The sequence below is a fragment of the Bufo bufo genome, chromosome 1, assembly GCF_905171765.1.
Source record: "Bufo bufo chromosome 1, aBufBuf1.1, whole genome shotgun sequence".
In the NCBI taxonomy this organism is placed as follows: domain Eukaryota; kingdom Metazoa; phylum Chordata; class Amphibia; order Anura; family Bufonidae; genus Bufo; species Bufo bufo.
Window position 1 is genome coordinate 472,939,380 of NC_053389.1, and position 288,358 is coordinate 473,227,737.

A 288,358-nucleotide genomic window follows, 5' to 3' on the forward strand; every position below is an offset into this window, starting at 1 on the left:
TTCGCGTAGTTCTCCCGGTCTTTAGTTCTTTAAAAAGATGAACTATGGGCTAAAGGACCTTTGATGACGTAAGATCACATGCTCCAATCACATGGTCCATCACCGCGGTGATGGACCATGTGATTGGAGCATGTGATCTTACGTCATCAAAGGTCCTTTAGCCCATAGTTCATCTTTTGAGAAGTAAAGAAGAGACCGGGACTTACGCGAACAAACGGAGAAGGTGAGTTAATTTTTTTTATTTTTTTTAACCCTCAACTGATCACCTACTATGCATTCTGTTTTCAGAATGCTATTATTTTCCCTTATAACCATGTTATAAGGGAAAATAATAACATCTACACAACACCGAACCCAAACCTGAACTTCTGTGAAGAAGTTCGGGTCTGGGTACCACAGTCGGTTTTTTATCACGCGCGTGCAAAACACATTGCACACGCACGATAAAAACTGAACAACGGAACGCAATCGCAGTCAAAACTGACTGCAATTGCATTCCTACTCGCGCGGGTTTGCCGCAACACACCGGGACGCATCCGGAACTAATCCGGACACGCTCGTGTGAACCCAGCCTAAGGTCTGCATTCTCTCCCCTACATTTTGGGCACTTATCTGAAGTTCTCACACCCATTCTCTTTAACATCCAAGGAGATCGGTGTAATCTATGCACTATAAAAAACTGTGATATCTTATGTGAACCCCTATCCGACACCATAGTATAACTTCTGAGAGCATCTTTCCATTTCTCTTCCGTAAAAGACTGAAGTTCTTTTTCCCATTTTCCTCTGGCAAGTATTATAATCCGTTTTTTTTTTTCCTTCCATCAAAATCCCATATCTTTTTGCGGTTATTCCTCTTTTTTCTATTCCGTTGGTAAATTTATCTATTCTATCTCATTGTTCCTTTCTATATTTATCTACATGCACCGCTGTCGTCAAAGCATTCTTAAGCTGGAAAAATTTATAGATATCCTTTTGGGGGATCCCAAACTCCCTAACCAATGTATTGAAATACTTCAGTTTATCTTCCTCAAATACTTGACCTAAATATTTCATCCCCTTTTTTCCCCAGTCTATATAAATACTAATCGTTTGCAATTCCTTTAAATTAAAATTTTTTCAAATAGGTGTATACTGCAAAAAACCTTTTAATCTCTAATTTTTTTTAACTTCCACCCATATGTACTCCAGTGAATTCAGTATTCTATTTCCTATATTTTCCCCTAGTGTGCCTGATTCCAATACATCTAAGTGATTACATTCCACTCTCCAACCCAATTTATTTAATTCCTGCCTTCCCACTAAACCGTTCAAACTACCTTTTATCTGACTATATTGTGTTATTAAATAATTTAAAAAAAACTGTTAGGAACAGCTAATCCACCCTCTCTTACTGGGAGCTGAAGCACTTCTTTTTTTTATCCTAGGGATAGCACCTTTCCAAATAAAATCCCCCATTAGACTATCTAATAACCTAAAAATATTCTGCGGCAACCTCAATGGGGCATTTTGTAAGACATAGAGTATTTTTGGAAGAAAAATCATTTTTATTAGGTTTACCCGACCCTGAATTGACAGCGGTAATCTTTTCTAAATATGTATTTTAGTTCTAAGTTTAGTTCTATCGTCAGCATACATTAATAATTTTTCATCTCCTTCCACATATTGAAAACCTTTACACTCCCTATCATTTCTTATTATGCTTGCCAAGGGCTCAATCGCAATAGCAAATAGTAATGGGGAGAGAGGGCATCCCTGCCTAGTTCCCCGACAGAGGGCAAGAGGCAGGGACAAGCTCCCATCCACCATCACCCTAGCCCTCGGGTTGGAATATATAAGTTGAATCGATCTTATAAATCCCTCCCCTATGCCAACCCTTTTCAAGACTGCCCATAAATACTCCCACTCAATACAATCAAATGCCTTTTGGGCATCCAATGAAAGTATAGCTTTCTCACCAATTTCTGTTCTATTAGCCTCAATATTAAGGTACAACCTTCTTATATTTGAATATATCGTTCTTCCGGGTATAAAACCTGTCTGATCTTCATGAATTATACCTTTGATCACCTTAGAAAGCCTGCCTGCCAAGACCTTTGCCAGAATTTTAACGTCCGTATTTAACAAAGATAGGAACGTTAAAACGTTAAATTATCCTTGTCCGTAATGCGGACTATAATAGGACATGTTCTTTTTTTTTTGCGGAACAGACATACAGAAACGGAATGCACAAGGAGTAACTTTCGTTTGTTTTTTTGCAGACCTATTGAAATGAATTAGGAGAAACAAAATGGCTAATGTACTATTAGTACACACAAAACCTGTCCTAATCACACAGGAGGACAAGTTACTTCACATCACTGAGCTAAAAAGCTGCCTCATCCTCCTCTCTGCTCTGCTTGTCAGGGATTATGATCCTGAATACAGATGATAAGATCTTTAGCTGGATCTCTGTAGAAATGGAGTTCATGAGCAGATGTGGCTAATGAGTAGCAGCACTTGTATGAAGTCTCCATTACCACAGCCCCACATTACTACAGTCTGTCCTGTCCAAAGATTCAGCTAAATATCATATTAAACTGTATTCAGGATCATAATCCCTGACAAGCAGAGCAGAGAGGAGGATAGGACAGCTTTTTACCCCAGTGTTGAGAAGTAACTCGTCCTCATGTGTGATTAGGACAGGTTTTGTGTGTACTAATAGGACAGCGGCCATTTTGTTTCTCCTAATCATTGCTCCCTAAACAAAGCGAGCCATTATAACTAATGAAAGGTATTTGGGGATATATTAATAGTAAAGTAATATTTCCGTATTTTCATTTTCTTAATTGTCTGAGAACCCCTTTAAGGTGTATTAAAATGTAGCGGCTGTGGTTCTTTGCAAATAAAAATAAAAAGTGTGTGTCGTTACCAGATTGCAGTAAACCGGTGAAACCTTATAACTGCAGACGTGCACCAAGCCCACAAAATCTGAATACACCCCTAGAATGGTTAAGAAATCTTAAGAGGTGATTTACAAAAAAAAAGTATTACAGCCATATTAAAGTGCTAATACATATCAATATAAGGTACATCCGTAGCCTAACTTGTCAGCACATGGGCTCAAGCACACCGTCACACTATACAAGATCTGAACAATACAGGGAGTGCAGAATTATTAGGCAAGTTGTATTTTTGAGGATTAATTTTATTATTAAACAACCATGTTCTCAATGAACCCAAAAAACTCATTAATATCAAAGCTGAATATTTTTGGAAGTAGTTTTTAGTTTTAGCTATTTTAGGGGGATATCTGTGTGTGCAGGTGACTATTACTGTGCATAATTATTAGGCAACTTAACAAAAAACAAATATATACCCATTTCAATTATTTATTTTTACCAGTGAAACCAATATAACATCTCAACATTCACAAATATACATTTCTGACATTCAAAAACAAAACAAAAACAAATCAGTGACCAATATAGCCACCTTTCTTTGCAAGGACACTCAAAAGCCTGCCATCCATGGATTCTGTCAGTGTTTTGATCTGTTCACCATCAACATTGCGTGCAGCAGCAACCACAGCCTCCCAGACACTGTTCAGAGAGGTGTACTGTTTTCCCTCCTTGTAAATCTCACATTTGATGATGGACCACAGGTTCTCAATGGGGTTCAGATCAGGTGAACAAGGAGGCCATGTCATTAGATTTTCTTCTTTTATACCCTTTCTTGCCAGCCACGCTGTGGAGTACTTGGACGCGTGTGATGGAGCATTGTCCTGCATGAAAATCATGTTTTTCTTGAAGGATGCAGACTTCTTCCTGTACCACTGCTTGAAGAAGGTGTCTTCCAGAAACTGGCAGTAGGACTGGGAGTTGAGCTTGACTCCATCCTCAACCCGAAAAGGCCCCACAAGCTCATCTTTGATGATACCAGCCCAAACCAGTACTCCACCTCCACCTTGCTGGCGTCTGAGTCGGACTGGAGCTCTCTGCCCTTTACCAATCCAGCCACGGGCCCATCCATCTGGCCCATCAAGACTCGCTCTCATTTCATCAGTCCATAAAACCTTAGAAAAATCAGTCTTGAGATATTTCTTGGCCCAGTCTTGACGTTTCAGCTTGTGTGTCTTGTTCAGTGGTGGTCGTCTTTCAGCCTTTCTTACCTTGGCCATGTCTCTGAGTATTGCACACCTTGTGCTTTTGGGCACTCCAGTGATGTTGCAGCTCTGAAATATGGCCAAACTGGTGGCAAGTGGCATCTTGGCAGCTGCACGCTTGACTTTTCTCAGTTCATGGGCAGTTATTTTGCGCCTTGGTTTTTCCACACGCTTCTTGCGACCCTGTTGACTATTTTGAATGAAACGCTTGATTGTTCGATGATCACGCTTCAGAAGCTTTGCAATTTTAAGAGTGCTGCATCCCTCTGCAAGATATCTCACTATTTTTGACTTTTCTGAGCCTGTCAAGTCCTTCTTTTGACCCATTTTGCCGAAGGAAAGGAAGTTGCCTAATAATTATGCACACCTAATATAGGGTGTTGATGTCATTAGACCACACCCCTTCTCATTACAGAGATGCACATCACCTAATATGCTTAATTGGTAGTAGGCTTTCGAGCCTATACAGCTTGGAGTAAGACAACATGCATAAAGAGGATGATGTGGTCAAAATACTCATTTGCCTAATAATTCTGCACGCAGTGTAGTAAGTACTATACAAGCTTCAAACTGAAATGACCTGTAATTAGGCACCAATAGGAGTCCACAGACCTTACTGTACCTCTTTATATAGGAGTGGTTTTCTAATTCCTTATGGATCTGACAGAAAACAGAAGAAGTACTGCTATGAAAGAATATATCTATAGTAAGCACCATATGGCGGCACACAGAATGGACTTGGGCTGCCAGCTCTGCCGATAACAGGCAACAGTCCAATCTATTTCTGGCATGTTGTGCTCCAGATCAGGAAGTGGAGAGGAGTGGGGATCAGAGCAGCAACCAAACTGCGGTGGGAATCAGTGAGGTGAGTACTGATGATTTGTTACTTTAACTCACTCCAACCTTGGTTTTAATTTAAATTATCCCGCTGGAATTTCCGCTTTAAGGAGTTAATGCAAGGTCATAATCAAGTCCTCATAATGCAAATTTTAAAGGGGTTGTCTATCTTTTATTAAGCAGTGGTCCATTATTAACATAGTCCATCTATAGCTGATTGATGGACGTCCCACACCCCGCACCCCCACAATCAGCTATTTGGCAATAGCTCTGAAAGCAGGCAGCTTTGTCTACTTTGTAGGGGACTAAGCTGTCTGATTCCGGCACCTGAGCTATTGCCGAACAGCTGATCAGCAGGGGTGGGGAGTGTCAGACCCCAGAAATCAGCTATTGATGGCCTATCCTGATAATGGGCTATGGGTTCCCCGAGTCTTCTCCTTGACTTAAGTGGCAGCATGCTTTTCCATCCACTGCTCTGTTCACTTCTATGGCAACTGACAGAGTGCTGTCTATGCCAGCCTAATAGAGGTGAATAAGGTGGTAAACTGACATACGCACTGTCATTCCATTCAGAGAGGAACTCGTGGACCCCCTATTCTTGGGGTTCCAGCGGTCAGACTGCCCCCACAATTTGATATTTATCACCTATTCTGTTAATGCTGGCCAGGGATCTAATCTGGGACTGTGATCCTGTAATGCCTTATGGTAGTATTATACACTGCTCAAAAAAATAAAGGGAACACTTAATCAACACAATGTAACTCCAAGTCAATCACACTTCTGTGAAATCAAACTGTCCACTTAGGAAGCAACACTGAGTGACAATCAATTTCACATGCTGTTGTGCAAATGGGATAGACAACAGGTTGTAATTATGGGCAATTAGCAAGACACCCCCAATAAAGGAATGGTTCTGCAGGTGGTGACCACAGACCACTTCTCAGTTCCTATGCTTCCTGGCTGATGTTTTGGTCACTTTTGAATGCTGGCGGTGGAAGCTAGTGGAAGCATGAGACGGAGTCTACAACCCACACAAGTGGCTCAGGTAGTGCAGCTTATCCAGGATGGCACATCAATGCGAGCTGTGGCAAGAAGGTTTGCTGTGTCTGTCAACGTAGTGTCCAGAGCATGGAGGCGCTACCAGGAGACAGGCGAGTATATCAGGAGACGTGGAGGAGGCCGTAGGAGGGCAACAACCCAGCAGCAGGACCGCTACCTCCGCCTTTGTGCAAGGAGGAACAGGAGCACTGCCAGAGCCCTGCAAAATGACCTCCGGCAGGCCACAAATGTGCATGTGTCTGCTCAAACGGTCAGAAACAGACTCCATGAGGGTGATATGAGGGCCCGACATCCACAGGTGGGGGTTGTGCTTACAGCCCAACACCGTGCAGGACGTTTGGCATTTGCCAGAGAACACCAAGATTGGCAAATTCGCCACTGGCGCCCTGTGCTCTTCACAGATGAAAGCAGGTTCACACTGAGCACATGTGACAGAGTCTGGAGACGCCGTGGAGAACGTTCTGCTGCCTGCAACATCCTCCAGCATGACCGGTTTGGCATTGGGTCAGTAATGGTGTGGGGTGGCATTTCTTTGGAGGGCCGCACAGCCCTCCATGTGCTCGCCAGAGGTAGGCTGACTGCCATTAGGTACCGAGAGGAGATCCTCAGACCCCTTGTGAGACCATATGCTGGTGCGGTTGGCCCTGGGTTCCTCCTAATGCAAGACAATGCTAGACCTCATGTGGCTGGAGTGTGTCAGCAGTTCCTGCAAGACGAAGGCATTGATGCTATGGACTGGCCCGCCCGTTCCCCAGACCTGAATCCAATTGAGCACATCTGGGACATCATGTCTCGCTCTATCCACCAATGTCACGTTGCACCACAGACTGTCCAGGAGTTGGCAGATGCTTTAGTCCAGGTCTGGGAGGAGATCCCTCAGGAGACCGTCCGCCACCTCATCAGGAGCATGCACAGGCGTTGTAGGGAGGTCATACAGGCACGTGGAGGCCGAACACACTACTGAGCCTCATTTTGACTTGTTTTAAGGACATTACATCAAAGTTGGATCAGCCTGTAGTGTGTTTTTCCACTTTAATTTTGAGTGTGACTCCAAATCCAGACCTCCATGGGTTGAAAAATTTGATTTCCATTTTTTTATTTTTGTGTGATTTTGTTGTCAGCACATTCAACTATGTAAAGAACAAAGTATTTCAGAAGAATATTTAATTAACTCAGATCTAGGATGTGTTATTTTTGTGTTCCCTTTATTTTTTTGAGCAGTGTATATAACATAGTGGATGCTGCCAAATGTTTTGGGAAGTATGGGGGAAGTGGTGTAATCCACCTTTCAGTATTCTGGTCCTGTACTGGGAAACTGTCCCCCCTACGTAGGTTCACTGTTAGCAACTGGCTAGGCTGGCATATGCTGGTGCCACTGCACATTTCTTTGAGCATCTTGTCAAGATGATACTGTGCACTAAATAGAGTCTGATAGGTCCAAGTCACAAAGAAAAAAAAAAAGTAACGGAGGCAGTTGTTTCCTTACCCAGTACCACCTACCTCCCATCTAGGATGCACCGTGTGCTAAGATACAGTTGATCGGTACTACCCATCCCCTGATCCCTGAAACCCAGTTCCATCTTTTTTAAGCCTTTATTAACAAGTCAGTGTTTGGTCAGTGATTTCCATCAGTGATTGTAAGCCAAAACCAGGACTGGAGCCTCCACAGACATTAGGTGTAAGGTAAAGATCTGCACCTGTTCTGTGTTTAGAGCAGCACCTGGTTTTGGCTCATAATCACTGATAGAAATCACTGACCGAACACTGACGTGTAAATAAGGCAATAATAGGCATGTTTCGGCAAGCACATGGATTTCTGCAAGCCCCATTCACATGAATGGGGCAGTCGGAGACAATTTGTTAACTAGGTCTGCCACCCTTACAACTGCTAGAACCAGATGAAAAATGATTGGGCACCACTGCTTTACACCATTCTGGAGCTTATGTGAATTATTTATTTTATCTCAGACAACCCATTGAAGCAAAAGTGTTGCTCATTCCAGCTTTTCGTTCTTCCTGGGAGGCTCTGAACATGAAATAAACGGCCCGGTTAGCAGATTTCAGGCCTGCGCCCCCTGTAGCCGGGAGCCTGCAGTGCACACCTCTTACAACGCGTTTCCGCCCTGCTCATGGCGGCGCATCAAAGGAGCGCGCAGAAAAGTCACGTGACAGCATGTTAGCACGTGACCCCCTCTGTCATTCTACCCCCGTCCGTGTGCGTGTGCGATGCAGGGCAGGCTGGAAACACCACCGGGGTCAGTATGACGTAGTGACGCTTGGGCCATCGTCACAAGTGTGCTTTTTGTGACGTCATTGTTAGTAGAACAGCTGCAGTAGTCATTGTAGTGCCCGGCTGCAGCTTCTGCACTCCGTATAGTAACCGTGAGGTTTTACCTTTCAGCCTGCAGCATGTTCCCCACTCCCGTGTACTCCCATGTCGGCCGAGGAGCCTTCACTGACGTGTACGACCCAGCCGAGGACACCTTTCTTTTAATTGATGCCTTGGAAAGGGAGGCAGAGCTGCTGAAATCCGGGTAATTGTGGTAGGGATGGCATGGAGTGCTAGGAGTATGATGCCCACTGCTGAACACTGTGCTGTACCTGCCAATGGTCACGCTCACTTTTCAGTGACTTGGTGCCACCCCCGCTTTCGGATCTCACACTTTAGCAGTATTTGTCATCTGTCTTTTTTTCAAAATGTGGTTGTGATAAGCCTGACCCTCGGAGGAGAAGGGGGTCCGTCTCTAAAATGCCTGTATGAGATGGGGAGCGTCTTACAAGCACTTTTAGCCAAAACCAGGAATGTGTCCTAAATGCAGAAGGTGCATAATGGAAATATTTAGGGGGACATTTATCATCTCCTCTGCACCAGAAAAGTGGCACAAAAAATAAATAAAAAATAGCAGAATGTTGCAACTTTTTGTACTCGCCACTTTTCAAAATGGAGAGCGGCTGATGTAGGCAGGCCATCACATGTATTACAATCGACGCCAGGAAAATGGCCTCAATTATAGCGGGGATGTAGACTAGCTCACTTGCTGGTCTAGTTCTCCACTCTGTCACACAGACCTGCAAAGATGCGCCACAAATATTGAGAGGTATGCGCCTCTTAGTAACTGCAGTGCATCTAAAGCAGGCGTGCTCAACCTGCGGCCCTCCAGCTGTTGTAAAACTACAACTCCCATCATTCCCGGACAGCCTACAGAAGGCCATACAGAAGTTGTACAACTGCTGGAGGGCCGCAGGTTGAGCATCCATGATCTAAAGCAAGCGTGGGGTGGGGGATTAAAGGGGTTATCCCATCTTAGACAATGGGGGCATATGATATGCCCCCATTGTCTGATAGGTGCATGTCCCGGCCACCATTGTCTAAGATTCAGGTCCCGGCCACCGCTCCCATTCATTTCTATGGGGCCGACGGAAGTAGCCGAGCCAGCGCTCGGCTATTTTCGGCGGCTCCATAGAAATTAATGGATGGCGGCTGTGCATGTGCGGTGCGCCGTTCTCCTTGTATCGGACAATGGGGGCATATCCTAGCGATATGCCCCCATTGTCTAAGATTGGATAACCCCTTTAAAGGGGTTGTACCAAGTTTATAAGTTATCTCCTATCCACAGGATAGTGGATAAGTAGCTTATTGCTGGGGGTTTGACCGCTGGGACCCCCACGATAATGAGAACAGGGGTTCTGTTCCTCCGTTTTGATGGAGCGGCAGGGTCATGCAAGTGCACTGCCACTCCATTCATTCTCTATGGGAGCGCCAGAGATAGCCGAGCTCCATCAGAACAGGGGATTGGACCATTGTTCTTGTGATCTCTGGGTCAGCTATGTATCCCCTATCCTGTGGATAGGGAATAACTTAAAAGCTTGGCACAACCACTGGCATGTAAAACACCAGTCTTGACAAATGTCCTGCTTAGAGTTTATGCACATGGACATATCAAGGCTCCCTATAAGCAGAGCCATGATGTTCTACTCAAACTTGTGTATGTGCCGTTACTGTGCCACTAATGTCATCGTTTTTTGGATTTTGTAGAAAATAGCATGACAGTCTCCATTTGTCTAGAACAGGGATGCTCAACCTGCGGCCCAGCTGTTGTAAAACTACAACTCCCACCATGCCCTGCTGTAGGCTGATAGCAGTAGGCTGTCCAGGCATGCTGGGAGTTGTAGTTTTGCAACAGCTGGAGGGCCGCAGGTTGGGCATCCCTGGTCTAGAACAATTTTTTCAAGGGCTGATCATGTGCACGAGTCCCCAGGCTACCTGCACACATTGCAGGTTACACGTGTTTTTTTGTGTCGATTCTCAGATGGAAAGCCCCAGAGTAAGGCTACACGCACATGACTGCGCCGTGTTTTGTGGTCCGCAAATTGCATATCCACAAAACACGGATACTGGCCATGTGCGTTCCTAATACAGTACCAGCGAAGTGTATGAGATTAGACAGATCTCATTTACGCTTTGCTTTTTTTTCCCTTCTGTCTGGAAATTTTCCTGCTGTATGGATTTTGAGTTCTGCAACATGTCAATTGTTATTTTTATTTAAATTTTTTTATTTTTGTGCGGATTTTACCCATACAAAGGTGACATCTGCAGAAAATCCACATCAAAAACTGCTAGTAACACATGTGGTTTTTGGTGCGGAAACACACAGAAATCCGCACGAAAAGCCGGCAGAAAATTCTGTTCCATAATCTGCTCCCATGTGCAGGTATCCTTATAGTTCTAATGACCAAATACACGAGTGTAAATAAGGCCTAAAGGTGCATGCTAAAAAGGGTAATAGTGTGACAGACTACCAGGCCATTAAGGTACTGCAAAAACCTCACGTCAACATTTATTTTACAATTCCCAAAAAGTAGGTAGTGGAAAAACTATGTGTGTTTTAGTGTAATGACATTAATAACTATTTTTTTCTGTTTGTATACCTATCCCTAAAATGTAATGTGTAAAACCAGCCTTTTCATCTTCTTTGCTTCCCCTACAGAGTTGAGATCTGCCTAGAAATAGGCTGTGGGTCTGGTGTGGTGTCAGCATTTGTAGCTTCACTTATCGGACCTAAAGCTTGGTATCTGTAAGTGTCATTTTCCTCTTTTGAATAAGGCCTCATGCACACGACTGTTGTTTTGGTCCGCATCCGAGCCGCAGTTTAGGCGGCTCGGATGCGGCACCATTCACTTCAATGGGGCTGCAAAAGATGCGGACAGCACTCCGTGTGCTGTCCGCATCCGTTGCTCCGTTCCGTGACCCTGCAAAAAAAATATAGCATGTCCTATTCTTGTCCGCGCTTTGTGGACAAGAATAGGCAGTTATATTAAAGGCTGTCCGTGCCGTTCCGCAAATTGCAGAACGCGCACGGACGCCATCCGTGTTTTGCAGACCCGCGATTTGCGGACCGCAAAACACACCACGGTCGTGTGCATGTAGCCTAAGTGTCGTTGTTGTGAACAGAGGTACAGGTCTGTGGCCTGTTCTGCAGTTGTCGACTTGGAACGAAAAATTTGATGTTTTTTTTTATTCTACTGGGAGCACAATAGGTAGGGCTGGCCTGGTGTTGTGGCTGCATCTCACCTCTGAAACCCGTTGCTCCATATCTTAATTACAGACAGTTGGAGGAAGAGAAGGACAGAACATGGCAACTGCCGAGGAACAGCTTCTGGGGTAGTATTCACACAGGTCGAGAATCCTCCAGATAATCGCTAACAAGCATTCATAAGAACGCTCATTAGCGATTATTTGGTGGTGTAAAGGTGCTGCCGATTACCCGATGAACGGGCGAAACGCTTGTTCATCGGCTAAGTTATCATTTGTGCAGACACAAAAATTATTGTTTGCCCGCAGCAGATCATGGTGTGTAAACACGATCTTCTGCCAGCAAACAACTAGTCAATAGGGAGACGAACAATGGTATTAGTAATCCTTCGTCCCCATACTGTGGAAGAGATCACTGCATGCAGAGGTCACAATAACGCCTGTACAAGCGGCATTGATGCCTGTTCAGGCCATATTACTCCCTGGAAAAAGTCTAAGGCGTACCAATACACCTTAGACTTCTCCCCCACATTCATCAGTGCAGGGCACGCTGTGAACGGCACAGGCAGCGCAGCGATGCTGCCTTTGCCTGAAATGACCAATAGCAAAGCTCCATACAGTAAAGAGCTTTGCTATTGGTTGGTTTGGGCGGGCACCGGAACGATACAGCGCCGAGCAGCAGGGGAAGCCGGCGGAAGGGGCCGGCTCCCCGGAGTTTCTAAAGTAAGGAGAGCTGGCGCGCTGGACAAGGACCCCGGCAAGCATGGTGGCAGAGGATCTGAAGAGGACTCCTCAGAGGTGACAAACAGCCCTGGACATCAAGGTGACAGCAGTGTGTGATCATCATACATTGCACTACATGCATCATACACTGCACCGCACACACATCACACACCGATGCGTGTAGTGTGTAGTGAATGCAGGCCGGCTATTATAGCCAAGTGATAAAGTACAGGGTTAAGTCCACTATATTGGACTGGACTTATCACTTGGCTATAATTGCCTGATGGTATTTAGATTAGTAATGGTTTACCATCATAAATATCCACCTCTTGGGCCACGTTCACACCAGCGCTATTTATTTCTGTTGCTCTGCTCCGTTAGATGAGCAAAGCAACAAAAATAACAGAAGTGCTGGCTCGGGCACCTAAAGATGACACCGGAAAGACGGATCCGGCATTTCAATGCATTTGTAAGACGGATCAGGATCCTGATCCGTCTGACAAATGCCATCAGTTTGCATACGTTTTGATAGTTCCGGCGATGGGACTGCCTGCCGGAATCCTCTGCCGCAAGTGTGAAAGCACCCCTAGTAGTGTTTTTGATAAATGTAATGCTGTTTGCCTGCTGGACTTCTATCAGTTTTAGAAAATCCTTTTAGTTTTTCTGATTCTTGTATTCATTTTGTTTCAGATGTACAGATATTAATCCGACTGCTGCATTCTGCACAATGGAGACTGCACTAGCCAACACTGTGCTCATTGACCCTGTTGTTACTGACATGGTAGTTCTCCACATTATTACTAGATGCTTCTGGTTTTGTTCCTTTATTCTAGGATTACTTTTTTTTTTTTTTTTTTTTTTTTTTTTTTTTTTTTGTATTTACCCTGTGTGTTACTTGGACAGCTTGAAGTTTATCAGCTTTTTGTAAGTAATGTTAAAGTAGGTGAGAGAAGAGCAACACTCATGCAATTCCTCGTTAGTATAGTGGTAAGTATCCCCGCCTGTCACGCGGGAGACCGGGGTTCGATTCCCCGACGGGGAGGCAAATATTTTTTTTATATCATTATTATTATTTTTTTTAAATCAATATTTTAAACGTCTCATATGCATTGTAGCACTTTAGAAATTACAAAACGGTATACTGCAAGCTTGTATGCACAGGAGAAGCCATTGTTTTCTCAGGAAAAGAGCTTTCCTAGTATGTGCTGTTCAGTTGAAGAGCTTTCTACATCTAAAGAAAAAGTGTGATCAGGTGATCTTATTAATCATTCAAATAATAGTGTAAGTCGCTCTACATAGAAAATGCATATTTTCGGGGCTGCGTACGAATGTAAAATAGACCCCGAGAGTCCTACTCCATAGACTCCTATTAAACAGTGCCCCCAAGTGGTCACTCGCAGAACAACACGTAAGATCCTGTAGCCTTCCATAGTAGTAACTCAGTAGTGTTCTTTTTCAGTGATTGAAACAGGCAACAAGTATGTATTTTGCTAAAATGAAAACTGTTGGAAATTTTTTCCATTGACCTATAAAGGGAAATGTAATTGCTGCTATGGACAGATTATTTTTTCCTGAGCCATAGAATAGTTTTCCATCAGTAGCAATAATTACATTTTATATGGCAACTAGTATTAGCAAACAGGCCCATTGTAGTCTTATGGCACAGTTATGCTGGCAGTTCTTAATATATGTTGGCCATTTCTTCTTGTTGCAGGTAAGCGGATTACTGCCCCGGTTACAAGGACTAATTGACCTTCTTCTCTTTAACCCCCCTTATGTGGTGACCCCTTCTGAAGAGGTGTGTTTGAGCCAAAGATGCTAATAGATTGGGCAATGTTCACATTTGTTAGGAGCTGAGTGGGCTAGGTGATTCCGTAACTCTCATAGATGTGAATGTGAGTAACTAAAAATATTCATTTTTTTTCCCACTTGATTTTCTAGGTAGGAGGTAAAGGAATAGAGGCAGCCTGGGCTGGAGGTAAAAATGGTCGTGAAGTTATAGACAGGTTTCTACCTCTGGTTCCTAAACTCCTGTCTTCAAAAGGATTATTGTACTTACTGGTTCTAAAAGAGAACAACCCTGGTGAGATGTTTTATGTATTCTGTAGGCAATTCTTTAAATGGGTTCTCTGGGCTACAGATATTGCTGACCTACCCTCAAGATAGGTCATTAATATCAGATGGGTGGGGATCAGGCACCCCTGCTGATCTGAAGTCAGACCCTCCCCCCGATCAGATAAGTGATCAGTATCTGCAGCTCCGTCCACCTTTAATTTGTGTGTCATAAACATACCGCAGTAATGTTTTGTGAATCTGTCAGATAATTCTGTGGAAATACAGCATATACTCCAGATTGGTCAGAATTACCTGATAATGTGGTCATTTTGGTGGCCATCAAGCAAGTGGTAGAAGAAGTATAACTGTGCTGTGTTGCCACAGGGCCCAGTGTGACTTTCTATACATACATGTATCCTATGCCAGGGTGTCCACATAGGCCACATATATGGCCACAGAACATATAGGCACATCACATGCGTTTCCCATGGATCTTTAGGCTCATAAAAGTAATATAGACCTTTGCATGGAGCCTACAAATTGAGATTTAAAGGAGTTGTCAGGGGTAGTGCAGTCGACAACCCCTGAGGTCCTTCCCTGAACATATCAAAGCCCACTCAACTGCTCACGGGCCCACATCTGCTCATTTCCTGCCTCCTCCAGTTCTTGCAGGATCAGAAGGCAGCGTGGTCCTATGACCATTATGGCCAGTCACGGGACCAAGCTGCTTCCTGGTTCTGCAGGGAAGTAAGCAGCAGCTGGATCGGTAGGTAGGGTTTGTTATTTTCAGGAGCACAGGTTAGGACCTCAAAAGTTGTCAGCTCCAAGATCGGACAACACCTTTCACCTATATTATACATTTGTTATATAGGAGAATTTTGCTTTGGGCCTTTAGAAGACTTAGGATAAATGTGTTCTGTGGAGCTGTCTCCCTTCAGATGACACCACACATGCTGTCAACACGCTAGGTGTTATAATATCTGTCTATTAAAAGAGATCAAATTTCTGGTAGTCTGCTACCTCGGCTGTCCCGAAAATGGCAGATTTGGCAGATTATTTGACTTTGCAGATACATATGTATATTTGTTTGGCAGACTGGTCACCATAATGTAATATTTATATAGTTTGTTTCTACTTTCAGATGAGATCTTGGAAAAAATGGATTCCTATGGATTACAAGGATCCAAGGTGCTGTCTAGACAGGCAGGAAGAGAACATCTAACGATATTAAAATTTAGGAAAACTACAGATTGACATTGAACATAGTGACATGCTGCTGAGTATCCTCTAAAAGGAATATATCAGGTGATCCACTTTGTGGACATAGTTTACATATCACACGCACAAAAGATGGGATGGACTGAGGTCCATGAGGTGCAGCTTGTTCATTCCTGGAAGCTGGTGACATCGCATTGTGATCTCAATGTGAGTTGAACATGGAGGATCTGAAGAGTATAGAGCGGTGCAATGTGGAGAACAGCAGTCTCCAGGACCAGGATTATGCAGAACTATTATTCCGCCTCCTAGATGTATGTTGTCATCTGGGGTCGTAGCCATGAGTAAGGACATAGTCTGAAATGTGTAAGCAGGTTCTATTTTCCAATATGTGGTTTATAACTGTGATTAATGTACCGCAATAAAAGTCAAATTTGAACTACCTGAGTGGATTTGTGCAGCTGCATCTCTGTCCCAGTTGTCTAATCATACTGTACATACATAATACATACCGTTTATGGTTATGGCCCCGTGATATACTGGAAATATAAACATTTAAAGAGAAGCTGTTAGGGCTCTTTCACACGATCGGATGCCGTGCGGGTAATCTGCTGCGTATAAAAAGATCCAAGCCCCGTTCCGGACAGCAGAGACACGGAGGATTAACATGACTGATAATGCTCCGTGCCTCTCTGTGATCTCTTTACTACGAAATCACAGTGAGATAAAGTTGTCACTGATTTTGTAGTAAAAAGATCACAGAGAGGCAAAGAGCATCATCAGTCATGTTAATGCTCTGTGTCTCTGCTGTCCGGAACAGGGCTACGGGATCCGCTCGTGTGAAAGAGCCCTTACCACTCCTGATATGTCTGTTTTAGTAAATGTATTCCCCAATTCTGCAACACCATTTTGAAGAACTTTCTTGTTCTGTTTCCCTGTTATTCCTACTGGAAACCTATGAAGAAATTGGCAACTGGGTGTTATCAGTGCTGCCAGTCGTCCTTAATCATGAAATTGTTCTTTTTTCTATCACCCCCTAAAAAGTAAATAAAATCAATAAAAATGAAATACCATATTCTATGTACCCTTCATTCATTTCCGAGACAGAACGTTTGCAACCTTAAAGGGGTATTTCCATCTCAGACAATGGGGGCATAGTGATATGCCCCCATTGTCTGATAGGTGTGGGTCCCACCTCTGGGACCCGCACCTACAATGAGACCGGAGCGGAGAAAGTTATGGAGGGCGCACTGCGCATGCACAACTGCCCACCATTCGTTTCTATGAGGCCGACGAAAATAGCCGAGCACTAGCAGTGGTAGCGGTGCACTCCTGTTCAGTACTATGGGGAGAGCGCTTGGTGGTGGCTGGACCCAGGGAAACCCGGGGTCCTCCAGCCACCACCTTCCCTGTTCTGTTCTTGGACCCGTACCTATCAGACAATGGGGGCATATCCTAGCGATATACCCCCATTGTCTCATATGGGAATATCCCTTTAAAGTGGTTATTTTGGATTTACATATTGATAACCTGCCCTCAGAATAGGTCATCAATATGAGATCAGTGGAGGTCCGACTCCTGGCACCCTCACCTATCAGCTGTTTCAGGAGGTCACAGCGCTCCTGTGAGCCCCACAGCCTCCTTGCAGCTTACCAAGCACAGCGCCATAGATCGGAAAGTTGCTGTTCTTGCTATTACAACTCCGCCCCATTCACTTAAATGGGGCAGAACTGCACCATGTGACTGAATGTGACGTCACATGGTTTAGGGCTCATTCACATGAACGTACGGGCTCCTTGGACGTGCTGCGGACCGCAAATAGCGTTCCGCAATCTATGGGCACCGGCCGTGTGAATCCCATATTACAATTCCGACCCATTGACTTGAATGGGTCTGCAATCCGCAAAAAATAGGACATGTCCACAGAAGCGCTTCAGAGTATTTCCGTGGGCTTCCAATCCGTGCCTCCGCTCCCCAAAACATAGGACATGTCCTATGGTTTGCCGTATTTTTCGGACCCATTCAAATCAATAGGTCCGCATCCGCAGCATGGATTGCACACGCCCAGTGCCCGTATATTGCGGACCGCAATATGGGCACGGAGCCCTTACGGTCTTGTGAATGGACCCTCAGGAAGAGATCTAAGTGCTCAAAGATTGCTGCAGCCTCTCCCTACAGCTGATCGGCAGGGGTCCCGGGAGTCAGACCCCCACAAATCTCTTATTAATCGCCTATCCCGACGATAGAAAATCTATATTTAAATCCAAGAGAACCCCTTTAATTGCAAAAGTGAGGTCCTCCCTTACATATAAAAATGAAAAATGACACCTATTATTTATATTTTTTGTTTAAGTTGAAGGGGAGCATTACATTGGCTTCATGTGGAAATTACATTAATGTTACAAGAAAGGAACATGCAGGATCCTATTATAAGGAACAGTTAGCTTCAGGGACTCTTCCACATGAGGTTATGTTTCTTCCAGTCAAGCACTGTCCTATGTACAGCAGAGTGGCGCAGCGGAAGCGTGCTGGGCCCATAACCCAGAGGTCGATGGATCGAAACCATCCTCTGCTAGTTATTTTTTTTTATTCCTGTTTTTATTATTTTGTTTTAAATATTTTATTTAATAACTTTTTAACTCTGTTTCGGTTTCTATTTTTATTTATTAAAATGATTCCTGCAATCAGTTGATCGTAATGCAGCTATCACTCTCTACAGTTACATCAAGTCTTATTTTCATATGATATTTGTTACATAGGTCGAGGTACACTAAGCCGCAAGCACCGCTCGTGAACATAACGGGAATCTACAGGGTCCCCGCCGATGAAACGATAGCACTGTAGTGGCGCTATACTGAAGACAGGTGGCGCTGTTGTCGCGGGCAGAAGCCTGGGTCCACACCGCAGCCTTGAGGAGGCTGCGAACGTCACTTCCGGGTTAGTGAAGCGACTGTTTGGAAGGTGGAGTTACCACCAGTGCGATGGACAGTGTGAGGTACAGCAGTGATAGTAACAGTTTCGGTGCTCTGCAAAGTGGTGCTGATTTTTTTAACTGCTTCAGCGTTTTTTTTGTCTAGACCCTTTACTGCCTACAACCGGTGCTGATCTACTTCAGCAAACCATCCATCAACCTGCTGCCTGAGATACAATAGTACTGCAGCAGAGTTACTAACGTGGCTGATCACGTGATCTCGGGGGTGCATGTGATCTTATTGCATCCTATGCTCCACAGGTTCTGCCCACTCAATTGCCATAAGATCCTGGAGCTTGTGAGGGGGATCATCAGCCTGTGCCTCCTAATATGTCATCTCTGCCCTAAACCCCTAACAGGTTTAAAAAATTATATATATAAAAAAAACTATATTCTTATAAAAAAAAAAAAAAAAAAAAAAGTGATAAACGGTTCTTGTTGGGACCTGAGGACAGTGATACAGGTTGAATTCAGGAGGGCACCTGCAACTGGCAGTCAAGTGCATTCATTCATAGGGTATTCCTATCTCAGACAATGGGGGCATATTGTCTGATAGATGCGGGTCCCACCGCTTGGACTTGTATCTATATCGTAAACTGAGCCTGCAAAGTGAAGGAGGGCACACTGTGCATTTGCGGCTGCCCTCCATTCATTTCTATGGGGCCTCCGAAAATAGCCAAGCCAGGACTTGTCTATTTTCAGTGGCCCCAGAGAAAAGAAGGGAGGGTGGCCACGCATGCGCCCTCCTTCACTTTTGATGGCTCCGTTTACGAGATAGGGACCCCTGGGACCCATACCCAACAATATGCCCCTATTGTCTAAGATGGGTATATCCCTTTAATTAATGCTGAGAGCATCATTTCATTATGTATCTATCTGGAACCCATGAGGAGGACACAAGTGGCCCCCTGGGCATCGTCCCACCTTTGAAATTTCCCTGTAGGGTCTATGGCTAATCTGCCCCCTCGCCACTACTGACAATGGCATCTGAGGGGTTAAGTGTCTGTGATCAGCATTAGTTCCCATCACAGATACTGCCTGCGGATGTCAGGGTGAAATCTTTATTAAAGCCACAATTACACGAAGGTCAGGTTCCAGGAACATAATACGGGCACATAATGCGCCTATCTTACAGATGAGAGCCCCAGCCCTACTATGGGTCTTCCAATCCGAACTCAGAGCATTATACATTCATATGACGTCCACAACGCACTTGTGTGAAACTAGCCTCCAAGGTTATCATCGGCGACATCTTAGACAATCATGTCCTTTATAAAGCTGATGGAAAGGGCGGAATGTGCCCATGGTGGTTGCTGGTCCTGATCAAGCTCAGTCAGATGCTATATGTACATCATCTGATTGAGGCTTCTCAATATTGCTCCACTGGGGCCTCATCAGCCAGAACATTCAGGGCTGGAGCCCCAGATGCTTATACTAGTGGGATTATTTATTTATTTTATTAGGCTATTCCTAGCCGTCTGGGCAATCCCACAGATAATATCCCAACCCCCCTTGTACTTGTTCTGCTACTTGCAGGCTGCGCGGGCATAAGTTCAGAACTTCAGTCCGCAATTCTGTTCTGCGGCGCGTGATCCCACGAGACCCGCCGTGGGCGGTTACGAGCCTCGCGGGTTCACGCGCCGCATAACAGAATTGCGGACTGAAGTTCTGAACTCATGCCCGTGCAGCCTGCAAGTAGTGGAACAAGTACAAGGGGGGGGGGGGGGTTGATAGGTTGCAATTTATGGGATTAGTTTATAGTTGGGGGGTTTGCTTAATTTTAAATTAGGCACTGACCATAGGTTAGGATGATCTGTGGGGTTGCCCAGACGGCTAGGTCCTTCACAGTAGTTATTAACCCCTTTCAGCAGTCCTCTATTCACTGAAGGGGGGACTGCTGAAAGTGGTTAATAACTACTGTGAAGGTTTCCCCCCCCCCCCCGGCGATGAGAGCGTGGCTTCACGTGGGCTTGTGCCCTGGATGTCTTCAGACCCTAGCAACGCCCCTGGCCGGGACCATACCATTGATTTTATTCTGATTTATACGGAATACATATGCTGCCATCTGAAAAGCATTTATTGGACAGAAAATGGATTCCAAATTTCTGCATCCAAGTAGCTGGAGCAATTTCAATGCTAGACCCTTACTCCTACTCATTGACTATCACCCCAAAACTTTTGTTTCTTCACGGATCAAGCTTGACAATCATTCCATGTGAAGTTTGCTGTAGGCCTTGTTCACATTTCCATTTTTCACTGTTAGGCCTCATGCACACGGCCATTGTTTTGGTCCACATCCAAGACGCAGTTTTGGCGGCTCTGATGCGGACAGCACTCAGTGTGCTGTCCGCAGCCATTGCTCCGTTCCGTGGCCCTGCAAAAAAACATCCTATTCTTGTCCGCGCTTTTCAGACAAGAATAGGCAGTTATATTAAAGGCAGTCCACGCACGGACACCATCCGTGTTTTGCGGCCAGCAAAACACACCACGGTCATGTGCATGTAGCCTTATATTCACATTTTCCACATACGGTACATGTATCCATTTATTGTGTCTGGTCTGTGTGTCATCCGTGTTCCACTTTATTTATTTTTTTGCTGATTTGTGAACAAACACTGATGCCTCACGGATTGATTTTTTTTTGTTTTCACTGATGTGAAACAGACATGGATATGTGAAGGGGCCTTACCGGTGAAGCCATCCATTACCAATTATTGCATAGTAGCATAACAAGGAGCAGCCATTTCTGTGCTAATTGTTGGCCAAGCTACTCACTGTCAACCGGAGGACCAACAGATCTCAATCCGCTGCCAAAATTCAAAGAGCCTGCGCAGGCTTACTAATAGCCAGGATCTTCCCCGTAAGGAAGCTCACACACTGGGGCTTTTGTTGCAGAACTTTCCACAACTGAAAATCCGTTCTATTCATCTGAATGGGGCTTACAGAAATCCATGTTCTTGCCTCCACATTTAACTGAATGGAACTGATTTTCTGTAGAGGAAAGCTCTGCAACAAAATCTGCATCATGTGAAGGCACCCTTACGCTGTATCAGTGCACCAGCGCAGACACCGATACCAACACAGGACAGTGAGTAAAGTGACATAAATAATTAGGCCTCCTGCATACGATCATGGGGCTGCAGTACCCATGTTGCGGACCGCAACATGGGCATGGCAGCCCCATGATCGTGTGCAGGAGGCCTTCTAAATTGGCCAAAACCAGCTGTAGTGCAGAACACAGTTCATGGAATCTCATATCAAAAGTCCAAAACTGCGAGTTTAATTTGCAAGAATTGTGACCGAATCATAGCCCACTTACAGCAGTGCATATATGTGACTATTATTTACCACCACTATTATTATTTCCATTCAAGTGTGGATTTATCTAACTAGGCTATTCAGCCATTTTTATTGACCTCTGGGGTGTTTGGTCAAATATTCTTGCACATATGCATTATGTTTTTGATGTTAGCATTTTAACTGGCATTCTGTTTTATTTTACGATTGGTATTTTTATTACCCTTCTCACCTTGAGTGCCAACCTCATTCTATTATTAAAGAGCAACTACATTTTTGATTACATTTTTGTTAAAATGTCCGTAATGCCATAATAAAAGTATACTCCAAAGACATACTGATAGGGACCTTAGATTGTGAGCCCCATTGGGGACAGTAGGATGCTAATGTCTGTAAAGCGCTGCGGAATATAGTAGCGCTATATAAGTGCATAAAATAAAAATTTACCCCCTCCTAAAGAGCACCTTTCCCTGTGCGCTTAACGCTACTTTCACACTGGCGTTTCGGCTTTCCGTTTGAGATCCGTTCAAGGCTCTCACAAGCGGTCCAAAACGGATCAGTTTTGCCCTAATGCATTCTGAATGGAAAAGGATCCGCTCAGAATGCATCAGTTTGGCGCCGATCAGTCTCCATTCCGCTCTGGAGGCGGACACCAAAATGCTGCTTGCAGCGTTTTGGTGTCCGTCTGATGAAACTGAGCCAAACGGAGCCGTCCTGGCACACAATGTAAGTCAATGGGGACGGATCCGATTTCTATGACACAATCTGGCACAAAATAGAAAACGGATCCGTCCCCCGTTGATTTTCAATAGTGTTTAAGACTGATCCGTTTTGGCTATGTTAAAGATAATACAAACAGATCCGTTCTGAACGGATGTAGACGGTTGTATTATCTGAACGGATCCGTCGGTGCAGATCCATGATGGATCCGCACCAAATGTGAGTGTGAAAGTAGCCTAAAACCCACTTTTCTGTACACCGCTGACTTCTCAGCAGTATACAGAGAACACACTTTATAAATGGGGCCGCAGCACAGGGAGTACCGGCAAGAGCACACATTGCTGCTTCTGTCCGCCGGAGGTTTACAACTCCTGGCATAGCACATTGGTACCCTGTAACCATGTGCTATGCCAGGATTAGCTGAGCGGAGCAGGCTCCTGCCTTTGCCAGCTTCGCTAAGCTAAGAGCTGACATGCAGGAATTTTAGCTCAGCGAAGCAAGCACAGGCAGGAGCCCGCTCCGCTCATCCTGGCATAACACATGGTTACAGGGTACCCATGTGCTATGCCATGAGTTAGTAATCCTCCAGTGAGCACAGGCAGGACAGCAATGTGTGCTCCTTCCCGTACTCACAGCGCTGCTGCCCCATTGATAAAAATTTGTTTTCTGTACAGTTTACAGAAAAGTGGATTTTAAAGAGGACCTTTCACCTGGAAAAAAATTGTGAACTAAGTGTCATGATATATACAGCGGTGCCCCGGGATCTCACTGCACTTACTATTATCCCTGGGCGCCGCTCCGTTCTCCTGCTATGCCCTCCGGTATGTTCGGTCACTTGGTTATAGTAGGCGGTGACTTAGGGGACTTGGTTATAGTAGGCGGAGTCTGCCCTTGTTCTCCTGGGCGTCTCCTCCCAGGCTGTAGCGCTGGCCAATCGCAGTGCAGAGCTCACAGCCTGGGAGGTTTTTCTCTCCCAGGCTGTGAGCTCTGCGCTGCGATTGGCTAGTTCTACAGCCTAGGAGAAGGAGACACCCAGGAGAACAAGGGCAGTCTCCTCCTACTATAACCAAGTGACCGAACATACCGGAGGACATGGCAGGAGAACGGAGCGGTGCCCAGGGATAATAGTAAGTGGAGTGAGATCCCTGGGCGCCGCTGTACATATCATGATACTTAGTTCACAATGTTTTGCCCGATGAAAGGTCCTCTAAGCGCACAGAGAAAGGTGAGCTTTGGGGGGGGGGGGATATCTCTATTAAAAATACATTAACAAAGTAAATTACAAAAAGTATTAAGGATGAGCGAATTTCATATTTTGAAATTTGTTTTTTGGTTCGTGTTACCACGGACCGTAACGCAATTCCATGACGGAATCCCTTTAGAGGCATTCCGTCATAATAGAAGTCTATGGCCTGCATAACGGATCTGTCCAGTTTCCGTTACGCAGGGGAGGACTCCAGCATAACAGAAACCAGACGGATCAGTTATGCAGCCCATAGATTTCTATTATGATGGAATGAATAACGGAATGCCTCTAAAGGCATTCCGCTATGCATTCCGTCATAGAATTGCGTTATGGTCCGTAATACAGTAAATACCACAACACGAACCGAAAACAAATTTCAAAATATGAAATTCGCTCATCTCTATTAGGGATATTTTACCAAAAAGTTAAAAGATTTTCAAGCTGAGAAAAATGAACTTTTCATGTATGCAAATTAGCCTCTAGGAGCAATGGGGGCGTTGCCATCACCCAGAGGCTCAGCTCTGCAACTGCTGTGTTCTCCGCACTTTGACAGGAGCAGGCAGTGTAAACCTCATCATCCATGGCCCTGTCAAAGTTGAGAGGTGCGGCTGCTGCAGAGAGAACTGAGCGGGTCATTTATTAAGACCGGCGTTTTAGACGTCAGTCTTAATACCAGTCGCTGGATGCGCCTAAATTATGTAGAGGTGCTGGCCTCTATCTAATTCCAGTGTATCCACCGCCGCTTCCTTGCTGGTGTAGATTTAGAACATTTTCTACGCCTAAAACAGGCGTAGAAAATGATAAATGAAACGGGCGTACTGGCCAACTACCTTTTTTAGACCTGTTATGAGTAGGAAAAGTCACAGATTCGCAGCAAATAACTTTTGCCCTTGTTGCTCCTAGAGGCTCATTTCCATATATTAAAACTTCATTTTTCTCAGCAATGCGGGCACATATGAACATGGGACCAACACAGATGCCTTCAGTTGCCAAGTGCACATGTAACAGATCAGCCAGTGTCATAAGGACAAATCTGCTGACAGATTTCCTTTAAAGTGAGTTTGTCATCAGTCCTGACATGTTCCTCGATTGTTGCTACTAGAGGTTTATGAATACATGTACAACTGGGTGTTACCAGTTAGGGGTGTACCCCTGCACAGTCTGATACTGGCAGTACTTATTGGAGTATCAGACTGTGCAGAACACACACCAACTGGTAGCACCCAGATGGACCTTTATTAATTAACTTCTAATAGCAAAAACAACGTAGAGCTATAAAGAAAAGATGCTCCAAAATAGTTATTACATGGGGAATAAACTTATTTAGTAACACATACAATTTCAGGAGTGGCGACAAATCCTCTAACTTCAAATACCCCCCAAGAGAATAGGTTTTACCTACTAAACAGTAGGTACAGATGCGAAAATGTGGGGTCTTTATTATCGTTTTACCCTGGTATCAATTCCTTTCTAGGTATACTTCCTAGGCATGTACACTTATGGGTCATGCACTTAGTGATGCAACATAAAAAATAAAAATAAAATCAGCTTAGATAGGAAGCAGCCAATGGGTTCCCATGAGGGAGGGAAGGGTGTAGGATCAGGCAGTTTGCTATCAACATGCTTGATTCTTTGTTCTCAGGGAAAACGCACCCTTGCCAGTGGTGTCTGGTGGTGGCGTTCTTCCTATTCAAATCACAAGTATGTTCAGCTTATGTGTTCAGTAAGAAAATGTATAGCCAGCATAAGGGATGATTCACACAACTGTGCTTGGTCCAGGAAATACAGTCCACGTGTCAACCGCATCTCCAGAACTGACCACTGCTCCCCTGACCCAAACTGACTGCATCATAGTGATTTCTGATAGTCAGTTCATATCCAATTGCGGATCTAATGTACGGTGTTGTAATTTTTAAAGGCTTTAGTTAAGGGAGGCAGTTCTGCTGCTCCATTGAGCTGCAGCCCTAATGTAAGGTCTTGGCTAGAGAGGTGATGTCCAGAATACCACTGCAGCTAATTACTGGCTTCAGCAGTGTATAGCATGATGCCAATGAGGATAGTGACTGGCTGAAAGATGTCACCACTGCAGCCAAAACATTACAGCATAGCGTCAGCGCTGGATCGGAGGGCCTCTATAAGGACAGAGTTCTTTAACTGCCTCCCTGCAGTTTGGCTCGTACAACCCATTCAAAGGGCTAATTCTATTCATACAACTTATTATCAAGTGCTTTATTGCAGCTTTAAAAGAGTTAAAAGCCATGTACACCTTCGGATGCAATTTTTTTTTTATGATTGCACATTACTCATTTCTGGCTAAATTGTTTTTTCAATTGGCCTTTATTAAAAAATATTGAGCCGTTCTGTCACAAAGGGTTTACTGTTTTTCTAGCTGTGTGACTGGTACATTCACTTTCAGACGGTCATCTAATAAACCTTATCTCTAAACTACTGAGAGGTCATAAACACTTATTTAAGCCACATTCTAAATCAGTAAGATAACTACTGAGCTGTAATGAGTGTTTATAAGAGCAGGGATAAGGAGTCCCTCTGCTCCTGGTCCGACTGAAAATCCAAAGGGTTCTACTAGAGCATGTCAGCTCTGTACAGAAAAAATGATGCCTTATTTTTTTTAGTAAAGTCCAATTAAAAAAAATATTTTAGCTCAAAAGGAGTACAATGCAATAATAAAAAAATTGCCCCCAAACACGTACATAGCCTTTAAAATCACATATTAGTAGCGTAGCAGCATAGCAATGGTCTCCAAGGTATATTTTGATGAAATACAATTAGAACAATTCCAGGAGAAAAACAAAACTAGATTTGACTACATAAAATTTATTGTGTTTCCTTTTATAAAAAGTTCATAGATTCAGCTCCTATAAATTCTGACATTCCAAGAAGCAATGCATCTCTAAGTAATTCATAAATACTGGTGTGGATTGCATTTCAGGGTTGTTTCCATTGTGGGAACACTCATGTCATCACAATTTGAGACTGTATTGTGGCAGGTTATACACGGACAAATACAGATTAATGGGTTTAAAAAAAAAATTAAAAATTGTGACCATCTACAAACTTGACTATTTTTTTTTTCTTTATTACTCCACAATACACATCAGGAGATTAGAACTTATAAGATTAACGCCTTCACTTGAAGCAATTAAAAAAATAAAAATGTACATAGCGATCCTCTTGACTAGTTTTTTTTACAGCTCTGGTTTTGAAATTCCAAAATGTTACACTGAATATAAAATCAGACTAAGTTCACACTTGCTCTTTTTGCAGTTAAAAATAAGAAACGAAAAACCTTACAAAATCAGTTAATAGGTCCTATTAGGGTTGTCCCACAAAAAATATTCTACACTTGTCAAACCAACACCTGGATCTGAATACTTTAATTGCATGCAATTAAAATGTAAACATAGAATGTGTCGGCAGATAAGAACCATTTGGCCCATCTAGTCTGCCCAATAGTAGTATAGCCAGTGAGCTATTCAATGAAATCTGTTTAGCGCCACCTGCTGTTTGCCCTTTTTCTAAATTCTCTGTCCAGCTCACTTAGGTTGACTTACATGCTCAGTTCCATTCTTCAACTGCCACCAGCTGAAGCAGAAAGGACACCTCCAGAGAAAGTGCACATCCCCTAAGCTGCCAGCTTGAAATAAATTTTGCAAAGCAATTGCAGCAGTAGATGGGGAGAACTCCGGATCCATGTGAGGTACAGGGCTGGTTCTACGTTTGTTAGAGACTGTAATTCACTATATAATATCTAATATTTTTTTTTTACATTACTCATGGGATAACCCTTTAAATACATGCCGAAATGCATCAGTTTTATGTATTTTACGGCTGCATAACAATTTTTTTTATTTTTTTTTTATTATTTACACTTCAGTGATTCACTTCTGTGCACGATCAGTGTTCTTTACAGACAAACAGATCCAGTGAATGGTATACGTGTATTCAGACACAAGTGTATGGTCAGCAGGAAATGCACCGGGCCATTCTATTCAATGGGTCAGTGAAAATGGCAGTGCATGTGGCTGCCATCCGTATGTGGTCCTTTTACACTGATGCATTGTATAGAAAAGTGATAAAAAGACAAGTTGACATGAGGTTCCATTAAATTAGTTTAGATCAGTTACAGGAAAAAAGCAAGTGTTAACACAATCTTATTTCAATTACAGTAAGCATGAAGCATGGTAAAAAAATTGATTTTATGCTCTTCGTTGAAGTCCCCACCACATGTGTATCATGGATGGCCACACGGATAAGATGTGTCTATAGCTCCTAAAACCATAAATTCATTTTATATGGTCAGAAGAAGCTTCTGTATAGAACACCAGTTTATAGGCATGTACAAAATTAGCAATCTACATAAATTAATAACTGGAGTTCCTGAGTATGGCATCAGGTGCAAGACAATTCCAGTCTATTCCTCAGGGCTTTGCTCTTTGAAAAAAAACCTGAAATGAAAAAAAAAAAAAAGTCAGTCCAAAGAAATGAAATGCTCTTGTCTCCAGATTTATCAGTTGTATTAAGAGACAAAGCATACCTTTAGATAATTCTTAAATACTTTAACATCGGGTTGTTGAAGTGCTTGACAAAATTCCTGGAAAACAAAAACACTGAAATAAGAGATCATCTTAGGGTACTTTCACACTTGCGTTGTTTGATTCCAGCAGGCAGTTCCGTTGCCTGAACTGCCTGCCTGATCAGGCAAACTGTATGCAAACGCATGTCATTTTTCAGACTGATCAGACATTTTTCAGACTGATCAGGATCCTGATCAGTCTGAAAAATGCCTGGTCAGAAAAATGCATTGCAATACCGGATCCGTTTTTCCGGTGTCATCAGGCAAAAAGGATCCGGTATTTATTTTTTTCTCATTTTGAAAGGTCTGCGCATGCACAGACCGGAAGGACGGATCCGGCATTTTGAATGCCGGATCCGGCACTAATACATTCCTATGGAAAAAAATGCCGGATCCGGCATACAGACAAGTCTTCAGTTTTTTTCGCCGGAGATAAAACCGTAGCATGCTACAGTTCTCTCTTTTGCCTGATCAGTCAAAACGACTGAACTGAAGACATCCTGAACGGATTACTCTCCATTCAGAATGCATGGGGATATGCCTGATCAGTTCTTTTCCGGTATAGAGCCCCTGTGATGGAACTCTATGCCGGAAAAGAAAAACGCTAGTGTGAAAGTAGCCTTAGGGTACTTTCACACTTACGGCAGACTATTCGGGCAGGCAGTTCTGTCGCAGAAACTGCCTGCCAAATCCGGCCGCAAACTGATGGCATTTGTCAGACGGATCCGGATTTGTTTGCATTTTTAAAAGGTCTGCGCATACGCAGATCGGAAAGCCGGATCCGTTTTGCCGGAACACTTAATGCCGGATCCAGCACTAATACACTTCAATGTAAATTAATGCTAGATCCGGCATTCCGGCAAGTGTTCAGGATTTTTGGCCGGAGAGAAAACTGCAGCATGCTGCGGTATTTTCTCCATCCAAAAAATGTAAGAGGGACTGAACTGAAGACATCCTGAACAGAATGCTCTCCATTCAGAATGCATTAGGATAAAACACAGTTTTTTCCGGTATTGAGCTCCTGTGACGGAACTCAATACCGGAAAACAAAAACGCTAGTGTGAAAGTACCCTAACTCACAACAGTCTCTGGAATGAGTGGGTGACACAATCTACGATTTGTTTCCTCCCAGATACATAGGTATGTGTACAATACGGGCCCATAGTCTGTAGGCACTTATGTACCTGTACGGTACTAATACAGCCGTGTGCATGGGTCCTAACATGAAGTAAATTAGTGAAGCTAATAAATAAGGAAATGACACTCACAGGTTTTATTACAGGATTTAGGGCTCTTTCACACCTGCGTTCTTGTCTTCCGGCATAGAGTTCCGTCGTCGGGGCTCTATGCCGGAAGAATCCTGATCAGGATTATCCTAATGCATTCTGAATGGAGAGTAATCCGTTCAGGATGCATCAGGATGTCTTCAGTTCCGGTACGGAACGTTTGTTGGCCGGAGAAAATACCGCAGCATGCTGCGCTTTTTGCTCCGGCCAAAAATCCGGAACACTTGCTGCAAGGCCGGATCCGGAATTAATGCCCATTGGAAGGCATTGATCTGGATCCGGCCTTAAGCTAAACGTCGTTTCGGCGCATTGCCGGAGCCGACATTTAGCTTTTTCAGAGTGGTTACCATGGCTGCCGGGACGCTAAAGTCCTGACAGCCATGGTAAGTGTAGTGGGGAGCGGGGGAGAAGTGTACTTACCGTCCGTGCGGCTCCCCGGGCGCTCCAGAGTGACGTCAGGGCGCCCCAAGCGCATGGATCACGTGATCGCATGGATCACGTCATCCATGCGCATGGGGCGCTCTGACGTCATTCTGGAGCGCCCCGGGAGCCGCACGGACTGTAAGTATACCGCTCCCCCGCTCCTACTATGGCAACCAGGACTTTAATAGCGTCCTGGGTGCCATAGTAACACTGAAAGCATTTGGAAGACGGTTCCGTCTTCAAATGCTTTCAGTACACTTGCGTTTTTCCGGATCCGGCAGGCACCTCCGGCAACGGAAGTGCATGCCGGATCCCAACAACGCAAGTGTGAAAGAGGCCTAAGTATGACACGGTAATGACGGTCTAGTCGAAACTTGTTTTCAATATGACTATTCTTAAAGTGTAACTGCCATTCGATTTTTATTTTTGTAATATAATTACTGAAATCATACATTTCTATTAGTAAAAAAGCTATCAAGTGGCCCATTTTGAGCCTTAGCAACGCTCCTCTGTTTACATAACACAGTGTTAGTAAGTCTCCACAGTTATGTAAACAGAAGACAGAGGAGCGTTTTTATGGCTCAAAATGGGCTACTTTACAGCTATTTTTCTAATAGAAATCTATGATTTCAGTAATTAAAGGAAACCTATCATCACTTTCTAAGCCTATGTATCTACTCACTTTTCTAAAAATACTTTTTAATACATTAATAATGATATTAAAATAAATTCTGAACGAACTAGCAGTTCAGAGAAAAACCTAAAATAAATGTTCCCGCCATATATGTAAATAAACCTTAGAAGAGTCCTGTCTCCTTCATGCTTCAGAGATGAGTCCAGCGTTCTCTGACTGAGCCCAGCCACGCCCACTGTGAAGGAGCCCAGCACCGGGAAGGAACACTATGCCGACACTGCGCATGCGCTAGCTCGCGCATCGCGAGATTACGGCGCTCTAGCTTTGTGACGTCGGGGAGCAAGGAGGAGATTCGGAGGATGCGGGGCGGTGCTGGGCTCCTTCACAGTGGGCGTGGCTGGGCTCTGGAAATGTTATTAAGAGCTCCTTGGGCTTCTTACTTGCCTCATTTACATATATAGAACATCGTTTTTTGGACAATAGAGCTATGGGGCATGCATATTGCGGATGTACTAGCGGCAATCTAGCAGCTCATGTCTTCAGCTCTATACCCAAAATACAGGTGACAGGTTTCCTTTAAAGTATATTACAAAAATTGTTAACATCACTGCCCCTACACATTACACAAATAAAAATAAGTTACACTTTAATCCCACTGCAAAAAGTATTAGAATTTTTTGTTTTGACTGCAGGTCCGTGGGGGTCCAACTCCTGGCTCTCCCTGATTAGCTGTTTGAAAGGGCCGTGATGCTGGGTCTTCTTCAATGTTTACCTGCACATCTAGCTCATAGCGGAGGTGCAGTGTAATTACTACTTTCTCTCCCATTCACTTCCATGAGCACTATCAAGTCTGTGGTTACACATAGGCAGTAATTCAATTACTCAGAGAAGATGCCATGGATTAGAACTGGCATTCAGCATTAACACACACAACAGTGTGATACTACACCAGCACAATCTAGCAGCGAGAAGTCACCCAACGGTGCCAACCATCTAATGTGTATGGTCCTCCTGACTGCTGTTGGGGGAGACAAATATTGGGCATGTTGTAATGAGTCGTAGCAGCTTTCTCCCCTCTCCCCACATGCATACAGTTAGGTCCATATATATTTGGACAGAGACAACATTTATCTAATTTTTGTTCTGTACATTACCACAATGGATTTTGAACAAAACAATTCAGATGCAGTTGAAGTTCAGACTTTCAGCTTTAATTCAGTCGGTTGAACAAAATGATTGCATAAAAATGTGAGGAACTAAAGCATTTTTTTAAACTCAATTCCTTCATTTCAGGGACTCAAAAGTAATTGGACAAATTCAATAATTGTAAATAAAATTTTAAAACTCTTTGTTGGCAATGACTGCCTGAAGTCTTGAACTCATGTACATCACCAGACGCTGTGTTTCCTCCTTTTTAATGCTTTGCCAGGCCTTACTGCAGCGGTTTTCAGTGTCTGTGGGCCTTTCTGTCTGAAGTTTAGTCTTTAACAAGTGAAATGCTCTATTGGGTTCAGATCATGTGACTGACTCGGCCAATCAAGAATATTCCACTGCTTTGCTTTAATAAACTCCTGGGTTGCTTTGGCTTTATGTTTTGGGTCATTGTCCATCTGTATTATGAAACGCCAACCAATCAGTTTGGCAGCATTTGAGCACACAGTATGTCTCTGAAAAGCCCAGAATTATTCTCTCTGTCCTGTGTCACATCAATAAACACTAGGGACCCAGTGCCACTGGCAGCCATGCATGCCCAAGCCATCACACTGCCTCCGCCGTGTTTTACAAATGATGTGATATGCTTTGGATCATGAGCTGTACCATGCCTTCACCATACTTTTTTCTTTCCATCATTCTGGTAGAGGTTGATCTTGGTTTCATCTGTCCAAAGAATGTTCTTCCAGAAGTGTGCTGGTTTCTTAAGATGTTTCTTTTAGCAAAGTCCAATCTAGCCTTCTGAGGCCTATGAGTGGCTTGCACCGTGCAGTGAACCCTCTGTATTTACTTTCATGCAGTCTTCTCTTTATGATAGATTTGGATATTGATTCGCCTATATCCTGGAGAGTGTTGTTCACTTGGTTGGCTGTTGTGAAGGGGTTTCTCTTCACCATGGTATTTATTCTGCGATCATCCACCACTGTTGTCTTCTGTGGGCGTCTAGGTCTTTTTGCATTGTTGAGGTCACCAGTGCTTTTTCTTTCCCAGGATGTACCAAACTGTAGATTTTTTTCCCTAATAGTGTAGCAATTTCTCTGATGTTTTTTTTCTGTTTTCACAGATGGATGGCTTGTTTCATTTGCATGGAGAGCTCCTTTGACCGCATGCTTACTTCTCAGCAAAATCTTCAAAATGCAAGCACCACACCTCAAATCAACTCCTTTTATGTGCTTAATTGAGAATGGAATAATGAAGGAATTGCCCACACCTGCCCTTGAAACAGCCTTTGAGTCAATTGTCCAATTACTTTTGGTCCCTTTAAAAACAGGGTGCAACATGTAAAGGAGCTGAACCTCCTAAACCCTTCATCCAATTTTAATGTGGATACCCTCAAATGAAAGCTAAAAGTCTGGACTTTATGTTCATGTCCATTATATAACTATAACTTGAATATGTTTTAGTAAACCGGTAAAAAAATAAAATAAAATTGTGTCAGTGTCCAAATATATATGGACCTAACTATGTATGAGAGGAGAGACAGCTGTCTCCAGTGTATGACAAAATTAATGGTCTTTTTTTGCCGGCAGGCATCTTGTCTGGTAAGGATAACCATAAAGTATGTCAATCAGCACTTGTTACCGGCATGTCCATGTAGCAATCATTTTACGGTACAGGGACAAACAATCGTTAATATGATCGTTCCACCCAATACGGCTTATTTGTTGTTACACAGCACAAATATTAGGAACAAGCTTAGGCCGGTTTCACATCTGCATTGTGAAATCCGGTACCCTGTTCCGGCCACTGTATCCAATGTATATGCCGGAAAGCAGCGGTATCCCATTACAGTAAACAGTGATATGGCACTGCGCCTTGGTATCTGCTGTAAAATGGTCTGTTCCTCTGACGGAAGTGACTGCTGTAATTTAAAAAGCAGATGTGAACGCAGCCTTTGCTCATTGCCAAGGACCCATGTAAAAGGCCCCTAAGTTTGACCAAACAGACAGTTTCAAACAAAACAATCATTCACTGGATGAAATTTAACAACTGGTCATTTTAGCCGTCCAATTACAGACAGTCATAATCTGTAAAGAGCTTGGCTTAAATATTTTCATCTGATCATCACTAGTACTTTATTTTGGCCATTAAATGAACTATCATGCAGTGAAACAGTCCACAGTGAATCATAGTCCTGCACACAGTGGTATTAGATGAAATGGTTAGTGTATGGTCAGAGTCTGTATCACTGCAGCAGCCTAGGGTCGTCGGTTGGTGAAAAAGGAGATTTTTTTTTGTGAAACTCACCTGAAAAATCTTTTTCTCGTCTTTTCCATTGGGTGGACACAGACCATGGGTATAGCTTAGGCCATCACTAGGAGGAGACACTATGCAAATAACAAAAAACAGCTCCTCCTCCACTGGCCATACCCCCATGCTCCAACAGGAGGACCTCAGTGCGTGCAAAAGCAGTAGGAGAAGGATATCAGAGACCAAATATGAACAAAGAAAAGCAGAACCAAGGAACACCGCCATCGGGCCGTTAACCATAAGGTCCCACTAGAATAGAACCAACCCCTCCTGCAACAGACAAGAATGGGTGGGAGCTGTGTCCCCCAATGGAAAAAACGAGAAAAAGATTTTACAGGTGAGTTTCACAAAAAATCTCCTTTTCTCGCCCATTCCATTGGGGGACACAGATCATGGGACGTCCTAGAGCAGTCCATGGGGTGGGAAGACCAGCACCTCCAGAGGGAAAACGTCCAACGGTTAAACAGGAACCACAGCCTGCAATACCTTGCGCCCTAGGGCAGCATCAGCCGACGCCAAAGAGTGCAGCTGGTAGAACTTTGTAAAGGTATGCAAGGACGACCAGGTGGCCGCCTTACAAAGTTGTGATGTAGAAGCTCGATTGCGCCTGGCCCAGGAAGCCCCCACCTCCCTGGTGGAGTGCGCGGTAACCCCCGCTGGGGGAACCCTACCCCGAGATCGATAGGCCATGGCAATAGTCGACAGAATCCACCGAGCCACTGTGACCTTGGAGGCCGCCAGACCCTTACGAGGCCCCTCAGAAACCACAAAAAGGGAGTCCGAGCGGCGAAAAGGGGCAGTAACCAACAGGTACACCCGTAAAGCACGGACAACATCCAGAGAATGGAGAGCGTGCTCCTTGGGGTTCGCCGGAGCGGGGCAAAAGGATGGCAGGACTATGTCCTCATTAAGGTGGAAGGTGGAGACCACCTTGGGCAAAAAGAAAGGGACAGGGCGCAGTACCACCTTGTCCTTGTGGAAGTGAGATTCTGCGATAGGGACATGCAGATAGGCGTCCCGGATGTCCACCGACGCGAGGAACTCCCCTGGAAGAAGAGAAGCAATAACGGAGCGGAAGGATTCCATACGGAACCTCCGCACCCGCAGGGACTTGTTTAACAGCTTCAGGTCTAGGACCGGACGCACTGATCCCTCCTTCTTTGACACTACAAAGAGATTTGAGTAGAAACCTGCCCCCTGTTCCTCCAGCGGAACTGGGACAACTACTCCCCTGACCAGAAGGGAAGAAACCGCTTGTAAAAGGGCTGAGGCTCGGGCCGGATCCCCCAGAACCCGAGACTGAAAGAAACGTTCCGGAGGTCTGGAAACGAATTCTATCTTGTAACCTGAAGTTACAATTTCCAGGGCCCAGGCGTCTTGAACGTGAGCTCTCCAGACATGCTGAAAGGAGAGCAGACGGCCCCCCACCGCAAGCGGTGGGGGCGCCCCTTCAGGCGGAGGACTGCTTGGGAACCGCGGGGCGGGCAGAACTCCCCTGGAACTGTGCCCGCGGGCGCCAGGAAGGTTGAGGCTTAAAGGAAGGCTTCTTGCGGAAGTCTTTAGAGTCCCGCAGTCTTCACCCTCTGTTCCGGACCAGCATGGGGTCACCTCTTCAAGGAGTGGCAGTGCACTGGATAGAGGGCAGGACTAGGTGACCCTGGTTCCACTTATCTTCTGGGGGGGAAAAGGAGGTAGCCGGGGACGGCCATTGGACCCCGGCGCTCGCTCCACTGAGAGACCAGGGACGCACCATGCGACCCTGCGTCCTCTGTTTAGAAAAAACAAACAGGAGAAGAAAAAACTACAGGGACAACCCTGCAGGAGCAGGAGTGTCACCTCCTTATCCGACACCAAGCTAAAACTGAGGTCCTCCTGTTGGAGCATGGGGGTATGGACAGTGGAGGAGGAGCTGTTTTTTGTTATTTGCATAGTGTCTCCTCCTAGTGATGGCCTAAGCTATACCCATGGTCTGTGTCCCCCAATGGAATGGGCGAGAAAAGTTTGTTAAAAAATTCACCCAGTGAACAACTGCTTTGGTTGAGATAGTGTTTTGTTCACCTTTACAATGAAGAGTATGGCCACTTTTAAGTGGAAGGAAACACTGACGACAGCAGGAAGAGGGTGAAGAAAAGAGTCAGTGAAATTGACAATGCATCATGGTAAATGTAGTCTGCAGCTACCAAACTGCTGTCACATGTGCTGCATCCTCCAACCCACCAGAGGATAAAAAGGTATATAGAAAGGTTTAAATGGAATCTGTCGTCAAGATCTTTGACTATTATCCGCATTACTACTTGACTTGATAAAGAGTCTAGATGACTATTCTTTACTTGCTTACTGTTCTCCAGCAACTCTCAAAGCTGCACTGAAATACATTGTGCCTGCACATGCGTTACAGGGAAACCAACTTTTATCACTTATGTGCCGTATTGATCAGTGGGCATACTATACCTATCAAACTGATAAAATATTAAAACCAAACAAAAAAATAAAATATTACCTGGATAATTTCTGGCGCTACCTGCAAAGAAGGCAGATATTCTTGCTGCAGATATTGAATGCACTCCGGCCCCTAAAAGATTAATATTACAGATTAGAGTTAAAGGGGATGTACAGGGGTTTTATATTGATGACCTATCCTCAGGATAGATTATCAATATCTGCCCGGCACCTTGCCTATCAGTTGTATGAAGATGAGGCAGAGCTCCATGCGAACGCTGCTTCCTCTTCATTACACTATGTGTTGTCCTCCTTGCGGCCGCGCAGTGTAATGACAAGTATTTGCCCCAGTCAAGTGAACACAGAGTACTTGTCATTACACTCTCTTCTGAGATGAAATACTGTTATGTAGCTGACTGACATTAGCGATGCTAACAGTATGTTTCTTACATTTGTCCCTGCAGCCGTTTTTGTAAAAAAAAAAGCACTTTTATTATATGCTAATGAGTCTCTAGGTGCTATGTGGGCGTAAAATCAGCACCTAGAGGCTCCGTCTACTCACGCTATATCCCGCCCAGGTCCCCTGTTCTGCCTGCCCCGCTCCTCTTGATTGATGGCACGGTCCACCGCATCGTTGCCGAAATCCCGTGCCTGCGCCGTTCACTTCTGTCTTCGGCGCAGTGAGTGAATGATGCGCTCCTGGTGCCGGATTCCTCACTGCGCCGGCTACGTCACAGTGAGGAAGCCGGCATCAGGAGAGCGGCCTTCACTCACTGCGCGGAAGACAGAAGTGAACGGCGCAGGTGCGGGATTTCGTCAACGATGCAGTGGATCATGCCATCAATCAAGAGGAGCGGGGCGGGCAGAACAGGGGACCTGGGCGGGATAAAGCGTGAGTAGACGGAGCCTCTAGGTGCTGACTTTACACCCACATAGCACCTAGAGGCTCATTAGCGTATAATAAAAGTGCTTTTTTTTACAAAAACGGCAGCAGGGACTAATGTTAGAAACATACTGTTATGTAGTGCTGACATTAGCGCATCGATAATGTAAGTCAGCAACATAACAGTATTTCTGGTGGTAGAAACCCTTTAAACAGCGGATCTGCGGGGGTGCCGGGTATCAGAGCTCCACTGATCGGATATTGATGACCGATCCAGAGGTTAGGTCATCAATATAAAACGAAAAAGACACAAATGCAATAGCACTCTGCAACCAGCATTCTGCCCTGCCTCTATGCTGGATGAGGCATTGGTGTACATTTTGGCCAAAGCGTAATAAGCCACTCACCACGTCAAGGTCGCCTCTATGGAGTGGTCCCTAACACTAGTTCCTACCTGTTTGTGGGCCAAGACAGCCACACAAAGTCCAAGGAATGCAGGTGCAGCATGCACGCCAAGCACACTCTGCTTTTAACCCCGTCCAATGCCATTACAGCTTTCATCGGATCCAGGGATGCAGGTACCTGGACTTTGTGTGGCTGTCATGGCCCACAAACAGGTAGGAACTAGTGTTAGGGACCACTCCATAGAGGCGACCTTGACGTGGTGAATGGCTTATTACGCTTTGGCCAAAATGTACACCAATGCCTCATCCAGCATAGAGGCAGGGCAGAATGCTGGTTGCAGAGTGCTATTGCATTTGTGTCTTTCTTTGTATATGTATTTCGCTATAGCAATGTGCACCTACATATAGGGTTGTGCTGATTGAATCCCCCACATCAATATAAAACCCCTGCACAACCCATTTAAGAAGCGATCACATTATTACATTACACACAGAATATATATATATATTCATAATAAAATCTGATCTTATAGGAAGTAGCTTTTTATTTGTGGCTCCTTACTGATGAATGGAAAAGTGGCCAAGCTGTTTTTGTAATGCTAATTGGAGTGAGAGGAGAGAGTTCAAATGTACAGTCACCGCTCCATGCATTCTACTGCTGGTTGTAGTGACCAGCAGACACCTCTCCAGGAGGGGCAGTGGTTCCAGATTCTCAATAAAGGGGAGTTCCAGAGGGACCTACCTCTATCTGACATAGGATTATATAGCATACATCAAACTGTGTGTATGTAATGAAGACATCTCAAAACCTCACCCTTTTCAGATATATGGTTTTCATCGTAACCGCGCATTCCGACAAAGCCTGAAAGAAAAAAAAAGTGATCCTTGAGCATGCAGGAATAAGGCTTTGTTAGAAGTGGTTTATGGTGAGCACTGAAGAATACTACACAAAAGATGTAATTAACTGCAGATTACATGATAATAGAGGTAGCTGAATAATCTAAAGCTGCAGAGAGAAGGTCCCTTTCTGCCACTATAACAGGTTATCCCACAAAAATATTACTATGCAATGAACAGGGCATTTAAAATGAAGCTGGTCCACCATCTCCTGTATTTCAAGGTGAACTAACATTCTCAGCAGCTTTCTTGTTCTCTTCCCATCCGTGCTGGCTAATCATCTCAAAGTGAAGCAGAAGAAGTGGTCCAGACACACTTCATTCACTCTTCTGTATGTCTAAATTCATAGAAATATATATCTATAATAGACATCTAGACAAGAAAACTGTGGGAGAATTACATACCATATGTATCTCTGGGGCTATATGTGATGGACTATTTTCCGTGCAGACGAGGAAGGGGTTAACAAGAGCTAACTACACGCATCCTTGGAGATGCAGGTCCTTGACTATTTGCTGCCCACCCACAGAAATAGAAGAAAATCCTCCAAATGTGAGTAAAACAGTTTTAAATATGTGTGATAACTACTTTAACCTTCGGCGTTTCCTAGACACGATGTGACAGAATTTAGTGCATCGAAAAGAATGTTTTTGCATTTCTAGGTTACAATTCCTTTCACTTATTATCTGCCGACACATTCTATGTTTCTATAGTTTTAAATTAGAGGGGCAAAGGTTTAAAAGTAATATCAGGAAGTATTACTTTACTGAGAGAGTAGTGGATGCATGGAATAGCCTTCCTGCAGAAGTGGTAGCTGCAAATACATACAGTGAAGGAGTTTAAGCATGCATGGGATAGGCATAAGGCCATCCTTCATATAAGATAGGGCCGGGGGCTATCCATAGTATTCAGTATATTGGGCAGACTAGATGGGACAAATGGTTCTTATCTGCCGACACATTCTATGTTTCTAAGGAACATCCAGTGGTTTAGATATATTATCTATATGTAAAACTGGCAACTTGCATTAGAAAATAACGTACCAAAATGGTCTGTGCATCTGCAAGGTCAAATGTAGGTTTCATTGGGGCAAGGAAGCAAGCGGGGACAATGTGTTTGTAGACAAAATCGGCAAAGCCAACCAGTCCATCTTTGCCGCCTGTAAAATAAATAATTGAGGTTATTTTAAATACAAAAAGATACAGATCAATAGTCTTAAAGAGAACCTGTCGCCTGTACTATGAGGGCCTCAATGAGGGCAGCATAGTGTAGTGACCGACCCTTTGATTTCAGCGGTCTGTCACTTCTGAGATGTCAGTACTTTTAGAGTACAGTCCTGCTAGGGAGAAGAGTCCGATGAGGCTCGCTATGCTCACTTTGGGATGACTGGAAGGATTTTTTCCTGTTATGCATAGAAAAGAAACCTGTTAGGGCTCATGCACACAAATGTATTTTCTTTCCGTGTCCGTTCCCTTTTTTGAGCTGACTGTATGCGAATCCATTCATTTCAACGGGTCCACAAAAAAACTGAAATTATGCCTTGTGCATTCCATTTCCGTATGTCCATTCCGCAAAAAAATAGAATATGTCCTATTTTTTCCGTTTTGCGGACAAGGACAGGCATTGTTACACATACAAAAAAAAAACCAAACATGAAGCAAAACAGGTGTCTTTTTTTGCACATTGCTAAATACATACGGTAATATGCATGAGTCCAGAGGTGTGGGAGAGCGAGTCTTAGACTCATCTCCCTAGCAGCGCTGGCACAAGCAGAAAGTACGGACTCTCAGAAAGGGCAACATAGTACATGCGACAGGTTGCCTTTAAACCAAAGTCCTTACCCCAAAGTTCAACCAGCTTGGAAAGGATGATGAAACAGGTTTTCTGAGCAATAGGATCTGGGTATTCTACAGCCCCTTGAATGATCGTGAATAAAACACGTTCCACGTTCTGAGCACCTGGACACAAAGAAGGAAAGGATTGCACTTAAATGATTGTGTTCTTTATTCAACTGATTTAAATAGATCACAGCTATTCAGAACAGCCACACACACACACAACATATAAATATAGCTGGTTCACTTTGCTTAGGAGTCACAAACGCCATACACAGACATGGGCTGGCATAAACACTAAAAAGTTTCAGGGGTTATGTCTAAGCCTGCACGGTGAAACCTCCACCCCATGTCCAGGAATAATGCGTATAAACAAACCGTGGCATCCAAAACTTCTCAAGATAGTGAAGGCCATGTCCTCTACTACACAGGCAAGTGCAGTCAAAGGAGACTCTGCTGCTTGTATCTGCACTAAAAGCTTTCAACATCTAGACCAGGGATCTACAACTCCAGAGCACTCCAGCTGCTGGGAAACTACAATTCCCAGCATGCAAACTTACTCGGCTGTCCTTGTTACTCCCATGGACGTGAAAGGAGGATTCTGGGAGTTGTAGTTTCAGAACAGCTGGAGTGCCGGAGGTTGCTGATCTATACAGTAAAGGATGCAGCTGCCATCTTGGGATGCTATGGATGCCATGATATGTTTACATGGCTTACCTATGGACACCAAAAGAGCTTCACTGTGCAGGTTAAAGCATTTAACCGTTCCGTTAACTCTTCCCAACAGTCTCTTCCCAGTAATTGCCAATAGACTGGTTTGTTTGCCGTCTGTTTTCATGAAGACAGTTTTGAAGGGGATTTCCAGGACTTTAGCACTGATGACATATATCAGATTAGTGCAGGTCCCATCCCAACACTCCCACTGATCAGGTGACTGAGGTGGCTGTGGGCACTCCAGTGATGGGGCCTCTTCACAGTTTACCAGGCAGTTTTGTACAGTCCTGATCAAAAGTTTAAGACCACTTGAAAAATTGCAAAAAATCATATTTAGCATGGCTGGATCTTAACAAGGTTCCAAGTAGAGCTTCAACATGCAACAAGAAGAAATGGGAGTGAGACAAAACATTTTTTGAGCATTCAATTTAATGAAAACAAATAAACTGAAACAGGCCGTTTTTCAGCTGATCAAAAGTTTAGGACCACATGCCTTTAAAAGGCCAAATCTGTGCAAAGATGTGGATTCATTGTCATTTTCTGTCAGGTAGTCACACGTTGTGATGGCAAAGGCAAAAAAACTCTCCCTTTTTGAACGTGGTCGGGTTGTTGAACTGCATAAGCAGGGTCTCTCACAGCGCACCATCGCTGCTGAGGTGGGACGCAGTAAGACAGTCATTTGGAATTTCTTAAATGATCCTGAGGGTTATGGAACAAAAAAGTCAAGTGGAAGACCCAAAAAAATTTCATCAGCACTGAGCCGGAGGATCCAATTGGCTGTCCGTCAAGACACTGGACGATCCTCGACCCAAATTAAGGCCCTTACTCGTGCTGACTGCAGCCCCATAACCATCAGACGGCATCTGAGACTGAAGGGCTTCAAAAACAAAAAACGTCTTCAAAGACCTCATCTCCTTGAACGCCACAGAACTGCTCGTTTGGACTTTGCAAGAGAGCACCAAACATGGGACATTCAAAAGGTGGAAGAAAGTTTTATTCTCTGATTAGAAAAAAAATGTAACCTTGATGGTCCTGATGGTTTCCAACGTTACTGGCATGACAAGCAGATCCCATCTGAGATGTTTTCTACGTGCCACAGTGGAGGGGGCGCCATAATGGTCTGGGGTGCTTTTTCCATCAGTGGAACAATGGAGCTTCAGGAAGTGCAGGGGCGTCAAACGGCAGCTGGCTATGTCCAGATGTTGCAGAGAGCATTCCTCATGATTGAGGGCCCTCGTCTGTGTGGTAACGACTGGGTTTTTCAACAGGACAACACTACAGTACACAATGCCCGCAGGACAAGGGACTTTTTCCAGGAGAATAACATCACTCTTTCCCATCCTGTGTGTTCCCCTGATCTAAATCCAATTGAGAACCTTTGGGGATGGATGGCAAGGGAAGTTTACAAAAATGGACAACAGTTCCAGACATTAGATGGCCTTCTTGCGGCCGTTTTCACCACTTGGAGAAATGTTCCCACTCACCTCATGGAAACGCTTGCATCAAGCATGCCGAAAGGAGGAGTGGGTAACAGGGTAGTCCGAGTAGGACCGCTCAAAGGCAGAACACCCGATACTCTGTGTCGCCCGGCTCACCGCCTTGCAGAAGGCGAACACCCTAAAGAACTCAAGGTGGAGTTCCCCCGGACCTGCCATAACCGAAGCACCCAAGAGAAGTTGGGTGACCCTCCAAAGGAGAGCGGCCCGAACCTGGCAGCAGAGCGGCACTAAAGTGCAGAGGGCGCCCATAGGAAGGACTCATACCACACCACATCCAAAAAGGAGGGAATGGTAGTAGGTGAGAGAACCGTAGTCCCGCCAGAGCCAAAGTAGAATTCGAAGGGCGCTGCAGACAGCCCTCTCGTCCGTGAGACCGCTTGCGCAGGGACGCAAAGCAGCAGGACGACGAAATGGGTACGCATCCAGGAGCCATGAACACTCCACGGGTTGAAGGGCCAACGAGCATGGTGGATACTGCCACAAGCGGAACCGCAAAATACTCTCCAAACCCGAGAATGAGCACCGCCTAGCTCGGTGCAGGCAAAGAGCAAGTAGACCACGTCCGGACCAGGTGGAAGCAGAATAATCTCTTCGGAGAAGAGTAAGGCGTGCTGCTAGCATCGTATCCCAAGAGAAACACGTATGTCGCGGGAGGAAGGGGGACATACGTATGGTCAGCCCCGTAAGCAGTGAGAATGCCAACCCACCTACGGGAGGAGAAGGCATATACGGCCCATACAATGCACAGAGCGAGCATGAATGTTCGCCCTCTGTAAATATTCACTCTGGTGAGGGGTCCATCGACAGAGCCCCATAGTGTCTACAGAAGTGCAATATGCTGCCTGGAAGGGAGTCATGCACAAGACTAGTACAGTATGCGATGGAACGCAAGCAGTCCACCTAGAGAAGGGGGATATGCACCTGGCAAACACTGCATTCGGCAAGAGTGTAAAGGCCCGCCTAAGAAGGGGGTGATGCCCAAGACTAGTACCGACTTCAGAGAAGTAGGCATACCATATTCCGCCCAGAAGGGGGTCACGCACATGGCCGCACTGAATCCAGTAGGAACGCAGGAAGTCCGCCTAGGGAAGGGGGACATGCACATGTATACCATCGCATTAAGTGATAGTGCAATAATCCACCTAACACCGTATCCCGTGAGTGCAACTACCCCACCAATGAAGGGGGACATGCACGAGGCCAGCACAGCATGTACAAGGTCAGCCTTGAGTCCCGTGAGTTTGCACGGAGAAGCCACTCTCTCACCATCCGCCGTCTTCACCCTCGGTCCGTTCCAGCAGGATCGCCCCTTCAGCTACTGGCACCGTAGTGGCAGGATGCTGGATCAGCGACCCTTACGCTGGCGGGATGCAGGGGAGCTGCGCTGCCCTGGTCCACCTTGCCTTCTGTGGGGGAGGCAGCAGTGCGGGAGACCGACACTGGTGCAGCTCGACCCCGGGAGAAACCGAGAGGTCTAGTGCGTCTCTGTTGTCCCTGAAGAGAAAAAGAAATCCAGAGAAAAAAAGAAAATAGCGGAGCAGGGAGTGTTTTGCCTCCTTGGACACTAAGCAAAAACTGGCAGTCCCTCTCTCCAGGCTGAGGGTATAGCTGTGGAGGAGGGGCTTAACAGTTTTCACTTAGTGTCACGCCTCCTATGGAGCTGAGCTATACCCAAGGTCTCCTGTGTCCCCCAAGGAAAATGGGCGAGAAAGAAAAGATTTCCCACTGGAGAACCCTTGAGGGAAGCTGTGCCCATCTTACAGCCGGAATACATGACGTGAGGGATCCCGAGATAGACATTCCTTTCCTCATAGAAACTACTGGGTTTCTGGTCAGATCTCGGATTCTCTCCTGAATATATCTGACCTTTTATTCTTGCAACATACATTTCTGGGAGGAGGAGTTCAGTATCCATCACAAAAAAGTCTGAGTTCTGGTAAGAAGAAGCCTTTTCTAGGTTTAAGAACCAGCCTAACCTGTCCAGAATTTCTGATACTGCTGAAACTGCTCTTCCACAGGCCTCCTCTGTTTTTCCTACTATAAAAAAATCGTCCAGGTATGGTATAAAAAGAATATATCTTTTTCTCTTAGGCTACTTTCACACTAGTGTTTTGGCTTTCCGTTTCTGAGATCCGTCATGGGCTCTCACAAGTGGTCCACAACGGATCAGTTTTGCCCTAATGCATTCTGAATGGAAAAGGATCCGCTCAGAATGCATCGGTTTGCCTCCGATTAGTCACCATTCCACTCTGGAGGTCTGCAGCGTTTTGCCGTCTGCCTGACGAAGCGGAGCCAAACGGGTCCTTCCCGGCACACAATATAAGTCAATGGGGAAGGATCCATTTTCTCTGACACAATAGAAAACTGATCCGTCCCCCATTGACTTTCAATGGTGTTCATGATGGATCCATCATGGCTATAGAAGACATAATACAACCGGATCCGTTCATGACGGATGTATGCGGTTGTATTATTGCAATGGAAGCGTTTTTGCAGATCCATGACAGATCCGCAAAAAACGCTAATGTGAATGTAGCTTTATATGAGCAGCCATCTCTGCTATTTTCGTGAATACCTTTGGAGCCATAGAAAGGCCAAACGGGGGGGGGGGGACTGGAACTTAAGATGTTGTAGCTGCCCCCTATTTTTACCGCGACTCAAAGAACTTTTGATGTTCCTGGAAGACTGGAACGTGATAGTATGCATCCCTGAGATAGAGTACTGTCATGAAACAGTGAGGACGAAAAAGGTTTATTACTGATCTTCTAGTTCCCATTTTGATATTTTTTTATTTATAGGAACTGGTTTAAACTTTAAGTTTATTATCGTTCTGAAAGAACCATAAGTTTTTTTATTTTTTACTAGAAATAGGGGAGAGTAAAACCCCTCGCCGCCTTCTCCTTTTGGAACAGGAACTAAAACTTTTTTTTTTTTTAATTAATCTTAGTACTACTTCTTCCATAGCTGATTTTCCTTGAGCCAAAGTCTGAGCTTTTGTCACTAGGAATCTTACCGGAGGGACCACATATGAAATTCTAGTTTTACTCCGATGAGAATAGTGTCTAGAATCCACGAGTTGCAAGAAATCAGAGCAGGACCAGGCGGGGAAAAAGTTTTAATCTGCCTCCTACCTGACCTCTGGCATCATTGCTGATCTCGTTTCTTTTTGTCGGCAAAGGGCTGGTTGAAAAAAACATTTCTTCCCTTTCTTTGGGTTCTAAATCTATCCTGCCTTGATTTTTGGTCTCCTTCTCTGTTTCTAAAGGGACGAAAAGGACGGCTAAATCTATTCCTCACTGAGAAGGAATCCTGAACATTTTTTCTTTTTATCTGCAGCTTTGTCTAGTAGGTCATCTAGAGCTGGCCCAAAAAGGTATCCCCCTTCACATGGAACACCACAAAGCTTGTTTTTTGATGCTCTACGGGCAGAATTTGATAAAGCGGCGGATCTAGCCGCCAATCTTACTGAATCAGCCGAAGCATCTGCCAAGAAATCTGCCGCTTTTCTCATAGTGGGCAAGGATGCTAGTATTTCTTCTCTGGGACATTTATTTTTTAACTGATTTTGTAGCTCAGAGAGCCAGACCATAAGGGAACAGGCCATACATGTGGAAGTGATACTTGGTCTGAAGGAGGAGGTTGACGCCTCCCAGGCTCCTTTTTTTAAAAAGCCTCCGCTTTTTTATTTAAAGGGTCCCTAAGTACCCCCATATATCATCAAAGGGAAGGGCCTTTTTCCCAGAGACTTTAGATATAGCTACATCTATTCTAGGTGCTTTATCCCAAGTAGCACAGCCTTCTTTAAAGGGATATTTTCGGTTAAGGTTTTTAGAAATAAACTTTTCTGTTAGGTTTCTTCCAATCCCCCTTAATTGAGGCAGATACATTTTTATGTACTGGAAACGCCCTATGGTGTCTGGATTCTAAACCACCAAACATGACATCCTGGATGGACATCGGTTCTTTTCTCTTATATGGCCATTGTGGATCTTACTGCTTTTAAAAGTCTATCCGTATCTTCTATTGGAAAACATGGTTTGCCACCTTCCTCAGAAGAAGATAGGGACGAATTTTCAGAATGCCAATATAAGGTGGAGTGTATTTCATCTTCTTCAGAATGAGATGAAAAACTCCTGTGTGGTAATTAATCGCCTCAATTTTGGATCTCTTGTACCGGCCGCTCTTTTTGAAGATAGAGAGGAATTGACTTCTGATCTGACCAACGTCTGAAGACACTTATAAAATGACGGCGATTCCTCAGCCACTGTTCTATCAATGCAACTCTGACACATCCTCTTCGGTCACTCAGGAGGTAAAACAAATTTACAAAGACCATACTCTTTATTCTTCTTCCTAGGCTTTGCCTGCAATCACATTTAGGTAAAAGGGTATCAGAAGAGAAGCAGGACTCAATCTAACCCAGAACACTGGAGGGACTTTAGACTCTCTTGTGTGCTTCTCCTCCTCCATGCTTCCCACCAGACCGCCAAGCGAGAAACTCTGATCAGGACGCCGTCCTCCTGCATACAGAGCGCCCTTCTAATGTTCCAGCCTGGAAACTGAAGCCAGCATAGGAGCACCACCAGGGGGAAGGATCTTGAAAGAAAATTGCAGGCTTCCCCAGAGACCGGAAACCACACTGAATTGGGAGAAGAGTGTCCGCCCTTTTATTTCCTGTCTATGGGGGCAAATCCTCTCTCTCATGGTGCTGTCGTGGGTGAAGGGAAAATATATAGTAGTCATTAAAATCATCATCTTACAGAAATTTGCTATGGTAAGAAAGAAAGAAAAATCCGTCAAAACATGTTGATGGCCTCATAGTAGCTTATTCTTACCTTGATTGGCTATAACTTCACTCATCCCACTTCCAGTGACTGTTTGCAGAAAGGCAAAATAGCTCCGACGCAACATTTGCTTATCAAGTGCAGCAGACTGGTCGTTCTCCTCAGATGGGCGGACGAGCATCTCAAATATGGCATGAAGTAGTGGCATAAAGACTTGTTGAAGAAAAGGTGACACTTGTGCCTAAAGAAAGAATGTTTGTGGAAACATCAGCACAATATGAAGCGTAGACTATGCGTTTCTTGACAAGTTACCCATAGATCTCAGTGATGCCACATATGGGTAAAATTAAATTGAGTGAATGTGGTGGTGAGGGAATCTTGTTCTGCCACTGAGGTTTGGCTTCTCATTATTTGTAGACATCTATACATGGACACAACCTACCTACCCCCCACCCCCCCCTTTGTGTGCTACTATTCATTTCAAAACTATTGTAACAAAAAGGAAAATCATTAAAGGGGTTGTCTGACTTCAGCAAATGGAATTTATAAATGTAGACAAAGTTAATACAAGGAACTTTCTAATGTATTGTGATTGTCCATATTTGCCTCCTTTGCTGGCTTAATTAATTTTTATATCACATTATACACTTCTAGTTTCCATGGTTATGACCACCCTGCAATCCAGCAGCAGTGGTCGTCCTTGCACAATAACGAGATTTTTGTATAACTTACCAGTAAAATCTCTTTCTCGCTCTTCCTTGGGGGACACAGGAAACCTTAGGTATAGCTCAACTCCCTAGGAGGCGTGACACTAAGTGAAAACTGTTAAGCCCCTCCTCCAGCAGCTATACCCTCAGCCTGGAGAGAGACTACCAGTTGCGTGTCCAAGTAGCGAAAAAAAAAAAAAAGGCAATGACCAGCCATGTGAAACCAAAATAAGTCAACTACCCGACAGGGGCACTAAACCGTAACGGTAAACCAGAACAATGGGTGGGTGCTGTGTCCCCCAAGGAAGAGCGAGAAAGATTTTACTGGTAAGTTATACAAAAATCTTGTTTTCTCACCCATTTCCTTGGGGTACACAGGAAACCTTGGGACGTTCGAGAGCAGTCCAAGAGGGGAGGGACTACAGCCCAAGGCGAAACCACCGGAGGTATCAAGAAACTGCCGCCTGCAAGACCAGGCGGCCCAAAGCAGCATCCGCCGATGCATAGGTGTTCACCCTGTAGAACTTGGTGAAGGTGTGCAAGGAAGACCAGGTGGCCGCCTTACACAGTTGTTCAGCCGAAGCCCGATGCCTCTGAGCCCAAGAGGCACCGACCGCTCTGGTAGAATGAGCGGTAACACCAAAAGGCGTCTCCTTGCCCATGGCGCGGTAAGCCTCGGCAATAGCCATCTTGATGAAGCAGGCAATAGACACCCTGGACGCCGCCAACCCCTTGCGCGGACCTTCCGGAACCACAAAAAGAGTCCGTGCACCGAAAAGGTCCGGTGACCTCCAGGTAAATCTTCAGGGCCCTAACAACATCCAGGCGGTGAAGCTCCCGTTCTCGAGGATGAGAAGGAGACTGACAAAAGGAAGGGAGGACGATGTCCTCATTGAGGTGAAAGGCGGAGACCACCTTCGGGGGGAAGGAAGGAACCGGACAGAGAACAGCCTTATCCTGGTGGAAAACCAAAAGGGGCTCAGTACAAGAAAGTGCCGCCAATTCAGACACCCGTCGTAGGGACGTGATGGCCACAAGGAAAATGACATTGCAGGACAAAAGGCGAAAAGAGACCCTCCGTAACGGCTCGAAGGGGGAGGACTGGAATGCAGAGAGCACAACATTAAGGTCCCAGGGTGGAATGGGAGAGCGATACGGGGGAGCAGAGTGAGCGATTACCTGGATAAAGGTTTTGACAAGTCCGAGAGGGGCCAAAGGACGCTGGAAGAGGATGGAAAGCGCCGAGACCTGACCCTTTAACGAACCGAGACCCAGACCCAGGTCCAGGCCAGACTGCAAGAAGGACAGGATCGTGGGAAGGGAAAAACGAAGAGGATGAACATCCAGATATTCGCCAAAACCTAGGTAAGACCGCCAAATCCGGTAGTAAATCCTGGACGAGGCCGGCTTCCGTGCGCGGATCATGGTACGAACCACATCCGCCGAAAAACCCCGTTGCATTAAAACTGCGGTCTCAATAGCCATGCAGTTAAACTTAGCGACCCTAAATGCTGGTGGAAGATCGGCCCTTGATAGAAAAGGTCTTCTCTTAGAGGCAGCGGCCAAGGCGCATCTCCCAGGGGCAGCATTAGGTCGGCGTACCAAGGCCGGCGAGGCCAAGCCGGGGCTATCAGGATCGTAGGCATGCCCTCTGTCGCGATGTTCCGGAGAACCCGCGGCAGAAGGGGAGGGGCAGAAACACGTACAGGAGGGAAAATTCCATCCACGGAAGAACGAGAGCGTCGGCGCCGTACGCCCTCGGGTCCTTGGACCTGGACGGTGGGGAGCTTGTGGTTGAACCTGGAGGCCATGAGATCCACATCCGGACGACCCCAACGGAGGCAAATGGACTCGAACACGTCGGGATGCAGAGACCACTCACCCGGGTCGATCGTGGTCCGGCTGAGAAAGTCCGCCGCCCAGTTTTCCACCCCCGGGATGTAAATTGCCGACAGGGCCGGAACATGAGTTTCCGCCCAGCGGAGGATGCGAGACACTTCCCGCATAGCCGCTGCTCTGCGAGTGCCCCCCTGATGATTTATGTACGCCACGGCCGTGGCGTTGTCCGACTGGACACGGACGGGATGGCCCCGAAGCAAGGGAGTCCAGTGCCGGAGCGATAGGAGAATCGCCCTCAGTTCCAGAATGTTTATCAGCAGTTTGGACTCCGATGGAGACCAAGTGCCCTGGACGGACCGGGGAGCAAACACCCCCCCCCCACCAACCCTGCAGACTGGCATCGGTGGTGACCACCAACCAGGTCATCGGCAGAAAGGATTTTTCCTGGAGGGGGTCCGTAACCGCCAGAGGAGGGAGGTCCGAACATGGGGAGGTAGGGGGAAGGGCCGGTCCAGACTCTCCGGGGACTTGTCCCAGGCAGACAGGATCGCCGTCTGAAAGATGAGGAGTGAAATTGCGTGAACGGAATCGCTTCGAAGCAGGACACCATCTGTCCCAATACCCGCATGCTGGACTGGAAGGACGGACGGCGGTGAAGAAGGGTCCGAACCGAACGGTCAGACGCTTTACCGGTGGAAGACAAACCTCCGCCGCTTCTGTATCCAGCAGCATCCCCAGGAAGACGAGTTGTCTGGAAGGGGTAAGCGAAGACTTGGGAAGGTCGATAATCACACCGAACCGCTCCAGGGTGTCCACGCTGGTGGACGTCTGGGAAAAGGAGGGCGCCTTGATGAGCAGATCGTCCAAGTAGGGAAGTAGAAAAACACCCCTGGAGCGGAGCAAGGCCAGGACAGGGGCTAGGATCTTGGTGAACACCCGAGGAGCCGTCGCCAGGCCGAAAGGGAGGGCGACAAATTGATAGTGGTCGTTCACCGCAAAGCGAAGGAAACGCTGGCGACACCGAGCGATCGGGACGTGGAGGTAAGCATCCAGGATGTCGATAGACAGAAACTCCCCTTTTTCCAGAGAAGCCACCATGGATCGGAGGGACTCCATCCTGAACCGGCGAAGACTGAGAAACCGGTTTAACCGTTTGAGGTCCAATATCGGTCTCACCGAGCCTTCCTTTTTGGGGACCACAGAAAGGTTCGAGTAGAACCCCTTGAATCTGTCCCTTGGTGGAACGGGAGTAATCACTCCCTTGTCCAGAAGGGTGCGAATGGCTTCGGAGAAGGCGGCCGCACACTGGGGGTCCCTCAAAAATGGGAGCGAAAGAAGCGATTCGGAGGGAGGGACGCGAATTTGATTTTGCACCTGGATGACACAATCTCGAGTGCCCAGGCGTCGGAGACTTGTGCCTGCCAGATGTCCCTGAAAAAGAGGAGGCGGCCCCCCACCCGGGTGGGTGCGTACCTTCAGGCGGAGGTCTGCTTGGCCGAGGAGGGGCGAGCAGGTTGGGGACTTACGCCAGGAGGGTTGAGTCCGAAAAAAAGGGCTTTTTACGCCTATCCTGGGAGGAATTAGAGGACGGACCGGTCGCGGGTCGAGGGCGGGAGGACCTAAAACGAGAGAAACCAGGACGGCCTCGAGTGGTGCCCTTCGTCCTAGGTTGGGGAAGATGGGTGCTCTTCCCCCCCCGTAGCTTCAGAAATGATCTCGTCCAGGCGGGTCCCAAATAAACGGGAACCCGCGAAGGGAAGGCCAGCAAGAGACCGTTTTGAAGTGGCATCCGCCGTCCAAACTTTTAGCCAAAGTTCTCTCCTGGCTGAGACAGCCAGAGCAGAGGAACAGGCAATGAGGGCACCTGCAACAAGGGAGGCCTCACAAATGAATTTCCCTGCCTGAACAACGAGCTGGGCTAAAGAACGGAGGTCCTGAATGGAGACGTCCGAATCAAGTTCCTGGTCCAGTTGGGAAGCCCATTCCGAGACCGCCTTCCCGGCCCAGGCAGAAGCAAAGACCGCCCTGAGGGCTCAACCGGAGGCGGCAAATATGGCTTTTGTAAGGGATTCCATGCGACGGTCTTCAGTGGACTGAAGAGAGGAGCCGTCCGCCACAGGAATGGCCGTGCTTTTAGACAGGCGGGCCACGGGAGGGTCGACTTTAGGTGGAGATGCCCAAGTGGAGATGCAATCCGCTGGGAAGGGATAACAGATATCCAACTTCTTAAGGGGGGGGGGGGGTAAAACGGGCATCAGGGCGAGACCAAGCCTTAGAGACCACCGACGAGAAGGGGGAAAACCGTGGACGCCTGTTTGGGGCGGAAAAAGGACACACCGGCCTTTTCAGTGCTGGGAGGGTCGTCGTGAATTTTGGTAATGAGATGATCCACAGCAGAGGCTAGCTTGGACAGTAATGCAGAGTCCATGTCCCAATCCGAATCCACCAATTCTCCCTCAGAGGGCATGTCCTGTGAGGAGGAGGGGCCCGACTGAGACCGCAGACTTGGAGGGGACAGAGACGTATCTAAGGAAAACACACACTCCGCCCTAGGGCGCTTCTGGAGGTGCCGGGCCCTGGAGGCATTGCTGGGAGCGAGGGACCCAGACGGGTCGGCAGAAGTAGCGGAGCCGGAGGGTACGACAAGGGGTGTAGCAGGCTGCGTGCGTGTCTACAAGGCGGCCCACGACATGAGTGAGGCTTTCCACGGCCTGGGACAGGGATCTTGCCCAATCAGGTGGATCCAAGGAAACAGGCGGCGGCACGGCAAGTGGCGGACCCTGTATTGGGGTCTGGAATGCAGAGCAATGCGGGTCTGAATGCCCCCGTGGAAAGGGTGCTTCACAGGCGGTGCAGGCGTGATACCAGGGCCTAGAGGCCCCCCGAGGAGTCAGACATGTTGGCAGAAAAAAAGGGGGAGGCTGTCCAGGCTAGGGGCTGCTGGCGCTAGGAAGGGGTTAACAGTCCTACCAGACCGAAGACCTCAGGCAGTGCGACAGCAGAAGGAGCAGGCAGCAGTGGCAGAAGAGATCCGACACGTCACGGCAGCAGAGGAGAAAGTGACAGCAGCGGTGGCAAGACTCTTGAGGTGAATTAGAGGCGGGAGCGGGAAGCGAAGCCCCGCCGATGCTTCGTTCGCGCGCGCGATTTAAATATAGAGACGGGAAGAAGGGGCGGTCTGCGGCCTGTAATAAGAGACCGCGACTCCATATGGCCCGAGTTTACCTCCATTAGTCCCACGGAGCACGGTAAGGGAGAGTCTGTCCACCCCTGCAGATAAAGCAATCGCCGCGATTCCTGTGTGCGGACGTTCGCGATGCCGGCCGGCAGTGAAGTTATATGTACAATATGTGATAAATGGACAACTGAATTATATGCACCAAAATCGCTTTTGTATGCGTAATACAATTGAAAGGGTTTCCGAGATTTAAATACTGATGACTTATCCTCTGGTTAGGCCATGGGTCCGACACCCGGGACCCCCGCTCATCAGCTGTTTGAGAAAGCACCGATGCTCTTGTGAGTGCCCCAGCCTTCTCCGTCAAGCACAGCTCCGCACATAGTACAGCGGCTGTGTCAGGTATCGCAGCTCAGCCCCATTCACTTCTATGTTCTTCTGCTCCTAGGCCATGTGACAGATGAACATGTCATCACTGGCCTAGGGAAAGCTGCTACAAGGCCCCGATGCTACTGGGAGTGCCGATGCCTTCTCAAACAGCTGATCAGCGGAGATCCCGGGTGTAAGACTCCCTCCAATCAGAGACCGATGACCTGTCCAGAAGATAGGTCCTCAGTATTTAATGAGGACCTTTCATTACAATAAAAAAATCTAAACTAAGTATGCTGACATGGAGAGCGGCGCCCAGGGATCTTTCTCCCGGTATAGGCTCCGGTATCTTCAGATTTTCGGCTCAACTGGGAGGAGCCTGCTCTAAGTTCTCCTAGGCTGTATCGCAGCGCTCAGCTCATAACCTGAGGGAGAAGGAGACGCCCAGGAGAACTTAGAGCAGGCTCCTCCCAGTTGAGCCGAAAATCTGAAGATACCAGAGCCTATACCGGGAGAACGGAGCAGCGCCCAGGGATAATAGTAAGGGCAGGGAGATCCCTGGGCGCCGCTCTCCATGTCAGCATACTTAGTTTAGATTTTTTATTGAAATGAAAGGTCCTCTTTAAGTCTTGGAAAACCCCTTTAATTAGTAAAATAGACAAGTCAGGAGAGGCGACTTTAAAGTACACCAACCCTACTCTTTTCTTAATGAAGGTCTACTTTGGCATTTGTTCACATCTGGTGCCAGTTATTGTTTCCTCTTAGTGCTCATTCTACTCCATCACCACCTTTTGAACAAATTTGGCCCCAACTTTCTTGGTTATACATGGATATTGTGAATCAACCATAACATACATTCTGCAGAGTTTTCTTTCTAGCTGGACCTCTACAAGAAGAATGAGGACTTTTCTGGACAAGGCTGAAATAATGGGACACAATATGTACTGACATGCTCGATACTTATTCTGATAGTGATGATCTATATATTCTGTCCACAGTTTTTTATGTTTTTTTTTGTTTGTTTTTTTACAGTGTTGCACACTGCAGTATAAGGAAGCAAGATCAAATAGGTAATTCTAGTTCTAGATATGTATTTACCTTGAACTTAGCAGTAATTTGGTTAATTAAGGGAATGAATTCTTGCAGGTCCTTTGCTTCACAGTCTTTAAGCATATGCTCCGAAGCAGTGGGGATAAAAGGAAGCACTTCTTCCTCCAAGCAGATGATCATACGGTGCAGAAAGGTGCGAACACCTCCTCTGAGGACCTCCTTCTGAACAGGACAACTCAGAGCAGGCAGAAAACTTTGTAAACAGTCTAAATAGACTTCAGAGCAGCCACACTGCTTTACTGTCTGCTTATTGCTGAAAGCCTTACTTGTACGGCTACAGGGGAGAGAACAGGCAGAATGAACGTACAGCATCTTATCCATTATGCAAAACCACTAAATCAACATGGAAACATTCAGAAAAATTGTATACAATGTTTTAGACAAGAGCTTTCAAGTAGGGTCAACATTGTAAAAGCCATTTCTCTACTCAAAAGACATCACGCAATGGCACCTTAGTGATAAACTATTTTTTGCGTTGCTCAATTCATGATGACATCTGTGGATTTCTCAACAGATTATAAAGTATACCAATACTTTATTATTTTTTTTAAAATCTAACAGAAGTCCAAAGTATGCAGACAGCACCAAATGTTAGACCTTTTTAACCAGTTCCAAGACCGGCTCATTTCCCCCCTTTCCTGACCAGGCGAATTTTCCTTTTTGTACTTGCATCTTTGAAAGTAGGGCTGAAACTATTAGGCCCCTTTCACACGGGCGAGTATTACGCGCGGATGCGATGCGTGAGTTGAACGCATTGCACCCGCACTGAATCCGGACCCATTCATTTCTATGGGGCTGTGTACACGAGCGGTGATTTTCACACATCACTTGTGCGTTGCGTGAAAATCGAAGCATGCTTCTCTTTGTGCGTTTTTCACGTAACGCAGGCCCCATAGAAATGAATGGGGTTGCGTGAAAATCGCAAGCATCCGCAAGCAAGTGCGGATGCGGTGCGATTTTCACGCACGGTTGCTAGGTGACGATCGAGATGGGGATCATTATTATTTCCCCTTATAACATGGTTATAAGGGAAAATAATAGCATTCTCAATACAGAATGCATTGTACAATAGGGCTGGAGGGGTTAAAAAAATATAAAAAATAATTTAACTCACCTTAATCTATTTGTTCGCGCAGCCGGCATTTCTTCTGTCTATCTGTGAGCAATAGGACCTTTGATGACGTCACTACGCTCATCACACGATCCATCACCATGGTGATGGATCATGTAATGGACCATGTGATGAACGCAGTGACATCATCAAAAGGTCCTATTCCTCACAGATGAAGACAGAAGAGATGCGGGCTGCGCGAACAAGTGGATTAAGGTGAGTTACTTTTTTTTTTTTTTTTTAACCCCTCCAGCCCTATTGTACTATGCATTCTGTATTCAGAATGCTATTATTTTCCCTTATAACCATGTTATAAGGGAAAATAATACAATCTACACTACAACTAACCCAAACCTGAACTTCTGTAAAGAAGTTCGGGTCTGGGTACCACAGTCTGTTTTTTATCACGCGCGTGCAAAACACATTTCACCCGCGCGATAAAAACTGAACATCGGAACGCAATCGCAGTCAAAACTGACTGCAATTGCGTTCCTACTCGCGCAGGTTTGCTGCAATGCACCGGGACGCATCCGGACCTTAATCCGGACACGCCCGTGTGAAAGAGGCCTTACTCGATTGAATCGAGTAATTGGACACAAAAATCCTTGATGCAAATTTTTTGCATTGAGGGTTTGTGTCATGTGACCTCGGAGCAGGAGTGAAGCGTTTGCTATTACTCACTGCTCCGTGGTCACCCGCTGGCCCGCACTTTCCTTCTGACACATCGTCAGGACATAGTGCACGCTTACATGCACTATGACCTGACGCTGTGTGACGACAATGCAGTGTGGGGAGAAAATGAAGGAGCTGTGGAGAGGCACCCCTACAGGAGAGAAGTATTTTATTTCACTGGTGCTGTGGATATGGCTGGGGCGGAGCCTGATGGTACTGGGGGGGCTGATGAGTGTTTAAAGAAAAACGTTCTTTTAATTCGTTTTTTGTTATCCGAGTACTCTATTAATCATTGGATTAATCGATAGAATACTCTATTACAAAAAAAGTCGATAGCTGCAACCCTATTTGAAAGCCATAATTTTTTCTCTCTTCGGTAATGTAAATAATTTTTTTGCCCTTTTTGGTGACATATGGGATTTTATTTTTGCAATTTTTATTTTAGTATTTTTTTTTACAAAAAGTCTTTTAATTTGTTAACCGGACAGTGTGCACTTTTTTTTATTTTGTTATGTCCACTTTCCATAATGGTCATTTTGATATATGGGTTATGGTGGCTGGTGACGGGGCTAGAAGCTGCATTGCGTTGTATAGTGGCATTTTTTTTTTGCCTATTTTTGTTCATTTAACATTACATTGTTTTTTTAATTTATTGCCGATTTCTCCTGTAACTGGGGCTAACCTAGTAGCCTCAGTTACAGAGGGGAATAACCCCCCAAGAGAGGTTGTACAGCACTATACAACCTGACTGCAGACCTTATCTGGGTTTGCCAAGACTAAGCAGCTTTTGCAGAATCCAGGCCATCACATGACCGCTGGGACCAGAGCAGGAACGACATTGCAGCTTCCTAATCTCTATTCATAGCACTCATTGAATGCTGTGTACATAGCGATGGTTCAAAAACATCCCTGCCTTCTCTATGGGCAGCCCTGCTGTCACTGATAGTGGACCCTCTGCTCCCGCAGCTGCACAATTAGCGATAAATTAAAGATATGTGCTGACAATCAACGGGCGGGCGGCAAGGTGGTGAAGAAAAAACAAAACACATACAACCCAACTTCAAGCTGTGCTAATAGCCCACTTTCCTCCTCAGTATAATGCAGCTAAAAGTTAAATTAATCTTTATGTAAAGGTGAAATCTAAAATCAGTTTAGCAATCTGTAAGCTGTGACACAAACAGAGACCCCCACAGAATAATTTGAAAGGAGAGTGATGGTTAGACATATATTTTATAATTTAAAAAGGACCAAAAAAGTATTTCTCAAAATTATGCAAGAAGAAACTTGTACCAGCAACATTTCTATGCCATAAACTTTAAAATGCCTGCTAGTGGTACGTACCTGGCAAATCCTACAGCATGATTAAGGCAGTCTGCTAGAACAGTCTGTCTCTCCTCATCTTGCTCTACTACTAGTTTTTCCAGAAGAATCTTGAACTTTTCCATTAAAGGATTAAGAAGATTCCTCATGAGAATACTTTTGCGCTCAGCAGGATACTCACTATTTACTATGAGCACACCTGCAGTCTCATATATGAAGAGCTGATCATCACTGCTCAGCAACATCTGGAAACCATTCTCCTGCACAAAAATAAAAGCATAAGTGAACTGACGACATGAAAAAAAGCTCTCTTTTTCATGTACAGGGTCACTGATTTCTCAGAAAACTTTTGACATGTCAGACATATCAAAGGTTTTGATTGGTGGGGGTCCAAGTGCTGGGAACCCCAGCAATTACTAGAATGAGGAGATTGCGCTGTCTCCTCGCTGCAGAATAGGAAGTGAGAGACTCAATAGAATGACTATGGGCCTGCCTTGCTTCCATCTCCTGCAGCAAGAAGAGTGCAATAGACAAGCGCTTCTCTCCTCGTTCTAGTTATCGGTGTAGGGGTCTCAGCACTCAGACCCCCAGCATAATCATATGTATCTATGAAAGATAGGAGAGGAATTTGACCCCTATGTGGAGAACAGGGAGGTCCCCAAATCCCTACCTGTCTAGCAGTATCAAAAGGAAGCCATGGCCCATTCCACTTTACAGTCCCAACTTACCTGGATAACTATTTGGACCCTTCTGATATCTAGGTTTACTTTCCAGGTATAATTGAATACATTTTTTCATAATTTTATTCATGCACGTAGCTAATCTGTTACCCAGTACTTATATTAAGTAAGGAAAGTAGCCAATATGACCCACAAACCTTGGAATCCTCATGAGGCTTTAAAATAGTTACTATAGAAGCAGCATAAGCTTTCTTAAAGGAGTTGTCTGCTTTTTACTATGGATGACCTATCACCCCTCACCGATCAGCTCTGTTTACCTGCTGGCAATTGCAGTGGTGAGCAGCTGTAAATACAAATATGGAATCCCCGTTCACTTCTATGCGACGGCTCTGTCTGTTCCATAGAAGTAAATGGAGACGCCATACTTGTAATTACACCTGCTCACCACTACAATTGCTGATGCGAGCAGGGAAGGCAATGCTCGTATGAGCATGGCTTTCTCTTCAATCAACTGATCGTCTGGGGGGCTGGGATTCAGATCCCAGTCAATCTGATACTGGTGACCTATCCGGAGGATAATCAATATAAATAAAATAAAATAAATAAAAAAGTAGAAAACCCCTTTAACCCCTTCTACCTCGTGCCAGTTTTCGCCCTTCTGCCCAGGTCATTTTTTACAAATCTGACGTGTCACTTTATGTGGTGATGACTTTGGAACACTTACTTATCCAAGCCATTCTGAGATTGTATTCTCGTGACACATTGTACTTCATTATAGTCATAAATTTGAGTCAATATATTTTGCCTTTATGAAAAAAATCCCAAAATTTGGAAAAATTTGGAAAAATTAGCAATTTTCTAAATTTCTATTTCTCTGCTTTTAAAACAGAAAATGATACCTCATAATATATTTATTACGTCACATTCCCAATATGTCTACTTTATGTTGGCATCGTTTTGTAAATGTAATTTTTTTAGGACGTTAGAAGGCTTAGAAGTTTAGAAGCTAATCATGAAATTTAAGAAAATTTCTAAACCCTAATTTTTAAGGACCATTTCAGGTCTGAAGTCACTTTGTGGGGCTTACATAGTAGAAAGCCCCCAATAAATGACCCCATTGTAGAAACTACACCCCTCAAGTTACTCAAAACTGATTTTACAAACTTTGTTAAGCTTTTAGGTGTTCCACAAGAATTAAAGGAAAATGGAGATGAAATTTCTAAATTTCACTTAAGCAGATTTCCCATTTGAAACCATTAACACATCAAGGGTTAACAGCCAAACAAAACTCAATATTTATTACCCTGATTCTGCGGTTCACAGAAACACCCCACTTTATGGGGCAAGGTGACCAAAAAAAATGTTAATTTTGTCATAGTTTTTATTTATTTTTACAGCGTTTCCCTGAAGGGTTAGGTCATGTGATATTTTTATAGAGCAGATTGTTACGGACGTGGCAATACCTAGTATGTATACTTTCTTATGTATTTAAGTTTCACACAATAGCAGCAGAAATGATGCTTTAGTGTCTCCATAGTCAGAGCCATAGCTATTGTATTTTTTGACCGATTGTCTTAAGTAGGGTATCATTTTTGTGAGATGAGGAGACAGTTTGATTGGTACTATTAAGGGGGCATACATACGCCTTTTTGATCGCTTGGTGATGCAATTTTTGTGATGTAAGGTAACAAAAAATTGCTTTTTTGGCACGGTTTTTATTTTTTTATTTTTTTTTTTAAAGGTGTTCATCTGAGGGGTTAGGTCATGTGATATTTTTATAGAGCAGGTTGTTACGGATGTGGCAATACCCAATATGTCAACTTATTTTTTTTCACTTAGCACAATAATAGCAGTTTTGAAGCAAAATGGTCTCAGGTAGGGTCTAATTTTTTGCGGGATGATGTGATGGTTTTATTGGTACTATTTTGTTTGACATATGCCTTTTTGATCAGTTGGTGTTGCACTTTTTGTGATGTAATGTGACAAACAGCTTTTTTTTTTTTTACACAGTTTTTAATTTTTTTATGGTGTTTATCAGACGGGGTGGATCATGCGATATATTTATAGAGCCGGTTGTTACGGACGCTGCAATACCTAATGTGTGCGTTTTTCCTTTTTTTTCTATTTTTTTATTATGAAATCTGGGGAAGGGGAGTTTTTTTTTATTTTTTTTATTTGAAACTATTATATTTTTATTAAAAACACTCTAGGACTTCAACTTTTGGGGGTCTGATCCCCTCTGCAATGCATTACAATACATCTGTATTGTAATGCATTGCCTGTTAAGTGTATTACACTAACAGCCTGAGGCTGGATCTCCTGGGCACCCGTAGAAGGCAGGTCCCGATGCCGTGCAAGGCACTGGGCAGCCTCTGCACGGCATCAGGCTGCCTTGTCACGCATCGGGTCCCCGCCAAGGCAGCGCGGGGATTTGATGTGCTCCTTCACCCATCGCAAATCACTACTATGTCGCGGTCAGCGCTAAACGCGGCATAGAAGGGGTTAATCCGCCAGCATCGCTGTTTACAGCAAGGGCCCGGCTCCCAGGGACTGCTAGACCCCTGTAGTGATCGGGCACGCACCGCTCAGGTGCCTGCTCGATCACCATGACGTTCTATTACGTCAAAATGCGGGAAGTCACTGACTTCCATGACGTAATAGTAGGTCACATGTTGGGAAGGGGTTAAAGGAAATCTGTCACCAGGTTCTTAGATTATAAGCTGCTGTAATACATGAGTAATACTGCAGATAAGTCCAGGTTTATACTTTTTATTTTCCTACTGCCCCCTCTTTCCCCCGCTGTCAGCATTCAAAGCGCTGCTAAAATATCGTCAGGACTTGCCTACTACATACTACTTGTACGACCGCAGATAATAGTTGAAAATCATTGTGACAGATTTCCTTTAAGCAGGGAGCAAAGTGTTGAGAACACTGTATAAAAGCACTCTGCTCCAGCGCAACCGTCCAGCAGACATATTGTGATGGAGTGAATTCTAAATATACACAGCTATTCAGCTACTCACCGGAGGAGAGAGCTCGAGGAGATCTTGAATCCTACTCAATATATCTTCCACAAAGGCATTCATGTGTTTACTAGAGCACAGAGAAAATAACAATAAAATAAGAAGGTCCATATTCCTTGTTCACAGATAAAATTCTAAATTCTAATAGATTCTTGTTACTAAAGAACAGTGTATGAAGGGAAGGCATGCGCACTGTGCTTGTGCCATCTCCTTTCTCTCTTCCTGCTCGCCGTAGACATAGCAGCAGCGAGCAGGAAGGGAGACTTAGGGTCCATTCACACATCCGTGTGTGTTTTGCGGATCCGCAAAACACGGACATTGGCAATGTGCGTTCCGCATTTTGCGGGCCACACATTGCCGGCACTAAAAGAATATGCCTATTCTTGTCCGCTATTGCGGACAAGAATAGGACATGTTCTATTTTTTTCAGGATCGGAATTGTGGACCCGGAAGTGCGGGTCCGCAATTCCGGATCGGGGCCGCACGACTGTATGGGTCCGCAATTCCGTTCCAGCAAAATGCGGAATGGAATTGCGGATGTGTGAATGGAGCCTTACCGGTAATTCTGTTTCCTTGAGTCCACCATGACTACTCTACTATGAGATTGACCCCTTGACCTCTGTAGGGGCAGGAACACAGAGTTTAAAAGGCCACCACCCACTCTCACTGTCAGTGCTTTCCAAATTACCAAGTGGGTGCAGCCTTAATTTAGGCAAAAAAAAATAATAATAATATAATATAATATATATATATATATATATATATATATATATATACACACACACATACATACATATACACACACACACACACACACACACACACACACACACACACTCACCTAAAGAATTATTAGGAACACCTGTTCTATTTCTCATTAATGCAATTATCTAGTCAACCAATCACATGGCAGTTGCTTCAATGCATTTAGGGGGTGTGGTCCTGATCAAGAAAATCTCCTGAACTCCAAACTGAATGTCAGAATGGGAAAGAAAGGTGATTTAAGCAATTTTGAGCGTGGCATGGTTGTTGGTGCCAGACGGGCCGGTCTGAGTATTTCACAATCTGCTCAGTTACTGGAATTTTCACGCACAACCATTTCTAGGGTTTACAAAGAATGGTGTGAAAAGGGAAAAACATCCAGTATGCGGCAGTCCTGTGGGCAAAAATGCCTTGTGGATGCTAGAGGTCAGAGGAGAATGGGCCGACTGATTCAAGCTGATAGAAGAGCAACGTTGACTGAAATAACCACTTGTTACAACCGAGGTATGCAGCAAAGCATTTGTGAAGCCACAACACGCACAACCTTGAGGCGGATGGGCTACAACAGCAGAAGACCCCACCGGGTACCACTCATCTCCACTACAAATAGGAAAAAGAGGCTAAAATTTGCACGAGCTCACCAAAATTGGACTGTTGAAGACTGGAAAAATGTTGCCTGATCTGATGAGTCTCGATTTCTGTTGAGACATTCAAATGGTAGAGTCCGAATTTGGCGTAAACAGAATGAGAACATGTATCCATCCTCTGATGGCTACTTCCAGCAGGATAATGCACCATGTCACAAAGCTCGAATCATTTCAAATTGGTTTCTTGAACATGACAATGAGTTCACTGTACTAAAATGGCCCCCACAGTCACCAGATCTCAACCCAATAGAGCATCTTTGGGATGTGGTGGAACGGGAGCTTCGTGCCCTGGATGTGCATCCCTCAAATCTCCATCAGTCAGCAGAAGCAGAAACATTAATGCGGTAATGTTTGATAAAAGGTATTTATACTTGACCAGGTGGCTGCTCAACAAATTTTGTCTAAGGAGACACCCCCTTTTTCTGCCCACGAAGAAGCCATAGCTCTTGTAGAGTGGGCTTTTATATTTGTGGGGCTGTTTAGACCTGACTTTTGATAGCAACAGGCAATGGTAGATTTAATCTATCGTCCAATGGAGGCTTTGGATGCCTTTTTTCCCTTGTTTGGACCTGCGTATTTAACAAGAAGATTATCATCCTTTCTAAATTCCTTTGTTGCAGCTAGATACTGTATGATAGTATATCAAACATCCAGGAGCTGAAACTGATCGTGTGATGGCCCATCCCTGGGAAAAGATGGAAGGACAATTTCCTGATCTCTGTGAAAGTCCGATACGACCTTCAGCAAGAAACCAGGATCCAAACGTAATACTATTCTGTCTGGAAAGATAGTGAGGTATGGTTCCCGGCAGGACAGCGCCTGGATCTCGCCCAATCGTCTGGCTGAAGTTATGGCTACTAGGAAGGCCGCTTTTAATGACAGGTGTTAAAGTGAAATATCCTGAATAGGAGAAAATTGTGATTTTGTAAGTCCTCTCAGGACCAAGTTCAAGTCCCATTGAGGCGTCCTAGAGGTTAAGGATGGTCCTAATCTTAAGGCGGCTCTTCTAAACCTCCTTATCTACCTATGACTGGCTAAGTCTGTATCATAGCAAGCCCCCAAGGCTGAGACCTGCACTTTAAGTGTACTTTGTCTCAGGCCCAAATCTAATCCCTTTTGAAGAAAATCAAGTATTTTCTCAATGTTTGGGGCAGAATCTAAAGGAGGGTTCTGGCCTAGCCAGCTACAATACTTCTTCCAGATTTTAAGATAGATCGCAGAGGTGACTTCTTTTCTGCTGGATTTTAGGGTATTTATAACCTTTTCAGACAGCCCTCTGCTTCGCGCTCAGGATCCAGGCTGATAACTTGACTAGTCCTGTATTCTGATGAAAGATTGGACCCTGAGAAAGGATGTTCCCCTGTGGGGGAATTCTCCAGGGTTCTTCCAGAGCTAGTTCCCTCAGTACTGGGAACCAATTTCTTTTTGTCCAGTATGGAAGAACCAGAATTACTGTTACTGGGTCCGATCTTATTTTTTGCAGTACTCGGGGTATTAGAGGCCAAGGGGGAAAGGCATAGGCTAGACCCCAAGGCCACCTGATTGAGAATGCATCCACTGCCCAAGGGTTGTCCCTGGGATTTAGGGAGCAGAAAGAATGGATTTTGCGTTTTTTCCTGACGCAAACAGGTCTATCTGGGGGTGTCCCCCATCTTCTGGTGATCTGATGGAATACCTCTGAGTTTAGGGCCCATTCTCCTGGATCTATGGTCTTCCTGCTGAGGAAGTCCGCCTGTATATTTTCTGTACCCTTTAAATGGATAGCTGTGATGGAGGGAACATTTCTTTCTGCCCAGAATAATATGTTTTCCGTCAAATTTTTAAGCTTGGGGATCTTGTGCCCCCCTGATGCTTCAAATATGCGACTGCTGTTACATTGTCTGAAAGAATTTTCAGGTGTCTTCCGGATACTTTGTCCTGTGACGCCTTCAGAACCTCCCAGATCGCCCTCAGTTCTCTGTGGTTTGATGACTTTATTCTTATGATGTAATAGGAAAATGAGCGAGCACTCATACACTTGGCAACCAAATTGACATGTGCAGAAAATATTTATTAAATCCCCATAAAATACAAGTAATAAAATTTATAAGAACAATGTAGCAATAATATACAACATTACAGTCACATATATTGACCACTGAGGAAGGGAGAGTGAATCTACCCGTAACGCGTATGGTGAAACAAGTGATGTACCTGCATTGAAAAGCCTCCGATAATACTGTATGGCCATACAGAAGAAAATTTCTACAGTAAAGGATTAACTATTCTTATCGTCGAAAGCTGCACCAAAGGAAATTGCGGAACAGAGTGGCAACTCCCGCGATCTTTGGAACTCCCGCGAAATTTAAACCAGCTTGCTGTATGGAGCGACTGAATAAGCCGGCAAATATTTAAAGCTCCACTGAAGCAATAGGGAGACAACAGACGCTAGACGGTAAGCCAAATATCGATTAAAAGTTTTCTTCGATTCAAAGCTCATATCTACCTTAAAAGGATATGCTATAAGAGACTTTTCACATTATCAGGATTCCTGTGGACACTTTATGAACATATTGCGCTCCCAGTAAATACACCTACACCATTTTCAGTGACATTCAGTTTCACAAATTGGGATAGAGTGCTAGAAGATAATACCCCCTCTTTCCCAAATAACAGCATATACTTGAAGTTTTTTGGTGTGATATATATTATTGAATTTATCGACACTATTGAGTGGTATCGAATATTTCAACATTGAATTTTCTACCATTCAATTTATCGAATATTTCTATCGAATATATTTTTATCGAATATAGTATCGATCATATCCACCACAATATATGTGACTGTAATGATGTATATTATTGCTACATTGTTCTTATAAATTTTATTACTTGTATTTTATGGGGATTTAATAAATATTTTCTGCACATGTCAATTTGGTTGCCAAGTGTATGAGTGCTGGCTCATTTTCCTATTACTACATTTGCCTTTAAGAGAGGGTGGGGTGATTCCGTCTATACGAGCTTGCAGCACCATACCTTAACTACTTGCTAGTGAGCCACCACAACCTACCACTATTTTTTATTCTTATGATGTCCGACCAAGTGCCCATGTAGTTTAGTGAGCCTACCTTTGCTCCCCATCCTGTGCCACTTGCATCCGTATATATTAGTATTTCTGGATTCTTTATCCAGGGTACACCTCTTAGCAAGGTTTTATTCTCCGTCCACCAGTTTAAATCTGATCTTACGTGGTTTGGGATGGAGATTCTTTTTTCTAGAGAGCACTGCCTCTTGTCCCAATTCTTCAGGATCCACGACTGGACTACCCTGGTATGAGCTTGGGACCAAGATACTGCCGTTATACAGGAGGTCATCATTCCCAAGAGGCTCATGGCACTGCGGATGGAGCACCGAGACTGACATTGGAACTTTCTTGTTTTGTCTATAAAGGATTTCATTTTCTCCTGAGGGAGGGATGTAATCTGGGAAACTGAGTCCAGGATCACTCCCAAAAATTTCATTTTGGTTGATGGAATTGTGCACGATTTATTTAGGTTTATTATCCAGCCTAGGTTTGAGAACCTGCGTATTAGGTCGTTGGTATTAAGGCTGGTTGTCTCCAGTTCCGAGGACCCTAGAACTAGGAAATCGTCTAGGTACGGTAATACTTTTATTCCTTCTGCTCTGAGGGGGGGATATCATTTCCACTATGACCTTCGTTAATACCCTTGGAGCAGAGAAAATTCCAAAGGGTTACGCGGTGAACTTCTCCAGAGTTGTCTACTAGGGCAAATCTGAGGTATTTCTGAGATGTATTTCTGAGATGTTTTGTTTATGGGGATGTGATAGTAAGCGTCCTTTAACCACTTGCCGCCGCGCTAACGCCGAAAGGCGTCATTGCGGCGGCTCCCCCAGGCTACGCTAACGCCGATTGGCGTCATCTCGCGTGAGCCGAGATTTCCTGTGAACGCGCGCACACAGGCGCGCGCGCGCTCACAGGAACGGAAGGTAAGAGAGTTGATCTCCAGCCTGCCAGCGGCGATCGTTCGCTGGCAGGCTGGAGATGTGGTTTTTTTAACCCCTAACAGGTATATTAGACGCTGTTTTGATAACAGCGTTTAATATACCTGCTACCTGGTCCTCTGGTGGTCCCCTTTGTTTGGATCGACCAGAGGACACAGGTAGCTCAGTAAAGTAGCACCAAGCACCACTACACTACACCACACCCCCCCCGTCACTTATTAGACCCTTATTAGCCCCTGATCACCCCATATAGACTCCCTGATCACCCCCTGTCATTGATTACCCCCCTGTCAAGCTCCATTCAGATGTCCGCATGATTTTTACGGATCCACTGATGGATGGATCGGATCCGCAAAACACATACAGACGTCTGAATGGAGCCTTACAGGGGCGTGATCAATGACTGTGGTGATCACCCCATATAGACTCCCTGATTACCCCCCTGTCATTGATCACCCCCCTGTAAAGCTCCATTCAGATGTCCGCATGATTTTTACGCATCCACTGATAGATGGATCGGATCCGCAAAACACATACAGGTGTCTCCCTGGAGCCTTCCAGGGTTGGTGATCACCCCATATAGACTCCCTGATCACACCCCCTGTCATTGATCACCCCCCCGTCAGGCTGCATTCAGATGTCCGTATGATTTTTACGGATCCACGGATCGGATCCGCAAAACACATACGGACATCTGAATGGAGCCTTATAGGGGGGTGATCAATGACAGGGGGGTGATCACCCCATATAGACTCTCTGATCACCCCCCTGTCATTGATCACCCCCCTGTAAGGCTCCATTCAGACATTTTTTTGGCCCAAGTTAGCGGAATTATTTTTTTTTTTTCTTACAAAGTCTCATATTCCACTAACTTGTGTCAAAAAATAAAATCTCACATGAACTCACCATACCCCTCACGGAATCCAAATGCGTAAAACTTTTTAGACATTTATATTCCAGACTTCTTCTCACGCTTTAGGGCCCCTAGAATGCCAGGGCAGTATAAATACCCCACATGTGACCCCATTTCGGAAAGAAGACACCCCAAGGTATTCCGTGAGGGGCATATTGAGTCCATGAAAGATTGAAATTTTTGTCCCAAGTTAGCGGAAAGGGAGACTGTGAGAAAAAAATAAAAAATATCAATTTCCGCTAACTTGTGCCAAAAAAAATAAATTTCTATGAACTCGCCATGCCCCTCATTGAATACCTTGGGGTGTCTTCTTTCCAAAATGGGGTCACATGTGGGGTATTTATACTGCCCTGGCATTCTAGGGGCCCCAAAGCGTGAGAAGAAGTCTGGTATCCAAATGTCTAAAAATGCCCTCCTAAAAGGATTTTGGGCACCTTTGCGCATCTAGGCTGCACAAAAGGGTCACACATCTGGTATCGCCGTACTCAGGAGAAGTTGGGGAATGTGTTTTGGGGTGTCATTTTACATATACCCATGCTGGGTGAGAGAAATATCTTGGTCAAATGCCAACTTTGTATAAAAAAATGGGAAAAGTTGTCTTTTGCCAAGATATTTCTCTCACCCAGCATGGGTATATGTAAAATGACACCCCAAAACACATTGCCCAACTTCTCCTGAATACGGCGATACCACGTGTGACACTTTTTTGCAGCCTAGGTGGGCAAAGGGGCCCAAATTCCAAAAAGCACCTTTAGGATTTCACAGGTCATTTACCTACTTACCACACATTAGGGCCCCTGGAAAATGCCAGGGCAGTATAACTACCCCACAAGTGACCCCATTTTGGAAAGTAGACACCCCAAGGTATTCCGTGAGGGGCATGGCGAGTCCCTAGAATTTTTTATTTTCTGTCACAAGTTAGTGGAAAATGATGATTTATTTTTTATTTTTTTTTCTTACAAAGTCTCATATTCCACTAACTTGTGACAAAAAATAAAAACTTCCATGAACTCACTATGCCCATCAGCGAATACCTTGGGGTGTCTTCTTTCCAAAATGGGGTCACTTGTGGGGTAGTTAGACTGCCCTGGCATTCTAGGGGCCCAAATGTGTGGTAAGGAGTTTGAAATCAAATTCTGTAAAAAATGACCAGTGAAATCCGAAAGGTGCCCTTTGGAATATGGGCCCCTTTGCCCACCTAGGCTGCAAAAAAGTGTCACACATCTGGTATCTCCGTATTCAGGAGAAGTTGGGGAATGTGTTTTGGGGTGTCATTTTACATATACCCATGCTGGGTGAGAGAAATATCTTGGCAAAAGACAACTTTGTATAAAAAAATGGGAAAAGTTGTCTTTTGCCAAGATATTTCTCTCACCCAGCATGGGTATATGTAAAATGACACCCCAAAACACATTCCCCAACTTCTCCTGAATACGGAGATACCACATGTGTGACACTTTTTTGCAGCCTAGGTGGGCAAAGGGGCCCACATTCCAAAAAGCACCTTTCGGATTTCACCAGCCATTTTTTACAGAATTTGATTTCAAACTCCTTACCACACATTTGGGCCGCTAGAATGCCAGGGCAGTATAACTACCCCACAAGTGACCCCATTTTGGAAAGAAGACATCCCAAGGTATTCGCTGATGGGCATAGTGAGTTCATGGAAGTTTTTATTTTTTGTCACAAGTTAGTGGAATATGAGACTTTGTAAGAAAAAAAAATAATAAAAAAAAAAATCATCATTTTCCGCTAACTTGTGACAAAAAATAAAAAGTTCTATGAACTCACTATGCCCATCAGCGAATACCTTAGGATGTCTACTTTCCGAAATGGGGTCATTTGTGGGGTGTTTGTACTGTCTGGCCATTGTAGAACCTCAGGAAACATGACAGGTGCTCAGAAAGTCAGAGCTCCTTCAAAAAGCGGAAATTCACATTTTTGTACCATAGTTTGTAAACGCTATAACTTTTACCCAAACCATTTTTTTTTTTTTACCCAAACATTTTTTTTTATCAAAGACATGTAGAACAATAAATTTTGAGCAAAATTTATATATGGATGTCGTTTTTTTTGCAAAATTTTACAACTGAAAGTGAAAAATGTCATTTTTTTGCAAAAAAAATCGTTAAATTTCGATTAATAACAAAAAATGTAAAAATGTCAGCAGCAATGAAATACCACCAAATGAAAGCTCTATTAGTGAGAAGAAAAGGAGGTAAAATTCATTTCTGTGGTAAGTTGCATGACCGATTTGTAAAAAAGGGCCTGGTCTTTAGGGGGGTATAAACCTGTGGTCCTTAAGTGGTTAAGTCTATGGACGTCATGAAATCTCTGGCTTTGATCAAAGGAATGATGGATGTTATGGATTCCATCTTGAATTTTCTGTATGTGATAGCTTTGTTCAGTCTCTTTAGATTTATAATAGTGCGGAAGGAACAGTCTGGTTTCTGAACCAGGAATAAATTAAAATAGTAACCTCTTCCTCTTTCCACGCTGGGGACTTCTGCCACCACTCCTGAATCTATAAGTTGAAGGACCCCCTGCCAGATTTTTTCTAGAGTCTTTTGGCTGCGAGATGTTATTCTGAACTTTTTTGGAGGGACTGAGGAAAATTCTATCCAGTAGCCATTCCGTAAGATGTCTAAGGCCCACGGATTTTTGGTGACCGTTTCCCAACGGGACAGAAAATTCCTCAATCTCCCCCCTACTCTGGCGTCATTGTTTATCTGATTGCTTATTCTGGGGGTTGAGAAGGAATCCTCTGCCTTTCCCCTCTTTCTGGTAACTGCACCTGCCCGGCTTCCCTTTGCCCCTATAGGATCTAGTCTGGGAATTAAAGGAACGAAAGGGCTTCTTTTTGCTTTCCTCCGGAAAACCTTTTTTTGTCTGCTGCTTTCTCAAGGATGGAGTCTAGCACAGGTCCAAAAACATATTCCCCAGAAAAAGCTATAAAACATAGCTTGGCTTTTGAGGTTCTATCCCCTCCCCATGCTTTCATCCACAATGCCCTTCTAGCTGAATTGGAGAGAGCAGCATCCTTGGCGGCAAACCTCACAGACTCAGCTGAGGCATCCGCCAAGAATGCGGTGGCTGATCTAAGGAGTGGGATAGAATTTAATATTTCCTCTTTTGGGGTTTTATTTTTAATATGGTTTTCCAACTCATTGAGCCAGAAACACATGGACCTAGCTACCGACGTCGCAGCTATGTTTGTTTTTATACCAAACATGGACGCCCCCTCCCGCAGGATTTTTTTTAGAAGTGAGTTGGCCTTCCTCTCCATAGGGTCCTGCAATTGTGACGAGTCCTCAAATGGGAGGGAGTTATTTTTGACTACCTTAGCCACCTGGACGTAAATTTTTGGGGTCTCATTAAACAATTTAACATCAGCCGGATCGAATAATAGCCTATTCCTGAATTCCCTGGATAACCCAGTCTTCTCTCAGGATCCGTCCATTCATCCAGGATCATATCTTTTATGTTTTCGTTCACCGGACGGTTCATCTCATCCAGGACAGATCGTGTTTTTTTCACCTCCTCAATGCCCATGGTTGCTCTAACAGCGCCCAATAATTCCTCCATGTACTCAGATGAGAAGTACTTCTTACTATCCTCCACAACTTCTCCCTCAGATAGAGCGTCAATGTCAACGTTCTGTCTAGAGGTGGAGGCCTCCTCGTCCATGTCCTCTGAATCAGAGAAGGAGGGAACAGACACCCTAGGTTTTTTCGCCGGTGGTGTAGGAGGGACAGATCTGAGAGAGGCCAGGGAGGACTTTATTTCGCTCTGAATCAAGGATTTGACCTCCATCAGTATGGATGGTTGCTCCTCTTTTACAAGATCATTGATGCAAACTTGGCAGAGTTTTTTTTGTGATTTTCTGGAAGTCTCTTGCTACAAGTCGCACACCTATGAATTTTAGTTTTGGTTCTGGGCTCTTTTACTCCCTATAAGAGAGAAGTAACCAGGTATCAGTAGACATGATAAGTATAGCAGGTCGATATGATGCATCATTTCTTTCTCCCCACAGGGGAACTCACGGTTGGAGTAGCCGAAGGGGCTTCAGAAGATTCCATCTGGACTGCAGGGGCGTCAGTGACAGACATCTGTAGCTTGGAGCACTAAGAGGAAGACCAGGTTGTGTTCCACCGCATATTCAAAACTGCCGCTTCTAAATGTCCAGAGCGGCGTCTGACGTCTTTGCGGTGCGCGCATGTCCGGTCCAAGCTCCGCCCCTTCAGCCTCCTGCCGGTCCGTAGCAGAGTGCAGCGCTGAGGCTATTCAACCAGGAGTCGGCGTGCAGCGTGTCTCTGAGGCGCTTGGTCAGCTTCCTCAATGTAGGGAAGGGGGACCGACGCTGTGAGGAGAGATACAGGCCCCTGCTGACAGGAACGAGATTCGCTCCATTGATATCCTCTGCCCAGCTTTGAACTCAACCGCAGGAGGGCAGAGGTAAGGGACACAGATCCCAAAAGGTATTTAAAATAATAAAATGCTTCGCCTCCATCAGGAGGCCTCTCTGTGAGGCGCCTCCGTAGGGACAGCAAACACTGAGGGTGAGAGTTGGTGGTGGCCTTTTAAACTCTGTGTTCCTGCCCCTACAGAGGTCAAGGGGTCAATCTCATAGTAGAGCCGTCATGGTGGACGAAATGGAAAACAATAATTTAGTTTATATTAATCGTTACCTGTAAAATATATTTGGTAAAAAAGGATGAGTTTCTTGAAAGTATTTATCAAGGTAATAAAATAGTATAGATATAGTATTGGCAGGGCTGCCAAATCTGGGACCCTCACATATGAGGAGTGTCGATCGGATACAGCCTGTAACTTTAAGGGGTATTCCGATAAGAAAAAGTTATCCCCTATCCAGTCACACAGACAGATTTTCAAAGTTTAATGGTCTGTTACAACAAATTATAGTAATAAAGTATTAAAACAGTGACCAAGTAAATGCAGAAAAGAACATATAAATCAACAGCGAACAGAAATACTTACTGAAGAGACTTCACAAATCTTGAAAAAAGGTAAGCTGTCCTGCTCCGAACTTTAGGACTAGAATGGCGCAGGCCTCGGTGATCCAAAAATGCCATCTGAAATGTATAGTATTATATGCAAAAATTTAGCATACCAAAAAATCCACAGCAAAAGCTGCAATAAACCTGTGGCAAAATCTGCATGAGTTACAGGTGGATTTGTTACAGGTTTTGCAGCAGAGCTGCAGGGGATTCAACTCTATACATTACAAAGTCAAATCCAAAGCAAAAATTGAGATGTTGCTGATTTAAAGAGGTTTTCTGGGATCATATTGATGACCTATCCTCCCGGGACCCCCACTGAACAGCTCTTTGAGGAGACTGTGGTGCTCACTAGCGCCATCAACTTAATAGCAGCTTGCTTGGTATCATAGCTCAGCCCATTAACTTGAATGGGACTGAATAAGTAAAAATCTATAGACTCAAAATGGTGGCTCACCTCAGGCGGGCTTCTGGATTAGGTGCTTCTAGCCCAGTATAGAGGAACACCCCTCCTCTAGTAGTAAATGTAACTAAAATCAAAATAAGGGCGAGCACTCAACACTTGGACCCAAATAGTGATGAATTAAAATTTAATTAAATCACAATGTAACACACGTGTATATTTATACCATAAAATCTAGAAATAAAATACATAATAATCAATACCACATGTAGGGATGGTTAGATAGTATCAGTCTCTTGTATTCAGAACAACTGGTATATATGTAACTAAATCAAAAGAGGTTGTTAGTGATAATGCACTTCACTGTCCCGTGCGCACACTTGAATAGTCAGTGAGTTTGCAGACTCATATGCGCTGATCCAATGTTAGTATAGCAATTAGGCAGGTGAGCGGAACGTTTCCTGGTACCACTGACTAAGGGAAAGAGTTCCCGAAACGCGTCTGGGCCGCACACCTGTGAAAGAAGCACCTCCGCACCTTATGCATGGCCATGCAAATATTACTATAACGGAAGAATTTGGATTTCCAGGACGCCGAGTACAGAATCTGCCAAACAGTGCCCTGCACTTGTCCGAAGACGCACTACTTCCGAAATCCCGCGAGATTCGGGATTAGCGAGCTACAGGAGCTACAAGCCAGACGCCGGAATTGTTCCACGCTGCCTATCCACCGCACACGTCCATAGAGGCGTCCACGAGACACACTGAGTGGAAGGTAGGAACATTGCACCTGTGAACCGCATACGATGAGGTATACCATTTGAATGTGCACGGTAACCTGACTATATTACCGATATCTAAAGGACACTGAGGCACGTATTTGCATGTGAGCAGGAAACGTTCGGCTCACCTGCCTAATTGCTATACTAACATTGGATCAGCGCATATGAGTCTGCAAACTCACTGACTATTCAAGTGTGCGCACGGGACAGTGAAGCGCATTATCACTAACAACCTCTTTTGATTTAGTTACATATATACCAGTTGTTCTGAATACAAGAGACTGATACTATCTAACCATCCCTACATGTGGTATTGATTATTATGTATTTTATTTCTAGATTTTATGGTATAAATATACACGTGTGTTACATTGTGATTTAATTAAATTTTAATTCATCACTATTTGGGTCCAAGTGTTGAGTGCTCGTCCTTATTTTGATTTTTGAATTCGACTGAGCTGGCTTAAGCCATGTGTCATTACATGGCCGCGGCACTCATCGCGCACCACAGCCTCTTCATACAGCTGATCGTCGAGGGTCCCAGGAATCAGACCCCATATTGATAGCTATCCTGAGTATAATCTCATGAAAAAAAAACAAAAAACTTTCAAATCTGCACCACAGGTCAATTTCCATGCGAATTCTGAACAGATTTTTATTCCTACAGAAGGTGGATGAGATTATGTAAGGTCATTGGCTTTGCTGTTCCTGTAAACGCTGTGAATTTTCCTCCTGCAATTCTGCGGCAGAAAATCTGTAGTGTATCCGCCTCATGGGAAGGGTTGTTTTTTTGCGGGATGTTGCACATTCCAGAGGCACTATTTTATATTGCATATGATGTAGTGGAAAGCTGGGGAAAAAAATTGTAAATGGGATGGGACTGGAAAAAAAAAAAACGCAATTCCACTACAGTTTTAATGGGTTTCGTTTTCACAGCGGTCCCTATGCGGTAAAACGGACCTGTTACCTTCATTCTCTGGGTCAGTTTGATTACAGCAATACCAGATTTATATTGTTTTCTTGTGTTTTAATACTTACGGTAAAAACTAGCATCGCCATATTCTGGCCTGTTTGAAGTGTGTATGACTTTTGTCACTTTTTCTTCAATGTTTTTTAGGAGGTGAGGTGATTTTTATTTTCATTACAGCATTCAAAACCAGCTGAAGTCTGTATTTTAATAGTTTGGGCATTTAGGGATGTGGTGATGCCTATGATCTCTATTTTCTTATGCTAATTTTTACTATGGTGGGAAAAAGGGGTGATTTTTGTTTAGTTTTTCCCCACATATTTTATTATGTATAATATTATATTTTTTCTGCCACAGAAAGCAATGATTTAAAATTGTACCTATAAGAGATTCATTGCATTTCTATGGGGTGTCAGGACTCCATAAAGAACTTCGTTGTGGCTCAGCTGATTGGGTGCCATTCTTAAAGTGTGGACTTCTGCCGATCATGTACAGCAGAGGTCCATAATGGGTATATTAAAAAAAAAAAAAAAAAAAAAAAAAAGGGAGAAGGCGGTTACTACAGCGTTGCTCCCATTCACTCCAATGAGAGCAGTGTTACAGTAACCAGCTCCATTCATTGCACAGTGATACTTGGGAAAGGGTGTGGGGTGCCAGAGCGACGCCAATCAGATATTAATGTATAAACCTGAGGATAGGCCATCTATATTTAAATCCTGGAAATCGTCTTTAACCCATTAAAAACAACATCGTACATGTATGGCATTATGTGCAGGTGATTGTATGGAGCCGGCTGCTGCACTGAGCACCCGGTTGCAATGACACAGAAACCGGTCATAGGCTCTGTCCTTAAAGGGTTTCTACCACCAGAAATACTGTTATGTAGCTGACTGATATAGCGATGCGCTAATGTCAGCACTACATAACAGTATGTTTTTTTTACCTTTCTCCCTGCAGCCGTTTTGGTAAAAAATGCACTTTTATAATATGCTAATGAGCCTCTAGGTGCTATGTGGGCGTAAAATCAGCACCTAGAGGCTCCGTCTACTCACCCTTTATCCCGCCCAGATCCTCTGTTCTGCCCGCCCCGCTCCTCTTGATTGATGGCACGGTCCGCCACATCGCTGCCGAAATCCCGCGCCTGCGTCGTTCACTTCTGTATTCGGCGCAGGCAGTGAAGGCCGCTCTCCTGATGCCGGCTTCCTCAATGTGACGTAGTCGGCGCAGGTGCAGTGAGGAATCCGGCACCAGGAGTGCATCATTCACTCACTGCGCCGAATACAGAAGTGAACGGCGCAGGATTTCGGCAGCGATGTGGCGGACCGTGCCATCAATCAAGAGGAGCGGGGCGGGCAGAACAGAGGATCTGGGCGGGATAAAGGGTGAGTAGACGGAGCCTCTAGGTGCTGATTTTACGCCCACATAGCACCTAGAGGCTTATTAGCATATTATAAAAGTGCTTTTTTTTACCAAAACTGCTGCAGGGAGAAAGGTAAAAAAACATACTGTTATGTAGTGCTGACATTAGCGCATCGCTAATGTCAGTCAGCTACATAACAGTATTTCTGGTGGTAGAAACCCTTTAAAGGGGTTGTCCAAGTTATATTTATTGATGACCTATCCTCAGGATAGGTTATCAATATCAGATCGGCGGGGGTCCGACACCCGAGCCGATCAGCTGTTTGAAGAGAAGGCGCACGCCGTGCCAGCGCTGCCTCCTCTTCACTGTTTACCTTCTAGCCGTTGCATCTGCAGTGGTGAGCAGGTGTAATTACGCCTAACTTTACAGCGATCTGTACCAATGAAATTAATGGGACGGCTTGGGTGTAATTACACCTGCTCACCACTGCAGATGCAACGGCTAGAAGGTAAACAGAGAAGGGGAGGCAGCACTGGCACAGCGCGCGCCTTCTCTTCAAATAGCTGATCGGCGGGGGTGTCGGACCCCCGCCGATCTGATATTGATAACCTATCCTGAGGATAGGTCATCAATAAATATAACTTGGACAACCCCTTTAAAGGGTTTCTACCACCAGAAATACTGTTATGAAGCTGACTGACATTAGCGATATAACTTGGACAACCCCTTTAAGAGGTTAAAGAAAGGTTGACATTTCGTTTTCAGAACGTCACACAAAAGTGAAAATAGCATTTTATAATCAAGAATTGACTTGTATCAATGGCGATAAACAAGATAATACTTACCAGAACATTAGGAATGTGGATGGGTTCAACCGTGAAGAACTTTTCATACCGTACAACAGTTTCAAAAAATTCTAATGTAACAGATGTGTGATTATAGGCACTCACACCAGAGGTCACCAGCTACAAAGAGCAAAAACAAAATGTTACAGCTTCCAAGGATGTTTAGTACAAATATCTACTGGTATACCTAATATCTCCACAGACTTCAGTGGGGCTCTACTGGATCTCCATATGCCATTGTTTCTATACACAATCCAACTAGCTAAGTGCAGCAGAAAAATAAATTCTGGCGCTATGGCAGGTGCCTAATTATCAGCACCCAAAGGTCAAAATACACCGGGCCATCTCCGTTCTTTGGCCCACAAACAGTTCCACAAAAATAGCAATACTTTCCATGTGTGTTCCATATTTTCTTCACTACCATCAACAGAAAGAACCACTCATTCGCAATATGGACAGAATAGGACAAACTGAAATAAATGTGCAAGTGCAAATCTGCTGCAAAAAAACTTGCAAATAAAATACAAATATATGGCAGCACAATGGGGGCACCAGGGTTCAAATGCACACTGAACACTTAATTTCATTACCACTATATTTACTATAGTTTAAAAAACTTTCACTGCTTGGATAATTTTCCAAAAGAAAAGAAAAACAAATGATAAACAAAAAACTCCTAGAACTTTAGGCTACTTCCACACTCGTGTTTGGTGCGGATCCATCATAGATCTGCACAGACTGATCCGTTCAGATAATACAACCGTCTGCATCCGTTCAGAACGGATCTGTTTGTATTATCTTTAACATAGCAAAGACGGATCCATCTTGAACACCATTGAAAGTCAATAGAGGACGGATCCGTTTTCTATTGTGCCAGATTGTGTCATAGAAAACGGATCCGTCCCCATTGACTTACATTGTATGCCAGGACGGATCAGTTTGGCTCAGTTTTGTCAGACGGACACCAAAATGCTGCAGACAGCATTTTGGTGTCCGCCTCCAGAGCGGAATGGAGACTGAACGGAGGCAAACTGATGCATTCTGAGCGGATCCTTTTCCATTCAGAATGCATTAGGGCAAAACTGATCCGTTTTGGACCACCTGTGAGAGCCCTGAACGGATCTCACAAACGGAAAGCCAAAACGCGAGTGTGAAAGTAGACTTACACTTATGGGTTCAAGTCATGCAATTTTGCATAATTTCTTAAAAATTGCTAAAAAAAAAAAAAAGGCTTATAAAAAAAAAAAAAGGCTTAAAAAAAAAGGCTTAAAAAAAAAGAAAGAAAGAAAGAAAGAAAGAGGTGATGGGGTAAGTCACCACTTAGGTGACAAATTTAGCATTGACAGCAGCATCTAAGGGGTTACACAGCTGGGATCAAGTTAATTCAGATCCATGCAATAACCAGGAGGTGCCAGCTGTTCAATAAAGCCAGCACCTGGATGTAATGGCTTTTGTTCAGCTCCAGCAATGTACCATTATGGAGCAGTGCGGGGAGGGTTAAATCTATATTTAATCCTAATAATCTTAGTTACTGGTCTATACTAATAAAAGTAAATAAAAGATGATAAAGCAGTAAAACATTTACCGTTCTCATCATATCCTGTAGAGCACTTGCTTTGGCAACATCACCACAAAAATGAGCTCCATGGGATGCTGGAATAGCTTCACCCAACATGTACAGCAGTCTGATTGCAACTTCTACCTCCATAAAAGGAGCGTTCTGACAATTTCTTCCAAAAAAATGAAACAATATGAAAAGTTAAAATCCAAAGTATTTTACAGCAAGCTGTTGACAAAGCAGCCGCTCAGGCTGCCAAGAAAGTGTTTGATTCAAAAAAGAAATGATTCAAGGTAGGGATGCCCAACCGGCAACTACAAGTCCTAGCATGCCTGGACAGCAGCTATCAGGGTATTTTGGGATTTGCTATTTTGCAACAGCTGGAGGGCAACCGGTTGTGTATTCCTGATTTAAGGCAACAGAAATTCTAAAATGATTACTTAATTATTGATTAATTAATTATTGCATTGTCCAAAATGGAAAAGCCCTTAAACATGCATCATGACCACAAGGCTGAAGTGTAGTTCTACTACTACAAACACAAAACTCACTTGTATTTGGATATGTTACATTGAATATGCAATCTAATCTGCAGGCAGAATGTTATAGAGCAGGAGGCACTCAGAAGATATTGTACGGAAGCCTGCCAGTCACTAAGTAGGGTGGTGCTACATAATGACTGGCCAAACAGATAACTGTGGACTCCTAAGCATAGAAAGAGCAGAGGTTTGAATGAATTAGGCCCCTTTCACACGGGCGAGAATTCCACACGGGTGCAATGCGTGAGGTGAACGCATTGCACCCGCACTGAATCCGGACCCATTCACTTCAATGGGGTTGTTCTGTTCAGATGAGCGGTGATTTTCACGCATCACTTGTACGTTGCGTGAAAATTGCAGCATGTTCTATAGTCTGCGTTTTTCACGCAACGCAGGCCCCATAGAAATAAATGGGGATGCGTATAAATCGCAAGCATCCGCAAGCAAGTGCGGATGCAATGCGATTTTCACGCATGGTTGCTAAGGAGACGAGGAATGAGTTACCCGGGACCCCATTTACTTTATTATTTTTTATTATAACATGGTCATAATGGAAAATAATAGCATTCTTTAATTCAGAATGCTAAGTAAAAGGTCCATTGTGGGGTTAAAAAAAAATATAAATACGTAACTCACCTCATCCATGTGATCGCGCAGCTGGACTAGTCTTTCTTCTTCTTGCAGGATCTGGCTGGAAAAGGACCTTCGGTGACGTCATCACTACGTGGTGAGCGCGGTGATGTCAGCGCAGGTCCTGCTGAATGAAGATAGAGCGCGATGATGTCACCGAAGGTCCTTTTCCAGCCAGGTCCTGCAAGAAGAAGAACGAAGACAAGTCCGGCTGCGCGATCACGTGGATGAGGCGAGTTATGTATTTATATATTTTTTTTTTAACCCCACAATGGACCTTTTACTTAGCATTCTGAATTAAAGAATGCTATTATTTTCCATTATGACCATGTTATAATGGAAAATAATAAAATATACAAAACATCGATCCCAAACCCGAACTTCAGTGAAGTAGTCCGGGTTCGGGTCTGGGTACCACAGTCAGTTTTTTATTACGCGCGTGCAAAACGCATTGCACCCGCGCGATAAAATCGGAACGCAATCGCAGTCAAAACTCACTGCAATTGCATACCTACTTGCAGACGCAACGCATCCGGACCTAATCTGGACACGCTCGTCTGCAAGGGGCCTCAGGAGTCTTTCACAGAAACGATACGGATTGTGTCAGGGAGCGTTTAGTGAACTTCGCACCATTTTGCAAGCAAGTTCATTCAGTTTTGTCTGCGATTGCATTCAGTTTTTCCCACAAAACTATCAATCTTATCAGCTCTATACCATGCAGCCAATATATAAAGGGGTATTCCAGTCACAACCATTAATCATCTATCCACCCGATTGGTGGGGGCTGAACTGAAATGGCTGTTGCCATTGTGCTGGTTCTCTCCCCCATAGGGTTTGAATATTCTATTTATATGGTTCCTTGCCATGCTCATGCAGCTGAGGGGTCCTAACTTCTACTGACTGCTAGGTGGAGGGCCAGTAGAAAGACCCCCACAATATCTAGTACCTAAGTGATGTGTGGATGGAATACCCAGCTTCCAATCAAACACTGAAGTGTGTTGCAAAGCTCAGTTCAGTCCATTATACATATGTAAAAATACCTTGAATACCCAAATAATTAGGTGTATTCTCATTAAATAAAGAAATATATGGTAGGATGGGGGGAGGGGAGTCTATAAAATATCACCATCTCATAAAATATCAAAAGAATACAGTATTAAACTTGACTGACTTAAGACTTTGTTCCAGATTTACTGTGTCTAAGCAGTGCAATTTGGCACATCTACACTTCTTTCTGACATGCTTGGCAATGGGGTGGGGATTAATGAAAAATGGAGGGCACTACTACTATGGCAGCCAGGACTTTAATAGCATCCTGGGTGCCATAGTAACACTGAACGCATTTTGAAGACAGATCCGTCTTCAAATGCTTTCAGTTTACTTGCGTTTTTCCGGATCCTGCGTGTAATTCCGGCAAATGGAGTACACGCCGGATCCGGACAACGCAAGTGTGAAAGAGCCCTAAGCCACCCAATAGTTAGTATAGAGTCAGGGAAAACGAGATTTTTGTATAACTTACCAGTAAAATCTCTTTCTCGCTCTTTCCTTGGGGGACACAGAAGACCTTGGGTATAGCTCATCTCCATAGGAGGCGTGACACTAAGTGAAAGCTGTTAAGCCCCTCCTCCACAGCTATACCCTCAGCCTGGAGAGAAAGGCAGCCAGTTGCGTGTCCAAGCAGTGAGAAAAGGCAAAGTCCAACAAGGAACCAACAAGCCAACTACCCAACGGGTAACACAAACTCGGAAACCGTGTAGAGAAAAACAACGAATGGGTGGGTGCTGTGTCCCCCAAGGAAAGAGCGAGAAAGAGATTTTACTGGTAAGTTATACAAAAATCTCGTTTTCTCGCCCAGTTTCCTTGGGGGACACAGAAGACCTTGGGACGTTCAAAAGCAGTCCAAAAGGGGAGGGACCACAGCTCCAAGGCGAAGCACCCGAAGGCATCAAGGAACCGCCGCCTGCAGACCCAGGCGGACCAAGGCAGCATACGCCGAAGCCAGAGTATGCACCCTGTAGAACTCTGTAAAGCGTGCAAGGAAGACCTGTGGCCGCCTTGCTCAAATGCATGGCCGAAGCCCAAAGCCTCCGGCCCAGGAGGCACCGACCGCTCTGGTGAAATGAACGGTGACAGTAAAGGCAGAATCCTGCCCTCGGTGCGGTAACCTCAGCAATAGCCAATCTGATAAAGCGGAGGAAAACCACCCTGGAGTCCGTCAACTCTAAGCGCGGACCTCCAGGAAACCCAAGAGACCGAACGTCGACAAGAGTCGGAGATCTCCAAGTAAAAACTGCAAGGCCCAAACAACGTCCAAATTGGTGAAGTGTTGAAGCGAAAGGCAAACACCACCTTCAGAAGGAAGGAACGGGATGTAGAACAGCCCTGTCCTGGGAAAAGACAGAAGGCTCAGAACAAAAAAGGGGGCCATTCAGGCACCCGTCAGAGACACGACTGATACGGAAACACAACCGTACAGGACAGGAGGGGTAGAGAGAACTTCTGTAACGGCTCCAAGGACAAGATTGGAGCGCCGAGAACTCAGTATGTAGTTCCCAGGGCGGTACCGAAGGACAGTACAGAGGAACCAAAGAGCCATTTCGAGTAAGAAGGTCTTGACAGGCCCAGAGGGCTGGGGAACGCTGGAAGAGGAAGAACAGCGCTGACACTGATACCTCAAGTAAAGGAATCCCAGTCCCAGGTCCAGGCCAGACTGGAAAAAAGACAGAACCATGGGGAGAGAAAAGTCAGAGTGGGGAATGCACAGCTTCCCACAGAACCCCAGATAAAAAAACCATAAGTCTTACGACAGATCCTGGACGAAATACAGCCAGGAGCGGGCAGTAGCGAACCCGCTGGAGTCGCCTGGCAAGCGGGCGAAAAACCAAATGTGATCAGGCGCAGACCAGTAACACGGGCAGAAGTTGACAAACTGGTCCCGTCGGCCCCCGAGCAACGTTGTCCCGTATCCACCCGAGTGGGGGAGCAGAAGGACAGACAGAAAGGAACCAAAAGGGTCCGCCCAGCATCCGCCAGATGCCAGGACAAGACAGGCTATAGTCCATGCTAATGTAGCCATGTTCTACAGTCCCGGTGTAGGAGATCAAAGGACAATCTGGATCCAAAGGTAGTCCCCCCCAAGTTACCGAGAAGGTAAGTCTACAGCAGGACCATTGTCTTAGAATGGACCACACAATCTGCACTCAGCGGGAGGACAGAACGCGGTAGACTCGATAAATCGGCACAGCTAATACAGCCAGTGTGAACAAGGGAGACAGTACGAGGCCAAAAGGAACACCGGAACCATCCACATGACAACCATGCTCTCCCCAGAGGGGAGGACAGTGAAGGAACAACCTTTGAAGTCTGGCGGGACAGAAGCCACATCGGAGTGATCTGTACCGAGCGGGAGCCAAACAGAGCCGGCGAGATAAGGTAGTCGAGACAGAGGCCGGCATAACACCCTCCAACCGAACGGAGGAGTGGGCAACAGGGAAGCCATAGGACAGCTCAAAAGCAGAACCCTGCTACACTGTGAGATGCCCGGTTCACCGCCTCGCAGAAGGAGAATACCCTGAAGAACCCAAGGCGGAGGTCCTCCGGACCTGGGTAATCGAGCACCCAAGAGAATTTGGGTGACCTTCCCGAGAAAAACGGCCCGCACCTGGTAGCAGATCAGACTGTAGCGTAGAGGCGCCAAGAGGAAGGACTCATACCACACTACATCCGAAGAGGAGGAAATTGCAGCAGGCAAGGGAACCGCAGTCCTGCCAGAGCCAACGAAGAATTCGAGGGGCGCTCCAGACAACCGCACTCTCGACCATGTGACCACTAGCGCAGGGAAGCAATACCGCGGAAGGACGAATGGGCACGCATCTAGGAACCACGAACATTCCCTGGGATGAAGGGCCAACTAAATGAATGAGTACCACCCAGCTCCGTGCAGCAGAGAGCAAGTAGAGCCCGTCCGGGTCAGGTGGACAGAATGAACTCCTTAGAGACGAGCGCAAGGTTTGTGGCAAGCATCGTATCCCAAGAAAACAAAAGTATGCCGCAGGAAGTAGATGAGGCATACGTACGAGCAGCCCGTAAGCAGTGAGAAGGCCAACCCAGCTACAGGAGGAGAAGGCATACACGGCCCAAACAACGCACAAGAACGTCCGCTCACTGCAAAAGGTTAATTTAGCGAGAAAGGGGGGCTCGCCACAGAGTGCCACAGCATGTACGGAATTGCAAAGTGCAACCTGAAAGGGAGTTATGCACAAGCCTAGTATAGCATGCGATGGAACGCAAGCAGTCCGCCCCGAAAAGGGGGGAAATTGTATCTGGCAAACTGCAGTTGGCAAGAGTGCAAAGGCAGGTCCCAAAAGGGAGTGATGCCTAAGGCCGTACCTACTTCAGAGAAGCAGGACATACCCTATAATCCAGCATGAACGCAGGAGGTCCACCTAGTGAAAGGGGAACATGCACAGGGTTATCCTAGCATTAAGTGAGTGTGCAATAATACACCCAACACTGATTTAGCGAGAGTGCAACTACTCTGCCAATGAAGGGGGACATGTACAAGTCCAGCACAGTCATACAAGGACAGCCGTGAATCTCATGAGCGTGCCAAATTCTGCCCATGGAATGAGGGGTGGCCACGCACAAGGCCAGCACCGTATCCAATGGGAGTGCAAGCGTTCCACCCATGTTAGAGGGCAATGCTCATGGCCAGCAAGGTATCCGGTGAGAGTGTAGCATGCCGCCCAGAAAAAAAGGGGGGGGTAATGCACATGGCCAGCATCTCATCCAGGGAGAGTGCGTGCACCCGCCATATATGGGAGTCATACACATGGCCAGCATCGTACTGGTGAGAGACAAACACAGTCAGTGAGAATGTGTGTATGTCACCTGAGGAAGGAAGGCATGCCCATGGCAGGCAGCGAATCCAGCGAGAGTGCGTACACCGCCCACGGAAGAGGGGTCATGCATATGGCCGACAGCGGATCCAGCGAGAGTGCAAGCACCCTGCCATGTATGGGGTACCTGCACATGGCCAGCAACGTACCTGCGAGAAAACAACCACAGACGGAGGGATGTATGTATGCTGCCTGAGTCATGCCTATGGCCGGCAGCGAAACCAGTGAGAGTGCAGCATAGCAACATAGTACATAAGTACATCATAGCACATGAGAGAGAGTGCAGCGTTCCGCCTATGGAAGGGGGTCGTGCACATAGCCAGTACCGTATCCGGTGAGAGTGCAGTATTCCGCCTAAAAAGGGGGGTCATGCACATGATCGGCAACAGATCCAGTGAGAGTGTAGCGTTCCGCCTAAGAAGGGGGTCACGCACATGGCCGACAGCGAATCCAGTGAGAGCGCTGCGTTCCGCCCATGGAAGGGGGTCACGCACATGGCCGGCAGTGAAACCAGTGAGAGTGCAGCGTTCCGCCTAGAGAAGGGGGTCACTTACATGGCCGACAGCGAATCCAGTGAGAACGCTGCGTTCCGCCCATGGAAGGGGGTCACGCACATGGCCGGCAGCAAATCCATAGAGAGTGCAGCATTCCGCCTATGGAAGGGGGTCATGCACATGGCCAGCACCGTATCCGGTGAAGGTGCAGTATTCCGCCTAAAAGGGGGTCATGCACCTGGCCAGCCGGCAGCCAGGGAGAGTGCAGTATCCCGCCTAGGAGGGGGGGGATGCACATGGCAGGCACCATAACTGGAGAGATGATGAATGCTGCCTACGGAAGGGCCGCATGCACTTGGCCAGCGCCGTATCCTGGAAGAGGGCAGGAAAACCACCTAAAAAGGGAAATGCCCTAGCACCTACGCAGGTTGGGAGCGCAACACTATGCCACCTGTGGAAAGAGGGCATGCAGACATGCAGCACTACTGATGAGGCTGCAGCGTCCTGCGCAGTCCAATAGAAATCTGTTATTATTATTATTATTATTTTTTATTTTCATTTTTTTTTTTTTTTTTTTAAATTAAAAACACAGCTTCTCTGAGGCTAAAGGGGGGCCACCTATAGGGGCACAGATAGTTAGGAAAAGGGGGGCCAGCCATACAGGCCCATTGGGAGCCGGCCTGTACCCAAAGGGTTAACATGGATCCGGCCTGGAGGGCGGCGCTGCGATCCCCTGGGGGCGGAGGAACCTCCCGGCGGGAAGAATTCGCGCCTGGAGAAGTTCCCGCCCCCTCCACCAGAGGCCGGAATTTTGCGGCCTAGTAGGCCGTGAAGCCGGGGTCTAAATTTGCGGCGCCCGGTATGTACCGCCGGGACCTGAGGCGGAGTGGGGCATCAAAACCGGCCGCGGGTGCCCCCCCGCGGGCCGGTCGGAATTGCGGCCCAGCAGGCCACGAAACCTGGGCTAAATTAGCGGAGCCCCACCGACCGGCACCAACGGTCAGCCGGGGCCTGCTGGGCATAGACGTCAAGCCCAAAGCCGGCCGCCGGAGCCCACCCCGCCGGCCGGAGTGTCAGGGGCTCGGAATGGCGGCTTGCCGGCCGCGGGAGCCCACCCCGCCGGCCGGAAGAGTCAGGGGCTCGGAATGGCGGCTTGCCGGCCGCGGGAGCCCACCCCGCCAGTCGGAAGAGTCAGGGACCCGGAATGGCGGCCTAGCAGGCCGCGGAGCCTGGGCTAAGATTTTGCGGCGCCCGGCCGCACCGGACTACCAATGTCGGCCGGAGGCGAGGCCTTACTCCACAGCCGTCAGGAGCCTCAGGCCTTGAGCAACACTCCGGTAGGAGATGCCTGTGCTGATTTCCACCCATGTTAGTTGCCGCTTCTGTAGCTGGCTGTGGAGACAGCCACAGGCTGCATGTCTAAGGGAGCCAGGCAGGGGGAGGCAGAAGGAAATTGCCGCTCTGCGGCACCCCAGGGGCCAGCATAGATCCAGCAGGGGACTAGAGGCCCAGTATGGGGGTTAGGCACGCAGGAGACCAGGGTGGGGGGGGGGGGGGGGTGGGGGACGTAGGGCTGGAGAAGCCTCTTTCTTACCACAGCCGTCTTCACCCTCGGTCCATTCCAGCAGGGTCGCCCCTTCAGCTACTGGCACCGTAGTGGCAGGACGCTGGAAGAGGGACTTGGCGTGCGGGCGACCCTTGCGCTGGCGGGATGTAGGGGAGCTGGGCTGCCCTGATCCACCTTGCCTTCTGTGGGGGAGGCAGCAGTGCGGGTGACCGGCACTGGCGCAGCTCAACCCCCGGGAGAACAGAGAGGTCTAGTGCGTCTCTGTTATCCCTGATGATCTGGAACAAAAAGAAAAGAAAAAAGTAAAAATCTAAAATTGAAACAAGGAGAAACCAGCCCTGCAGAGCAGGGAGTGTCTTGCCTCCTTGGACACTAAGCAAAAAACTGGCTGCCTTTCTCTCCAGGCTGAGGGTATAGCTGTGGAGGAGGGGCTTAACAGCTTTCACTTAGTGTCACGCCTCCTATGGAGATGAGCTATACCCAAGGTCTTCTGTGTCCCCCAAGGAAACTGGGCGAGAAAAATGTTTATCCTGATTTCTCATCGAGCCTGAGCCCCGGTGATCGATTCGGGTGCAGGGACAGGCAGCCTCGCTGAGCTTCCGCCATCTATAGGATTAGTAAATCTGGGCCATTGTAGAAAAATAAGAGGAAGATGGAACTATTTCCTCTTGACAAATTTCAGTACTTATGCTCTTTTCTTATACTAAATTCCCTTTAAGGCTCTGGCATCAGCGGTTTTAATGGGAAAGAAACAAGACATACAAGCTGGAAGACAATTTGGTTGCTGCGCTAAGCTTTTTAGTAATTTTCGTATTCAAGGAGCGAACTGCATCTCTGTACTTACTGTAGTGTACTATTAAAAACTCTTCGGACAGAAGCCAACAATAACTCTGGTGATACTTGAGCAAGACGATCTAGTAACAGTTTCAGCTGCTTTCTGTATTCCACAAACATTGCTTCATCTTCACCCTATAGGTTTTTGTAATTACAAGGCAATTATCCAATATCTGCTTAAAACTTGAAGATAGATGGAATAAAGCTACAGTTCTACATTCAGTTTTGCCATGAGAAAGAGTTGAGTACCCTCATAAGATAAGTGTGGTGTATTTTAAAGGGGTTTTCTCAGGACTTAAAGGGGTTGCCTATGAATTATTTAAGATGGCTTCCAACTACCAATCATAGAATGTGAAAAGGATGGGATGTGTCCACTTGCAGAGCTGCCTGGGGTGGAGGGTGGGATAGGCCTCCCTACCACTGCACTCGCATTCCTACACAGTGCTAAACCGCTCAGGGCGCTGGCACACAGTGCAGTTCGGACATGCATTCAGGATGCAGTTTTTTTTATTGTAGCAAGCTGAAATTACTTCAATCATTCCCACTATGCAGAACACCAGGGGTTAATGAGGCTGCTAAACTGAAAACTGCATCCTGAACACATGTCAGAACTGCACTGTGTGCCAGCACCCTAACAGGGAAGTGCCACACACTACCTCCCCCTCCAGACAGCATCTGCTAATCCCATTCTAGGATGGGTTGCTTGGGCTGCAGTCCCATCAAACAGCTGATTGACTCCCACTGATCCTGAGGATAGATCATTAATATTTCATTCCCAGGAAACCCCCTGTAAGTCTACTGTCAAATGTAACAAAAATAATGTACTCAGAAACCAGGACCTTTCATTACATGGTTATTAACATCTTGTAAGGTGATGGCCTATTGCTAGGATATGCCATAACTGGTGGGAGTTAGACCTCTGGGATCCCCCCCAGTCTTGGGTATGAAGGGCCTGAAATGATGGTGGAGCACTGCACATCCTTCCAGGTTGTTCTAGCACAGCAGTGCTAAAGCCAGCCTCAATGGCACTGTGCAGCAGTTCCCAGTAAAGTGGGTGGCTGATTGCAAAATTATTCTATAACCTTTCTATTCAAATAAAGTTTACAAGACGCAAATACAACTTTACCTGGATCTGCCTTTTTACAAGAGTATTTCATATTGGAAAAGGATACCTTTAATACATAACTTTTGTTTACTAATAAAATTACCCTAAAAATCTATGAATCTCACTACATAAATCGCTGCGCCAATGGTAACCTTGGGCTAGGGGTGTCCTGGTGGCTAATACTGGGTCTCTTACAACTATCTGACCCTACAATATATCGGATCGCTGCAATGCACACCCAAAAGAGGACCCTCTAGGCCTCGTTACCTAAGAGTCCCTCCTTGTCCCTGCACCGCAATGGAGACTGCCCTGCTTCATCAAGCTACAGTGGGGGACCCTGTTACTATTCTGGTAATTTAAATGAAAATGTCCCGACGCTTTTCATTGGTAACAATCCAACTCATCAGGGGACCAATGTGAAAAATACCAATAGCAGTGACCCCGGCGGTACAGCCCTTCAAATAATTTGTGCCTGACTGATATATCGCCTCACATCCAGAGACTAACCTCCCGTCCCGGGGTCACATAAAACATGCAAAACATAAGGCAAACCTGTAACAGAATCAGCAGTGTCGATCACAACAGTGGTCAAAACATACAGTGCCTCAGAGGTATACTCATCTTCTCATGCATGTGATGGGGGCGGCAATGAGCGTGGAAGGTGGAGGTATTTAGGGCATGAACCATCCCCAGACACCATGCTAGTGTTTACAATATGTATTTATTTTGTGCGCTACCTGTCATTAGATTAGAGACACGAGGCGCAACCAGGGCATTATCATGCCAATAGGTATACTTAATTACTCTGCTTCGTGCAAGAATACAGTGGCACTTTTTGGATAGATGAATCAAACTAACAGATATAAAAGGAAAAGTAGTAACATAAGAGGATCCAAAATTGCATATTGGGAATATAACAATTCATCAGGTAATTATATAAATGAGATCAAAAATAGATCCTAAAAATCAGCATGGGGATAGGCAAACAACATATATAGTAAAGAATGACACCCTTGTAGCCATTACTCATTGAGGCCTCCTGGCTGCTCTGGATCAAGGAAAACACTACGTACGTAAATTTTATGGCTAAATGAAGCAGCCATACAACAATTGCTCATTGAGACCCCTTGGCTGCATTGTTTTAAGTTCAAAAATCCACCAAGTTTCTCGCTGTAGTATTTTCCTGTCCCAATCTCCACCTCTCACTGGAGCAGGCACCAATTCTATGCCCATGAATTTCATTCCAGAGTATATCCCCCCATGATGACTTACAACATGTTTTGCCAAGGCGGTGTCCCTGCCGTGTCGCATATCACCCAGGTGTTCACCTACGCGCCTTCTTAGTTCACGAGTGGTCTTGCCCATGTATTCCAAGCCACATATACAGGTTGCAAGTCATCATGGGGGGATATACTCTGGAATGAAATTCATGGGCATAGAATTGGTGCCTGCTCCAGTGAGAGGTGGAGATTGGGACAGGAAAATACTACAGCGAGAAACTTGGTGGAGGGGTAAGCCCTACGATAGGAAGGAAAGGGATAGATTTCCAAGAAAAACTAGCGGTTTCCTGTTTAAATCCCAGGATAACAAACCAAAAGACAAGCAATGACGCCAGACTCCAGGTTGGGGGGAGACTCTCTGCCTTTCTCCCGGCTTGGGCGAACGTCACCCAAAACAAGTGGGTTTTGGGGGGGATAGCGGAGGGATTCAGGTTGGAGTTCCGCTCCTATCCCCAAGTCTTTTTCACCCACACTCCAACTCCAAAGGATCCTCTAAAATCCACAGTTCTGGAGAAAGAGGTTCAGTTATTGTTGGACAAAGGAGTGGTTTGCCAGGTCCCAAAGAAGGAGGAGGGCAGGGGGTTTTACTCCCCACTCTTTTTAATAAAGAAACCCAACGGTTCCTTTCGCATGATTCTGAACCTAAAACGTCTAAACAAATTCCCGAGATACAAGAAATTCCGGATGGAAACTATAAAGACGACTTTAGACCTGTTATACCAGGGTTGCTGGATGGCAAGTATAGACTTAGAGGATGCCTATTATCACATCCCAATTCACTCTTCCTCCCAAAAGTATTTAAGGACGGCTGTCCAAGTAAGGGGCCAACTTCTGCACCTGCAATACAGGGCACTGCCGTTTGGGGTCTCTCAAGCCCCGAGAATTTTCACCAAGGTCGTGTCGGAGATGGTGGCATTCCTTCGATCATCTGGGATAGTAGTAGTACCATATCTGGACGATTTTTTGTTCATAGCCCAAACAAGGGAGCAGTTACAAGCAGAGCTCGTCCTGGTGTGCTCTCTGTTGAAGGATCTGGGGTGGAGAATGAATCAAGAGAAATCTTGTCTAACCCCTTCTCAAGTTTGCACCTTTTTAGGAATGCAGCTAGATTCTACGGCTCAGAAGACATTCCTCCCTCAGAAGAAAGTGTCCTCGACAATAGAGCATGTTTGGTTCCTTTTCCGGTCCTTCCAATGTTCCATCAGGGAGGAGATGGCAGTACTGGGGCACCTGACGGCTACAATTCCAGCCGTACCATTCGCTCAGATCCACACGAGACCGTTACAGTCAGATATCTTGAAGATTTGGAATGGTCTTCCACAAACACTAGAGAAAAAATTTCATCTTTCCTCCAGAGCAAGGTACTCCCTTCTGTGGTGGACGTCCGAGAAGAACCTCTCGGTAGGAATGCCTTGGTCCTTCATGGAACCCATGCTGATAACGACAGACGCCAGTCCGTGGGGCTGGGGAGCTCATTCAGAGGGAAAATACTGGCAGGGAAGATGGGATTTAAAAACCCGGGTCTGCACGTCAAATTACAAGGAGCTCAAGGCGGTAGAAAGAGTACTAAAGGTGGCAGTTCCAGAGGTCTCCAACAGAAAGTTGGTATTTTACTCGGACAATTCAACAACAGTGGCCTATATAAATCATCAAGGCGGGACAAAAGTACCATCCCTAATCTTCCTCTGCCAGGAAATTTTCAAAATAGCGGAAGACAGGAACCTGGTCTTATCCGCAATACACTTGAAAGGGAAAGAGAACACGGTGGCCGATTTTCTGTCGAGTAGAACTCAGGCAGGCAGAGTGGAGTCTGAACGAGGAGATTTTTTCCCAGATTGTAACAATGTTTGGGACCCCAACTATAGATCTCTTTGCCACCCGGAAGAACAGGAAGACAAAGAGATTCTTCTCCCTAGATTACACAGAGAATCCTACAGCGGTAGACAGTCTGGCTCAGGATTGGAGCCAGGAACTTGGCTATGCCTTCCCACCTATTTCCCTAATCCCGCAGGTTCTGAAAAAAGTACAGAGGGAGGGAGCCACCATAATCATGATAGCCCCAAAGTGGCCCAAGAGAATCTGGTACCCCACCCTCTTAAGTCTAGCCAGAGGCCCTCCCTGGGTGATTCCTCCGAGGGAGGATCTACTCTCCCAGAGCCCGTATGGCATCCCAATCCAGGGATTCTTCAATTGGCAGTATGGAGATTGACAGGGACATCTGGTTGAAGAGAGGGCTTTCTAGCAAAGTTGTTTCCACCCTTCTAGGTAGCAAAAAAGCATCAACAGCTAGGAAGTATAATAGGGTGTGGAATGTCTTTTCTTCCTTTTTAGGTTCTAGCCCTGATCCATTTAGTCCTCCTGAAATCCCTAAGGTTTTGGACTTTCTACAAGCAGGGTTAGACAAAGGGCTCAAGGCCTCCACCTTAAAAGTTCAGGTGTCGGCCTTGAGCTACTTTTTTGACTTCCAATTAGCAATCCACCCGTGGGTCAAGCGTTTCCTTTCTGCCGCTGCCAGAATCTGTCCTTCCGTTAGACCTCTTTCCCCTCCTTGGGACCTAAATAGGGTCTTGACGGCCCTAACCAATAGACCCTTTGAGCCCTTACTAGAGGTTCCCATTGACATCTTATCCATTAAAATGGCTTTCCTCCTGGCTTTTACCTCTGCTAGGAGGATCTCGGAGATCCAGGCCTTCTCGGCATATCCGCCCTATACGATCATCCAGGATGACCAGATAGTTATCAGGCCCCTGCCTTCTTTTCTTCCCAAGGTTGTCTCTGATTTTCATAGGAGCCAAGACATTGTGTTGCTTTCCTTTTTTCCTACAGTAACACCTCCAATAGCTTGGAGGAAAAGTTTCATTGCTTGGATGTCAAGAGATGCTTGTTAGTCTACTTTGATGTTACGGCTCCTTTGAGAAAGGACGAGAACCTCCTGGTTCAGTTATTGCTAGATGGGTGAAGAAGGCCATAGCTAGAGCTTATATTTCCCTGGGTCTCCCCCCTCCTTCAGGTTTTGGGGCCCATTCTACTAGGGCGGTGTCTACTTCGTGGGCTGAGAAAGCTGATGTATCGTTAGCCCAGATTTGCAGGGCGGCTACCTGGAGCTCCCCGCATACTTTTCTTAAACATTACAGCTCCATTCTGATGCTTCCTTTGGAGAGAAAGTCCTTCAGGCTGTGGCCCCCCCTAGGTTCTACTTATAGTTTATCTCGCACAGGGTGCCGTCATGGGTGAGGGGAAAACAACATTGCTTCCCGGTAATCGTTTTTCTCGATACCCATGACGGCACCCGATATTTCCCTCCCCAAGCAGATATATATCTATCTATCTATCTATCTATCTATATATATATATATATGTTGATGGCTTTTTGCCAGGTCTATATGACGTAATATAGATATATAAAAAAATAAAAAATAAAAATAATAAAAATAAAAAAAGAGGTGTTGTGTGGAGGTGTGTCCTTTTTATCTTCTCAGGTTTCCTGTCCTGATGGGAGGTCCTGAGTCGCACAGGGTGCCGTCATGGGTATCGAGAAAAACGATTACCGGTAAGCAATGTTGTTTTTCCTTCCTTTTTTATCTGTTAATTTGATCCATCTGTCCAAAAAGTGCCACTGTATTCTTGCACGAAGCAGTGTGATTAAGTATACCTATTGCCATGATAATGCCCTGGTTGCGCCTCATGTCACTAACCTAATGACAGGTTAGTGGTTCATGCCCTAAATACCTCCCCCTTCCACACTCATTGCCACCCCCGTTTGTGGTCATGTGACAAGCGCGTCACCGGCCGGAACACATGATAGTCATGTGGTGGTCACATGACGGAGACGGGAGGCGTGGCCAGCGCCCCGGGCGCGCTTAAAAAGCGCAATGAGGGACATCACAAGTGCTACGGCCACATGCAGGATGCCAGCCCCGGTCTGTGTGTACCGATACATGCATGAGAAGATGAGTATACCTCTGAGGCACTGTATGTTTTGACCACTGTTGTGATCGACACTGCTGATTCTGTTACAGGTTTGCCTTATGTTTTGCATGTTTTATGTGACCCCGGGACGGGAGGTTAGTCTCTGGATGTGAGGCGATATATCAGCCAGGCACAAATTATTTAAAGGGCTGTACCGCCGGGGTCACTGCTATTGGTCTTTTTCACATTGGTCCCCTGATGAGTTGAATTGTTACCAATGAAACGCGTCGGGACATTTTCATTTAAATTACCACAATAGTAACAGAGTCCCCCACTGTAGCTTGATGAAGCAGGGCAGTCTCCATTGCGGTGCAGGGACAAGGAGGGACTCTTGGGTAACTAGGCCTAGAGGGTCCTCTTTTGGGTGTGCATTGCCCCTAACTTCAGGGATCCGATATATTGTAGGGTCAGATAGTTGTAAGAGACCCAGTATTAGCCACCAGGACACCCCTAGCCCAAGGTTACCATTGGCGCAGCGATTTATGTAGTGTGATTCATAGATTTTTAGGGTAATTTTATTAGTAAACAAAAGTTATGTATTAAAGGTATCCTTTTCCAATATGAGATAGTTAAGCAGTGTGGTTACCTAGTATTTCAGCATTGACCATTGCTCAATTTGGTTGTGTATTCAGTCTATTAAAAGAGTAGCAAAGAATGTCTGATCTCTGTTCAGAAGGACACAGTGCTATGTGCTGTCTCCAAGGATCCTGTAATCAGTAAGGGAACTTGCCATACCACTTCTACTACAACTAACTGGAAATTTCGGTGGAAGCCCCATGCTGAATATAGGATCCTAACAATCGGATTATGTTGCTCTCTGGGCACGGGGTGTATAAAGACTATGACCAGTCAAAGCTGCAGCAGATAGTTAGAGGTTATCCAGGAATTTAATATTGATAACCTATTCTCAGGATAGGTCATCAATATGAGACCAATGGTCGTCTGACTCCTGGCACCTCCCCTGATCAGCTGTTTAGAGGGGGCACTCCAGTGAGAGCAGCTTTCTCTTCACAGCTTACCAAGCACTGAACATTGTATAGTGACCGTGCTTTGTAGAGCAGCTCAGCCCCATACACTTAAATTGGACAGAGCTGCACCTAGGCCATGGGACTGATGAAAAGGCCTAAATGCTCATGGAGCGCTGCAGTATCTGAGACCCAGGCCAATCTGATACTGATGACCAATTCTGAAGATAGGCAATCAAAATCACCTTCCCGGATAAATCCTTCAACTGCAAAAATGACAATATTAAAAGTCATAGTAAATCCGAATCATTTGTTTTTGCAACTGGAAGTACACTTTAAAAGGACTGCCAATAACCATATACACACTAACCATAGAAACATTATCCAATGAACGTGTAATAGGTCATCAAGATACAAAACTTGCAACATTTTTCTAAATGAATCTGTTAAGACTTGCCTCATTTTCAAAGTTATACTCGTCATCATAAGTTAGTTTCTTCATAACCGCCAGCATTATAGCCTACAACAGAAAGACACAAAAAAAATGCAAAATAGCAAGAACTGCATTTATTTCAATTATACGAGCCAAAGGATGACATACCTGAAAATAGCGCAATCTATACTGTGTCATCTGTATAGCACCATCCCCTCCCTCTTATCTGTATTAATATATCACTAATTTCTAACCAAAATACTGCGTGCACCACAAAAAAGTAGCCTGCCTCCAATATCTCAAATTAAACTGCCTAATAGTAAATCTGTCTTAGTTGTCCATAGCAACCAACCAGAGCTCGGCTTTCATGTCCTACAGGGCTCTGAAAAAATAAAAGCCGAGTTCTGATTGGTTGCTATGGAAAACTAAGACAGATTTACTATTAGGCAGTTTGATTTGGCGATATTGGAGGCGGGCTACTTTATCGTGGGCCACCCTGTATAACTGACGAAAAAAAACTAAAAACTAAAAAAAAGTCTTAGGAGCACTTACCTCAACATTAGCCTTTTGCTGGTCTGAAAGTAATACTAACTGCAAATGGAAACAAATGCAATTAAACCTTGAATCCATTAAATTAAATCTTGCTTTAAGGTTTATGATTTGCTAAGTTTCTGAAAACAGCATTAAATACCTGTTTCAAGATGTGCAAATACTCGTAACAGAATCCAATAATATTGGATGATATATCGTCATCTTCATGGATTAGCAACTGCAACGTCAGAGGCACTTTGGATTCAATGGACTGCAGAGTATCTTGGGCGCTCTTCATATCTCCAGATTTCACCAGCTTGGTCCAGCTAACAATCAGAGATTGGCCCATTCCATTAACGAGCTTTGAGAATCTGGCCAGAAAATCCACATCTTCCTCCTAATGTAAAATAACGTGCCTGTTACTTATGGAAGATTAAGCAGCCAATACACTCAATAGCAAAAAAACTAAAATATGCTGGCTAATATTTTATGCTAAAGTATACAGCTTAGAGAATCTTCACTCTTAGGAGGCATTCACACGACTGTAGTTTTGGTCCACATCGGATCCGCATGTTTTGTGGATCGGATGCGGACCAATTAATTTCAATGGGACTGCAAAAGAGGACAGCAGACCCGTGTGTTGTCTGCAACCGTATGTCCATTCTGCGCCCCCCTCCTATTCTTGTCCGTTTTGCGGGCAATAGACATGTCTAAGAAAGGGCAGGACGCGCTGATCTGCAAAATGTGGAACGCACACGGCCGGTATCAGAGTTTTGCGTGAATGCCCCCTTAGGATTCTTACTAAACCATGTTATCAGAAGATGAATAAGCAGGATACTGAGGTCACAAACCTGATTAATGCTGAAGAACCCAGCAGACTGTAACACTTGACACAAAGATTCCACCAATTTGGTTTTATCAGCTGGATCCATTCCCTTATTTACTATTTCATACAAGCAATCACAGGCTTCCTCCCGCAGAACCTCCACCGACATGTGACCTAGCAGCATATTAATGAATCTGAAAGATCAGCAGAGGAAGGCTATAAGGCAACTTTCTAAAAATAAATGAGGCGCTAGAAAACAAGCAAATACAAAGAAAATTGACAGTGACTAATACATATGTATTAATCCAAACCACCCCAACTGGTTTAAGGACCTCCCATATACATTATTCCCATTTATTGGTTGACATTTGTACTAAAGCTAGGTGGATCACCATTATTGACTTAAATTTTATCTGTCAGCAGATTTGTACCTATGAAACTGGCTGACCTGTTACATGTGCACTTGGCAGCTGAAGGCATCTGTGTTGGTCCCATGTACATATATACCCGCATTGCTGAGAAAAATGAAGTTTACATATTTACAAAGGAGCAACAGGGGGGCGTTGCCATTACTCCTAAAGGCTCAGCTCTCTCTGCAACTGCAGCGCCCTCTCTACTTTTACACTGCTTAGCCCTATCAATGTCAACAGTGGCCCTATCAAAGTGCAGAGGGTATGGCAGTGGCAGAGAGGTGAGCCTCTAGGTGTAATGCTCCTAGAGGCATATTTGCATATATTAAAACTTAATTTTTCTCAGCAATATGGGCACATAGGAACATGGGACCAACACAGCTGTCAACGGCACATGTAACAGGTCAGACAGTTTCATACAGTGGCGTAACTACCAGGGCAGCAGCTGCTTCGGGGCCCGGGCTGCCAAGGGGGCCCAGCGTCCCGGCAGCGTGTGTGACAGTTTATTTTCAAGTTCGTTAAATATCGATGTGTTACTGTTCAGGGCCCCTTCACAGCAGCTGACCAGGCCCCCTCGCTAATGTGATCTAATCTTACTGTCTCCTAAAGTCTTCTGATGTGTCTGGGATCCGAACCCACAACCTCCAAAGTATCTGTGTATCAGAGTCAAAGCATTTACCCTCACAACCATAAAGGCTGCATTACAATGTGATACTGGCACATGGGGGGAGGCACCTGATACTGGCACATGGGGGGAGGCACCTGATACTGGCACATGGGGGGGGGGGGGAGAGGGGTTGGCACCTGATACTGGCACCTGGAGGGGGGGTTGGCACCTGATACTGGCACATGGGGGGGAGGGGTTGGCACCTGATACTGGCACCTGGGAGGGGGGTTGGCACCTGATACTGGCACCTGGGGGGGGAGAGGGGTTGGCACCTGATACTGGCACCTGGGGGGGGGGGTTTGGCACCTGATACTGGCACATGGGGGGAGGGGTTGGCACCTGATACTGGCACATGGGGGGAGGGGTTGGCACCTGATACTGGCACATGGGGGGAGGCACCTGATACTGGCACCTGGGGGGGGGGGAAGAGAGGCACCTGATACTGGCACATGGGGTGGAGAGGGGTTGGCACCTGATACTGGCACCTGAGGGGGTTGGCACCTGATACTGGCACATGGGGGGGGGGAGAGGCACCTGATACTGGCACATGGGGGGAGGCACCTGATACTAGCACCTGGGGGGGAGGGGGGTTGGCACCTGATACTGGCACATGGGGGGGGGAGGGGGGTTGGCACCTGATACTGGCACATGGGGGGGGGAGAGGGGTTGGCACCCGATACTGGCACATGGGGGGGGGAGAGGGGTTGGCACCTGATACCGGCACATGGGGGGGGGGAGGGGGGGTTGGCACCTGATACCGGCACATGGGGGGGGAGGGGGGGTTGGCACCTGATACCGGCACATGGGGGGGGGAGAGAGGCACTTGATACTGGCACTTTTTTTGTGGGGGGGGGGGGGGGGGGGGGGGAGATGGCACTATGATACTGGCACATGATGGGGGGGCATTATGGGGGACACTAGGCCGGCAGCCTATCAGAGGCCGGACACTGAGGGAAATCTACTGGGGCACTATATATGGGGCATTTTATACTGGTACATTATGGGGGGCACTAGCAGGAAGGGGGAGAGGAGCACTATGGAGGCATTTACTGGGGGCACTATATAGGGGTATTTTATACTGGGACATTATGGGGGCACTATGGGGACATTAGCTCAACTGTGGGCATTACAAGGGGGTATTTTTGCAATGTCACATTATAAGGAGAATTATTACTACTGGGGGGGCATTATGGTGGGCTTTATTACTCCCCCATGGTATGACCCCCTAGTAGCAGCACCAGCCTCTCCCTGCCCTGCGACCCCACTGCCCCTTCTCCAAATCCTTATTATGAAATCTCTCTCATTAGGATAAAGCACAACATCAGCTCCGCCGAGCCCCCGGCCAAAGTGTGGAAGTGGTGTCCGAGATCCCCAAGGGTCAAGTAACTGTAAGTTTTCATGTGAAATATGTTTATGTTATACACATATTGCATCCACTGTGCCCCACAATATACAGTATACCGCTACACTGTGCCAAAGGAGTGGGGTTTACACAGGAGGAGGCAGGTGCGAAGCGCGCTGGGGGGGCCCCTTACAAATATTTGCTGTGGGGCCCAGTCACTTCTAGTTACGCCCCTGGTTTCATAGGTACAAATCTGCTGACAGAGGTCTTAAAGAGGACCTTTCACAACTGTACAAAATAAAAACTAACTATATCTGTGGGCAGAGCGGCGCCCAGGGTCCCTCTGCACTTACTAGTATGTCTGGGCGCCGCTCCGTTCGCCCGGTATAGGCTCCGGTGTCTGCGCTCCCTCTGACTGATTTCTTGTATGAGGCGTATCTTGCTGCAGCGCTGGCCAATCGCAGCGCACAGCTCATAGCCTGGCTATAAGCTGTGCGCTGTGATTGGCCAGCGCTGCAGCAAGGGACACGCCTCATACAAGAAATCAGTCAGAGGGAGCGCAGACACCGGAGCCTATACCGGGCGAACGGAGCGGCGCCCAGACATACTAGTAAGTGCAGGGGGACCCCTGGGCGCTGCTCTGCCCACTGATCTAGTTAGTTTCTATTTTGTACAGTTGTGAAAGGTCCTCTTTAAAGAGGTCTTAGAGAGACCAACACAGAGAGAGTGACCCATCTAGCTGGACAGGAAACAAGAATTTACACGTGGAGAGGTGTGTTCCCCTGTTCTCAGGTTTCCTTTCTAGTGCTGGAAGGTCCTTTCAAAACGGACCCATCACAATAATAATATGCTTCCCTATTAAAGTGCAAAATGTGGAGCAGTTGCTGCTAAAAATACCGGGCGCTTGCTCTGAAATACACCTCCACTTTTGTCCTCTATTACTTCTGATAAACCTGCTATGAGTACATACCAATAAATTATAATAATGGTAAATGAAAGTAAAAAATATAAAATATCCTACCTATCATTAGCAATCAATGTTAGATCTATCCAAGAAACATAGGCTCCAATTACTTCAAGGCACTGGCATGTCAGTTCAGAGTTAGTGTGCTGATACGTCTGTAAAATTTGGTACCATGATTCTACCAAGTTTGGGATACACTGTTCACGCATTGTGTCCTTCAGTAATGTATTCCTGCGTGCCTCCTGCAAGTCAAGTTACATACATTGAAAGCTTTTTCAAAAGACTACCCTCTTCATCCAGATCAGATTTCCTGTGACCGGTTTTCACTTCTACCATAAATTATGCACACTAGCTATATTCTTTCAGAAGACCTCTCTCCTAGAAGTCCATTTTTTTTAACACAATTTTGCATGGTTGTCTCAAACTTTTAACTAGACCTACGTCCATCTAGTTCAGCAATGGGAATGGGAGAAGACGTGGATGAATGGGAAAGAATGAGTAAACTTGAGAAATCTGTTTCTTCCTACTGATCCAGTCAGGTTTAAAAAAAAAAGAAAAAAAGAAAAAAAAAAAAATATATATTCCTATATAAAACTGTATCCTGTTTGATCTAGGAATATCTGGCAAAATATTGCTATATAAAACTGTATCCTGTTTGATCGTCAATCCAGTCTGATCGCCACTTACAAGCAGGAGGGAATTTTTCCTTTCGACGGCGGATTGCTTCAGGCCTTATGCTTATACTGCAGCTCACAAAATTATGGTATTTTCCAGACTTTAAGACATACCCCACTTAGACAACAGAAAAATATAAATAATTTCTCTACATGCACGCACCCGAGCGCGCACAGTACTGCTACATGCACACAAACACAGCAATGTCACATGCACTAACACATACATAGGAGGCATCTTTAGTAATACACATAGGGTACATGTTTACTTATTTTTCAGCACTTCCCTCCTGGACCTGCCCAACGGTGGCATCAAAGGTCCCTGCAGTACACAGCTTTGATCCCTGTAACCAGCAGCTTGGGAAGACCTTCGGACAGAGGTTTTTTGCTTAGTTATTTTCACAGTCTTCTGCTGTGCTGCATGTGTTGAAAGATCGTTCAGCCTTCTCTCCTGCCTGCACTGATCACATGGATCAGTGTAGGGCAGGGAGGGAGAGAAGTGTGAAGACACACACCTCCCTCATTGATCCAGCACAGCACTGTATTAGCACTCTGCTGGATCATTAAGGAAACAGTTAGGGGGCCTGGCACTGCCGGACCACCCCAGACTGTGGACTGTAATATGCAGCACTTTTTAGCAAGATTTATTTTTCTTGCTAAAAAGTGCCTGCGTCTTATAGTCTGGAAAATATGGTATATAAAAAAATAAGATGACAAAGAAGTAGGAGGTATTACTATATTGTTATAGCAATACATCTGAGCACCAAACAACTCTGCTGTTGTGGAATGTCGACTACACTGACCGTCTCTTTTCCCATTCATTATATTGTTTTAAAACGGGTGGGGGGTAGAAAGACAATAGACTATGATAAAAACCGAGAAAAAAAATAAAAACTCACAACAGTTTCACCCCTTTCAGAAATTGACAGCTATGTCACACCTTCCATGCTTCTTACCTCTGGGGTATGAATAACATCCCGATCAACTACCTCTGTGTCGATGGCCATTAGAATTCTCAGGTACAAGTCAACACCTCGTGGGTTGAGACCCACAACAGACAAAATATCAAAGAAAAATTTGGGCCATGTTGTGAGATACTCTGTAACAAACACTAGAGAAAAAACTTGTGCAGCTTTGTTACGGATAAAGGTTTTCTCCGGTTGTGAATTAAGCATCTGCAACAGAAGAGAACATTGAACAATGTCAATGTTAAACAGTATGAACACATTTTCATAAATTATATTAACACGGCCAAACAAGTTACATACAGTAGTTGATACGGTTAAAAAAAAAAAAAAAAAAAAGACATATGTCCATCAAGTTCAACCAAGGGATACGGTAGGTGGGGAAGCGAATCCCAGAAGGAAGTGAGACTCAGATTTCTACACGTTTTCATAAGCATTTATGTTCTTTACTTTTAAGAATTCATCATAAGGCTACTTTCACACTGGCGTTTCTGGGTCCGCCTGTGAGATCCGTTTCATGGCTCTCACAAGCATCCCAAAACGGATCAGTTTAGCCCCAATGCATTCTGAATGGATAAGGATCCGCTCAGAATGCATCAGTTTGCCTCCGTTCAGCCTCCATTCCGCTCTGGAGGCGGACACCAAAATGCTGCTTGCAACGTTTTGATGTCCGCCTGACGATGCAGAGCCAAACGGATCCGTCCTGACTTACAATGTAAGTCAATGGGGACGGATCCATGTTTTCACTGACAAAATATGGTGCAATTGAAAACGGATCCGCCTCCCATTGACTTTCAATGTAAGTCAAAACGGATCCGTTTGCATTAACAAAAAAAATTAAAAAATAAATCTTTTTTGTTCGTTCATGGTAATGCAAACGGATCTGTTCTGAACGGATACAAGCGTTTGCGTTAAAGGTGCGGATCCGTCTGTGCAGATACCAGACGGATCCGCACCTAACGCAGGTGTGAAAGTAGCCTAAGGGTACTTTTACACTTGCGTTGTTTGATTCCAGCAGGCAGTTCCGTTGCCTGAACTGCCTGCCTGATCAGACAAACTGTATGCAAACGCATGTCGTGTTTTCCGACTGATCGGGCATTTATCAGGATCCTGATCAATCAGAAAAACGCATTGCAATACCGGATCAGTTTTTCCGGTTTCATCTGGCACTAATACATTCCTATGGAAAAAAAAAATGCTGGATCCGGCATTCAGGCAAGTGTTCAGTTTTTTTGGCCGGAGATAAAACCGCTGCATGCTGCGGTATTATCTCCGTCCTAAAAAGTCAAAAAGGCTGAACTGAAGACATCCTGAACGGATTGCTCTCCATTCAGAATGCATTAGGATAAAACTGATCAGTTATTTTCCAGTATAGAGCCCCCAGGACGGAACTCTATGCCGGAAAAGAAAAACGCTAGTGTGAAAGTACCCTAAACCCTTTTTAAAAATGTCCACTGTTCCTGCTGTGACCACATCCTGAGGAAGTCTATTCCACAGATTCACAGTTCTTACAGTAAAGAAGCTTTGACGCTTCTGGAGACAACTTTTTCTTCTCCTGTCGAAGGAGGTGCCCCCTTGTCTTTTGAGAGCATTTTACATCGTATTTTTTGTATGGCCCATTTATATATTTGTATAGGTTACTCATGTCCCCTTCCCCTCCTTAGACCTCTCTTCTTAGGACTAAATAAATTCAATTCTTTTAATCTTTCTTCATAACTAAGACCCTCCATGCCCCTTATCATTTTAGTCGCTCTCCCCTGTACCTTTTCCAGCTGCAGAGCATCCTTTCTATGTACTGGTGCCCAGAACTGAACTCCATATTCCAGATGAGGCCGCACCAACACTTTGTAAAGTGATAATATTACATCCCTGCCCTGCGAGTCCATGCCTCTTTAATGCATGACAATATCCTGGTGGCCTTAGAAGCAGCTGATTGACATTGTATGCTATTATTTAATCTACAAGGACCCCCAAATCCTTCTCTATAAGTGACTCTCCCAGTGTTACATCACCTAGGACATATGAAGCACAGAAATTATTACTACCAAGATGCATAACTTTACATTTGTCCACATTGAACCTCATTTGCCACTAAAAGGAGCTGTGCAGCCAGTTTATATTGGTGACGAATCCTCTGGATAGGTCATCATTATCTGATCTGCGGGTGTCAGACACCCAGCCCCCAATCGATCAGCTGTTTGAAGAGGAGGCGGAGTTCCATGAGGATAGGGCATCAATATAAACAGGCTGCACAACCCCTTTGAAGGGGTATTCCGGTTGGTAAAAGGTACCCCCCTATCAACAGGCCCCGTACCCCCTGCAGCTCCCATGAAGTGACTAGAGCGCATGACCATTCCATTAATTTCTATGGGAGTTAGAGATTGCCGAGCACCGTACTCAAACCAAACAGATTTATGGCATATACAGTGGTACTTAAAAGTTTGTGAACCTGGTTACTGTTGATCAATGTGTATGTAAGATGATTATATGACACTTTCTAATATAGCCTTTGTTGCAATTCTGCACCATTTTCTATATGTCATAAGCAATGGCCCCCTTGTTTGCCAAGTCTTTTGTGCTGTCCACACAGAGGTCCTGTACATAAAATGGCTGCTGATGGATGGACATGTGACCAGGCAAATCACCTCCATGAGAGGTCTCCTCCTTTCAAATACTGTGGACAGCAGAAAAAGACTTTGTAAAAAAGGGAGCGTACCCCATGAAATATGGTGCAGAATTGCAACAAAGGTTATATTAGTAAGTGCCATGTAATCATCTTACAGACAGCCTGGTCAACAGTAACCAGAAATCTATATTTCTATTAATTTGAATTAAAACTTATATTTCTAAAAATTCCTATTTTCTATCAATTTGACTTCAAACTACATCAGATTTCCCCACAAGTCCTAAAAGTAGATAAAAAACTAAAGAAACAAATTGAGTCAAAAATATTAGGGCAGACACACAATCTAGTTCAGTGTGAGATCCCGTTCTGAACTCTGATCATGTTGCTGTGTAGCCCTAGCCTAAGGATTAGTAGATAATTTGAGGGTGAAATGAGAGAGTTTTTTTTCAATCAATAGGGTGACACTCAGGTTTGAGTGGGCGATCTGTTTTATTTAAAGAACAGGAATATATTAAGGTCTGATTTACAACAAGTAGGTGGAAGTGTATAATGGCATGGACAAAAGGAGATTTCTGAGGACCTCAGAAGAGCTGTTGATGCTCTTTAGGCTGGAAAAAGTTACAAAACTATCTCTACCAAGCTGATGGCAGTGGTTGGGGGCAGCTGATGGCACTGGTAGGGCTGATGAGTTTTTATAAAGAAAAACGTTCTTTTAATTAGTTTTTTGTTAAGAGTACTCGATTAATTGTTGGATTAAATCAATAGAATACTCGATAATAGGGATTGACAGATATAGATTTTTTAGGGCAGATACCGATAATCTGTGAACTTTCCGGCCGATAGCCGATAATTTATACCGATATTCTGTGAATTTTCATTTAAAAAAAATAAATAAAAAATCCTTCTCAAATTTGCTGAAAGGAGATTTTTTTTGTGAAACTCACCTGTAAAATCTTTTTCTCGTCTTTTCCATTGGGGGACACAGACCATGGTATAGCCTAGGTCATTACTAGGAGGAGACACTATGCAAAAAAAAAAAAAAGCTCCTCCTCCCTGGGCTATACCCCCATGTTCCACCAGGAGGACCCCAGTGCGTGCAGAAGGAGACCAAAGCCATAGAGGCCACCAGAACAACGGAATACCGCCATCGGACCGAAAACCTTCAGGACCCGAAGAACTAAACCAACCCTTCCTACAACAGGTAAGAATGGGAGGGAGCTGTGTCCCCCAATGGAAAAGACGAGAAAAAGATTTTACAGGCGAGTTTCACAAAAAAAAATCTCCTTTTCTCGCACATTCCATTGGGGGACACAGACCATGGGACGTCCTAGAGCAGTCCATGGGGGGGAACCAGCACCTCCAGGAGAAAACGCCCAGTGGTCAAACAGGAACCACCGCCTGCAATACATTGCGCCCAAGGACAGCATCAGCCGATGCCAAAGAGTGCAACTGGTAAAACTTTGTAAAGGTATAGAAGGAAGACCAGGTGGCCGCCTTACAAAGTTGAAATGCAGAGGCGCGATTACGCCTAGCCCAGGAGGCCCCCACCGCCCTGGGGGAGTGCGCGGTAACCCCAGCTGGGGGAACCCTGCCACGGGCACGATAAGCTGTGGCAATAGCCGACCGAATCCATCGGGCTACTGAGACCTTGGAAGGCGCCAGACCTTTATGAGGCCCTTCCGGAATCACAAAAAGGGAATCCGTATGGCGAAAAGAGGCAGTAACCGACAGGTACACACGCAGGACCCGGACAACGTCCAGGGAATGGAGAGAGCGCTCCTTGCGGTTCGCCGGAGATGGACAAAAAAAAGGGCAGGACTATATCTTCATTAAAGGTGGAAGGCGGAGACCACCTTGGGCAAAAATGAAGGGACCGGACACAGCACCGCCTTATCCTGATGGAAGACCAAAATGGGCTCCCTACAGGAAAGTGCGGCCAGCTCCGATACCCTCCTGATCGAGCTGATCGCCACCAAAAAGACCACCTTCCAGGTGAGAAAATTCAAAGAAACCTGACTCAAAGGTTCAAAGGGATCCACCTGGAGGGAAGACAGAACCAAGTTCAAGTCCCAGGGGGGGAAGTGGAGAAACATACGGAGGGACCGAATGCGCCACCCCTTGTAGGAAGGTCCTCAGTGAACCGAGCAGAGCCAGGGATCGCTGAAAGAAAATGGCCAGAGCAGAGACCTGACCCTTCAGAGAGCTCAACGACATCCCCATCTCAAGACCCGACTGGAGAAAGGAGAGGACCACCGGAACCAAGAAACGAAGGGGAAAAATGCCCAGTTTCTCACAAAAGACAAGAAAGGCCTTCCAGGTACGATAGTATATACGGGATGAAACTGGTTTTCTGGCTTTGATCATGGTCTTCACCACAGAGTCCGAGAAGCCCCTCTTCTTCAGGATGGCGGTCTCAACAGCCATGCCGTCAAACGCAGCGACCGTAAATTCTGGTGGAAGAGCAGTCCTTGAGACAGTAGATGCTCCCTGAGAGGAAGAGGCCACGGCACGTCTGCCAGCATCCGAGTGACGTCCGAGAACCAGGCACGGCCAAACGGGGGCGATGAGAATGGTCGGAATCCCTTCCAACGTGATCTTGCGAAGGACCTTTGGTAGCAGAGGCAGAGGTGGAAAGACAAAGGAGAGGGAAGCCTCGCCACGGAGACACCAGCGCGACCACTCCATACGCCTCCGGGTCGCGAGCACGGGCCAGAAACGTGGGAACCTTGTTGTTGAGCCTGGACGCCATCAGGTTGACACCCGGGCGCCCCCACCTGCGACAGATGTCCTCGAAAACTTCCGGATTTAAGGACCACTCTCCTGGATCCACCGTGTTGCAGCTGAGAAAGTCCACCTTCCAATTGTCGATACCCGAAATGTACACTGCCGACAGTACTGGAACATGGGTCTCCGCCCACTGGAGGATCCTCTTCGCCTCCTGCATCACCGTCCGGCTGCGGGTCCCGCCCTGGTGGTTGACGTAAGCCACGGCGGTGGCATTGTCCGACTGAACCCTTACCGGGAGACCTGCCAGGAGATGAGTCCAGTGAGAAAGGGAGAGGAAAATTGCTCTGAGCTCCAGCACATTGATCGGAAAGCGGGCCTCCTCTGCCGACCAAAGCCCCTGCACCGTCCGGGTCTGTAGAACACCACCCCAACCTAGGAGGCTGGCGTCGGTGGTGACGACTGTCCAGGAGATCGGAAGAAAGGACCTCCCTGAGATCAAGTTTTGGGGGGACAGCCACCACAAGAGGTCCGGCCGAACCCGAGGAGGCAGACGGACTCGTGATGTCAGACCGTGCGACGTCCTGTCCCAAAAAGGACAGAATCGCACGCTGTAGAGGCCGAGTGTGAAACTGGGCAAAGGGGACCGCCTCGAAGGAGGCCACCATCAGCCCCAGAACCCTCATACACTCCCGGATGGAGAGTCGTCGGGAGCGCAGTAGGAGAGATACAGATTCCTGAATTCGAGAGGACTTGGAACTCAGAAGGAATACCCGAGCTGCCGTGGTGTCCAGAACCATCCCTAGGAAGGTCCACCTCTGAGGGGAGAATAGATGACTTCTGGGCATTGATCAGCCAGCCGAACTGCTCCAGAGTCTGAACCGTGATCCGGACTGGCCTGGGGAAGGGAGGAAGCCTTTATCAGCATGTCGTCCAGATAGGGCAACAGAGATATGCCCCTGGTACGGAGAAGCGCCAAGATCTTTGTAAATACCTGAGGGGCCGTAGCAAATCCAAAGGGCAGGGCGACAAACTGGTAATGCTGCCCGCCAACAGCGAAGCGCAGAAACCTGTGGTGAGATTCTGCTATAGGGACATGCAAATAGGAGTCTTGTATGTACACCGACGTGAGGAATTCCCCTGGAAGAAGAGAAGCAATAACGGATCGGAGGGACTCCATCTGGGACCCACAGAGACCTGTTCAACAGCTTCAGATCTACAACAGGACGCACCGATCCCTCCTTCTTTGGCACCACGAACAGGTTGGAGTAGAAACCTGCGCCTTGCTCCTCCAAGGGGACTGGAACAATCGCTCCCTTGTCCAAAAGGGAAGAGACCGCCTGCAAAAGAGCCAAGGCCCGGATCCCCCGGAACCCGAGAAGAGAAGAAACGCTCCTGGGGCCTGGAAGCGAATTCTATTTCTGGATATGATCTCTCCAGACCTGCTGAAAGGAGAGCAATCGGCTCCCCACCGTAAGAGGTGGGGGCCCCCCATTAGGCGGAAGACCGCTTGGGAGCAGCAGAGCGGGCTGATTGTGGCCGCGGGCACCAGGAAGGCTGGGGCTTAAAGGCAGGTTTCTTACGGGAGTCTTGAGAGCCACCCTGGAAGGGGGCCGCCGCAGATCTGGAAGAGGAGAAGCGACGAAAGGACTGGTTCCTAGAACAGGAGGACCGACCTCCAAAAGGTGCGCTTGGATCTAGATTAGGGCAGGTTGGTACTCTTGCCCCCCGTCGCGTCCGAGATGATCTCGTCCAGCTTAGCACCAAAAAGCCTGGAACGTGAAAAGGGGAGGTTAGTGAGGGAATGCTTAGAGGAAGCGTCAGCGTCCCAAACCTTCAACCAGACTTCTCAACGCTGTGTGACCGAAAGGGCCGAGATACGCGCAAAAAGAATGCTAACATCAAAGGAAGCTTCGCAGAGAAACTTCGTCGCCTGAGACATCTGGAGGACAAAATTTAAGGTGTCCGCAGAGGCATCCTGCTCTGCGAGGTCCTGTTGGTGGCGCTGCAACCATACGGAAAGCGCTCTGGATACCCAGGCCGAGGCAAAAGCGGGCCGCAGGCCAGTGCCTGCCAGAGTGAAGATGGCTTTTGACAGAGAATCCAAACGCCTGTCAACTGCATCCCGTAGGGACGAACCGTCCAAGACAGGAATGGCCGTATTCTTAGCCAATCTGGCAACCGGCGGGTCAACCTTAGGAGGAGAAGACCACTGCTGCACATTTTCTGCAGGAAAAGGATAGAGTATCCATACGTTTCGTGGCAGAAAACCGGTGATTCGGGCGGTCCCAGGCCTTAGAGAGGACCTTGTCGAACTCGCCATGTATGGGGAATACAACCGTTTGAGGTTTCCTCGAGTGGAAAAGAGGGAATTCCTGGCTACCAGCAGAAGGAGATTCCCCCTGGATATCAAACGTATCCCGGACCGCCGCCACCAAGTCTGCCACCATAGTGGACAGTTTGGGCAAGGGCTCCAGCTCTGTGTCCTCGTCAGAACTGGATCTTTCCCCTTCCGATCTATGTTCCCTGCGAGGAGGGGAAGCAGAATCATCCAAGGAAGGATGCTGCTGTGTACGCTGCCTCTTAGTGGTTGAGCGTCCTCTGTGGGAACCACTGGGAAGCGGTATGGTGTTAGCCTCAGGATCCGTAGACGCCATGCGCTCCATGAAGGCCATGGCGGCCCGAGAGACTTGGGCTAAGTCAGCGGCCGCCCTAGAAATGGCAGAGGCCCAGGCGGGTTCCGCGGGCTCCAACAGGGCAGAGGGAGGACTGGGCTGAGTGAGAGGGGGAGGAGGGACGAGAAGATGATCCTGTCCAGAGGCAAGGCAAGAGTCACAGGATCCAGAGACCGAAAGTAGTAAGCAGCAAACCTTACATAGCCCCAGAGGGGCCGACTTGGATTTTTGTGAGGCCCCAGGCTTTGGCATGATGGCGGTAATCCAGCAATGGAAGGGGCCAGGGTCTCCTACCGTTCCTGCAGCACGCAACCGGGAAGAGTGGAGCCGGAGCAGCCGAGAGCGCTGAGCCGGAAGTAGCAGAAGACAGAGCGCCGGCCACAAATCGCGTCAAATATGAAAATAAGACGCGGCTGCTGGAAGGGTAGGAGAGGCCGCCCCCTAGACACCGCCGAGGGAAGCTGGGCAGTAGCCGATCATGTAGCGATGCCCCAGACAGGTATCCTCTCCCCCCTCAAACCCCCCACCATGCGGTCCTAACGTCACACCGGGAGACAGGGGAGGCAGTGTACTTATCTGTGTCCTGTAGTCTTCGCCCTCAAATCCACACCAGCGGAGGTCACCTCTCAGTCAGCTGGCACAAGGAGTGGCAGTGATCTGGAGGAGGGCAGGAAGGTGACCCCGAATCTGGTAGGCCGCCAGAGCTGCAGATCGAGCCCGGTTCCACTTAACTTCTGGGGGAGGGTGGGAGGTAGCCGGTGACGTCAATTCGACCCCGGCGCTTGCTCCACCAAGAGACCAGGGAAGCAGAATTGCGACCCTGCGTCCACAGCAAAAAAAATTACGGGAGTAGAAAGAATGTCATCCTCCTTATCCGACACTAAGCAAGAACTGGGGTCCTCCCGGTGAAACATGGGGGTATAGCCCAGGAAAGAGGAGCTTTCTTTTTTTATTTGCATAGTGTCTCCTCCTAGTAATGACCTGGGCTATACCATGGTCTGTGTCCCCCAATGAAATGTGCGAGAAATGAATGTTTATTGTTAACTTGTAGTTATTTCTTTGTAAATCATTCTTTTTCATTTATAATATATATATTTTTTTTTTGTTACTTTTTTTTTTTACTAACTATTAGCCCCCTTAGGGACTAGAACCCTTGTCCTATTCACCCTGATAGATCTCTATCAGGGTGAATAGGACCTCACACTGTCCCTGCTGCTCTGTGCATAGTGCACACAGCAGCATGGAGCTTACCATGGCAGCCAGGGCTTCGTAGCGTCCTGGCTGCCATGGTAACCGATCGGAGCTCCAGGCTGCCACTAATGCAATGAGAAGGAGCGGAGGGGACCACTGCCACCAATAATGATAGTACTTGGGGAGGGGGGGAAAGCGGGGGCGCACTGCGCCACCAATGAAGATAAGTCTCTCATTAATTCATATACAGGAGGCGGGAGCTGGCTGCAGAATCACATAGCCGGCTCCCGACCTCTATGAGCGGTAGCTGCGATCTGCGGCACCTGAGGGGTTAACTACCGCGGATCGCAGCTACCGCTCAGAGGTTGGGAGCCGTCTATGCGATTCTGCAGCCAGCTCCCGCCTCCTGTATATAAATTAATGAGAAACTTATCTTCATTGGTGGCGCAGTGGCCACAGCCCAGGGCTCCAGACAAAAAAATTAAAAATATCAAGGAGCCATTGACTCCTAACCTGAAAAATGTAGTCGCCAAATTTAAAATACATATAATTACGGTATAATATAAATAAAAAAACAACCACACACACACACGTCTTACCTAGGGTTGTCACGATACCAAAATTTTTACTTGATTTTGATACCATAAAAAAGTATTGCGATACTCGATACCACGTGAAAAAAAAATAAAAACACCAAAAAAGCCGTGTGCATTCCACATTTTATGGAACGTCTGGACCATAATAGAACAGCCCGATCCTAATTTATGTCGGGACAAGGTGACAAAAAAAATGGCAAATTGCACTTTTTTTTCTGTTACGGCATTCACCGCATAGGAGATATTTTTTTATATTTTAATAGTTCGCACTTTTTCGGGCGTGGCGATATGTCTTTTTTATTGTTTATATATTTTATATGTAAAATTGGGAAAGGGAGTGATTTAAACTTAATATTTTGGTGTTTGTTTTTTTTTCTTTTTATTTAATACCTATTTACCCTCTTAGGGGCTAGAACCTGGGATCTTTCATCCCTTGTCCTATTCACCCTGATAGAGATCTATCAGGGTGAATAGGACCTCACACTGTCCCTGCTGCTGTGCTTTGTGCACAGGGAGCAGACTATGACAGCCAGGGCTTCAAAAGCGTCCTTGCTGCCATCATAACCGATCGGAGCCCCAAGCTTACATTGCTGGGGCTCCGATTGGAACTGCCACCAATGATAATACTTGGGGGATGGGGGCACCACCAATGATTCTAATTTATAATACTGGGGCTGGGGGGGTGCGGTGCACTGCACCACCAATGAATATAGTTTATGCTTAATACAAACGCAGGCTGCGGGTATGGGACATATCCTATACCCGGCACCCAGCCTCTATGACTGCGAGCTGCGGCACCTGAGGGGTTAATAGCGGCGGATCGCAGCACGCAGTCATAGAGGCTGGGTGCCGGGTATGGTATACGTCCTGCACCCGCAGCCTGCGTTTGTATTAAGCATAAACTATATTCATTGGTGGCGCAGTGGCCATAGCCCCTCCCCTCCTCCTCCTCCATCCCTATCAGCCCATTGGTGGCAGCGGAAGTACAGGGGGGAGGGACTGCCTCCTTCTCCCCTGTGTTGTTGAGAACATGGCACGCGCTGAGAGCAGCACGTCCCATGTCAGTTTGTGAAAGCGGCAGAGCAGCGGCAGGTCTAGGCGCAAATGGCGACAAGTCTACAAAGTCTTGTCGCCATTTAGCAATTCTAGGTCGCATTTGCGACCATTTTGGTCGCCATCTGGAGCCCTGCAGCCCCTCCCCGCCTCTTGTCCTCCCTCCTCTCATTGATGGCAGCGGCAGCAGCAGCACAGGGGGGAGGGAGACACTGCTTTCTTCTCCCCTGTGCTGCTGAGGGAACACGGAGAGCGCTGTCACCAGCGCGATCCTTGTTCTGCATACGTTATCGGTATATTGGCAAAATAGATGCTGATACCAATAACGTTCAAAATCCTTAATATCGGCCAATATGATCGGTAAAACCGATTATCGGTCGATCCCTACTAGATAACAAAAATAGTAGCTGCATCCGTACCCTGGACTAACAAAGATCATGACAAGAGCAAGGTGTGTAATAATCTGAGTTCACAAAAGAACCCAAGGTAACCACTAAGCAACTAAAGGCCTTTAGCTAATGTTAACTTTCATGAGTCCAGCATCAGGACGACATTTAACAACAATGGTGTGCATGCTAGGATTACAAGGAGAAAGCTGCAACCCAGTATATTAAAAACATTGCTGACTGTCTACAGTTTGCTAAAGATCACCTAGACAAGCCAGAAGACTACTGGAACAATGTTTTGTGGATTGACGAGACCTAAATAGAATATTTTGGTTTAAATGAGAAGCATTACGTTTGGAGAAAGCAAAACACTGCATTCTAGCATAAAAACCTTCCCATTTGTGAAACATGGTAGTATGTTTTGGGCCCATTTTGCTGCATCTGGGCCAGGACGGCTTGCCATCATTGACAGAACAATGAATTCTGAATTATACCAGCAAATTCTAAAGCAAAATGTCAGTCAATGAGCTGAAGCTCAAGAGAACGTGGGTCATACATCAAGACAACGACCCTAAGAACATAAGTCATTCTACCAAAGAATGCTTAAAGAGGAGTAAGGTCAATGTCCTAACCTTAATCCAATAGAAATCTTATGGAAGGACCTGAAGAGAGCAGTTCATGGGAGGAAAATGATTACTACTCTTACTGGTACTTTGATTTTCCAGAGTCCATGACAGCACCAGGAGAGAGGGTCCTCTGCCCAGGACAGGAAACCCACAGATATTTAAGAAGGGGCCTCTCCATCCCTCAGTGGTATTCAGAGACGAACGAGAGCACCCCTGGAACCCATGCTTCTGATTGCACACGTTTAATTAAAACTTTTTTTTCTCTCTGCACACCCTGTGCACCATAACCAGGACCCAATACCAACACCACGAAAAAGAAGGGAGGGAAAATAAGGGTGCTGTCATGGACTCAGGAAAATCAAAATACCGGTAAGATTAATAATCAATTTTCCCTTCGTCCTATGACAGCACCAGGAGAGATCCCAGAGATAGAAACCTAAGGTGGGATAACAGCTTGTAGAAACCTTGTGACCGAAAGAAAGGTCAGAAACAGAGGAAAGGTCCAGCCTATAATGTTTATGAAAGGTAAGGGCAGAAGACCAGGTGGCCGCTTTTCAAATATCCTGGATAAAGGCGTTTGTTCTTTCCGCCAAGGAGGTGGATACCGCTCTTGTGGAGTGCGCAGTCCAACCCGTCTATACTGTCTTCTGTAGGGAGACATAAGCTAGACAAATAGCCTGTTTAATCCACCTAGCTAGGGAACCTTTACTAGCAGGCTTCCCTTTATTAGGACCAGAATATTGAATGAATAGGGACCCTGACTTCCTCCATTCCTTAGTAGCATCTAGGTAGGCTAAAACACACCTCCTGACTACCAAATAGCTTAACTCCAATTCCTTCTGACAACTGGGATTGGGGCAAAAAGATGGAAGCACTACCTCCTGAACCTTATGAATGCTAGACACTAATATGGGAAGAAATGCAGGGTCCGGCCTAAGAACAATCCTATTTTCCTGAATAGAGGTATAGGGAGGGTTGATGGATTTCCCCTATCCTCCTGGCCGAAGTAACGGCTACTAAGAATACACACTTTAGTGTCAGCATCCTGATAGAGGATTCTGAAATTGTCTCAAATGGCTCTTTCACTAGGCTCTGTAACACCAGACTCAAATCCCAGGGAGGGGGGGGGGGGGGGGGCTCTGGAGATTCTAGCAGGGATATCCCTTGCTACAGCCTTACAAAACCTCAAGACAAGAGGGTGGGATGCTAACCTAGTGTCAAAAAGTACACTTAAGGCTGCAATCTGGACTTTAAAGGTGCTAAGGGACAAACCTTTTTCTACCCCTCCCTGAAGAAAAAGAAACATTTTGGGGATAGAAAGACTACAATGCGGAACAGGATCAATTCCTAAGAAGGCAAAAAAAGCCACCCACGTTCTAGCATAGTGGTTACTGGTTTCCTACTTTTTAACAAGGTAGAAATAACGGCCTCAGACAACCCCCTATATACTTGTAGCGACCTGTCAAAAACCAGGCCGTCGGGTGGAGGCCTTTTACCGGAGGATGAATGACTGGACCCTGGCTCAGAAGGTCCGGAATCTATGGTAGCACCTAAGGATCCCTGACCGAAAGAAGTCTCAGCCACGTGAACCAAGCACAACGGGGCCAAAACGGCACCATGATCACCGAGGCTCTTTCCTCACTTATCTTCCTGAGGACTCTGGAGATCAACTGAAGAGGAGGGAAGGCATAGAGCAGTCCCCTGTTCCATGGTTGTAGAAAAGCGTCCACTCACGGAGGGAAAATCCCTCGGAAAAAGGGGGAAAAATAAATAAATAATTCCACTTTCCTGTTTGCTCTTGTGGCAAAAAGATCCACCAAGGGCTCTCCCCAAAGACCACTCTTTGGTCCAGTTTGTGACAATTTAAAAAATCTGCCTCCTGGTTGTCAACCCCTTTGATATAAAGGGCCGACAAGGACAAGACTCTTCCTTCTAGCAGGGAATAAATTTGAGCAGATACCTGTAGTAACTCCAAGGATCTGGTCCCCCCTGATGATTTAGATAAGCTACTACGGAACCATTGTCATAAGACCTTTAGATGATGATCCTGGAGCAAGGGAAAAATCTCCTGCAATGCTCTCAGCACCAGCATCAGCTCTTTTACGTTTGAAGAAGCGGCACATATCAATCCTACCCAAGGGCATTGCAGAACCCTGTTCTGGACATGAGCCACCCAACCAACAGACTGGCATCTATAGTCAATACTATTGCAATCTTGTCTGGGTCCAACCACCACCTTAGGGAACTGCAAGTTTGTCTGGAGATAAAAATCTTCCTGTTCAAATCCTTCATATCCCCTGACCATGACTGGAGAATCTCCCATTGTAGACTCCTGGAATGAGCCTGAGCCCATGGAACCGCAGGAATGCAGGAGGTTAAAGTTTCAAACTCTGATTGATAGATATGGTTTCTGAACAAGAAGATCTATCATTGACCTTACTTTCTGGACCTTCTCTAGAGGTAGAAAGGATTACTGAGCAGACTAGTTAATATGCCCAGGAACTGTTCTGCGGAACCATCCTGGATTTTTCCGTATTGATCAACCAACCTAGAGATTTCAAAATGGTAAATCACATGCTCCATCTGGACCAGACAAGTCTGTTCGGACGGAGCAATAATCAAGAAGTTGTCCAGGTAAGGGACAAATAGGATCTTTTATATGGGCAGCCACCTCTGCTATCAGTTTTGTGAAGATGCGAGGGGCCATGAAAATCCCAAATGGTAGAACCTGGAACTGAAAATGCTTCAGACATCCTTGTATCTTCAGCACCACTCAAGTATTTTTGGTGGGCTGGCCATATTGGAAGATGATAGTACGCGTCCCTTATGTCTAGAACTACCATATAACAGTCTTTGTACAAGAGGTCCACCACTGACTTAATTGTTTCCATCTTGAACTTCCTGTAAACTAAAAATCTGTTTAACCCTCTTAAGTTTATGATGGTCCTGTACTCTCCGCTTGGCTTTTATACCAAGAAAAAAGGCCGGAGTTGTACCCCGTACCTTCTTCTGATGGAGGACAGGAGATAAGTGCACCTTTTATAACAAGCCTTTCTACCTCCTCCAAAGCCTCTTGAGCTCTTCCACCTACCTCTGTAACTAAGAATTTGTCTGGGGGACAACTTTTGAACTCTAGTCTGAATCCTTCAGACTACCCTCACAAGGAATATTACAAAGTCGGTTTTTAGAAGCCACGTCCCCGACCAATTCTTGAGCCAAAGGGCCCTACAAGCAAAATTAGCCAGGGAAGATGTACGGGAAGATAATCTAACGGCATCGGCAGAAGTGTCCGCTAGAAAATCTGCGGCTTTGGCAATAACAGGAAATAAAACTCCTTAGGAGTTTTATTTCTAATTTGATCTTCTAACTGCTTAACCCATAGAATGAGAGCTCTAGCAGTACATGTACTATATTATGCTTAAGGGAGGCTATCAGCTTTCCTGTCCATAGCGTCCTTAAGCTGCCCTAAATCATCAAATGGTAGAGATGACCTGCGTGAAACTTAGCAATTGGTACATCAATCTTAAGAGCATGATCCCATAGAATTGACTCTGTATCAAAAGGGGTATTTGCGCTTAACCGATGATGGAATAAAATTGCGCTTATCGGGTTCTTCCACTCATTTGTTATCATGGCCACCACATTTTTGTAAATGAAAAAAAAAATTTTTTTTCTACCTCCCACCCCTCAAACATTACATCCTGAACTGATCTCACTTCCTTAGGATCCTCAATATTCATAGTAGCCATGATGGCCTTTAAAAGTTGATCCACATCCTGGATGGGAAAGAATGGTCTACCGCCCCTATTCTCTTCGGACTATGAGATAGACAGGACCTCACCACTTTCTGCCATATCTTCATCTGAACTTGAAACGTCAGAACAATCATGCGCAAAAGGAGACTTATCTTTACTCCTATGGCCTTCCCTTTTAGGCTTCAAGGCATTACCCACTTCCTCTGTGATAAATTTCAGGCATTTCAACATTGAAGAAGACTCCTTCGCAATAGTATTTTCTATGCAGGGACGACAGTAGTTTAACATAGGAGGGGGGCAGTTTGATCTTACATAACCCCCACTCCTTATGCTTTGCCTTAGCCGCTACTTTTTCTGGGCTTATCCTGAAAGTCAATATGCCACCATAAACAAATGCTAAGGGGAAACAATATACCGTACATGCCCTCCAAATCATACTGCAGAGGCAGGGGTAGACTGTTTCTTGTGCATCTCTCCAGCGTCTTCCATGTTGCCAGAGAACAAACAAAACGCCTTGTATCCGCAAAAACACAGCAAGTATCCCCCAGGCCAATCCAGCTGGGCTTAAGTGTGTTGAAAATTTTAATTTCCCACGTACTCCTCTCCAGGAACGAAGTATCGCGAGATCTCGCTCCCGGCGGCAAGCCCGCGGGGTCTCGCTACACCAGGGACGGAGAGGCACACTCTATGTACTCCCGCCCTGCAGCTTCTGCTTCGTCAGCCTTACCGGCCGTCCAGAGAAGTCATCCAGGAGGCCAAAGGGAGCGCCCAGCCGACGTACAAGGATAGAGAGAAAATCTACTCTCCACCGAACACTGTAGGAATCCTCTTCCCAGGACAGGAAACCACTGAGGGATGGAGAGGCCCCTCCTTCTTAAATATCTGTGGTTTCCTGTTCTGGGCGAAGGATTCTCTCTCCTGGTGCTGTCATAGGACGAGGGGAAAAACCACCAACATATCAGAGTTGAAGCTGTTTTGTACAGAGAGATTGACTTAAATTCCTTAAGCTGATCTTCAGGACTAATCAATTTATGCAGACATATAGAAAATTCTGAAGGCTTCACAAACTTTCAAGCACCACCGTACGTAAAGGGGTTTTTTCATATTTAGTAAAATCTGACAAGAGTAATAAAAGAAAAAACCCATACCTTTTAACCTCCTCCCGTCCGCCCATAGGATATAAACATCCTATGGGTGGATCTCTATTTCTGAACGCACGTTTTAAAACGTTCGTTCAGAAATTGCAGCTGCACGCTAATTGTGCAGCTGCTGATCGGGTTGCCTGCTGTCAGTGACAGCAGGGCAACCCAGAGAGAAGGCAGGGACAGTTCCCAGGTGTCCCTGCCTTCTGGATCGCTGCATACACAGCGCTCACCGAGCGCTGTGTATACAGAGCAGGAAGCGCTATGTGCTTCCTGTTCCGGCCCTGCGGTCATGTGACCGCCGTGACCGGAGAGTGCAGGGGCTGTGTGAGGTCTTTCACAGACCTCGATCAGCCCTGCTCTGAGGCTGTACAGCGCAGAATTATGCTGTACAGCCTCTCTGGGGGTGCATTTCTTCTGTAACTGGGGCTACTATGTCAGCCCCAGTTACAGGAGAAATCAACAGTGAAAAAAAAATGAAAAAAAGTGAAGCAAATGTCCCCCAGAGGTCTTGTATGACCTTATGGGGGACGAAAAGTGTAAAAAAATAAAAAAATAAAATAAAGGGTTGAAGAAAAAAAAAAAAGTTTCACATGTAAAAAAGAAAAAAGTCCCCAAGTAAGGAATAAATCTTTGTTTTTTAAAATAGAAAAAATAGAAAAATATCACATGAGCTAACCCCTCAGGTGAACACCGTAAAAAAAAAAAAAGTGAAAAAAAGCAATTTTTGTCACCTTGCATCGCAAAAGGTGCAACACCAAGTGATCAAAAAGGCGTATGTCCCACAAAATGGTACCAATAAAACAGTCACCTCATCCCGCAAAAAATGAGCCCCTACATAAGAAAATCTCTCAAGAATTTAAAAAAAACTATAGCTCTCAGAACATGGACACTTTAAAACATAATTTTTTTGTTTCAAAAATGTTATTATTGTGTAAAACTTTAATAAATGAGAAAAAGTATACATATTAGGCATCGCCACGTCCGTAACAATCTGCTCTATAAAAATGTCACTTGACTGAACCCCTCAGGTGAACGCTGTAAAAATAAATAAATAGAAACTGTGCTAAAACAACCAATTTTTTGGCCACCTTGCCCCATAAAGTGTTATAATGAATGATCAAAAATTCATATGTACCCAAAAATAGTACTAATAAAACTGGCACCTTATCCACTAGTTTCCATTGGGGTCACTTCTTGGGAGTTTCTACTGTAAGGGTGCATCAGGGGGCTTCAAATGGGACATGGCATCTAAAAACCATGTGGAGTTCCTTTTCTTCTGCGCCCTGCCGTGTGCCCATACAGCAGTTTATGACATGTGGGGTGTTTCTGTAAACTGCAGAATCTGGGTAATAAATATTGAGTTTTGTTTGGCTGTTAACCCTCGATGTGTTAAAGAAAAAAATTGGATTAAAATGGAAAATCTGCCAAAAAAGTGAAATTTAAAAATTTGATCTCCATTTTCCTTTAATTCTTGTGGAACGCCTAAAGGGTTAACAAAGTTTGTAAAATCGGTTTTGAATACCTTGAGGGGTGTAGTTTCTACAATGGGGTCATTTATGGGGGTATCCACTATGTAGGCCCCACAAAGTGACTTCAGACCTGAACTGGTCCATAAAAAGTGGGTTTTGGCAATTTTCTTAAAAATTTGAAGAATTGCTTCTAAACTTCTAAGCCTTCTAACGTCCTAAAAAAATAAAATGACATTTCCAAAATGATGCCAACATAAAGTAGACATATGGGGAATGTTAAGTAATAAATATTTTATGAGGTATCACTTTCTGTTTTAAATGCAGAGAAATAGAAATGTTGAAAATAGCGAATTTTGAAAATTTTTGGGTAAATTTGGGATTTTTTCATAAATAAAGGTGGAATATTTTGACTCAAATTTATGATTATCATGAAGTACAATGTGTCACGAGAAAACAATCTCTGAATGACTTGGATAAATAAAGGCGTTCCAAAGTTATTACCACATAAAGGGAGATATGTCAGTTTTGCTAAATTAGGCCTGGTCAGGAAGGGGACAAATGGCCCAGATGGCAAGTGGTTAAAATTCACACAATGCTGCTCCAGTCCACGCTGGGCCTGAAGTGACTGGCTGCAGCAGCTATGTGATCTATGAATGGCCCATGACTGTTGTAGGCTGAGCGGTGATCGAAGTGGTTGAGCATGACATTTAAAAAAGGTGAGCAAGGGATTTATTTCTTAAGGCCCCTGTTCTCCTACAATTTTTTTTAAAAGATATTGGAAAACCCCTTTAAGGCCTCTTTCACACTTGCGTTGTTGGGATCCGGCGTGCACTTCCGTTGCCGGAGGTGCCTGCCGGATCCGTAACAACGCAAGTGTACTGAAAGCATTTGAAGACGGAACCGTCTTCCAAATGCTTTCAGTGTTACTATGGCACCCAGGACGCTATTAAAGTCCTGGTTGCCATAGTAGGAGCGGGGAGCGGGGGAGCGGTATACTTACAGTCCGTGCGGCTCCCCGGGCGCTCCAGAATGACGTCAGAGCGCCCCATGCGCATGGATGACGTGATCCATGTGATCACGTGATCCATGCGCTTGGGGCGCCCTGACGTCACTCTGGAGCGCCCGGGGAGCCGCACGGACGGTAAGTATGCTGCTCCCCCGCTCCCCGCTACACTTACCATGGCTGTCAGGACTTTAGCGTCCCGGCAGCCATGGTAACTATTCAGAAAAAGCTAAACGTCGGGTCCGGCAATGCGCCGAAACGACGTTTAGCTTAAGGCCGGATCCGGATCAATGCCTTTCAATGGGCATTGATCCCGGATCCGGCCTTGCGGCAAGTCTTCAGGATTTTTGGCCGGAGCAAAAAGCGCAGCATGCTGCGGTATTTTCTCCGGCCAAAAAACGTTCCGTACCGGAACTGAAGACATCCTGATGCATCCTGAACGGATTACTCTCCATTCAGAATGCATTAGGATAATCCTGATCAGTATTCTTCCGGCATAGAGTCCCGACGACGGAACTCTATGCCGGAAGACAATAACGCAAGTGTGAAAGAGCCCTAAGATATACGCTTTTTTGATATATCTGGTCTGATCTCAGTCATGGCTTTGCACTTCATAGAGTATATGTAATGGAAAGAGGAATACAAATAAGACGCTTGCTTTCCCTGCATTTACTCCTCTCAATGACTGCCGTCTAGCATTTCCACTTTCTCCTGCTATATAGGGGTTCCAGAGGTTGCACAACACCCATTAGACTTTTATAGCACATCCTGCTGAAATGGCGTAGCATGCAGCGCCATCTTGTCTGGTAAAAAGACGATCATCATGATGAAAACTCAACTTAGGCCTTTTTCACACTTGCGTTGTCCGGATCCGGCGTGCACTCCACTTGCCGGAATTACACTCCGGATCCGGAAAAACGCAAGTGTACTGAAAGCATTTGAAGACGGAACAGTCTTCAAAATGCTTTCAGTGTTACTATGGCACCCAGGACGCTATTAAAGTCCTGGTTGCCATAGTAGGAGCGGGGAGCGGGGGAGCAGTATACTTACAGTCCGTGCGGCTCCCGGGGCGCTCCAGAGTGACGTCAGAGCGCCCCATGCGCATGGATGACGTGTCCAATGCGATCACATGCTCCATGCGCTTGGGGCGCCCTGACATCACTCTGGAGCGCCCCGGGAGCCGCACGGACGGTAAGTATGCTGCTCCCCCGCTCCCCACTACACTTTACCATGGCTGCCAGGACTTTAGCGTCCCGGCACCCATGGTTACCATTCAGAAAAAGCTAAATGTCGGCTCCGGCAATGCGCCGAAACGACGTTTAGCTTAAGGCCGGATCCGGATCAATGCCTTTCAATGGGCATTAATTCCGGATCCGGCCTTGCGGCAAGTGTTCCGGATTTTTGGCCGGAGCAAAAAGCGCAGCATGCTGCGGTATTTTCTCCGGTCAAAAAACGTTCCGTTCCGGAACTGAAGACATCCTGATGCATCCTGAACGGATTACACTCCATTCAGAATGCATTGGGATAATCCTGATCAGGATTCTTCCGGCATAGAGCCCCGACGACGGAACTCTATGCCGGAAGACAAGAACGCAGGTGTGAAAGAGCCCTTAGGCTGAGTTCACACTTCAGTTATTTGGTCAGTTATTTCCAACAGTTAGGGTCCATTCACATGTCCGTAGTGTATTTCGGATCCGCAAATTGCAGATCCACAATACACCCAGCCGGCACCCCCATAGAACTGCCTATTGTTGTCTGCAATTGAGGACAAGAATAGAATAGTACATGTTCTTCTGGTCCGTGGCTCCCGAAAAAAATAGATCGGGGCCACGGTCCGGAAATGAGGATGCGGACAGCACACTGTGCTGACCGCATCTCTTCCGGCCCTATAGAGAATGAATGTGTCCGGATTCGTGGAGCCGGACCCATTCTACGGACGTGTGAATGGACCCTTATTGTGAGCCAAAACCAGATCTGGGTACTAAACAGAGAACAGGTGCATATCTTTCCATTACAGCTTATCTCTGAGTAGGCTTCACCACGGGCTTTGGCTCACAAAAACTGATGGAAATAACTGACTAAATAACAGAAGTGTGAACTTCCCCTTAAGCCCATTACAGTCAATAGGGTCCGTTGGACACTTATTTGATGGATCAGTTTTTTTTTGCTTGCATTATGTTTTTCTGCTCTAATGAAAGATGGAATGCCTGGCAGAGATGTGAACAAAGCCCTACTATGCAGAGAGCAATAATCATGTAAAACACCACTGGTTATTGGTCGAATATGGACTTAAAATAAGACCTTTACAGTGGTGTAGATGTAAAATACCTGAGCTTGAAGCCATGTGATTAGCGTTTCCCTTATTAGTTGTTGCTGGAGTGCCGTCAACTCAGCGTACCTGAAAAATATAAAAAGGAGATTTTTGTATAACTTACCAGTAAAATCTCTTTCTCGCTCTTAATTGGGGGACACAGGAACAGTGGGTATAGCCATGTTCTCTAGGAAGCGTTGACACTAGTAAAAGCTGTTAGCTCCTCCCCTGGCAGCTATACCCCCTCCAGCCTGGAGAGAGAGCTTCAGTTTGTGTACAAGCAGTAGGAGAAGCAAGCCAACCAAGAAATAAAAACATGGAACACCAACCATGCCAAAAGACCCAAACAGGGTTCTAACCAGCAACTGCCACAACTGTGGCCGAAGAACAATACTGGGTGGGTGCTGTGTCCCCCAATGAAGAGCGAGAGAGATTTTACTGGTAAGTTATACAAATATCTCCTTTTCTCGAACATATTCATTGGGGGACACAGGAACCGTGGGACGTCCAAAAGCAGTCTACGGGGAGGGAAAAACCACAGACCCATGGAAGCAAGCGTCCCTGCTGGCATCTAAGAAACTGCCGCCTGCAAGACCGAGCGGCCCAAGCAGCGTCCGCCGATGCATAAGTATGCACCTGGTAAAATTTTGTGAATGTGTGTAAGGAGGACCAGAAGCCGCGTTACACAACTGTGCAGCCGAAGCGCGATTCTGCAGAGCCCAAGAAGTGCCCACCGCTCAGTGGAGCAAGCTGTGACAACTAAGGGCGGAACCCTGCTCCGGGTGCGGAATGGTACAGCATTTGCAGATCGAATCCATCGTGCAATTGCCACCTTGGAGGCCGCCAATCTCTTGCGTGGACCCTTCGGATGACAAAAAAGGGGTTTCGAACGCCGGAAGGGACTGGAGGCAGCCAATAATGATCAGAGCCCTGACAACGTCAATGACGTAACTCCCTTCCCTAGGGAGTAAAGGAGAGGGACAGTAAAGGAAGGACAATTTCTTCATTGATGGGGAAGACAGAGACCACCTTCGGGAGAGAGAAGGAATGGGCCGGAGAACTGCCTTATTCTTGTGAAGACCCAGGAAGGGTTCTCTGCAAGAGAGCACCCCCAACTCAGACATCCGTCTGATGGATGTGATAGCCACAAGAAAAAACTACCTTCCAGGACAGGAGCCGGAGTGAGATCTCCCCAAGGGCTCAAAGGGAGAAGACTGGAACGCTGAGAGAACTATATTCAGATCCCAAGGCGGTAAAGGACAGTACAGAGGAACCGTATGTGCCACTCCCTGAAGGAAGGTTTCCATGGGAAAGCTGCCCCAGGATAGAAGCGCCAACCCCTGACCCATCGTGGAACTAAGGGATAAACCAAGGTCCAACCCTGATTGTAGAAAGGATAGGAAAAAAATTATAATAAAAGAAAAACGGAGTGAGGGAATGTCCCAGCTTTTACAGAAGCCCAGGAGGACGGCCAGGTCCTATAATAGATCCTGGGCAGTGCAGGCTTCCTGGCCTGAATCATAGTGCGGATGACGTCCGCCGAAAACCCTCTCCACATCAGAATAGTGGTTTCAATAGCCACGCCGTCAACCAAGACCCTAAATGCTGATGTAAGACCGGACCCTGTGAAAGAAGGTAGTCTCTTAGTGGCAGTGACCAAGGGACATCTCCTAGAAGGAGACCGATGTCGGCGAACCACGCGCGACGTGGCCAATCCGGAGCGACTAGGATTTGTCGGAATGCCCTCCATCTGATCCTCCGTAGAACCCTGGGTAGAAGGAAAAAAACACGCAAGGAGGGAGAACTCCCGCCAAGGAGATATCAGGGCCTCCATGCCGGATGCTTCCGGAACTCCTGCACGGGAGAGAAAGGTGGGGAGCTTTCGTGTAAAATAACGTTAGCACACCCAGATCAATGGAAGGAGTCCCTGTAGAAGAAGGGATGTGGAGGGCGCCACCGCCCACCAGTCGGGACCGGAGCGTGTCTGGAATGGAAGGCCACCAAATGAATACCCCGTGCAAATGCAGATGAGGGAAGGTAGTAATGTAGGAACTACCAAGGCATGCGGGTGTCTATGAACCATGAGCCAGAGGAGGAAAAAAAAAAAAAAGAAAGGAGAAGAATAGGCTAGGTCTAAGCTTATTCCCCGTTCGAGACCGGGGCTATACAGAACTAGCCAAGGATTAAGTGGCTGCGCAAAAAACTCCGCCTGAGGAGGAAGTCAGGCAAGGGGAGTCACACTGTATTGCTAGCCCCATACCCCAGCAGAGGAGGGGGCCACCTGCAAGGCCACCGAACTCGGTGCTAGAAGAGTCCATCACCTGATGAAAGAGCTGAGCAGTAAGAACCCAACCAAGTATGTAGTGGTAACGCAATACCGCTCCCACAGTAGTAGCCAGCGCTTGTCCCGTCAGCGCAAAACTGAGGGGGAGGCCTAAGACTATCCGTAGAAGCCACGTACCGTACTGCAGTTTAAGTAGAGCAAACCTTAAAAACTCTACTTGGAAGGGCGCTGAATAGGAGAAACTGCCAAGCTAGCGCCAAGGTAGGACTCCTACCTGAGGGGGAAGGGGGGGGGGGGATGACCCACTGCAGCGACTACAAACTCAAGCATTAGCAAAAGGCTGCACCTGTGGAGGAGAACACGCTGTAGTAGCTAAATCAGAGTGCCAGCATAACCACTTTCCCAGAGAAGGAGGAGTGGTGATAGAGAATACAGAGTCAGTGAAACACTTGACTCGCTGGAACGTACTCAACATATACGTGCAATGGTGTACGCACTACGTATTGATGCGGACAATATCATGACCGACTGGAACAATGAAGGCCCATGAAGATGGGGGTGTCTAGGACACAAGTGATGCTAGTAAACCCCCTGAGAAGACAGAGGATGTTATAATCATGCCCAAAACCAGCACCAAAAGAACAGAAGGATACAATGGAGGAATAGCCACCGTATCCACTGGCCGCACTCATAGCACTAGAGTAAGAGTACCGGGCACCGTCGAGTACTGACTGTTGCCACGCCCCCTTGTGAAATAAGCAAAGGCACCTAGAGCCGTGGCGCAGTTGAATTGCATTATCTGAAGATGTTTAGTTATTCCCCCGCTAGTGGATCACTTGTGAAAGGGGGAAATGCAAACAGGAAGCACAGTGATGTGCAACACTCCGCCTATGGAAGGATAGCGCGACAGTCGGGACCGTATGCAATGGTGGTGCAATTACCCTACCTATGGAAGGTGGAATGCGTACAGCAAATACTTAAGCCAGTGGTAGGGAAAACACCCCACCTATGAAGGAGGGGGCGGGTTAATGCCCAGGTTAGGGGGTAATGCATACAGCACACCTTGTAACCGGTGAGAATGTAAGGGGGGGGGGGGGGGGGATGTATACGTCCGGCACTTAAACCAGTGTTATTGTACATAGTCCACCAATGGCAGGAGACAATGTATAAGGCCAGTACTGTATCCTGAAGTAGTGCAATTACTCCGCCTATGGAAGGGGGTACTCAGGGAGGAAGGGAGGGGGTGTGGAAATATTCGAGGAGAAAGATTACCTCTTGTGGTCTGCTAGCGTGTAGGTCTACTCCTCAGAATCTTGCCCCTGGCAGTTGCGGACTGCGCAGGTGGGGACTTATCAACCAAACTACCAAGGGGGTGGAATGGAAACTTCTAGAGGTCAGTCGACCGGCTTCATCAAGCAAACGACTCCGGAGGGTGATTGCACAGGTGGAGAATTATCAACCAAACGACCTGGGAGGGTGGATTGGGAAACAGAGTTCCATTATAAAATTGCGGCGGCAGAGAATTATCAACCAAACGACCCCAGAAGGTGGATTTGGAAGTTCCAGTTGTCCCCCACTGGATTGCGCAGGTGTCGAATTATCAACCAACGACGACCCAGGAGGGTGGACTGGGAATGTCAGAGGTCCCTTATTAAATGCGCTGGTGTAGAATTATCAACCAAAACGACCCCGGAGGGTGAATGAGGAATTCCAGAGGTTCTCCACTGTATTGTGCAGGTGGAGAATTATCAACCAAACGACCCGGAGGGTGGATTGGAAATACTTCAGCTGTCCTCCACGGGTTTGCGAAGGTGGAAAATTAACAACCAAACGGCCCCAGAGGGCGGATTGGGAACTATGAGAGGTCCTCCCTATCCGAGATAGGACACAGCCCCAGTGTGGTACCACACAGACAGGTTGGTCCCGTGGTAGTGAGGGCTGAGGAGGGGGACCCATATGGCGCACTTTTTTTTTTTTTTTTAACTAAGATGCCGGCCCCAAGTGCACAAGAGGCAGGAAAGGGTTAAATTCCTCGCATTACCATCTTTGCACTAGGAGAAGATCCCCAGATATGCTGGCCTAAAGAGGCGGCTGGGCATGGAAGGGTTAAGGCCATTTTGAGGACCGGGGGCTGGCTCAGCATGCTTCTGGGGGAGGAGGAGGAGCAGGGCGGGAAGAATGGATGGGTGACCCTTCTGCTGGCGGGATGCAGGGGAGTGAGGCTGCCCTGGTCCACCTTGACTTCTGGTGGGGGGAGGAAGCGGCCTGGCGAGCCAACGCTGGCGTGCTCCCCCCGGGAGAACAGGGAGGCGAGGCGACCACTGTTTCGCACCTAAAAGAAGAGAAAAAAAATAAACTAAAATAAAATAAATCTTCAGGAGCTACCCTGCAGAGCAGGGAGGTCTTGCCTCCTATTAACACTAGAAAAAAGTGAAGCTCTCTCTCCAGGCTGGAGGGGGTATAGCTGCCAGGGGAGGAGCTAACAGCTTTTACTATGTCAACGCCTCCTAGAGGACATAGCTATACCCACGGTTCCTGTGTCCCCCAATCAATATGGGCGAGAAAATGTCATTATGCAAATTTAGACCTTAGAATCATGACTATTTATTCATCACTAGCACACACTTTTAATGATCAAATATTATTCTATCATTTACTCCAGTATACCGTAGTGAGCATATGGACACCTAGCTGGAAAGGCAATTAGAAAGGGTTATAGTTTAAGCTCAAGTCATAAAAAGACACTTTATAGAATTTTTGGCTGTTCCTTTTTAATTTGGCAGTACTATGCCACTGAAAATTCAATATGAAAGACGTTATCTTCAGGTAATAGTCATAATAGTAGGAAACAAAGCAGAACGCAGTAGAGTATCCAGAGAACCATCCACCCATTTTTTTGGGGGGGATTAAACAAAATAAATTTAAATAGGATGTTCGCATTTAGACTGTTAATATGTAATAAAAATAATTATTTTTTTTGGCAGCACTCTTTAAAGGGTTTCTACCACCTCGTTTGGACATATTTAGCTGTCAGACACTAGCGATCAGCTAGTGCCTGCTCTACCAAACAATGCTATTATAATAGCTTTTTGTGCAGCCGTTTCCATAAAAAACGAACTTTTATCAATATGCTAATGAGCCTCTAGGTGCTATGTGGCCGTCTTTTCAGCACCTAGAGGCTCCGTCTACCTTCACAAAATGCCGCCCAGCGCTTCCCTCCAGCCTGCCCATCTCCTCTGGAATGCGATCCTCCCTCTGAGTCAGCGGACAAATTCTCGCGCATGCGCCGGGGGCGTCTGTCTTCGGCGCAGTTAATGTCTGACCGCTTTCTGCACAGACATCTCCACTGCGCCTGCGCCGATGACATCATAGTGCTCCGAGGAACAGGCGCAGTGGAGATGTCTGTGCAGAAAGCAGTCAGACATTGCCTGCGCCGAAGACAGACGCGCACAGCGCATGCGCGAGAATTCGTCCGCTGACTCAGAGGGAGGATCGCATTCCAGAGGAGATGGGGGGGCTGGAGGGACGCGCTGGGCGGCATTTTGTGAAGGTAGACAGAGCCGAAAGACGCTGAAAAGACGCCTGCATAGCACCTAGAGGCTCATTAGCATATCGATAAAAGTTCGTTTTTTATGGAAACTGCTGCACAAAAAGCTATTATAATAGCATTGTTTGGTAGAGCAGGCACTAGCGGATCGCTAGTGTCTGACAGCTAAATATGTCCAAACGAGGTGGTAGAAACCCTTTAAAGAGTATCTGTCTTCAGCAACCTCCCTATAAAACTGTTTGCATAGACACATAGCTATGGTTCAACCTTTTTTGATCTAAAGCTCCGTTTCCAAGTTATGATACTTTTTCTTAATATGCAAATAAGGCCTTTAGTGCAATGAGAGCATCACCATTGCTTTTGTTGCACCCAAGTTCAGCTCCTTTGTGTTTATTTTGATTTTGGGGAGAGGTGTGTGATTAGAATTTTTATATTTTTTAAAACATTGTTTTTATTTTTTTTACACTTTTTTTTTTTATAGTTCCCCATATTGCTTCTTTCATAGACTCCAATGAATTAGCATTGGAGTCTATGAGGATCACACTACATTCCTATGGAGACACTGCCAGTGCCAGGGCTCCATAGGAACTTATGTGTGGCAGCCTCTGATTATTCAGGAGGACCGAGGCAGCGGCACACCATCTGGCTCCCCCAATCCCCGCTAGGGGGAGGTGGTGCATGCCAGGAAGCGCACTCTTCCAGCTTTTTGCGCTCCCAGATGCTGTGGTCAAGCTTAACCACGGCATCTAAGCGGCTAAATGCATGCGATCAACGTTATCATCTATCACATACATTAGCCCTGGGTGTCTGTGGTCTAAAAGGGGCGTTCTCTTTAAAAAAAAAAAATCTGCAGGCACTGTGTGAGAATGGGTTAACAAGAAAAAAAACAGACATTGCATGCATTGTTCTATGGCTTTTTTTGTTATAAACACACCAAAATACAAAATAAAATGCTTGTAAACGTGGCCACAGATTTATCATTTTTGGACATTCCATTTATGAAACATTAACATAACAATCGTGCATACTTGAATCTGATTTGGTGTTCCAGAACTTGAAAGCAGAAGAACTTCACATGATCATCACTGAAAGAACAAATACTGTTATTTAGCAGATGATCAGAAAACATGATCAAGCTTCACTGAAAACAAGTTACGATTACATTATTATAACAGCTCGACTGTTGCTTTATAATTGCTTAATTAGAAATGTTGTCAAATTACCAACATAAATGGATCAAAACTCTCCACACATTCTCCTTTCATAACTTGCCAAGTTGTCGAAAGTAACTACAAAAATCGTTCAGAATTTGCTGGTGGGGGGCAGGATGAGGTGGAGAAAAGAAATCAATGGTACAGTCAGGAAGAGCAGTTGTGTGACCAGTCCATGAAGAACTGGATTGTCAACCAAACAACCATGCTCTGTATTCTACTGAACTACAACATGGCAACTTCTTAAACGTTAACACAAACACACAAAAAAATCTTTACAAAATGAAGTCTTTATGACAACAGTTGCAGAAAATGGTTTTACAAAAGGAAAAACCTTAACTTTTAACAGGTTTTTCTACCAAAGAAAGATACTCGAGATGGAAAAGCTGCTTGGTATGCAGTTCCACCATCTGGCCGTCTTCTTTGAGAATACCACTTTTTAATGCGATTTTGGGGGTCCGATTTGGGTGGAGGTATGACAGTATGGATAACACAATCAGCAGTATGTCTGAATATATTTTTCTTTTTTTTTTAAAATCAAATCGTTTTTATTGAACAATAAATACATAGTAAAACATAAAACAATACGTTGTATTTTCCTTTCTTTGCATTATCCACCGTGTGGAATCAGTGAACAACAGTAATCATAGAGATACCAGCACACAGTTTTATCACGTATCTGTACATTACGTGTACACTTGCTGAAACAAGTATTTTAGACATAGAATTACCAATATCTTAACCTTCCCAACATCCCTCCCCCCCTCGCCCTGCCCTAACCCCCCCAACCCTAACAACTGGTCTTGATCATCACGAGCCTATATAACTACATGGGTATGAGATAACCATTCACTCCACATTTTATCAAACTTCTGAGGGCACCCTCTCTTCACATACACCCCTTTTTCAAATATCAGCATGTCATGCACCTTCCGTTCAAACTCGCTCAGTGTAGGCGGACTTCCCTGGATCCACCTCATAGCAATCAGTTTCCTGGCCACATATAGCAATCTCCCCACAGCTACCTTAACCAGTTCAGTCCCTCCAATCTCAGACACATACCCCAGAATACACACCTTAGGATCTTTTTGAATTCCCAATGTCAGTTTGCTATTAATCATATTCCTAACATCCTCCCAATAATTACCAACTACCGGACAAGACCACAGCATATGCAACAAGTCCGCACCATCTTCCATACACTTTGGACACTTGTCATCACTTCTCACTCCTATCTTTTTCAGGAACACCGGTGTTTTGTACACTCTATGTATGATAAATAGTTGGGACAATTTGCCCTGTTCACTCAAGGACACCTTGGGGACTCCTTCCAATATATCTTCCCACTTATCCTTAGACATATCTCCCACGTCAGCCTCCCATTTTTTCATTCTTGAAAGCGGATATCCCTCTAAGAATTTTTCCAGTAAAAGAGCGTACACCTGCGATATTAACCCTCTTTTCCCTCCACCTGTCGGAAGAACAAGCTTATGAACCCCCTCCATTTGAGCTATCTCACATCCTTTCCGCAACGTGACCTCAAGGGCATGCCTTATTTGAAGATATTTATAGAACCACTCCCTAGGGATATTAAATTCCTGCTGCAGGTTTTGAAATGACTTACATATCTTGTCCTTAATTAATTGTCCAATTCTCGTCACTCCATAAGTTTCCCAGTTCCTAAGTCCTGGTATGGCAAATAGTTCTGGCAACAAGTGGTTCTTTCCAATAGGAGAAAGTTCACTAATACCCCCCACTCCTCTTAGCTGCTTCACTTTTGCCCAAACTTTTTTCATAAGTTCAATAAGAGGAAGTTTTTCCCTCCCTGCATGCAATCCTGAGCCTTCCAGAATGCCCATGAGGTCATGACTGCCCAGCCAATGCTGCAATATCTGCCCAGTCATGTCCGGTGCTTGTAGATCAAACCATCCCTTAAAATGCAGACATTGGGAAGCCAAAAAATAAATCCATGCGTTAGGGACAGCTAGGCCCCCTTCCGACTTAGAATACTGTAATGTCTCCAGTTTGATCATAGCCTGTCCGTACTTCCAAGTAAGATCTCTAAATATAGAGTGAATTTTCTTGAATCTATCCAGAGGGATCCAAACTGGAGCATTATTCAGTATATATAGCAACTGGGGCATCATAACTCTACCTACCACCGAAAGAAAGAGTCTACACCATGACCTCACTTTAAGCCTAAAAGTAGCCAGCAATGGGGACAGATTAAGTTCTTCAAAATCCGATAGCCTCGGTGTTATATGTAATCCCAGATATTTAAATTTATCCACCCAGGGCACCAAACTATCTACTTGTCTGCCTGCCAGGGCCTGCCCATCAATTGGCATCAAAGAGGATTTTTGCCAATTTATCCGCAGTCCAGAAAAGCTACCAAATCTGTCAAGCAATGCCATGGCCGCATCCAGGGACGCACCAGTATCGCCCATGAAAAGTAGAGCATCATCAGCGTACATAGCCACTTTATTGTGCGGTTCGCCGTATCTAAACCCCTCTATACTTGTTGATAAGCGAATATGTGCCGCAAGCGGCTCTATTGCAAGAGCAAACAATAAGGGCGACAGTGGGCATCCCTGCCTGGAGCCCCTGGCAAGGGGAAAACAGTCTGACAACCCTCCATTAGCTCTAATTCTCGCCTTAGGACTAGATTACAGGACCTGTACCCACTGAATGAACCGCTCACCAAAGCCCATAGTTCTCAGGACCCCCCACAAATACTTCCATTCCACACTGTCAAACGCCTTAGCAGCGTCAAGCGCAAGCAAGGCCCTGTCTCCACTGTTATCCGCCGGAATATTTAAACTAGTGTACAGCCTACGAAGATTAATAGCCGTCGATTTCCCTGGCATAAACCCCGTCTGATCCGGGTGTACTATGGTCAGAATCACTTTGGACAGCCTGTTCGCCAACACCTTCGCCAGGAGCTTAACATCAGCCGTAAGAAGTGAAATTGGCCTGTGAGAATCCGGTATTTTAGGATCCTTTCCAGGTTTAGGTATAACCACAATTATAGCTTCCTGCATCGAATGTGGTAACGAACCTGCCTCCAATGGGTGCTCAAACACCTTAAGTAATTCAGGGAGTAATATCCCCTGCAACTTTTTGTATACCTCTACTGGGAGACCATCAGCTCCAGGCGCCTTACCACTTGCCATGTCCCCAAGTGCAGCTTCCAGTTCCTCAAGTGTAATCGGCTCCTCCAGCCTCTCTCTATCCTCTTCTGACAGCACCGATAACTGTGCCTCCCCTAGGAAATCATTCAGAGCCTCATCAGAACTAGATCCAGTGGAAGTATATAGAGATACATAAAAGCTTTTTAGAATATCTAATATTCCTTTCGTGTCCTGGCTACTGTTCCCCATGTCATCTCTCAGTTCCTGAATGCAAGAGGAGCCCCTCTGGGCCTGCGAGACCACCGACAACAAATGACCCACCTTCTCTCCTTCCTCAAAAGATCTCTGACGATAAAAGCTTCTCTTTCTATCTGCGGCCTGGACTAAATGACATCTCAGCTGCTCCTGAGCTACCGCCAGCGCCTCGCTACTAACCGTGGTGGGGGATCTACTAAACTCTCTCTCAGCCTCAGCCACTAGTACATGCGCCTTAACATCCGCCTCCCTGGATCTGGATTTATGCTTGTTAATTTCTTTCATCAGAACTCCCCTCAGGAATGCTTTCATGGCGTCCCATACACCTGGTATCGAAGCCGACCCTGTATTGATATCAAAAAATTCCTTAATTTCCAGAGAAATCCCAGACAGGTCACCCAACACATTCAACCAATGAGAATTACACTTCCACAGCCTCGGTCCCTGTCTGAGCACCCCCAGGCACAAGTCAATCTGCACCAGAGAATGGTCCGACAACGACCGAGGATGATAAACAACATCCTTAACCAGTGGTAGCATTATGTCGTTAACAAGGGCCAGATCTATACGCGATAGCGAATGGTGCGTGGCTGATCTACACGAGAATTCACGCTTATCAGGGTTACGCAATCTCCATACATCCTGTACTCCTACTTTACCCAAAATATTCCTGAGAGCCGCACTCCCCGGTGAACCACCTGCTCCCTCCACCCGGCATCTATCTAGGGAGTCATTCAGCGTGCAATTGAAGTCTCCAACCAATAGCCACGGCAACCCAGGGAAGTCCGCCACAAAGCCCATAATCTCTCTTATTAATGGGGAAGCAAACGGTGGAGGCACATACACAGACACCAGCACCACCTGTATTCCATCCACCTTACACACAACACACACATATCTACCCTCAGCATCCACACAATCCTGCATATGTTCATACCTAATACTACTATGCACAATCATACTTACACCTCTAGAATGAGAGGAATGAGTTGAATGTAACGCATGGATCACCCAATTTTTACTCATCCAGTGTAAATTTTCTCCAGTCAAATGCGTTTCCTGAAGGCAACATATAGCCGGCTGAAACCGCCCCAAATACTGAAAAATACACTGTCTTTTCCGTGCATCAGCCATCCCTCTCACATTCCAACTTAAGACTCTAATCACCTGTGACATGGTAAAACTTCAAACCATATTTGAATCTCACAGCCCACTCAGATAACATTCGCTCATAGTTCAAGACCTTAACCCTTCCCCCCAACCTTCTCCCTGCCCCCCCACCCCCCTCCCTCCCTCTCGTAGTCAGGTTACTTTAACTGGGGATCACTGTCCCCTCAGTATCCACTTCACACATTAAAACAGGGCAATCCGAGAGCAACCTGCCCCCCAACCTACAATAAACATAACAGTTTATAACACATTTCCTCAGGTAGAGAATCCTCCCCACATCTGAGAAATACATTTTACTTTCTTTACCGCCTGCTCCCTCCTCAGGAACTACCATGTGGTAGCATTACATAATACACTCCCTAACTGGTGCAACATTTAAAGCAATCCTAGAGTGCAAATGCATATATAAAGTGAACATAAGAAACATATATCTGCCTCCTTCAAGTGTCCAGGGCACCACTTCTCAATTGTCGCTCGTGGACGTCCAGCCACTGCGCCGCCTCCTCCGGATCTTCAAAAAATCTGGTGGATCCCAATGCCACCACACGCAGTTTAGCAGGAAACAGCATAGCGTACTGGACTTGTAGAGCTCTCAGCCTTTTCTTTATATCCATAAATCTACTTCGCCTCCGCTGCACTTCGTTGGAATAATCCGGAAATATGGACACTTTAACCCCATTCAGGACCATCTCCTCATTGTCCCTTGATTGTCGCAGGATAGTGTCCCGGTCTTTAAAATGCAGGATCTTCGCCAGTATGGGACAGGGAGGTCTGCCAGGCGGAAGCGGCCGCATGGGGACTCTGTGCGCCCGCTCCACCGCATATAATGAGGATAGACCTTTTTCATGAAATAGTTGGTGCAACCATTTTTCCACAAATTCAGTGGCATTATCCCCCTCCGTCTTCTCTGGCATACCCACAATCCGCAGGTTATTCCTTCTGGACCTGTTCTCCAGATCATCTGTTTTGGCGTATAAAGCAGCTATATCTTTAGCAGTTGTTTTTGCCGCCATTTGCAAAGGCTGAATAACGTCCTCAATGGTGGACACCCTCTTCTGCAATTCAGAGGTGCATTCTGTAATTTTGTGTAGGTCATGCCTAATTAAAGACACATCCAACCTCAGGCTGCCAACTTGTACTGTAAGCACCTTCAGTGTGCTATTACAACTGGCCACAGCGGCCATAATATCTTTTAAAGTAGGCTCTGCATCAACCACAGCTTTAGGGCCTACCGCGTCTTTTGCCGGCCGTGCAGGGGTTAATGGCGGCCAATTCACCGCATCTAGGGCCTCCCCATCAGTGGATTCATCCTCCTGTCCAGAGGAGATATGAGCGTCCATCAACTTTTCCTCAGCCCAGTCTCCCACAGCGATATCCGTGCGAGCAAACCTGCTCAGCTTTGCGGCCGCAGTCTGTCTCAGCTTGGGCTGTAAGGCCGGCCCCTCTGCTTCCTCGGCGTCATGCCGGCTCACCTCTGGCCTGTCAGATCGCGGCCCTTTACCGGACTTCGGCATGTCGGCGCTCAGAAATTTGGCACAGCACCCTCCTGTCGCCTCTCAACCACCAGGTAGGAAAGAATCAGCGATATAGGGGGTTGCTACCACTCTAAAGTCAGGATATCTGCAGGAGCTCAGTGCGGTGCGACCTACTCCATGCGCTCTCAGGCCACGCCCCCCTGAATATATTTTTCAGTACATAATGTTGGGATGGTCTCCCAGCACATAGTATGCCCAGACAGAACCTGACATTTATATTAGTACTAGTGTTGAGCGAGCATGCTCGGCTGAACACCAGTTCAGCTCGAGCATCGCTATGCTCGGCACATCGCGGAGTTCGGCCGAACACCGCGTGTGCTCGAGCATCCGATGCTCGAGTCAGTGTATTTAAATCTAATTTAGCCTCTATTTCTATGTAGATGATTACTGTACAGTGAGGGAATCCCTCAGTGTGAGTCCGCTGCTTAGGAGTCCCTGCTCTGACTCCATATATAGCTATGTCCATATATGGAGTCAATGCTTGGGGACACCCCAGTATATTTAAATCTAATTTAAGCCTGTATTTCAGAAAAGTTTCTGCCGGGATTCAAACTCTCGACCTTCTGTATTAGAGGCAAGGCACTTAACCACTCAGCTATAATAGCTGCATAGCCAGTTTAAAAAATAAAATAAAATAAAATAAAGGGACTTCTACTGTATAGGTCTCAGTAGAAGTCTTTTTTTTTGTGACTGGCTATGCAGCTATATAGTGTTGTGGTTAAAGTTCTGGGCTATGATGCAGAAGATGGGAGTTCAAATCCCATCACAAACTTTTTCAGAAATAAGAGGTTAAGTTAAATTAGATATAGATATATATATTATATATCTCAAGGAATGTGGGCAGCACCACTATCTTTATAGTACAGACAGAGTGCCAGCGGCTGAGTCGGTGATCCCCCTCCAAATAATGTAGAATAAAAGAAATCCGCAGCACATCCAAGTAGTGAAGAAGTAAAAGAAGCTTTAATCACCAAGCATGCGAAGTTTCAATCCTCTCAATGGGATTTTTCTCAAGCAGTCACTGCTTGAGAAAAATCCCATTGAGAGGATTGAAACGTCGCATGCTTGGTGATTAAAGCTTCTTTTACTTCTTCACTACTTGGATGTGCTGCGGATTTTATATATATATATATATATATATATATATATATATATATATATATATATATATATATATATATATATATATATATATATATATATATATATTTTATATATTTATTTATTAAGTTTAGCCTCGACTTCTGAAAAAGTTTGTGACAGGATTTAAACTCACAGCTTCTGCCCAGAACTTTAACCACTACACTACTTAGCCAGTCACAATAAATATAGATATATAGATATATATAGCTGAGCGGTTAAGTGCCTTGCCTCTAATACAGAAGGTCGTGAGTTTGAATCCCGGCAGAAACTTTTCTGAAATACAGGCTAAATTAGATTTAAATACACTGGGGTGTCCCAAGCACTGACTCCATATATGGACATAGCTATATATGGAGTGAGAGCAGGAACTCCTAAGCCGAACTAGAGTCCCCACACCCTCCCCTCTATAGAGCAGGGGGTGCATAGGGTTCTCCCACTGACTTCCATTGTGCTCGGTAAGTGTTCTACTTGAGCACCCGAGCACTTTGGTGCTCGATCAACACTAATTAGTACAAATAGGCAGTATGGGATGATGGAATATATTTTGTAGTCTGTGCAGACAATATATTTGCTAAAACATGTGATGAGCAAGTGACCAGAAAACACTATATATTAACAGATAAACATAGACTTGGGCTCTCATTTCCACCTTTTTAGGCTACTTTCACACTAGCGTTTGGGTGTCCGCTTGTGAGCTCCGTTTGAAGGCTCTCACAAGCGGTCCCGAACGGATCCGTCCAGTCCCAATGCATTCTGAGTGGAGGCGGATCCGCTCAGAATGCATCAGTCTGGCAGCGTTTGTCCTCCGCTCCGCTCAGCAGACGGACACCTGAACGCTGCTTGCAGCGTTCGGGTGTCCGCCTGGCCGTGCGGAGGCAAACGGATCCGTCCAGACTTACAATGTAAGTCAATGGGGACGGATCCGTTTGAAGTTGACACAGTATGGCTCAATTTTCAAACGGATCCGTCCCCCATTGACTTTCAATGTAAAGTCAAAACGGATCCGTTTGCATTATAATGAACAAAAAAAATAAAAAAAATTTTTTTGTTCATGGTAATGCAAACGGATCCGTTCTGAACGGATCTAAGCGTTTGCATTATAGGAGCGGATCCGTCTGTGCAGATACCAGACGGACCCGCTCTGAACGCAGGTGTGAAAGTAGCCTTAGTTGCAGATCCACTAATTCTCGTGCTCCTCTTCTGCCGTCCAAGATGGCGGCACTGCTTCTCAGACTATCTGATGCACACTGTCCTCAGCAGCCCAAGACACTTCCCACTTGTCCACCCCTGCTCTTGGATTGGCCAGCACTGTTCACATGAGCAATACTGGCCAATCCAAGAGCAGGGCTGGATAAGTAGGATGCGTCTTGGGCAGCTGAGCACGAAGTACATCAGATAGTCTGAGAGGGTCACTCTAGAAACATCATTAATAACTCAAACATAAAATGAGACAAATGTCCTCACCTATATATACGCTGGGCTAAAGCTTCAGCACAGACCTGCCATGCATTTTGTGATACTTTCAACTGCTCAAAATAGGCCAATGCCTGAAATGAAAGCAGACACTTTGTCATTTTTTTTTACATGGTTAGACCATAAGAAACCTCACAACAATGAAAGTCATTACACCTAAGAGTCTTTTGACACATTGCAGGGCCATAATGATTGCCGACTGACAATATAACATGTTCCTCGGTGCTTACTTAAAGGGCTTCACAAAGGAACAACACAAACCACATGGTTAGTAGCTTGCATATAGTTGGCAGTCATTAAATTACATAGAAAGATGCCCTGCTGAAAAATAATTATTTTGCGTCTGTATTAGGGGACGTTCACACACCACAGATTTTGTTGCAGAAATTCTCTGCAACTGAAAATCAGTACCATTCATTTCAATAGGGTTGTTTTGGCGGCTTCTGGACTTTATTCAGGTGAATGGAACCTTTTTCAGTCACAGAAAATTTCTAAAACAAAATCTGCCATGTGTGAAGGAAACCTAAAAGATATGATCAGTGGGGTGTTTAGAAGGGTTAATGACTATTGCTATGAACTTTTGCTTCCCATCATTGGCCTGTGTAAAAAGGCCTTTAAGGGGTTATCCGAGAATAAAGACTTTTTATCAAACACCCACAGCCTGCCTGTGTAAATAGAAGACTCATACTTACCTGCTTCCAGACGCTGGCTGCTGCATGTCCATGTTCCAGCCCCCAGACTGTTTACATCCGGTGCTGCATGTCCATGTTCCAGCCCCCAGACTGTTTACATCCGGTGCTGCATGTCCATGTTCCAGCCCCCAGACTGTTTACATCCGGTGCTGCATGTCCATGTTCCAGCCCCCAGACTGTTTACATCCGGTGCTGCATGTCCATGTTCCAGCCCCCAGACTGTTTACATCCGGTGCTGCATGTCCATGTTCCAGCCCCCAGACTGTTTACATCCGGTGCTGCATGTCCATGTTCCAGCCCCCAGACTGTTTACATCCGGTGCTGCATGTCCATGTTCCAGCCCCCAGACTGTTTACATCCGGTGCTGCATGTCCATGTTCCAGCCCCCAGACTGTTTACATCCGGTGCTGCATGTCCATGTTCCAGCCCCCAGACTGTTTACATCCGGTGCTGCATGGGTATGGTCACATGCTCCACTGAAGACAATAGCTATAGCCACAAGCAGCACATCACTGCTGAAGCCAGTTATTGGCTACAGCTGATCATGTGACCATGCAGCACCGCAAGTAAACAGTCTGGGTACCAGAAAATGGACATGCGGGAGGCAGCGAGGAGGACCGAAGCAGTGGGGAGCAGGTAAATATGAATCTTCCATTTACAAATGCAGGCTGCAAGCATTAGAATTCAGGTGTGGGCAACCTGCGGCACTCCAGCTGTTGTGAAACTACAACTCCCAGAACGCATACTTTCTCTGCTCATAGAAATACATAGAGCATGGTGGGAATTGAATTGTAGTTTCACAACAGCTGGAGTGCCGTAGGTGGCCCACCCCTGATTAGATAAAAGGCCTTTATTCCTAGAGAACCCCTTTAACAGCTAATGATAACAGAAACTACTGGCATAAAGTAAAAATCGGCATGTGTTATTAACATATGGTAAGAGCAAATAAATAAAAGCCCAAACATTTGTGCCCAGTAGCAGATGACACATACTCGCTCTCTGAAGTCAGCATTGGCATTTGGGTTCAGTCCAAGCAGGGCTTGCTCATCCATGTCTGCTGCTATACTTCAAGCTCCCCGTTTCTCACAATAGGTTTGCCCCTTTCTGGCACAGCAGAATCAACCAACATCTGCCAAAGAATGAAAAAGCAAAGTTAGGATAAACATGGCATTACAGACACAATAGCACTGCTTGTCTCAGCAAAACCCTGTAGAGAACAAGGCTGATAACATCCTGCCACCAGCATGCACACAGATACATGCACCAGCCTTAGGTCACAGCACGGTAATATTTGAAGCTTCCAGATGTTAGTTTTCTAAAAGATCAGGATGTGAATGAAAGATACAACATGTCGATTTACAAAGCAACTGTATATGCAAAAATCAGTAAATATAGCTTGTACCATTACAAGGACTTGTAAATTCAGCTACATAATCAGTTACCAATCTACAGCTATTCCCTTTGGTTAAAATGGTTTCACTTTAAAGAGAACCTTTCATTACAATAAAAAAAAAAAAAAAAAACGAAACTAAGCATACCGACATGGAGAGCGGCGCCCAGGGATCTCCCTGCACTTACTATTATCCCTGGGCGCCGCTCCGTTCTCCCGGTATAGGCTCTGGTATCTTCTGATTTTCGGCTCAACTGGGAGGAGCCTGCTCTTGTTCTCCTGGGCGTCTCCTTCTCTCAGGCTGTAGCGCTGGCCAATCGCAGCGCTCAGCTCATAGCCTGAGAAGGAGACGCCCAGGAGAACTAGAGCAGGCTCCTCCCAGTTTTGATTTTTTATTGTAATGAAAGGTCCTCTTTAAAACTGTTGTCGAACAAACCCTGTGCATACACCCTGTAAGAGGCAAACCTGCTCAATGAGCTACAATCAAAACTACTCCCAGCGGAGAGCCCACATAGAAGGAGATCATCCCAGTTATTAACCGGGTTTTCCAGGTCCTAGATTTTGATGAATAATCCGCAAGATAAGAATGCAGTAGGAAATTACTGGAGAGCACACAAAGTTACATTAAGGTGCATTTACACAGGACTATTATCGGGAATGAACAATCGTACGAAAACTTGTTCCTGTAAAGGTGCTGCCGAAAACCTGATAAACGAGCAAAACACTGGTTCACTGGATACATTCATCGTGCTGTGTGAACAGTGATCTACTGCCCAGAAAAATAAATCTGCATGAGGACGAGCCATTGTAGTAGCCATCGCTCGTCCCCATACAGTGGAGGGATTGCTACATGTAAACGCAGCTCTCACCTCCACCTCCTTCCTTTCCTGATAAGTCAGCACGTGTAAATGCGCCTTTAGGTAACATATAACAATCATGCGAGATACACAGCAAATTCTGAAGGTACATGGTGCAGCCTTTAGTGTCTTTCATCTGAAAGGTATATCCAGAGCAACCAGAAACAATGGATGGTTACCACTCTCCTCCACAACAATGGTGGACCCAGCAAGGTCAGATGGGTAACCCTTAGCTGAAAACAAACGCTGCGGTATTATCTCCATCCTGAAAAGGCAAAAAGACTGAACTGAAGACATCCTGAACAGATTACTTTCCATCCAGAATGCATTAGGATAAAACGGATCAGTTCTTTTCCGGTATTGAGCCCCTAGGACGGAACTCAGCGCCGGAAAAGAATAACGCTAGTGTGAACGTACCCCAAGTCATCAATATCAGATGGACTTTAGTCTGACTCCCGCCACCGATCAGCTGTATGAAGAGACTGCAATGGTGGTAGGAGCACTGCTACTCCTCACTGTTTACCTGCTCGCCGCTGACACTGGAGCGGCGAGCAGATTGAATTACAACTCCACCATCCTCACTTCAATGCGACGGTTCTGGCTTCAAGTGAATTGGACGGAGCAGTCCCATTCAAGTTAATGAGACAAAGGAGCTGCAGTTACACCTGCTCACCGCTGCAATGTCGACGGGAAGCAGGTAAACAGCAGAGAACACATCGCTTGCACAAAGCGCTGCGTTCTCTTCATAGAGTCGATCAGAGGTGCTGGAAGTCAGACCCCCGCCAATCCTGACAATAAGGCATCAATATAAGGTTAGAAGAGAACCCCTTTAAAGGGTTACTGAGTTTTTGGAAAACTTGATATCTCAGACATATCAAATGTTTTGACTGATGGGGGTCTGAGTGCTGAGACTCCCATGATCGTCGCAAGAACAGGGATAAAGAAGCGCTAGCATATCGCCGTCACTCTCCTCACTGCAGGAGATATAGCGAGACACACTCAAAAGAAAGTCTAGGGGCCATCTCAATCCTGTCTCCTGCAGCGAGGAGAGGGAATGCACTATAAAGAATTGTTCCCAATAATTGACCCAAACTCGCGCAGTCTCATGGGGCCTAAGGCTGCCCTGAGGCTGTGATACACTTGGTTTGGTCTGAGTGCGCCAATGGGAGCAGCACTGCAGTGCTCAATGGTGTTCAAGACGGATCCGTCTTGGCAATGTTACAGATAATACAAACTGAACGGATGCAGACGGTTGTATTATCTGAACGAATCCGCACCAAATGCGAGTGTGAAAGTAAAGCTTCCATTCCAGGGGCTGCTCGGTCAATAGCTATTCTTCTGACCACACACACTTGACCGAGTGTGCATGTGTTCTCAATAGGAAGGCAATAAGCCACTGCCAGACTCTTCTGGCAACTTCGCTCCATTGAAAACAAAATAATAGGGCATGTTAGAGGGCATCTGATATGTACGGGGGTGTTCCGCCTCTGACATTAGCTGCTTGGCCCGTCCTGATGAAATCTGTCTTCGCTGCGTGTGATCTTAATTACAGCTGCCATGGCCTGGCCGCTATGTAAACACACAGCAATGTGCACATGTCCCATATGCTATGTAACCCCTAAGTGCATGCCAAGTGACATCATGCTTAGCCCTAATCAGCTAGCCCATAGAGGCTTTACACAGGACTGCCTACTATTGTAGACTGGGGTCAAGGGCTGTGATATGTATGACAGAATATCGTATAACTTCCTAACAACTGGAGTGCCCCTTTAAACTCAGGGTAGCAGGCTCATGTCACCCCTGCCGATATTCCAGATGTGAATGTATGGGGGCACAGCACATGATGCAATAGGCAGTAAGCGGACTGTCCTGTGACTGCTGCAAGCAGGACACGTGTGGACCATGACAGGCAGGGCACATGCAGCGACACGTTGCGGGCAGCTCTGTGTGACACGTAGCTCCTGTTAGTGGCCAGTGCTACCCCACAGGAGATAGGCCAGCCCCATGTGCAGTCTCGGTGTGAACGCTCCTCGCTGATAGAAAACCACATGGCGTAAAGATGCTGAACCTGTTGAACCCTCACACGCTGTTCTGCTAGCCCCTCACTCCTCACCTTCCCCGCAGATTACTGCTCCATACAGCGGCTCCACCTCCCAGCCGCAGATCCGCCGCACCGGCGTCCCGTACGTGGTCTCCGCTGCACCGCGTATGACGTCACAGCGTCGGTTGAGCAGCACGCCTGCACAGAGGATACACTCTAGCGAACTACACGCTCAGCTAGTCGGCGCGTTCCAGGGGCGTGTCCTCAAGACGTACACACGCCGGCGACGCCTCCAGCACTCAGTGGTTGTTGTAGGTTACAAAGCGGCGAGTGTCACAGCGACATCTGCCAGTAACCAGTAGTTAGTGCCGCTTTCTCTGTTGTTACAAAGCGGCGAGTGTCACAGCGACATCTGCTGGTATCCAGTAGTTAATGCCACTGTCTCTGTTACAAACCGGCGAGTGCGACAGCGACATCTGCTGGTATCCAGTAGTTAATGCCGCTGTCTCTGTTACAAAGCGGCGAGTGCGACAGCGACATCTGCTGGTAGCTAGTGCCGTTGTCTCCACTTTCTAGTATGAATGTCTACCTGATGTTCATACCACGTTTTGTACCCTACTATACTTGAGTGAGATCTCACATAAGACTATCAAATGCAGTCCAGAACACGAAAACATGACCAAAAGCAGCTGTGTTGCGCATTAAATAATATCATGCTCAGGGGAAACAAGATCAAGTCTCCTTAGAACCAGACATATGGGGATGTTTTAATACTTGCTGTGAATAGACAGCGAAAAGTTCAGCGTGGTCCGGGACGCGCAGATTTTCCTGAGGCCCAGTCCTCAGCTTCACGAGGATCACTGAAAAACACGGTTTTATCGCCGTCTATGACTCTAAGGCGGGCCGGATAAGCCATCGAGTATTGAAGATTTAGATCCCGAAGGCGACGTTTAACTGCAACAAATGTGGCTCTCCTCTTCTGGAGATCTGCAGAGAAATCCGGAAAAAGGGAGATCTTTGCATTTTCATGCCTGATGTCTTGCTTGCTTCTGGCCTGGCTGAGGATAAGATCCCGGTCTCTCCAGTTCAGCAGACGCACCAAAAGGGGTCTAGGAGGATCCCCTGGTGGAGGGTATCTGGCTGGGACGCGATGTGCCCTCTCTACGGTATATGCAGGAGAGAAGGGTGCCTCAGGGAACTGCTCTTTAAACCAGGCGTCTAGGAAGGCCGCAGGATCTCTGCCTTTAGCTTTCTCTGGTAGGCCCAAGATCCTCACGTTGTTGCGACGCGATCTATTTTCCAGATCGTCGCATTTCTGCTGCCACTGACCTACGGATCGCTCCAGGTCTTGCATCTTCCCTGCCATGGGTCTGGTCAGATCCTCCAGCGCAGACACGCGGTCTTCTGTGTTTTTGACCCGGTCTCCGAGTTGCTGCATGTCATGGCGGAGCAGGCCCACATCCACTCTCACCTCCTCCAGCTTCCCGGTGAGTGAGGTTTGGCATGATGATATTGCCACTAGTAGCTGCTCATATGCTGCCTTGAGGGTAAACTCCTGCTCAGCGCCTTCCTCTGCATCCGCCTGCTGGGCAGCCTGCCCGCGGGTGACAGCCGCACGTGTAGGAGTTGCGGTCGCGGCTCCACTTTGGGCCTCTGACCTGGCGAACTCTTTGAGCTTCTCCGCAGCCGTTTGCGCTTTGCTGGGCCCCATAGTCGGTGTGCGGGGTCTCCTCCGTCTCCTACACACCGCCCACTCTGTGCCAGGAGTCGGCAGTTTGTCAGGATGGCGAAGGATTAACGAGGGTAAGCGGAGCTACTCACAAAAGCGTGCTTACATGCCGGCTGCTGGCCACGCCCCCTCTTTTCCCTTTTTCACATAATTTAGATCCGTTTTGACCAATCTGTCTCGTAGATTAATGTTCTTTCTATATGCCATACGTGGGGGTAATCAAAATTAAGAAATTCATGGTAAACCCTTCTGCAGAATAGGCCACTCCTTCCTCAATATCTTAGATATCTTGCCACTATGTTTACCATACATAGAGACAAATGGAATCCTCTGTATCTCATCTCTTTTCCCATGGCCTATTTGTAGGGTAGTCTCTATATCAACAGCCTTAACCTTATTGAGTGTTCTCTGTAATAATCTCTGGGGACATCTTCTCCTCATAAACTTCTCACACATCTCCTCAACTCGGCTGTCGAACAATTGATTATCTGACACCACTTTTCTCACTCTTAGTAACTGGCTCCATGGGAGGGACTATCATGCGTCTGGGATGGTCGCTATCATATCTCAATAAATTATTTCTATCTGTTTGGTTTTGATACAGATCTGCTTTAACAGTACCATCTTCTACATAACTCCTCACATCCAAAAATTCCAATTCTATACAAAATACTGTTTTGGTAAATTGTAGGCCAGGAACACTACCATTCAGATGTTGATGGAATAGTTCTAACTCTTCATTGGTACCCCTCCAAATAAAATAAAAAATGTCATCGATGTAGCGCCACCAGCACAGGACCTTCTCCCAGAATAGTGAACGATAAAAATACCTATTCTCCACCTTGGCCATAAAGATGTTTGAATAAGTAGGGGCCACATTAGACCCCATCTCCGTCCCCCATTTTTGCTGGTAACCCCATCTCCGTACCCCAGGGAGAAAATAATTCCTCCTGAGGACAACCTCCAAAAGGTGGAGAACAAACCGTGCACCATCCAAAAGATCATCAATGTCAACCCAGCACTACCGTTGACAAAGCGGCTTTTAATTAAAGCCTTTAAGATACACTCTGGTGCTCCGAATCAAAGTACCCCCCAGGGTTTTTTTTTTTATTTTTTTATTTGTAAATATCTTTATTGCTTTTCTTACATAAAAACAATTATAAAACAGATATCTGATCACAGAGAGTAGGCACGTATGACAGGTACATTTAAGCGGTATATCACTTCAGTACTAAACAGCGCACATACACCCCTACAAAGGCATCTATATCCAGAGTATCAATTCTCTGTCACACATGTCAAAACCCATAAAACCCATCCCCCCCAGGGCTCCAGAAAAGCCCTCTCCCCCCCCCTCCCTATCCCCCCACCCTGCACACCTGGCCTGGTGCGGCCGCCACGGGGGGGCGTTAGGGCGCTCATATCCCTCTCTTGGGTATTTCTCAAACCTTCATCATATCAGATCCTGTTTGGTGTGAACTGTCATAATGGTATTTATTGTTTAAGAATGCTTGGTGGTTTATTTATTTGTGTTAGGGCATAGCCACAGCACATGGGTGGTCATCAGTTCCAGTCAGGATATTTCTTCTCGCCATTTCCCTCTCTGTGTGCCCATTTCTGTGGCATAGCTCATCCCGCGCCGTTTCATGTCCTCAAAGTCTGTTATTCTTACCATTAAACCCTGCCATTCCTTCATTGTTGGTGATCTATCTTTCACCCATTGTCGCAGGATTATTACCTTGGCCAACAGGAATCCCTTCAACCAGTAAATCTGTTCATTTTTGGTAGTTCTTTTTTTATACTCGGGGGGAAAAAGTCCTAACACAACTACTTGGATAGTTAAGGGGGGGTTATTCCCACTTTGTACCATCATCGCCTGAAATATTCTACCCCAAAAACTCTTAATAGCTGGGCAGTCCCACAGCATGTGCACGAATCCTGCTGGCAACAAGAGAACATTTTGAACAACTAAAGTCCTGACCCTTTATTACTATACATTTTAGATAGACTCGGGGGTGACGTACAAGCGGTGTATTATTTTAAATTGTGTCAACCGGTGTTGTCGTGAGAGAGAGGCCTTCTTAATGTTTTGATATATTTCCCGCCATTGTGAAGGGTTACATTCCCCTATGTCCGCGTTCCATTTGTCTACACTTTTAAATTTAGTGACAGTGCTTAGTTCCTCAATAAATCTCCTATATATTAGTGAGATCTTAACTTTATTCCCTACTATATTATAGCAAAATAATAAAAACCGCTGAATGACTGTTGTCAAGGGTATTTTTTTGAGCGTGCATGCTAGTGCATGTTGTAATTGATAATATCTATAGTGTTGTAGTGCCGTTATTGGTGTCTGTTGAAACAGTTCCCCTACTAATTTAATTTTCCCTTTCGTGCATATATGTGAAACTAGCGTGATACCTCTTCGGGTCCAATAATCATTTTCGTTAAGTGTCAAAAATTCAGTTAACGCAGGGTTATCCCATAATGGGGAAAGTCCAGAACTTGAGGGGCCTGAATAAGCACCTTGATTTTATTCAGGTCTTCTGTAGCGCCGGCCCCAATGGGGCAGGAGCCATCCGCACAGCTCGAGAAGCCCGGATTCCTGTATACTGAATATATTATATGTATGCTGTTGACAGTTGCCCAAGAATATGGGATAACAATACTCCATCCCCAGTGTTAACGCACCACTGTAGTTGTGAGCACAAGTAATAAATTTGAAAGTGGGGCAGGCCTAGGCCACCATTAGCTACCGCCATTCGCAAATATTGTAGTTTAATACGGACCCTTTTTCTGCCCCATATCAGATCATTTATCAATCGATCAATCAGATTGAAGACACTATCCTCAATCCAGGCAGGGCAGGAGCTCACCGTGTACAATATCCAAGGCAGCAGGACCATTTTAATCAGCGCGATCCTATTAATCTGTGAAAGCGGAAGTTTCTGCCAAACCCTTATTTTTTTCCTTATTTTCCCAACCAAAGGGGTGATATTTAGTGTATTATAATCCCTGATGGTATTGCTAATTTTTATCCCTAAATAGTCTAGATGATCTGTCGGAGCGATGATTCTGACCCTAAGATCATTCGGGGAAGGGGCATCCGGTTCAGGGGGAAGAGTACAGACTTTCCCCAGTTTATCTCGTATCCAGCAATTCTACCAAATTCCTCTGTTATCCGCATAACATCTGGGACACTTCTCCATCCATCATTCAGATAGAGCAATACATCGTCTGCATATAGACAGATCTTATCGTCCATCCCTCTCCCCCCAAAACCCACTATGCAAGGGTCGGCCCGTATCCTACAGGCGAAGGGTTCCATAAAGATTGAAAAGAGGAGTGGAGAGAGGGGGCATCCCTGTCGTGTCCCCCGCATTAGGGAGACGGCAGGGGTAATCACCCCATTTACCTTAATTCTGGCCGTTGCTTCGCTATATAGAAATTTGACCCATCCAATAAATTCCTGGCCCAGGTTCATCCTGTGCATAACACGCCAGAGGAAGGACCACTCCACCCGATCAAACGCCTTAGCGGCGTCCAGAGACAGGATGGAGCGGTCCTCCCCCCCGCCAATCTGAATATTAAGGATGGTCCGGCGTATATTGGTCTGGATCTGTCGCCCGGGGATAAACCCTGTCTGGTCTATGTGGACAAGGCCGGTTATTACTTTTTTTAGCCTATTAGAAAGGACTTTAGCGATTACTTTGTAGTCTGCATTAAGCAGCGATATAGGGCGATAATCCTCAACTTTATTGCCATTTTTCCCTTTCTTAAGGATCAGCGTAACCGTTGCCTCTGTCAAGGACGGGGGCAGCTTTCCGCATTTACTAGATTCATTCAGAACCTGCAGCAACCCGGGCAGAAGCACCCCCGCATGGCTCTTGTATATGCCAAACGGGAGTCCATCCGATCCAGGCGCCGAGGAGCCCCGGGTCTCATGTAAAGCTGCCTGTAGCTCATCTAAAGAAATGGGGGCACTCAGGGGGGCCGCAGCCGAGTCCGACAGCGCCGGAATCTCAACCTGCTCTAAAAAGTCGTCTGTCTTAGTCCCTGTATCATCCACATCGGAGCAATATAAATTGCCAAAATATTTTAAAAATTCTCCCTCCATCTCCACTCCTCTTTCCAATCTACGCCCATCATCCGTCAGTATTTGTCTGATTTTCTGGGGGGGTTTTTGATTCGCCATGATAGAAACAAATAACCTACCCGGAGTGCCGCCCTCACAGAAATCTTTATAACCCATAAAGAATAGTTGATTCTGAGCTTTTTTCCTCATAAAAGTTATATAGTGATCTTTAGCGGATTTTAACTTAGTGCGTGTGCTCGCGTCATTCTGTAGTTTAATACAGCCCTCCAGATATGCAATGTTTACTTTCAACTTTTTTTGCTCCTCAAAAAATTCATTTTTTTATTTTTTTTTATTCTGGAAAAATATAGCCCGCAAATAAACGCCTTCACGTGTGTTGTACCAATATTCTCTTGCCAAAATTGTATGAGTTCTTTATCAATCCCTACTGAATCATTTAATATGGTTAGCCAGTGCTCGTTCAATCTGAACGATCTACTGATACCAGATTGTTGGCCGGTCTTCATCACCAATAAAATCGGTGAATGGTCAGAGATGCCATGGATCTCATATGTCATTTTTAAAATAGAATCGAGCATCTCGCCATTGGCCAGGGCAATATCAATCCTGGACATCGCGCTATATGATTTACTAAAGCAAGAGAACACCTGTTTGTTACCATAAAGCCATCGCCAGACATCTATTAGTCCTAACTCCTCACAGAACCCTCGGAATAGGGCGTGCTTTCCCTGCGCACTTTTCCCCGCGACTGAGATTCTATCCAGCGCCGGGTCCAGCACGCAGTTAAAGTCGCCGCATATAAATACCGGAGACCGCTCTCTATTATGCATGAAAACCATCAGCTGGTTTAGGACTGTCATTGCAAAAGGTGGCGGGATGTACAGAAAGGCAAGGACGCACTTTCTTCCGTTCCATTGGGCATAGAGGAAGATGAATCTCCCATCTCTATCAATCGACTGGTCTAATAAGGTAAAGTCAATACTTTGGTGTACATACACACTTATCCCTCGGGAGTATGACGAGAAGCCGGAGTGGAACTGATGTCCTGCCCATCTCTTTGTTAGATATTCTGGGATGTCAGGTGCAGCGTGCGTTTCGAGTAAGGCAACTATTGCGGGGAGGTGTCGAATAATCAGATCGAACACCACTACCCGTTTCGTTCTATCAGCCAGTCCACGCACATTCCATATCATCACTCTGTTATTAGTCATGCTATACGCTATGGAGGAGACGTCCGTCGCCCCCCAAAAGCAACCGCAACCAGGCCAGGATCCACCCCCACCCCCACCCCCCTTTTTCCCCACCCCATCGTACCCCCCTTACTGGTTCACTGATGCAAAGCATCGTTGTCAACCTCTCACATTTCGCCCATCCGTCCATAGGCCGCCCCCACTATTCCCCCACCCCCTTCATTAGATCAATCTCCTGCCGCATCGGCCAAAAACCAATACCTAATCCCTGACAGTATCTAACCATTCCAAGGTTTCTCTAGGTGAATGGAAAAACATTACAGTATCCCTATAAACCACTCTTAACTTTGCGGGGTATAGCATAGAGTATTTGATGTTTCCATCCCGTAATCTTTTCTTAATATCGAAATACTCCCTACGCTTATTTTGTGTATCCTTAGAGAAGTCGGGGTATATCTGTATCGGATGACCATTAAAGGCAATCTCTGCTAGTTCCCTCTTACGTCGAAGCACCCAATCTCTATCACTAGAGGATACTATCCTAATTAAGAGGGGTCGAGGGGGGCCACCCGGCGGAGGTTTTTTAACAGGCATTCTATGCGCTCTCTCCACACATAGTGCAGGAGTATCCCCACAGGGTCCCAGCACATCAATCAGCCATTTTTGCATAAACGCCACAGGGTTCCCCCCCTCTACCACCTCTGGGAATCCCACTATCCTGAGGTTGTTACGGCGTGCTCTATCCTCCATATCTGTTAATCTCGCGTTAATCCGTTTATTTTCTTTGTCCAATTCATCTATTTTTGTAGTCATCTGTCGCTGTTCTATTTGGACCTTGGATAACCCGGTTTCTACAAATGAGATGCCGGCCCTAACTTTATTCATGTCATCTCTTATGAGAGTAAGCTCAGTCTGCAGTGTCTGTATGGTGGTAGAGATATCCAAAACTGATTGGTTGGTGGTCTGCACAACCGAAAATATGTCCGCCAGCTTATTCTCAATCATATCAAATCTCAAGCACTGTTCTGTCTGTCCCGGTGGGTCTGTCTGTGCTTCCACAGGGTCAAGTATTTCCCCCCCCCCCCCTCTGTTTGGGTGGAGGCGATTTCAAATATTTATCCATTCTCGCCTGTGGACTATTACCATCACCCGCCCTAGGGGATCCCGTACCCTCAGATCTCCTGTTATATTTAGGAGGCATATTTCAATCCTATAGAGCGGGGGTACGCCGTTTAGCGCAAGTGGGGGAGAAATAAGGAGGGTAGGGTAACACAGAGGTAAACTCTCTCACAGTGTCGCCCCCTATCCGAATAGCCTAACACCAGGTCAACAACTAATTTTCTGCTGTGTATACTCAGTAACAGAGTGGAATTCTATGCATACCCAGTATTGGTTTTTCAGAACCCCACTAAAAGGGGTATAGCAATATATCAACCTATTTGGGACACATACATATACAAAAGCAAAAACAATTATGCATATAGTATAAAGTTAGTAGGTGTCAGAGTTCTGCCCAAGAGCAGCATGCGGAGGGGGGTGCCAGCAGGATCTAAGCACTTGTTCACATCAATGGTACAGGAGGAGTTGGTAATAAAAAATGGCTCACGGACCCCTTCACCGCTCTCCACGTGTACCACTGTTTACAGCAATTTACATCCCCAGTTTGACCAGTTAACAATTTAAACTCTGGATTGGGGTCAATGACAAGTGTGCTTCCCTAAGGTTCCAAGGTAATGTAGTATAGTCCCCAATATAAGTTGTTACAGGGGTAGTCCAACCAATTCAGTCAGTCTCGGCGCCACTGCTTAGAAAGAAGAGGAAGCCCCTGTTAGCTTGTTATAGGGGAAGGTGATCAGCAGTGGTCCCCTGCAATCCCCTGTAGCGCCACTCTCCTATGACCACATAAACCATGTACAGCACCATGGGGGAATATATATGTAAAACTTAAACCGTTGAGGGATTAGAACATCCAAACAGAAGTAAGAGAATCACGTGGAGTCACATAGAGACCGAACGCCGACCACCCAGCTGTGTCAGAGATGTATCGGGGCTCCAACCCTCGTTCATCAGCCATCCATTTCCAACGCTACAATTCAGTACAGTCCCAACTTGCCGTTTTCACAGGGTGCACCGCAATCATGCCCCCCACAGATATAGCAACCAACGGTCAGGGCCCGGATCAGGCGGGCGGCGACCCTCCCTGCCCACAGGGTTAGTATATGAAACGTTGGTTAGTAACACGGAGTGAGGGTGGGGAGTTTACCACAGGAGCAGTCTCACCAATTTTCAGCCAGCCGGCCAGGTATCTCATCGCCAGTATACACCTGTGTATCCGCCGCCGGTCATCCCATCATCGGCGATGCCAACCTTCGGCGGTCCTTCAAATGTGCTCCCCAGGTCACAAGCAGGCTTCAGACGGGTATCAAGCGCCATTCCCAAAGGCCACCTCAGTCCATGACGGCTCCTTCAGGGGCATAGCAGGGGCACAGCAGGGCGGCCGCCCGGCAGCTTGGCAAGAGTGCACCAGGTTCTTTACTCGGCACTCAATCGCTCGGCCTCGGTCTCTCACCCCATACACAGCTGATGTCGCGGCGGCGTCAGTAATGCGCAACCCCAAAAAGTTCCCAGCTGCGGTCCCAGCTAAGGCCCAGGATCAATAGGCCGTGCTGGATAAAGCGAGGCAGGCGGGAGAGCCGAGACGCTGAGACGCCGGGCCGAGGCGGGTGGATAAGGGGGCGGCACCCATGCGGACGTGCGGTACGCCCACGCAGCTACTCCGCTACGTCATACCGCTACGCTCCAGGGGTTAATATCCACGCGTGGCTGAGAGACTAGACGCTGACACACAGATGGTCAATGCAATCTCTACTTTATTACAGAAAGTAAGCAGTATATACATCTTCAGAAAAGGGCAGTACTTTCTGAGGCCCAGGCATTATTTCATTGGCTCAAAAGGAAGAAGAGATAAGAGAAGAGGAGATAACACTCTAGCATCTGCGCACTGTGCACTACTTTGGAATGTGAACTAATGTAAACATCTGGTTATCGTCACCATGTTGCAATGGCGTCTATCCTAACAATAATACTGCACACGTCATATATGACACTTCAAAGAGGCATTCTTCTATAGGCAGTGAGTAATATGTGTATATCATATTCATCCAGCCAAGGGATTGGATTTGGCATCCTTTCACACTGCCCACAGCACAGTTCTCTGCCCCTCCCCACTTCTTCTCCTCATAGCATTGCATAGACAGAGCTCGACTAACAGCAGAAAGGGGAGGGGGGAGGCTCTGAGATAAGAAGTTTGTAACAACTTAAGATTAACCAGTTACAGTCCTACAGATACAAAAAATATAGAATAAAATTCACACATCTCTAACAGTCCCCCCTTGAATTTTAATTCTCTCCCTAAACCTAAACATCTGTCCCAATACTCCTCCGCCTACTCTTCACCAGCTTCCACGACAAGCCATTCCTAGTGAACAGCCTCCCATGACACTGGATTTGAGCACGGGGAAGTCAGATGATCTTTCCCTAATTTGCATTGACATCATATGGGGGAGACTGGAGGTCATCAGTGCTTCTGATTTGTCTGGATCAAAGTTTTCATACAATTTTTCCATATTCTTCTGAGTCATGATCAACAGTCACACAAGGGAAAACCTTGAAGTCAATCCAATTATGCTTTTCTTTGAGCTTCACTGTGCTTGTGGTCAACAACACTCGGAATGGACCATCAAACCAGGGTTTTAGGACTTTACTTTATCAAAACCTGGAAGTGAAGCAAAAACTCGAAAATATACTTTAGTCAAATGCTTGTACAAAACTGATCACATAATCTATCAGACAACCATGTTGCATCTGGAGCTGCTGTGGGAAATAAAATCCTATCCTAGGGGCTGACCCAAAAAGGACCTTATAGGGACAAAGGCCTGTCTCACGGTTAGGCGTATAACTTACTAAAAGAGGGCTACCAGCAGGCACTCTATTAAGGCTTTTTGAATCTTTAACTTTAGTGTCCCGTTCAGTTCCTTTTTCCTACTCTACTGCTGCTTTGTGGATGGTACGAAGCATGTAAGGCCTGTCCTACACCCAAAACCTTCATCATCTCCTGCATCACTTCACCTGTGAAGTGAACACCTGTGTCACTTTCAAAGATCTAAGGTACCCCATACCTGCACACAACTTCGGCCATAATCTTCTTTACTTCTTTGGGTACGGTTTTGGCCATCCTGAAAACAAGTCATCACATATCAATACATACTCATACATGCCCACCTTGGGTAGTCTAAGGTAGTCTGCAAACTTTGAAACAGATACAAAAAGCAAGATGTGTTTCTTGGGTACCTTAACCACCTTGCCCATGTTGTTCTGGGCACAAATCATTTATCCTTGAGTATGTCTGACTGTTACAGTGCTGAACCCTGGGGCGTACTATATGCTACGTACTAAATCACACATAGCAGTTTTTGTCTGGTGCATCACTCCATGGGTTGCCTGTGCCATTGTGGAGTAGAGGGACCTGGAAAGGCAAAGTTTCCCTTAGAACTGTTTTAGGCCCTTCTTATTTGTAGTCCCCCCTTTTCCATCCACCAGTCCCTTTCCTCCTTCCCCATCTGGTTCTGTAAGGTCTTAAGAACTTTCGGGAGACAGGAGGAGTTATTTCAGGGACCTGAACTGTGGCCACTTAAGACAGGGGTCTGCTTAGGTAATTTGGCAGCCATTTTTGCCGCCTGATCTGCCGTGGCTTTCCCCTTTTCCTCCTCGGCATCTGTTTACAGTGGCCTTTCGTTGCTATCATCACCCCTCATGTTAGTGACAAGAGGGCTTCCATCAGAGACCTCACTGCTTCCCCATTTTCGATGGGTTTACCTGAAGCGATCAAGGAGTCTCTGGCTTTCCATATGGGCCCATAGTTATGGGCTATCCCAAAAGCACACCTGGAATCAGTGTAAATGTTGGCTGTTTTTCCATCTGCATCTCTGCAAGCCATTTTCAGAGTCTTTTAGCTCCACTTCTTGAGCAGACATGTGTGGTAGTTCACATTTAATCACCACTGCCCAACCTGTGTAGTACCTGCCATCCTGGCCATACCTAGATTACCTAATGGCTGATTTACCAAATCCCACTACCTCTTGTGACATCATCTGCAAACAGTCAGGAGCCTCTTCCTTTGAATCTGGAAGAAAAGTTTAAAGTGCGGTGCCCTAACTCTTCCCTCCCCCCTTGATCCAGAGGCAACAGGGTGGCTGGGTCCAAAGTATTACACCTTTGGAGAGCAACATTGTCAGGCAACAAAATGGAACACTGCATTCTAAAAATAACGGGCAACCAAACAATCATTTGGATTGTACGTTCATGAGGATAGATGTAATATCACCATCACTTTGTGGTTCAGAACTATCTCAGAGCTTTCATCAAGCAAAGCTAGTACAACTACTACAGCTCTGATGCAGAAAGGGGCACCTCTGGCCATGGGATCAAGTCTGGCTGAATAATATGCTACGGGGCGTTATTGCTGGCCATGCAGTTGGGTGAGGACAGCTGAGTCATGGCCACTCACTTCATAACAATACAATCTAAATGTACTAATTAGTGATGAGCGGCAGGGGTCATATTCGAATTCGCAATATTTCGCGAATATTTTGTAGAATATTCGTCAAAAATTCGCGATTTTTTTTTACTCGAAAAAATCGGAAAGGTAATGATTGTGTAATATGCGAATTTTTGGAATTTGAATTTTCGTATTTGAATTTTTTATTGCGAATTTTTCAACTTACAACTATTAGACAAAGAAGATTATATCACTATATTAGCTAAATTGCTCTATTCGATTTTTTTCGAATATTCTCTATATTGCTATAACTTTGTTTTTTCGAATATTCGTAATATTCTAAAACAAGAATATATAGCAATATAGCGAATATTCAAAAAAAACGAATATAGAGCAAAATTCGCAAACACTACTACTCCTAAAGTCAAGTATATTGCAGCCTTCTTATTGGCCCACACGCTAGAAGCAGTGAGGGATCATGTGTACTGATAAAAAATAAAAATTTGAAAAAAAGAAATAAAAAAAATTTTGAATATTCGAAATTTCGAATATACATAACTATATTCGAAATTTTCGAGAATTTTCGAAGTACCTATATTCGCGATAAAAATTCGAAATTCGAATATTCGTGATCAACACTAGTAATAATCTGATAGGCCCAGTGTGGGGGAACACAAAATTGCCAGCTCCAGGCATAAAAAGCATCTACCACCTCATCTGTGAGGCGGTAGGGACTAAAGGACAAATCAATCACATTGGAGTGAGTAGAGGTAATGGGAACCTGAGCCAACAAGGTGTGTGTATTGGGCACGATGTGGGTGTTAAAAACTGTGGCTTCATTAACGGCATGTAGGTCATGTACCATCCAATGGTGAGTGGGTTTGCTTTTCTCAGCTTGTGGGAGTACTGATACAAACATGGACCAGGGAATTTTATCACTAATGGCCAACAAACAAAGTTCCTGGTCATTGAGGGCACCTGTAAGCTTCACAGTGCCGTCCTCCTGATATGAGATACTAGCATGTAATTTTGCAAGCAAATCTGCACCCAGGAGGCAACAAGGGGCATTACCACTGACCAGCAAACGGGCAAGCGCATCTTGGTTAGGGGCAAATCTAATGTGGATGGTTTCTGTTGAAAGGGGAGTGTACTACTTTCCCATCCACTTCTACCCAAAGACTGGTGTCCTTGGAGAGTAAATCAGAGGAGGCCATGTTTGCTGTGCACAACTGTCTTGGCTGCTCCAGTATCAATCAAAAACGGGACTATTTCTTTATCACCCAGAGTGAGGGATATCATTGGGCCAGACTGAATCTGCTAAAAATGTTTAAAAGTAGAGCCGATACTGGATTTCCTGTTTCCTAATCTTGATCTAACTCCCCCCCCCCTCCCTGTCTTTGTGTTCTCCTTATGACAAAAAACATGGGTGTCTGTGGTGACGGACAGTGATCCGGGCATGGTCAACATAGAATACAATCCTCTCGTGTGGTGTGGACGAGGAGTACCACACACAGCACAACACTCTCTCTTCTGGGATCTGGGTCCCACAGACTCTGCAGGCCCATCTCCCAGGACCATTATAGGGTGGCAGACTTACTTTTTCCTCACTTCAATGAGGCGTTTGACATCAGGGCTGAAGCAATGCCAAAGGAACACTACCTATGGTTGGCACCACTGAACCACCAATGCTGCTTGAAGTTACTCTGCATTTTGGCTTACAGAAGTTTCCACCTTTTCCTATCACGGAATTAATAGACTGGAAAACAGGACTTCTCATCTTCCATGGGAGTGTCTTATAACTAGGGGATGGGCACAAGGGCTGTCGTTGTCTGTAACGTCCACCCCTATCCTCCTCCCTCCGCTCTGAGTCATCTAAGTCCACCCCTTTCAGTTGGACGCTGTGGTCCTCCTTTTGTCCGTCAGTAGTGTCCCAGCTGTCCATGAGAACAGAGCTCTGATGTTTAGCACAACACTTAACATGTAACACATAACTTCAAACATTGAAACAAACAGATCTGACAATACAGACATGAACACACAAAGGGCCCATAAGAAACTTTTCATTGACTTCAATTAAAAAAAAAAAATGTACAGCTCAATCAACACTGTTGGCACCAATAAAAACCAAAAATCTTCCAAGAAAAATAAAATAAAATTCTCAATGCGCATATTATTTAAATACAAATATCGTACTCCATACGCATTCACATTTTCATGTACTCATTTTCACAAACAGCTCATAACCACGCCCTTATACATAAAATATGAATTGCATACACAGCTCTGCTAAAAACATCCATCAGTCTTCACACATATTCGCCTCAACTACAACTCAAAGCCACACCCATTCACATTCCACTGAATCATTTGTCTTCCAACCCAGCCACATAGTTTTCTTTGTTTCATCCCAAAACTTGCAGCACAGACAAACACAGCTTTCCTGGAAACAGATAGCCACACCACACCCAGAATTGCTGATGGTCTATGTCACTGTTGTGCTGTGTTTTCCAATGTCTTCTGGTCTTCACTCTGTGATGAATCAAATCTTAGAACAAGACAATATACATGTTATAATCATTCAGTCATTTTGTTAAACCCAAATCATCTTATATGCCAGGTGGTCTTAGTTAGTGTTGCACATATATAATAATTTTTGTTAAAAGCTGGATTCCCACATTACACTGCTTGGGAAAGAAGAAAGAAAATTATTAAACAATTCTTTGTCTTCTATAATGTTATTACACATATAACATCGCTTACGCTGCATGATTCCCTCCCCCTTCTTTTCTTTGCCTGCTTCTCTTATCTCAGGAATGTTTCTCTGTTAAGGCAGGGAAAGTGAATCAGTCCATCACAGGACGTTCAACCGTCTTAAATATTCCTCAAACTTTTGCAGATACTGCACCAGACAATACTGTGTTTTCTCACACTCTGGAAAGTAGAACTACTTCAGAGATATCTTTCTAACACCTTCGTGTTCTGTAGCTCACACTAGGTACAATACTTATCCATTAACTGACCATCTTTACTGCTCTAATCTCTAATGCTAGGGCTATGGATCTTCCCTATTTAAACACACACATATCATTAGGGTAACAAAACTTAACCAGTTCATTTCTGGGGCACTTTCTTTCTTGCTAGTGCCATCAATTAACATCCTTACACTGCTCTGTTTTCTCACTCATTAGAACCCCCCTCAACATCACAGGAGTTCTGATGTCCACAGCCAGGTGACCTGCTGTCCGGGGCCACACTTTCTCTGTAACATTCTTTTTCACATTTTAACTTTCAATTCTCCATTAATATCACATCCTATAATCTCCCTCTTCCCTCGCTAGCTAGGGGCTGTATTTTCTCCTCCTTGATAATACTGGGACTGGCCCATTTCAACAGCAGTATTGCAGCCTCAAATCCCGTGCCTGCGCCACACCGGTTGTCATTCGGCGCAGGCGCTCTGAGAGAAGGACGGCCGCTCCTTCCTCAGTGCGCCTGCGCCGATGACCTCAGCCCTACACCCGGAAGAGAAGACCTCTCTTCCGGGTGTAGGGCTGACGTCATCGGCGCAGGCGCACTGAGGAAGGAGCGGCCGTCCTTCTCTCAGAGCGACTGCGCCGAATGACGACAGGTACGGCGCAGGCGCGGGATTTGAGGCTGCAGGCAGGGCCAGCGAGAGGAGGAGAGCACTCGCTTGCCCTGTCAATCAAGTGGAGAAGGGGGCGTTTTTTCAAACAGAGGATGCGGTGAAGAAATTTACATATAATAAAAGTATGTTTTTTACTGTAATTACTGCACTGCCCGAGGTAAGAGGGGCATATATGGAATCTGCTTACATTAACAAATAAAATAAGTCAAAAACTGAAAATTGGGGGTTAGGGGGTGACAGAAGCCCTTTAAGTCTACCTCGTCCTCAGCCGAAGATCTGGTCCTGATGATCCTCATCCATGACCATGTTATAAATGGTGTGGAAAATCCAATACTACATATAGAAAATTATAGCCAATAACCTGACTATAGAGGAGCAGAGATCAGGAGAACATTCCTGCCCCCTCACCAGGGAAAGACTTCTCTAGGAATTATTTCTGGTAAAGAATCGGCCTAAAGCTGTGAAATAATAAGAATGGAGGTGTAAGAGGAAGCGTCCACTGACGGTTCAGAGTTCAGTGGAAGAATGGGATGAGAAACTGATCAGATAGAAAACATAATATGGAGAGAAGAGAAATACAGTCTACTTACAGCCATTCCAGGTGAGAAATGATACTTACTGTATGAATAAGAGACTGCAAATAGAACTTCTGCTGATTGAGATGTCATAAGTGAGTAGAATCTGCATCATCCATTTATCCATATTTCACTGACGTCATCAAGTCATATGATTCACTCTCGACCACGTTACCAAATATGTCACATCCACCTGACCCTACTGCTCACGCCCAGCTCAAGACGCGTCCCATGTTTCAATGGAGACGGTCCTGGCCGAGCGGCGCATCCGCTGCACACACCTCCACATGGTAAGCCGTCCCTCTAGGCGCTACAGTATATCGGGAATCACAGGGCTCATAGTGGTCTATCGGAGTCTGTTATATATATAAAAAATATTATCCATGATAGTTTATCAGGGGTTACCATATGCAATTGGGATATAGATCTATTCCGTGTGGTGATGGAGATCCTGTCCTTCATTCCTCCACCTGTCATAAAATTTTTTAAAACAAGTTAAAAACAACTCCAAAATTCAATCATCGGCTAAATACTGATTGTTATATACATCAATTATTCAATACCACTTACATTAAATTCAGTATTCATACCATATGGTTGTAATGATCTCAAAGTAAAAATCCACTTAAGTTCTTTCGTCCTCAGGATCTTCTCCCTATCACCTACTCTCCTTAATGTTCCCACTGAGTCAATGACACAAAACCTGAGCCGATTGACCTAATGTCATGTCTTCACAAACACAAAATGTTTAGCTACCGGTTTATCTAACATCTTCTTCCTAATTGTACTTTTGTGCTTGCTGATCCTTTCCCGAACTTTGTAAATTTGTCCCGTACTTGGGTATGCAAATGTATCTCCCTTGATCAGGTTCCCACATTTGCAGTAACCCAAACAAGGGAAATTACCCATCCTGGGAGGGGCCAAATATCTCTGTTTTCCCTTTTTCACATCATTTAGATCCATTTGACCAATCTGTCTCGTAGATTAATGTTCTTTCTATATGCCATACGTGGGGGTAATCCAAATTAAGCAATTAATGGTAAACCCTTCTGCAGGATAGGCCACTCCTTCCTCAATATCTTAGATATCTTGCCACCATGTTTACCATACATAGAGACAAATGGAATCCTCTGTATCTCATCTCTTTTCCCATGGCCTATTTGTAGGGTAGTCTCTATATCAACAGCCCTAACCTTATTGAGTGTTCTCTGTAATAATCTCTGGGGACATCCTCTCCTCATAAACTCCCCACACATCTGCTCAACTCGGCTGTTGAACAATTGATTATCTGACACCACTTTTCTCAGTCTTAGTAACTGGCTCCATGGGAGTGACTATCATGCGTCTGGGATGGTCGCTATCATATCTCAATAAATTATTTCTATCTGTTTGGTTTTGATACAGATCTACTTTAACAGTACTATCTTCTACATAACTCCTCACAAAAGTGTGTCAGCTCATCATTGTAGGCATTTACGTCTACCTCGTCCTCAGCCGAATACACCATGAAATCTGGAAATGTTGATCTGACCTCCTCCAATGGTGCTTGAATGTAGCTGACATGTATCTGAATGCTCTGCCAGTAGGAAATAGTTTCAAATCCAAATCCATTATAAGATATCAAGGTATAAGCAAAGTAATCCATCTCGTAATCCATGTGCTGTAGAGAGAACACATTGTGGAAATCATTAACATTATCTTCTTGTAAGATATGAAAGTTATCAATATGACAGATATAAAGTGAGACAAGATCTGGTCCTGATGATCCTCATCCATGACCATGTTATAAATGGTCTGGAAAATCCAATACTACATATAGAAAATTATAGCCAATAACCTGACTATAGAGGAGCAGAGATCAGGAGAACATTCCTGCCCCCTCACCAGGGAAAGACTTCTCTAGGAATTATTTCTGGTAAAGGACCGGCCTATAGCTGTGAAATAATAAGAATGGAGGTGTAAGAGGAAGCGTCCACTGACGATTCAGAGTTCAGTGGAAGAATGGGATGAGAAACTGATCAGATAGAAAACATAATATGGAGAGAAGAGAAATACAGTCTACTTACAGCCATTCCAGGTGAGAAATGATACTTACTGTATGAATAAGAGACTGCAAATAGAACTTCTGCTGATTGAGATGTCATAAGTGAGTAGAATCTGCATCATCCATTCATCCATATTTCACTGACGTCATCAAGTCATATGATTCACTCTCGACCACGTGACCAAATATGTCACATCCACCTGACCCTACTGCTCACACCCAGCTCAAGACACGTCCCATGTTTCAATGGAGATGTTCCTGGCCGAGCGGCGCATCCGCTGCACACACCTCCACATGGTAAGTCGTCCCACTAGGCGCTACAGTATATCGGGAATCACAGGGCTCATAGTGGTCTATCGGAGTCTGTTATATATATAAAAAATATTATCCATGATAGTTTATCAGGGGTTACCATATGCAATTGGGATATAGATCTATTCCATGTGGTGATGGAGATCCTGTCCTTCATTCCTCCACCTGTCATAATTTTTTTTAAAACAAGTTAAAAACAACTCCAAAATTCAATCATCGGCTAAATACTGATTGTTATATACATCAATTATTCAATACCACTTACATTAAATTCACTATTCATACCATATGGTTGTAATGATCTCAAAGTAAAAATCCACTTAAGTTCTTTTGTCCTCAGGATCTTCTCCCTATCACCTACTCTCCTTAATGTTCCCACTGAGTCAATGACACAAAACCTGTCATGTCTTCACAAACACAAAATGTTTAGCTACCGGTTTATCTAACATCTTCTTCCTAATTGTACTTTTGTGCTTGCTGATCCTTTCCCGAACTTTGTAAATTTGTCCCGTACTTGGGTATGCAAATGTATCTCCCTTGATCAGGTTCCCACATTTGCAGTAACCCAAACAAGGGAAATTACCCATCCTGGGAGGGGCCAAATATCTCTGTTTTCCCTTTTTCACATCATTTAGATCCGTTTTGACCAATCTGTCTCGTAGATTAATGTTCTTTCTATATGCCATACGTTGGGGTAATCCAAATTAAGCAATTAATGGTAAACCCTTCTGCAGGATAGGCCACTCCTTCCTCAATATCTTAGATATCTTGCCACCATGTTTACCATACATAGAGACAAATGGAATCCTCTGTATCTCATCTCTTTTCCCATGGCCTATTTGTAGGGTAGTCTCTATATCAACAGCCCTAACCTTATTGAGTGTTCTCTGTAATAATCTCTGGGGACATCCTCTCCTCATAAACTTCCCACACATCTCCTAAACTCGGCTGTTAAACAATTGATTATCTGACACCACTTTTCTCACTCTTAGTAACTGGCTCCATGGGAGTGACTCTATCATGCGTCTGGGATGGTCGCTATCATATCTCAATAAATATTTTCTATGTGTTTGGTTTTGATACAGATCTGCTTTAACAGTACCATCTTCTACATAACTCCTCACATCCAAAAATTGCAATTCTATACAAGATACTGTTTAGGCAAATTGTAGGCCAGGAACACTACCATTCAGATGTTGATGGAATAGTTCTAACTCTTCACTGGTACCCGTCCAAATAAAATATAAAATGTCATTAATGTAGCGCCACCAGCACAGGACCTTCTCCCAGAATTGTGAACGATAAAAATACCTGTTCTCCACCTTGGCCATAAAGATGTTTGAATAAGTAGGGGCCACATTGGACCCCATCGCCATACCCCATTTTTGTTGGTAGAAGGTGCCCGCAGGGAGAAAATAATTCCTCCTGAGGACAACTTCCAAAAGGTGGAGAACAAACCATGCACCATCCAAAAGATCATCAATGTCAGATCGGCAGGCGTCCGACACCCAGCACAACCGTAGATCATCTGTATGAGTGCGCACGTGCTGTCTCCCTTCCTGCTCACCAGTGCTGTCCATGGCAAAGACCATAGACAGCATCAGCGGACAGGAAGAGAGAAGGGAGACGGCACGTGCACACTGCGCGCTGTCTCTTCATACAGCGGATCGGCGTGGGTGCTGGGTGTCAGACCCCCAACAATCTGATATTGATGACCCTCCATATGGGGTGCCTACAATGTATTTGTGGTTCCCTGATGTCTGTGCATCCAACTTGAGGCCTTCTGGGGTTGTTAACAGATCTCTTAAAAAGGGCTATGTGATACTTTAACAAGCCTATAACATTATAGGTTCTCTAATGTTTGAGTTAACTTAAAGCCCCTGATTTACTGAGGAATTTCAATGTCGTGTGACCACTGTGGTGAATTCCAGTATCTTGGGTAAATATTCTTATGTCTTGGTTGGCTTCTGAAAGGGATATGATATTTCTGGATTATTTTGAGGGGCATTATTGTGGGTGTCTTGCTGGGCCTTCAGTGTTCTTAAGCAGTCTAGATTTGTAGTGGAAGTGATGTAGTGGGAGGCTTTGTGATGGCCTCCCAGGTCATTGGAGGCCAGCAATTTCTTAGGCCCATTATTCTTCTTGCTGCCCCCTGAGGCAGCTAAAAAGAGAGTTTGTAAATCTTCTCATGCCATGTCTTGGCCATCCCAAAGACCATGTCTTTGGTTCTTTCTTTCCTCCGCTGATCCCGTCAGCACAGCTGGTGTCTTCAGCTGCTTCCTGATCTTCACTGCTGCGTTCTTCCATCCAACCGTCCACATCTAATGATAAAAACGTCATCGAGGATGACATTGTCCTCTGGAACATGATATTTAGGTGGCAGCTCATCATCTGAGCAATCTGAGTCTTGTTCCTTAGTAGAATCCTCCATAAATCCTAGAGATGTCGATTTCACATTCAGGTTTGTGCCATAAAGAAAAGGGTGTCCGCTCATCATTGGAGGCATTTATGTCTACCTCGTCCTCAGCCGAATACACTATGAAATCTGGAGATCTGACCTCCTCCAATGGTGCTTGAATGTAGCTGACATGTATCTGAATGCTCTGCCAGTAGGAAATAGTTTCAAATCCAAATCCATTATAAGATATCAAGGTATAAGCAAAGTAATCCATCTCGTAATCCATGTGCTGTAGAGAGAACACATTGTGGAAATCATTAACATTATCTTCTTGTAAGATATGAAAGTTATCAATATGATAGATTTAAAGTGAGACAAGATCTGGTCCTGATGATCCTCATCCATGACCATGATATAAATGGTGTGGAAAATCCAATACTACATATAGAAATGTATAGCTTATAACCTGACTATAGAGGAGCAGAGATCAGGAGAACATTCCTGCCCCCTCACCAGGGAAAGACTTCTCTAGGAATTATTTCTGGTAAAGGACCGGCCTAAAGCTGTGAATTAATAAGAATGGAGGTGTAAGAGGAAGCGTCCACTGACGGTTTAGAGTTCAGTGGAAGAATGGGATGAGAAACTGATCAGATAGACAACATAATATAGAGAGAAGAGAAATACAGTCTACTTACAGCCATTCCAGGTGAGAAATAATACTTACTGTATGAATAAGAGACTGCAAATAGAACTTCTGCTGATTGAGATGTCATAAGTGAGTAGAATCTGCATCATCCATTCATCCATATTTCACTGACGTCATCAAGTCATATGATTCACTCTCGACCACGTGACCAAATATGTCACATCCACCTGACCCTACTGCTCACGCCCAGCTCAAGACACGTCCCATGTTTCCATGGAGACGGTCCTGGCCGAGCGGCGCATCTGCTGCACCCAAGCATCTCTAACTTATTAGTATAGTATTTGCAATTATGATGCAATTTTGTACTCTATTTGCTTTGCAGTGATCTGTTGCATTGCATGTTTTGTTTAACACGCATCTGCTGCACCCACCTCCACATGGTAAGTCGTCCCACTAGGCACTACAGTATATCGGGCATCACAGGGCTCATAGTGGTCTATCGGAGTCTGTTATACATATATAAAATATATTATCCATGATAGTTTATCAGGGGTTACCATATGCAATTGGGATATAGAGCTATTCCGTGTGGAGATGGAGATCCTGTCCTTCATTCCTCTACCTGTCATAAAAAATTAAAAAACAAGTTAAAAACAACTCCAAAATGCAATCATCTGCAATATACTGATTTGTTATATACATTAATTATTCAATACCACTTACATTAAATTCAGTATTCATACCATATGGTTGTAATGATCTCAAAGTAAAAATCCACTTAAAGGGAACCTGTCACCAGGATTTTGTGCATAGAGCTGGGGACATGGGCTGCTAGATGGCCGCTAGCACATCTGCAATACCCAGTCCCTATAGCTCTCTGTGCTTTTATTGTGTTAAAAAGCCGTTTTGATCCATATGCAAATGAACCTGATATGAGTCCTGTGTCCGGAGATGAGTCCAGCAGAAAGGAGCCCAGCACCGCCCCGCGTCCTCCGAATCTCCTCCTTGCTGGCTGACATCACAGAGCTGGAATGCCGAAATCTCGCGATGCGCGAGCTAGCGCATGCGTAGTTCATTCCCTGTGCTGATGCCAGCACAGGGAATGAACATGATGCCGACACTGCGCATGCGCTAGCTCGCGCATCGCGAGATTTCGGCGCTCCAGCTCTGTGACGTCAGCCAGCAAGGAGGATATTCGGAGGACGCGGGGCGGTGCTGCGCTCAGAAAATTGGACTCATCTCCGGACACTGGACTCATATCAGGTTCATTTGCATATGGATTAAAACGTTTTTTTAACACAATAAAAGCACACAGAGCTATGGGGACTCGGTATTGCAGATGTGCTAGCGGCCAGAAAATCCTGGTGACAGGTTCCCTTTAAGTATTTTTTTCCTCAGGATCTTCTCCCTATCACCTGTTAAATTGTAGGCCAGGAACACTACCATTCAGATGTTGATGGAATAGTTCTAACTCTTCAATGGTACCCCTCCAAATCAAAAAAATTTCATCGATGTAGCGTCACCAGCACAGGATGTGGCAGGTGCAGCACTATGAAGTGCCTATCGCGCTTTGACATTAGAAGAATTTTGGTATCTCTGACTTTTAGTCTAACCAGACTGTCTATTACTCTGTAATTCCTCTAGCGTTGTTCTATGAAAACAGTAGGTTTAAAGAGCACACCAAAGGCTTGAAATAACTTTTTTATTAACTTCAACTTTTTTTCATATAACACTGCCGCCTCCGCAGCAGATAGTCCATGTACATAACACGGGTTGAAAAGATATCACAAAATGGCGGTATGATTAAGATGGTGGCTCAACTGTTCAATCTTGTCATTCAACATAAAATGGTGGATATACTTCTCTCTTGAGTATCTGTACTCTCACTTTAAGTTATTTAAGCACTTCATGATCTCTCTGAGAGGTATATCTGAGGTCTAACTAATAGTTCACTTACAGTATGCAGTTAGCAGACTATTTGCAAATTGGTTGTATGCTTGCAATTTGTAGCTTGCAATTTGTATTTGCAATTGTATGGTTGCAATTGAATTTGTATTTGAACTTGCAATTGGTTTTGGTGGAACTGTAAGTAAACACACATATAACTGGTTCAGTATACAGTTGTAATCACTATACTAACAGTAGGAACATTATATAACTGTTTTAGGCTACTTTCACACTAGCGTTCGGGGCTCCGCTTGTGAGTTCCGTTTGAAGGCTCTCACAAGCGGCCCCGAACGCATCCGTCCAGCCCCAATGCATTCTGAGTGGATGCGGATCCGCTCAGAATGCATCAGTCTGGCACCGTTTGGCCTCCGCTCAGCGTTCGGGTGTCCGCCTGGCCGTGCGGAGGCAAACGGATCCGTCCAGACTTACAATGTAAGTCAATGGGGACAGATCCGTTTGAAGTTGACACAATATGGCTCAATTTTCAAACGGATCTGTCCCCCATTGACTTTCAATGTAAAGTCTGGACGGATCCGTCTGAACAACTTTCACACTTAGAATTTTTTCTAAACTATAATGCAGACGGATCCGTTCTGAACGGATCCCAACGTCTGCATTATAGGAGCGGATCCGTCTGTGCAGACACCAGACGGATCCGCTCTGAACCCAAGTGTGAAAGTAGCCTTAAATACCTATTTTGGCCTCTTGTTCCCATAAAACCGCACTCTGATTGGAACTGTGTGTCTGTTCAGCTCCTTTCTCTGGTGAGTAATGATTCCAGCAGCTTCTGCTAGGGGAATGCCTAGACAGGCTGTCTGTGAGGCTGGCTGTGATTGGTGAAAACTCTTGCTGTGCGAGACGCTGGCTGTGATTGGTCTAGACTTCTGCCCAGCAACAACAGATTAACGCTTTCTGTTGTGTTACTGAGCTTACCTTACATTACAAAATGAATCTTTTTTTTAATTCTTTATATTTTTATTTTGAAAATACGTAAAGTTAATACATAGACCAATTTAAAACAAATCAGTATATATAGTATAACAATCATACATATCCTTATATCCCTCCCCCCCCCCCATTGGCTGTCGTTCCCCTCAATTCTTACAAATACCACAAAACAGTAAATACATTAGAAATATCTACGTGGCTCTGCGTGCTACTCTCCGCTTCGTTTCCATATCCTCATAAATTTTAATTTGTTGAAGGTATAGACCCCACTCCCTTGAAGAGGGCTGGGAGACAGAACCCCAGTACTTCAGCAATATAGCTTTCGCCACCATCAAACCTCTCATCCAAATCCGTCTAACCTGGGGGGGGACTTCTGTTTCTGAACCATAATCTCCTAAGATCACTATCAAGATCCCCGGGTCATAATTCATTGAAAATTCTTTTTGTAGAGCAAAGAAAACCTCATCCCAATATTTTCTTATTTTATTGCAACTCCAAAAGCAAGTGGACATAGTTCGCATTAACATATCCACATTTAGGGCAGCAGCAGTCCCGGCCCCTATTTTGGGGGAATTTTCCTTGAATTTGGGGCGTATAATACAACCTATGGAGAATCTTAAATTGAATTAGTCTATGTGCACTGGAAACTGCCTCCTTTCTCACGTTCCTGTAAATATCAGACCAATTTAGAGGAGGGCAATTCAACTCTTGCTCCCATTTACTTGGGCTTTTAAAAGGTGTTACAGTTGCCAGTGCCATTCGGAGTTTAGAATATAATCTAGATATTTTCACCTTCTCATCCTTCTGGGCATAACAGTAATCAAAAAATATATTCTCTCGTGGGAAAATACGACCCCTATTCCTAGAGGCTTCAAATAAGTGTTTTAAACGTGCATACATAAATACATCTAATGGTGAACAATGATTAAATCCGAGTTCCGAAAGTGACTTAAAGCGACCTAAGTAAAAAAGGTGAGACACCATATAGATGCCATTTCGTGTCCAGTAACCAAAATCTGTAATTTTGAAGAACTCCTCCAGCGCCCCGTTCCTCCACAGAGGAGTGAAACCAAACGGACCGGAGACTTTAAGGATCTCCTTCAGCCTGTTCCACACCCTCTGTAGTGAGCAAGGGACCAGCAAGGACCTCTTCATTCCTATAGTACCAGTTTCCAAACATACAAAAATGTTCTCTATTGGTGTGTCAATAACTTTATTCAAGTATCGTGATAATAGACTCTCTTTCCAATGACAGCACCGCTGAATCTGTGCACAAAAATAATAACCTTGAAAAAAAGGTAGTGACAGCCCACCATCTGCCTCCGACAACCATAGATATCTCTGCTTTATACGGACCCTCTTCCTACCCCAGATTAGATTGTTAATTAGGGTCTCCAATCTATGAAAGAAGATATCGTCAATCCAAATAGGTGAAGCACACATCGGGAACAAAACTATGGGTAAAATAATCATCCTGATCAATGCAATTCGATCTGTCTGTGCCAATATTAGTTTCCGCCAAGCGCCAACTTTGGTCCTAACTTTATTCAAAACTGGGGCCAGATTCAAGTCATAAAACCTACTTATTGGAACCCCGATCTTAACCCCCAGATAGTTCAAGGAATCATTAGGGGCCAAGATACACACTCGGCTCCCCACATCTACAGCTTTCCGGTTCAGCGGGAGGAGCGATGACTTTGTCCAATTGATCATATAACCTGATAATTTCCCGTAGGATTCTATTACCTCTATGACATACGGAAGGATTTTCCATCCCTGATCCAAGAACAGAATCACATCATCTGCCTACAGACTTATTTTATCGCTCACTCCCGCCACCCCGAAGCCCTCTATACGATTCTCCAAACGGATCCGACAAGCCAATTCTTCGATAAAAAGAGCGAAAAGGAGGGGAGAGAGGGGACAACCCTGTCTCATCCCTCTCCACATCGCCACGGGGGAGGAACTCATACCATTGATATTAATATATGCAACTGGCTGTGCATATAACATTTGGGTCATTTCCAAAAATGGATTCCCAAAGCCGAAATGGGACATCGTAGCCCAAAGAAAAGGCCACTCCATCCTGTCGAACGCCTTTGCGGCATCTAATGACAGGATGGAGTGGTCCACGCTTCCCCCAACAGACAGATTCAGATAGACCCTATATACAGTATGCTCGTCTGTATTTGGCGGCCCGGGATAAAGCCCGTCTGGTCAGGGTGGACCAGACCAGCTATAACCCTCTTCAAGCGGTTAGCCAAGATTTTTGCGAAGATCTTATAGTCCGTATTTAAGAGCGATATGGGTCTATATGACCCCACATCGCTTGGGTCCTTCTCCTTTTTCAGGACCAAGATAATCACTGCCTCTCTAAATGATGGTGGTAGAGAGCCGGATGCGCAGGATTCATTAAAGACTTGAAGTAGAATCGGCAAAAGAGATTTGGCATGGTACCTATAGATTTCAAACGGCAGCCCATCTGGGCCGGGGGATGAACTGTACTTTAATAACGGAAGAGTCGCTTGAAGTTCCTCCAAAAGAATAGGGGAGTCCAACATTACTCTCTCCTGGGTAGATAACTGGGGGAGCGCCAGTTGTTGGAGATATTGATCCATATCCGTACGTCTAAACATAGACTCAGATTTATAGAGGGTAGAATAATATTTCACGAATTCCTCTCTTATCTCCTCTACGGATCTCACCCCAATTCCTTGAGAGTTCCTAATTTCTTTTATAATGATAACCTCTCTCTGGTTGGCAACCAAACGGGCCAAAAACCTGCCCGTTTTACCAGATTCACAAAATCGGTTCTGACCTTGGAAAAAGAGCCTATGTTGTGCTTTTTTATATAAGAGTGTCTTAAGCTGAGAATTGGCCTCCTTTAATTGACCGATAAGTTGCTCCTCATGAGAGTCAACTAATGCGGCACGCAAACTCCTTATTGAGTCTGTCAGCTGTTTTTCCCTACGACGTGTTTCCGTTCTAAATCTATGGATTTTACTAAAGTACAGACCCCTAATATGTGCCTTCAACGCGTCCCATACATAATGAATATGTGTTGAGCCTACGTTGAAGCCCCAGAATTCCTGAATATCATGATCTACGTGGGATTGCTCCCCTATCACCTCAAACCAGTGCGAGTTCAATTTAAAGGTTCTACCTGAAGTTGGGGCCTCCACAAACACGATCAAGACGGGAGAGTGATCCGAAATTCCATGAGGCTCGTACCTCATTCTCAGGACACGACCACACAGATCCCGACTAGCAAATGCCAGATCAATACGGGACATAGACCCGTATGACTGGCTAAAGCATGAGAATTTTTTTTTATTGCCATAGAGGTGGCGCCAGATATCAACCAGCGCCAGCTCCTGGCACACAGCGGTCAAAGGGGACCCGCTTCGGCCGCGCCCAGAGAGTGAAGAGAACCGGTCCAACTCAGGGTCTGGTACCGCATTAAAGTCGCCTGCCACCAATAAGGCACATTGATTTTTAGTAGATATATATTGAGCTAAATGTGAAAAAACCGTTGATTTAAATGGAGGGGGGATATATATAAAAGCCAGTATCACCTCCTGCCCTTTCCAGAACCCATGAAGAAATACATATCGCCCCTCTTTATCGATTGCACTGTCTAGCGGTTGGAACTCTATCCCTCTATGAATGTATACACTGACACCTCTTGCATAGGAAGAGAAGCAAGCATGATACTCCAGAGAGGCCCATTTCCTTTTCAGTGTGTAAATCCTATCTTCTGTTGCGTGGGTCTCTAATAGTGCAACAATCGCGGGCAAATGATGAATCACAAGGTCAAATACCACCGTCCTCTTCACTCTGTCTCCCAACCCTCTCACATTCCAACATAAGATGTTACACGGCATATCATATGAGTAGAGGTATCTACAATCTCAGCGGAGAGGCACGCATGACCACGATACGGAGAACGGCAGCCAATCCCTCCCTAATACCCACCCCCAAAAACCCCCCTGTATGGTTGACAAGGCATTTTACAATACCCATCAACCTCTCACCTTCCACCAAACCTCCCCCCCACCACCTCCCCTCGCCCACCCCCCCCCTCCACCTCCTCTTCATAATATTTCATAAACCCTTAGAATCCAACCATTGTGCCACCTCCTCATGTCTAGAAAAGAAACGGACAGTATCTTTGTCTACCACTCTTAATTTAGCGGGATATAACATTGAATACTTAATCTTAGCTGAGATCAGTCTTTTCTTAACATCAAAGAAGGATCTTCTTTGATTTTGCGTCTCTCGAGAGAAGTCAGGAAATATCGATATTAGGTTATTATCAAAATATGTTTCTAAGACTTCTCTTTTACGTTTAAAGACCCACTCCCGATCCTTTGAGCAGACAAATTTAGCTAAAATTGCCCTAGGAGGGGCACCTGGGGGCGGTTTTTTAAAAGGGATCCTATGGGCCCTTTCCACACAGAAGGTAGACACGTCATACTCTGGCCCCAAATTTTCTACCAGCCACTTCTGGATAAATTTCGGCGTGTCATCCTGTTCTGCCCCCTCTGGGAACCCTACTAATCGCAGATTGTACCTACGCGATCTGTCCTCCAGTTCTACCACTTTCCTTCTTAACCATGTACGATCTTCATCTACTTCTTTTAGTCTGTTCTTTAATACACCGTTCTCTACACTGACAGAATTAACTGTAGTTTCCAATTCCTTCACCTTTAGTCTCAGCTTCGTCATTTCGTCTCTTATTATGGTGACGTCCCCCTGTACTACTGCAAGGGATGAAGCCAGCTCTGCGACCGAAGTACTGGTAGCGTTTACTACTCCCAGTATATCCTGCAATTTTTTATTAATACTCTCAAAACCTTCACTATGAGATGAACTGGTCTTTAATAACCCCTGCTCTGACCAATCCGCATTGTCTAGTGCTGTCTCAGCCTGGAGAGCAGATCTCTGAACCCCTCCTCTAGTTTTCGGGGGTGGTGATTTCAAGAATTTATCTAGTCGAGCCTGAGGGCTCCCCCCTGACCCACTTTTTGGAGGGGACAGACCACCTGATTTACGATATTTTGGCGGCATTTTTATAAAGTTCGATATATTGCGACTATGAACACAATTCCCGGACAACTATATCTCATATGCAAATATACACAGGGCACCACTCTTCTATTTCAGCCAGACACATAGGGAAAAGAGGCTAACACCAGTTAAATATGAACATATCACATCAGGGAAAAGAGCAGTCACTAACTAGGTGTGAATACTAAGAGCCCAGGATATGTGCTGGTTAACTGGTTACCACCCCCAATTGAGAGACTTAATAGAGTTGCCCTGGAGTTTATATAACGATGATATAGGTAAACGATATAAGCTGCTAACCGGCTAAAAGAAGGTGATCGGCAGTTATATAACAGTCATAGGAATATGGATGAAGTGAACCCAAATAGTATCAAAGCAGATTACCAGATTATCAAGAGAAAAAATAAAACAGAGTATCAAAGCAAATCAAAATATCAGAGCCGGTTTTAAGGAATATGTCCCATAAACAGCATGCAGGAACGGGGTGCCCAATGGGGACACCCTCTTACGTTCAAGGTGGAGACACCAAAGTTTTGGGTTTTCAGCTACACAGTTGCGGAATCAAATTACCCCTAGCAACTGGGTTTGTCAGGGGGCGTCAGTCCATCCAGAAGAAAGCAGGTAAAATCCAGAAAGCCAATGAATTAGGGGGAGGCTTTATGGGCCTTTACTACCTTTGCTGTTCGTTGGTTCCACTAGTTAGTTCCACTAAGGCTTTATGGGCCTTTACGTTCGTTAGTGCCACTTATATCGCAGCCCCAACCCTAGCAACCACACATCTGAAAGCCCCAGGGCCCGCAGCCAGCCGCTGCAATCAACCGGGCTCCCCAACAGGGACAGAAACGATGGTATAGAAGGCTAAGAACACCTACGCTACCACCTACACTCCTCAGTACTTAGTATTTAGGGTCGGGACAACCAATTCACCCGCTGGGTGCCTGGCACCGAGCCCCCACTTCGCCCACGAGGGCTGCAGCCCAGTTTACCCAGTAGCTTTACCAGCTCCAGCACCTAGCTCCCCCAGGCAGCAAGGCAACATGGAACAGGTCGCAGCAAGTCACGGCAGGGAGCGGGTATCGGGCACCCGATGTCGGATTAAGGCGGGCGTTATATAGTAGGTGGCTGGTGGCTGCAGATAACTGATAAATCAGCAAGGAGCAAGGTATAAAACAGGGGCCCAGTCCAGAATATCAGAGGCTTACCACCGCCGGCACACGGCGCACAGCGCCCGCACGGCACCCCGGAAGGAGCAGGAGCAGGAACAGACCATTATGCCGCCGGCAACAACAGGCAGGCGAGACCAGACGACGGGCCAAAACAGTCAGCCCGCAGCTCACGGCAGATCACAGCAGGCAGCTCACGGCAGATCACAACAGGCAGCAAGCAGGTAACTCGAGCTCCCATCTAGGATCGGCTAGCCAGGCCTGGCCAGGGGGCGGCGTTCCATCGGGATACACATCGAGGAGCAGGGCTAGGCGAGGTGGAGAGAGGTGAGGTGAGAGAGCGGACACGGCAGCCGGGGGAGGAGCGCGGCTCACCTACGTCATGCCGCTATTCCGATTCCACCAGCAACTTACAAAATGAATCTTAAAGGCATATTATTTTTTTCTGCTTCTGTGAACACAAAATATAACAGTTATTTGACATCCAAAACATGATGTCACAGTAAATAACTCTGCTTTTGTCTTTAACACATAAACATAGAAACTGTATTAAGGTTATTGGCAGGTCTAACTGTATAGACATATAAGCTATACTAGCAACCTAGTACAGGTCTTAGCTGGCCAGCTACACTCCCACCAAAATTACCTATAATTCAATGTTCTTAGTGGTAGGACTTGAACATGAATTTGGGGAATTTTCCATCAGGTTCTCAACTTCCAAGTGTCTTTTATCACTCTCAAGTAGAACAACCAACTTCTGTATAGGACGTTCCAACTTGAGTGGAGTAGTGAGACGTTTTCCTTTTTTGTCAAGTTTTGAGTCTCCTATTTGTTTTTTTTAAAATCAGATCATTTTTATTAAACATTTTACAGTGTAAATACACGTTTTTTCACAATACATACAAGGATGACATAGAGACATATTGTCCATAGGACTAATAACAAAAAGGACACCAAACTATGTGTATTAATCCAGTTTCCAACCTCCCCACCCCCCCCATCCCACCCCACCCTAACCTACAAAATACAAAGGCACATTGTTAAACATTTCTATTCAGACGTCGAAACGACAGCCATGGATCCCACAATTTTTCAAATTTCGCTGGGCATCCACGCTTCTGGTACACCATCCGTTCATAACTCAGCATTGTGTCAACCGCACTTAGGAATTCGCCTAGGATTGGCGGAGCTGTCTGTATCCAATGTAGGGCTATTAACTTCCTAGCGACATATAACATTCTCCCTATAGCTATTTTATGCACCTGCCCAGTGGCCAATTCAGAGACATATCCTAACACACACACTTTCGGATCAGAGGGTATTCGTACTTTGTAAACTTCCTGTGTTGTCTGACGTACCAACTCCCAGTATCTCCCTAACCTCTCGCACGTCCACATCATATGCAACAAATCTGCAGACACCACAGAGCATCTTGGACACTCATCCGTAGGTCTGAACCCTATACGGAACAAAAAAAACGGTGTTTTGTAGACCCTATGGACAATAAACAGCTGCGAGAGTTTACGTCCTTCACTCAAGGAAGAGAGAGGTATCGCCTCCAGTATGTCAGACCATTGGTCATCAGTTAATTCGCCAACATCTTTCTCCCATTTACTTTTAGCTGTAAGCGGATGTGACATTAGAAACTTATCAAGCAACAGCTTGTATATACAGGAAATCATACCTCTCCTCGCCCCCCTGGACAGAATCTGGTGCAATGCAGCATCTCTCCCTGCCACCTCAGTCGTACCTTTAAATGTGGAGTTGTATGCGTGTCTCACCTGAAGGTACTTATAAAAGTGAGTTCTAGGCAGCTCATACTTCTCTTGAAATCTGGCAAATGACATGAACTTCTTTTCCTCCAAAAGATGTCCCAACCTCAGAATACCCTTCCTTTTCCATGCCCCAAACTCAGACAGGGAGAGGAATTCCGGCAGCACAGGATTGCCCCACAGTGGAGTGTATTCCGTATTGCCGAAAACCCCCCTCGGGAGCTTGACCTTATTCCATACGGACTGCATCAAGTGTCCCAGATCGCCCATCGGACCACTCCTCCCAGCCCCCCTAGTCTCAAGGATCAGCAGTAGGTCATTAGAGGACAAGCAATGTTTAAACAACTGACACGACATCTCACTCGACTCCAGTTCCATCCACCCCTTAAAATGTTGGCATTGTGCAGCCAGGAAGTACACCCAGGGGTTTGGCACTGCAAGGCCCCCTTCTGTTTTAGGATATTGCAACGTTTCAAGCTTAATTCTCGGTTGCCCCTTCCGCCATATGAGCTCCCTGAAAGTAGCATTGATAGGAACAAATTTGGATTTTGACAGCCAGACCGGGGAGTTATGTAGAACATAGAGTAGCTGGGGCATCAACACCATTTTAATGAGATTAGCTCTTCCCGCCACCGACAGATATAGTTTACACCATGCCTTAGTCTTATTCCGAAATTTGATAACCAACGGGTCAAAGTTAAGGCGCCCAAAGTCTCGGATTCTCTGAGATATATGGATACCCAAATACTTAAAGGTCGCTAAACATGGAATATTTCTGTCTCGCACTGTCTGTGATTGCACTTGCCCGTCAAGCAGCATAATCGCCGACTTACTCCAGTTAATAGTCAGACCCGACAGATCCCCGAAGCAATCAATGATTTTCATAGCCGCTTCCAACGATGGACCAGTATCTCCCAGAAAAAGCAAGGTGTCATCTGCATACATCGCCACTTTATTATTAACTGTCCCATATTGGAACCCCTGGATGTCCATTGATTTACGAATTGCCGCGGCTAATGGCTCAATCGCAACTGCAAATAGCAGAGGCGACAACGGGCACCCCTGTCTAGTACCCCGGCCCAGACAGAACTTGGGGGACACCCCTCCATTCGCCCTTAAACATGCTTCGGGTTTAGAGTATAGCACCCGGACCCAGGATATATACTCATCTCCAAATCCCATATACGCCATAACCCTCCACAAGAATCGCCACTCAATGCTGTCAAAGGCCTTGGCCGCATCCAAAGAAAGGATAGCTCTATCTCCAACATTATCAGCTGGAAGTTGAATACTGGCAAACACTCTTCTAATATTAATTGACGTTGATTTCTGAGGCATGAAGCCAGTCTGGTCAGAGTGTATGATAGACAAAATCACCTTAGACAGACGCATGGCCAAGACCTTTGCAAGCAACTTAACATCAGTGGAGAGTAACGATATCGGTCTATATGAGTCAGGGAGGGAGTGATCCTTGTCCGGCTTAGGAATGACTACTATTACCGCCTCCTGCATAGACGGAGGTAGCTCCCCCCTCTCCTTGGAACAATTGAATACCTTCAGAAGTTCCGGGAGCAACACTTCCGCAAAGGACTTATATACTTCCGCCGGAAGCCCATCCAAACCCGGAGCCTTGTCATTAGCCATAGCAGCCAATGCCGCCCTCAATTCTTCTAGCTCAATCGGCTCCTCTAACCGCATACTGTCTTCCCTGGAAAGCTTAGGAAGATCTAATGTGGCCAAAAAGGTGTCAATCTCTTCATCCGAGCATGCCACCCTGGAAGCATACAGAGAGGAATAAAAATTATTTAGTATATTCAAAATGTTATCCGTATCACGCCTGAGGACGCCGCCAGCATCTAACAGGCCAGATATACATTGTGATCCTTGCTGCGCTTTTGCAATAACAGAGAGCATATGGCCTACACTCTCACCTTCAGTAAAAAATTGCTGCTTGTAAAACAGTCGTTTCCTCTCTGCTACCTCCAAAAGGTGACACCTCAACTCCTCCTGCCTAGTCTTTAAGGTATTACTTGTCATGATAGAAGGATTTAACACAAAAGCTTCCTCCGCTATCTTCATATTATCATGTTTCTGCCGATCAAGCTCTCTAGAATTAGATTTAATCCGACTGACTGTTTTAATAAAGGATCCTCTGAGGAAGGCCTTCATCGCTTCCCAGACGACTAACGGAGACGCAGTCCCTTCATTTATACAAAAATATTCCCTAAGGGATTGAAGCATATCGGACGGATCACCCATCAGTTTTAACCAAAAGGCATTTAGTCGCCAGTATCTAACCCCCGGCCTGGCTGTCACAGATATATCAAGGGTGATGCTAAATAAGGAATGGTCAGATAGGGTCCTAGAAAGATACTCTGAGGTCTGTACAAACGGGAACATATGAGCATTTACCAGACCCAGATCTATACGCGACAGGGAGCCATATGTCGAGGAGCAACACGAGTACTTCCTGTCCAGGGGGTGGGTCTCTCTCCATACATCCATCAGACCTACTTCCCTCAGTATTCTTGCAAACGAGGTTTCACCCGTACTACTACCACTAGGTGTGATCTGGCATCTATCAAGCGAACTGTCAAGTACATTATTAAAATCTCCCACTATTAACATTGGAAGTTCAGAAAATTCTGCCATGAATTCTATAAGCTTCCTTAAAGGTACCGAGGAAAATGGTGGGGGTATATAAATTGTCGCTAACACCATTCTCATCCCTTGTACCACACAATGCATTCCTATAAACCTTCCCTCTTCATCCACACATACCCTCAGGCATTCAAATATGATATTCTTATGAACTAGGATACTAACCCCCCTGGAATGCGAGGAGAAGACGGAGTGCACCGAATAACCCAACCACGGCTTTTGCATGACATGTATAGATTGTTTGGTCATATGCGTTTATTGCAAGCATATTATTGCCGGCTTCATATCTAGATAAGTAACGGAACAGACCGTGTCTCTTTGTAGCATCCGCCATTCCCCTCACATTCCAGCTAAGTATTCTCGTAGCAGGTCCCATAAGAATGCATACATATATAAAAGTACATTTGAGATCTACAACTTTCCACCTCCCAGCAGCCGCAGGGAAAAACAATGTTAAATACCAGATTACAGATTCCCATCTCTTCCCTTTTTCCCCTCCGGACAAAATATACCAGGACTGTACGTTTCAGCATTTTAGAATTGCCATCATTAGCACCTTTGACGATAATAACCCCCGCTAATCCCATCCCCCCCCCTCCCTCCCCCCACCCAACTATCCCTACCCAGGCAATGAACATATGCAGCATAATTAGCTTCAGTAATGAACTTGGGGCCAACATTGTGAACCAGGCCCAACAGCGCCTGAAGCAGCACAGCATCCAGCACGATACCGTACGCAGGCACATTAGGAAGGTGGGGAGCAACCTCGGGCGTATGCTCTACCCACAAAATTTCTTTAGCAACCGGCTAAAGAAAAAAGAAAATGTCCACAAGGGTGGGTGGACGGTCCAGTGGACATCAGAACTTCAATCAGGAGCAGGAATGTCCAACAGTCTCAGGTGTCTGTTGATGGAATCCTAAGGCGACGCTCATTTTGATCCAGCCACTTGACCGCAGCGTCCGAATCCTCAAAGAACACCGCGGATCCAAACGCCACCACCCTGAGCCTGGCCGGGAACATCATGGAGTACTGTACTTGCAAATCTCTCAGCCTCCGTTTAATCTCCACAAAGCGAGCTCTTTTTTTCTGTACATCCGACGAATAGTCAGGGAACAGAGACACCTGAACCCCATTGATTTTTAAATCAGGATGAGATCTTGCAGCCCTCAGTATAGTGTCTCTGTCTCGATAGTGCAGGATTTTAGCCATTATTGGACGTGGCGGACGTCCTGGCGGCAAAGGCCTGGTGGGGACCCTATGTGCTCGCTCCACAGCGTAAAGTGCAGAGAGTCCTCTATCACTGAATTTTTCCGCAAGCCATTTTTCAATAAAATCAGTAGCCTCTGGGCCCTCAGATTTCTCAGGAATGCCCACCAGCCTTATATTATTGCGGCGAGAGCGGTTTTCTAAGTCGTCGGTTTTAGCATAGAGCGCCGCTATATCCTTTGGCGCAGCCCGACTCTCTCTCTGTAGGGTAACAGCCCCATCTTCCAGATCCGAGACGCTCCTCTCTACTTCTGAGGTGCGTTCAGCCACTTTATGCAGGTCATGACGGATAATGGACATGTCCGCTTTTAGACTTCCAATATTAATATTCATGTTCTGGAGGGTGGCGTTGCAGCTAGCAATAGCTGCCATCACATCTTTCAAGGTGGGCTCAGGGGCATTGATCACTGGCAGACACTTCCCAATGCTGCACAGGCTAGCACTCGCCCCCCCCTCATGCTGAACTGGGGATTGCTGGTCGTCATTACAGGGGCCATCTTGCTCCCCTAAGCCTTCCTCCACTTGTGCCAGGGTGCCCTCTCCTTCTCCCCATACATGACTGGGGGACTGGTGTGACTTGTGAGCGAAGCGCTCTAGCCGCGCTGCCGCTCCCTGACTCACCGCCGCCCTCAGGTCAGGCCACTCTTCCTCCTCAGCGCCATCTTGGGATCTTGCCTCCCTGTCCTGCCGGCTCGGCGTTTTGCCTCTCTTTGCAGGCATAATGATTTTTCTTAGCACCGGACCGCTTGCTGGCTATGTCCCCCGCTCCTACGGCTGTTTTTAAAGAATATCTCCACCGTTGTAGGAATTTTAGTCAGGATTCTTGCCGGAGCTAGTGCGGCGTGCGTCCTACTCCATGCGCCGCTAGGCTCCGCCCCGAGTCTCCTATTTGTGACAACACTCTTCTTACTAGTTTGTCTTCATCCTTTTGAACTTTCCATTGACTTCTAGGTAAATCCTCTTCTTTTACTAACACTATGATGTAGGAGCACTGACCATTATCATAACTACTGGCATCTGAAAAGCGATGAAGTTCTATTTTCTTGTACTTTCCGAAATCATGAGGTATAAAACATCTGGGTATCCGAACTTCTCTCAAGTTTTGCAAGTCTCTTATCCAATTTTCCTACTTTGGCCTCAAATTTTTAGGTATGGGCTCGTCCCATCCCAACTTCTGACTGCATAATTCTTGTAGTATTTTTTTTGCTCTGAGGATTACAGGGGCCAAGAATCCCAATTGATCAAATATAGAAGCCACTGCGGAAAGAATGGTACGTCTAGTTGCAATTTTCTCTTGAATAGATACTTCAAAGAACTTGTCATTCTCTACATTCGATCCCAATCCAAATACGTTCTGGACTGGAAGATGATCATAATTGAGATCTACATTCTTTATTGTTGATGCACGTTCAGTCACTGATGGATTCCAGTACCTCTCTGTTGTTTGAGATAAATTTATGAAGGTGCAGGTTTCCTCTTGCGCATAACTCTTGGCTTTCTTTCACTAGTTTTATTACAGCAGAATCTGTGAACTCTAGACTTATAAGACCATCATCTACATAAAAGTTTTTCTTCAGAAAATTTGCTGCTGATGGACAATTCTTTTCATTCTGATTGGCCAGGTACTTCATACCATAATTGGCGCACCCTGGAGATGATGCTGCTCCAAACAAGTGTACTTTCATTCTGTATTCTGCTGGCTCTGAATCTGTATCTCTGTCCTCCCACCATAGAAACCTCAGGAAGTCTCTATCTTTATTCTTCACATGAAACTGGTGGAACATCTTTTCAACGTCACACATGACCTCTATGGGATACTTTCTGAATCTACAGAGTACTCCAGACAGAGTGTTTGTAATATTTGGTCCTTTTAGTAGATGACCATTCAATGCAACACCATTGTACTTTGCTGAGCAATCAAATACTACTCTAATCTTATCTGGTTTCTATGAGTGGTAAACACCTTGATGTGGGATGTACCACACTTCTCCTTCTTTAGGTTGGTTATTAACTTTCTCTGCATATCCTTCTTCAAGGATGCCTTCCATGAATTTTAAATAATCATTCTCGAGTTTGGGATCTCTTCCCATCCTTTTCTTCAAACATTTCAATCTTGCTAATGTCAGTCTTAAAGGAGACGTGTCTTTTCTTAATATGATGCGATGCTCTGTGCGGACTTGCGATGCGCTGCTTGCGATGTTCTGTGCTGACTTGCGATGCCCTGCTTGCGATGTTCTGTGCTGACTTGCGATTCTTTGTGCTGACTTTGGGCCTAGTGGCGGGAAACTAGCTGGCTGCAGTACATGGTGTCTCCATGGATAGCGGTGCAGTCACTCTAGCTCTGGACTTTGGCCTCCCACCATGCGTCTCTTAATCTCTCTAGAGATCGCAGGAGGGTTGGCACTTTTTCTCTGACTATTTTGCCTTTGCCGTTCTGCCACTTTAAGAGTCGGCTGCAGTTTGACTCATGCACACGTTCTATGGCCTCTATGGTAGCTCCGCTGAGGTGTCTTTATTTGCTCACTCAGGGAACAGTTGCTGTGCGGCGGTATATGCTGGCACTCTGCTGCTCTAATGCTCTGTTTACTGTGCAAATTGAGGAGCGCTATCACTTCGCCCTCTGAGGGTAATAGTTACACTGTGGCAGGCGCAGCACTATGAAGTGCCTTTTGCGCTGTGGCATTAGAAGAATTTTGATATCTCTGACTTTTATTCTAACAAGACTGTCTATTACTCTGTAATTCCTCTAGCGCCGTTTTATGGAAACAGTAGGTTTAAAAAGCACACCAAATGCTTAAAATAGCCTCTTTATTAACTTCAACTTTTCTTCATATATAACACTGCCGCCTCCGCAGCAGATAGTCCATGTACATAACACGTGTTGAAAAGATATCACAAAATGGCAGTATGCATAAGATGGTGGTTCAACTGTTCAATCTTGTCATTCAACAAAAAATGGTGGATATATTTCTCTCTTAAGTATCTGTACTCTCACTAAGTTATTTAAGCACTTTATGATCTCTCTAAGAGGTATATCTGAGGTCTAACTAATAGTTCACTTGCTGAATTTGGTCGCAATTTGCAGTATGCAGTTAGCAGTAACTATCTTCAGATTGGTTGAGTATGATCTGATATGGTTGTATGCAATTTGGATTGCAATATGGAACTTGAATTTGGATTGTAAACTTTGTAGTTTGCAATTGGTTGAACTGTAAGTAAACACACATAACTGGTTCAGTATACAGTTCTAATCACTATATTAACAGTAGGAACATTATATAACTATTTTAAATATCTATTTTGGCTGCTCTGCTTCAATAAAACACAGCTCTTAGTGGAGCGTGTGTCTGTTCAGCTCCTCTCTCTGGTGAATAATGATTCTAGCAGCTCCTGCTAGGGGAATTTCCCCACACAGGCTGTGTGTGAGGCTGGCTGTGATTGGCCTAGACTCCTGCCCAGCAACAACAGTTTAACTGTATACTTTCTGTTGTTTCTGCTGTGTCGTTGAGCTTACCTCACATCCATATAATGAATCTTAAAGGCATATTATCTTTTCTGCTTCTGTGAACTCAATATATAACAGTTATATGACATACAAACATGAAGTCACTGTAAATAACTCTGCCCTTGTCTTTAACACACAAACATAGAAACTGTATTAATTTTATTGGCAGGTTTAGCTGTATAAACATTTAAGCTATATTAGCAACCTAGGACAGGTCTTAGCTGGCCAGCTACACATGCTGGGAGGAAAATACCTGTTTTCCCAGACCAAATCTCGCACTGTGTCACAACATATTTACAGTTGCAAGAAAAAGTATGTGAACCCTTTGGAATGATATGGATTTCTGCACAAATTGGTCATAAAATGTGATCTGATTTTCATCTAAGTCACAACAATAGACAATCACAGTCTGCTTAAACTAATAACACACAAAGAAGTAAATGTTACCATGTTTTTATTGAACACACCATGTAAACATTCACAGTGCAGGTGAAAAAGTATGTGAACCCCTAGACTACTGACATCTGCAAGAGCTAATTGGAGTGAGGTGTCAGCCAACTGGAGTCCAATCAATGAGATGAGATTGGAGGTGTTAGTTACAGCTGCCCTATAAAAAAACACACTAGTTCTGGGTTTGCTTTTCACAAGAAGCATTATCTGCAAAAGCCTCCTGGTCCACGGTAAGACAAATTGTCTATAAATGGAGAAAGTTCAGCACTGCTGCTACTCTCCCTTGGAGTGGCCGTCCTGTAAAGATGACTGCAAGAGCACAGCGCAGACTGCTCAATGAGGTGACAAAAGTCTCTGGCATATGCTAACATCCCTGTTAGCGAATCTACAATACGTAAAACACTAAACAAGAATGGATTTGATGGGAGGATACCACAGAGGAACCCACTGCTGTCCAAAAAAAACATTGCTGCATGTTTACAGTTTGCATAAGAGCACCTGGATGTTCCACAGCAGTACTGGCAAAATATTCTGTGGAAAGATGAAAGCAAAGTTGAGTTGTTTGGAAGAAACACACAACACTATGTGTGGAGAAAAAGAGGCACAGCACACCAACATCAAAACCTCATCCCAACAGTGAAGTATGGTGGTGGGGGCATCATGGTTTGGGGCTGCTTTGCTGCGTCAGGGCCTGGACGGATTGCTATCATCGAAGGAAAAATGAATTCCCAAGTTTATCAAGACATTTTGCAGGAGAACTTAAGACCATCTGTCCACCAGCTGAAGCTCAACAGAAGATGGGTGTTGCAACAGGACAACGACCCAAAGCATAGAAGTAAATCTACAACAGAATGGCTTAAACAGAAGAAAATACGCTTTCTGGAGGGGCCAAGTCAGAGTCCTGACCTCAACCTGATTGAGATGCTGTGGTATGTCCTCAAGAAAGCGATTCACACCAGACATCCCAAGAATATTGCTGAACTGAAACAGTTCTGTAAAGAGGAATGGTCAAGAATTATTCCTGGCCGTTGTGCACGTCTGATCTGCAACTACAGGAAACGTTTAGTTGAAGTTATTGCTGCCAAAGGAGGTTCAACCAGTTATTAAATCCAAGAGTTCACATACTTTCTCCACCTGCACTGTGAATGTTTACATGGTGTGTTCAATAAAAACATGGTAACATTTAATTATTTGTGTACTATTAGTTTAAGCAGACTGTGATTGTCTATTGTTGTGACTTAGATGAAGATCAGATCACATTTTATGACCAATTTGTGCAGAAATCCATATCATTCCAAAGGGTTCACATACTTTTTCTTGCAACTATATACAGTACAGACCAAAAGTTTGGACACACCTTCTCATTCAAAGAGTTTTCTTTATTTTCATGACTATGAAGGCATCATAACTATGAATTAACACATGTGGAATTATATTCATAACAAACAAGTGTGAAACAACTGAAAATATGTCATATTCTAGGTTCTTCAAAGTAGCCACCTTTTGCTTTGATTACTGCTTTGCACACTCTTGGCATTCTCTTGATGTGCTTCAAGAGGTAGTCCCCTGAAATGGTCTTCCAACAGTCTTGAAGGAGTTCCCAGAGATGCTTAGCACTTGTTGGCCCTTTTGCCTTCACTCTGCGGTCCAGCTCACCCCAAACCATCTCGATTGGGTTCAGGTTCGGTGACTGTGGAGGCCAGGTCATCTGGCGCAGCACCCCATCACTCTCCTTCATGGTCAAATAGCCTTACTTTCAAAGTTTTCCCAATTTTTCGGCTGACTGACTGACCTTCATTTCTTAAAGTAATGATGGCCACTCGTTTTTCTTTACTTAGCTGCTTTTTTCTTGCCATAATACAAATTCTAACAGTCTATTCAGTAGGACTATCAGCTGTGTATCCACCTGACTTCTCCTCAACGCAACTGATGGCCCCAACCCCATTTATAAGGCAAGAAATCCCACTTATTAAACCTGACAGGGCACACCTGTGAAGTGAAAACCATTTCAGGGGACTACCTCTTGAAGCTCATCAAGAGAATGCCAAAAGTGTGCAAAGCAGTAATCAAAGCAAAAGGTGGCTACTTTGAAGAACCTAGAATATGACATATTTTCAGTTGTTTCACACTTGTTTGTTATGTATATAATTCCACGTGTTAATTCATAGTTTTGATACCTTCAGTGTGAATCTACAATTTTCATAGTCATGAAAATAAAGAAAACTCTTTGAATGAGAAGGTGTGTCCAAACTTGGTCTGTACTGTATATATATATATATATATATATATATATATATATAAATATAAAAATCTATTTTAGTTAGGTAGTGTTAGTGTAGATTTTTGCATGCACATAATATCTTTGTGCGTGCGTGCATTCCTGCACCTATAACTTTTTTTAAAACTTTTTTTTTCTACTCCTTTTCTGTGTATTTTTAATTTATTATAAGCCCTGTGAAAACACAACATACACACCCCTCACACTAAATAAATGTTTACACATGTCACATGTCACACGCCAATAAAATAAAAATGGCCTGTCCGTCCTAAGGACTATACTCAGCTGAAGAGGCATTCTTGCCTCCGATACGGAGTCTGCCAGTGAGGGAGAAGAGGATGCCACTTTCCTCTAGTCCTCTACCCCCTCATCATCATCCGCTGATGAGGGACCCTCTAGAAGGCGCCCCATAAAAACAGCTGAGGCAGCCCCCCAGAGTGAGCCAATATGGACCCCACCCCCTGACGATTATCAGCCCCAAATTCCGGATTTTGAGTGCTGCTCCGGAATACAAATAGACTGTGCGGGCTTTACTGAACTAGATTTTTTCAAAATCTTCTTCTCTGAAGATTTTGTAAATTTAATGGTAGCCCAAACCAATTTATACGCCCAACAATTCATTGCTCAGAACCCTACATCGGCATAAGCTAGACCCCTAGGTTGGACCCCAGTAAGTGCAGCAGAAATAATGAAGTTTTGGGGACTTGTGCTGCATATGGGTGTTGTAAAGAACCCAAATGTTAGACAATATTGGAGTTCGGACATTTTCTACCAGACTCCAATTTACAGTAAGACCGTGACCCGGAAACTATCTGAGTCAATTCGGAAATTCCTACACTACAACGACAATGCACAGTGCCCACCCCAAAACGACCCAACATTTGACCGTCTGTTCAAGGTTAGGCCTGTCATTGACCACTTTAACACCAAGTTTGCTGAGGTGTACAACCCTGTAGGGGCATTACTAGGTTAAAACATTCGGGGCCTGGGCCACTGATCTTTTGTCCCAGACCCCGAATGTCCTGCCTGCCTGCTAGATACAACTGTATTGCCATCCTCAGGACAGCAATACAATTGAATCTAAGGCACTTGAAGAGCTGACATCACAGGTCATGTGACTGGTAAAACAGGCCATGGTTGAGAAGGACCTGCGATGATGTCACCATTATGTGACCAGTGCAGGAGAGGACGGCAGTGAAGAGCAGAAGACCTGGGGGAAGAAGCTGTGGTGATGTCTGCAGCATGAGGAGAGGTAATGTCACAGCCAGACAGCTGAGAAGCGCTCACAGGAGCTTCTCAGATCCTCCTCCTTGAATTTCTTTGTTTTGGTTTAGTTTCTCATCTCGTTAGTCTATCTCAGCTGTCATGCAGTTAGACTGATCGCTACCCTTTAAGTTCCTCCCCATAATGCAGTAGTGTGCGGCTGATACAACTTCCTGGAGTGTGTGTGCATGCTGTTCCCAGTTCCCTGTTCCCAGTCGTCAGTCGTCATTCGTTTGCAAGATAAGTGCTGTTTATGTATTTATGATTTTGTCTTTTCTGGATCCAGGTGACCCTGACTCCCTCCGTGTCAGTGTAGGGAGCCGGTGGTCGTGTCCCTTCACTATTGTAGGGTCTTCAGGTAATAGATAGCCGAGGAACGTGGATATGCGGCCATCCACCTTTGAGGTGTTCGCATAGGCTGAGCAGTGAGGGAGAGCGGCAGGTCTATTGCAGGGGTCTCCCTTTGTTCCTTAGTTGTGGATCCAGAGAGACATTGTTTATATGGTATTGTCTTGTTTCCTGTACACCATCCGTGACATTATCAGCCGCCAAAACCGTCTCAAGCATGGATCCGGTTTCACTTTTGGCTGAACGCTTTCAGGGTCTTTCTTTGGAGGTAGCTGATCTCCGTAAGACTTTTTCTCAGTTTCAAGTGACCGGTTCAGCTTGCGTTCATGGAGTTTGTGCTGAGCCTAAGATCTCGCTCCCGGATACGTTCTCCGGGGGTAGTGAGAATTTTGTGCGTTTTAGAGAGGCTTGCAAACTCCATTTTCGCCTTCTTCCCCATTCTTCTGGTGATGAAGAACGGAGGGTGGGGATCATTATATCGCTGCTCAGGGGTAACGCTCAGTCCTGGGCCTTTTCGCTGCCGGAGGGGGCACGGCCCATTCGTTCAGTGGATGAATTCTTTTTAGCCCTGGGTCAGATATATGATGATCCGGATCGTATTGCTCTGGCTGAGTCTAGACTACGTCTGTTATGCCAGGGTAAACAATCCGCAGAGATATACTGTTCAGAATTTCGGAGATGGGCAGCAGATACGGGTTGGAATGATGCTGCACTCCGAAGTCAATTTTGCTATGGTCTTTCAGAGGGATTGAAAGATGCATTTGCCTTTCATGAAAGACCTACCTCCTTGGATTCTGCTATGTCTCAGGCTGTTCGTATTGACAGGCGTCTTAGAGAGAGAGGAGAGATCTCTCCTTCCTGTCATACTCAGTCCCGGGACAGTGCAGCGGTCTCATTCTGTGCACAGGGGTCTCAGTCGCTGTCAGCCCCTTCTGAGCAGGAGTCCATGCAGCTGGGGTTGATTGCCTCTGACAATAGAAGATTCAGCCCGCAGGGGAGGGTTTGTTTTTGTTGTGGAGGTATAAATCATCTGGCAAATGTTTGTCCCTCTAGGAGATTCAGGCAGTTTTCTGGGAGTAATAAAGAGACAAAAAGGAAAAAATCTTTTAAAAATGTTCCGTCTGTTACTATTGGCAGGGTTGAGGCGGAAATTGAAGGTTTTCCGTTTGCTTGTAGTTCCCGTTTTGTCCTGCCTGCTAGGGTGGCGCTAGAGAGCAAGAGCATTTTTTGTGAGATTTTTGTGGATAGTGGAGCAGCTGTCAACCTCATTGATAATCAATTTGCAATAACTCATGGTTTCCAGGTATGCACTTTGGGAAAGGATATTCCTGTTTTTGCTATTGATTCAGCTCCACTTTCTCAGAAATCATTAAAGGGCATAGTTCACAATATCCGTTTAATTGTGAGTGATGCTCATGTTGAGGATGTGTCATGTTTCGTCCTTAGCGGTTTGGCTACTCCTCTAGTGTTGGGGCTACCCTGGCTCACTAAACATAACCCCACCATTGATTGGCAAGCGAGTCAAATAAATGGTTGGAGTAACTTTTGCAGAGAGAATTGCCTCATAACATCTGTTTCTGAGGTTTCTACTAAGACTATACCACCTTTCCTCTCTGAATTTTTGGATGTCTTCTCTGAGAGTGGAGTTCAGGGTTTACCTCCGCACAGGGAGTATGATTGCCCTATTAATCTCATCCCAGGCGCCAAGCTGCCTAAATCTCGTTTATACAATCTCTCCCAACCTGAGAGGGTCGCTATGCGGGCTTATATCTCTGAGAGTCTGAGAAAAGGACACATACGACCCTCGAAGTCACCTGTTGCCGCTGGTTTTTTCTTTGTTAAGAAAAAAGATGGTTCTTTAAGACCTTGTCTGGATTTCAGGGAGCTGAACAGTATCACTATTCGTGATCCTTATCCGCTTCCTCTGATCCCGGACCTGTTTAACCAGGTTGTTGGGGCTAAAGTCTTTTCCAAATTAGACCTAAGAGGGGCATACAACCTGGTTAGGGTCAGAGAAGGAGACGAATGGAAGACGGCTTTCAATACCCCTGAGGACCATTTTGAGAATTTGGTTATGCCTTTTGGTTTGATGAATGCCCCAGCCGTTTTTCAGCATTTCGTCAACAGCATTTTTTATCATTTAATGGGAAAATTTGTATTAGTGTATTTGGATGACATTTTGATTTTTTCTCCTGATTTCAAGACTCATAAGGAACACTTACGTCAGGTCTTGCTCATCCTGCGGGAGAATAAATTATACGCGAAACTGGAAAAATGTGTGTTTGCGGTTCCAGAAATCCAATTTCTGGGGTTTCTTGTCTCCGCTTCTGGTTTTCGCATGGACCCCGAGAAGGTCCGCGCTGTGCTTGAGTGGGAGCTTCCTGAGAATCAGAAGGCGCTGATGCGTTTTTTGGGCTTTGCCAATTATTACAGGAAATTTATTTTGAATTATTCCTCTGTTGTTAAACCACTCACTGATATGACCAGAAAGGGTGTAGATTTTTCTTCCTGGTCGGTAGAGGCGCGTAAGGCCTTTTCTAATATCAAGGAGAGTTTTGCTTCCGCTCCCATCCTAGTACAACCTGATATTTCGTTACCCTTCATAGTTGAGGTTGATGCTTCTGAGGTAGGGGTGGGTGCGGTCTTGTCTCAGGGTTCCTCTCCTGCCAAATGGCAACCGTGTGCCTTTTTCTCAAAGAAACTCTCCTCCGCAGAGAGAAATTATGATGTGGGAGATAGGGAATTGTTGGCCATCAAGTTGGCTTTTGAGGAATGGCGCCATTGGCTAGAGGGAGCCAGACACCCTATTACCGTGTTTACTGACCATAAAAATCTGGCCTACTTGGAGTCAGCCAAACGTCTGAACCCGAGACAGGCCAGATGGTCTTTGTTCTTTTCAAGGTTTAATTTTGTTGTTACGTTCCGCCCTGGGGTTAAGAATGTGAAGGCAGATGCCCTCTCACGTTGTTTTCCGGGAGGTGGGAATTTTGAAGACCCGGGTCCCATTTTGGCTGAAGGTGTGGTGGTCTCTGCTCTTTTTCCTGAATTGGAGGCAGAGGTGCAGGCAGCCCAGTCAGAAGCTCCTGATCTTTGTCCTCCTGGGAGGTTGTTTGTGCCTCTCGCTTTGAGACACAAGATTTTTAAAGAACACCACGACACGGTCCTTGCTGGGCACCCGGGGGCAAGAGCCACACTGGATCTCATCGCTCGGAGATTCTGGTGGCCTGCGCTTCGTAAGTCGGTTGAGGGTTTTGTGGCAGCTTGCGAGACTTGCGCTCGTGCCAAGGTCCCTCATTCACGGCCATCAGGTCCTCTCCTTCCTTTGCCCATTCCTTCCCGTCCTTGGACACATCTGTCCATGGACTTCATAACGGACTTGCCTCGTTCCTCGGGGAAGTCTGTGATTCTGGTGGTGGTGGACCGTTTTAGCAAAATGGTGCATTTTATCCCTTTTCCTGGTTTGCCCAATGCTAAGACGCTGGCGCAGGCATTTATTGACCACATTGTCAAATTGCATGGGATTCCTTCCGACATAGTCTCTGATAGGGGCACGCAGTTTGTTTCCAGATTCTGGAAGGCCTTCTGTTCTCGCTTGGGGGTTCGGTTGTCCTTCTCTTCTGCTTTCCATCCGCAGTCGAATGGCCAGACAGAGCGCGTCAATCAGAATCTGGAGACATATCTGCGCTGTTTTGTGGCGGAGAATCAGGAGGATTGGTGTTCTTTTTTTGTCCCTTGCTGAGTTTGCTTTAAATAACCGTCGTCAGGAGTCCTCTGATAAGTCACCATTTTTTGGTGCATATGGGTTCCATCCGCAGTTTGGGACTTTCTCGGGAGAGGGCTCTTCTGGTTTGCCTGATGAGGACAGATTCTCCTCGTCTTTGTCATCTATTTGGCAAAAGATTCAGGATAATCTAAAGAGCATGAGTGAGAGATATAAGCGTGTGGCGGATAAGAGACGTGTGCCTGGTCCGGACCTGAATGTTGGTGATCTGGTGTGGTTGTCTACCAAGAATATCAAATTGAAGGTTCCCTCCTGGAAGTTGGGTCCTAGGTTTATTGGGCCTTACAAGATCCTGTCTGTCATCAATCCTGTTGCCTACCGTCTTGATCTTCCTCAGACTTGGAACATCCATAATGTTTTTCATAAGTCCTTATTGAAACCTTATGTTCAACCTATTGTACCCTCGCCTTTGCCTCCTCCTCCGATTATGGTTGATGGAAATCTTAAATTTCAGGTCTCTAGGATTGTGGATTCTCGTCTTGTCCGCGGTTCCCTCCAGTACCTCGTTCATTGGGAGGGTTATGGTCCTGAGGAGAGGATGTGGGTCCCAGTGACGGACATTAAGGCCTCTCGTCTCATCAGGGCTTTCCATAGGTCCCATCCTGAGAAGGTGGGCCCTGAGTGTCCGGAGTCCACTCCTAGAGGGAGGGGTACTGTCACAGCCAGACAGCTGAGAAGCGCTCACAGGAGCTTCTCAGATCCTCCTCCTTGAATTTCTTTGTTTTGGTTTAGTTTCTCGTTAGTCTATCTCAGCTGTCATGCAGTTAGACTGATCGCTACCCTTTAAGTTCCTCCCCATAATGCAGTAGTGTGCGGCTGATACAACTTCCTGGAGTGTGTGTGCATGCTGTTCCCAGTTCCCTGTTCCCAGTCGTCAGTCGTCATTCGTTTGCAAGATAAGTGCTGTTTATGTATTTATGATTTTGTCTTTTCTGGATCCAGGTGACCCTGACTCCCTCCGTGTCAGTGTAGGGAGCCAGTGGTCGTGTCCCTTCACTATTGTAGGGTCTTCAGGTAATAGATAGCCGAGGAACGTGGATATGCGGCCATCCACCTTTGGGGTGTTCGCATAGGCTGAGCAGTGAGGGAGAGCGGCAGGTCTATTGCAGGGGTCTCCCTTTGTTCCTTAGTTGTGGATCCAGAGAGACATTGTTTATATGGTATTGTCTTGTTTCCTGTACACCATCCGTGACAGGTAAGTGAAGGAAGAGGCAGAGCAATGCTGGAAGTTGTGGTTATTTAACTGGGACTGTATGTTAGGGCTGAAGGGAGGGATGTTATTTACATGGGACTGTATGTTGGAGGTGGCTGGGGAGAGGTCATGTTATTTACATGGGACTGTATGTTGGAGGGGGCTGTGGGAGGGAGTGATGTTATTTACATGGCACTGAATGTTGGAGGGGGCTGGGGAGAGGGTGATGTTATTTACGTGGGACAGTATGTTGAAGATGGCTGTGGGAGGGGATGATGTTATTTACATGGGACTGTATGTTGGAGGTGGCTCTGGAAGGGTGTGATATTTATATAGGACTGCATGTCGGAAGGGGCTGGGGAGGCAGTGATGGTATTTACATGGGACTGTATGTTGATGGCGGCTGTGGGAGGGAGTGATATTATTTACATGGGACTGAATGTTACAGGCGTCTGAGGGAGGGAGTGATATTATTTACATGGGACTGAATGTTGAAGGTGGCTAGTGGGGGGGAATGATGTTATTTACATGTGACTGAATGTTGAGGGGGGGATGTTTACATGGGATTGCATGTTGGAGGGGGCTGGGGAGAGGGTGATATCATTTACTTGGGACTGTATGTTGAAGGCGGCTGTGGAAGAGGTGATGTTATTTACATGGGACTGTATTTTGGAAGGGGCTGGAGAGATGGTGTGATGTTATTTACATGGGACTCTATGGTGGAGGGAGGGAAATAGTGTTATTTACATGGGAATGTATATTGGAGGGGCTGAAGGGAGGGGAGTGATGTTATTTACATAGGACTGTATTTTGGAGGGGGCAGGAGAGATGGTGTGATGTTATTTACATGGGATTGTATGGTAAAGGGAGGAATATAACTACAGGAGGCACTGCAGGGGGCATTATAAATACTGGGGGCACTTCAGGTTGAGCATTATAACAGTAGGGAGCAGTATAAATACTGGAAGCACTGTAGGGGACACTATAGGCGTTCTTATTACTACTGGGGGTTCTATAGGAGGGACTTATAGATCCCCCTTATTTCTAATAAAAGCACTATGGGGGCCTTATTATTACTGAGGGGTCTGTAGAGATCTTTATTACCACTGGGGGAACATAGTGGGGCCTTATTTTTACTGGTGGCTCAGTGAGGGTATTATTAATACTGGAGGGCTCTTCTACTAATGGAGACACTCTTGGAGAGCATTATCACAGTTGGGGGCACTGTAGGGGGAAGTATTACTAATGAGGGGATTCTAGAAGGGAATTACTATTGGTGGAACTATGAGGAGCACTATTATTATGGGGGCACTCATATTTCTTCAGGATAGTATTTGGGGGTATTGGGGAGCACAGTAAGCAGCAGAATAACACTGTGGGAACTCCAGGTTGGGGGATGATAGAAATGTGAGGAAGCCAAGATATCTGTATGTCACACTCTGCAGAGACGAGGCCGACAGAAGTTGTCCGGACCGTATGGAGAAGATGATGAGAAGATCTACATCGGAGGAGATGCGAGAGGTATGTGCTGCTGTATAGCAAGTACAGAAAAATGCGGTATGCGGGCGAAGGGCCAAGAACTGGGCCATATTCATTGGAGCTTGGGCCCCGGATCTTGAGACCTTAGCAACGCCCCTGCAACCCTGATAAAAATGTCTGTGTAGATGAGTCTCCTATTACTTTTCAAAGGGAGGATTCGATTTTGCCAGTACCTGCCTAGCAAACGGGCAAGGTATGGCATAAAGATTTACAAACTTTGTGAGAGTAGCTACGGGTACACCCACAAGTTCCGCATTTACGAAGGGAAAGATTCCCAGATAGAACCCCCAGAATGCCCCCCCCATCCTAGCAGTTAGTGGAAAGATCGTGTGGGACTTACTGCACCCACTTCTGGATAAGGGTTACCACCTCTATGTGGATAACTATTATACCAGCATACCCCTAACTGTCAGAGGTACTGTGGCTTGCGGCACAGTGCACAAAAATCAGAGAGGCCTCCCTAGATCCCTGGTAGGGCAACCACTGAGAATGGGTGAAAGTAGGGGTCTCCTCCATGAGAACATGCTGGTGGTTAAGTACAAGGACAAGCGGGATTCCCTTGTACTGACCACCATTCACACTAACACCAGTTCCCCTGCTCCTGTACGAGGTACCACAACCATTACCCCCAAACCAGTTTGTATCCTGGACTACAACAGGCACATGGGAGGGGTGGATCTTTCAGATCAACTTCTGAAGCCCTACAGTGCCACACAAAAAACGAAAGTGCGGTACAAAAAGCTGGCCGTACACATTGTACATATGGCTATATGCAATGCGTATGTGCTATTTCATTCTGCAGGTCACACAGGAACTTTCCTGCCATTCTAAGAGGTGTTTATCAAGGCCCTGATTTTTCAGAGCCAGGCCAGGGAGAGTCCCAGTACTTCAGGAAGTCATGGTGCCCGTGTTGTACATTTTCCAGGCCAAGTCCCCCAGACAGCAAGAAAGGGAAAGACCCAAAAAAGATGCAGGGCGTGTTCCAAAGGAGGATAAGGAAAGACACCATTTACCACTGCAAAACCTGCCCTGAAAAACCTGGCTTGTGCATGCAGGAGTGTTTGAAAATCTACCACTGGAGTATTAATTTAATTTCATCCATGATGTACCCTGTAGTTTTACCACCTTATATCTCTGATTTAGTCCGCATAGCTTACAGATCCATTTTTTACCAACCAGCACATATTCATTTCTGTGAAACACCTGTTAGGTCAAAAGTGCCCTTTTCACCCCTTAAAATGTTCGTACGGGGATGCACTTTCCAAAATGGGGTCACTTCTTGGGGTTTTTAATTTATGGGGACCTCAGGAATTTTTTAAATGCGACATGGCACCTAAAATCAATGTTTTCAAATTCAAGTCAGCAAAATCCATATTTTGCTGTTTGACTCTAGAACCCTGCTGTGCGCCCATACATCATTTTTTGGGCACATTTGGGGTGTTGCCGTATTCGGGGGGAAACGAGGAACAAAATATGGGGTGCATTTTGTCCTGTGGGTGTAAAGCAACTTTTTCTAGAAAAAAAAAATGCTATTTTTCATTTTCACTGCAAAGTGTTTCCTAATTCTAGGAAACACCTTTGAGGTCAAAGTGCTCACTACACACCTTGAAAGATTCCTTGAGGGGTGTAGTTAACAAAATGGGGTCACTTTTTGGGGGTTTCCACTGTAGGGCCACCTCAAGGGTGTCTTCATATGCGACATAGCTCCCAATTACTATTCCAGTTAAATCCGCTCTCCAAAAGCTATATGGTGCTCCTTCCACTCGGAAGCCTGCTGTACGCCCATACATCATTTTTTGAGCACATATGGAGTGTTTCTGTAAACTCGAGAATCAGGGTAATAGATTTTGAGTTTTGTTTGGCTGTTAACCCTTGATGTGTTGCAGAAAAAATTAATTAAAATTTAAAATCTGCTAAAAAAAGTGCAATTTTGAAATTTCATTCCCATTTTCCTTTTATTCTCATGGGAGACCTAAAGGGTTAACAAAGTTTGTAAAATCAGTTTTGAATAGCTTGAGGAGTGTACTTTCTAAAATGGGGTGATTTATGGGTGGTTTCTAATATGTAAGCCCCACAAAGTGACTTCATAACTAAACTGGTCCTTAAAAAATTGGGTTTTGGAAATTTTATTAAAAAGTTTAAGATTTGCTTCTAAACTTTTAAGCCTTCTAACGTCCCAAAAAAATAAAATGTCATTTTCAAAATGATCCAAACATGAAGTAGACATATGGGGAATGTAAAGTAATAACAGTTTTTGGAGGTATTACTATCTATTTTAAAAGTAGAAAAACGAAATTTGCTAATTTTTCAATTTTTTTTGTAAATTTGGTATTTTTTTCTATAAATCAAAATGAATCATTTTGACTCAAATTTACCACTGTCATGAAGTACAATATGTGACGAGAAAATCTCAGAATGGCCTGGATAAGTAAAAGCGTTTTAAAGTTATCACCACATAAAGTGACAAATGTCAGATTTGCTAAAAATGACCTGGTTCTTATAGGGGTTCTCCGGGAATTAAGAAAATGTAAATACTTAAATATTATTTTATAATAAATATAATTCACAAATATAGTTGTGCAGAAAACCAGTCAGTATCTGGTGTGGCCTCCATTTGCCTCACGTAGTGCAACACATCTCCGTCACATAGAGCTTGTTTATTGTGGAATGTTGGTCCACTCCTCTTCAATAGCTGTGCGAAGTTGCTGAATATTGGCAGGAACTGGGACACACTGTTGTATACGCCAATCCAGAGCATCCCAAACAAGCTCAATGGGAGACATGTCCGGTGAGTATGCTGGCCATGCAAGAACTGGGATGTTTTAGCTTCCAGGAATTGTATACAGATCCTTGCAATATGGGGCGTTGCATTATCATGCTGCAACATGAGGTGATGGTCGTGGATGAATGGCACAACAATGGGCCTCAGGATCTCGTCACGGTATCTCTGTGCATTCAAAATGCTATCAATAAAATGCACCTGTGTTCATTGTCCATAACATACACCTGCCCATAACATAACTCCACTGCCGCAATGGGCCACTCGATCCACAGCGTTGACGTCAGCAAACCGCTTACCCACACAATGCCACACACGCTGTCTGCCATCTGCCCTGAACAGTGAAAACCGGGACTCATCTGTGAACAGAACGCCTCTCCAATGTGCCAGATGCCATCGAATATGAGCATTTGCCCACTCAAGTCGGTTACAACGACGAACTGCAGTCAGGTCCAGGCCCCAATGAGGACGACGAGCATGCAGATGAGCTTCTGAGACGGTTTCTGACAGTTTGTGCAAAAATTCTTTGGTTATGCAAACCGATTGTTGCTGCAGCTGTCCGGGTGGCTGGTCTCAGATGATCATGGAGGTGAACATGCTGGATGTGGAGGTCCTGGGCTGTGTGGTTACACGTGGTCTGCGGTTGTGAGGCCGGTTGGATGTACTACCAAATTCTCTGAAACTCCTTTGGAGACGGCTTATGACAGAGAAATGAATATTCATTTCACAGGCAACAACTCTGGTAGACATTCCTGCAGTCAAAATGCCAATTGCACGCTCCCTCAAACGTTGCGACATCTGTGGCATTGTGCTGTGTGATCAAACTGCACATTTCAGAGTGTCCTTTTATTGTGGGCATTCTAAGGCACACCTGTGCAATATTCATGCTGTCCAATAAGCCACACCTGTGAGGTGGGATGGATTATTTCGGAAAAGGAGAAGTGCTCACTAACACAGATTTAGACAGATTTGTGAACAATAATTGAGAGTAATGGGTCTTTTATGTACATAGAAAATGTTTCAGATCTTTGAGTTCAGCTCATGCAAAATGGGAGCAAAACCGAAAATGTTGCGTTTATATTTTTGTTCAGTGTAGAACAGGGGTCTCAAACTCAATTTACCTGGGGGCCGCAGGAGGCAGAGTCTGGGTGAGGCTGGGCTGCATAAGGGATTTCACAAAAAAAAAGTCCTCAAATGTCATTATTAACAGTTTTAATTATTTCTTCTGAACATGAAGTGTCCTGAACATGAATAGAACATTGAGTGAAGATCATGAACAGTTCTTCTGAACATGGCATCTTTTGCCTACTCCTTGCTGCCAGAGACTTGACAGCGCTTCTTCTCACAAATCTGAACCACATTTGGCTTTAGAGAGGAAGCAGTTGAGACCCTCAGTATGGCTTGAAGATGATCATCATTAAGTCACGACACATGTCCCCCCCCCCTTCCGCCCCGCAGCTCACCTGGCCCTGGTCCCGTCTGCAGCAGCTGGCTTCTCCTATGTGGTATCTTCGCTCTGCCTCAGACAATCGCTGGCTTGAGAACCGTATTTTTCGCCCTATAAGACGCAGGTTTTAGAGGAGAACAATAAGAAAAAAATATTTTCCATTACACCTCAGGTCAGACCAGCAATCAGACCCCCAATGTTAATCAGACCTCAGATCAGCCCCCATGTCAGCCATCAGCCCCCCCATGTCAGCCATCAGCCCCCCCATGTCAGCCATCAGACCCCCATGTCAGCCATCAGACCCCCATGTCAGCCATCATGCCCCCATGTCAGCCATCAGGCCCCCATGTCAGATTTCACCCCCTAAATGATACATTTCTCCCCCTCCCCTGGCTCCCTCCATGTTGTCACATTTCTCCCCCCCTGGCTCCCTCCATGTTGTCACATTTCTCCCCCCCGGCTCCCTCCATGTTGTCACATTTCTCCCCCCCTGACTCCCTCCATGTTATCACATTTCTCCCCCCCTGACTCCCTCCATGTTATCACATTTCTCCCCCCCCTGACTCCCTCCATGTTGTCACATTTCTCCCCCCCTGACTCCCTCCATGTTGTCACATTTCTCCCCCCCTGATTCCCTCCATGTTGTCACATTTCTCCCCCTCTGGCTCCCTCCATCTTGTCACATTTCTCCCCCCCATCCATGTTATCATATTTCTCCCCCTCCATGCCATCCATGTTGTGTTGTCACTCACATCACACTCGCTACCCTAACATAACACAACCTGACCTGTCCTGACTCTCCTGCCGGCTGCCTGCGACTCTTCAATTCAATCTTTTTCTGACCGCTGTGGCTGTGTCAGACTGCTCGCCTCTGACAGTCCCTCTGCTCTGGCTGCTTCCCGCCGCCGCGGCGCTGCTCACTCACCCTGTCACACCCCCGTGGCCTGCCCTGAGCCCATGTGACCGTGTGTTGCCATGACGGCACTGGCAGGATGGGCGGGCGGGCGGCGTGGCGCTGCAGCAGTACTACAGTAAGTCAGATGATTTTTTTTTTTCATTCATTCATTTTTTGAGACCCCTGGTGTAGAATATTGTGGAAAGGTTCAATATTCTAGGCTCAAAGTGTCACACTCTAGTCAGCTAATTAATCCATAACACCTGCACAGGGTTCCTGAGCCTTTAAATCGTCTCCCAGTCTGGTTCACTTAGGAATCACAAACATGGGAAAGACTACTGAACTGACAGTTGTGCAGAAAACCATTATTGACACCCTCCATAAGGAGGTAAAGCCTCAAAAGGTAATTGCAAAAGAAGTTGGATGTTCCCAAAGTACCGTATCAAAGCACAGTAATAGAAAGTTATGTGGAAGGGACAAGTGTGGAAGAAAAAGGTGCACAAGCAGCAGGGATGACCGCAGCCTGGAGAGGATTGTCAGGAAAAGACGGATCCTGCATATGGGCTTCAAATGTCGTATTCCTCTTGTCAAGCCTCTCCTGAACAACAAACAACGTCAGAAGCGTCTTACCTGGGCTAAAGAAAAAAAGAACTGGTCTGTTGCTCAGTGGTCCAAAGTCCTCTTTTCTGATGAGAGCAACTTTTGTATCTCGTTTGGAAACCAAGGACCCAGAGTCTGGAGGAAGAATGGAGAGGCACACAATGCAAGATGCTTGAAGTCCAGTGTGAAGTTTCCACAGTCTGTGTTGATTTGGGGAGCCATGTCATCTGCTGCTGTTGGTCCACTGTGCTTCAAGTCCAGAGTCAACGCAGCCCTCTACCAGGAGATTTTGGAGCACTTCATGCTTCCTTCCGAAGACTAGCTTTATGGAGATGGTGACTTCATTTTCCAGCAGGACTTGGCACCTGCCCACACTGCCAAAAGTACCGAAACCGGTAAAAAAATCCCCCTGCATAATGGTGCCATCCACAGATCCCCACCATAACTGTCAACCCCAAGCCCCCCCCCCCCCATAAGTGTCATCCACAGACCCCCCCCCCCCATAACAGTGCCATCCACGGATCCCCCTCCCTATAACAGTGCCGTCATCCATAGATCCCCCTCCCCGCCACTCACAGTAGTATACATTAATAAATCGGTATCCTGCAGGCTGCAGACAGTAACTTTAATTTTAACACAGCGCTCATCTCTTTACTACCTTACATTCAGCTCCCTCCAGCCTCCAGTAACAAGTGCGGACGGCAGCGCTCACTCACTGACGTCACGCGCCTGCGCCGCCTAGTGGGAGGAGCAGGCGTGTGACGTCAGTGAGTGAGCGCCGCCCCCACACTGGCTGCTGTTACTGGAGCTGAGTCAGTGTAAGATAGTAAAGAGATGAGCGCTGATTTTAAAGTTAACACACTGACAGCAAAAAAATTAAAATGGCTCGGGACCGGCCGGGCCCCCCCGGGGTCCGGGCCCCTTACTGGGGTATCGGCTTTACCCCCCTGATGGCGGCCCTGGCCGGCCCATAATTCGATCGGCCCACCGGGATTCTCCCGGTACTCCCGATGGCCAGTCCATCGCTGGATCTGAACCCCATAGAGAATCTATGGGGCATTGCCAAGAGAAAGATGAGAGACATGAGACAGAACAATGCAGAAGAGCTGACGGCTGCTGTTGAAGCATCCTGGTCTTCCATAACACCTCAGCAGTGCCATAGGCTGTAGCATCCATGCCACACCACATTAAGGCAGTAATTGATGTAAAAGGGGCCCAAACCAAGTACTGAGTATATATGCATGATTATACTCTTCAGAGGTCCTACATTTTTCTATTTAACATCCTTTTTTTATTGCTTTCATTTAATATTCAAATTTTCTGAGATTGTGAATTTGGGGTTTTCATAAGCTGTAAGCCATAATAATCCAAATTATAATAAATAAAGGCTTGAAATATCTAGTTTTGCTTGTAATGAGTCTGGGTCATATATTAGTTTCACCTTTTAAGTTGCATTACTGAAATAAATGAACTTTTGCACGACATTCTAATTTATCGATTTTCACCTGTAGGTCTACTTTGTCACATTTTTTAGGGGGATTTACTAAAGGATTTTGAAAGTTTGAGAAAAGAGTATGGGATTCCTAATAAAGATTTCTTCCGGTATTTGCAATTGAGGGATGCAATCTACTCATCATCAGAAGATCAGGAGAGATATAAGAAGGCCCCTATGGAAAATATTAATCAATTTTTAAATAATAGGAAAGTAAAGGGGAGTATTTCGAGAAACTCTAAATTACTATTAAAGTTTAAACAAAAGGAAGATTAAAATAATAGCAAAACAGAAATGGAGAAAAGATATTGAGCAGTTATCGGATGAACACTGGGAAGATGTATTGAGAAACAGACCCTTGATCTCAATGAGGGCTTTACATGGGGTTTCACTTTTCTTTTTATCCACAGGTTATACCGTTCACCAGTAATATTAAAGAAAATGGGTTTGAAGTCTACAGATGAATGCCCTAGATGTGGTAGGGAACAGGCAGGATTGTTTCATTTAGTTTGGAGATGTCCAAAATTATTTAGGTATTGGTTTGAGATTGCTGATACTATTTATAGTATTTTGGGTGTACAGGTAGTGGATGAACCAGTGGCTTGTATATTGGGGGATACAAGGCATTTGGAGGTTTTTAGAATGATTAACCACTACAGGACCGCCGTACGCAGGATTGCGTCTTTGCGGCGGCCATTATTCCGAGTGGACGCGCCGGCGGGTCATCTCGCGAGACGCAAGATTTCGGGCAAAGCCGGCCCACGCATGCGCATCGCGGGCTGGCAAAAGTTAAAAGACAAGTTTGTCATCAGCCTGCCAGCCAATGATCGTCGCTGGCAGGCTGATGATTTTCAAAAAAACTAAATCAGAAGCCAGTTAACACATTATATTTATAAATATAATGTCTTAAATGGCTTCTGTGCTCCTCTGCTGGTCCTTTTCGTCGGTTGGTCCCAGTAGAGGAGCACACATCACAGTGAGTACACCCAACACTACACTTAGCCCCCAGATCACCCTCCATCACCCCAATTAACCCCTTGATCGCCCCTGTCAATCACCTAGTGCAGGGATGGCCAACCTGAGGCTCTCCAGCTGTTGCAAAACTACAACTCCCAGCACGCCCAGACTGCCAACAGCTATCAGCCTACAGCAGGGCATGGTGGGAGTTGTAGTTTTACAACAGCTGGAGAGCCACAGGTTGGCCATACCTGACCTAGTGAAAGGGAAAAAAGTGATCAGTGTAAACGGTCACTTTTTTTTTTCACTGGTATTGACTGTTAGGTTTTAGGATAGTTTAGGCCCCTTGGTTAGGTAGTTAGCGATCGTTTAGTGCCCAGCCCACCGCACCGCAGTCACTGATTCGCTGATTAGCGTATCGCTAATCAGCATTGGTACTTTTATAGTATCTGTAAGTGATCAAAACTGATCACAGTCAGATCTATAATAGTATTAGTGTCACCTTAGCTCGCTCTCCACCCAAAACGCAGTGTTTGCCCGATCAGGCCTGATCGGTCGCCCACACGTGCGTTCACCCACGCCCGCCCCAGTGACAAAAATAATATATTTTTTTGATCACTGCACAATCACTTTACAAGCGCTGCGGCGATAAAAAAATCAGTCTTGATATTTATTATCAATCGCAGCAGCCTCCGGTACTTCGCTAGCCTCCGATTTGTAAGACAGGCTTGCTTTTTTTCTTGGGTAGTCTCAGGGAATACCCCCTAAATTTAGTTGACCAAATGGCAAACAAGGGGTATTCTTCTGAAGAGGCCTACAGGCTTCTGACCCAGTCGGATGAGGAATGGGAACCCTCATCTGACGAATCCAGCGGGTCAGAATATGAACCTATAGAAAGCAGTGGCAGTCTGACCCAAAGTTCGGACGAGGAGGTTGAGGTCCCTGATACCACCAGGCGTACCCGGCCCCGTGTTGCTAGACCATAGGTTGCGCAGGATCCGCTTCAAGGGCAGCAGAGTGGGGCTGGCACTGTCGGATTACGTGGTGAGGCATACACCAGCAGCGCAGCCCATCCTGGACCTAGTACCAGCACTGCCGTACAACATGGTGAAGTGGTGAGCACCAGAAGGGCAGTTGAAGCTGGTACGGTGGCACGTGCATTAGTTCCCCCGTCGCAGCCACCGCACAGACAGGCCCGTAGAGCCCCTAGAGTCCCTGAGGTGCTGGCAAACCCTGATTGGCAGCCCCCAACTTCAGCCGCACCTGTAGTTCCCCCTTTCACCGCCCAGTCTGGAGTTCGGGTTGAGACAGCTCAGATCGGTTCGGCACAGTTTTTTTTTTTGAGCTGTTCTTGACTGCGGAGCTCTTGGACTTCGTTGTGGCAGAAACAAAGCGATATGCCACTCAATTTATAGCCGCCAACCCGGGAAGCTATTATGCCCAGTCTTTCCGGTGGAAACCCGTCCAAGTTTCCGAATTAAAAAAATTTCTGGGCCTTCTCCTCAACATGGGCTTAACCAAAAAGCATGAATTGCGGTCATATTGGTCCATGAACCCAATTCATCACATGCCCATGTTCTCTGCTGCCATGTCCAGGACACGATTTGAGGCCATCCTGCGTTTCCTGCACTTTAGTGACAACAGCACCTCTAGTCCCAGAGGCCACCCAGCTTTTGACCGGCTCCACAAAATTCGGCCCCTCATAGACCACTTCAACACCAAATTTGCAGATTTGTATACCCCTGAGCAAAACATCTGCGTAGACGAGTCCCTTATACATTTTACCGGGCGCCTTGGCTTCAAACAATACATCCCAAGCAAGCACGCCCGGTATGGGGTCAAATTGTATAAGCTCTATGAAAGGGCCACAGGCTATACACACAAATTTCGGATCTATGAGGGTAAAGATCAGACCCTGGAGCCGGTCGGTTGTCCTGACTACCTGGGGAGCAGTGGGAAGACAGTCTGGGACTTGGTGTCACCCTTATTTGGCAAGGGGTACCATCTTTATGTGGACAATTTCTACACAAGTGTGCCCCTCTTCAGGCATTTGTTCCTAGAATAGATTGGCTGCTGTGGCACCGCGTGACCTAGTCGCCGGGGCTTCCCCCAACGGCTCGTTACCACCCATCTTGCAAGGGGGGAGAGGGCTACCTTGTGTAACCAAGAACTGCTCGCGGTGAAATGGAGAGACAATCGTGACGTTTACATGCTCTCCTCCATTCACGCAGACACGACAATCCAAATTGAACGAGCAAACAGTGTGATTGAAAAGCCCCTCTGTGTCCACGACCATAATTTGCTCATGGAAGGGGTGGACTTCAATGACCAGATGTTGGCTCCTTATCTACTTTCCCGCAGGACCAGACGCTGGTATAAGAAGGTGTCTGTATATTTAATTCAATTGCCTGTATATAATAGTTTTGTTCTCTACAGTAAGGCTGGGAGAACAAGATCCTTCCTCAAATTTCAGGAAGAGATCATCGAGAACCTCCTGTATCCAGGAGGTTCCGTGGCCCCATCCACCAGTGTAGTGAGCCGTCTACACGAGCAACATTTCCCCAGTGTCGTTGCTGGTATCTCAAACCGACCGCCACCCCGAAAAAAATATGTCTGTAGCAGGAGTGGAATAAGGCGTGACACCCTCTATTTCTGTCCTGACCACCCTGCCCTATGCTTAGGGGAGTGTTTCCGGAAGTACCACACACAGGTACACTTAGCATAGGGATTGCGTTTCACAGGACAGGCACACAGGGCTATTAGGGCCCTTTCACTCACAGCTGCTGCAAACCTCTCCTTTCACCTGGGACAAAGTGCATAATGTACGTCGCCACATCTTTGGGCGATTTGCGCTTTGCACATTGTCCCATGGGGAAGGAGAGCTGCTAGGTCTCAACAGATTCTGATCACCTCTGCCTGTGTACAATGCTCCCACAGGGAGCTGATTTCCCCTGTAACTGGGGCACCTTTGGATGCCCCAGTTGGTGGAAAAATGCAAAAATTTTATAAATTAGTGACCTGCAGAGAACTTTTAATGATCTCTCGGGTGACATTATGTGCAAAAAATAAATTAGTTAAAAATATAATATTTAAAAATTGAAAATACAAATTCCCACACTAATCAAAATCATTATCACCCGATTCACACAAAGTTACATATTCTAAACAAATCAAAACGACCCAAACAAAATAGGGAACCAATTTGAATAACTTATTTTGATGTCAGTTTTCATATTCAATGAATAAAACCCAAATGTGTCATGTAAAAACAAGCTGCCAAAACAATTTTGGCAGTCCAACAAATAGAACCGTTACAACCGTTAAGCTACCACGTGTGCTAAGGGTAATTTCACACTAGGGCCGCTGATTTCCGGCAAGCAACAGAACTGCCTGCCGTATCCAGCAATCTGTATGCAAACGGATACAATTTGTAGGCGGATCCGTCTCACAAATTTATTGCAATACCGGATCAGTCTTTCCGGTTGTCATCCGGAAAAACTGATCCGGTATTTAGATATTTTTTCTCATTTTTAAAAGGTCTGCGCATGCTCAGATCAGGAAACCGGATCCGCAGTCTGGCGAATGTGCAGGATTTTTGGCCCGAGATCATTAAGGCCCTTTCAGACCTGGTCATTAAGCGGTTAAAGCCCTAAAACTAAGTATAATATATTTTTCTAGGTTCTTTTGATATCAGTGATTTATTCTTCATTATATTTATTAAGAAATGAGGAGGGATTAAATGTGATTTTAATTAAGTGTTCTCCATTTCTACGTTCAAGCATCTAAACGGGGGCCGGCGTGATAAGCTCATAGCTCCTGGATGAGGCTTGGCTGATCCTTTCCCATAAAAGTAAAGTTTTCTATACAGAACTATTTGTGGATGTCCTCAATTACATGGGTATATATCCGTGTATACTTGGGGTTTGTGAGGGGGAACAGCAGATAGAACAGGGTCCATTACCAGGACATATCCCACTCCAATATTTACAGAACTCTGTTCATGGTTAAACTGGCATCATGGCTACCTTGCAAAAAATAAAACAAATGTTGATGTACATTATTTTAAGACAACGGGGTCCATCACAAACATATTCATCTTATATACTTTATGGGAAAGGATCAGCCAAGCCTCATCCAGGAGCTATGAGCTTATCACGCCGGCCCCCGTTTAGATGATTGAACGTAGAAATGGAGAACACTTAATTAAAATCACATTTAATCCCTCCTCATTTCTTAATAAATATAATGAAGAATAAATCACTGATATCAAAAGAACCTAGAAAAATATATTATACTTAGTTTTAGGGCTTTAACCGCTTAATGACCAGGTCTGAAAGGGCCTTAATGACAAGACACTTTTTTGTGATTTAGGGTACTTTCACACCAGAAAAATACCGGAAAAAAAACAGATCAGTTTTACCCTAATGCATTCTGAATGGAGAGCATTCCGTTCAGTATGCATCAGTTCAGTCCCTCTTACGTTTTTTTGGCCGGAGAAAATACCGCAGCATGCTGCAGTTTTCTCTCGGGCCAAAAATCCTGAACATTCGCCGGACTGCGGATCCGGTTTCCTGATCTGAGGATGCGCAGACCTTTAAAAATGAGAGAAAAAAGAGAAATATAAATACCAGATCCGTTTTTCCGGATGACAACCGGAAAGACGGATCCGATATTGCAATACATTTGTGAGACGGATCCGCATCCGGATCCGTCTACAAATTGTATCCGTTTGCATACAGATTGCCGGATACGGCAGGCAGTTCCGGCAACGGAACTGCCTGCCGGAAATCAGCAACCCTAGTGTGAAATTACCCTTCGCACACGTGGTAGTTCATGACACATTGGGTTTTATTCATTGAATATGTAAACTGACATCAAAATAAATTATTAAAATTGGTTCCCTATTTTGTTTGGGTCGTTTTGATTTGTTTAGAATATTATATATATATATATATACACTGCTCAAAAAAATAAAGGGAACACTTAAACAACACAATGTAACTCCAAGTCAATCACACTTCTGTGAAATCAAACTGTCCACTTAGGAAGCAACACTGAGTGACAATCAATTTCACATGCTGTTGTGCAAATGGGATAGACAACAGGTGGAAATTATAGGCAATTAGCAAGACACCCCCAATAAAGGAGTAGTTCTGCAGGTGGTGACCACAGATCACTTCTCAGTTCCTATGCTTCCTGGCTGATGTTTTGGTCACTTTTGAATGCTGGCGGTGCTTTCACTCTAGTGGTAGCATGAGACGGAGTCTACAACCCACACAAGTGGCTCAGGTAGTGCAGCTTATCCAGGATGGCACATCAATGCGAGCTGTGGCAAGAAGGTTTGCTGTGTCTGTCAGCGTAGTGTCCAGAGCATGGAGGCGCTACCAGGAGACAGGCCAGTACATCAGGAGACGTGGAGGAGGCCGTAGGAGGGCAACAACCCAGCAGCAGGACCGCTACCTCCGCCTTTGTGCAAGGAGGAACAGGAGGAGCACTGCCAGAGCCCTGCAAAATGACCTCCAGCAGGCCACAAATGTGCAAGTGTCTGCTCAAACGGTCAGAAACAGACTCCATGAGGGTGATATGAGGGCCCGACGTCCACAGGTGGGGGTTGTGCTTACAGCCCAACACCGTGCAGGACGTTTGGCATTTGTCAGAGAACACCAAGATTGCCAAATTCGCCACTGGCGCCCTGTGCTCTTCACAGATGAAAGCAGGATCACACTGAGCACATGTGACAGACGTGACAGAGTCTTGAGACGCTGTGGAGAACGTTCTGTTGCCTGCAACATCCTCCAGCATGACCGGTTTGGCATTGGGTCAGTAATGGTGTGGGTGGCATTTATTTGGAGGGCCGCACAGCCCTCCATGTGCTCGCCAGAGGTAGCCTGACTGCCATTAGGTACCGAGAGGAGATCCTCAGACCCCTTGTGAGACCATATGCTGGTGCGGTTGGCCCTGGGTTCCTCCTAATGCAAGACAATGCTAGACCTCATGTGGCTCGAGTGTGTCAGCAGTTCCTGCAAGACGAAGGCATTGATGCTATGGACTGGCCCGCCCGTTCCCCAGACCTGAATCCAATTGAGCACATCTGGGACATCATGTTTCGCTCTATCCACCAATGTCACGTTGCACCACAGACTGTCCAGGAGTTGGCAGATGCTTTAGTCCAGGTCTGGGAAGAGATCCCTCAGGAGACCGTCCGCCACCTCATCAGGAGCATGCACAGGCGTTGTAGGGAGGTCATACAGGCACGTGGAGGCCACACACACTACTGAGCCTCATTTTGACTTGTTTTAAGGACATTACATCAAAGTGGGATCAGCCTGTAGTGTGTTTTTCCACTTTAATTTTGAGGGTGACTCCAAATCCAGACCTCCATGGGTTGAAAAATTTTATTTCCATTTTTTTATTTTTGTGTGATTTTGTTGTCAGCACATTCAACTATGTAAAGAACAAAGTATTTCAGAAGAATATTTAATTAATTCAGATCTAGGATGTGTTATTTTTGTGTTCCCTTTATTTTTTTGAGCAGTGTATATATTATAACTTTGTGTGAATCGGGTGATAATGATTTTGATTAGTGTGGGAATTTGTATTTTCAATTTTTAAATATAATATTTTTAACTTTCATTTATTTTTTGCACATAATATGTCACCCGAGAGATTATTAAAAGTTCTCTGCAGGACACTAACTTATTTAATTTTTGCATTTTTCCACCAACTGGGGCATCCAAAGGTGCCCCAGTTACAGGGGGAATCAGCTCCCTGTGGGGGCATTGTACACAGGCAGAGGTGATCAGAATCTGTTGAGACCTAGCAGCTCTGCTAGAATACCAGGTTATCACATGATCGCTGGGTCCAATAGACAAAGCGATATAGCTGCTTCCTCTATTCACTTTATAGTGCTTATTGAACTTTGTGCACTAAAGAAAGAAGGCAGAAGCAGTAATAAACCTCTTCTCTTCAGGGTCCCCGACAGCTAGGGACCCGACCTACATCTGCTAGACTAGAGCTTCAATACTGTCCAGTACAAGTACAGCGCTTGGTCATAAGGGGGCTAAACAGTCTTTGTTTCAATAAACCACAAATCAAAGAAATAAGAGAAAAGTAATCAACATAAAGAGAATCTGTCCCCAGGTTTTTGTGATTCTATTTGAGAAAAGCGTAATGTAGTAACAGAGAGCCTGATTACAGCAGAGTGTAATGTACTGATTAACTTAAAGAGGACCTTTCACTAGAATAAAACATCTAAACTATACAGCCATGTAGAGCGGAGCCCAGGGATCCCCCTGCACTTACTGTTATCCCCGGGCACCGCTCCGTTCTCCCGTTATAGCCTCCGGTATCTTCATAGTTAGGCTCCACCCAGGGGAACCTGCCGGCGTCTCATTCTCCCATGCTGTAGCGCTGGCCAATCGCAGCGCTCAGCTCATAGCCTGAGAGAAAAAAAAAGCCTCTCAGGCTATGAGCTGAGCGCTGCGATTGGCCAGCGCTACAGCATGGGAAAATGAGACACCGGAAGGTTCCCCTGGGTGGAGCCTAACTATGAAGATACCGGAGGCTATACCGGGCGGCACCTGGGGATACCAGTAAGTGCAGGGAGATCCCTCGGCGCCGCTCTACATGTCTGTATAGTTAGTTTAGATTTTCTATTGTAGTGAAAGGTCCTCTTTAAAGGGGTAGCCTGGTTATATAAAGTTATCCCCTATCGAAGCAGTAGGCACAGGGATAAAGCTGTCAATCAGTGGTGGAAGAGAGGGGAGAGCCTGCTGCTTATGATTGTGAGGACTCCAGCACTCAGTTTCCATAAAATCTCTGTTTATCAGTTGCAATGGGAGCCATTTCAATTTAACCAGTAAGCGACAGAGTGCTGGATTCAGGGTCTCTGTCACTAATCTATGCTGCCTTAAGATAGGGCAGCAGAAATTTTAAATGGGTTTTCCATCTTTTTTTTCCTTTTACAATTTGCACCCTAGCCTGGAATACCTGTGGAAAAATCCATACTCACCTGCTCCCTGCAGTTCTGGCTCGTTTCACTGGTCTTCCACAGGAATAGGATCACGTGCACTGCTGCAGCCAATTGACTGGCCTCGGCGGTGACATGTCCCAAAGCAATAAGTGACCAGCAGTGACCTGACACTTGGGAGACACGTCACCACTGAGGTCATTCATTAGCTATAGCAGTGTATGTGACCTAAGGGGGTTTACACAGGCCGAGCTAAAGCTGAGTTTCGGGAATGAAGTGTTCCTTCCTGACAGTCAGCTGCTCATTCAGTGAAGGAGAAAGATGCATTTATATGCATCGATTCCCTTAACAGTAATGAGAACAAAAGGATCGCTAATGGGATCCTCATCCTCAGATTGCGGTTTAGACAGCACGATCTGCTGCCAGAAACGATAATGTACTTGCCTGCACCAGACAGGGTCACTCGATGAACTAGTGTTTTGCTCGTTGATCGAGTGATCGGCGAAACATTTAGACGGGCATATTCTCGGGAACGTGCATTCACAGTTAAATTCGTCCCCGATAATCTGCCCGAATATCGGGCAGTGTAAATCCACTGTGTGGAAGACCAGTGAAGAGAGGCAGGGAGTCGAGACAAAGCAGCAGAGAACAGGTGAGAATGGATCTATCCAGGGAAAACTGGAAAATCCCTTTAAAGCTGTAGGCAAAAGAAAACATCACACAGTATAACAGAAATGTAATATATATATATATATATATATATATATATATATACACACACACACACACACACACACACACACCTAAAGGATTTTGTCTCAAGGACATAAAAAGAGTCTTCATTTTAATTCTGATTATGTTTACAGAAAAAAAGAAATAACTTTGAACCTGACTGAACATGATTTCTGCACATCTACAGAGTTTCAATTATTATAATACATTTCCCTTCCATGTCAGTTAAGTGAATTACCTAACACAGTAAGGCTACTTTAACACTAGCATTAATATTTTCTGATATTGAGATCGGTCATAGGGTCTCAATATCGGAAAAAAAAAACGCTTTAATTTTGTCCCCATTCATTGTCAATGGGGACAAAACTTAACTAAACAGAACGGAATGCTGCGGTTTGCTTTCCGTCCTGGGATGCGGAGCAAAACGGATCCGTCATGACCCACAATGCAAGTCAATAGGGACGGATCCGTTTTCTCTGACACAATAGAAAACGGATCCGTCCCCCGTTGACTTTCAATGGAGTTAAAGACGGAACCGTCTTGGCAATGTTAAAGATAATACAACCGAATCCGTTCATAACTGATGCAGATGGTTGCATCATCAGTAACAGAAGCGTTTTTGCTGAACCCTGCCGGATCCAGCAAAAACGCTAGTGTGAAAGTAGCCCAAGCATAAAAATGTGCAAAATAGTGAAAGTGGTAAAAATGACACACCGCAGCAGGCCATTTATTACACAGGAATACCATGGCTTATTTCTTGTTGTTAAGTAGGCGAAGCAGATGTAAGAAGAGATTGATAATATCAAGATAGAGGTTGATAGAGGCCAAGATGTGCTCCTCTGGTGACAATTTGTGCATTATCAGATGTGTATCAAAGATGATGAAGCCACAGAAGAGCAAGGCTCCACCAGCAGCAATGACCAGTTCAATAGTCTCACTATAAAAGAAAAACTGTGAAGAGAGAATTCAGAGATTTGTTAAAATTCTTCACAAAATAACATTTTGTAACATTTATGGCATAACCACAGCTCGTTAACCAAACCTCTCACCACCCTCCTCACGATCTGGAATCGTTCTCTAGAGCACTGTTCACGACCCCCAGCAGGTCATGTTTTCAGGATTTCCTGATATAGTTATCGTCTATGCATTGGGATTTAACAAAAGGTATTCACTATGTGGGATATTCTGAAATCATGACCGGCAGGTGGGCCCTGAGGACGGAAGTTGAGAAACACTGCTCTAGCGTATCCGGCCTACATGTTAACACCACCAAATAGGAGGTACTGGTGACAGTATTTGATCATCCTACTACCCACATTGCATTTGGGTTGTGCAGATTCTCCATCAGAGGCCATTTTCAGGATAGGCTTTGCCATAAAGGTAAGTAGGTAAGTGGGCATAGTGTCAGAAATACTGAGCAGAAAGGAATCCATGTTGCAAAAGTCTATACAAATCACATTACAGATTCGTATATGGACATTATGGTAGCCATGTTGTTTGATTTCTCTAAGGCCAAAGTGGGTTGAATTTCCCAGACAGAGAATTGCATAGAAAGTCATGAATCTTTATAAAAACAAACATTCTCAGGTTGTAAATTGGAGGGGGGGGGGGGGGGGGGGGGGGGGGGGGAGTCAGACAGATACCATTAAGGCCTCTTTCACACGGGCGAGATTTCCGCACGGGTGAAATGCGTGAGGTGAACGCATTGCACCCGCACTGAATCCGGACCCATTAATTTCTATTCTATGGGGTTGTGCACATAAGCATTGATTTTCACGCATCACTTGTGCGTTGCGTGAAAATTGCAGCATGCTCTATATTGCGAGTTTGTTCAAGCAACGCAGGCCCCATAGAAGTGAATGGGGCTGCGTGAAAATCGCAAGCATCCGCAAGCAAGTGCGGATGTGGTGCGATTTTCACGAATGGTTGCTAGGAGATGATCGGGATGGGGATCCGATCATTATTATTTTCCCTTATAACATGGTTATAAGGGAAAATAATAGCATTCTTAATACAGAATGCTTAGTAAAATAGGGATGGAGGGGTTAAAAAATAAAAATAATTTAACTCACCTCATCCACTTGTTCGCGCAGCCCGGCTTCTCTTCTTTCTTCTTCTTTGATGACAAGGAGGAAAAGGACCTGTGGTGACGTCACTGCAGGTCCTTTTCTTCCTCGTCATCAAAGAAGAAGAAAGAAGAGAAGCTGGGCTGCGCGAACAAGTGGATGAGGGGAGTTAAATTATTTTTATTTTTTAACCCCTCCATCCCTATTTTACTAAGCATTCTGTATTAAGAATGCGATTATTTTCCCTTATAACCATGTTTTTTTAATTTTTCAGTTCATATAGCCAGAACAAGTTGTACTTTCTAATGGCAAAATTTAATATTGCTTACAATATAATATTTATGTATAATATAAAAATCCAAATGGAGTGAAATTGGAAAAAAAATAAAATAAAAAGGCAATTACCACAGTTTTGTTTTTATAGCGTTCCTTAAGTGGTAAATATAACATGTTACCTTCATTCTCTGCGATACCACATTTGTATAGTTTTTCTTGTGTTCTAATACTCAAAAAAAAAAAAAAAAAACTTTGGAAGTTTCAATGTTTACGGAGCTGTGCGAGGGCTCATTTTTTGCGGGTCAATCTTTAAAAACCCAACATCCGCCGTACATGTACAACGGATGTCGGGAAGGGGTTAAACATCACAGTGACTGGTTGCTATGGGTAACAAGGTGAGTTTTTCTGTCAGTTTTGATAAAACAGACCCAACACTAATACCTAGAGATGTTTATATCGCCCTGTTGGATAAAAGTGCATTCTGAACAGTCCCCAAGAGTATATATACATTGTCAGAGTACTTGTTTTCATTCGTTTTAGGAGTATGTTTAGATTGACTAGTTCATTAGTGCCAAGACAAGATTTTGTTTTAGAGTGGGCCCACATGCTATACAGAACATGTCCACTTTATATTACGTTGTAAACCCTGCTTCTATTATTGCACATAAACAATTGCACCAATAGGAACTATATCATAACTCTCATAACCAGATAGGATATAATCATAAATCTATCATAACCAGCCCCCCCATCCCTAAAATTTAACAAGGATGATCTAGAGATGATGCATATGAGGGCACTTGGACAGACATACAAAAATAGTTTTATACCAGTGACCGATATACCTACCCTTAGAAATCCAGCAATGATCAAGATCCACAAACCAGCAAAAAGCCTGTAAATAAAATTGCATACAATTTATTCTGGTTAGTTGTATGAAATTTACTGTCCTACACAACTATATTGAAATTAAAAGCCATGAACACCTTTAGGGCAATTTTATAATTAGAATTTTACTCATTTTGGGCTAAAAATATTTTTTTCAAGTTTGTCATACAGGGATGAGTTTCATCCTAGCAGCAGAGTATCTTAGCTTCAGTTTTGCTTCGAGCCCAGTAACGTCGCTGTTTTGACGGCTATGTATAGCACTTATCTGTGAACTCCTGAGAGCTCATCTGCTCATGAACACTCCCAAAAAGTGCTAGAAACTCTTGATTTCGTCTTCCAGGAGCCATAACTTTATTTTTCCATTCACATTTCCATGAGTTTTTTGCGCGACAAGTTGTAGTTTCTAATGCCACCATTTAATATGGCATACAATGTAGTGGGAAGCAGGGGGAAAAAAATAAAAAAAATTCCAAAAACAAACGTAGTTCCTCCACAGTTTTATGGGTTTTGTTCCTACAGCATTCCCTATAAAGCAAAACTGGTTTATTAGAGAAGTAATATGGTATACTAATATAGTAAAAGAAAAGAAGGCTGCATTATAAAGAAACCAGAAATCTAAGAAAAGTTGATAGAGAACTGTATAAAAATAAATGGAAATGAGCCAAATTATTAACACAACTAAAACATCAAAAGAAGAAATTGCCAAGTCTATTAAGAAGGGGGATAAAACCTTCTTCAGGCCATTTGTGACCAGAAGACAAAAAAGGGTTAATTACTTTTACCGGTAATTGGATTTTCCAATAGCCTTCCCAACGGCACTCAACAGGAGGGTGTCCCCGCCCCAGGACAGGAAACAACACGGAAGCTTGAAGCATAAAAAAGGCCTCCTCTCCTTACCTAAGTCAGTAAATAACAGAGTACGTGGTAGAGATGCCAAACAAAAAGATTTATATATTAATTCATATACAAACCACAAGACACTCAGAAAACATTGCATAAGGGAGGGAATTCCCAGTGCCGTTGGGGAGGCTATTGGAAAATCCAATTACCGGTAAGAGTAATTAACCCTTTTCCCGGCGCCTCCCCAACGGCACTCAACAGGAGGATTATCAGAGAAATAAATCTGGGGGGGGGGGGGGACCACTGCAGAAAGGATTCTGCGTCCAAAAGAGAGGTCCTGGTTATGGACCACATCCAATTTATAATGTTTGAAGAAAGTCATCAGATTTGCCCATGCTGCTGCTCTACAGATCTGTTCGATAGAGACGGAGGCAGAATCAGCCCAAGAAGCTGACACGGCTCTTGTTGAATGGGCTTTAAGGCCTGCTGGAGGATCTTGATTCTGCTGAGTGTAACATAAGGAGATAGTGTCCCGGATCCATCTGGCAATTGAGGCTTTACCTTTATTAGGTCCCTGGTACTGGACAAGGAGATGGTCTGAATTCCTGAATTTAATCAGAATACTTTAGGTAGGCCAGAACGCATCGTCTTACATCTAAGTTATGAAACTTTTGCTCTTGATCTGATGAAGGCTTGGCACAAAATGATGGTAAGGTAATTTCTAGGTTACAGTGGAAACTAGATACCACCTTCGGGAGAAAGGTCGGGCAGTGCTTCAGTATGATGCGATCGTCAAGAATCTTCAGATAAGAGGAAAGCCTGGATTTCCCCAGTTCTTCTGGCTGTAGTGATTGCAAGAAGGAAGGTAGTCTTCAGAGTCAGGAGCTTCAGGGAGATTTCCTCAATGGGCTCGAAAGGTGCTCCGATAATTTAGTGTCCAGGAAGACCCCTAGAGCCGTAATCTGGACTTTAAGAGTTGAAGGCTTGATCTCCTACAAACAATAAAAAGGCTTTCCAAGCCCTGAGGTATATTCTAGAGGTTATTTTCCTTTCTGCTTTTCAATAAGGTGGATATTACAGCGTCAGAGAGACCTTTGTTCTTCAGACTTAGCCGCTCAATTTCCAGGCAGTCAATCTCAGATGAGCGACCTCTGGATGAGGGACCGGGCCTTGGTGTAAGAGACCTGGACTCACAGGAAGGGTCCAGGATATTCCGGACAATAGACTCAGAAGCAGCGGGAACCATGCCCTTCTGGGCCAGTAAGGAGCAATCAAAATTATTTGGGCATTTTCTTCTACCACCTTCATCAAGGTCCTCAGAATCAGGCTGAAGGGAGGAAATGCGTACAGGAGTCCCTGAGGCCAAGACAGAGGGTCTAAGATATCCGGATGGTCCTGAGGAGATAGAGAACCGAACTGCGCCACTTTCCGATTGACCTGGTTTGCGAACAGGTCTATAATGGGCATGCCCCATTTTTCTGTGATCTGAAGAAATACCTTGGTGTTCAAGGACCATTCGCCCTCTTTCAGAGTCTGCCTGCTATGGTAGTCTGCTATTAAATTGTTGCTCCCTTTAAGATGAACCGCCGTAAGAGAAAGCAGGTGGCTTTCTGCCCATAGAAATATTTTTCTTGTTATCGAGGCCAGAGCTTTGTTTCGGGTACCGCCCTGTTTGTTTAGATAGGCCACGGTGGTAGTATTGTCCGAAAGGACCTTTATGTGACCAAGAGGCCTTTTTTCTTGAAATGCTAGAAGGACCTTGTGAACCGCTGTTAGTTCTCTTAAATTTGAAGAGGCGTCTGCCATAGAATGGTCCCAGATGCCCTGAACCACCAACTGTTGGGTATGACCTCCCCAGCCTCGACTGCTGGCGTCTGTAGTAATCACGAGCTGATCTTCCTGACGCCAAAAGACTCCCGTTTGAAGATGTTAGTGATCCCAATAATGTCATGACGTCCCTGATGGTCGTGGTTCTTAAATCGCAGAAACGACTGACTTTCTGATACAGGGCTGTCTGCTTTTCTTCAGGGAGAAAGGACATTAGTGAGCGGGAGTCGAGAAGGACTCCTAAAAACACCTTTCGCTGAGAAAGAGTGAAATCCGATTTGGACCATCTTTAGATGGGAGATGAGACGGTCTTCCGAGTCTGCTGCAATCAAAAAATCGTCCAGGTATGGGACGATTAAGATACCTAGATGCAGATGAGCTGTTACTTCTGCAATAACTTTCGTCAAAATTCTTGGGGCCGATGCTAGGCCAAAGGGCAGAGCCTTAAACTGAAAATGACTGAGGTGGCCTCTTAAAAAGACTGCAATTCTGAGGAATTTTTGATGATCTTCGGATATGGGAACATGGTAGTAGGCATCTTGCAGGTCCATCGTTACCATGTAACAAAATTGAGGCAGAAGATTTTCTGTCGATCTGATGGTTTCCATCTTGAACCTCTTGTAGGTCAAGGATTTGTTTAGATTTTTCAGGTTTATGATTAGCCTGAAGGAACCTCCTGGTTTTTGGACCAAAAAGACTGGGGAATAAAATCCCTGTTGATGTTGGTGCTCTGGAACAGGAAGCAAGACTTCTTTTTGGATCAGGCTCATTATTTTGTATTCCAGGCACAGTTGTTCTTCTCTTCTGGGTAATGGATTGTTTATAACGAAATGCTGCGGTGGGTAAGAATCGAATTCTAGTCTGAAACCTTCTTGAATGGAGGCAAGTATCCAAGGGCAGGTTCCGATTTTTTCCCAGCTTGGGACGAAACTTCTCAATCTTGCCCCTGACTGACCTTTGGCGTCATTGGGAGGATTTGGATGATTTATCTGGATTAAAAAGGAACCCCTTTCCTCTTACTTTTGAAGCCTGCCATCTTCCTGAGGATTCTCTCCTTTTTTGGTCTGGGCTTGTTTTGGGAACGAAAGGACCGTCTCTGGTGAAAATATTTTGGTTCTGAAGGGAAACCTTTTTTCTTGTCGGATGCTTTTTCCAATAGGTCGTCCAGGACAGATCCGAAAAGTCTATCCCCCTCAAAAGAGATTGAGCACAGGCGATTTTTTTAACCTGTATCACCTGACCAGGATCGGAGCCATACAGCTCTGCGGGTGGCATTTGATATAGCTGCGGATCTTGTGGAAAGCTTTAAAAAAAAAGGTCAGCTGAGGCGTCCGCTAGGAAATTTGAGGCTTGTTTTGAGTACGGAGAGGGACGCTAGGATCTCTTCTCTGGGGGTGCTTGCGGCCAAATGATCTTCTAGTTGAGATAACCACACCGATAAGGATCTTGCGGTACAGGTGGCTGAGATACTAGGCCTGAACATGGCTGTATTTGTCTCCCAGGCTCTTTTTAGCAGACTCTCGCACTTTTTATCCATCGGGTCCCGTAATAGACCCATGTCTTCAAATGGTAGTGAGGATTTCTTTGAAATTCGAGCCACAGGCCCATCAATTTTGGGGGTTTTGTCCCAAAGGCTGGAATCAGACTCATCACCGTGGTGATGTACCATGTGATTGGAGCATGAGATCTGACGTCACCAAAGGTCCTTTAGCCCACAACTCATCAGTAAACTCAACTCAAAGGTCCTTTAGCCCACAACTCAAGTAAAGAAGAGACCGGGAACTTCGAGATCAAGAGGAGAAGGTGAGTTAATGAGTTTATTTTTTTAAACCCCTCCAGCCCTATTGTACTATGCATTCTGTATTCAGAATGCTATTATTTTCCCTTATAACCATGTTATAAGGGAAAGTAATACAGTTTATAGACTGTCACCTAGCAACCATGTGTGAAAATCGCACCGCATCCGCACTTGCTTGCGGATGCTTGCGATTTTCACGCAACCCCATTCACTTCTATGGGGCCTGCGTTGCGTGAAAAACGCAGAATATAGAGCATGCTGCGATTTTCACGCAACGCATAAGTGATGCGTGAAAATCATCGCTCATCTGAACAGCCCCATAGAAATGAATGGGTCCAGATTCAGTGCGGGTGCAATGCGTTCACCTACCGCATTGCACCCGCGCGGAAATCTCGCCCGTGTGAACGCAGCCTAAGGAAACACTTTCCTTGGTATCTTCCAGGTTCATAGTGGCTCTTATGGTTTTCAAGAGACCCTGGGTGTCCTCTGGGAAAAATAACGGCCTACTTGATTCGTCTTCTGAAGAGTCAGAATTATCACTGGAGGTAATCTCTCCCTCGTCTAACTCCGGCCCATAACAGGATACGAGAGATCTACGGGAAGTAGAGGCCTGGGGGGATGAAGGCGGCAGCCTGGATTCTACTGCAGCATTCACTTCTTCCTTAATAATATTGCACATAGATTCCAGAATGGAAGGGGATTCTTCTGACACAATTTTCTCAGTACACTTTGAACATAATGATTTTTTGCCTTTAGAGACAAAGGATTTGCAGCAAATTGCAAATTTTTTTGCGGTTTGTTTCCGACCCTGGTGCCTTGGCAATGGAGGTTTCTCTGCCCTAAGAGAAATCACAGGGGGTTAAAAGGAAATAAAAGATTTCCTCCAGCACCAGGCACCCAGGGTGAAAAAGTATAATCCAGACATAGAGAGGAGGCTTACCGGGCTAAGGGCGACTGAGGCTGGATCCATTGGCTTGCGGGCAGCGTCTACCTCGATAGGGGCCGACATCCCAGACCTGGAACACCACAGGGAGGAAAACGGCAGGTTCCCGGTCTTTATTTGAAATGCCGGCATCGCGTGACGTCACTGCGCACGCGACGCCGTGCTGACGTCATCACGCATACGCCGCCACTCTGTCAATAGATAAAGAAGCGACGGCACTCCAATGCCATGGCTTCTTTATCTGTTGCTGAAAATTACGGGAACCCCTGGACCGGGATCCAACGCTGCAGGCACCACCACAAACCGGAATACTGATACAACAGTGAGGAGTGCTGGCCTATTACTATATTGTGCCACTCTGCCAATGGGACCGGACACAGGGAGACTCCGCCCCCCCCCGCCGCCACTGCTGAATCCTTGCTCTGCTTCAGGGAGCAAGAGACTTGAGCCCGGGGCTGCCTTACCAGGAAAGGACTTAAGCCGAGGATAGAGAAGGGAGGCAAATGCGTCCCCGAGGCCCCCTATACCGTGCGCGGTCCTCCCAGACTGGTGAAGAGACCAGACCGCGCATCAACGCTAGGATCCTGGAACGTATCAGGAGGAGCTTCCGTGCGACCCGGGGACAGGAAACAACACTGACTTAGGTAAGGAGAGGAGGCCTTTTACGCTTCAAGCTTCCGTGTTGTTTCCTGTCCTGGGGCGGGGACACCCTCCTGTTGAGTGCCGTGAGGGAGGCGCCAGGAAAATGTGGGATTACAAAAATTCTAAATTGGCAAAGGCACTATATTGATGGGGACAAGGCTGTCACTGGCTATTTGAATACTTACTTTCGTTCAGTGTTATCAGAAGACTGCTTTCAAAATCGGAACTTGTATGGTCAAGACATTACCACTAGCTGTAAGGGTTCAGCCCCAGTGTTTTTAGAGGCTGATTTTATGGGTGAATTGGCACATTAAAAGTCTAACAAGGCAATGGGTCCAGATGGCACCCACCACAAAGTCCTTACAAAACTCCTGTATGTGGTTGCTGCTCCTCTTACTGATTTGTTTAACCAATCCCTCCTGATAGGGAATGTTCCTGAAGACTAAAGAGTGGCCAGTGTTGTACCTATCCACAAGAAGAGTAACTGATAAGAAGCTGGAAACTAGTAGATAGAAGAAGATGGTAGACCATCTAAAAACTAGCAACAAGGGGGCAAAAGATGGTTGTGATATTGACAGTAAGTGAATTTTAAACATGCCAAATGTCTGTAGGGTAAGTAAAAATATAAGGGCAGACTAGATGGACCATGTAACCTTTTTAGGCTATCAATCTTCTATGTCTCTACTTAAGCCATATTCTTATTATAGCTAAACTCTTATCAGACTGATGAGTGTTTATGAGCTGTCAGGATTTCAGAGATAAGGGCTATACATAGTCGTCAGAACAGCAACATGATGGGTTCAATGTGAAACTAAGATACAAAAACTGTTAAATATGCTTTATAAAGACAAACTGAAAACATTATTTTAGTCGAAAATGAGTAATATCAAATCATAAATTGCCGTAAAAGTGTTCATAGCCTTTAAAATGGCATTCGCAACAAAACTATAAATAAAATAGATTATATATATATATATATATATATATATATATATATATATATATATATATACACACATATATACTGTGTAGGATCAGGGCAGCACTCCTTGTAACAAAACGATGGGTGCCAGCGGTGTGAACACCTTACCAAGGTGTATAGTATAAAACAAGAAAGGACACCGCAGCACATCCGTAGGTGAAAAATAGTGGATCTTTATTCACCCTTGCGACGTTTCAGTCCACTTGCTGGGACTATTATCAAGCAATGCATCATACAGCAGTGTGGGTATTTATGTGAACAAATCAATTAATATACATAAGTGGTATTTAACAACATATGTGAAAAAATATACAGTGGAGCATCTCATACATAAATGAGAAAAACACATAGTGTCTGGAGAGCCGTATAGTCAATCCAGATATTCATATAGAGTAAGTCCAATGTTGTGATCTATCAAAAACATAATAAAATTCATAAGTGATAATCACTATGTGTTTTTCTCATTTATGTATGAGATGCTCCACTGTATATTTTTTCACATATGTTGTTAAATACCACTTATGTATATTAATTGATTTGTTCACATAAATACCCACACTGCTGTATGATGCATTGCTTGATAATAGTCCCAGCAAGTGGACTGAAACGTCGCAAGGGTGAATAAAGATCCACTATTTTTCACCTACGGATGTGCTGCGGTGTCCTTTCTTGTTATATATATATCTATATCTATATATATATATATATATATATATATATATATATATATATATATATATATATATATATATATATATATATATATATATATATATATATATCTATCTATCTATCTATCTATCTATCTATCTATCTATCTATCTATCTATCTATCTATCTATCTATCTATCTATCTATCTATCTATCTATCTATCTATCTCATCTCCAGATGATGAGGATACACTGGAGAAAATACTGACCCTATGACTGTCACCAAACAGAAGAGCTAGAATATAAAGAGATATCCTCCTAATCTGTCCCCTATCCTGACATGTCTGTATAGGAAACTACTTTCATTCTCCATGTAAAAACAGTTCCGGAGCATATAATCTTATGACTCTGTGATGCGCCATTCCTCTATTATCCCCACTAGATATTAATGAGTGAATTGCCAGCAGTCTGCAATAAAGGTCCTCCTAGGTGTTGCCAGTTGAGAGGTTTCCCTGCACAATCTGACACTATCCAATCAGTGCTCCAGTGTCATACTGCAGGGAAACACAGCCCAACTGGTAACACCCATCTGGACCTTTGTGGCAGACTGCAGGCAATTTATTAATAAACTTTTATAGTTGGAATAAAAAGGAAGGGCAAAATGTAAAGATGAAATGATGCTCCAGATTTATTACACAGAGATTTCACAGAGAATACAAGCAGTTACTAAAACAGACATGTCCAGAGGTGACAGGTCCTCTATAAGACCAATGGTGTGTTAAGTAGGTGTCAAATTTTGTGCTATAATATAAAAAATGCTTAAACCGGATTAAAGCCTAAAGTACAACACTAGATTACTCTTCATGGCAAGTACTAAAAACAGCTTAACAAGCTCTACTGTGACTCCTCACAACACTATTGATACACATACACACATTACTATGGCAGCAAACATACGTACCCAGCTCCAAACTTGCTGAAGTCTCTCTTTGACTGGAATGTGTATGCAGTGAGACCAAGGAAGACAAAGGTGGTCAATATAAAAGCTTGAAGCACAACAGCCACGTCATAGAATGTCACTAGGAATAAAGAAGGACAAGAAGGTATAATAAAACACACAGCAACGCATAGCCACTGCTAATGGTATTATTAGAAGGAAAAGTACAGTTACCTGCAATACCAACTGTTATGGCCTCCAAGGAAGTCTGCAAACAAAAAGATCATTGCAATCAACTTGTATGTACTACAGAGGTTTTCAGAATTGTGCATGATCCAAGATTAGAAAAACACAGCTGATTTCTTCCAAGCACAGCACCACGGATCATGTGTGGTATTGCAGGAATCATGGACAGATGTGGTGCTGTTTCAGGAAGGAATCAGCCATCTTTTTCTAACCCTGGACAACCCCTTTAAGCCTTAAAGGAAAGGTAGGCTCTACTGTTGACCCCCGGCTTTCTGGTGCTGGCCACGACAATCATTGCACTTAAGTACTCCTATTTTTTTTTCTTGGAAACACAGCAACCGATTAATCAAAAGGATCAACCCCACCAGGCAGTATGCTTTGTTTAGAAGAGTTGATCCTGCCGGCTGATGCTCTTTAAAGGGGTATTCCAGTTGTGTGAAGTTATCCGCTATCCACAGGATAGGGAATACCTATTAGATCGATGGGAGTCCTACTACTGGGACTCCCACCAAATACAAGGACCCCTGAAATGAATGGAGCGCCCAATTGAGTGTGCACGCTGCTGCTGCTCCATTCATTTCTATGGGAGTTCCGAACAGAGGTGTGGAGTCTGTAGATAAATGCTCCGACTCAGACTCCTCAGTTTTTGGTACTTCCGACTCAGACTCCCCTGTATTTAATATGCGAATGTATTTTATACATTCCTTGAAGGAAAGAAAGGCAACATACACGTCATTACTACAGAACTACTGGCTAGGAAGCTGCTGCCTTCTCCTTTGTGTGCTGATCTTCTGCTGAAGATAGGGCAGTGGGAGGATCCAGGAAGGGGCATTTATTGTAAAACATGATTTCCCTAGTAGAATCCCATGGTCATGTTTAAAGTTTAAGCTAACAATCTGAGTTTACAAGTTTTTATAGCCTTAGCTAAATGACAGCAGTTTTTCAAATGGTTTACAGCTTCAGTCTTGAGCTATTGACTATCCATTCCCTTCACTTATACAAGTGTCTAGTCCTGCAAAAAACATTTACTTAATCAGTTATCAGTGAGAGGCTAGGTTAACCATGGGCGTTGCGTTCCCTGTAACAGCGGAACACAACACAATGGAAAGTATTGCCGCTCCTTAACTGTGCGTTGCGTGCCATATAGTGAAGCATATGAAAAGCATGCTTCTTCATGGTCACTTAACGTATTCATTTTGTGGTAACGTGACGCACTGCATGCATTGGCCTTTATTCTTACAGTAGAAAAGTACCGTATTTTTCGCAAAAGTGGGGGAAAAATAGCAGTGCGTCTTATGGGGGCAAATGCTGCGACCGTACGGTGAATAGGCTGAGAGGGAGAAGGGGCTGGGGGCCGGCATCTGTTTCTGTAATGGCAGCGGGGCCCGGTGCAGTCACTGTATTCTACTACACTGGGCCCGGCTCACTGTAGTATACGGTAATCATATCTAACTTGTGGGTATTCCAATAATCTTAAATCTAGCGCTGTACTACTTACTACTAACTTCTTGGCAGTCAGGAGGCCAAGTGGGCGCTCGTAGCGTAGCTCACTACGTCACGCGCCTGCTCCGCCCACTTTATGAATGAAGCAGGCACCGGGCCCCGCTGCCATTACAGAAACAGATGCCGGCCCCCATTCTCTACACAGGGACACTGTTATGGGGGGGGGGGGGGGGGGGGGGGAATCTGTGGATGACACAAGATAAGATGCTATATATGTGTCATCCACAGATGCCCCCACAGATCCCCCCCATAACAGTGCCATCCACAGATCCCCCATAATAGTGTCATCCACAGACCACCATTAGTTCAAAACCCACCAAAAGAACACCTTTTGGTTCAAATTTTTTTTCTTATTATTTTCCTCCTCAAAAACCTAGGTGCGTCTTATAGGGCGAAAAATACGGTAATTAATTATAACTTTTTGTGAGTTGGGACATTTAAACTTTTTTATTCCAATTTAAATCTAGTAGGAGTCGGAGTTATTTTTTGCCGACTCCAGGTACCCAAAATTGCCTCCGACTCCTCGACTCCACAGCCCTGGTTCCGAAGACCGAAAAGTACAGCGCTCGGCTATTTCTGGAACTCCCATAGAAAAGAACCAGAAGTGTCGGGCAGTCCACACCGATCTAATGGTTATACCCTATCCTTTAAACAGCGGATAACTTCACACAACTTTAAGAAGGACAAGGTGTGTGCAAATGCGCACCACAACTACTGACCCACAGGACTAATGTACTTTAGATCACAAAACAGAACAATCACTACATATGAATAGTCACCGTAGGGTGATGGATGATAAGAAGAGTGCTACATGCTGAGCCATTTTAGTTGCCAAAGGTGACGGAAACACAACATGTAGGCTCACAATAAAATGGGTGAACAAACTTCATTTCAATCAAAATTTCTTTACATGTTCTCATATAATAGTGAATAACAGGTATTCCTAATTTATGAGGACATAATCCTGAACCAAGAAATCTCATCACTCATCTGAAGACCTTGATGTACTTCTTACATCTGACCACGCAGGATTAGGCACACATTAGCTGGTTTTACTTTGCCCGAACTTGACATTTAGGTTCCCGTCGGTGTAACAGTAGATTGCGTGTGCTTCAGTATCGTACGTCACGGCAAGCACCACGTTGATCTCTCTACATTAGATGACCGCATCTTTTAAAGACAACTCCATCGGAAACTACTTGGATAATTTCCACCCAGCATGCATGAACCTCAAGGCTGGAGCACCTGCAGTACTTTACTTAGACAGGTCCAGCATGGCCTGACTATTGCGAATACTACAACAACCCTCAACAACATACTGAATTTAGACCTGCTCCATGTGCACCTATAATAAGACAAGTATATAGGAGAATAAAACATGCTCACAAATCCAAACAGGAGGTACAGGTTCAGAGGATGCTGGTGTCTGTAAATCGTCAGGGCAATAATTGTACCCAGGGAGCCGAGGGCAGAGAACATAAGCAAACCAGGGCTGGAAAACAAGAGAAAAGTCAGTTACTTAATTGGCCATAAAAGATAAATTAACTCTTCGGTTTATTGACATAGAAACCTTGCAGATGTCCCTGACTGAACAGTATGAGGGTCAAGCTGCACTTGAGCTTTATGCTTGGCTATTACATCTAAAAGCTCCCATACACATTAGGCAATTGTCGGTGAACCAACAGCTCTTGGCGTGACTGGCTTAACAATATTTTTAAGCGGCACTGCTGACGGATGTTGGAGGAGAAAAGGATTGGCTGAGGTGAATATCAATGCCCAGTCCTCTTGCACTCCATGGAGCCAAGTTGCAACGATAGGTGCCTGGCAGTGGCTTTCTCCTCTCTCCCCATTGAAAAGACATTGACGCTCCCCTATATGTGTATAGGGGAGTCAAGACAGCTATTTGAGGTTCTTAAATGGGATTCTCCAGTTTTGAAACAATTTTTAGCAGCAGTGATGTGCCCCCCAACCCCCGTCCACTCTAAAAGTTGGAAAGCAAGGAACAGGATTGCGGCGAATTGAAGGAGCCGGAACAAAGAGTCGGGGAGCAGGTAAGTATGCCTCTCTCCGCAGGTCTGGTGAGAAGGGGGCCAGAAATTTGGCATAAGCGTTCTTTTGTTATACATGTAGCTGGTACATGGCGGTGTAATGTTTTTAATGTCATCTGCTATGCATATGTTCTGTGGCACTGAACACCAAGGGGTGGTTATTTTTTTGGACGGAACAAAGAAAGATCGGCATCGTGCACTATAGATCAATACGAAAACCTGTCCAAGAAACGATGGAGAATTGTCCACAATGACCTTTCATTGTACAATGGCAAACTGGCATGTGGGCAATAGAACAATCCGTTAAGCACAGATCTAAACCCACCTTTCATGGACAAATGACCGGATAGCTTCAAAATAAAGGAAAATTCCAGCTGTGATGGTGGTCAAAAGAACTTGCACTGTCAATATACTGTAGACCTTCCGGAGGAAATCTGTGTCAGAAAAAGAGAAAAACCTCATAAGAGGAGGAGCATGTCCTTTAAAAGGCTCTGATCACACCTGTGTTAGCAATTCAATTTTTCTGTTTTATCATAGGAACAGAATTATGGATTGTGGTGGATCTGTCACATGATGGGCACCAAAGGAGCCCCATGGCCTCACTGACTTATAATGGGGTCTGTCATTGTGCAAAAAAAAATAGCGCAGCATTTTCCAAACGTGATATGTTCTGAACAGTCTGCACAATACCATGTTGAAGCGTTATACCCATCTCCTACATTAGCGGGATATTGCTAGGCTATGCCAGCAATGTCAGACAGGTGTGGGTCCCATGAAGTGAAGAAGCGCGCACCACGCATGCGCTCTACATTTATTTCTATGGGAGTTCCGCTAGTGTCTGCTCTTCCAAACAATCCTAATATAATAGCTTTTGGGGCAGCCGTTTTGCTAAAAAAAGAACTTGTATTGATATGCTAATGAGCCTCTAGGTGCTATGGGGGCGTCATTAGCACCTAGAGGCTCGGTCTACCTTCACAAACTGCCGCCGCCCAGCGCGTCCCTCCAGCCTGCCCATCTCCTCCGGAATGCGATCCTCCCTGTGAGCGTATGTATTCTGCGCATGCGCAGTGAATGTCTGACCGCTTCCCTGCACAGACATCTCCACTGCGCCTGTTCCTCGGAGCACTATGACGTCATCTGCGCAGGCGCAGTGGAGATGTCTGAGCAGGGAAGCGGTCAGACATTCACTGCGCATGCGCCGAATACATACGCTCACAGGGAGGATCGCATTCCTGAGGAGATGGGCGGGCTGGAGGGACGCGCTGGGCGGCGGCATTTTGTGAAGGTAGATCGAGCCTCTAGGTGCTAATGACGCCCCCATAGCACCTAGAGGCTCATTAGCATATCAATACAAGTTCTTTTTTTAGCGAAACGGCTGCCCCAAAAGCAATTATATTAGGATGGTTCGGTAGAGCAGACACTAGCGGATCGCTAGTGTCTGACAGCTAATTATGTGAAACGAAGTGGTAGAAACCCTTTAAGGAAAAAAAGCCATAAAAAAACATGCATATGGAAAAATTGCTAGTAGTTAGGGATAAGCGAACTTGTGTTTTCAGGTTCGACGTACAGGGTTCAGGTTATCTAAGAATTCCATTATAGATTCCATAACTTATGGTCCGTGGTAGCGGAATTCTTAACCCATAACCCGACCCCTGTATGCCGAACTATGCTGTTTGCGGTCATGCGCTTCATGCGGTCGCTGTTTACAAAACCGTGAGCACAGCAAGAAACAACATGTTCTTTCTTGGTGCAATGACCTCTGGGAACCGTGGTGCTTGTGGTTCAGGTCTACTGTATGGGGCTAAACTACAAAAGGGTCCACAGAATTCACACTGAAAAAACGCAAAAGAAAACCAAATACGTGGGTTTTGATTTTGCAAAATCTGCCTGTGTGAATGGGGCTGTAATGCAAAAAAAATAAAAACAGTAGAAGCAAAGATGACCAAACCCTGTGGAGCAGGAAAGACAGCTGCGCACTCAGCTCACTGAGCCTCTTACCCATTCGGATATGAATACTGGCCGAAGCCACATTGGTCCCGTAGTTAAAATCATCCTCAATAGAGGACCGGGGATAGAGATCCTTAGCCGCCATTATCACCAAGACAAGCGTCAGTCACACTGCTTCCGTGACACTTCCCGATTACTGTGCCTAGTCCTCCAGAAGGGTTGTGCTCAGCGATGACGTGGAGCGCGTCCTCCTGACTGGAGCTCTACCAGACATGTGACCTCTAGAAGGCTGAATATACGAGAGCTGGTGCTCGGATGTCACGTGATGTGCTCAGTACCGCAACGATTACTGTGTATAGGCTATGAGTTTGTCTCCAGAAAAATGGCGACAGTTAACTCTCCGCTGTACTGGTGATATTTCTAACAGTTTTGCCTCTAGTGTCCGGAGTAAGGGCAACCTCGGTCTAGAGCTCATCCGGGACTGTGCAGCGTGGACCTGCGTGCTGTGCTTAGAAGTGAGTGCTTCTGTTATATTATGTGTATTCCTTAGTATTGAATAGATATTTATGTGAGAAGTATCTGGAGCTCACCCTCTAGTTTCCAGTCGTTACTTACCAAGTCTCCATTGCTTTCATGAGGAGACACATGACGACTTGTGTGTGTTATAAATGCTTATATGTGTGACATCTATAGAGAACCCTAGTCAAGGAGCCAGAAGAGCTCTGCTGGAATATTCCCTGGCAGGAGCGACACTGTACACGTGCTGCCCTTTCCTGTCTATGGTAGTGGCATACTTGGCAGACATGCCATAGTCCTCTGTGTATCCAAGCACAGTAGTGGAGCGCTCCATTAGGCCTCATTCGCACAGCCATGTCTGTGAAGATGTCTGTGTTTGGTCCATGTGTTCGATTTTGCCCTCCATGTGTCATCCATATTCCACAGACACTGCTAGGCTAATTATTAAAGGGGTTAATTTTTAGCAGTTTTGCCTCTAGGTCATCATTAGGGATGAGCGAATAGACTTAGGATTAAACATACAAAGTCGATTTGCGAGCGCTCCGTACAGTATTAGAATGTATTGGCTCCGATGAGCCGAAGTTATTACTTCGCGAAGTCTCGCGAGACTTCACATAACTTTATAAATGAATTTCTACTGTAAAAAAACATTTCCCGAACTCTGGTTCGGTTCCAAGTGGTACCTTGGCACCGAACCAGAGTTCGGAAAATGTTTTTTTTTTTTTACAGTATAAATCAATTTCTGAAGTTAATATGCGAAGTCTCGCGAGACTTCGCAAAGTAATAACTTTGGCTCATCAGAGCCAATACATTCTAATGCTGTACGGAGCGCTCTCTCCGTACAGTATTGAAACAGTTTTATGCCAATCGACTTCAGATGTTCGCTCATCCCTAGTCATCATTATCGCATTGGCGGGGGTCCAAGTCCCGGCATGCCAGCAGATGAGCTTGTTTCAGCTTGCCACTGCGTCACCCGAACTCTGGTGAGCACTGTGGGCTCCAGCAGCTCACCAAGCACAGCGCCGTACGTCGTATAGTGGCAGTGCTTGGTATTGCAGCTTAGCCCCATTCATTTCAATGAGGCTGAGCTGCAAATAATCCACATGACTGATGTCACATGTCCTAGGAAGAGGCCGTTGCGCTCACGGAGTGCCCAGCCTCTTCTAATAGCTGATAGGTGGGGGTACTGTGAGTTGGACCACCGACGATCTGATAGGTCATCAGTAGTAATTCTCGGATAACTCCATTAATTTCCAGGGCATCGCCTACCAATGGTCCGTGAAAACCACTGAAAAAACATGGATGGCATCCGTGTTGTGTCAGTGGTTTTCACGGACACATAGACTATAAAGTGCATGAGTGATCCTTAATCAGGAACAAAAATTGTACATGCTTCTGTGGTGTCGGCACAGACCCACTGTCCCCGGAAAATCGCTTCTGTGTATACACATATTAAAGTCAATGGGTATGTGTGCTGTCCATGGGGTCCACGACTGCACAGGTCTGCAATTCACTGAAGTGTGAAAGGTGCCTTATCAGTGGGTATGTATGAACCTATCACATACAGGAGCTCTCTTAACAATGGCCCTGGGACTAAATGTAACTAGACTCGCAGGTGAGAAGACTGTTGAAGCCAGGCATGTCACTGCGGAAGCCAGTTGTTGGCTGCAGCCGAGCGTGTGTCCATGCCCATGCTGTGCTGGATGTAAACACGGCAGGGACCGGAAGATAAAGACAGTGACACCAGAGGAGGAGTGGCGCTGTGGGGAGCAGGTAAGTATCAAGCCTTAGCTTAGTGGAGCAGGCCGCTGACACTTAATAAATTGGCATTAGTACTGGAGAATCCCTTTAAGGAGTTATCTGTTAATACAGTACAATCTTCCTTTTCTAGAGCCAGTAATATCGAGTAGAAGGTAGTATTGATCAGGGTGGATTTGATTTAAATCAAACTGATTTAAATCACTAGTCAGTAAGGCTTGATTTAAATCATAGTTTTCTACATAAAGACTAATTCTTGCTGGTATAACTTATAATATGCAAGTAGATGAAGATTTTGATTAGGTTGATTCTGCATTCATAGGTTTGTAGAAGTTAGGATTAAGGTCTTTTTCTCAACTCTGTTCATGTTATAACATTTTACTGTGAAGAAGAGGCATGTGATCTCTGCTGAGTCAAATTCAGTTTTGAGAACTGCAAAAGTAAACCAAGCATCTGTGATAATATCTTGTAGGCAGAGAAACTGCCCAATAATCTTACAAAAACCTCTGGAATAGCATGACATTGTGAATGGACAAAGGGGGAAACTAACTCTCCTTAGGGAGAGAGCACCTTAAAGGGCTTCTGTCACTCCCAAAACTAATCTTTATTTCATGATGGAACAACATTTTGGATGGTAATATATTTTCCTCAAAAAGCATTTTATATATAAAAAAAAAATCTGATTTAAATAAAAAATAAAAAAAGATTTAAATCCAAAAAAATCCGTCTCCGTACAGCGTTCAAATGTATGGGCTTTGCGGAGGTGAAATTTGTTATATCTAAAGTCTCGTGAGACTTTGTTGAATAACTTCGGACTTCGACCATTTTAAAACTGGGATCCTAACTCGCTTCAGTACCCGGGCACCAGCCAGTACCGAAGCCGACTGAGTCCCAGTTTCAAAATGGTTTTCAAGTTGAATATTCAAAGTTTGAAGCTATTGAACGAAGCTACACAAGACTTCCGACATAATGAATTTCACCTCCGTGAAGCTCATACATTTGAATGCTGTATGGAGCTGGGTCTCAACCATTTCTCAATTCAAACGAAGTTCTGAATGAAGCAACTTTGGATCCATGATCCAAAGTGTGCTTCACTCAACATTAGCCACCGGTGATCAACAGAGCTGAAGGTTATACTTCACATCAAATAGGCCTATTCAAACCAGCGCCAATCGGCGTGTTTATCATCGTTTGGCACTTGTCCTGCCCAAACATTAGACAGTGTAATAGAACCCTAAGATTCTCATTGCTCAGGCCAATGTCATTACATTTGTGCTGGCAGTTTTTGGTGATTGATTCAGTACTTGGTGCTTTAAGATGGTAAATTATGTTAAATACAGTAAAAGTGCATTTCCCATTATTACTAACATAGATAAAAATGGCTAAAAGTATTAGAAGCAAATGGAGGAGGAAGATGCGGGCCGAAAAGAGGAAGAAAAATGCACCAAAAGAACTTGCCCGCTTGAAAGAGGTCTTGGCAAAAGCAAATACAGACGTGTTGATGGAGGATGTGAAAGATATCACAACTATTGTGACTGCTGAGAAAGTGAAGGAGAAGGCTGCAATGGTAGCTGAAGCTGCAGAAGGTGATGGTTCTTTATGTAACATTCATGTTTTCTGACCATTTTTCTGCTTTACTACGTTATAGGCCTGGCTGCAGTGATGTCGTGCCTGTATACCCCAGACATTGCTGCAGTCAGTCATTGGTCTCACTGGTGTATTGCACATGACTGCTGAGGTGTCACGGCCTATGGTGTACGCTGTGACACTGTTGCTACACTTGCGGTTGCCACGCATGCTGTTTGCCTTGGGCAACGTTGTGGCTGGTGTGTGCACTTCCCCTTTTAGTTGTAGCCTCCCTCTGTCTGGTGCTGTAAGGGTTAACTCCCTGATTGGGTGTGGTCACTTGGCTTATATCTTCTGTGGCTTCCTGGCTGGAGTCAGTTGTACTTCAGCTGTTGTTGGTGATGGAGCTCTGCTCCAGTCCAGGGTGTTCGATCTGTCCAGTGAGGGCCACCCTTGTGGTCACCAATGTCATCCTGGTGTCTCCTTCCCTTCCTGTCCCTATTTGTATGGAGTGGGTTATGTTCAGGGAGTTGGTATGTCTAGTTTGGTGTTACATGTCTGGTGGTGTTTGGTGTCATGTTTGCTAGACATTCCCCTGTCTCATGTTTATTGCAGCTATGGGTGTCCTGGGTCCCTGTGTGGTTTGTGCTGTGTCCTTTAATGTTGGTGTGGACAGCAGCACTTGTGCACGGGTTCCAGTTAGTGTGTCTGTGGCAGGTAAGTGTGTGTTATTGGTTTCGCTGACCTGCCATCTCCTTATGCTGTATGTGTTCCCCTCTCCTTGCAACCTGGCCTCAGATAGAGACTCCTGTTCCTCCATGACTGGGATGAACAGGTCGTCTCTTCCCTGCTCCTTGGTGAGGGATTACCAGGGCGACTTAGGGTCTAGGAATCCTGAGTATGAGTCGTCCTACCATCGGGGTCCGCTCATATGGTGAGGAGTCAGGGAGAGGATTAGGGACGCGCTAGGAGGTGACCTGCTCCCTTATTACTCTTTTTGGCCAGGCTGATCCCCTTTTACCCTTTGACACCGCATGTTGGGGGGTTTCCCCCACTCCCTACCATGACATGAGGCCAGTGATTGGCTGAAGCGTTCTGGGAGAATATACGAGCACATTATCACTGCAGCCAAGCAAATCCAGGCAGGGAGGATCGGAGTGATGGAAGTGGCAGGGGTGAAATGGGTAATTTTATTGCAGTTGCAGGACATTTTTTAAAGAGGACCATTCACCGATCCTGACATTGTGAACTAAGTATCATGACATATACAGCGGCGCCCAGGGATCTCACTGCACTTACTATTATTCCTGGGCGCCGCTCCGTTCTCCAGTTATGTCCTCCGGTATGTTCGGGGACTTGGTTATAGTAGGCGGAGACTTAGGGGACTTGGTTATAGTAGGCGGAGTCTGCCCTTGTTCTGCTGGGCGTCTCCTTCTCCTAGGTGGTTTTTTTTCTCCCAGGCTGTGAGCTCTGCGATGCGATTGGCCAGCGCTACAGCCTAGGAGAAGGAGACGCCCAGCAGAACAAGGGCAGACTCCGCCTACTATAACCAAGTTCCCGAACATACCGGAGGACATAACGGGAGAACGGAGCGGCGCCCAGGGATAATAGTAAGTGCAGTGAGATCCCTGGGCGCCGCTGTATATGTCATGATACTTGGTTCACAATGTCAGGATCGGTGAAAGGTCCTCTTTAATAATTCTGCCAATCTCTTTAAAGAGATTGTCTGAGTTAGGCCTCATGCACACGACCGTTGTGTGTGTCCGTTTCCGAGAATTTCTGCGGACCCATTGACTTTCAATGGGTCCGTTGAAAACTCGAAAAATGCACCGTTGTTCATCCGCGTCCGTGATCTGTGTTTCCTGTCCGTCAAAAAATATGACCTGTCCTATTTTTTTTGAAGGACAACGGTTCACGGACCCATTCAAGTAAATGGGTCCGTGAAAAATCACGGATGCACACAAGATTGTCATCCGCGTCCGTGATCCGTGTCCGTAGGCTACTTTCACACAGACGGATCCACAGATCAGTCTGCATAAAAGCTTTTTTAGATCTGAGTTTTCACTTTGTGAAAACTCAGATCCGACAGTATATTCTAATACAGAGGCGTTCCCATAGTGATGGGGACGCTTCAAGTTAGAATATACTAAGAACTGTGTACATGACTGCTGCCTGGCAGCACCCGATCTCTTACAGGGGGCTGTGATCCGCACAATTAACCCCTCAGGTGCCGCACCTGAGGGGTTAATTGTGCGTATCATAGCCCCTGTAAGAGATCAGGTGCTGCCAGGCAGGAGGGGGCAGACCCCCCTCCCTCCCCAGTTTTAAATTCATTGGTGGCCAGTGCGGCTTCCCCTCCCTCCCTCCCCTGTATTACATTCATTGGTAGCTAGTGCGGCCCCCCCTCCCTCCCCTGTATTACATTCGTGGCCAGAGCTGCCCTGAGTGACATGTCTGCCTGCTGGGAGACTTAGCAGCATGTTGTATGTATAGAACTACAAGTCCCAGCTATACAGTGACACTGCTAATACACACAGGATCTTCCCCCTACCTGCAATGCTCTGCAGAACTTCTCTTTCAGCTCCTGTGCCCAGCATGTGTCTCCTCACTGCCTGCAGCTACACAGTAAACACTTCAGCCCTGAGTCTGTGCAGCTGAAGGGGTTAGGAACCCTGGGGAGAGAGCAATAAGCAGCAGCCGGCAGTGCAGGGGGGCGTGGCCAGCACAGTGACGTCTTGTGTACAGATCTCTCAGGCTTATGCACAAACATTATCAGAGCAGGGAGAGAAGCTGACATCACAGGTCATGTGACCCTCAGTAAAATCTGAGAAACTGACTGGAGACTGAGTTAATTGGAAAGTTGTTACATTTGCCTAGTTAGAAACATAGAATAACAAAATTACTCGGACAACCCCTTTAAAGAGGACCTTTCACCAGGATACATATATTGAAATAGTTATATTACCTTACAGTGTGGCCCCTAGTGATGTCTTTTCGCTTTTTTTTTTTTTCAAAGGACCCCCCCCCCCCCCCCCTTCGTCCGCTGTGGTCCCTGTTTGTTTTGGCGCCTCATATGCTAATGAGGCGATTCGGTTTAACAAGGCGGGGACTTGAATTTGTCCTGGGCGCAGTTATCTTCTCCCTGGCTGCGAGTGCATCCAATCAGAGCGCCCTGCTCTTAGCCAGGGAGAAGGAGCTCAAGTTCTCGCAATAGAAGGAGCTGCGATTCTGAGTGCATGTCTGAGATGCCCTAAGTATGAATACTGTCTGTTAACGTGGGCTCTTTTGTACCATGTGTACAGTCATGTTCTGAGCATGAACTGTATATTTAGTTCTGTACTTATGTCAAGATCTGATCCTGCCCTACGAGATCATGAAAGCATTTCCCACTCTGTATGATGGCTTGTTTTTCAAACAGTTGATTGGTGTTGGTCCCGGGTGTTGGACCCCCATGGTTAGATACTGATGACCTATCCAGAGGATAGGTCATCAGTATTAAAATCTCGGAAAACCCCTTTAATGTTTAATGGGGATTTTTTTGGGAGGGGGGAGTTGAGGTGATAAAGAAAATTTCAGCGTTAGCTATGCCGATTTTGTAACACGATATTTTAATAGTTTGGACAGTTTTAAACACTGATATACTGTTTATTTCCTGCTAATCAAACCCAGCATGCTTTGCTCTGTTCATTTCACAGGGCTTGCTGGGCCTAATTAACATGGAGGGGTGTTGGGGACATGACTACGCTATAGGGAACAGTGTGGCAGCTGGAGTAAGCCCTGTGAAGCATTGCAGAGCAAAGCATTCTAGGCTTGCCTACAAAACCCAGCAGGAAGCTGATGAAAACATGAAGTTTTGTATGTAAACATGGTACCAGTACACACTGATGCCAAGAACAGGGGAAGGAAAGTGCTGACATGAAAAATGGTTATATGGAGCAGAAATCTGCAGTGTTTGTGGTAAGGATTAAAAAAAAGATTCTTGTGGCACTGGAGGACCCCTTTAAAATCAAAAAGGATGCCTCTACGCTGTCTGTCCAGTCTCTTCCAGCTGTTTGCATTCAAAGCTGCAGTGGTAACATGCAGGTATACGGCATGTGACTGCTGCAGCTAATCACTGTCCTCAGTGGTATATGATAACACGTCCACTTAGAACAGTGATTGGCTGCAGTGGTCATGTGCTGCAGTCTTGCATACAAACAGTGGGAGGAGGACTTGACTGGTGGCTGCAGAGAATGGTGCTTGAGAAAGAAGAAAGTATAAACTTGGCATGAGCCAAATTTATAAATAACTTGGGCAGACCCTTTAAGTTTTTTGATCAACGCCAGATCTGTTTATTTTTTGCCCAAAATTTTCTATTTATATAGTATTATAGACCGCTTCTTTAAAAATGCTGCTTGGTTACCTTTGGAAAATTTCTTCTTTTAATTGTCAGCTGAATGACAAGTATTCTGTCCTCGTATAAGTTAGGGGGTTTAGCTACATGTCAGATTCCACACTGCTATCCTCATAAGAAAAAGGCCGTGAAGCTGTAACCTTCTCTTTTTTTGCTAGTAGATTGTGAAAGGAAAGGAAATTAGTATTTCAAAATATATCAACTGTTCAGGATACAGATAATCTGCTATACATACAGATACAGCAAACATACAAGAAATCACAGGATAATGACACCTGGATAGTGTTTTTACCGACTATGCTTGGAACTAGTTGTTGCCACTGAACTTAAAGGGGTTTTCTCGCTTCAGCAAATGGCATTTATCATGTAGAGAAAGTTAATACAAGGCACTTACTAATGTCCTGTGATTGTCCATATTGTTTCCTTTGCTGGCTGTATTAATTTTTCCATCACATTATACACTGCTTGTTTCCATGGTTACAACCATCCTGTAATCCAGCAGCGGAGGCTGTGCTTGCAAACTATAGGAAATCACAATACATTAGTAAGTGGCTTGTAATAACTTCCTCTACATATTAAATGCCACTTGCTGAAGTGAGACAACCCCTTTAAGGTAGAAAACATAAGGTATAGCTTCTCACACTGAAGTAAGATGGTTACTACTCATACTGGAACAGGACGCACAATGCACCAAGAACTTTACCACAATGCCTAGAAAACTACAAACTAGAAGAAAAATACCCTAAACCACCAATAAATGGTGCTATTAACATACAATGTAATATAGATAGGATTCATAGGCAGGCAATTGCAATATCTGAACTGGTACACACACACAAAAGTATACACCTAAATAACTAGATTCGCAGCTGAGGCCAGAATAACAGGTTACTATTCATTTTAATGCACCTTAATGTTACAGTCGGGCAGATTTGATATTTCTAGGTCCCCAAGCAAAGCTATATCTGGGAGCCCCTGTCAGCTGCTAAGCTCTTCCCTGTAGCATTGCTGTGCTCTGCCCATAGCACTGCTAAGCTCTACCCCATTAATATGGTGACCCCCCCCATAGTATAATGTCCCTTTATGCTGCACCCTTATATTCCCCCAAAACAATATGGTGCACATTACATGCGCTCAATACAATGTAGTTCCCCTTATGTGCCCACCAATAGTGATGAGCGGCAGGGGTCATATTCGAATTCGCGATATTTCGCGAATATTTTTAGAATATTCTTTGAAAATTCACAAATTCGAATGATTGTGTAATATGCGAATTTTCGTATTCGAATTTTTTTATTGCTAATTTTTCAACTTACAACTATTAGACAAAGACGATTATATCACTATATTAGCTAAATTGCTCTATTCGTTTTTTTTCGAATATTCTCTATATTGCTATAACTTCGTTTTTTCAAATATTCGTAATATTCTAAAACAAGAATATATAGCGAATATTAAAAAAAAACGAATATAGAGCAAAATTCGCAAACACTACTACTCCTAAAGTCAAGTATATTGCAGCCTTCTTATTGGCCCACAAGCTAGAAGCAGTGAGGGATCATGTGTACTGATAAAAATAAAAAAAAATCGGAAAGAAATTTGAATATTCGAAATTTCGAATATATATAACTATATATTCGAAATTTTCGCGAATTTTCAAAGTACCTATATTCGTGATAAAAATTCGAATATTCGTGATCAACACTACCCACCTACACATTATGGTGCACCCTATAGTTCCTCCATAATGAATGCTTACCTAGCCACGTCCCATAATGAATGGAGCACATCTCTCACTACATATCTGTCTGACAGCTAGTGTGATGACATAACTTTGTCACACCTGCCACCACCGGTCACTGGGTGAATGCAGGGGGCTAACAGCTCTCTGCTTTACCATTGTATTCCACTGTATCCGCCTCTTGAGGATGTGGATGCAATTAAAATCCTTGCTGCCGCCAGGGGGTCCCGAATAGTTCTGTGGTCTGCTTAGTGGTCATATCGGCCACTGGTTAGATTATGTCATAGGCCTCAGGTATTTGGGACATTTTGATATGTTAGTACATTAACGGCTAGGTCGTCAGCAGGAGAACAGTTCTAATATGCTCTTATCACATCAGCCCAGATTGTAGAAAACTGTGCCAGTAGCTATGAATCATTCCTTACTGCAGTCACCCAGATTGCAGCACTGCACAGAGGACAGGCAGATGACTGCTGGGGCAGTAAAGACCATTGTGACCAGAGAAAGAGCCCTTGGGTTGTAAAACCTGTTCAGGCATACCATTTTCAGTATATTGATTTAACTGAACATCGTTATTAAAAGGTCAGTGTAAGATTGAAGTCCCTTTAACGGATTGGGAAAAAAAAAAATAGCTGCTGCACCTGGACTCCATACAGATGTCCAGATACATATGTATTTTGCAGACAGAAATCAGAATGACTGAATACCGCAGCACAGTTTTTTTTTTTTTTTAAGGTGAGATTCAAAGACCCGTAACATTTTCATGTTTCTGTTGATGGAGTCATGAGAGGGCTTGTTTTTTTGCTGGACAAGCTGTAGTTTTCATTAGCATAATTTTGGAGTACTTAGGACTAGTGTTGAGAGAACTTGTTTTTTTTAAGTTCTGCGTCCAAAGTTCGGGTTATCGAAGAATCCCGTTATGGTCCGTGGTAGCGGAATCCATAACAGGATTCCTTGATAACCCGAACTTTGGACGCAAACTTAAAACACAAGTTCGCTCAACACTACTTGTTTTTGATCACATTTTATTCCCTTTTTTGGGCGGGTGATAAAGCGAAGAACCCAGCAGTTTTGGCATAGTTTTCACAATGTGGATTAAATAATGCAATAACTTTATACAGTGCGCCAGATGGCGACCAAAACGGTCACCAATGCGCCTTAAAATTTCTGATGGCTACAAGACTTTTTAGTCTTGTCGCCATTTGCGACTGGACTGCCGCACTGCAGCTGAATGTTGAGATTCAAATGATTACAGCATCTATCACTGGTTTTCACAGGGTGCTCGTCTAGATTGGTCCCCAACTCCACCCCGGGAACTATTTCGTCCTTATGTATACAAATTGACAGCACTCCAGAGTTGAAGGTGAAGTAATTAGTGATTTTATTCAGCCGGGCATAATTTCAGGCAACGTTTCGGGCTATATGCAGCCCTTCATCACGCCCAGTGTGGTGAGCATCAGCGTGGAAGCCGGCGCTGCAGCGGAATATTGCGGCGGAGCACTGGAGCCCATAATCCCTTGCCCCGACGCCATCATAGGCTTCAGGCCTAGAAGGCCTGGGGCCTATGTGGTAGTAAAAGCCCAGAGCAGGCGGGCGTGATGACATCATTGCGCCCACCTGTGCTGGACGCAGAGCACTGATGTGTCTGCATCTGCATCGCAACATCCTGGGCTGTACCAGCAGCGAGTGAGCGCCGGTGAAAGGACACAGGTGAGTAAAAGATTTTAGATTTTTTTTTTTAAGTGGCGGCACTGGGGGGACATTACTGGCCGGAAGGGTGGCACTGGGGGGACATTACTGGCCGGAAGGGTGGCACTGGGGTCACATTACTGGCCGGAAGGGTGGCACTGGGGGGACATTACTGGCCGGAAGGGTGGCACTGGGGGGACATTACTGGCCGGAAGGGTGGCACTGGGGGGGCATTACTGGCCGGAAGGGTGGCACTGGGGGACATTACTGGCCGGAAGGGTGGCACTGGGGGGCATTACTGGCCGGAAGGGTGGCACTGGGGGGCATTACTGGCCGGAAGGGTGGCACTGGGGGACATTACTGGCCGGAAGGGTGGCACTGGGGGGACACTACTGGCCGGAAGGGTGGCACTGGGGGGACACTACTGGCCGGAAGGGTGGCACTGGGGGGACATTACTGGCCGGAAGGGTGGCACTGGGGGGACATTACTGGCCGGAAGGGGGGCATTACTGGCCGGAAGGGTGGCACTGGGGGACATTACTGGCCGGAAGGGTGGCACTGGGGGGCATTACTGGCCGGAAGGGTGGCACTGGGGGGCATTACTGGCCGGAAAGGTGGCACTGGGGGGCATTACTGGCCGGAAGGGTGGCACTGGGGGACATTACTGGCCGGAAGGGTGGCACTGGGGGGACACTACTGGCCGGAAGGGTGGCACTGGGGGGACACTACTGGCCGGAAGGGTGGCACTGGGGGGACATTACTGGCCGGAAGGGTGGCACTGGGGGGACATTACTGGCCGGAAGGGTGGCACTGGGGGGACATTACTGGCCGGAAGGGTGGCACTGGGGGGACATTACTGGCCGGAAGGGTGGCACTGGGGGGACAGTGTGGGGGGAAATTACAACTGGGGCATAATACTACTGTCGGGCAGTGAGGGGGGGAAATTACTACTGTGGGGGCAGTATGAAGGGAAATTACTATTGGGGAGGCACTGTATGGGCATTTCTATTACAGGGACATATTAGGGGCCTTTATTTTTGGGGACACTATACAGGCATTATTACCTGGAGCACAATCTAAGGTTTTATTATTATTACTGGGGGCACTCTAGGGAGCATTTATAATAGCTGTAGACACTATAGAGACATTTTTTCTACTGGGGTCACTATTTTATCAGCAGTATAGTATCTGGGGCATTGGGGAGCACAAGGGCACAGCATTGGGAGTGGCAGCAGGATGACCAGGATGGGGAAGTTGATGAGAAAATGTAGAAATTGAACGTGTCTGTGTAACAAACTCTGCAGAGACGAGATGCGGCTGAAAGAATTTGTCGTGGTGGTCTGGGTCAAATGGAGGTGAAAAGGAAAGAGAAGGTCTACATAACAGAAGATGTCACTGGATGTAAGAGGTATGTGTTGCTGTATTCTCCTATATGTAGTGCTGGCTAATGCTCGCCAATCCGTCCATGGAACTCCCGGAAGGTTTTAGCCACATATTGTTTTCCGCACTTGCATGTGGCCAAATGTACAACTCCCTTTGTTCTGCAATTAATGAAAGATCTGATGGTAAAACTCTGCTGCGTGACAGTACTGGTAAAGCTGTTTCCTAATCCAGTAGCGCTGCACGCCACACAATTCCCACATCGGAACGTGTCCGTAAGATTGGTGCTAAGCCATGTGGTTCCCACGAGGGATTGTTGAAGACTATGAACTAACCTATCTCTAAGGTTACGTCCAGGTTTATTTTCAACAAGATGCCCCACATCAGAATCTGATTTCAAGATGCCCAATATCGCATGAGGATCTCGCGTACAATCACATGTGCATCATCTCATAGGTTGCGATGATACGCATCTGCCCATCATTAGATGCATTTGTCTTAATGGATGTGATTAAGAAGTATGAGGGCATCCGGATTGATAATCAAACCATGCTGGCCAGTCTTGATGTGGAGGCGCTTTACAGCTCCATACCCCATGACAAGGAGTGTGGGGCTGTGGCGGCCTTTCTGAGGCAGCGTGGCACCCACCTATGGTTGCACAATGAATTTGTGTTGTAGCTCGTCCAATTTATTTTGGAACATAACATGTTTCTTTTTTGATCGCCGCATATACCACCAGCTCAGGGGGGTAGCAGTGGGGAGCCCCTGTGCGCCTACTTTTGCCAACCTTTACCTGGGCTGGTGGGAACGAGAGGTGGTGTTTGCAGAAGATGCCAACAGATGGGCCAGTCATATTAATTAATGGCTACAGTACATCGATGATGTCCTTATTCTATGGTCAGGAAGTAAGTCGGAATTCATTGGCTTTGTGAAGGATCTCAGTAAAAATGAATTAGGACTTCATTTTACCTACGAAATTTAGGACAATCAGATTACCTTCCTGGACCTGACTATTTTTAGGAATCAGGAGTGCAATCTAGGGACACGATTGTTCCGTAAAGATACCGCCACAAACAGTTTGCTGTGCTGGGACAGTTGCCATCCCTTGGCCCATAACAGAGTAATTCCAAAGGGACAATATTTGAGATTGCGTCGCAACTGTTTCAGGGTGGCTGACTACCGGGTGGCGGCGAAAGATCTGCAGAATAGGTTCAGAAGTAGAGGGTACTCACAACATGTATTGGCCAGAGCGCACCAGCATTCTCTGGTGGTCAATCTGGATACCCTGCTGGTACCTAAGATGAATGCATCTAATGATGGGCAGATGTGTATCATTGCAACCTATGATGATGCATGTGAGATTGTACGTGAGATCCTCACGCGATATTGGGGCATCTTGAAATCTGATCCTGATGTGGGGCATCTTGTTGAAAATAAACCTGGATGTAACCTTAGAGATAGGTTAGTTCATAGTCTTCAACAATCCCTTGTGGCAACCACATGGCTTAGCACCAATCTTACGGACACGTTCCGATGTGGGAACTGTGTGGCGTGCAGCGCTATTGGATTAGGAAACAGCTTTACCAGTACTGTCACGCAGCAGAGTTTTACCATCAGATTTTTAATTAATTGCAGAACAAAGGGAGTTGTATATTTGGCCACATGCAAGTGCGGAAAACAATATGTGGGCAAAACCTTCTGGTAGTTCCGTAGAAGGATTGGCGAGCATCTTAATGATATTCGCAAATGTTCAGACACCCCCATTGCACTGCATGTGGCCATTGCTCACGAGAATGAGGCAGATGTGATGAAATTTCAGGGGACAGAGGTGGTCAGAAGATCCCCAAGGGGAGGTGACTATGACAGAAAGTTACTACAGAAGGAGGCACAGTGGATTTTTAGATTACATACGGTACGTCCGGAGGGCCTGAATGAGCATATATCTTAGGTTTGCTTCATTTAAGGTTGAGTTTATCTATGTAGTTATTTCCAGTATGTTGGTTCCACCTACATACCAATGTCTCCTCGTTTGCATTAAGATTCCTCCGTGACATTCTTTAGTGTATATCTCTATTTATATTTCCTTGTACTTTAGTATAAGACACTCCCTGGGTTTCAGGCCGTTTGAAAAAGTATGTGATTTGCATATGTCTTGTGTGGCTTACTGGTCTCCCCATGTATTTTGTAATGCCTCCCTTTTTATGTTGCGTCTTGCCTCCTTAAGTATTTCCTGATACCATTCTTTGCCTTATATAATTATATATTGCCATTTAGTCCCTTTCAATATGGGGGGGTTTGACACTCCCATCGTGATCGCTCCAGATAGTAAGCCTCGGGTGGGGGGCGGTGGTTATGCATCGATGCCGTGCCTCCTGCATACTCATTCGTTGGTTTAGGGGCTGGATCCGTACGGTGGGAGGGGTTTCCTCCTGATAACCTGTGTACTTCGGTGGGCGCGTCACGGCCACCCTAGCGCCGATGCAGCCGCCTCATCACATGAGGCGGATGGCATTTTATATGTTGTCTGTCTGTAGCCTACATAAATGTAGCTCCTGATGAGCCGATGTGGCGAAACGCGTTGAGCGTATGATAGGGAAAAGTTACATGTGTACAGTGAGCTGGCTTGGTGCTAAACAGTAGGCGTAACAGCTTTATTTGCCATTGGAGCTTTTGAGTATACTGGAGAAGCGGACATAGGTGTTATGGGACAGATGCATCTCGAGTGGGATATAATTAGGCCACTCGTGGCTAATGTTTAATCTAATAGCCAACACTCTGTTAGTTTCCTATACTCCAGGGCACTCACAGTTTGAGACAAAATAGCAACTGAACAAGTACTAGTTAAATAGCACTATAGTGGACTAGTGATTCTGAATAGGATACAGTTTTCTACACTGTTGTATTTGTGACAATCGGCTGTTTGTGGTTTAGTATATATTTTTTCACCTGGGGTTCACCCATTAGTTGATAGAGAGTATCCCCGCGGGACTGCGTTATTTATTGCATATCCCGGCGGTGTGGAGTACCTCCATCTATACGTCCAGTTGTTATTTGGATTTCTATACACAATTTGTGATTAATAGTAGCCACCTCCCCCCCCCCCCCCCCCTCCTTTTATTATTATTTTTTTTTTAATTAAGGCTACTTTCACACTTGCTGCAGAGTGATCCGGCAAGCAGTTGCATTGCTGGAACTGGCTGCCGGATCCAGCAAAACCTATGCCAACTGATGGCATTTGTAAGACTGATCAGGATCCTGATCAGTCTGAAAAATGCCTGATCAGTCAGAAAAATGCATGAAATGCTGGATCCGTTTTTCCGGTGTCATCCGGAAGGACGGATCTGGCATTCCGGTATTTTGAATGCCGGATCCGGCACTAATACATTCCTATGGATCCGGCATTCAGGCAAGTCTTTAGTTTTTTTTGGCTGGAGATAAAACCGCAGCATGCTACGGGTTTATCTTTTGTCTGATCAGACTGAACTGAAGACATCCTGATGCATCCTGAACGGATTGCTCTCCATTCAGAATGCATGGGGATAAAACTGATCAGTTTTTTTCGGGTATAGAGCCCCCTAGGATGCGACTCTATGCCGGAAAAGAAAAACGCAAGTGTGAAAGTACCCTAAGACCACCAAAAAAGATTAGTGTTTTTATGCTTCAACTTTAGGCAGTAATAGGTGATGAGTAGAGAATGTAAACCTTAGTATTGTTTCCTACAGTGAATTTATTTACTGATGTGAACAAAGTCTAAGATAAAGAAGAAGTAAAGAAAAATAAATAAACGCTTGACATTTTGTGTAGCTTTTCCCTGCAGAGTGTTATAAATGTTGTCCAAAAGTGGAGTTTACCTTCAAGCAAAATATCTCAAGTTAGAAAGGAATGTGTAGAATAAAGAAGTAAACACTGGCGTAGTCATAAAAATATGAATAATGGTCTGGATCAGCCGGTGTGATCAGACTTTAAAGGTATCTTAAAATATCTGTAATACATTTCCTTTTCTACAGACGGGGAGGTGGTGGGAGATCCTGGCACACACACCATTGTGTCTATTTGAAGACGTTTGTTTTTATGGTATCGGTTTCCATCTCCTCAGAAGACAGATTTATTTCCCTGTGTGGGTCCCGGGCATGCTGTTCATGCACTGATTTCACTGCCTCTCTGGAGATTTTCATCTGACATTTTGTGGACATTCTACAGTGTTATAAATTGCAAAACTAGCACTGTAACATATTGTGTCTTTTTCTAGTTACAGATGTCCACAAAGGATGTTATACTGTGGAGTTATGAAGAAAAAAATAATAATAATAATCTTACAACAAAGGCAACATATTTGATTACTATGTATCTTCTAGAGCTGCTTGCCTGGGACCCCTCTGAATTAATTGGTCCTGCATGGACTATATCTGTTGTTTGACTGCAGCCTAGGGCAAATGGTTGACACATTAAGTGGCGTACCTGCTTCTAAGAGGTCCGTAGGTCATGGGGACCTCGGGCCCCTCTTGTCCCACCAATAGAAATACCAATGGTTGCTGACCATGGAGACCTAGGGTCAACTAGGCAGCCCAGGTTTACCTGGTAAATAAGCAGCCAAGACTTGACATTTCTGGCATACCTTCCCACTGTTCCACGTGCCAGAGCTTGGAGGCTTCAACACCTGTGGGACATCTCTTCTTTGCTCCAGTCAGAACTGAGTGACTGTAGGATGAGGAGAGCTGTGCACATGGCAGGCGGTCTAGGCTGTATTTTGTTGGCGACATTTTTATTTATTTTGTGCTCTTTGTTTTGGGAAGTAAGTGCTTGAATTGGCTGGTGGTCTGGGGCTAATGTTGATGGAACACCTGATAATAAGGCAATTTGGTCTGAATTTATTTTAGGGCCCGCTCTGATAGCTGAATTTATTCAGGGGGGCAGGTATGGTTGTTCCATAAACAGCAATTCCTTCATTCACAAGAACAGGGTTCCCGTGTCCCTTGTATGAATGGAGCCCCAGTCGAGCATACGTCCTGCTGCTCAATTCTGCGGCCGTGCATGTACACAACCACCATTCTGCTTAAACAAGGGACATTTGAGCACTGTTCTCATAGAAACATTGGGTTGTATATGTGACAACTTGTTTTTATTTTGGGGCTTGCTCTGGGATTTAATGTCCACCCCCCCATGCCTGTATGAGCAGATTGATATATAATTTTATGGGAAAAGATTCAGTAAAACTTGTATTTTATACATTTAAATTCCTGGTCTTTGAAGCCGAGGAGACGGTCCTATCCGTGACTGCCAGCTATCTCTGTATACACAGTCATAGAGGGAAGCCTGTCATCACCGATAGGACCGACACCTGGACTTCAAAGCCCACAATGAGCAGGAATTGAAATGACTAAAATACAAGTTGAATAGATTTTTTTCCCATAAAACTATATATCAATCTTCTCAGCTCCCCCTGCTTTATAACATGCTGTCTGTAGTTCAAACACCATGTTCAGCATGGCAGGTTCTCTTTAAGGTCATTGGATATAGTGTATGTGAAAACCAATATCCACTATGGGAGCAGGAAGGGAATGTAGTAGTAAAAGGCCTTATTCACACATTAGGGTTTGTTATCCAGGAGCAGGGCCACAACACACAACCTGCAAATATTTCCATTATATCATATCTTGGTGGAGGGTCTACTCCTGGATAATCACCGATGTAAAATACTAAGGTGTTATTGGTATTCTTATGGTATGCGCACGCAGTAGAGCTCATGGAGGGGTAATTCTATAGTAACAAAACATGGCGTTATTTTGGGACCTCTCCGATGACTGCTTTACCTCAACTCAGTTTAAAATTCTACCGACCCTCAACATCTCTAATAAAGCAGATAGTAATGGTCTTCTTTTTAAGGTTATTGAGACAGAAAATGTATGTGCTGTCTCCTAGCTCACGATATCTCTTCAAAACATCTATCATCTCTACTCCACCAACATTAGGAATTATTTTTTTCTTACTTAGAAGGGTTTTCTGGGAATGGTATAAACATGGCCTCCAGCAACTCATCCTAGAAGGTGACTTGGATGGGTTGCCTCCACTTGAGGTGGGCGAGGGGGGCAGGGAACAGAATTAGCCCAGTCATGTATAATCAGAAGATTTCCAAACTAATTTCTATGACCTAACAAAAAAAAGGTGATCAGTGTTAGTTCACTGGGACCTCTCTCTCCAAGTACTTATATGCAGACCCCAGTCTATGGTGGGCAGGTATATGGCGTAGCGATGCAACATGCATGTCTATGGGAGTTATGGAAACTGCATTGCTATTTCCCTCAGATGTATGGAGTGGTTATACTGGTTATTCGGGACTAGGGTTCTCTGTACTAGTGATCGTAGATGCCCCAGCACTGCGTACCAGTGATCCTCCATTTAGCACATATCCTGTGTGTAAAAGTGGGAAAATCCCTTTCCAACAGATATACAATGTAGGCATAAAAAAGGTTTTACATAATGTGGAGAATGTGATCAATTATTTTGTAGGCGTGGCCTGTAATACTTTTATTTTGTCTTTGTCAAATCCCTATGACACTCAGGTGACACCATGAAGATGGAAACAGATTTAAAACGAAGCAAGAAAACTCTACTAGACCAGCACGGGCAGTACCCTGTATGGATGAACCAGAGGCAAAGAAAGAAGCTGAGGACTCAGCGTGGAAATAAGAAGGGAAAATCTAAAAATCAAAAAGGACTGGCATGGTAGAATGGTTTCTAAATGTCTACTACTTGTATGTATATAGTATCAGCGAGAGGCCATCTGCAGCAGTGGAACTGGAGACGATGAATCTGTAAATTCTTCAGGGAATTTTTTTATTTTTGCTCCTTCTACAAAACTTCAACTCCTTTTAGCTTTCTTTTAATGCTTTGTGTATTGATGGAATTAGAATGATTGAAGTCACTGACTACAACTGCTTATTACACCCATCCGTTCATTTCTGTCTGAACAGTTATCCAAAATGACAGAATAAAGCTTATGGAGGGCACTTATTTACCCTCACAGGAGAGTTTGCTGTGTGGTTGAAATCATTTAACATCGGATTGTGATTCATTCTTTCATGCCGCTATAGTCGTCGTCATCTGCTCATAACAGTAGGAGGATGGCAAGTTTATAAATTCTTACATTTTACATGAATATACAGTATAATGTGCACACAATTCTATAATTTATGGATTATAAAAGCCCTTAAACTTACACATGACTGCTGCGAAAGCCAAGTCTGGATAAGGCCTCATGCACATGTTCTATTTTTTTGCTTTGCGGACGGATCACGGACCCATTCAAGTTGAATGGTTCTCGATCCATCCCGGCCGCCGCACAGAGGTTGCAAATTGCGGTTCCCAATGCACGGAACGGCCGTGTGCATGAGGCCTAACTTGTCATATCCTAGGGGTGATTTATATATATTTTTTTCCATGAAGTGACCCACTGCACATGTGCCAAGGTGAGTTTGAGTTTGCACATGAGGGTGAGCGGTTGTCAGAAAGTCATGCAGATGCACTGCATATTTGCTTAAACGCCTCCACAAAACTGGACCATCTATCGCCAACATTTTGCCTATATAAGTAATGCTACCATGCGGTTTTGCAGTCAGACTTGGTTTAAACATACCTTTGCTGATTTTTATTTATTTTTTATCTCCAGAAAATGATGTTTATTCTATATGCAAATTAGGGTAAATGCACACATTCAGGATTTATGTGCGGACAATCCGCACTGAAATCCGCAGATGTTCGCTGGGAAATACGCATCAATTGGGTGGATTAGGTGTGGATTTTCCTCTCCCCATTAAAGTGAATGGTGAAAATCCAGTCAGCAAAAATAAAATAAATTGACATGCTGTGGATTTTAACATCCACACCGTAGGTCAAAATCCGCACTGAATAAATTTACATCGTGTGCATGAGAATTTAAAATTCTGATAGAATACAATATACATGACCTACGGTGTGGATTTCCAAACTTTCTGTGAGCCCAAGTCCGCCCATTCACAGAGCCTAGTACCTCCCCCTTGCTCTCCTAACTGCCTGCGACGTCATCAACTCCCTCCCACTCTGCTGATGATGTCACTTCTCCACTGTCTGCTCTCCGCTCAAGCTTCATTAGAAAATGAAGCAATAGAAAATCCTCCATTGCGTTGTATCCATTACTGATAAGCTGTGAGGTTACCACCTAGAGCTCGAACCACCCTGTCTTCTGTTCCAGTATGAAGATTTTCTGCGTCATATCTGTAGTCAGCAGCACCACTGTTTTGTGCCACGTTATGATGTGCAGCTGCGTCCATGCAATTACTCTTTAGAATATGGCCATGACTGGCGGTGACCCTCCTCTGCCTCCAGCAGTAATACCTAGAATTGGAGAAAACTGATTACATCCATTTAACCCTTTCTTCAATATGATCAAGGTAGGTCATTGTGCAGACAAAGAAATCAGGCTTATAAACACACACACACTCTAGTCCCATTATTATGACCATGACCACCAGAGTAACCGCCGTGTGCAGCACAGACAGCAGCAGATGGTGCTGGGAGTGACTCAGTGAGGTCCTGGTAGGTTGTCACAGGTATTTGGAGCCATGCTGCCAGCAGTGCATCCTATAGCTGTCAGAGGGTGTGTGGGGGATCCATGATGTGAACATGATAAATGAGGTGATCCCACAAATGCTCAATTGGGTTCAAGTCTGGGGAATTAGAGGGCCAGGGTAGTACTTTGGAAGTTTTGGTTTTGTCGGACATTTTTAGGCTACTTTCACACTAGCGTTCGGAGCGGATCCGTCTGATGTTTCATCAGACGGATCCGCTCCGATAATGCAGACGTTCGCATCCGCTCAGAACGGATGCGTCTGCATTAAAACTTAGAAAATTTTCTAAGTGTGAAAGTTGTCTGAGCGGATCCGTTCAGACTTTACATTGAAAGTCAATGGGGAACGGATCCGCTTGAAGATTGAGCCATATAGTGTCATCTTCAAGCGGATCCGTCCCCATTGACTTACATTGTAAGTCTGGACGGATCCGCTCGGCCAGGCGGACACCCGAACGCTGCAAGCAGCGTTCAGGTGTCCGCTCACTGAGCGGAGCGGAGGCTGAACGCTGGCAGGCGGATGCATTCTGAGCGGATCCGCCTCCACTGAGAATGCATTGGGGCCAGACGGATGCGTTCGGGGCCGCTCGTGAGCCCCTTCAAACGGAGCGCACGAGCGGACACCCGAACGCTAGTGTGAAAGTAGCCTTAGGAGTGTGACATATCGCATTGTCTTGTATGGGTGTATGTGATCTGCAAAGATGGATTCATATCCACATGGATGAGTCTGCCCAATGAATGCCATGAATACATTACCTAGACCAGGGATACCCAACCTGCGGCCCTCCAGCTGTTGCAAAACTGCAACTCCAGCATGCCTGGACAGCTTACAGCTATCAGTCTACAGCAGGGCATAGTGGGAGTTGTAGTTTTACAACAGCTGGAGGGCTGCAGGTTGGGGATCTCTGCCCTAGATCATAACACTTCCGCTACCAGTTTATGTTCTTTCAGTAATGGTTGCAGGGTGTTTGTTCTCCGATGTTTCTCTCCTGACACATCAATGTCAATCTGTTCAATGAAGCAGAAAACATGACTTATTGGGAGAAGACAACCCTTTGCCAATCATCAAAGGCCCAATTCCAATACTGTCACGAAAATTGAACTTTTTTCTGCCAATATAACTAGAGGTGCAGTGACCTTCATCTGCTTTGGAGCTGCATCTGCAGTAGGGTTCACTGAACTATTGATTTAGACACACCTGGTAGCCCCCTGGTTCATTTTGGCGGTGAGCTGCTCCACTGTAGCATATTGCTTCAACTTCACACACCTTCCTAGCTGATGTTCACCTCTCACAGCAATGGCACATGGTGTTTCGTAGTTTCCATGTCGCTTTTTTTTCAGTGGTGCCATTTGTCCACTTATGATACACTTTCTCTTGCGCAGTTTCAGAAACACTTCATCCCCTTTTGCAACTCTGCTAAATCGCCCCTTTTATTCATCGCAACGAGGGATGTGTGTGCAGACAGCCTATCGCACAACTTGCGATCAAAAGGGTAACAATGTTGACTTTCAGGCTCCATATCTCACCATCCACTACAGCTTTGAATGTGAGACTGCTATCATTTTATAGACATGATCTTGGCTAGCTCATACATAAATTGGACTTGATACTATTTAGCATATGATTAGTTATGCAGATTCTTGTCATGTAACTGCATTGTTAGGCTACATTCACACGACGGTCTGCAAAACACTGATCTGCAAAAAATGTCGATAAAGTTCTTTTGGCATCCGTTTTTTTTTTTGGCGGATCCATTGTAACAATGCTTATACTTGTCCTCAAAATGGACAAGAATAGGACATGCTCTATATTTTTTGCGGGGCTACAGAATGGACATACGGATGCGGGCAGCACACAATGTGCTGTCTGCATTTTTTGCGGAACCATTGAAATGAATGGGTCCTCATCCAATCCGAAAAAAAACGGAATGGACACGGAAACAAAATACGTTCATATAAATGTATCCTTACTGTTTTGCTCCTGGTGGTGGAACAATCTTTTTCTTCTTGTATGCTACAAATTATCATCACAAGGTCTATCAGTTCTGGCGCGACAAACACTGCAGTGGAGGTGGCTCGTTTGCTTCGTAATGGTGACATCACAGATGTCCATGCAAGCACCATGCGACACAAGTCTGTAATGGTGTCCCAAAAAAAGGTGAAGAAGCCTTGACTGCAAAAAAAGAATGAAGAGTGGACAGTAGAAGATTGGAAACTGGCAATTCGGATCGATGAGACAAAAGTCAATAGACTGGGCTCTGATGGGTGCAAATGGGTCTGGAAGTAACAAGAGACAAAGGGACTAACTGATAGAGAAATTGAAGGAACTGTCAAGTTCGATGGAGGAAGCCTGATGATATGGGGTTGTTTTATAGCCAATTTGATACTTGACAAGGATTGATTGTGGTCTCACCGCTGAGCTATATGTGAGTATTCTACAAGACGAGTTTCTTCCTACACTCGAGTACTATGGGTATGAAAAGGACAGCATTGTGTTCCAGCAGGACAACGACCTGAGGCATACTTCGAGATTGGCAAAGAAATTGTTCAATGACAATGAAGTAGAGGTGCTGGATTGGTCCTCACAGTCCCCACAGCTCAACCCTATCTAACACTTGTGAGTAGAGTTTAAAAACTGTATTCGTACCAAAGTGAGTCGACCAGTATGCAATGGGAATGTGTAGAAGAGACCTGGGAATAAATTTCAGTCGAAACATGCTTGAATCTGATGGCGAACATGCACAGAAGGATTAGTTAGTGCTGAAAGCCAATGGAGGATTTGAAAAATACACTGCTCAAAAAAATAAAGGGAACACAAAAATAACACATCCTAGATCTGAATTAATTAAATATTCTTCTGAAATACTTTGTTCTTTACATAGTTGAATGTGCTGACAACAAAATCACACAAAAATAAAAGAATGGAAATCAAATTTTTTAACCCATGGAGGTCTGGATTTGGAGTCACCCTCAAAATTAAAGTGGAAAAACACACTACAGGCTGATCCAACTTTGATGTAATGTCCTTAAAACAAGTCAAAATGAGGCTTAGTAGTGTGTGTGGCCTCCACGTGCCTGTATGACCTCCCTACAACGCCTGTGCATGCTCCTGATGAGGTGGCGGACGGTCTCCTGAGGGATCTCCTCCCAGACCTGGACTAAAGCATCTGCCAACTCCTGGACAGTCTGTAGTGCAACGTGACATTGGTGGATAGAGCGAGACATGATGTCCCAGATGTGCTCAATTGGATTCAGGTCTGGGGAACGGGCGGGCCAGTCCATAGCATCAATGCCTTCGTCTTGCAGGAACTGCTGACACACTCCAGCCACATGAGGTCTAGCATTGTCTTGCATTAGGAGGAACCCAGGGCCAACCACACCAGCATATGGTCTCACAAGGGGTCTGAGGATCTCATCTCGGTACCTAATGGCAGTCAGGCTACCTCTGGCGAGCACATGGAGGGCTGTGCGGCCCTCCAAAGAAATGCCACCCCACACCATTACTGACCCAATGCCAAACCGGTCATGCTGGAGGATGTTGCAGGCAGCAGAACGTTCTCCACGGTGTCTCAAGACTTTGTCACGTCTGTCACATGTGCTCAGTGTGAACCTGCTTTCATCTGTGAAGAGCACAGGGCGCCAGTGGCGATTTTTGCCAATCTTGGTGTTCTCTGGCAAATGCCAAACGTCCTGCACGGTGTTGGGCTGTAAGCACAACCCCCACCTGTGGATGTCGGGCCCTCATATCACCCTCATGGAGTCTGTTTCTAACCGTTTGAGCAGACACATGCACATTTGTGGCCTGCTGGAGGTCATTTTGCAGGGCTCTGGCAGTGCTCCTCCTGTTCCTCCTTGCACAAAGGCGGAGGTAGCGGTCCTGCTGCTGGGTTGTTGCCCTCCTACGGCCTCCTCCACGTCTCCTGATGTACTGGCCTGTCTCCTGGTAGCGCCTCCATGCTCTGGACACTACGCTGACAGACACAGCAAACCTTCTTGCCACAGCTCACATTGATGTGCCATCCTGGATAAGCTGCACTACCTGAGCCACTTGTGTGGGTTGTAGACTCTGTCTCATGCTACCACTAGAGTGAAAGCACCGCCAGCATTCAAAAGTGACCAAAACATCAGCCAGGAAGCATAGGAACTGAGAAGTGTCTGTGGTCACCACCTGCAGAACCACTCCTTTATTGGGGGTGTCTTGCTAATTGCCTATAATTTCCACCTGTTGTCTATCCCATTTGCACAACAGCATGTGAAATTGATTGTCACTCAGTGTTGCTTCCTAAGTGGACAGTTTGATTTCACAGAAGTGTGATTGACTTGGAGTTACATTGTGTTGTTTAAGTGTTCCCTTTATTTTTTTGAGCAGTGTATATTAACAACATACTAAACATAAAAATTTAGAATTTTAGAACCAAAACAGTAACAATGCAGTTACATGACAATAATCTGCATAACTAACCATATGCTAAATAGTTGCAAGTCCAATTTATGTATGTCTCATGTTCGAAGCTGTAGTGGATATATATATATATATATATATATATATATAAGCACGGCGAGCCGTGCTTATATATATATATATAGTGAAGGCTGTCTCCACTACTTATACCCGGCGGCCGGGAGTCTGAAGGCGGTCGTTTCGTGCCCTACCCCGACGTTGGTCTCGTGCAGGTAGCGCGACGTCACTTTAGGCTCTTCCGGCTCCTTCCCGCAGCGTGCAGTGGCCGCGGTGAGTAGCTCCTTCAGATTTTCCGGCCCTGGCCCCAGCCTCCCCGTAGCAAAACAGCAGCGCTTGCCTCCCAGCCGGCACAAGTCCCACGGATCTGACGCGCCCGGCAGCCTGGTCGGGGGCATCCCCAGCTGGAGGCACCACTCTCCGGTCTGTCATCCCAGGCGGTCGGCCCTGTCACAAGGATTCCATACACACACCTTCCTTTTGGTGGTCAGGTTGGTGATATGTATGAATTTGTGTTGTAGGTATTACCATGCGATTAAAATAGTTAATATGATAATAAGCAGGCCTCATTAAGGCATCTCCATCATGATGTATGCAATTATTTGTCAACCAATTATGACCAAATCGTTTGCAGATTAAAGGAGGCACGTGGGATGCTGCCGGTAACAGGCAGACAATCACATTTCGAGGTGGTGTGCTATGGTCCTCTCCGGTCTTGCTTATTTTCTCTGTACGATCTCCTTCTATCCCTCAAAGTACACAGGTGTTTGGGCTTATTTTCCACAGTACTCGGCTGTCTTCTTGTTAGTGCCGGCCCTGCTTCACTCCGGGCTCGCCGTGCTTATTCACCACGTGTCGGGATTCGTTTATCTCCTGTACGCTCATCTATCCTCTCCAGGTTTTCTTTCAGTGTTTTCACTAAGTTGCTTGGTGTCATGTGCGGTTACCCGAACCGCCCAGGTCATGGATCATTCGATTCCAGGTTGACCTGTGTCCCACAGGTCTTATTAATTTCCGTGGGTGCTTCGTTTCCTGAATCATTCGGGGCACACATCTTCCCGTGTCACGTATGTCTGCCTTCCTTTCAGTGCAGGTATCCCTGGTGTAGACATTTTCACCTGGATCGCCCAGGCCTCATGTCGGCAGGGTCATGCTTGGCTACCCGAATCGCTCAGGTCATGCCTTGCCCATGTCATGTTCGTCCAGGTTATGCTTCTGCAGTGTAAGTGGGTTCCTGAATCTCTCAAGTCACGTGTCATTCAGGTTTATCGTCTTGCAGGGTGACGTTGGTTCCTGAATCGCTCAGGTCCGGTATCATTCATATAGAATTGACTGATTCACCTAGGTTATCCTTCATGCAGTATAATGTGGGTTCCTGAATCGCTCAGGCCAAGTTTCGTTCAAGTATAATTGCCCAGGTCACTCTTCATGCAGTGTGGCGTGGCTTCCTGAATCGCTCAGGTCTGGTATCATTCATGTATAAATTGCCTGAATCGCTCAGGTTATCCTTCATGCAGTATAACGTTTGTTCCTGAAATGCTCAGGCCATGTTTTTGTCACGTACGATTGCCTGAATCGCTCAGGTCATCCTTCATGCAATATAACGTTGGTTCCTGAATCGCTCAGGTCAGATATCATTCATGTTTATTGCCTGGAACGCTCAGGTTATCCTTCATGCAATGTAGCGTTGGTTCCTGAATCACTCAGGTCATGTATCGGTCATGTATCAGTCATGTATAAGTGCCTGAATCGCTCAGGTTATCTTTCTTACAATGTTACGTTGGTTCCTGAATAGCTCAGGTCATGGATCCCACATGTATAATGGCCTGAATCGCTCAGGTCATTCTTCATGCAGTGCAGCATTGGTCCCTGAATCGCTCAGGTCATGTATCGTTTGTATAATTGCCTGTATCACTCAGGTCGCTTCCCTGTCTTCAATCTTGTCTTGTCTTCCGGGTCAACCAGGACACACGGTGCCGGCTATTGGTTCATCCAAATCCCAGGCTTATTAGTTTGTCTTCTCCCGGACATTTCTGGTTTTCGTGTACACTCATCTCCAGGTCTCGTGTCGACGCAAGCTTATTTTCTTTCAACCGGACCACAAGCCCACCGGAATTCCCAGTCCAGGTTCCTATGAATCACTTCACTTCTCCATTGCTGTTCATTCCGCGTTGCCAGGTTCCAGGTAAGTCAAGGTAAGGTTGCGACATTCGGTCGCGCCACTGTTTTTTAATTTTTTTCCTTATTCATTGCGAGTTTTCATTTCCAGGTCTCCAGTCCCGTCAGAGAAATTAGTCAGGGTTGACAGTTGGTTCGGGTAGGTTTGAGAATCGTTTCTATCTCACGCTTTTCCAGTTTCTCACCGCTCTCGTCCGGTCGTTTCTATCGCAAATCGTCTTTATATAAATAAATAAAAATAATATATATATATATATATATATATATACACACACACACATACTTGTTTTCCCATACAGGCGGAAGATGTCTCAAACGTCAGACGTGGAAGATAACATGTCAGTGCCCGGGTCTTCGGTGTCAGGACGCGCCAGTAACCAGTCCCTTAGGAGCTGGACCATACCTAAGCTCATCTCGGAGCTCAATAAGAGAGGGATTCATCATCCCGCATCAGCGAGGAAGGCAGAACTCTACCGTCTCCTGATGACGGAGTCAGCGGGTTCAAGCGAACAACCCTCTCTCTCGTCTATCCAGCTGTCCCTGCTTCAGCTGCAGTCCACTATTGGCAGCCTGGCCGGATCAGTGGCAGATATCCAATCCAGAATGGGGGAGTTGAATCTCGGTTAGCGTCACAGTCGCCGGCTCTGGTGCCTATCCCTTCAACTTCACAGGATTCGCGTCCATCCTCATTGCGTCCCAGGATGGGAAATAAGATCATCAATTGTGGGGAGGTGTCAGTCGTGCTAAGAGCCAAGGACGCTCGCTTGAATAGGAAGCTTTCAATTCCGGAATTTGTGCTGGCGTTCAGCCTGTACAGAGACACCATTTGCTCAGCGCAACCACACAGGCGGGAGTAATAAGATGCCTATTTATACCGCATTACTGATTTGGGATATAAGTACGGTGGCACAAATTTCTATGATTACCATAGGTCATTTTCGGCCAAGGCAGCCGCAGCCCTCGCCCAGTTCCAGTTTATCACTAACTGGGCGAACCTTGACATGGAACTCTTCTGTCGGCATTTCGCCGGTCTAAGAGCTCCTACTTGCGCAGCGTGCCAGTCAGCGTGCTAGCTAGAAATGCATGGGCCCCATAGCAAAAAAATGTATGGGCCCCCCCCCGTGCCATCCACAGATCCCCCTCCCCTAAACAGTGCCATCCACAGATCCCCCTCCCCTAAACAGTGCCATCCACAGATCCCCCCTCCCCTAAACAGTGCAATCCACAGATCCCCCCCTCATAACAGTGCCATCCACAAATCTCCCCCCTAAACAGTGCCATCCACAGATCCCCCCTCCCCTAAACAGTGCCATCCACAGACCCCCCCCTCTCATAACAGTGCCATCCACAGATCCCCCACCTAAACAGTGCCATCCACAGATCTCCCCCCTAAGGCATTCAGCCTGTACAGAGACACCATTTGCTCAGCGCAACCACACAGGCGGGAGGAATTAGACACCTATTTATACCGCATTACTGATTTGGGATATAAGTACGGTGGCACAAATTTCTATGATTACCATAGGTCATTTTCGGCCAAGGCAGCCGCAGCCCTCGCCCAGTTCCAGTTTATCACTAACTGGGCGAACCTTGACATGGAACTCTTCTGTCGGCATTTCGCCGGTCTAAGAGCTCCTACTTGCGTAGCGTGCCAGTCAGCGTGCTAGCTAGAAATGCATGGACCCCATAGCAAAAAAATTTATGGGCCCCTCCCCCCCGTGCTATCCACAGATCCCCCTCCCCTAAACAGTGCCATCCACAGATCCCCCCTCCCCTAAACAGTGCAATCCACAGATCCCCCCCCTCATAACAGTGCCATCCACAAATCTCCCCCCTAAACAGTGCCATCCACAGATCCCCCCTCCCCTAAACAGTGCCATCCACAGACCCCCCCCCCCCCCTCATAACAGTGCCATCCACAGATCCCCCACCTAAACAGTGCCATCCACAGATCTCCCCCCTAAGGCGTTCAGCCTGTACAGAGACACCATTTGCTCAGCGCAACCACACAGGCGGGAGGAATTAGACACCTATTTATACCGCATTACTGATTTGGGATATAAGTACGGTGGCACAAATTTCTATGATTACCATAGGTCATTTTCGGCCAAGGCAGCCGCAGCCCTCGCCCAGTTCCAGTTTATCACTAACTGGGCGAACCTTGACATGGAACTCTTCTGTCAGCATTTCGCCGGTCTAAGAGCTCCTACTTGCGTAGCGTGCCAGTCAGCATGCTAGCTAGAAATGCATGGGCCCCATAGCAAAAAAAATTATGGCCCCCCCCGTGCCATCCACAGATCCCCCTCCCCTAAACAGTGCAATCCACAGATCCTCCCCTCATAACAGTGCCATCCACAGATCTCCCCCCTAAACAGTGCCATCCACAGATCCCCCCTCCCCTAAACAGTGCCATCCACAGATCTCCCCCCTAAACAGTGCCATCCACAGATCCCCCCTCCCCTAAACAGTGCAATCCACAGATCCTCCCCTCATAACAGTGCCATCCACAGATCTCCCCCCTAAACAGTGCCATCCACAGATCCCCCCTCCCCTAAACAGTTCCATCCACAGATCTCCCCCCTAAACAGTGCCATCCACAGATCCCCCTCCCCTAAACAGTGACACCCACAGATCCCCCTCTAAACAGTGCCACCCACAGATCCCCCCCCTAAACAGTGCCATCCACAGATCTCCCCTAAACAGTGCCATCCACAGATCCCCCCTAAACAGTGCAATCCACAGATCCCCCCTAAACAGTGCCATCTACAGATCCCCCCTAAACAGTGCCATCCACAGATCCCCCCTCCCCTAAACAGTGCCATCCACAGATCCCCCCTCCCCTAAACAGTGCAATCCACAGATCTCCCCCCTAAACAGTGCCATCCACAGATCTCCCCCCTAAACAGTGCCATCCACAGATCTCCCCCCTAAACAGTGCCATCCACAGATCCCCTCCCCGACGCTCACAGGAGTATATTTATAAACTAATCAGTAACTACTTTAACTTTAATCATTGCTGATCTCTTTACTTGGATTATTTGGATATCTTACTCTGTCTTAGCTCCGGTAATAGCAGGCAGTGCGGGCGGCGCTCACTCACTGACGTCACGCGCCTCCGCCGCCTAGTGGGAGGAGCAGGCGCGTGACGTCAGTGAGTGAGCGCCGTCTGCCCGCACTGCCTGCTGTTACCGGAGCTAAGACAGAGTAAGATATCCAAATAATCCAAGTAAAGAGATCAGCAATGAGCAATGATTAAAGTTAATGTAGTTATTGATTAGTTTATAAATATACTGCTGTGAGCGGCGTGGCCCTGTATATTCTAACCCCCAGGCAAGCGTCCCTGTCACCATGGGAACGCCTGGGGGTTAGAATATACCATTGGATTTGAGTTTTTACGATCTCACTGAGCTCGTGAAAACTCAGATCCGATGGTATATTCTAACCCCCAGGCAAGCGTCCCCATCACCATGGGAACGCCTGGGGGTTAGAATATACCATCGGATCTTCTGAGTTTCTCAGTGGCCTGGCTGGAGCCTCCCCAGCCACTGTGTCGGCCCGGCCATGCGTGCGCCCTGCTCCAGTCCTGACTCCTCCCCAGCCAGGCCCAAGCCGCGGACCGCCCGCGCCCTGCCCACTACACTAGTCTAGTGTAGTGGGCGGGCGGTCTGCGGCTCGGGCCTGGCTGCCTGTGTGTAGTGTGTATGTAAATAAAAAAATAATAATAATCAACAGAAGGCGGCCCGGACGAGCCCCCAGTGGCGTAGGGCCCCATAGCCACTGCTATCACGATCCCTACGCCACTGCTATCAGGTTCCTCCAGCGCCCAGCGGTATCAGGCCACAATGGACAAGCTGGGTAGACCAATCACTTATCTGGGACAGACTCAAATATGCAATAATTTCAATTTAGGGGGATGCGGATTTAGCAGTTGCAGAGCCTTGCATATCTGCTCCCTTTGTTTCAAGGCCCATCCTCGTTCCAGCTGCCCGAAAAGACAGAACAAAACGTTCTGACTAGCGGACATTAATATCGAGCTATTAGCCATTCTGTTGCAGGATCACCCTGATCGTCAGCGGGCTCAGTTCCTTCTCTCTGGATTCGAGAGGGGTTTCCACACGGGATTCATTGCCCTCCCTCAAGTTTCCTGGGAGGGAAGGAACTTGCTGTCGGCTACACAGGACCCGGCCGCAGTAGATACTTTGTTGCAGTCGGAGGTCCAGAAAGGTTTCCTGTTGGGTCCATTCCAGTCGATCCCTTTCGAGACTTGGAGGTTACACCCGATTGGCCTTGTAACCAAGCAGTCCTCCAATAAAAAGCGCTTAATTTATGACTTGTCTGCTCCTCACACCCATTCCTAGTTTGAATTCTTTAATTCTGTCCGAAGAATTCGCCATGAGTTACTCGTCCATCGATGAGCCATCAGGTACATCTTGCTAGTAGGGAAAGGGGCATGGTTAGCTAAAGCTGACATAGCGGATGCATTTAAATTGCTACCCATTTTACCCCAGTTATGGAAGTATTATGGCTTACATTGGGCGCATAGATACTATTTCGCCAACCGGCTTACTTTTGGGTCTAAGAGCAGCCCATGGCTGTTTGATCGATTCGCGTGCGCCCTACATTTGATTCTGGTTCAGCATGGGGGGCTGGACATGGTTATTCATTACCTCGATGATTTTTTGATCATCGAAAGTCCGCATTGTGAACCTACGGGTTTAGGGATTTTGCTACAACTTTTCGCCAAGTTAGAAGTCCCCGTAGCAATAGCGAAGACTGAGGGGCCGGGCACCAGGGTTACCTTCTTGGGCATCTTCCTCGATTCGGTCTGTATGGAGGCCAGCCTCCCCGTAGCAAAGCTGTCCAAGACTCGGGCCGCAGTCTCCTCAGCGGCTTTGTCCAGGGTCCTCTCCAAACGGGAGCTCCAGTCCCTGTTGGGTTCCCTAAACTTCGCCTTCAGGATCATGCCCCAAGGCAGATCATTCACGTCCAGGCTCCTCAGTCTCCTCCCTTCAGCTCCGGATCAGGATTCTATCATCCAATTGGACAATCACGCCGTGGCGGATTTACGGATGTGGCAATAGTTTCTCACCAATTGGAACGGCATCTCTTTGTTCGTGCCTTCCCCGGATTCCACTTCACCCACAGTCTTTTCTGACGCTGCAGCCTCTCGCGGGTTCGCTGCCATTTTCCATCCCCACTGGCTCATTGGCAGTTGGCCGGTGGAATTCATCTCCGACGCTGTTTCTCTATGGTCATCCCCATTGTTAGAACTGTACCCGATAGTGGCAGCCGCCCAAGCCTGGGGCTCACTCTGGGCCAATAAATCGGTAGTTTTCATGACAGACAGCCAGGTTTTAGTGGATGTAATCACTAAAGGTAGGGCCAAGTCCCAGAGAATTATGTCCCTTTTACGTAAATTAGTTTGGCTGTCCTTGAAGTTTAACTTTCATTTTTTCGCATTCCACATTCAAGGGGCGAAGAACGTTGCGGCCGATGCCTTGTCCCGCTTTAATTACACCATCTTTTTCCAGGAACTACCAGATGCAGACCCCGTCGGAACTCCATCCCCACCATTCAGCTCCCTCCTGATGGACTAGGGTCCCTGGTAGCCTCTGCAAAGATTTTGGTGCAACGTTCGTTAGCAGCCAATACTGCCAGGAACTACAGAGCAGGATTCAAGGTTTTTCAACGGTTCATAGATGTCCATCCACAGGGTGACTTGGACAAAGTCACTTTCCTCATGGCGTTTATAGCCTATTGTCATTCCCACCGCCACCTATCATTTAATACAATCAAATTGTATCTAGCAGGAATACAGCACCACCGGATGCTCAGCGACCCCACCAGCAAGTCCATCTTGTCAAATCAGGCCATCAAAGCTACTCTTAGGGGTATCCAAAAGAATAACACGGGTGTTCAGGTACGCAGACAACCGGTTTCAACCGGCTGTTTCGCAAATTGTCATTAGCCCTGGACGGTCTTCCTTTTGGGCACTCGGCCAGCATCACCATCAAAGCAGCCATGTACCTCGGGTTCTATGGTTTCCTTAGACCCGGGGAATTCACCTGCAGCTCTGTCAGTCGCACCACGCTCCTAAAGCCACATCTCATCTGGCACGATAGTCACTTCACGCTGTACATACCAACCACCAAAACCATCCAGGCAGGTCCTCCTACCGAAGTCGAGTTTTTCCCCATATCCAATAGTTGGTGTCCTGTCAAAGTTCTCAAGGAACTAACGGCCTTGCCTCAGTCAGCTGCCTTAGACGAGCCGTTGCTTCCTTTAGATGGCTAGCCCCTTTCATCTGCCCAATTCATCTCAAACATTTGCATATTAGCGGCAGGGTTAGGATACAATCCTAGCTCAATTTCCGGGCACTCCTTCCGTATAGGAGCTGCTTCAGCGGCTTCAAGGGCATCAGGTTCCGGCCCATGTGATCCGTAAGATGGGTCGTGGAGGTCATCTTGTTACGCAAGATATATTCCTAACCCACAGGTTGAAATATCTAGAGCCTTTTGTTCATTAGCTCTGTGAGAAGTCATGTTTTACTTAATTAAACTCTTTCATCTACCAGAGAGGCGACTGTTATTTTTGCCCACATATTTAGGCCTTACCTCGAACCTGGCTCCGAGCACACTTCAGCCAGATAGGTCAGGGTAATTTTGTAGGCATGCCTCTTCCGTCACACGCTCATCTCAGCTCATACCACAAATAGTGAAGGCTGTTCACAGCCTGTAGTTGTGGGAGGGGCTGCCTCCACTACTTATACCCGGCGGCCGGGAGTCTGAGGGCGGTCGTTTCGTGCCCCACCCTCCCGTCCCTTTTGCTCATATGTCTCTCCTTGGGTGGCCCACATATTTAGGCCTTACCTCGTACCTGGCTCCGGGCACACTTCAGCCAGATAGGTCAGGGTAATGTTGTAGGCATGCCTCTTCCGTCACACGCTCATCTCAGCTCATACCACAAATATATTTATGTATATACAGGGAGTGCAGAATTATTAGGCAAGTTGTATTTTTGAGGATTAATTTTATTATTGAACAACAACCATGTTCTCAATGAACCCAAAAAACCAGTGAAACCAATATAACATCTCAACATTCACAAATAGACATTTCTGACATTCAAAAACAAAACAAAAACAAATCAGTGACCAATATAGCCACCTTTCTTTGCAAGGACACTCAAAAGCCTGCCATCCATGGATTCTGTCAGTGTTTTGATCTGTTCACCATCAACATTGCGTGCAGCAGCAACCACAGCCTCCCAGACACTGTTCAGAGAGGTGTACTGTTTTCCCTCCTTGTAAATCTCACATTTGATGATGGACCACAGGTTCTCAATGGGGTTCAGATCAGGTGAACAAGGAGGCCATGTCATTAGATTTTCTTCTTTTATACCCTTTCTTGCCAGCCACGCTGTGGAGTACTTGGACGCGTGTGATGGAGCATTGTCCTGCATGAAAATTATGTTTTTCTTGAAGGATGCAGACTTCTTCCTGTACCACTGCTTGAAGAAGGTGTCTTCCAGAAACTGGCAGTAGGACTGGGAGCTGAGCTTGACTCCATCCTCAACCCGAAAAGGCCCCACAAGCTCATCTTTGATGATACCAGCCCAAACCAGTACTCCACCTCCACCTTGCTGGCGTCTGAGTCGGACTGGAGCTCTCTGCCCTTTACCAATCCAGCCACGGGCCCATCCATCTGGCCCATCAAGACTCACTCTCATTTCATCAGTCCATAAAACCTTAGAAAAATCAGTCTTGAGATATTTCTTGGCCCAGTCTTGACGTTTCAGCTTGTGTGTCTTGTTCAGTGGTGGTCGTCTTTCAGCCTTTCTTACCTTGGCCATGTCTCTGAGTATTGCACACCTTGTGCTTTTGGGCACTCCAGTGATGTTGCAGCTCTGAAATATGGCCAAACTGGTGGCAAGTGGCATCTTGGCAGCTGCACGCTTGACTTTTCTCAGTTCATGGGCAGTTATTTTGCGCCTTGGTTTTTCCACACGCTTTCTTGCGATCCTGTTGACTATTTTGAATGAAACGCTTGATTGTTCGATGATCACGCTTCAGAAGCTTTGCAATTTTAAGAGTGCTGCATCCCTCTGCAAGATATCTCACTATTTTTGACTTTTCTGAGCCTGTCAAGTCCTTCTTTTGACCCATTTTGCCAAAGGAAAGGAAGTTGCCTAATAATGATGCACACCTGATATAGGGTGTTGATGTCATTAGACCACACCCCTTCTCATTACAGAGATGCACATCACCTAATATGCTTAATTGGTAGTAGGCTTTCGAGCCTATACAGCTTGGAGTAAGACAACATGCATAAAGAGGATGATGTGGTCAAAATACTCATTTGCTTAATAATTCTGCACGCAGTGTATGAAAAAAGACAGCACTCTAAAAATATTGAAAAATTTTTAAAAGTTTATTCACACGTGGCGTTTTAGCTCACCCTTAGAGCCTTTATTATATACAAAATTTGAACTCAAGGTGGTGGCTCACTTCAGGCAGGGTTCTGGAATAGATGCTATTAGCCCAATGTAGAGGAACACCCACCCTCTATTAATGAGTATTAAATATATAACCAAGGTTAAGGCGAGCACACAACACTTAGACCACAATATTGAATAATGTGAATAAAATTTAATTAAATCACTATCATACTACACGTGTATAATATAAAATCTACAATTAGCATTGCTCCCTAAAATACAAATAAAATCAATGAGATTAAAATCAATAATAGTACTGAATTCCACACAATGGAGTTAATAAATGAAATCAGTCCCTTATATTCACAACACGCTGGAATGTAGGTATATCTATACCATATAGATTGCTTAACAGTTACTGAACTTCAATATCCAGTGCGCACACACAAGTTGGTAATGAGGCTCCCAGCTCCTACACACTAATCTGGTGCTTATATAGTCTGTGGGTTCAAATGTGGGCAATACGAATCCACCCAACTGAACTCCTGCTCATATGGTGTCTCGCACCTCAGTATCGTTGAGCACAAAATGTATACGGTGGGGTTATTTATGCTGGTTTTAGTTTCATACCCATCACATAAGATTCCACAAGTAGAGTCTTCCTACCTTCCCGTTGGTATATACCATATAAGCGTCTTTGTGGACGTAAGAGGTAAACGAGCGGCGCGGGGTACTGCCGGCGTCTCGCTCCTGGCTCCTGTAGTTTGCTGATCCGAAGTCTCTCGAGACTTGGAGCGTGATCTGTGTCCAAGCAGTGGAGAGCAATGAATATCAGGTTATTCACTCTACATCCTGATTGTCCCAGTGTTTTTCTATTTCAATGTTGTTAGCATGGCCATGCATAAAGGTGCGGAGGTGCTTCTTTCACAGGTGTGCAGACCAGACGCGTTTCGGGAACTCTCCTTCCCTTCGTCAGTGGTACCACTGACGAAGGGAAGGAGAGTTCCCAAAACGCGCGATTTTCACGTAACGCACAAGTGATGCGTGAAAATCACAGCTCATGTGCACAGCCCCATAGAAATGAATGAATAGTTCACCTCACGCATTGCACCCGCGCGGAAAACTCGCCCGTGTGAAAGGGGCCTTAGGTTTTCACTACACACAAAGCTAGTGGCCAGCGGATGCGCAGTATGATTGGAAAAAGGTATAATGTGCGTGATGCCAGTGGCCGTCAGTGTGACTTAATGCTGACAGCGGTTGCATGTTCTAGACTGATCACATGTTGAGTGACGAGTGCTTTCATCTGTAGGATATGCTGCATGCACTAGGCCCAATATACAGTGTGACCTGACATTTTGCACATGACTGACCCGCTTACTTCCTAGCGTGCTTTTAGTTCACATCTGTAGTGGACAGGCACATTTCAATTAGAAGGATGCCATTTAAGTATAATATGGACTCTTTCTTTATGGGCAGTAACCACTCACACCAGTAACTATCATTGTGGGAGGGGTAATACTTACCACCAAAGCCCCTCCTAGGTTATTCAGCCTAGGGGAGGAGATTAGGACCCCTGGTAAGCAACAACATTGAACAGTCAGACCTTTTGGGATGCTGCCAAATTCAGATCCTGTAGAAAACCTTGGTTATTGGTACATAAATTCCCCTGATTGAAATGACAACTTTATCAATAGATCTTCTCATGAGCCTACTTTAGTTCACCCACTGATGATGCTGGTACCAGCAGAAACATGTTTGGACATATAATGAATTCTAGCTCATATTGTCACGAGGGTGTCACGACCTATCGCTGACCCTGTTGTGCCTGGGGTCAGAAGGTCACAGCGGGTGAGAATAGATTCCGTTCCAAGTTTTCCTGTTTAGGTTTGCAATCCTTTTTGTCCCATTTAGGAATCTGTAGATTTTCTTTTCAGCTGTTCTCTGTTAGCCACTCCCAGCTACTATATATTTTTCCTTTCTACTTCCCTTTTTGCCAGATATAGACCTTCCCAGATCATCTGTTCTGACCTCTGGTGGAGTTACTGTGGAGCTGTTGGAACTGATGCTGTCAGATCTCCTGTTCTCTCCTGTTTGTTGTCTACCTTTGGGCATTGTTCATGGTGTTTGTGTTGTTTGTCCTTTCCATGTTGTTTCCCTAGGTGTCAGTGGTGAGGACTAGTGCTGTCAAAAGTGTTACAAGAAAAGTCCAAACTAATCCTAGTCACTCCATACTGGCCAAGAAGATCTTGGTTCCCCCTACCAGTGAACATGTCAGCAGGGGATTACTGGATCCTGCCGCCTTTCCCAGACCTTCATCAGGATCCAGTATTACTCCACAGGTCGGCACAACTACGTCTGGCAGCTTGGAACCTGAGCGGGAATTGTTGAGGAAAAAATGTCTTTCAGAGGTGGTAATCTCTACTATTTTATGTAGTCGAAAATCTATCACATCAAAGATTTACCATAGACTCTGGAAAACTTTTTTAACGTTTTCCAAAAATAGATAAAAAACAGCCGATGCCCTAGATGTATCTGCCATTCTAGATTTCCTACAGGAGGGCCTAAATAAGGGTTTAAAAGTCAGTACCATTAAAGTCCATATCTCAGCCCTAAGTGCCTTTCTAGATACAAAATTGGCTGACTTACATCTTGTTAAAAGATTTGTAAAAGGGGCATGGAGGTATGTACCTATAGTCAGATCCACAGTCCCTCCTTGGGATCTAAATTTAGTACTGTCCGTTTTAATCAATTCCCCATTTGAGCCGTTATCTGAAATTCCTTTAAGATTGTTGTCCTTTAAAACTATTTTCCTCGTTGCAATTACTACAGCTAGAAGAGTGGGCGAAATACAAGAGTTTTCATTTAGACCTCCCTATCTAACTGTAAGAGATGACAGGATAGTGCTTAAACACTCTCCCTCTTTTTTACCCAAGGTTGTCTCAAAATGTCACTGCCTGCAAGAAGTTTCATTGCCATCATTCGGTTCTCCATCAGGTTGTCTGGAAGAAAGGCGTTTTCATAATCTGGATGTTCACAGATGTGTGTTAGCTTACCTTAAGGCAACAGAAATTTTCAGGAAGACAGACAGACTCTTCATTCAGTTTGCTGGGCCAAATAGAGGACAGGCGGCAAGCAAGACAACCATTGGAAGATGGATCAGATCGGCAATCTATTTTTTGCTAAAACTTCAAAGATGTCATTCCTCCAAAGGGACTAAAAGCTCATTCAACTCGATCAGTCGTAGCTTCCTGGGCAGAGTCAGCCAATGTCTCTCTGGAACAAATATGCCAGGCAGCCACCTGGTCTTCGCTTTCTACTTTTTTTCGTCATTTCGTTTGCTCGCAGAGTGTTATCTGCAGTTGTTCCACCCTAGTTATTAATTTCTCTGTTATTCCTCCTGTGAATCCGTGCCACTGTGGAGGCGTTTGGAAAGATTATAATTACTTACCGGTAATTGGTTTTTCCTCTAGCCTCCACAGTGGCACGGGAAATTCCCCCCCCCACATTTATGTATTAATTTGATGCCGTACTCTGGTATTTTGTTTTGTTATTTGAAAAATAGATAAATAATATTATGTTGCATCCATTTCAGAGTTTCTCGGTTATTTACTGGAGCATGTAAGGGGAGGGGGCTATTTAAAGATCTCCACATTGTTTCATGTCCCTAGGGGAGGCGGGGTAACCTCCTGTGAATCCGTGCCGCTCTGGAGGCTAGAGGAAAAACCAATTACCGGTAAGTAATTATAATTTGCCTCAAGTGTCAAACCCAGCACAACATTTTGTACATCTCTAAACTGTATCTAAGGGAATTATGTTTAAGCAATTTCCTAACCTATTCCATTAAATACAAAGGTGGGCGTGCTCTGTAAATAATGGATCATGTTTCGCCTCTTCATATTTAGTGCTAACCCCCTACTTGTAACTCTTCCATTTGTTTGAGTTTGACTTTTTTATGTGCTGCTTCAGTTGCTGAAGAGGTCTGCAATATGTTGCTTACACAGTTAGGACTTTCATCATTGAAAATGGTATCCACATGTGAGCAGCACCTGAAACCTTTTATGCTTTGTTTAAAACATATGAGATCTTTCTTATGTACAGTTGTGGCCAAAAGTTTTAAGACTGACACAAATTTTAGTTTTCACAAAGTTTTCTGCTTCAGTGTTTTTTGATCTTTTGACTATTGTTTCTATAGTAAACTGAAGTACAAATATAAACACTTCATATGTGTTAATGTTTATTGACAAATACATCAAGTTTATGAAAATACTGAATATTTACATTGTTGACCCTTTGTTTCAAGACTTCTGCAATTCCCCCTGGTATGCTGGATATCAGCTTTTGCACTGTACCAAGTCTTGATGGCAACCCATTCTTGCCTAATCAGTGCTTGGAGTTTATCACAATTTCTGTGTTTTTGTTCTTCCACCGACTTTTTGAGGATTGACCACAGGTGTACAATGGGATTGAGATCTGGCCAACGACCCAAAATTTCAAGGTTGTGTTCACTGAGCCACTTTTTCTTTGTGACATGGTGCTCCATAATGCTGGAAAAAGCATTGTTCATCACCAAATTGCTCTTGATGGTTAGGAGAAATTTCTCTTGGAGGATGTTTTGATACCATTCGTTATTCATGGCAGTGTTCTTAGGTAAAATTATGAGTGAGCCCACTTCCTTGGATGAGAAGCAACCCCACATATGAATGGTCTCAGGATGCTTTACTGTTGGAATGACACATGACTAATGTTACAGCTGACCTTTTCTTCTCCAGACAATCATTTTTCCAGATGTCACAAACAGTCTCAAGGGGACATCATCAGAGAAAATAACTTTACCCCAGTCCTCTGCAGTCTGTCTGTCCTTGATACTTTTTTTTGGACAGAAGTGGCTTCATTACTGCCTGTCTTGACACCAGTCCATCCTCCAAAAGCCTTCAACTCACTGTACATGCAGATGCACTCACACCTGCCAGCTGCCATTCCTGAGCAAGCTTTGCACTAGTGATAAACTAATCCCATAGCTGACTTCTTTTTAGAAGACAGCCTGAGCACTTTCTGGACTTTCTTGGGTGTCCTTAAGCCTTCTTCACAGCAATTGAACCTCTATCTCCGTGAGGTTCTTGATGATCCCATAAATGGTTTACCTAGGTGCAATTTTAGAAGCAGCAATGTCCCTACCTGTGAATCTCTTTAGATGCAAAGCAATGATGACTGCACGTGTTTCCTTGGAGGCAACCATGGTTAACAGAATGATTTCAAGCAGTACTCCCCCTCCCCCTCTTTTAAAACAACCAGTCTGCTATTTTAATTTGATCATCATAACAGAATGATTTCAGCTTCCTTGTCCTTCTTAACACTTTCTCCCGAGCTAATGAGAAGATCACTGAAAATCTATCAGGTCATTTGAAACTGGGTTTTTGTGATTGTTAAAGGGGCATTCCCATCACATCCAATGGAGGCATATCGCTAAGATATGCCCCCATTGTCTGATAGGTGCGGGTCCCACCTCTGGGACCCGCACCTACAAGGAGAATGGAGAGGGGAGAGCTGTGGCTGGAGGACCCCGGGTTTCCTGGGGTCTGTCCACCACCAAGCAATAAAAGAATTCCTAACACGTCTATACACAGAAAAAGCTGTATATAGAAAATGTCTCAAACCGCAAAGTCACTTGGAGCGCAGCAGGTCTATAGGGAAGTAGGTTCCAATTCACACTCAATCCTCTATCCAAAAAAAGACCGCGCAGCTCAAACTCTTTCCATAGGGATGTAGATAATTATGGTAGGTGGATAGTATCTTTAGATGCAATCGATCACTGGATTTGAGGTTCCCTTCACATTCAGCGCGGCCCCTGCTCCCATGCATTTCTATGGGGCAGACGGAAATAGCCGACCCAGCGCTCAGCTATTTTCGGCGGCCCCATTGAAATGAATGGAGGGCAGCTGCGCATGCGCAGTGCACCCTCTATTAGTTTCCCCGTTCCGTTCTCTTTGTAGGTGCGGGTCTCAGTGGTACCTATCAGACAATGGGGGCATATCCTAGCGATATGCCCCCATTGTATGTGATGGCAAAACCCCTTTAATTTTCATGGCAAAGAATTAATTACAATTCACCTGATCACTCTTCATAATCCAGATGATTTTAACAAAACATTAAGACCATACATCAGACAAAGGATAAATGTGCAAGTATGTATAAAAGTCATATGGTAATCCACACAAGTATAACTGGAATCTACAGTAGATTCCAGGATTATCAGGGTCACTCAGCAATATAAATCATTATAATGGTGTGTGATCCTGTCCGAGGAGCAGAGGCAAGAACAGGACCTCTCCCTGGCACACACTGTGAGTTTATCGCATTGAACTCGCTCGTGTGTCTCTGGTCTAAAACTAGGCTGTAGATGTTGGAAAATACCTAAACAATCCAGATTTAATTGCCACAATGGAAATTGAAGCAGTAAACTATGAAAAAGAAAATTTGTGTTAGTCTCAGAACTTTTTGCCACGACTGTATATGCATCAGCTCTAGTACACTCAGACTCATTCAATCTGTTGATGTGTTTTCAGTAGAATTTGCAGTGTGGCACATTACTGCTGTGTGAACAAACACATGCAGTTTATTGCAAGTTCCTGGGTTTTTGCAGTTTTTACAGGTGAAAAATGTAAAAAAAAAATTGGTTGCAGGTTATGTTCATTTATTCAGAAAAATCTACAGAGTAATGAATGGATTTTTGTAATGCAATTAAGATTTATATTTGAGTTCCTTGCCATGTTATTGTTGTGAGTGATTGGAAAAATTGGGGAGTCTACTAAGCAAAATGTGCCAGAATTCTGGAACAGATTGCCCCCAAAAAAACAGACGTACATGCCATGTGCTAAATTTATTATGTGTTTTAGATACTTTACACCTCATTTGACAGTTTTGGTGGTCTTGTATAGTTTTATGATGTTTTAGTTTAGGATAGTATTATAAAATCTGCCCATTGTTGATTAAATTCACAGGCTAAAAACTCATCCTGCTCTCGGCTGAGAAGTGGATGTACATCAATCAGCCATAACTTTATAACCACTCTTCCCACCAAAACAACTCTGACCAATCAAGGCATGGACTCCACAAGACCTCTGAAGGTATCTTGTGGAATATGGCACAAAGACGTTAGCAGCAAATCCTTTAAGTCTTGTAAGTTGCGAGGTGGGGCATCCATGAATCCAACTTGTTTCTCCAGCACACAGATGCTTGATTGCATTGGGATCTGGTGAATTTTAAAGGCAAGACAACGCCTTCAATTCTGTTTTGTCCCTTAAACCATTCCTAAACTTTTTCAGCACAAGACCTGCCATTTTGGACATGCTCTGACTGTCACTCAGATTCTTACAATTTTCAATTTTATCTCTTTTCAAAATCAACTGTAAGAACTGCTCACTTTCTGCTTAGCCCCTTCCCAACATCCGCCATACATGTACGGCGGATGTCAGGTCTTTAAAGATGGTGCCCACTCTGGAGTGGAGTGTGCGTCATAGATACTGGGTGCCTGCTGTTTCATACAGCAGACACTTGCAGCTAATGTTCACGATTGGCGATAATGCAGAGCGCAGACATTCAACCCCTCAGATACCATGGTCAAATGTGACTACGGCATCTGTATGGCTGGAAACTCAGAAGCGGGTGCTTCCTTTCTACAAAATAAAAATACTTAAACAATAAAAAAAATCAACATCATGGGCATCTCTGCATGCGAAAACACCCATACTATTAAAATATATAAAAAAACATCCCATACAGTGAATAGCCTAACAGAAAAAAAAAAATGGCTGATTTGTCATTTTTTTCATCACTTTACCTCCCAATTTTTTTTAATAAAAAGTCATACACACCCTAAAAAAGTATTAACAAAAACTACAAATCATCCTGCAAAAAATGAGCCCTCATATGTCTCATAACTATAAAACGTTTTGGGGGTCAGAATATGGCGATGAAAAGAAAAAATTAATTTTTAAAAAAGTTTTTCTTTTTTTCAGTAGTAAAACGCAAGATAAACTATACATATGTGGTATCAACATAATCGTACTGACCTGCAAAGTGAATGCCGTAAAAACAAAAACAAAAAAATTTGCAGAATTCCTTTTTTTTCAGTTCCACTCCATTTGGATTTTTTTTCCAGCTTCCCACTTCATTTTATGCAATATTAAATGGTGAATGGTAGAAACTACAATCCTGGTCCCAGGCAGGCGAGGGCTTTCTAGGGCGCACTAATTCCAGGGTGAGGTTCCTGTAGGTGACTGGTGGCGGGTTTCCGTTATCCGGTCACATAGGCCATTGTAGGGCTCTAGGGCATCACTGCCCTGTTTCAAACAATTGCCGCTAGCAACGGTGTGCCCATCTATCAACGCCGGCTAGACAATTGCTGTTTTAAGGAGCATCTCATCAGAGCGGTAGGACCACCTGGTTATTTTCTGGTGCCGCCGAGCACCTTTTTCTATTGTATGACTAGGTTCTGTGCACTATTACTACCTGTGTGGCAAACCGCCGCGTTGCTTCTTCTTGTTTATGTTTTGTATTTCATTATCATGGGACCTATTTTCTAAAATTATCATATTAAATGTTAAGTTTTAATTCTGACCACTCATTTCATATTCTTCTGTCTGATTCAGTTGGTCGCCCATAATTATCTAATTTGTTACTAGTTTGTGATCTGAAGAGGGCTGTGCACAGGAGATGCCCTCGCAATATGACAGATTTGGAGTGTTTTTGCAAAGAAGAGTGGGCAAATCTTGCCAAATCAAAATGTGCCATGCTGATAAACTCATACCCAAAAAGACTGAGTGCTGTAATAAAATCAAAAGGTGCTGCAACAAAGTATTAGTTTAAGGGTGTGCACACTTATGCAACCATATTATTTTATTTTTATATTTTTTCTTCCCTCTGCCTTAAAGATTTCAGTTTGTTTTTCAATTGAGTTGTACAGTTTATAGGTCACATTAAAGGTGGAAAAAGTTCTGAAATGATTTATCTTTGTCTCATTTTTTTACATCCCACGTATCAGTATTAATGGTATTGGCTCTTCTCCCATGCGGCGGGGGATGAGACAGGGATGTCCTATCTCTCCCCTTCTCTTTATTAGATCTGTTTATGTATCTGTTTGTGTATGCACGTTTAAAACACGTTTATGAGGTTTCTAGGAACAATGGGTTTTCCAATTTTTCCAAGGGAGAATGTATTTTTTGACTATTGTTATGCCCAGATAGATCAGAAGATTAAGATAGCCAGTCTATATAGTAAACTTCAAACGGCACTGGCAACTGTAACTCTATTTAAAAGCCCAAATAAATGGGAGCAGGAGCTGCATTGCCAACCATTACAATGGTCTAGTATTTATAGGAATGTAAGAAAGGCCTCAATCTCTAATGCTCACAGGTTAATACAATTTAAGATCTTAAATCGGTTGTACTATACCCCAAAAACCCAATTGAAATTCCCCCAAAATAAAGGCCGAGACTGTGGCTGTCCTAAATGTGGCTATGTGAACGCGGATTTCGGGCACTTACTCTGGGAATGTAGTAAAATAAAAAGGTATTGGGAACAGATCTTTGTAGCTCTACAAAAGGAGTCTTCTTCGACATACAGCCCTGGGATGCTGGCAGTGATATTGGGATATTACGCTTTAGATATGGAAGTCCCGGCTCGGGTCAGACAGATCTGGATGAGGGGTCTGATGGTGGCAAAAGTTATTCTAGTCAAATATTGGGGGTCTGTCTCCCCACCCTCGATAAACGAATGGATTCTGTACCTCCAACAAATTAAACTCTACGAGGATTTGGAAAGGAAACGGAGAGCGGCACGTGTGACCGTTCAGACATAGTGACTAGTGTAATTATGTCTGCGTGTATCAGAGATGGAGTGACGACAGCCAATTAGGGGGGGAGGGGGTGGGAGGATATAGGTTTATTTTTTATACTATTGGTGAATTTACAGTCATATTTATAATCTGTGCAGGATTTTGTGTTATGTGATAGGGTAGTTTGCTACTGTCTTATAGTAACTATCCTGTGTTGGCTGTTTTTTCTATTACAATATGTGTTGTTTTGTATAGAGAAAATGAAATAAAATGGATATTTAAAAAAAAAAAAGATGGCCGCAGTCTCGGAATTGTAGTCTGTTCTACACCAGAGCCCAAAAGAAAATTAACTCTTAAACTTCAAACAGGAGCATGTGCTCTGAGAAACTGGACTGCGGCCATCTTTAATGTGGTTCCTATGTTATTAGCTGTATTCCCGTGTCTCGCGAGAGCACGGACAATTACATACAACAAAATTACATGATTATGCATGCCGCATCTTCAAACGCCAAGCTGGTCCTATTGATTATCGGCATCATGTGTGACTGCTCCTCAAGATTAAAAGGTGTTTAATCATGTTTATATGATACTCACTATGTATCACGGTCGGCGTGGCTATCACATACGTGACACAGAGGGAGGGAACGAGGAAGGCCCTGCCCAAGTAAGAGGGAAGATGGTGACCCCTGACTCACCTGGCGGCTGGCACCTGGCTGCCCTGACGTCCCTAGACGGGTTCCTCACCCGTACGCCGATCACGTGCCTAAAGCCCTGGCTTTCCCTGAGCTGAGCCCTAGGTAGTGAACAGGGCGATGGGAACACTAGTCCGCACCACTAACTCTAAGGGAGAACACCAAGGGGAGGACAGACAACACAGACTCAACATATATTCCCAGGTGGGCGACAACAGGAGACAACAATAAGCCCAACAGGGATCCGGAGGGTAGCACTCAGGAACGACAAGCAGGATTCACCATTCCAGTGGGTCAGTATAGATGTCCTGGCAGGAAGCTCTATAACTGGCAACTAGAGAAGTGTGAGGGGAGAATATAAGGAGGTAGGGAGTGGCAGACAAGAAACAGCTGAGGAGGAGAAGCTACGGATCCCTGAGAGAGACAAAAAGGATAGCAAGGCAAACACAGAAAACAATCACTAAAAAACAACGTGATCTTTAGATATAGAGCGCGCAGCCACCCGCTGCGACTTCCTGACCCCGGGTATAACGGAGTCAGACGTGGCTCTTGATACCCTCGTGACCGTACCCCCCCTTTCACGAGGGGCCTCCGGACACTCAGGACCAGGTCTCTCCGGATGAGAGGCATGGAAAGTCTGAATTAACCTGTTGGCGTTTACCTCTGGCGCTGGAACCCACATTCTTTCCTCGGGACCGTAACCCCTCCAATGCACCAGATACTGAAGAGAGCGGCGGACCCGACGAGAATCAACAATTCTGGCTATTTGAAACTCCAGATTACCAGCCACAATGACAGGAGGAGGTGGCAGCGGCGATGGTTCTAGAGGTGGAACATACTTCTTGAGTAACGATTTATGGAAGACGTTATGATGGATCTTAAAAGTCTGAGGTAGCTCCAGGCGAAAAGCCGCAGGGTTAATGACGGCTTCTATTTTATAGGGACCAATGAACCTAGGACCCAGTTTCCAAGAAGGAACCTTCAACTTAATATTCCTAGTAGACAACCACACATAGTCATTTACTCCTAGGTCCGGACCTGGCGACCGTTTCTTATCGGCCATGCATTTATATTTACCACTCATCTTTTTCAAGTTAACTTGCACCTTCTGCCATACCGATGAAAGAGATGAAGAAAACCTTTCCTCTTCGGGAACCCCAGAAGACCCCCCCTCTTTGAAAGTACAAAATTGGGGATGAAAACTGTATGCACCAAGGAATGGTGACTTGCCAGTGGACTCCTGATAATGATTATTTATGGCAAACTCAGCTAACGGTAAATATGATGACCACAACTCTTGGTTTTCAGACACAAAACACCTTAAATATGTTTCTAGGTTTTGGTTGGTACGCTCAGTCTGTCCATTCGACTGAGGATGGAAAGCTGAGGAAAAGGACAAGTGAACCCCCAAACGGGAACAAAAAGCTTTCCAAAACTTAGAAATAAACTGGGTTCCCCGATCCGAAACCACATCGGAAGGGACCCCGTGAAGCTTCACGATTTCACTGATAAACACCTGAGCGAGAGTTTTAGCATTAGGAAGTGCAGGTAGCGCAATAAAGTGTACCATTTTGCTAAACCTGTCTACTACTACCAAGATAACTGTTTTACCTGCCGACAACGGTAAGTCAGTGATGAAATCCATTGACAGATGTGTCCATGGCCTATTGGGGATGAAAAGTGGCAATAAAGACCCTGCTGGACGTGTATGAGAGACTTTCGCGCGTGCACAAGTAGAACAAGTAGACACGAAATCCATTACATCCTGACGCAACCTTGGCCACCAAAAACGACGAGATAAAAGCTCCAAGGTTGCTTTACTACCCGGGTGTCCAGCAAGTGCCGAATTATGATGTTCTTTTAATAATTCAAGACGCAGGTTTAACGGTACAAACAATTTCTCTGAGGGGCAAGAGGCCGGGGCGTCACCCTGAGCCTCTAACACCTTTCCCTCTAGAACAGAGTGTACAGCAGAGACAACCACTCCTCTTTGTAAAATAGGTACTGGATCACAAACATTACCCCCTCCAGGGAAACTACGAGATAATGCGTCTGCCTTGGTATTTTTTGCCCCAGGACGATAGGTGATTACAAAGTTAAATCTGGTAAAGAATAGCGACCACCTAGCTTGTCTAGGGGTGAGACGCTTAGTCGATTCTAGGTACAGAAGGTTCTTGTGATCCGTAATCACCGTGACGGGTGGATTGCTCCCTCTAAGAAGTGACGCCACTCTTCAAGCGCCAGTTTAATCGCCAACAGTTCCCTATTTCCAATATCATAATTCTTCTCCGTAGAAGATAATTTTTTGGAAAAGAAAGCGCAAGGATGCCATTTGCCAGGAGACGGACCCTGAGACAATACAGCTCCCACTCCCACCTCTGACGCATCTACCTCGACAATAAAAGGCTGGGAGACATCAGGTTGAATTAGAACAGGTGCCGAGGTAAACATCTCCTTTAGAGAGGAAAATGCATCTTTAGCGGCAACAGACCATTTGGAAAAATCCGTCCCCTTCCTAGTCATGTCGGTAAGGGGTTTAACGATCACTGAATAATTTTTAATGAACTTTCTATAGAAATTAGCGAAACCCAAAAACCGTTGTAGGGCTTTAAGGTTCTCAGGAAGATCCCAATCTAAAATTGCCTGGACCTTCCCAGGATCCATGCGGAAACCTGAAGCAGATAATAGATATCCCAGGAACTGTAATTCCTGAACAGCGAAGACACATTTTTCAATTTTCGCATATAATTTATTCGTCCGTAGGACCTGCAGTACTTGCCTGACATGCACCTCATGTGTTTTCAGATCAGCCGAATAAATTAAGATATCATCTAGGTATATGACTACAAACCTGCCGATGAGATGACTAAAAATATCATTAACGAAATGTTGGAAGACAGCAGGGGCATTGGTCAGACCGAAAGGCATAACTAGATTTTCATAATGCCCCTCAGGGGTGTTAAAAGCTGTCTTCCACTCATCCCCTTCCCTGATACGAATCAGATTGTAGGCCCCCCTAAGATCAAGTTTGGAGAACCACTTAGCACCCGCAATCTGATTAAAAAGGTCAGGAATGAGAGGAAGAGGGTATGGGTCACGGATGGTTATCTGGTTTAACTCACGGAAATCTAAGCAAGGACGCAGGCCCCCATCTTTCTTTTTAACAAAGAAAAACCCTGCAGCCACGGGTGAAGAAGAGGGTCTGATGTGTCCCTTAGCCAGACTCTCGGAGATATAATCTTTCATGGCTTGTCTCTCGGGACCCGAAAGATTATACAACCTGGACTTGGGTAATTTTGCCCCGGGAATCAGGTTAACCGGGCAATCATAAGGACGATGAGGTGGTAGTTTCTGACAACCCTTTTCAGAAAAAACGTCCTCAAAGTCCGAAATAAATGTAGGTAGGGAAGCTATGGAGGCGATTAAGCAATTGTTATTTAAGCAATTCTCTCTGCAATGCTCACTCCACTCCAATATCTCCCTGGCCTGCCAATCCACCACTGGATTGTGCGCTATCAACCAGGGAAGACCCAATACCACCGGAGAGGGAAGGCCCTCCAGAACGTAACATGAAAGACACTCATTATGGTGGTCCCCTACCCGAAGGTGTAAATTACGAACAATGTGGGTGAGGTTTCTCTGAGACAGAGGAGCAGAATCTATAGCGAATACGGGAATAGGTCTCTGCAGCGTACAGAGAGACAAACCCATAGTGCGGGCAAAATGGGCATCAATCAAGTTTACCCCTGCTCCACTGTCTAGAAAAACAGAAATAGACTCCGTCTTAACACCAAAAACAATGACCGCTGGTAACACAAATTGAGACGTTCGTATGGAGGAAACGTATACCCCCCGGCTGACATCCTCCGCACAGCCCGGGGTTAGTAGTTTTCCGACGGTCTTTTGTTTTTGAGAAAGGAGGGACAGACATTAATGAAATGACCCCTCCCCCCACAGAAAAAACAAGCCCCCCCCCTACGGCGAACCTCGGGAGGACGGACCTGACGAGAAGTTCCGCCTAGCTGCATAGGCTCATCTAAGTCAGTACAGGCTGACTGTTGCTTGGGAGAGGTAACCAATTGCTCCGGAATTTTCGATCTCTCCCTAAGACGTCTATCTATTCTGATAGAGAGGGACATAACAGCATCAAGGGAAAGGGGGGTCTCATACAGCGCCAGTGCATCCTTAACCCTTTCAGATAACCCAGAGCAGAACTGACTCCTGAGAGCCGGGTCGTTCCACTGAGTATCCGTAGCCCACCTACGGAACTCTGAGCAATATTCCTCTGCTGACCGATCTCCCTGTAGGAGTCTCCGTAACTTCGACTCAGCCAGGGCGACTCGGTCAGGGTCATTATATATGAGACCCAAAGCCCCAAAAAATCCCTCCACTGACCGAAGAGCCTGAGAACCAGGGGGTAACGAGAACGCCCAGGATTGCGGATCCCCCTGAAGCAGGGAAATGACAATCCCTACCCGCTGTTCTTCATGACCTGAGGAGTAAGGGCGCAACTTAAAATATAATTTGCAGGCCTCACGGAACGTCGCAAATTTGTCCCTTCCCCCAGAAAATCTGTCGGGAAGAGCAACCTTGGGTTCAGTGACAACCTGGTTACCCATAGCAACCGCAGGGGGTGCGGTCTGCTGCATTTGCTGCTGTTGTTGGAGAACAGACGCCTTCAATCCTGCCACCTCCAAAGACAGGCTTTGAAGCTGTTCTGCCAAGGCATCAATAGGATCCATATTGGATTCTAAGTAGAGAGAGAAAAAAAAAAAAAAACAACAAATAAAAAATTGTATAAATTTTTTTTTTTTCTCAAAAAGTAAGGGCCAGTTATAATATCACGGTCGGCGTGGCTATCACATACGTGACACAGAGGGAGGGAACGAGGAAGGCCCTGCCCAAGTGAGAGGGAAGATGGTGACCCCTGACTCACCTGGCGGCTGGCACCTGGCTGCCCTGACGTCCCTAGACGGGTTCCTCACCCGTACGCCGATCACGTGCCTAAAGCCCTGGCTTTCCCTGAGCTGAGCCCTAGGTAGTGAACAGGGCGATGGGAACACTAGTCCGCACCACTAACTCTAAGGGAAAACACCAAGGGGAGGACAGACAACACAGACTCAACATATATTCCCAGGTGGGCGACAACAGGAGACAACAATAAGCCCAACAGGGATCCGGAGGGTAGCACTCAGGAACGACAAGCAGGATTCACCACTCCAGTGGGTCAGTATAGATGTCCTGGCAGGAAGCTCTATAACTGGCAACTAGAGAAGTGTGAGGGGAGAATATAAGGAGGTAGGGAGTGGCAGACAAGAAACAGCTGAGGAGGAGAAGCTACGGATCCCTGAGAGAGACAAAAAGGATAACAAGGCAAACAGAAAACAATCACTAAAAAACAACGTGATCTTTAGATATAGAGCGCGCAGCCACCCGCTGCGACTTCCTGACCCCGGGCATAACGGAGTCAGACGTGGCTCTTGATACCCTCGTGACACTATGCACACTTATATGTATTTATTGATAATTATGTGTATGAATTGAATATATGCTTTTAATGAAGTTTTTTTATCATTGTTAAAACAAAGATTTATGATTATCATTATACTGAATCATGACACTAATATAAATGTAAGGATTAATCATGTTTTTAAGAGATTTTTACTGTAATCACTGCCTTATTGAATAATCATGTAATTTTGTTGTATGTAATTGTTCTCACTATAAATATATGACCCTATGCACATGTTGACTCAGCTAGACAAAGGCTCCATAGAGAGAGCTGAAACGTTGCTGCTAGATGGGTTATTAAACCATAAATTTTTTTCACCAAAAAAAAAAAAGGTGGAAAAAGTTCTGAAATGATTTATCTTTGTCTCATTTTTTTTTACATCACAGAAACCTGACATTTTAACAGGGGTGTGTAGACTTTTTATATCCACTGTATGTAAGGACTTGTTTTATCTGTCTTAGTTATCTGCTTATTTTTCTTAAATCTTCATTTTATCTTTTCTTGGTTGACTTTTGGGGCTTTAGAACCGATCACTCAACTTACAGTGGTTTTAACATACAATGGTCGTCCTGGAACCAATTAATATTGTATCTTGAGGGACCACTGTATTAGAAAGCCAAGAATGTAAAACTCTATTTATACATCATTTTTAGAAATGTCTTATCTTGTCTCTGTAGTCTGTTGCCTCCACAATTCACTGTAGTCTTGGAAGAAGGTTTTCTTTTTAAATCAAGATAGTAATGATCCCAAATCAAACATTTCCTTTGGAATGGACAAAGGATCCTGTCAATACTGGTATAAACCGAGGCTCCGGAGAGTGGTGTTTTTAGTTTGCAATTTTGCCTTCTGGTAAACCACATTACATAATATTTGGCACTGATGCTCTCAAAATCTAAGAGATTATCGGAGCACAGATATTAGTGGCGTACGCTAAGTTATACCACCAGTGATGAATTAGAGAGTGTCCAACCAATGTGACCCCTGCTGATCACTAGACTGAAATGGTAGCAGTGACCTGTTCCTTTGTCTCCTTCAGTTCTGCTTGGCTTTGTTCAGAAGCCGCATGGTCAGTTCATTACATTCGCTAGTCAACCATATAACTACTTGGAAGTAGAAGAACAAAGCTAACAGGAGAAGAAGTGGCATCGCACTTTCCTAGCGCCTCTGCCATGTCGTTATAGTTATCGACTGTAACTATAGCATTATAGTTATTGACTGTAATTATAGCTTTCAGTTCATTCATGTTTATGTGGGGGCAAATTTTTTAATAATACAGTAATTTTCATAGTAGTTGTTGCTTTTACATGCATTTGTTATTTATGACTTTTTTCCCCCCAAAATAGGTCCATTTGGCGATTTGGAAAATATGGTTAATCAATAACCAAAATGCTTATTTCCTGGCAATCAATAATTTTGTATTGCCTTATTTTGGAGGGGATTTATTTAGCGCTGACATATTCTGCAGCGCTTTACAGACATTGTTAGCACTCACAATTCTTAGTGGAGCTCACAATCTAAATTCCCTATGTCTTTGGAGTATGGGAGGAAACCCGAGGAACTTCACGCAGACACAGCGTGAACATACAAACTCCATGCTGATGTTGTCCTTGATCGGATTTCAACCTCAAACAAATTTGCACTGTCCTTTTTTGGGGAGTGTAGGTACCCAAGAACAACCTTGTGCATTTTTTTGGCCATATTTGTTTTTTTTTATGTTGTTTGTAAACAGTGTTTGCCCATAGCATTTTCTTCATGGCATTTTTTTTTCTGTATAGAGATGGTGATATAACACCTGGAAAAACAAACTCCCAAGAGCTAAAGCATGCTTCATTTTTGAAAAGAAGCCACAAAGACCATATACAGGTGAAACTCTAAAAATTTTAATATTGTGCAAAGTTCATTTATTTCAGTAATGCAACTTAAAAGGTTAAACTAATATATGAGATAGACTCATTACATGCAAAGCGAGATATTTCAAGCTTTTATTTGTTATAATTTGGATGATTATGGCTTACCGCTTATAAAACCCCAAAGTCTCAATTTTGTGGTATCCTTTGCTCAGGGGGTATGGATTAATTAGCTGAATAGAGCTCACACTTTGAGCCTAGAATATTGAACCTTTTCACAAATTTCACATTTTAAGCTGCATTAATGCAATTCCTTTTAATTTGCATTACTGAAATAAATGGACTTTTGCACTATATTCTAATTATTTGAGTTTCACCTGTAATGCCTAATGAACAAAATAACCAGTGGCAAAAAAATAAAAAAGTTTGTGTGTTCTGTGTTTCATATTTCCTATAGACTATCAGCTAATATCTGGTGCTGGTGTTTATAAAAAAAAAAAATGCAAAAAACACCACTACAAACAAAAAAGTGCAGAAAACGGCTACTTAAAAATGTGTGAAAGCACCCTCAGACTTTTTTCTATATCTTATAAAAAGTCATGTAAAAACAGAAACACTGACCTGTGCGGGCAGGAATGTAATCCTTTACTGGTCTACACTACTAGTCGGGCATTTAATGAAACACACTAAACACAAGTTTTGGAAAAACCAGATTCTTTCTTAAATGCTCATTTGTATTGAACTAGAACAAATGAGAAAATATGATAATGCACTTCAGATGTTTTGATTTCACCGTCTTGAAATTTCATTACTTTTCTCAGCATGGTTATGACTTTTTATTGATCTATTCTAGAGATAGTGTGTTACTGTTAATGTTTATTTGCTGGGCTTCCAGATGCTTTATATTTGAATTCAATTCATGCAGGATGCTTTCAATCAAGATCATTTTCTTTGGTAGCTCTCCATAGAATGGGCTCCTTGATGTTCTCTGGCCAATTAGACTGGTTCTATAAGGTTGTGAAATGTGAAGTATTCCTGAGAACATAGATACATGTCTCACTCTATTTCAATATAATATGAATTTTTTAGTTTTTAAAACAATGATAAAGCTCATGGTGGGTTTAAACGGGGCGAGGAGCAGCCAATTATCGCCAAGGAAGCGCTCCTTCCTGACAACTGAATGCTAGTTCAGTGGGGGTGAAGTGCTGAATTTGTATGCAGTGATCACTATTGCAACTTGTCCTGATACAGCTGCATTGTTTCTGGGTACCAGAGTGCTGTTTAGACACCATGATCTGCTGCCCAGAAACGATCATTTACTTCCCTTAACGAACAATAGTTTCAGATAGGCAGAGTAGTTTAGATGGGCAGAGTGTTCGGAACAAGCATTCGCAGGAAAGTTGTTCCCCGATAATCTGCCCAACTGTAGGTCAATGTAAACCTGCCATTTCTGGTCAGGGCTATGGACTGATGTAAATTTTCACTTAATTGATTTAATCTATTCTGTAAGTGATGTATATTATCTACAATTTTGGATCGTAATGCTAATTTTGGAATAGTTGACTTTTACACTATAAGGCTCTATTCACACGTCCGCAATTTTGCACTTCTGGGTCCGCAATTCCGTTCCCGAAAAAAATAGAACATGTCCTATTATTTTCTATTCTATTAAATCAGTTATGGTTCCTTTGATCGCTCCATATGAGTGACCAATAAATCTATCACCAGCAAAGTTTTTTGGGAGTGCCGGTTTTCTTTCATTCTTCTGATTTTGGGATTACGTCCACACAAACCGAGCACCCCTCAACCAGTACGCTGTGCCGCCTGACTTCATTACACAAAATGTCCTATTCTTGTCTGCAATTGCGGACAAGATTAGGCATTTTCTATTATAGTGCCGTTGATGTGCGGTCCGCAAAATGCGGAACGCACATTGCCGGTGTCCGTGTTTTGCGGATCCGCAAAACACATATTATGGATGTGTGAATAGACCCTAAGCACAAGCTGGTCATATATGTCAGGATAGGCTGTGTATGCTCATGGAACTGTTGGTTGTCTGACATTCTAGTTTTTGGTAATGTGACATTCTGATCCCAGGCTAAAGGCTCTCATATACATAAAAGTAACTGCTTTCAGTCGGACCAGCCAATTATTTTATGTGCATGGGGGCCTCCTAACTGTCCAATGACAGATGATTCCAGTGGAAGGAAAGCTGCTGTCAGGTGTCTGGCAGCGGCCTACACCCTTCTTCCCTTTGAGGATGGATACAAGTTGGGCCAAACCAAGCATTCATGTGTAAGGGGAGGTCGAGAGAGGTAGCAGATGGCCAAGTGAGTGTTCAGCCAACAGATATTGAAGGTATGTGGGCAAGAATGGACAAGAGACAATTTTTAGCAGTATCAACTTTTAAGTAGCTGAAATAATAGGAAATTAATAATATGTTCTTTTGTGGATGTTAAAACAACAACTTCATAAAGGTTTCAGTAATGAGCATATAACCCTTAGCTAGAACTGCTCCCCTTTTTAATACTGTGTAGGGACAGTGATTTTAATTATATTTATAATATATATCTGTATGGAAATGTGTGTATTTTACTAGAAAACAGCATCTAAAGTGTCTCCTTAGTGTTGCTAAGGAGATCCTGTCTTCAGCATATACTATACTCTGAAGATTGCTTCTCAGCCTGCCTCCTGTCTCCCTTTCTCAACCCCTGCCTTTCTACATGTGCCCTATGATATTGCTGACCTGTTACTGACTATCTGGCTTTTCTATTAGTTACTGAGAGCAGGGAAGAGTGAAGCAAACAAGACTGCAGCAATCAGCACTATCAGGTATATAGGCACATAGTACATGTAGAACGCTGCAGCCCTGCTCTTCTCCCTATCTTCCCAGTGCATGTGTGGTTAGTGCTGGAAAGTTAAGGAGAGAAGTGGAACTGCAGCAATCAAGAACACAGTATACTTACTGACAGCTCTGACTGCTGCAGTCCCTCTTCTTTGTGCTGAGTAACTAACAGAGAAGTGCAGGGAAGATATAAGTGAGCAGTGCTGCCAGGCAGCAAGTCAGTCAGGACAAGTCAAAAATATCTTGGACTAGATGTAGAGAGTCAGGATTGGGCTTGGAAGATAAGAGCGAGGTTCAGAAGTCTGCTATTGCATTTACACATAGCCATCTTCAGCGTATGGAATAAGCTTACATGATGTTTTAAAATAAAAATACACACATTTCCCTAATATATATGTAGATTACAAAAATGTTTACAATCACTGGGGCACATTTAATAAGACCGGCGTTTGTTCCGCCGAAGTTATTTAGAGGTTTCGGCCTCTACATAACTTTGGCAGATCCTCCGCCAGTTCTAAATGTAAGACAGCTTCCTTACTGTCTTACATTTAGACCTTTTTCTATGCCTGAAACAGGCGTAGAAAATAGTAAATGAGATGGACCTTCCACTCCCACACCATGCCCAGTTTTTTAGACCTGGCGTGAGCAGGGAGAAATCGCAGATTGCAGAGCAACTAACTGTTGCGCTGCAATCTGCTCCTGAAATACGCCTAATATAGGTGTATTTCAGCTTAATAAATGGCCCCCACTGTCCCTACATGATATAAA

The 288,358-nt window shown here is 45.3% G+C and overlaps 4 protein-coding genes and 1 non-coding gene across 5 annotated transcripts; 3 read left to right on the top strand and 2 right to left on the bottom strand.

Moving 5' to 3' along the window:
- The first annotated feature begins 8,127 nt into the window (after window positions 1–8,127).
- On the top strand, window positions 8,128–16,229 carry N6AMT1 (N-6 adenine-specific DNA methyltransferase 1). Its single transcript, XM_040409157.1, has 7 exons — window positions 8,128–8,294; window positions 8,441–8,573; window positions 11,028–11,114; window positions 12,986–13,076; window positions 14,010–14,093; window positions 14,237–14,378; window positions 15,492–16,229. The coding sequence occupies exons 1-7, from the start codon at window positions 8,213–8,215 to the stop codon at window positions 15,602–15,604; spliced, it is 732 nt and encodes a 243-aa protein (XP_040265091.1). The 5' UTR covers window positions 8,128–8,212; the 3' UTR covers window positions 15,605–16,229.
- Window positions 13,266–13,337, top strand: TRNAD-GUC. Its single transcript has one exon. It is a non-coding gene; the product is annotated as a tRNA-Asp (tRNA).
- Window positions 16,230–27,583: 11,354 nt separating the features above from the next.
- XPOT (exportin for tRNA) lies at window positions 27,584–144,551 on the bottom strand. The gene is made up of 25 exons (XM_040409170.1): window positions 144,378–144,551; window positions 141,010–141,146; window positions 139,317–139,399; window positions 130,436–130,492; window positions 123,594–123,663; window positions 102,008–102,226; window positions 100,435–100,619; window positions 97,020–97,188; window positions 96,329–96,565; window positions 96,190–96,228; window positions 95,662–95,724; window positions 87,896–88,020; window positions 78,951–79,095; window positions 77,366–77,485; window positions 72,990–73,084; window positions 61,663–61,732; window positions 57,981–58,219; window positions 54,845–55,130; window positions 47,705–47,894; window positions 40,663–40,779; window positions 39,865–39,980; window positions 38,739–38,786; window positions 36,699–36,770; window positions 28,355–28,411; window positions 27,584–28,265 (listed from the first exon to the last, which is right to left on the bottom strand). The coding sequence occupies exons 2-25, from the start codon at window positions 141,067–141,069 to the stop codon at window positions 28,239–28,241; spliced, it is 2,889 nt and encodes a 962-aa protein (XP_040265104.1). The 5' UTR covers window positions 141,070–141,146; window positions 144,378–144,551; the 3' UTR covers window positions 27,584–28,238.
- A 68,553-nt stretch (window positions 144,552–213,104) lies between these two features.
- Window positions 213,105–230,375, bottom strand: TMBIM4 (transmembrane BAX inhibitor motif containing 4). Its single transcript, XM_040409181.1, has 7 exons — window positions 230,196–230,375; window positions 228,523–228,631; window positions 227,536–227,641; window positions 224,635–224,668; window positions 224,425–224,542; window positions 215,742–215,787; window positions 213,105–213,501 (listed from the first exon to the last, which is right to left on the bottom strand). Exons 1-7 carry the CDS (start codon window positions 230,287–230,289, stop codon window positions 213,301–213,303), a joined length of 708 nt encoding a protein of 235 aa, XP_040265115.1. The 5' UTR covers window positions 230,290–230,375; the 3' UTR covers window positions 213,105–213,300.
- A 178-nt stretch (window positions 230,376–230,553) lies between these two features.
- Window positions 230,554–250,213, top strand: LLPH (LLP homolog, long-term synaptic facilitation factor). Its single transcript, XM_040409194.1, has 3 exons — window positions 230,554–230,659; window positions 233,791–234,004; window positions 249,748–250,213. Exons 2-3 carry the CDS (start codon window positions 233,797–233,799, stop codon window positions 249,912–249,914), a joined length of 375 nt encoding a protein of 124 aa, XP_040265128.1. The 5' UTR covers window positions 230,554–230,659; window positions 233,791–233,796; the 3' UTR covers window positions 249,915–250,213.
- The last annotated feature ends 38,145 nt before the right edge of the window (window positions 250,214–288,358 follow it).

Coding starts and splice junctions, on each gene's coding strand:
- XPOT (XM_040409170.1), bottom strand. CDS start 141,069: ATGGATGAGCAAGCCCTGCTTGGACTGAACCCAAATGCCAATGCTGAC. Junction 38,787..39,864: donor CAGATGCACAGACCATTTTG/GTACGTTATTTT, acceptor TTTTTCTTTCAG/GCTTTGTCGGAATGCGCGGT. Junction 36,771..38,738: donor AAACCATATATCTGAAAAGG/GTGAGGTTTTGA, acceptor TTAATCTTTTAG/GGGCCGGAGTGCATTCAATA.
- N6AMT1 (XM_040409157.1), top strand. CDS start 8,213: ATGTTAGCACGTGACCCCCTCTGTCATTCTACCCCCGTCCGTGTGCGT. Junction 11,115..12,985: donor GGACCTAAAGCTTGGTATCT/GTAAGTGTCATT, acceptor ATTTTGTTTCAG/ATGTACAGATATTAATCCGA. Junction 14,379..15,491: donor TCTAAAAGAGAACAACCCTG/GTGAGATGTTTT, acceptor TTCTACTTTCAG/ATGAGATCTTGGAAAAAATG.
- LLPH (XM_040409194.1), top strand. CDS start 233,797: ATGGCTAAAAGTATTAGAAGCAAATGGAGGAGGAAGATGCGGGCCGAA. Junction 234,005..249,747: donor GGTAGCTGAAGCTGCAGAAG/GTGATGGTTCTT, acceptor TATGACACTCAG/GTGACACCATGAAGATGGAA.
- TMBIM4 (XM_040409181.1), bottom strand. CDS start 230,289: ATGGCGGCTAAGGATCTCTATCCCCGGTCCTCTATTGAGGATGATTTT. Junction 224,543..224,634: donor CATAACAGTTGGTATTGCAG/GTAACTGTACTT, acceptor CTTTATTCCTAG/TGACATTCTATGACGTGGCT. Junction 215,788..224,424: donor TTCAGCAAGTTTGGAGCTGG/GTACGTATGTTT, acceptor TTTTATTTACAG/GCTTTTTGCTGGTTTGTGGA.